This window comes from Sciurus vulgaris, assembly GCF_902686455.1.
Source record: "Sciurus vulgaris genome assembly, chromosome: 6".
NCBI classification, from domain to species: domain Eukaryota; kingdom Metazoa; phylum Chordata; class Mammalia; order Rodentia; family Sciuridae; genus Sciurus; species Sciurus vulgaris.
This window is the reverse complement of record NC_136466.1, coordinates 106,262,360-106,550,717: the sequence shown is the minus strand read 5'-3', so window position 1 is coordinate 106,550,717 and position 288,358 is coordinate 106,262,360. Positions and strand designations below refer to the sequence as shown.

The 288,358-nt window shown below is 36.0% G+C and overlaps 3 protein-coding genes and 1 pseudogene across 7 annotated transcripts; 2 read left to right on the top strand and 2 right to left on the bottom strand.

The window, feature by feature from the left end:
* The first annotated feature begins 8,192 nt into the window (after positions 1 to 8,192).
* Positions 8,193 to 107,872, top strand: JMY (junction mediating and regulatory protein, p53 cofactor). 2 transcript variants are annotated; one of them, XM_079143564.1, is made up of 11 exons: positions 8,198 to 10,391; positions 47,955 to 48,128; positions 62,532 to 62,682; positions 65,111 to 65,280; positions 77,190 to 77,355; positions 77,575 to 77,762; positions 80,976 to 81,062; positions 97,328 to 97,423; positions 98,636 to 99,239; positions 99,960 to 100,270; positions 104,405 to 107,872. In XM_079143564.1, exons 1-10 carry the CDS (start codon positions 9,363 to 9,365, stop codon positions 100,265 to 100,267), a joined length of 2,973 nt encoding a protein of 990 aa, XP_078999690.1. In that variant the 5' UTR covers positions 8,198 to 9,362; the 3' UTR covers positions 100,268 to 100,270; positions 104,405 to 107,872. The 2 variants fall into 2 exon arrangements, with proteins under 2 accessions (XP_078999691.1, XP_078999690.1); XM_079143565.1 differs by lacking the exon at positions 80,976 to 81,062 and having other exon boundaries at positions 8,193 to 10,391.
* A 21,312-nt stretch (positions 107,873 to 129,184) lies between these two features.
* HOMER1 (homer scaffold protein 1) lies at positions 129,185 to 283,946 on the bottom strand. 3 transcript variants are annotated; one of them, XM_079143584.1, is made up of 10 exons: positions 265,956 to 266,034; positions 263,868 to 263,943; positions 224,284 to 224,440; positions 219,182 to 219,313; positions 215,414 to 215,506; positions 207,040 to 207,179; positions 152,445 to 152,601; positions 145,693 to 145,803; positions 144,997 to 145,077; positions 129,185 to 132,673 (listed from the first exon to the last, which is right to left on the bottom strand). In XM_079143584.1, the coding sequence occupies exons 1-10, from the start codon at positions 266,017 to 266,019 to the stop codon at positions 132,485 to 132,487; spliced, it is 1,200 nt and encodes a 399-aa protein (XP_078999710.1). In that variant the 5' UTR covers positions 266,020 to 266,034; the 3' UTR covers positions 129,185 to 132,484. The 3 variants fall into 3 exon arrangements, with proteins under 3 accessions (XP_078999710.1, XP_078999711.1, XP_078999712.1); XM_079143585.1 differs by lacking the exon at positions 265,956 to 266,034 and adding an exon at positions 282,214 to 283,946 and having other exon boundaries at positions 129,684 to 132,673; positions 263,868 to 263,903; XM_079143586.1 differs by lacking the exons at positions 263,868 to 263,943; positions 265,956 to 266,034 and adding an exon at positions 282,214 to 283,557 and having other exon boundaries at positions 129,684 to 132,673.
* LOC306664798 (protein DEK-like) lies at positions 150,210 to 151,497 on the bottom strand. Its single transcript, XM_079145894.1, is given in 2 exon segments — positions 150,210 to 151,287; positions 151,290 to 151,497. Coding segments are annotated over 2 exon segments (1,116 nt in total). The 5' UTR covers positions 151,381 to 151,497; the 3' UTR covers positions 150,210 to 150,262.
* LOC306663192 (RNA-binding protein 39-like) lies at positions 161,404 to 163,332 on the top strand (annotated as a pseudogene). The gene has a single exon. The product of its transcript is annotated as an RNA-binding protein 39-like (transcript).
* Positions 283,947 to 288,358: the final 4,412 nt, after the last annotated feature.

The following is a 288,358-nucleotide window of genomic DNA, read 5'->3' as shown; positions in this document are numbered from 1 at the left end:
GTGTCAATTTAAGCACTTAAAATGCAAGGTTAGTGAGAGAAGCTGGGAATATGTGGTTGACCATCACAGTTGCCTTTCCCAAGAGAGCTTATTCTGCTGCCAGGGCCTTGGTTCCAAGTTTCACATCCACCTGTTGCAGAACTTGCTAATCAGACTGGGATCACATGAATGCACAGAGGCATCATGGCACACCTGGATGAAATGAGAGGGAAACGCCTAGAAGTCCACTGACTATGGGAAGTTGGGAGACACCGAAGAATGAGCCATGCATGACTGACATCCGACTCGCAGAGAAGGAGTTGATTCCAAAGTTGTTTCAAGTACTGGTCCCTCAGTACCAAGGTCAAAATGGGGGCGACACAAGAATGCTGCAGACCCCAAATTGGAGTGAGCAGTACTGGGCCAAGATGCAGTATTAGAATCGGCAGTGGTTGAATATAATGGGCACTGTCTCTCATCCCTGCTCTGCTTCTCAGAGACAGCAACCTTACACTCCCAAACCAGGCAGTGCTGGGCCTGGAGTAGGACCTCCACCAGAACAGGGAAGCAAGCACCCACAGCTCCCACACAGTTGAAACGTCAAGGATTTACTGTTGCTGAGGGGTCTATGCCTCTTTTTAATGTCCATGATCACAGGCCTTTGGAGCTTTTTTAATGTCTGAAAAGAACTAGAGTTAGAATTGGAAAATGGATAGTGTTAATGGAGCCCTGGAAAATTTGAGGGAGCTGGATGGCCCTGTCTTTGCACAATAGATAAAATTCCTTATATGAAGATTTTTTAAAATGTCAGGGTAATACAAGTAATGGAATCAGAGGGTTGTTATGAACTTGTATAGTCACCCTATGAACTAAAAATGAAAAACTGTGGGTAATTAACATTGTTTATTCTCAAATATTAAATGTTAACTGATAAAAACATCAGATTTGTTATTAAATTTAATTTAAACTTAATTTTTTATTAATAAAAATATCACTGAAGATATTCTGCAACAGTTTCATAAAGAACAGGACAGGACAAATACCTATACTTTTTAATATTATGTTATCAATGTTATCAATATTTTAGTAAAATCAGTGTACTATTTTGTGTTTGAAATAAATATAACATGCAGAATCACAAAACAAAACAAAACAAAAAGAATTGCTTATTGCCTTGGGATCACTCTCTAAGGATAATAAATGTAATATCCAAGCTAGGATCCCAGAAGATGATGAAAACTTGCTACTAGGTCTACTCCTAGAAACCTGGAAAAAGCAATGGTCTTCACAGATACAGAACTGAAATGCTTGACTTGACATAGTGTATGGAACAGAAAAAAAGGGAGAAAAAGACTCAGGAAATAAGAATGCTAGAATGGATATATTGAGACCAGAATAAAGAATGTGTTCCTCAGGAAAGTTCAAAGGACACACCATTCACCAGTGCAAATGTGCTGGTGAGGAGGCATCTCTGCAGCCCAGGGTTAAGGGCAGCAGAACTGGTCATAGAATTCTGGCTTACCAATATCAAGCAGGAAGAAAAGGCCCAAGCAATGGAGGTCATCGACATCAGAAACCAGAATGTCCCAGTGTCCACAGTTATAATATAGCTAATAGACCCACCCCTAATCCCTTTGGGCAAAATAGCTAGACAGCCAATAGTCACAGATTAATATAAAAAAATCGAACTAGAGTAAGAGTGATGAGCAGAAAGATGAAGGCAGTTAACCCCAGAAAAAGTCTCTTACCCAGATTCTGGACCTGAACTAGTTTTCAGTTCTTGAATCTGGTGATCATTGACAAAAGAGCTGGTTGAACTCCAGTGTGAAGTATCCTGCAATGCATAATGATTTCCTCAGGGCTTCCCCAGAGGGTTCTCTGACTTTGGTGGGGGTTTATCTCCCTCTCTCTAGTGCACATGTGCCTTATCAAGGACTCTAGCATGTTAGTGTGTTCTACTTATCCTGTCATATCAGCATGATGTTATCAATGTGATGAATCAAAGTGTACTTGATTGATTATTTACTGGGGTAAAGAGAATATTCAGAAATTTCAAGGATGATTAGAGACAAATTATGCAAATTGACACTGAAGCCTGATGACCTGAAACTTCCTCATAGGTTCTGTGTTAGAGTAGAGGCATACACGGGTAAGGGTCAGGTAATGAATGAACTCTTGACTGAAATATGAGTCCCAGGGTTCTGTGAAATCACCCGATGATCACTTCCCTGGTCCACAGATATGACTGGGATTGACATATTTGGCAGTTTGAGTAGCCCACACATTAGAGTTATTGGTGAGAGCTACTGTAGCAGGGAGGGTCAAAAAGAAGCCTCCAAAACTGTTCTTTCCATCCATCAAAAGAACAAATCAAAAGCAGTATAACACTTCCAGAGATGGTAGAAATTCATGTCACTCTTAAGATTCAGGCATGGTGGTCCTTATCATATCCCTGTTTAATTTGCTGGTCTGGTCCTTTGCAGAAACCAGATGGATCCTGGAGACTTGCTAGCTCAACCACAAAATAGCTCTGATCACAGCTGCTTAGCCAGATGTTTCTAGAACATATAATACAATCTCTGGTATGTAGGATGAAGCTATTGATTTGGCAAATGCATTCTTTTCTATCTCAGCCAGGAAAGAAGATCAGAAACAGTTTGCTCCAGGGCCATGTTAACTCTCCAGCCATCTGTCATAATATAGCCTGAAGACATCTGGACCATCTGGACATATCGCAGAACATCACATTGATTCATTGCATTGATGACATCATGCTGATCTGATAGGATAAGTAGAGGATGCTAACATGCTGGAGTCCCTTGATAAGGCACATGTATGCTAGTGACAGGGAAATAAACCCAACAAAAGTCAGGTACTTGCCAATGTGGTAAAGTGTCTCCACATTCTGTGGTCAGGTGCATTCCAGGACGTTCCCTTAAAAGTAAAAGACAATGTTCCATCATGCATGAAGGAAACACAAGGCTTATTAAGGACTGTTCAGGTTCTGAAGGCAACGCATTTCACACCTAGAAAAAGTGCTTCAGCCTATAGTTCAGGTGATATGGAAAGCTGCTAGCTTTGAGTGGAGCCCAGAATAGAATGACTCTGCAGCAGGTCCAGGCTACGGGGCAGGCAGCCCTGCAGCTTGGGACAAATTATTCCAGTTCACTCTTCGTTATTCAAGATGTCAACAGTAGAAAAAGCTATGCTGTGAAGTTTATGGCAAGCCCCAGTAGAAGAATCACCGCTGGCTCCTGGGTTTATGGAGCTTGGTGACACCATCTGCAGGAGAGAATTAAACCTCCTTTTTTTGGCAGTACTGATGATTGAACTCCGAACCTTGCACAAGCTAGGTAAGAGCTCTACCACTGCGCTATGCCCCAGAACCGAGTAACAACTCTTTGATAAAACAAAATGCTAATGGGCCCTGGTAGAACTGGAACACTTGACCTTGGGCTACAAAGTGACAATGAGTCTGGAATTGCCTACATGAATTGGGGACAAGTCATAAAGTCAGGTGGGTCCAGTAGCAATCCATCCCAAAATGGAAATGCTTTTTAAAATTTTAAGACATGATCTTGATAAATTGCTGAGGTTGACTTTGAACTTGCAATCCTCCTTGCCTCAGCCTCTGGAGTTTCTGGGATTACAGGGGTGTGCCACTGAACCCAGCTACAAGATGGAAATGATATATCTGGGACTCAACATGAATATGAAGAGATGACACAAGCATGTAATGTGAGCAATTATTCTAGAACCCCATGACATATACTAAGCCCCATCATAGCCTTCACTATGTAGCACCATCCCTCTTCAGATCAAATTCATGGCCACATGGGACTCTGATTCAATCAGCTAAAAAGAAAGGAAAACCCCTAACTTGGTTAAAGGACAGACTGATTCTTTAGGCAAAACCCCAAAATGATGCTGTCTGCATTGTACATTATTCAGGGATGATTGTGAAAGACAGTGATAAGATACTGAAAGAAATCTCAATGAACAGAGCTTCAGGAGGTGTACTTGTGTGATAGGAGAAGTGTCCCAGAGTCAAACTACGGTAAATGGTCCTGAGCCTGCAAGAAGAAAATTAGATATCCAGACAAGAAGGTCTAGATAAGAGGTATATACATGGACATATGACAGAGGGCAGAAGGTGTGAAGATTTTTCAAAAATCACGTTAATGTCAACCAGAAAGTACCTGTATAGCCTGGACACCAAACAGCCAAGGGGACAAAATAACTCAATTAACTGATATTCACTGGCATAACAGGCAAATGAATGACATGGCCATAATGGATGGAAGTTGTGCATGGGTTTAAAAACATGGATTCCCACTTACCAAGGCTACTCTAATGACACCTTTTTGAAAGTTCAACCTACCAGCATCAGACAATAATGCTGAGTCTCTAATATGGCATTGTTCCTTGAAAAGACAATCATGTCATTTGGTGTCAAAGAGATTACTACATTGGACCCTTTTCTTTCCTCCTGGAAGGGCTGGTTTTTTTTGTTTTGTTTTGTTTTTTTCTCTCATAGGAATAGGTACTTCATGTGGTTCTGGCTTTGTCTTTCCTGCCCACAGGCCTCAGTCAGCACCATTATTAAGCTACTTACAGAAGGGTTGATTTGTAGACTTGAAAAAATATAGTCTGCAACCAAAGAACCCCTTTTACAGATCCACTGGTTATATCATATAACACCATATAATATAGTCTCTAGAGGCTACTGCCTAGAGTGTTGGCATGGTTTGCTGGAAGCAGTACACTGGAAGGACAGGGTAACATGACATGGTATAGATATTAAATAACTGATCTTTATAAGGCACTGTCCCCAGGAGGAAGAAAACATTCGTAAGTCTGGGAACTAAGAGAAGAAGCAGGAGTGATCTCATTTTCCACACTCTTAGAGATACTCACCTCCCAAGGGATTCCCAGTTTTGGATTCTGTAAGGTTAGAGATCCTAATCCCCAATGTGGGTGCATTCTTGCCAGGAGACATAGGAAAGCTCCCCTTGAGCTACAGGCTACCACTTCCACCTGGACACTCTGGGCTCTCTAACCAGGGCAAGAGGAAGAGTCACCATCTCATCAGGGTTAATGAACCCTAGTCAGTAGTAAAAAGAAGGGTGGCTATTATGTGACGGGAGCAGAGAGGAATGTGTATGGAACACAAGAGGTACATTCTTAACTAATTGTAACAAATAATAGTGATGTAGTGATGGAGGCTATACATTAGTAAAATTACCAGGGTTCAGACCTCACAGGAATGAGGGCTTGGGACACAGCATCAGGTGAGTTACTAATGTTAGCAGAGGACCAAAGGACTTTGGAATAGAGAGTTAAGGAGGGAGAGAATGAGTACCAACTATGCACTCATGAGATCAACCATGTAGGGCTGCACTTCATCCTGCTCACCTTCCTCTTTTAAGTTTCCCTTTAGAGACCTGACAACCCTGGAGGAGCCACTCCCCAAATGTTTTTTTTCTTTTTTTTTTTTTAAGTTGTAGGTGAACACAATACCTTTATTTTACTTATTTTTATGTGGTGCTGAGGATCGAACCCCATGCCTCACACATGCTAGGCAAGCGCTCTGCCACTGAGCCACAACCTTAGCCCTCCCCAAATGTTTTTATGAAGTGAATACAGGTGGCCTACAAGGTTAACTGTGGCAGATGTGGAGATGTGTTAATCAAGTCTTCCTTCAAGAAAAGGGCTCACTTCTCAGCTGTAAGGGGTGTAGTAAATTAACAGTCCTCGGGGCTGGGGCTATACCTCAGTAGCAGAGCGCTTGCCTAGCACATGTGACACACTGGGGTCAATCCTTGGCACTATATTAAAAAAACAAAATAAAAGTGTGCTATCCATATACAACTACAAAAAATAAATAAATAAATAAATAAATAAATAAATAAATAAAGGGCAGTCCTCAGCTGTTGATGCCTTCTGAGTTAGCCTCAGGTTTTCATCCTATGCTTTTCTCTGGGTGGTTCCCAGAAAATGACTGAGCAAGGCCTATTGCCACTCAATGGGAAAATCCTTCAAGGAACAATTTTTATCCGGACAATCTGTGTGATCCGCCTACTCAATCTGACTTCTGCCCCTTTTCTTTCACACGTCCCTTTCACTTGTGAAATAAACTTGTGTATCCCTAACTTCTCTTCAATGTCTACTTTTGGGGCAATCTAACCGGGATAGTGCTGGACTGGAATCAGGCCCCTGAACTCCACATTCTCTGCTCCCAATCTTGGGATGGGCAACCAAACTCATCAGAACTACTGTTTTCTCATACAATTAAAGATACTTATTTTTTTCATATCCACATGACACAGTTATTATGAGGATAAAATGAACATATGCAGGAAAATGCTATGCAATTTGAAAATTACTATGTAAATTATTATAGTTTTTATTAAAAGAACTAAAGTACAAAACATGATGGTACATGCCTGTAATCGCAGCTACTAAGAAGGCTGAAGTAGGAAGATCACAAGTTAGATGCAGGCCTGGACAACTTAGTGAGAGCCTGTCTCAAAATAACAAAATAAGCAAAAAGGGCTGGGGGTGTAGTTCAGTGGTAGAGTGATTGCCTTGCACAAATAAGGCCCTGGTTTCAGTTTCCAGTACTGCAAAAGAAAAACAAACAAAAAAAAAAGAGGTTTAAAGAGTTAAAGCATTTCTCAGGTTACCAAACAATCCTTGACAGTGTTAAAAAACTCAAACAGATAATGGTTTTCAAGCCCTTTCAAAGCTGGTATGATGTATGCAGGTTTTCTGTAGCTTTACTTATTCTCAGGGAGTAATTTATACACCTAGATATCCTGTTTGACAATCAGATACAGACTTAAACAAAGAATTGTAGAGCACTGTTGTAAGCTGTTGTGGGAATTTTGGTTTGTTTCTTTTCATTTCTAGGCTAACAATTACTAAGAGGAAACAAGAAAAACTGAAATATCTCTTTTGACAAAACACAGGCTAGAGTTATTTGGGAAAATACTTAATATTCATGTAACCATGAAACATTTTTTTTAAACTTCTAATAAGACATAATTTTATATCTGGGGATAAGTATTATAAATATTATGATCTAAATATGCATGTACACAAAATATTCCCTATAGTTTCTCACTTATTCTCTGGATTCTTATTTATTTTTTCTGGTACTGGGGATTGATCCCAGGGGTGCTTAACCACTGGACCACATCCCCAGGCCTTTTTTATATTTTATTTAGAGACAGGGTCTCACTGATATGCTTAGGGCCTCACTAAGTTCCTGAGACTGGCTTTGAACTTTCCATCCTCCTGCCTCAGCCTCTCTAGCCACTGGGGTTACAGGTATGTGCCACTGCATCCTGCTGGATTCATATTTATATATAATGTATTAAACAAAAAGAACTAGTGATCAGGTTAATTACTTTATCAGAAAAAAATTGTTAGCAGTTACTGTTTCATAAAAAAGAAGAGAAATTTTTCTATAATGGGCTATTGTTTACTTAACTGGCAATTCTAATTTGCAATGGGTTTTCTCTCTTCCAGTCTTTTAAAAGGTATTTCTTTGATTTGCATTTAAGTGTTGACACAAGTTGTTTCAAGCTTTGAAACCTTGTGGTTTAATATAAAGAAATGGTCTTATACACAACCACAAAAATGGGAAGTTATACTCCATGTATGTATGATATGCCAAAATACATTCTACTGTCATGTATAAGTAAAAAGAACAAATTAAAAGTGAAATGGTCTTACACACATTTTAGACCTATGGACAAGCTGAGTGAGGTGGCACACGCTTGTAATTCGAGCAGCTTGGGGGGCTGAGACAGGAGCCTAGCAAATTCAAAGCCGGCCTCAGCAACTGTGAGGCGCTAAGCAACTCAGTGAGACCCTGTACCTAAATAAAATACAAAATAGGGCTGGGGATATGGCTCAGTGGTTGAGTATCCTCGATAGTTCCCCGCCCCACCTGCCAAAAAAAAAAAAAAAAAAAAAGAAAGAAATATGGATAAAAGAATAATTCCCTTATAATCTATCATGGTACAGAATACCTGCACTGTGACTTGGACACTAATAGGAAAGTGAATGTTAATAATATAAACTGAATCATAAAATCTACTAGGCAAAATTTTATGTTTCATCATGGTTTAATATGAATAGCAGAGTTCTTCAGATTGACATGACATTTTGCATGTGCCTTCTGGGAACTTTGATAATTGAATATAACTTCAAAAGGGCTAAAGCCCAGTAACCTCCAAATGAGGTTCATAGAACAGTACACAATGATGAAACCTGAAGCAATAAAACACTGGTGAACTGAAATAAAAACATTCCGTACTCTTAGGACATGACTGAAAATTTTGTTTTAGAGTTCGACTAGGTTGTCTTCAGACATCTTTCATACCTAAGTCTTGTCTCAGGGATCTTAGGTGAGAATCTCACAGTTTGGAGGACCCCAATCGAGTTTAGCACATAGTTCCTATACTGTTACAGGGTGTTTCTTTATGAATATAGTTGTCTATCCGATTCCCTCAGAGCGCATGAAGGCAAATTTCCACATGAGGGTCCCTTGAATGCTTGGAGTTCTAAATATCTCAGTTCCTCCACCTTTGCTCCTTTCTCCTGAATTCGGAGCCACCTGTGCTGCAGTGCACACCTGCCAATTTCCCCGAGCCGGGAACCGGCAGGCTGCCCGCCGCAGGTTCCAGGCCCGGGAGGAGGAGCTGGGCGGAAAGGAGGAGAGTCGGGAGCGCGGCCGCTCACAGGCCGCGTTGGGGGACGCGGAGGGGCGGGGCGGCGCGCGCGCTCCGCGGCTGCCGCGTCACCAGCGTGCGGCACGTGCCCGTGTTTACGTCCCTCGTGGAGCCGCCGACGTCAGCAGCTTAATGGCAACATTGTGGCGATGCTGAGGCGCAGAGTTTAGGAGACGCGTCTACCGTCAGGCCGGCTCCGCACTGTGGGCAGGAAGAAGAGCAGGGGCCGGGAGATCGGCCCGGCGAGCGGCGGGGACACACACCCCGCCGGCCCGGCCCTGCAGCACCGGCTCCTCGCCTCCGGAGTGCAGCAGACGCATCTCCGCGGCCTCGTGCGGGGGGTGGCCGGGCGGCCGCGAGGCGCTGCCGCAGCGCGGGGCTTGTAAACAGATCCGGCCGCACGTGACCATGTGAACTACCTGCTCCGGGACGCGTATTGTCTTTCCTGCGAGCCGCGCCACAAAGGAGCTCGGCGGTTCGAGAGCGGAGGGACGGGCGAGCGAGCGAGGAGAGCCGGCCGGCGCGCTAAGATGGCTGAAGGCGCCCGGCGAGGGTGAGCGGGGGGCGCGGTGCAGCCAGCCGCTGAGACCTCAGGCGGGCAGGGCCGACGGTCCTCCCCCGCGGCCGGGCGCCGCAGCCACCATGTCGTTCGCTCTGGAGGAGACGCTCGAGTCGGACTGGGTGGCTGTACGGCCTCATGTGTTCGACGAGCGCGAGAAGCATAAGTTCGTCTTCATTGTGGCCTGGAACGAGATCGAAGGCAAGTTTGCCATAACCTGCCACAACCGGACGGCCCAGAGGCAGAGGAGCGGCTCCCGGGAACAGGCGGGGACTCGAGGGGGTGCCGAAGGTGGCGCACCCGTGTCCGACGGGACCCGCGGGCCAGGTAGCCCGGTGGGCAAGGGCCGGCCTGAAGTCACTGGCTCTGCGACTCCGGTCCGGAGTCCTGGGCCCCGGAGGAGCCCGACTTGGGCAGAGGGCGGCTCTCCGCGCAGCGCGCGGAGCCTTCGGGGGGACCCGCAGCTGCGGAGCCCGGCCGGCAGAGGGGCGGAGAGTCTTCTCAGGAGCCCTGCACGGGCCAAGCCCAGCCCTGTCCGGAAAGGAGCTGAAGCCAGAGATGCTGCAGGGTGCGCCGCGGCAGCCCAACCGGCGCCCAGGGAGGCCCCGGTGTCCTCCGTGCGGGTAGTGAGCGCCTCGGGGGCGGTCTCCGAGGAGATCGAAGTCTTGGAAATGGTCAGGGAAGACGAGACCCCCCTGGCGCTCTCCGATGCGGAGCAGCCTCCTCCTGCTGCGGAGCCGGAGTCTCCGGCCGAAGAGTGCAGCTGGGCTGGGCTCTTCTCCTTCCAGGATCTGCGCGCGGTGCACCAACAGCTGTGCTCTGTGAATTCGCAGCTGGAACCATGCCTGCCGGTGTTCCCAGAGGAGCCCTCCGGCATGTGGACCGTGCTGTTCGGTGGCGCGCCGGAGATGACCGAGCAGGAGATCGACACTCTGTGTTACCAGCTTCAGGTCTACCTGGGCCACGGCCTGGATACCTGTGGCTGGAAGATCCTCTCCCAGGTGCTCTTCACTGAGACCGACGATCCCGAGGAGTATTACGAAAGCCTCAGTGAGCTTCGACAGAAGGGCTACGAAGAAGTCCTGCAGCGGGCCAGGAAGCGTATCCAGGAGGTAAGAACCTAGTCTGGGTAGTTGTCACTGCTTTTGGTTCCTTACTACCGAAGGCTGGAGCCAGGGTCTGTGATGTGCGCCTTTGGGATAGTTGTTTTTCTGCAAACTGGAAAGGGAAGTGTTCCTGATCGCTGTCCCCATTCATTTCTTTTAGTGGCTTATTTTAAGTTTCTTTGACTCTGAAAGCCTTTTGATAAGAATCATTTTCCTTGCCCGTTTATTAAATAAATCCTATGTAATAAGTGCACTCTGTTTACAACTGAGCATTGGTAGTGACATTAAAGCCACTAAGAAAAAAGGTGTCCTAAGAAAAAAGGTGTCCTGTAATCATAGGTTAAGTATTACTTATGTTCCTAAAACTTTTTCCAGTAATTGCCCAGATGTCAGCTCTTTCCTGGTGTCATATTTATTTACTCAAAATAGTTCGTCTCATGGAGCAAAGTTGATCTTGTTTTCTTTTTATGCAGACTGTTGGCGCAGGCAGATTTTAACTTGATTTTATTAATTTTATTTTCTTTGGTTGTTCAAATACCGAGTTACACCCCTAGCCCTAAATTAATGTTTTAATGAGTGACCTGTCCAAATTTAAGAAGAACCAACTGACAATTGGATGCAAATTTATTTTTAGGGTATCTCAAGTCTTTACAGATGACTCAGGTTTCAGTCGTTTTAGGGAAGAAAGGTACTGGGCAGGAATGTTTATTATATACTTTTGCACTTAATTAAGAGTTAAAGGAGTGCAAAATTTTTTTCAATCCTTAAAATAACAGGAAATAAGGGGGCGGGCAAAAATTCCAGGATGGCGATATATATATATATGGAATTTTACAGTGTGTGAAGTGTAATTTAAAATTATGCCTGCTTACTAGCATCTACCGAAGAAACTTTATTAAAAAGGGATTTAAAAAGTTCCCTCTAATGAACATTACAGGTAGCCTCTCAAAAACAATTTGCTGTTTTTAGTATTGGTACAAATTAAGGTTGGATTTAAGATGGGGAGATGCCCCTTTTTTATCGTGTTTTTATTCCTTAGATTGTGGTGTTATTTGCCTACATCTATCTAATATTTGGATCTTGTTATTAGGCCAGGGTACTGGAGCCTCCTGGTTTCTGCAGTGGACATTAGATATTTTTCCTTGCTGGACTTGAATATTTAGGAAACAGTTCTTATACCACAGGACTTCTATAATGTCCTGTATACAGGTTTCACTCCTTTATGTTGATTTAGTTATGCTAAATGTCACTTAACCCATAACTTGATCCTTTGATTCCAGAGATCTTTTTTTTGTGTGTGTCTTCTGTCTTTTGTGTCTTTTCTACCTTAAATTCTTGATGGAAAGAAAGAACAGAGATCACTAATATTTTTTTCTAGTGTTTTAATCTGTAGATCTTTTAAACTGCAAGAACAAAGCTAGTACTTCTTTCTCTTGCTCAGAGATATAGTTTTTTTCCAAACTAGCAATTTTTCCATCCCTTATTGAGTAGACCTTTCTGATTTTTAACTCTAAGGATACTCAGAAAAAAGGAACTATTTCTGGCTTCTAAATTGAAATGGGTTGAAAACGAACTGCCAAAAATGTAGTTTTCTAGAACTCATTAGTAGGGTTATGTTTTTAAAATAGTATGTTTTTATTATAATAATGTATTTTCCTAATTAAAACTATTGCTCTTATATTTTATTTTCTTTGATGGAAAAAAGTTAGAACTTTCTTTTTTTGCAAGACTAGGAATTGGACCCAGGGATACTCTGTCACTGAGTACCATATCTCTAACCCTTTTCATTTTTATATTTAGATAGGGTATCTCTAAATTGCCTCAGCTGACCTCAAACTTGTGATCCTCCTGCCTCTACCTCCTGAATCACTGGAATTTTGTGCTTGTGCTTCCAGGCCCTGCTAAAAAAAAATTAAAACTTTTAGTAGTAGTTTGTGTTTTGGGAACCAACTCAAATGTTATAAATTCATAAACAGTAAATATGTAATTTTTGGTTCTTCATGTAGTTGGCATCAAAGACAACAAGGTCGTTTATAATGCCTACCTTCATTTATACTGGAAGATTATGTTGAAATTTAGACCTATGTGGGGAAAGCATTATGTGGTTGATTAGTGATGCTTGCCATGGGCATGGTATGACAGTGTATTAGGACACTGCCATGTATTTGTGTTCTGGCTGCTTAAAATTTTTGCTATCTTAATAGTTTGCAGTATTTTGTTGTTGTTTGTTTTGTTTTATTTTTGATTTGTTTATGATGCTGGGGGAAGAACCCAGGGACCTGCACGTGCCTTGTAAGTGCTCTACTACTGAGCTATACCTCCAACCTCAGTAGTAACATTTTCAAATATAAAATCTGTACAGAAGTTGTGTCTTGTTTGTATTAATTCTGTGGAGTTTAGTAGTTCCACCTAATTCAGTAGTGTTTGTTCCCAGTTCTCAAGTTGATTGAGCTGTGGAATTCACCATAACTTAACAGATATACTACTTAGATATCTGTTAGTCCTTTGATCATGTTTTTCCTTCTTTAGTTTCTTTCTGTCTTTTTTTGTGGTCCACTGAACTACAGGATATCTTGGTCCTTGTCTCCTTAAGTTGCTGAGGCTGAATTCAAATTTGTGATCCTCCTGTCTCGGCCTCCTGAGTAACTGGGCAGACTTGTGCCACCTTGCCAGTTCTACACCTGTTTTTGTTTAAGACGACCATTAAATTGTTGAAAGGAGGTTTGGTGGTGGTGGTGGTGGTGGTGGTTTTTTGCTGTGTTGGAAATTGAATACGGGGTCTCAGGCATGCCAGGTAGGCACTCTGCCAATGGGCTGTAGTCCCTCACACCTTATCCCATTCCTCCCCCCCCCCCTTTAAAAATAAAACAGACTGTACAACCAGATTGTAAATTTTGCAAGATATAAGTAGATTTTAAACTTCGCAAGGCCACTGGCCTTGACAATACTTGGTGTTCTCCTCTTTACTACCCCTACTTCGGAACTACATTCTTTATATTAGTGGATAAAAGAATACCAGATTTTTCTTTTATTATTACAAGAGTAAGGATATGGAAGATGTTTATAAATATAATTTCTGTGGATTGACAAATGTAATTATTGAGGGGCTATGGTTTAAAAGATAGGAGAAAAAGCTCTGAAACTTTTAAAATAAGAGGTCTTTATTTGGGGTTGGTGAAGTCCCCAATAAATGGGCCATGGGTGGATTTTAATGAGGCACCCTAAGTAGCCTTCAAAGTTTTATATATGTCAGCTCGTATGCATTATTGGAGATAAAGGCTTTTATCAAACTTTAAAAAAGTTTTTTTTTTTTTTTTTTTTAGCTTATTTATTTTTATGTGGTGCTGAGATCAAACCCAGTGCCTCACATGTGCTAGGTAAGCGCTTTACCACTGAGCTACAACCCCAACCCCTTTTATCAAGCTTTTAAAGGTGTTCCTCAAAAAGAGATTTAAAACCCTGTTGTAAATTATCTTCGAGTTTACACACCTGTATGGGAGTTTAGTTTTTAGAATATTCTTCAAGAGTTAATATGGGATCTTAAGAAGTACTCCCATATTTTGTTTTCTGCTGAAAGTTTTTGTAAATGATTCACTGCTTTGGTCAGTTGACTGGAAATTATAGTTTGTGGGAACTTACAACTTATATAGGGATAATAAATTATTTTTAGATGACAGAAGAGTCAGAAGATTGTGTTCTGCTTAAAGCCTCAATTCTAATAAAATGTGAAATTTGGTTTGTTTTGGATTTTTACAAGGGTTTATTGCTATTTATACAGCAGGCACGTAATCCCTATATGAATGCAGGTGCCACCAAGGCCTCTTTGAATAGTTTCATCAGTAGGCCTTGGTTGTTGGTCAGAGCTGAGGTGTGCATTACAGTGTTGTGTGCTAGGTGGCCCATACTGAGGCTTATCTTTGATGACCTGGATTTTGTAAATAATAGTTTCTGTGTAAGGACAGCTTTCCTGAAATGATTAATTAGGGTGCTTTAGATAGTAAACCTTAATTATGGTCTAAAAATCAGTATTTACTTATAATTTATGATGTTTACAAAAATCTTTTCAATTCTAACTTCTTTCCAGTTGAAACCACTGTTTGAGAGCAGTATGTGCTAAACAAAACAAAACAAACAAAAAACCATACAGCTTACCTAAGTGTTTGGAGTCAAAAAGACCTAATTTTGAATTAAGATTCATCACTTCTGGTTTAGTTATTTGAACAGGGAAGTGAACTGGGAGTAGGGGTGTATGCCTGTAATCCCAGCTACTTGGAAGACTGAGGCAGGAGGATTACAAATTCAAGGCCAGCCTTAGCAATTTAGTGAGAACCTTGCTCAACATGATGTTTAAAAGAGACTGGGGATGTATCTCAGTGGTAGAGTTTGGGTTCAATCCCTGTATTGCAAAACAAACAAGAACAGAAGCTGAGAAATGAAAACCAAAACAAAACAAAAACAAAAAAAACACCTAAATACCTAATCTTTAAATATTGTTTTTTAAAATTTTTTTGGATGTTGATAGACCTTTATTTTATTCATTTATTTATATGCTGTGCTGAGAATCGAACCCAGTACCTCACACATGCTAGGCAAGTGGTGTACCACTGAGCCACAACCCCAGCCTAAGAATGTTTTCTTACGTAATAAAGTGCCTAGTAAAGTCCCTAGTATTTCCAGAAGAACTTCTATTAAAGTACTGTTTTTTTCTTTCATGTAGTAAGGATTCTCTAGTTTTTCACTGAATCCTTCTTTCAGAGATTGTGATTCATTTTATTTTTCTTTTATTTTATTGGATCCACATAGGTTTTGGGCTCTTTACATTACCTATTTTTTTTAAATCTTCTGCACTGTATTTTTAGACAAGTGGATGTTTTTGTGTGTTTTTTTGTTTTGTTTTGTTTTGTTTTTTTGCCACGCTTGACTAGAACCCAGGGACTCATGCCAGGCGACACTGAGTTATGTCACCAACCCAAGTGGGTATTTTATACCTATTTTACTGAAGCAGAAGCTGAACGTAAAGAGGTTCTGTGGGTTTGGCCAGGGTTAAACAGCTAAAGAGTGACCAAACTCAGATTCAAACCTAGATTTGTCTTAACCCACACCTTTCTTGCCATGCCTTGCCACCTGTTGGATTTTTGATCCTAACATCAGTATTCTTTCCCCTTCATGATATTAGAAAGGATATCAACCTCTACTCTTGAGGTGGGAAAGTATATTATTTTATAATTCTAACTGGGGCAGGGGATATAAAGTTCAGTAGTAGAATGCGTGCCCAGCATGTGTAAGGCCCTGTGCTTGATCCCCAACACTATCCCTTTCTCCTCCCGAGTCTAGTCAGTTCAGTAATGACTTAATTTAACTCATTTTATTTCAAACTGATTATGAGAGGAACAGTCTGCATGTTGTATTTTAGAGGAAAAAGGTTGCTTGTGGATGAAAGGACAGGTTTATGTTACTGTATGGGTTTTATTTACAGTGCTGAGATAGAACCAGTGGCCTCAAAACTTCTTAGGCAAGTGCTGTACCACTGAGCCATACCCCCAGCCCTACAAATGGGTTTATATTAGAAAAGAGTGTCCAAAAAAGAAAAGAGTGTCCAATCACAGATTTCCTTTCTGGTTTTTTTTTTTTTTTTTTTCCAGGCCTGGGATTCAGCTTGGGTTTTGGCATGAGTTAATTGCAGTTTTACAATTTTGTGTATCTTAAAATGGCCCATTTAGAAACAGCTCCTGACTCTAGAGGTTATTTAAGAGAATGAACAAGGAGCTAAAGGACTGTTTACTTATATCCCTTTCCCCAATTATGACTTTCCTCATTATTCTGGAAAACTAAGATTAGTTTTATAACTTGTCTTTCTGAAAATCAACTATATTCATTAGAAAAATTATAATATTTTAGAAAGTCTAGAATGACATCTTGGCCAGCAACCATGACCCCTGATTAGGGGTACATTAGGTAGAAGCAGGCTTAAGGAAGGAAATAATGTGGTTGCAACAGAAAGAGCTGTCTGGCAAGTTTTGACAGGAGACATTTAAAACATGAGATATTATATATTGAGGATATTGGGAGCCTTTAGGAACTAGGCAGTACATCAACACTATAGCTTGATGCCTTGTTTGATTATATTAAACTCCCTTGAAAACACTGCAGACTGTTGTTACTGTAAAACAAAAAATGAGATTCTTACTTTAATGATGAAAGATTGAAAGAGAGAAGTTGTTAAAATAATGATTTTGAGGGCTGGGGTTGTATCTCAGTGGTAGAGCGCTTGCCTACCCAGAGGCACTGGGTTCGATCCTCAGCACTGCATAAGTATATAAATAAAAGTACTCTGTCCATCTACAGCTAACTTTTTTTTAAAAATGATTTTGATAGTAATTATTTTATTCAATCCTGTGCTTAAATTTTTAGCCAGCTTTTGTAAGTACAAGGAAGAAGAGTATATTCTTCTAGGTTAGCACTTCAGTAAAGTGAAAATTCAGAGGCTAGTGGTGGGAATCACAGTTTTCCTCATAATTAATGTAGTGGTTTCTCTGCCTGCCATTTAACATCACATGATGCCCAGTTCACCAGTTACTTCAAACTTAAAATGAGGCTTGCTGCTTTATTGCTAAAACAAGGCCAACTTGGACAAACTCCTTAGCAATATGATTAAAATGGCACATGTGTGTTGGATTTTTGTGTATTGGAAGGGAGAAGGTAGATGGGAGGATTTATTTGTCAAATGTAGCAACTGTTGTATTTGAAATTAGCTGCCATCACTTCCCAGATCCTCACATGTAACTTTAATTGATTGGTCTGTTACTGTTCCTCAATACTGCTTTTTTTGTCCTTTTGTTGACTATAAAATTTTGTTGGCAGTGATGCTTGAAAACTGCAAGGTGGATGGGTAGTCATTTGGTGACTTAATGTGTGTATGCTTGTTTTTTGTGTTTTGTAACGAGAACTTTAACTGTGTGTCTTTTCACTTTTCTAATAGACTAGGCTCTGTTCCCTCTGATTCTGCTAGTTCCCTAAGTTGTTGATAGGAGAGAAATGAATTTGCATGGGTAAGAGACGTGGACACTGAAAGCTAAATAGTGGTTCTTGGTACTTTCTGGTTTTTGGTACAGATGGTAAAGTTCATTTGGCTTTTTAAACTTTTTGGGGAGGGGTCCTTGGAATTGAAGCCAGGGGCCCTCTACCACTGAGCTATAACTCCAGCCCCCACCTCCACCCCTTTATTTCTTATTTTGAGACAGGGTTTCACTAAATTGCCCAGATTGACCTGGGACTTGGAATCCTCCTACCTCACTTGGGATTAGAGGCGTGTGCTGGGCTTGGAGTTGACTCTTGAGCAAGTGTTACTCTTCTTCATTGATCTTTGTGAGAGCTAAAGCTTGAAGTATAAGGTGATTAAAAAAAAAATCTGTTGGAAATTGTTTTATTTACTAACATTTTGCAGTATCAGACATTGAACCCTAGGGGTGCTTTGCCACTGAGCTACACCCTAGCCCTTTTAAGAATTGTTTTGAGAGGAGCTTGCTGAGTTGCCTAGGTTGGCCTTGAACTTGTGTGAACTTTTGTGTCCTCAGGAGAAATGCTTACTCTGTGGTTCCCAAGCCCCTTGTTACTATTTTATATGCACATTATTATTTTGGTTTACTTAATAGGACACGGTGATCCTTTTGGTATATTTGGCTGTAACAGTGATTCTTGATTTTTTTTTTTTTTTTTTTTTTTCCTTTTAGTACAAGGAATCAAACCCTAGGCAAATGCTCTACTACTGAGCTACACTGTCAGTGGTCTTTTTTTGTTTGGGGTTATTGTTTCTTTGTTTTGTTTTGTTTTTGAGACAGGGTCTCACTATGTTGCCAGACTGGCCTTGAACTCTTGGGCTCAAGTGATCCTCCTGTATCAGGCTTCCAAATAACTCTCACATAAATTTTTTGGTACTGGGGATTGAACCCAGGGGCATTTTTTCAGAGAGTCACCTCCCTATCCTTTTTTATTTTATTTTTGTGGCACTGGGGATTGAACCCAGGGGATATTTTTTAAAGTCAAATTTCTCAATAACCTTTCTCCATTTTTTTTTTTTTTTTTTGCATCCGCTTTCTCTTTCAATGTAAACAATCCTGATGACAGTTGATTTACAGATATCCTAGTTGAAATAACTGTTAAAGAAATAGTAAGCATTAACCTTTAAGTCTTCTTCATCAAGTCTGGGGTTGTAGCTCAGTGGTAGAGCTTAGTGTGAGTGACTTTTCTGGGTTTTATCCAGAGTACCACTGTAAATAATCAGTCCTTTGCTGGGTGTTGGGCACACACTAGAAAATGTACATAGTCCCTTAAACTTCACTACAAATTTATCTCATTTGTTCAGTCTTTTTAAAAGTTCTTTCTAAAAAGTAGGTAATACTTTTTGATAAAAATTCTGACAATTCTGACCATGATTTTTTTTTGGGTGGGGGCAGGGCTACTGAGGACATCCCCATCCTTTTTTATATTTTATTTGGAGACAGAGTCTCACTGAGTCCCTTAGAGCTTGCTGAGTTACTGAGGCTGGCTTTGGACTTGCCGTCCTCCTGCCTTGGTTTCCCAGGCTGCTGATTACAGGATGCACCACCATGCCTGATGATTACTCTTGCACAGTGTTGGATCTTAATATTTTTCATTGCTTTTGTATATGTTTATGCTGTTTTGGGTAGTCTAATATAGCCACCACTTAAAATATTATCTTTATAGGGAAAAAAAATTAGTGCCTTTAGGGCACAATGTTTGCTAGTTAAGAACTGCTTGTATTTATTTGGCTTTGCTTTCCGCCTTCATTTCATTAGTATGTTTTTCAAAAGGTCTAGTTTTTTTATTTTTATTTTTTTTATTTTTTTTTCTAAATAGAAACTTAACTTTTTTTAGACTGTCTTGCTAAGTTAACCAGGCTGTCCTTAAACTTGTGATCCTCCTGCATTAGCCTCTTCAGTAGCTGGGATTACAGATGTGTGAAACGGTACCCAACCAGAATTTTATTTTTCTAATGGATTTTTGTTGTTTTCAGAGACAAAGATTTATTTAGGAAAGCAGATGCACATTCAAGGGAGAGCTATCTGGGGTAAAGTAAGAAATAAATATTCAAGGGAGAATGTGGGTCATCCAGAGGGAAAGAATGAGATTGTTTTTAACAAGTCAGTTTATTTGAAAGTGTCCATTCCTGTTTGGGAAGGACTAGAAAATTAATGTGGTTTGAGAATTCAGTTATTTCCTTACTGAAGCATGTCATGAGGCAATTTATCTGGTATCTGTTTATTGCTCAGATATCAGAGTATACTTAACACAAACCTAGACATTATAAGCTATGACACACCTAGGCTATGTGGTGATATGGCTTATTGCTCCTAGGCTACAGACCTGTATAGCATGTTACTATACTGAATACTGTGGGTAGTTGTAACACAATGGTATTTGTGTATCTAAACATGCCTAAAAATAAAAAAAAAAGGTACTGTAAAAATACAACATAAAGACACTGAATGGAGCTTGCGGAACTGGAAGTTGCCCTGGGTGACTTGGTGAATGCATCATGGTTAATGTGAAGGCCTAGGCCATTACTGTACATTATAGTAGACTTTGTAAACACAGTACACTTTGACTACACTAAATTTATATAATATTTTTTTCAGTTAATCTTAGCTTCTTATGACTTTTTGTTTTTACTTCATCAACTTTTGGACCCAGTTGTAATAACATTTAGCTTAAAACATAAGCACAATATATTAAAAGTACTCTTTCCTTATAGCCTTATTGTATATATTCTTTTTTTCATGTTTGACAACTCTTTTTTTTGTTTGTTTTTGTACTGGGGATTGAACCCAGGGTCACTTTCCCTCTGAGTTACATTTCCAGTGCATTATATTTTTATCTTGGGAGTGTCTTGCTAAGTTGCTAAATCTTCAAACTTGTGATCCTCCTGCCTTGGCCTCCTGAGTTGCTGGGATTAACAGGTGTATGCCACCATGCTCAGCTCCTTTAATTTTTTTTTTTTTTTTTTCAGTTGTTTTTAATTATTTATTTTTATTTATTTTTTTTACAAGCACAGATTTATTTAGAACAGCAAGGAATAGATGTTCATGAGAAAATGTGGACCACCTTGTGAGTGAGAGGTGTGTTCTGAGTTCTCAGCTCTTCTATTTTTTTTTTTTCATCTCCACCCCCTCCCACCCCTTTTTCCTCTACACTATCCAAAGTTCCTTCATTCTTCTCTTTCCCCCATCACCCCCCATTGTTATGTATTGTCATGCACTTATCAGAGAAAACATTTGGCCTTTGTTTTTTTGGGCTTGGCCTATTTCACTTAGCATGATATTTTCCAGCTTCATCCATTTACCAGCAAATGCAATAATTTTATTTTATTTATTTTTATGTGGTGCTAAGGATTGAGCCCAGTGCCTCACACATGCTAGGCAAGTGCTCTGCCACTGAGCTACAGCCCTAGCTCACCTTTAATGTTTTAAAAAAAGATTTTAACAAATATATAAAATTTGTATATAAGCTCTATTTTATTTTTAAGATTTTTTCCCCCAGTACTGGGGATCAGACCCAGGGTCTTACATATGCTAGGCAAATTCTCTACCACTGAGCTACAGTTAAAATTTTTAAACAAGATTATTATTGTTGTTAAAAACTAAGCCCAGTGTGGTGATGATGCACACCAGTGATCACAGTGGCTCAGGAGATTGAGGCAGGAGGATAGCTAATTCAAAGCCAACCTCAGCAATTTAGCAATGCCCTAAGCAACTCAGTGAGACTCTTATCTCTAAATAAAATATTAAAAAAGACTAGGGATGTGTCCTGGTGTTGAAGCACCCCTGAGTTCAATTACTGGTACCAAAACAAACAAACAAAAAAAAAGACACAAAGTCACACATTAATCAAGGCTTGTACCAGATCGGGATCATCAATACCATTGTAGACCTCTCCATCTTATCTCACTAGAAAGCCTTCAGAGGCTTTCATGGAGCTGTCCATGTCCTGTGGTAACAGTGATTTCCAGAATACTTAAAGATCTACCTGAGGCTATCTCAAAAATTTTCTTTTTTCTTTCTTTCTTTCTTTTTTTAATCTCACAAATATCACTTGCTTTTTTATTTTAGCAGTAATCAACTAGAAACTAAAATTGAGAACGTAGAAACTGATCGATGTAAACATAGGAACTTAGACATTTGTTGTCTTTTTCCTACTGTGTGAGTTTTTTTTTAAATTTATTTTTATTGAAAACAAATGGGATACATGTTGTTTCTGTTTATACATGGAGTAACAGCATACCATTTGTGTAATCATACATTCACATAGGGTAATGATGTTTGATTCATTCAGTTATTTTTTCCTCCTCCCCACCCCTTCCACCCCTCTTTTCCCTCTATATAGTCCCTCCTTCCTCCATTCTTGCCCCCCTCCCACCCCCCATTATGTGTCATCATCCGTTTATCAGTGAGATCATTCGTCCTTTGGTTTTTTGAGATTGGCTTATCTCAATTAGCATGATATTCTCCAATTTCATTCATTTGCCTGCAAATGCCATAATTTTATTATTCTTTACAGCTGAGTAATATTCCATTGTATATATATACCACAGTTTCTTTATCCATTCATCAATTGAAGGGCATCTAGGTTGGTTCCACAATCTGGCTACTGTGAATTGAGCAGCTATGAATATTGTTGTGGCTGTATCTCTGTAGTATGCTGATTTTAAGTCCTTTGGGTATAGGCAGTGGGCAGTACTAGAGATTGAACTCAGAGGTACTTGACCACTGAGCTACACCCTCAACCCTTTTTTAAAATCTTATTTCAGGATAGGGTCTCATTAATTTGTCAAAGCTGCTCTCAAACTGTGGTCCTCCTGCTTCAGCCCCCCAGGCTGCTGAGATAACCATCATACCTAGCTAACTTTTTTTTTTTTTAATTTATTTTTTTAAATAAGTGGAAGGAATACACTCTAAAGATAAAGAGCATAGTTTAGCAAATACATAAATCAGTAACGTAGTTGTTTTTTATTATTATCAAGTATGTGCTGTGCATAATTGTGTGTATTCTGCTTTATACAACTGGGAGCGCAATAGATTTCTTTATGTTAGTGCCATAAACAAGTGTGTTATATGCATTGCACAATGACTGCACAATGGCTATGATGTCATGAGGCAATAAGAATTTTTCACCAACATAATCCTATGGGATCCTTTGAATTGTGGTCTGTAGTTGACTGAAAAGTGGCATATAACTAATATAATTTATTATGTTTTTGTATTACGTAGGTATAGTACTGGAATTTGTGTTTTTGTTGCAGGGAAGGCCAAGCACTTTGGGGAGTATAATGTTACCAGATGGTTAACGTAAATTTTGCTTCATCTCATCCCTGAACTGCTAAATGAACCATTTCCTAATGTTCATTTTTTGAAATGTGAAGCCATTATAAAACAGGTGTGCCAAGTTTTAAGAATCTCATTACCCTAGCCTTTATCAAAGAACAGCATGGTTATTGAGAGAGGTTGGGGTGTATGTGTGTGTATTTAGGTGATAATTCTGAACTACTTTCTGGCTTAATGACTGGGAAGGTACAGCAGGGCTAAATGTACTACAGTAGCTGTAGGACCAATTTAATTCCCATCTTAGAAGACGACGACTATATATATGGTTTGACTTTTCATCAGTAGTTGATTTTTATAATTTTCCTGTGCAGTATAAAAATGGGTTTTACAGGGCTGGGGAGGTAGCTCAGTTGGTAGAGCGCTTGCCTTGCAAGCACAAGGCCCTGGGTTCGATCCCCAGCACCGCAAAAAAAAAAAAAAAAAAAAAAAAAAGGGTTTTACAAACTAGTGGCTTTTAAAATTTTTTAAATTTGTTCTAATTATACATGACAATAGAATTCATTTATACATTTTGATAAATCATACATAAATGGAGTATAATTTCTCATTTTTCTCACTGTACATTTTGTAGGATCACATCGGTCATGCAATCATATATGTATATGAGTTAATCTGTTTCACTTTACTATCCTTCCTACCCTTATACCTCTTCTCCCTTTACCCCCCTCTACCTAATCTAAAGTAACTCTGTTCTCCCTTAGTGCTCCTCTGCCTATTGTGAATTAGCATCTGCATAGGAAGAAAACATTTGGCCTTTGGTTTTTTGGGTTTGGCTTATTTCATCTAGCTTGATATTCTCCAACACCATACATTTACTGGCAAATGTCATAATTTCATTCTTCTTTAAAGCTGACCATTGAATGTATGTATTATTATACACACACACACACACACACACACATACATACATATCACATTTTCTTTATCCTTTCATCTGTTGAAGGACACTTAGGTTAGTTCCATAGTTTAGCTATTGAGAGTTGAGCTGCTATAAACATTGATGTGACTGTGTCACTGTAGTATGCTGAGTTTTATATATATATATATATATATATATATATATATATATATATATATATATATATATTTAGTTGTAGAGAGACAGCAATGCCTTTATTTTATTTATTTATTTTTATGTGGTGCTGAGGATCAAACCCAGTGCCTCACAAGTGCTAGGCAAGCGCTCTAGCCCCAGCCCCAGCCCATAGAATGCTGATTTTTAAGTCCTTTGGGTATAAACCAAGGAGTGGGATAGCTGGGTCAAATGGTGGTTCCATTCCTAGTTTTCTGAGGAATTTCCACATTGCTTCCAGAGTGGTTCTGCCAATTTACATTCCCACCAGCAATGTATGAGTGTAGCTTTTCCCCCACATCTTCGCTACCATTTATTATTGTTTTCTTGTTAATTGCCATTCTGTTTGGAGTGAGATAAAATCTTAGTTTTGATTTACATTTCTCTAATTGCTAAAGATGTTGAACATTTTTTCATATATTTGTTGATCAGTTGTATTTCTTCTGTGAAGTTTCTTCAGTGAAGTGTCTGTTTAGTTCCTTAGCCCATTTATTTATTGGGTTATTTGTGTTTTTGATGCTAAGTTTTTGAGTTCTTTGTATGTCCTAGAGATTAATGGTTTATCTGAGGTGCATGTGGTAAAGATTTTCTCCCAATCTGTAGGCCCTTTCTTATTATAATTTCTTTTGCTGAGAAGCAGCCTTTTAGTTTGACTCCATCCCATTTATTGATTCTTGATTTTACTTCTTGCACTTTGTTAAGGAAGTCAGATCCCAGGCTATCTTGGTGAAGATTTGGGCCTATTTTTTCTTCTGTTAGGTACATAGTCTCTGTTCTAGTGCCTAAGTCTTTGATCCACCTTGAGTTGAGTTTTGTGCAGGGCGAGAGATAAAGGTTTAATTGCATTTTGTTACACGTGGCTTTCCAATTTTCCCAGCACCATTTGTTGAATAGGCTCTCTTTTTCTCAAGTGAATGTTGTGATGTTTTTGGCACCTTTGTCAAATATAAGATAACTGTATTTATGTGGGAATGTCTCTGTGTCTTCTGCTCTGTATCATTGGTCTATGTGTCTGTTTTGGTTTCAATATCATGTTGTTTTTGTTATTATATCTCTAGTATAGTTTGAGGTCTGGTATTATGATGTTTCCCACTTCACTTTCCTTGCTAAGGATTGCTTTGGCTATTCTGGGTCTCTTATTTTTCCAAATGAATTTTTGATTGTTTGTTTTTTCTAGTTTTATGAAGAATGGCATTGGAATTTTAGTAGGAATTGTATTAAATTTATATAGCACTTTTGGTAGTATGGCCACTTTGACAGTATTAATTCTGCCTATCCAGGAGCACAGGCGGTCTTTTCATCTTCTAAGATCTTCTTCAGTTTCTTTCTTCAGTGTTCTGTAGTGTTCATTGTAGAGGTCTTTTACCTCTTCCGTTTGATTGATTCCCAGGGGTTTTTTTTGAGGCTACTGTGAATGGGATAGTTTTCTTAATTTCTCTTTCAGTGGATTCTTTACGTGTTTGATTTATGGGTATTGATTTTATATCCTGCTACTACAAACTAATGTTTGTTACCAGTGTATGTGTGTGGTGCTCTGGGTCATCCTGAAAATCATTTTGGGTCATTACTTTATACTTTCTAAATTAGATTTCATTATTAACAATATTAATAATGATTAATACAGAAGTAACATAAAAGTGATTATAAACAGTTTTACCAAATAAGAACAGATGTGAGCAGTATGTGCATTAAATATGAAAAATTGCTCTTTATATGTCTTTTGAGGAAACATCCAACCCAACAGACGAAGAGGAAGTTCCCAGAGCCATAGGTCCAGTTTCATTTCTGGGATAGGCCTCTCCGTTTTGAGTATTCTGAGTCAGTCCTTTTTACAAGCAGGTAATTGTTTTCATCATGTTTAATGATAATTTAATTGTGAAGATGTAATTTATAGGTGACTTTTTTTTTTTTTTTTTTTTTTTGGCATTACTGGGAATTTACCCATGCACACTATCACTGAACTATCTTCAGCCTTTTTATCTTCTGTTTCAAGGCAGGGTCTCACTCAGTTGCCCATGCTTGCCTTGAATTTCCTATCCTGCCTCAGCCTCCTGAGTCACTAAGATTACAGGCATGCACCACCATGCCTGGCAGCATGTTGCTGCTTAAATAACTCCTTAATTAAGAAAAAAATGAAGCTGGGCACAGTGGCACACTCCTGTAATCTCAGCTACTTGGGAGGCTGAGGCAGGTGGGTCACAAGTTTGAGGACAGCCAGCAAGACCATGTTTCGATATAAAAACTAAAAATGGTATGGGAAAAGTAGCTCAGTGGTTAAATGCTTACCTACCATGTGTAAGGCTCAGTTCCATAGTACTTCCCTCCTCCCCCACCCCCACCAAAAAGGGAGGCAGGCAGTCTAGGGTTTGATACATCACATTAGGTAAAAAAAAGTCATGAAACTACATAGGAGAGTGTAGCTTAAATTTTATGTCAGGACTTCAAAATTACTCAAAGATCTTTAGTGTTAGGGTTTGGGTCTTAAATTTCCTCCAGAGGGCCTATATAAATGCTTCTGTCCCCTTATGGGAGGTAGTAGAACCTTTAAGAGGTGGGAACTAGTGAAAGTAAGGTAGGTTATTTGAGGTATGCCCTTAAAAGGGATATTGGGATTCCCCAGCAACTTTCTCTTGCTCTTCACTTTCTGGCTGCTATTAGGTAAGCAACTTTGCCTCTACCATGTGCTCCAGCCATGATTTTCTGCCGCACCACAGGCCCAAGGTGATAAATGGGTCCAAGCAACCATGAGCTGAAACCTCTGAAAACATGACCCCTAAATAAATCTTCCGTTTAAGTGATTTGCTCAGGAATTTTGTCACAACCATGAAAACCTAAAGATGTTAACAGTTTCATAATCCCAAAGTTATTTTTTTAAATTTATTTTTATTGTAAACAAATGGGATACATGTTGTTTCTGTTTGTACATGGAGTAACAGCATACCATTTGCGTAATCATGCATTTACATAGGGTAATGATGTTTGATTCATTCTGTTATTTTTTTCCTTCCCCCCACCCCTCCCACTCCTCTTTCCCCTCTATACAGTCCCTCCTTCCTCCATTCTTGCCCCCCTCCCACCCCCCATTATGTGTCATGATCTGCTTATCAGATCATTCATCCTTTGGTTTTTTGAGATTGGCTTATCTCAATTAGCATGATATTCTCCAATTTCATCCATTTGCCTGCAAATGCCATAATTTTATTATTCTTCACAGCTGAGTAATATTCCATTGTGTGTATATATATATACACCACAGTTTCTTTATCCATTCATCAATTGAAGGACATCTAGGTTGGTTGCACAGTCTGGCTACTGTGAATTGAGCAGCTATGAACACTGATGTGGCTGTATCTCCTGTAGTATGCTGATTTTATGTCCTTTGGGTATAGGCTGAGGAGTGGGATAGCTGGGTCAAATGGTGGGTCCATTCCAAGTTTTCTAAGGAATCTCCACACTACTTTCCAGAGTGGCTGCACTAATTTGCAGCCCCATCAGCAATGTATGAGTGTACCTTTTCCCCCACATCCTCTCCAACACCTATTGTTGCTTGTATTCTTAATAATTGCCATTCTAATTGGGGTGAGGTGGAATCTTAGTGTAGTTTTGCTTTGCATTTCTCTTATTACTAAAGATGGTGAACATTTTTCATGTTTGTTGATTGCTTGCAGATCTTCTTCTGTGAAGCATCTGTTCATATCCTTAGCCCATTTGTTGATTGGGTTATTTGTATTCTTCGTGTAGAGTTTTTTGAGTTCTTTGTATATTCTGGAAATTAGTGCTCTATCTGAAGTATGATTGGCAAAGATATTCTCCCACTCTGTAGGCTCTCTCTTTGCATTGCTGATAGTTTCCTTTGCTGAGAGAGAGCTATTTAGTTTGAATCTATCCCAGTTATTGATTCTTGCTTTTATTTCTTGTGCTATGGGAGTCCTGTTAAGGAAGTCTGAACCTAAGCGAACAAGGTGAAGATTTGGACCTACTTTTTCTTCTATAAGATTCAGGGTCTCTGGTCTGATTTCGAGGTCCTTGATCCATTGTGAGTTGAGTTTTGTGCAGAGTGAGAGATAGGGGTTTAGTTTCATTCTGTTGCATATGGATTTCCAGTTTTCCCAGCACCATTTGTTGAAGAGGCTATCTTCTCTCCATTGCATAATTTTGGCCCCTTTGTCTAGTATGAGAAAATTTTATTTATTTGGGTTTGTGGTCGTGTCCTCTATTCTGTACCATTGATCTACCTGTCTATTTTGGTACCAATACCATGCCATTTTTGTTGTTATTGCTTTGTAGTACAGTTGAACTTCTGGTATTGCAATACCCCGTTTCATTCTTCCTGCTAAGGATTGCTTTAGCTATTCTGGGTTTCTTATTCTTCCAGATGAATTTCATGATTGCTTGCTCTATTTCTGTGAGGTACATCATTGGGATTTTAATTGGAATTGCATTGAATCTGTATAGCACTTTTGGTAGTATGGCCATTTTGACAATATTAATTCTTCCTATCCAAGAACATGAGAGATCTTTCCATCTTCTAAGGTCTTCCTTAATTTCTTTCTTCAGTGTTTTGTAGTTTTCATTGTAGAGATCTTTTAGATTGATTCCCAAGTATTTTATTTTATTTTATTTTTTTTTTTGAGGCTATTGCAAATGGGATTGTTTTCCTCATTTCCCTTTCAACTGTTTCGTCGTTTGCGTATAAAAATGCTTTAGATTTATGCGTGTTGATTTAATAGCCTGCTATTTTGCTGAATTCATTGATGAGGTCTAGAAGTTTTCTGGAGGAGTTTTTTGGATCCTCTAAATATAGAATCATGTCATCAGCAAATAGTGACAGCTTAAGTTCCTCTTTTCCTATTCGTATCCCTTTAATTTCTTTAGTCTGCCTAATTGCTCTGGCTAGAGTTTCGAGGACACTGTTGAAGAGAAGTGGTGAAAGAGGACATCCTTGTCTTATTCCCGTTTTTAAAGGGAATGGGTTCAGTTTTTCTCCATTAAGAATGATGTTGGCCATGGGCTTAGCATAAATAGCCTTTACAATGTTCAGTTATGTTCCTGCTATCCTATTTTTTCTAGTGTTTTGAGCATGAAGGGATGCTGTATTTTGTGGAACACTTTTCTGCATCAATTGATATAACCATGTGATTCTTATCCTTAAGTCTATTGACATGATGGATTACATTTATTGATTTACAGATGTTAAACCTTCCTTGCATTCCAGGGATGAACCCCACTTGATCGTGGTGCACGATTTTCTTAATGTTTTTGGATATGGTTTGCCAGTATTTTGTTAAGGATCTTTGTATCTATATTCATCAAGGATATTGGTCTAAAATTTTCTTTCCTTGATGTGTCTTTTCCTGGTTTGGGTATGAGGGTGATATTAGCTTCATAGAATGAGTTTGGTAGGGTACCCTCTTTTCTATTTCCTAGAATACTTTGAGAAGTATTAAAATGAGTTCTTTGAAGGTCTTGTAGAACTCGGCTGAGAATCCGTCTGATCCTGGGCTTTTCTTGGATGGTAGGTTTTTAATGGCTTCTTCAATTTCACTGCTTGTTATTGATCTGTTTAAATTGTGTATGTCCTCCTGGTTCAGTTTGGGAGGAGCATATTTCTCTAGAAATTTGTCAATGTGTTCAGCATTTTCTATTTTGTTGGAATACAGATTTTCGAAGTAGCTTCGCATTATGTTCTGTATCTCGGTGTCTGTTGTAATATTTCCTTTTTCATCACGAATTTTAGTAAAATTTGAGTTTTCTCTCTCCTCTTTATTAGCGTGGCTAAGGGTTTGTCTATTTTGTTTACTTTCTCGAAGAACCAACATTTTGTTTTGTCAATTTTTTGAATAGTTTCTTTTGTTTCAATTTCATTGATTTCAGCTCTGATTTTAATTATTTCCTGTCTCCTACTACTTTTGCTGTTATTCTGTTCTTCTTTTTCTAGGGCTTTGAGCTGTAATGTTAGGTCATTTAGTTGTTGACTTTTCATCCTTTTCTGGAATGCGCTCCATGCAATGAATTTTCTTCTTAGTACCGCTTTCATAGTGTCCCAGAGATTTTGATATGTTGTATCATCATTCTCATTGACCTCTAAGAATTTTTTTATCTCCTCCCTGATGTTTTTTGTTATCCATGTTTCATTCAGTAGCATATTATTTAGTCTCCGGGTGTTGGAGTAATTTCTGTTTTTTATTTTGTCATTGATTTCTACTCTCAGACCATTATGATCTGATAGAACACAAGGCAGTATCTCTATTTTTCTGCATTTCCTAAGGGCTGCTTTGTGGCATAACATATAGTCTATTTTCCAGAAGGTTCCATGTGCTGCTGAGAATAAAGTGAATCCACTCGTTGATAGATGGAATATTTTATATATGTCTGGTAAGTCTAGGTTATTGATTGTGTTATTGAGTTCTGTGGTTTCTTTGGTTGGTTTTTGTTTGGAATATCTATCTAATGTTGATAGTGGTGCGTTAAAGTCACCCGGAATTATTGTGTTGTGGTCTATGTGATTCCTGAAATTGAGAAGGATTTGTTTGATGTACAGGGATGCACCATTGTTTGGGGCATAAATATCTACTATGGTTATGTCTTCCTGATTTATGGTTCCCTTAAGCAGTATGAAATGTCCTTCTTTATCCCTTCTGACTAACTTTGGCTTGAAGTCCACTTTATCTGATATAAGGATGGAAACCCCCGCTTTTTTACTGGGTCCATGTGCGTGGTAGGTTTTTTCCCATCCTTTCACCTTTAGTCTGTGGATGTCTTTTTCTATGAGATGAGTCTCTTGCAGGCAGCATATTGTTGGGTCTTTCATTTTAATCCATTCTGCCAGTCTATGTCTTTTGATTGATGAGTTTAGGCCATTAACGTTCAGGGTTATTATTGAGATATGATTTGTATTCCCAGTCATTTGGCTTATTTTTAGTTTGTCAGTTAGCTTGGTTTCTCCTTTGAGTGGTTTTTCTCTAAGGTAGTTCCTCCCTTTGCTGACCTCCATTGTAGTTTTTCATTTCCTCCTCATGGAATATTTTGTTGAGAACATTCTGTAGTGCAGGCTTTCTATTTGTAAATTCTTTTAGCTTTTGTTTATCATGGAAGGATTTTATTTCATCTTCAAATGTGAAGGTTAGATTTGCTGGGTATAGGATTCTTGGTTGGCAACCGTGTTCTCTCAGAGCTTGAAATATGTTGTTCAAGCCATTCTAGTTTTTAGAGTCTGGGTTGAGAAGTCGGCTGCTATCCGTATTGGTCTTCCCCTATATGTAATCTGATGCTTTTCTCTCACGGCCTTCAAAATCCTATCTTTATTTTGATTATAGTGTGCCTTGGTGTGCATCTGTTGTGATTTGTGCATTTGGTGTTCTCTAAGCCTCTTGTATTTGATTTTCCATTTCATTCTTCAGGTTTGGGAAATTTTCTGATATTTCATTGAATAGGTTGTTCATTCCTTTGGTTTGTATCTCTGTGCCTTCCTCAATCCCAATAATTGTTAAATTTGGTCTTTTCGTGGCATCCCACAGTTCTTGGAGATTCTGTTCATGATTTCTTACCATCTTCTCTGTTTGGGCAACTTTATTTTCAAGATTCAATATTTTGCCTTCATTGTCTGAGGTGCTGTCTTCTAAGTGATCTAGTCTTCTGGTGATGCTTTCCATTGAGTTTTTTATTTGGTTTATTGTTTCTTTCATTTCGAGGATTTCCATTTGGTTTTTTTTGAGAAACTCTCTTTGTTGAAATGATCTTTTGCTTCCTGCAGGTGCTCTTTCAGCTTATTGGTATTATCAATCATTGCCTGCATTTGGTCTCTTATCTCATCCTTTGCTTTGTGCATCATCTTAATCATGAATAATCTGAAGTCCTTTTCTGACATTTCTTCTAACCTACTGTCATTGGATTCTATTAATATAGAATCTAGATTTGTTTGGATCATTTTCTTCCCTGTTTTTTCATGTTGTTCACGTATCTTCCCCTCTAGCAGTGCAGATCTGAAGTATTGCAGATTTCCCCCTATAGGCTTATAGTGGTCCTATAGGTTTCCAAATCCTTTCTTTAAGGGGAGATCAATATTAGCAGTGCCCAATTCTGACACTATGCAATCCTAGACCAAATAGCCCCTATGAGGACATTAACAATTTTCATAATAAACAGAATGAGTTCACATATTATCTTCAATGAAACAAACAGATTTGCAATAAGGTCTGCAGTTTCAAATGGAGGACAAAGAGTATGCAGAGGGATGTAGAATGTGGCTGTTAATGGGATAAGAACAGAATATACAGAAGTTCTAGATAATAGAAAGGGTGAGAGTGTAATCAAAAGAAATTGGATGTTAGCATGCAAAAAAGGGAGAAAGAGACTCTGAGGGAGCAGGTAAACAAAAGGAAAAGAGAGCAAGAAAAGCAAAGAAATAAAACCTTAAATTTTTCAATAAGGAGAAAAAAGAAAATCTACAGTGTAACAGTCATATAGTAATAAAACCTCCCAGTGTTCAGTAGCCTGAAGCATGAGAGAGGTGAGGTACCTGACAATGACCTTCAAGCCTCCAGCAGGCGTCTCAGGATGGGATTTGCCCCACCTAAAGGTCGGAGCTATGGCTTCCAGGATTATCCATGATGGCTGCTCTGGCTTGAAATGTGTTGGTAAATGGGGAGCTGCAGCTCAGCGTGTGGAGGTGGTCAGCTGGAGGTCCTGGAGGCGAGATGCGATTGGTCAAGCAGGGGTCCTGGAGGTCAGGTGTGTTTGGTGTGGTTGTGGGATCCTGGAGGCCGGGTGCAATCAGTCGATTTGGGGTTCCGGTGATAGGGCACAGTTAGTTGGTCTGGGTGTCCTGGCGACAGGGAGCAGTCAGTCGATGTGAGGGCCCCAGAGATAGGGAGTGATCAGTCGGGCTGGGGATCTTGGAGACGGGGCTCAGTCCAGCCAGGAGTCCTACGGGGCCTGTTGTCTCAAAATGGCGGCAGCCACATGTAACCAAACGTGCAGGTACTGTGACAGTGAACTTCCAGGGAACAGCAGGCAGCTGGTGCTCCACTGGCCGTCGGCTTCCCACAGTTATTTTTATTCCCTTTATTTTGAGATGGGTCTTACTTAATTGTCTAAGCTGATATGGGATTTGCATTTCTTTTGCCTTAGCTTCCTGAGTAGCTGGAACTACAGTGGTGTCCAGCTATAAGCCCAAAGTCATAGATGATCCTGACCCCAATTCTGACTGAAAGGAATAAGTGGCATAGTCACTTGGCAGTTTTAACTTTTGCCATGATTTATTGGTAGTATAGGGAAAATTTTTTAATTAACATGATTATACATGTTTATGGGGTAAAATGTGATGTTTTTGCCCATTTATATGTTATTCATCTACTCAGGATACTTAGGTTATCTGTCATCTGAATATTTATCATTTTTTAGTGATAAGAACATTCAAAATTTCCTCTTCTGTTTTGGATTATATGATACAATATTGTCTGTAATCACCCTCTATACTAGAATACCACTATGTATTCTTCCTTTCCATATTTGACTTTGTATCCATTAAGGAATCTCTTCTATCCACCCTCTCTTCTCCACTTTCTGGTCTCTGATAACCACCCACTATTCTGCTCAGTTCCATCAGCTCAACTTGAAAAAATTATTTAAAAATTTAAGTTGTTGTCATTGACTCCTTTAGTAACCTGATGAAAGTCATGAGTCCTTTTGCTAGAGATATTTTTGCATCATGCAGAGTTTTTAGATATCAGATATTTGAGACATCCTAGACTTTTAGGATGTCTTACCAGGGTTAGGATGGTATGGGGTGAAAATAAAAGAGGTATCTGGGAGCTAGAAAGAAGTGAAAGAAAGATGTATTTTTATATTTAATTAATGCTTTATGAAATACTGCTTCATGTCTTTTATGTGGTTCAATAGGGCAAAATAACTTTGAAAAAGTGCACAGATGTGTCAGATTATGAAGCAGAAATAATCCAGAATTTATGCATGTCTGTAATCTCAGTTTCTCCAGAGGCTGAGGCAGGAGAATCACAAGTTCAAGGCCAGCCTGGGCAATTTAGGGAGATATTGTTTTAATAAAGAATATAAAGGACTGAGGATGTAGCTCTGGGTAGATTATTGACTGCCACATGAGAGACTCTGGGTTCTATCCCTACTATGGAATCAAAAATAAATAATCCAGAACTTTCCAGGTCCCTGTTCTCTTTTTTTTTTTTTTTTGTCCTGAGTCCTACTATATTTTTATGTTGTGTTGGTTGCTTTTTAGCCCTTCTTCAGAAATTCTTAGAAGTTGTATTCACATTCATGTCCATCTACATTCTTATTCAGTCTCAGTGAGTGCTCTTAAGTTTGGCAAATTTACATCTTCTTCATTTTATTTATTATTATTTTTTGTGGTACTAGTGATCAAACCCTGGAAAGTACTAGGCAAGTGCTCTACCTCTGAGCTACATCCCCAGCCTTTTAAAAAAAATTCTGATACAGGTTTTCACTAAATTGTCCAGACTTCTCTCAAACTTGGGATCCTCGTGCCTCAGCCTCCCTAGTAACTGAGATTATAGACCTGCTCCACCTCCCTGGCTCATCCTCCTCTTTTAGATATATCTTTTACATTTTAAATATAGACCATTCTTTATCTCAAATAGTCTTAATCCTAAATAATCCAATTTTCATAATAATTTATTTTCACTCTGTGTGTGTGTGCATTATTTAAAGCATCTTCTGCATGTCACAGTTTATAATGCACAAATGTCTAAAGCTCAGTTTTTATTCCTGGACTTTGTCAGTTTTTACTTGTAAGATGTGATTATTCTTCCTTCTGTTAAGTTCTTTTTTTGAGGTGCTGGTGACCTCCTCCATCCTGGGCAAGTGCTGTACCTCTGAGCCATAGTACTAGCCCCCTGTTGAATCCTTTTATTATGATTTATAGGAAATGATTTAGCTAACATTTGTTTAGTAAATTTTGGTACCAGGGATTGAACCCAGGGGTATTGAATCACTGAGCCATATTCCCACCTCTTCATATTTTTAATTTTGAAAGAGGATCTCACTAAGTTGCTGAGGTTGGCTTTGAACTTGTAGTCCCTCCTGCTTCAGCTTCCCAAGTTGCTGGGATTATAGGCGTGCACCACTGTGCGCTGCTTGAAATGTAGTCTTAAAGTATATTTCTTAAGATAATTATATTAAAATAGATTGATCTGACCCTTTTAAATTATAATTGTTTGTAAGGTAATCTCATGTTGGAAAAACATGAAACTTTATAGCAAAGACAGATTAATAAATTAGCAGTGTTAGGTGAGATGCCTTGGGCATCTAGAAGAGTATTAAGTTTGGTTGCTGCGTAATAGCTTTGTAAAGTCCTATTTTATTTGAAGTAAAAGGAATGTGGGAAATAAATAATATTTTAAAACACCTGCTATTCTTAGGTGTAATACATATTGGTATAGAGCTTATTATAGTTGAATTAATAGGCATATAGTGACCTGCTGTTTTTATTTTGGTAGAAAATAATGTCAATGTTTACATTGCATTTGCTTTAGTGTCCCTTAAAGAAGAGCTAAAAGAAATGGGAAAGAGGGGTGGGAGGGAATTTATTATTGAAAGATGCTGCTGCCTTTAGGTTTTTGTCATCTCTTAAACTTGGGCAGAAAATTTATCATAAAGTGTTCCATTTTCAAGTTTAAAAGAATAAAAGACAAAGGGTTTCTGTGAATGTACTTTTTCCTTGGCAAAGAGAGAATTATTACTTTAAACTGTTAAAGAATGGATGTGATTCATGTAAAGACTCATTTCTATGTTATATCAGTGTTGAATCCCAATCCCTTCCCTCCCATTTTCTTGTCCCAGCCTTCCTCAGTATCATTGTTCTTTCTGATGTGCTTGCTCCATGCAGTCTTCCCTTTGGTTGAACTGATTTTTGGTACCCGAGAAGAACTCTAGGAATTGATGTATTCCTTAGCAGGTGCTAGTAGTCTCATAATCCTGCTTTTCACATGTAACTTAAAATAGATGATTCCACACCTAAATTAACCCTTCAAATTGTGGTGAGTGGTTGGGGGCACAAGAAAAGAAGTATGTATTGTTTTCAGATTTCTCATACCTTATCTTTTAGAAAAGTTATGTGTGTAGTTTGGGATATTATAGTGAAAGGGATAATCTAATGTCCCATTTTTGATGTATGAGACAGAATGCCTTTAGGTTGGGGGAAGTGAGGAAGGAATGGAGTATACATAAATATGTTAATATTTGAAATATTAAATTTAAAAGTCTTTAAAAAAGTCTACACATTTGCTTGATGGGTGATTATTAGAAGGAATATAAATGATGACTCGGGATCTAGCTCAGTAGTAAAGCACTTTGCCTGGCGTATGCAAGGCCCTAGGATCAATCCCTAGTACGAAAGAACAAACCAAATCTTAATCTTTCTCCCATTTCTGTATGTATGATTTCCCATTCTTTGAGACAACTGTTCATGAGTTTCTTGTGCATCTTTCAGATAAAATTCCAATACAAAGATCTGCAAATATAACCTTTAAATTTTTTATTTTTATTTTTTTTGGTGCTGGGGGCTTTGAACCCAGAGCTTCATGCATACCACACAAGTAGTTACCACTGAACCATATCCTCAGCCCCAGATGCAGCCTTTTAATAATTCAAATGGTAGCATACTATCTACCCTGTATATATCTCGTTTGATCCCCCTCCCCCCTTTTAACAGCTGTGTTTCTTACTGGCTACATGATAACTCAATTGAATGGATTTTTTTTTTGTTTGTTTGTTTGTTTTTTTGTTTTGTTTTGTTTTGTTTTGTTTTGTTTTGGTACCAGGGATTGAATCCAGGGGTGCTTAACCACTAAGCCACATTGCCAGTCCTTTATTGTATTTTATTTTGAGACAGGGTCTCATTGAGTTGCTTAGTACCTTGCTAAGTTGCTGAGGCTGGCTTTGAACTTGGAATCCTCCTGCCCCAACCTCCCGAGGGAGGATTATAGGTGGGTGCCACTGCCCCCAGCATTAGTTTCTGGATTTTGAGGCAGGCTTAAAAGTCCCCCATGATAAGATTATTTAAAACATGATTTATTTACATTTTAATTATTGATCTAGCTTGGGTTTTTTTAAGTTTTGTTTTTGTTTTGTTTATTTTTGTACTGGGGATCAAACCCAGGGTCTCGAGCATGAGCATGCTTGTCAAGTGCTCTGTAATTGAGATTCATCCATAGCCTCTAGAATTCATTTTGTTGTAAAGACAGGTTAAGGTCTAAGTTTCTTTCCTTCTTTTTTTCCCCTTGATGAAGTGTGAACTATCAGTTTCTTTCATTAATTCATGTTTATCATATAGTAAGTTTTCATAAGTCTGATTTTTTTTAATGGTATTGGGAATCAAACCCAGGGTTTCAGACATGCTGGAATAATAGAAAATATAGTTAGAGAAAGAATGAGAGGGAAAAATTAAAGTTTAAGAAAAAATAATTACATGTCATATTTCTGCACTTTTATGAAATCAGTATGGGAATATTCCTGAAGCAGTGCTTCTGAAACACTAATGTGTACTCATCACTTGACAATCTTAAATTTCAAATTCATCCTGTAGATGTGAAGTGGACCCTGAGACTCTGTTGTTCCCCACTACCACCCCTCCCCCCCTTTTTTTTGTCTTTTGTTTTTGTTTTTGTACTGGGGATTGGACCCAGTGGTACTCTACCACAGCTATATCACTAGCCCTTCTTTTTATTTTGAGACAGAGTCTCACCAAGTTGCCCAAGCTGACCTTAAACTTGCGATATTCTTGCCTTAGTTGGGATTACAGATGTATACATACCACCAGTCCAGCTTTAATGTGTCTTCAAAGGCAGATCTGCTGGCAACAAATTTCCTCTATCTGAGATAATTTTCCCTCTTTGAAGATAATTTCAGGGGCTGGGGAGATAGCTCAGCTGGTAGAGTGCTTGCCTCGCAAGCACAAGGCCCTGAGTTCAATCCCCAGTACCGCAAAAAAAAAAAAAAAAAAGATAATTTCATTGGATATAGAATTCTAGGTTGGGGAATTGTTTTCCTTTGAACACACTAAATATTTCATTCTAGTTTCCTTGCATGATTTCTGAGGTCCATTGTATTTCTCTTCTGTAGGCAGTGTCCCCCCACCCCACCTCTGGCTTCTTTCAAGATTTTGTCTGATATTTTTGCAACTCGATTCTGATATGTTCATTTGTAGACTTTTTAAAGTCTCCTGTGTGGGACTCTGAGCTTCCTGGATATGTGTTTTGGTATCTGTCTTTAATTTTGGGAAATTCTGAGTTATTCGAATGTTTCTTCTATTCTATTCTGAGTTATTCGAATGTTTCTTCTATTCATGTATGGTACAGGTGTTCCTATCACCTGTACCATATTTCACTGTATAATCAATGCAGGTTTTTTATTTTATTTTTATTGTAAACAAATGGGATACATGTTGTTTCTGTTTGTGCATGGAGTAACAGCATACCATTTGTGTAATCATACATTTACATAGGATAATGATGTTTGATTCATTCTGTTATTTTTTTCCTTCCCCCCACCCCTCCCAACCCTCCCACCCCTCTTTTCCCTCTATACAGTCCCTCTTTCCTCCATTCTTGCCCCCCTCCCATCCCCCATTATGTGTCATCATCCGCTTATCAATGAGATCATTCGCCTTTTGGACTTTGGAGATTGGCTTATCTCACTTAGCATGATATTCTCCAATTTCATCCATTTGCCTGCAAATGCCATAATTTTATTATTCTTTATAGCTGAGTAATATTCCATTGTATATATATATATATATATATATATATATATATATATATATATATATATACACACCACAGTTTCTTTATCCATTCATCAATTGAAGTACATCTAGGTTGGTTCCACAGTCTGGCTGTTGTGAATTGAGCAGCTATGAACATTGATGTGGCTGTATCTCTGTAGTATGCTGATTTTAAGTCCTTTGGGTATAGGCTGAGGAGTGGGATAGCTGGGTCAATGGTAGGTCCATTCCAAGTTTTCTAAGGAATCTCCACACTGCTTTCCAGAGTGGCTGCACTAATTTGCAGCCCCACCAGCAATATATGAGTGTACCTTTTCCCCCACATCCTCTCCAACACCTATTGTTGCTTATATTCTTGATAATCGCCATTCTAATTGGGGTGAGGTGGAATCTTAGTGTAGTTTTGCTTTGCATTTCTCTTATTACTAAAGATGGTGAACATTTTTCATATGTTTGTTGATTGCTTGCAGATCTTCTGTGAAGCATCTGTTCATATCCTTAGCCCATTTGTTGATTGGGTTATTTGTATTCTTCGTGTAGAGTTTTTTGAGTTCTTTGTATATTCTGGAAATTAGTGCTCTATCTGAAGTATGAGTGGCAAAAATATTCTCCCACTCCGTAGGCTCTCTCTTTGCATTGCTGATAGTTTCCTTTGCTGAGAGAGAGCTATTTAGTTTGAATCTATCCCAGTTATTGATTCTTGCTTTTGTTTCTTGTGCTATGGGAGTCCTGTTAAGGAAGTCTGAACCCAAGCCAACAAGGTGAAGATTTGGACCTACTTTTTCTTCTATAAGATGCAGGGTCTCTGGTCTGATTTCTAGGTCCTTGATCCATTGTGAGTTGAGTTTTGTGCAGAGTGAGAGATAGGGGTTTAGTTTCATTCTGTTGCATATGGATTTCCAGTTTTCCCAGCACCATTTGTTGAAGAGGCTATCTTCTCTCCATTGCATAATTTTGGCCCCTTTGTCTAGTATGAGAAAATTTTATTTATTTGGGTTTGTGGTCGTGTCCTCTATTCTGTACCATTGACCTACCTGTCTATTTTGGTGCCAGTACCATGCTGTTTTTGTTATTTTTGCTTTGTAGTATAGTTGAAGTTCTGGTATTGCAATATCCCCTGTTTCATTCTTCCTGCTAAGGATTGCTTTAGCTATTCTGGGTTTCTTATTCTTCCAGATGAATTTCATGATTGCTTGCTCTATTTCTGTAAGGTACATCATTGGGATTTTAATTGGAATTGCATTGAATCTGTATAGCACTTTTGGTAGTATGGCCATTTTGACAATATTAATTCTTCCTATCCAAGAACATGAGAGATCTTTCCATCTTCTAAGGTCTTCCTTAATTTCTTTCTTCAGTGTTTTGTAGTTTTCATTGTAGAGATCTTTTAGATTGATTCCCAAGTATTTTATTTTATTTTATTTTTTTTTTTGAGGCTATTGCAAATGGGATTGTTTTCCTCATTTCCCTTTCAACTGTTTCGTCGTTTGCGTATAAAAATGCTTTAGATTTATGCGTGTTGATTTAATAGCCTGCTATTTTGCTGAATTCATTGATGAGGTCTAGAAGTTTTCTGGAGGAGTTTTTTGGATCCTCTAAATATAGAATCATGTCATCAGCAAATAGTGACAGCTTAAGTTCCTCTTTTCCTATTCGTATCCCTTTAATTTCTTTAGTCTGCCTAATTGCTCTGGCTAGAGTTTCGAGGACCAATGCAGGTTTTATGCCAAGTATTTTGAAAAAAAAAGGGGGGGGGGGTGATGAAATCATTATGTGAAACCCTTTTTTTTTTATTTTTTATTTGCCGATATTATTTAAATATCGTTTATTACTAAATATGGTAGAAGATTAGGAGCACAGAATACTCATGAATATACATTAAAATTGAATAGTCCAAATTGATATATCATTTCTTCATAACAGTTTAATAGACATTTTTTCCAGACTGATCTTTTAAAAAAAGTTAACACATTAGTTGTTACTGATTTGTGTGTTATAGTGGAAATATTACACTTGAGAAAATTTACTACAGTGTTAGCAAAATGTGGACTTACAAATTTAATCTATTGGAAGAGAGTGCACTGCTATCGTTGGTTTTGTTATCTGATCTGCATTCTTCAGTTGCACTCATGTAAAATGAATTTACCATTTAGTACATAAGTGGGCTTTCAGAAATGTACTGACAATACACATGTACCAGGCATTCTGGACTCATGACTTGTCAGTGAGTGCACAAGACGATCCATATGCAACTGATGAATACATTGCTGCTTTGTTGACCTTTTAAGTTGCATGATGAAAAGAATTATACTGTGATAATTGTGTGATGAAAGGTTATAAACCAATTTTTGAACTGAGAAATGGCACACATTAGGTGGAGGTGATGATGATGCTGTAAAATACAGTAACTTTTGTAATTGCTCCCTAACTCTCTTCCTTTGGTGTGTACAATCTAATGATAAGGCATTGTTCATTTTTCTTAGTGCCTTGATTTCTAGCATTTCCTTCTGATTCTTTCTTAGAATATCTTTCTTTCTATTATGCAGTTTTTTCTTGCACATTGTCAGTTTTTCCATTTGAGCCCTTAGAATATCAATTACAGTTGTTTTAAGTTCCTGGTCTGATAATTCCAGCATTTCTGCTGTATCTGAATTTGGTTTTGATGTTGTTTTTTAGGTTTTTTTTTTTTGGTGTGACTTCAAATTATATAAATGCTTTTTTTTTTTTTTTAGTATGCCTTGCAATTTTATTGAGGGCCTGTACATGATAAATCATGGTTAAAAAGAATGTAAATGGGCCTTTGGTTTGAGGTTTTATGATTATTTGGCGAGGATATAGACTGTGTGTTATTCTATGTGTTGGGCTAAAATTTCATCTGGTGGTGATCTTTTTGTCCCCTCTGTTGTCTTTGGATTTCCCTAGAGACGTCACATATAAATTCAAGCCATGCTCTTTTTTTCCATTGTATTCTCTGTTAGAATACAGGAGCCCTGTTGATGTGGTTGTAAGGTATTGGGTAAGGAGGAAGTGTTCTATAGTCCTGTTAGGTTTGTCTTTTAATGAGCCTCTGCCCTTGGGTTGTCACCTTCACAAGTGTTTCTTATTTTTCACCACTATCCAGGCATTCTATGACAAGAAAGAAAGAAAAGTAATGAGTTGGGTATGTCCCTTTTTTTAGGCCAGCAAGATTCTGGTAAAATAATTTCTCGTAAGGGCACAGACCTTGTTAAGAACAGGGCTAGGGTTGTGGCTCAGTGGTGCAGTGCTTACCTAGCATAGGTGAGGCACTGGGTTCGATTCTCAGCACCACATATAAGTAAATGAATAAAATGAAAGTCTGTCAACATCTTAAAAAAAAAAAAAAAAAAAAGAACAGAATATTCTCTGTATTTATTTCAAAATAACTAATTGATCCCTTTCCCTGCCTGAACTATTAGGGATGTTTTCTGTAATTTTCATGTAGAGAGCCTGATCTAGAAGATAAAATTCAAAATTATGAGGACAAGGCCTGTTGTGTTTAACTCTCATCCTTTCCACACTGTGACTGTGGTAATTTACCAGTTAGAGTTTAGGTTTTCCTACCTTGATCTTGGGTCCCACTGTGGTTTTTTTTTTTCTTTCCTTTGCTTTGCTTTAGCACTAAGCCACATCCCAGCCTTTTTTCTTTTCTCTTTTCTTTTTTTTCTTTTAAGAGGCAAGGTCTTAGTATGTTGTCCAAGAAGGTGCTGAAATCCAGGGATCAAGCAGTCCTTTTGCCTTAGTCTCCAGAACTACAGGCACACAACTCCATGGTTCCCTCAGAGATTTCTGTTCTTGGGTTTCTCCTCCAGTAAGTTGTGATTCTGTCTTTGCCTGTCTACCTTACCAATTTTAGGGACAGAGTGCCCTGTGACCTCAGTTCTCTGATGGATCCAAGAAGGTCTTATTGTGTGAATGAGAGTGACTACATTTTAATAGGTTGCATTTTCATTATTATTCAGTTCAAAATATGTTTTTATATCTCAAGATTCCTTTTTCTGATATCTTTAAGCACATTGATTTCCAGATAGTTGAAGGCATTCTCTTTATCTCATTTCCATTGCAGTCAGTTCAGTTCTGTTCAGGTTTGAGACTTGTTTTATGGCCTAGCATATAGGTCTGTCTTTTGTGTGTGTGCGTGTGGTGCTGAAGTTTGAACTCAGGGCCTCATGTGTGCTAGGTAAGCACTCTACCACAGAGCCACCTCCCCAGCCCCTAGATCTTCCTTGATACTATTTTTAAAAAGTGCATTTTGCATTATTAACCGAAATTTTTCATAAATGCCAGATAAGTTAAGGTGTTTGATAGTATTATTCAGATCTTTGTTTTTACTGAAATTTTCTGGTTCTATCAATTGCTGAGAGTGTTAGACACCTCCAACTCTGAAAGTACTGGAGATTGAACCCAAGGGTGCTTTAGCACTAAGCCATATCCCTACCCTTTTTTATTTTGAGACAGGGTATCACTAAGTTGCTTAGGGCCTCGCTAAGTGCTCAGGTTGGCCTGGAATTTAAAATCGTCTTGCCTCAGCTTCCTGAGTGACTGGGATTATATATAGGCATGCACACATCGCAGCCAGCTAGTACATGATTTTTTATGACTGCACATCTTGATGAATTAAATATTTGGTCTGTGGAGCACTCAATGTTATCTCCATTAATACTGTGTATCTTGAAGTCATTTTATTTGCTGTTTACCTGGACATTCCATCCTTCTTACACTTTGCTGGTTGCTTTCAACTTATCTGTTGTCTTTGTATTTAAAGTTCATCTCTCATAGGCAACACATAGTTGCATCTTTCTCTTTTTTTTTTTTATGCATTCTGACAATCTCTACTGTTATACCTGTTATAGCTATCCCTCCTTCAGTTCTTCTGGTACTTCTAAAGGGATTGTACCATACTTGGAGTAAATACCATGCTACTTCGTGTTAAATGTAAATACCTATGGGTGTACGGTATTAAAATTTTTGCTTGAAGTGTTCATGTATTTTATAGAAATCAAGAGGAATATGGTCTAATTGCTTGTTTATTTACCATTTCCAATATTCTCTTTTCTGAACATACAGGTTTTCATCTGTATCATTTCCCTTTAGTCTGAACTTTAAAAATAAAAATATTTGTAGTGCTTGCTGTTAATGAATTCTCTTAGTTTTCATTGTTTTGGGAAAATGTTTGTTTTGGTTTTTATTGTTGTAGCTGGGGATTAAACTCAGAGCTTGTGCATACTAAGCATAAATTCTACCATTGAGTTATGCCCCCCTTTTTTTTCCTTTTCCTTTTTTGGTGGTAATGCTAGGATTGAACCCAGGCAGAGCATCAAGCATGCTGTGCTATACCGCTATCTACATATCTAGGACCCTGACCTCTTTTATTTTTTGAGTCTCACTATGTTGTCCAGGCTGGCCTCAAACTGTTGGATTCAGGTGATCCTCTTGCATCAGCCTCCCGAATAAATTGGAACTGCAGGCACACACCACTGCTATCTGTGCTTTAAAGATATTTCCTTGGGAATGTAATTCTGGATTGACAGAATTACATTTAATTTTCTTTCCCTTTAATTTCAGCATTTTAAAGATAGACGTCTCTTCACTGTCTTCTGTTTTCCCATTTGAAGTCAGCATTCATATGTACCCTTGTTCCTTTTTATTTTTTATTGTCACTTTTTTGCAGTATCCAGGATTGAGCCAGGTATACTCTACCACTGAATTACACACACACACCCCATTTTGTTTGTTTGTTTGTTTGTTTTTCCAATTTTGAGATAGGGTCTTGCTAAGTTGCCTAGGATGGCCTCACACTTGTGATCCTCCTGCTTCAGGCTCCTTGAAATCTCAAATCACTAGGATTACAGACACGCCCCATTGTGATTCACTTGTTCCTCTTGTTATTTCTCTCTGGCTCTTTTAAAAGATTTTCATTGTCTAGGTGTTAGAGAGGATGTGGGGAAAAAAGGTACACTCATACATTGCTGGTGGGGCTGCAAATTCGTGCAGCCACTCTGGAAAGCAGTGTGGAGATTCCTTAGAAAACTTGGAATGGATCCACCATTTGACCCAGCTATCCCACTCCTCAGCCTATACCCAAAGGACTTAAAATCAGCATACTACAGAGATACAGCCACATCAGTGTTCATAGCTGCTCAATTCACAATAGCCAGACTGTGGAACCAACCTAGATGTCCTTCAACTGATGAATGGATAAAGAAACTGTGGTGTATATATATATGCACAATGGAATATTACTCAGCTATAAAGAATAAAATTAAGGCATTTGCAGGCAAATGGATGAAACTGGAGAATATCATGCTAAGTGAGATAAGCCAATCTCAAAAAACCAAAGGATGAATGATCTCACTGATAAGCGGATGATGACACATAATGGGGGGTGGGAAGGGGGCAAGAATGGAGGAAGGAGGGACTGTATAGAGAGAAAAGAGGGGTGGGAGGGGTGGGGGGGGAGGAAAAAATAACAGAATGAATCAAACATCATTACCCTGTGTAAATGTATGATTACACAAATGGTAGGGTATGCTGTTACTCCATGTACAAACAGAAACAACATGTATCCCATTTGTTTACAATAAAAATAAATTTAAAAAAAAGATTTTCATTGTCATCTTTGATTTTCAGTAGTTTGTGATAGCCTGGTTGTGGGTTACTTTGCATTTACCTTCTGGGGAGTTCTCAGCCCCTCTTGAATATGTAAATTCATGCCTTTAACCAAATTTGGAATTTTCCTTGAAATATGATTTGTATCCCATTTGCTCCTCTTCTGCTGGAGCCCAAATTAAATGTATGATTTTTTAAAAGATTGTATGACAGTTTTCTGAGTTTTTGTCCATTTGCCCCATCTCCTTCAGATTGGGTAATTTATCTTAATTTATCTTCAAGTTCACATTGTCATTAATATCCATCTGGGAATTTTTTTATTTGAGGTTTTGTATTTTTAAATTCCAGAATGTCCTTTTGTTTTTAGTTTCTATTTCTTAAGATTGTCCAGTTGTTTGTTCTTTATGAGAATATATTTCCTTTATATCCATTAGTGTCATTGAATAATTGCTTTGAAATCTTTTTTTTTTTTTTTTTTTTTTTTTTTTTGCTTTGAAATTTTAATCTGCTAAACCCAAATCTGTTTCATTTAGTGGTGGCTCTCCATCAGTTGCCTTTTGAGTACTGAATTTTGTTTTATTTATTTCTTATATGACAGCTAATTTTGGATTTATCCCGAACATTGTAAATAATACTTGTAGTCTCTGAATTCTGTTATGTTCCTTCAGAGTATTGATTTTTACAGGTTTGTTTTAGCAGATAGTTCATTTGAATTCAACCCTAAGCTGTTTGCCTTGCAGAAGGCAGCAATTGAAGTATTAATTAACTTCTTATCCATAAGTACAAAATTGCTTAGAGCCTATCATGTGAATGTATAGTTTCAGTGATTTGCCAAAGATTTGATTAGAGTTTATATGCATATTTGGGATTTCTTCCTCTCATGTTTTCTTCTTTTTAGAATTAACCTCTTGCCTTCTAGCTGCTGTGGTTATCCCAAACTGTTACCCTTTGATTTTTCAAACCAGCCAAACTTTGGGCTTCTATGTGAGTTTCAGCTGTACCTTTCTTCTGTTGTGGCACCCACTCGGTGGAACATATTGTCAGGCCGAAATCCATGAATTAAAAAAAAAAATCATGTAGGACCTTCCTTGCTTTAAAGTGTCAATTCCCCCTGAAGTTTTACTTTGGTCATTCCATAGTACCTTCAAGTAGTTGTTTTATAGTATGTTGCCCTGGGAGAGTAGATTTGTTGGGACAACTTAGTCGATACAAGAAGTGGAAATTCTTCATATGAGTATCAAAAGTAGGGATTACATGTAGTTGCCTTAAAACAACAGAATGATTGTACTATTTGCATGGCATTTTTTTTAATTATAAAAGCCATTTAATGTAGCTTATCTGACAATGATTATTAACAAAAATGTGTAGGTGTTGTACTTCTGGCCAAAAACCTGGGCAGGAAATTTGAAGCCTAAATTAAGCATAATTATATGAACAAAATAATTTGATAGCTAAAAGCAAGAAATGAGGAGGAAAATAATGGAAACTTAAAGGTATGGTTAGGAATAGACAAATTTTGTGTCTTTGGGGGAGAAATGATACCACTACCAGGTAGACGAGAGATGAAGAATAATTATGTGAAGTAGTCTTTTCTTGCTACCTGGTTCTTTTGGTTCTTTAAATTTTAACTTAAGCTTCTTTGTATAGCCCATTTTCTCTGTCTACTTTAAACTAGATCATAGTTTACTTCCTTTTCCCCAAACTCTCATTCTTTCATATGGGACCCTTGGTTTCATTGTATTGGTTTTATTGTAAAAACTCTTATTTATAATCTTTATAATATTTGTTATACTTTGACATTTTAAAAATAATTTTGGTTTCTCTTTGTTCACTACACGATAAGCTCCTTGGGAATCAGGACCATACGTTTGTACGCCCAGCTCTTAGGCTACTGCCTAATATGTATTAGATGCTCAGTGAGTATTTGATAATGAATGAATGAGTGAATGATACCTACACAAACATGTACACATATGAGTACCAAGGATTGCAGAGAGCTACAAACATTGTCAGTTTTAAACTTTTCAGTACAGATGAGATTTTGTTTGTTTGTTTTTTTTCAGTGTTTTCTTTTATCACCTTAATCTAGAAGGAGATGATGGGTATGAATTGACGAAAGTTATTAAGGGAATGTTTCAAATTGGGAGAAAGAAAAAAGTGACAAGAAGATTTGGGGAAATCAGTAAAATAACAAAGGCAAGAGTCAAGTTAGTTTGTAGGTTAGATAGGGTTTGGGTGTTTTTTTGTTTGGGTTTTTTTGTTTTGTTTTGTTTTATTTTGTTGTTGTGTTTTTTTGCAGTGCTGGGGATCAAACCCAGGACCTTGCATTTGGTAGGCAAGTGCTCTACCATTTAGCTATGTTCCCATCTGTTCTTTTTTTTTTTTTTTTCTTTCTTTCATTTTTTAACTATAAATTTATGGAACACTGAGATAGTAGGAAAAATTCTAAAGGGTTCAGGCTAGGCAAGAATATGGAACTCCCCTCCTCCCGAGTGAATTAGGCTGTGGTCTTGAGTAGTGAGACACTTGAAACATGGAGATGAGTGGTGAAAAGCAATCAAGGGCTTTTAGTTTCCTATTGCTTCTGTGTTTTAGGGTTCCTGGGTCCTAAAATGATAGGGAATGGTGTTAAAAGCAACAACAATTATTTATAGGTTATTATATTCAGTTTTCTTAGTATTGAAACTTTGTTGTCTTTGCAGCTCTTGGATAAGCATAAGAACACAGAGAGCATGGTGGAGCTTCTGGACTTATATCAGATGGAAGATGAAGCCTATAGCAGCCTGGCAGAAGCAACAACTGAACTCTATCAGTATTTACTGCAGCCATTCCGAGACATGAGAGAACTTGCCATGCTACGAAGACAGCAGATCAAGGTAGTTTTTTTTTTAAACACTAAACAGTAGTTTATTTACTACTTCATTGTTCTCAGCTTAGCTAGCCATGCATTTCTTCTTCCCCCCCTCATCCCCCTTTTTTCTTTTGGTACTGGGAATTGAACCCAGGGCTTCTGCATGCTAGGCAAGCACTCTACCACTGAGCTATATTCTCAGCCCCATTTTGAAAAAACATTTTATTTTGAAATAGGGTCTCACTGAGTTGCCTAGATTGGTGATAAATTTGTGATCCTCCTGCCTCAGCGCCCCAAGTAGCCGGGATACAGGTGTGTGCCATTGTGCCTGGCCTGACCATGCATCTTAATTACTAAAGGAGGAGCTGGGGCTGTGCCTTAGTGTTGGAGCACTTGCTTGGCATGCATGAGGCACTGGTTTTGAGCCTCAGCACCACATAAAAATAAATGAATAAAATGAAGGTATTGTGTCCATCTATCTACAACTAGAAAATATTAAAAAATTACTAAAGGAGTTTTAAAAATAATATAGACAACTACTTGGTCCTTTCTCTTTGTTGGGGTCGAGCCACAGCATTCCATTTTAAAGCGTCTCCAAAGGTAATTCACACACACACACAATAAAAAAAACTTGAAGTATGGAAAGTAGTGAATGCATATCAATTGTGGGATCATTAATGTTGAAATTTTTCTTGTGGTATATTATTTTCTTATGTGCAGGTAAGAAAGATTTGTGTGGAATTGATGGCGTTACAACAGCTTTTCTTCCCCACCTCCCCAATCATTAGTCTGCAGTGATTTTGATTAGTTCATATTGCTGCTGCTCCCAGGGCCCAGAAATGATTTTCTGTGAAGCCTAAAGTCTGGGAAGACTGATTTCTGGGAGGATGTATTTGTTTTGAATTTTCCTTTTCATGTTTTTTTTTTTTCCCCCCTCCTTTGCAAGGTGCTAAGGATTGAACTCAGAGCCTTACACATGCTAGGCAAGTGCTTTACTATGGAGCCACATCCCGAGTCTGCACCCCATTTTGGGGTACCAGGGATTGAACTCAGGGACACTTCACCATGAGCCACATCCCCATCTCTATTTTGTATTTTATTTAGAGACAGAGTCTCACTGAGTTTCTTAGCACTTTATTTTTGCGGAGGGTGGCTTTGAACTCCGTGATCATCCTGCCTCAGCTTCCTGAGCTGCTGGGATTACAAGTGTGTGCTAGCACACCCAGCTCCCAGCCCCTTTTTCTTTTTCTCTTCTCTTTTCTTTTCATTTCTTTTCTTTTTCCTTTTCTTTTCTTTTCTTTTCTTTCTCCTCTCCTCTCTTTTCTTCTCTCTCCATCTTTTGGAAAGGAATAATCTTAGGCCCATAAAAGCTTAAACTGAATTCTTGACAAGATGTCAGAGTGAAATTAATCTGTGTTTGTAGAGAAATTTATGGCTTTAAGTATTTAAAATTAGATGAAGAAAGATCTAAAATCAGTGACTGAAGCTTCTACCATATGAAACTGGAAAATCAGCCAGGCATGGTGACAAATGAAACTGAGACACGGGGATGGTAAGTTTGAGGCCATCCTGAGCAACGTAGCAAGAACCTGTCTCAAAATAAAAAATAGGTAGTTAAGTGGTAGATCGCCCTTGGGTTCAATCCCTAGTATTGGGGCAGGTGGGGAGCGGGGGAGAAGCAGAAAAAAAAAAAAAAAAAACAGTTAAATAAAAGTGGAAAAATCGAGAGTAGAAATCAGTGCAAAGGGAAACAACAGTAGATAAAAATCAGTGAAACCAAAATCTGGTTATGTAAAAAATATATATTTCAATATATTTTAGGAATATATTGAATTGATTAAACAAAAATCAGTACATTTCTACAGATAAACAGAATACAAATAAATTTGTGCCAACAAATTCTTTAACTTAGATGAAATGAACACACTTCTTAGAAAAATATGAATTATCAAAATGGACTTCAAGAATACAGAAATTGGGCTGGGATGGTAGCTTAGTGGTAGAGCACTTGTTTCACTTGTGTGAGGAACTGGGTTCAGTTCTCAGCACTGCATATAAATAAAGTAATAAAAAAATCCATTGACAACTAAAAAATATTAAAAGAAAAAGAAGACAAATTTTGGTAGTCCTGTATCAGTAAAATTGAGGTCATAAATAAAACCATTTCACAAAGAAAACCCCGGGGTTCAGATGACATCATTAGAAGATTCTGTCAAACATTGGAGGGAGAAATGATACCAGTCCTAAACAAACTTCTAATTAATTAATTAATTAGAGTTTTATGGTTATAACTGATAGTTTCATTCATTCCTACAAACATGCATAGAAATGATTCATAGTTCATGATTCTCCGTTCCCTTTTTGTTCCCTCCCATCCTCTTGGTTCTCCTTCCTCTAGTCTACTGGACTCACTTTCACTGTATATTAATTTGTATTTGATTGGTTATTTACTTAATTTCATCCTTTCCTCCTCCTTTATTTTATTCTAGCTTCCATATACAAGAAAACATTCAACCTTTGAGTATCTGAGTTTGACTAATTTCACTTAGCAAGTTATAATTCATTTCCATCCATTTCCTGGCAAATGCCATAATTTTATTCTTTTTAATGGCTGAGTAGAACTCCATCGTGTGTGTGTGTGTGTGTGTGTGTGTGTGTGTGTGTGTGTGTGTGTATGTACATGTGACAAGTTCTTAATCCATTCATCTATTGACGGGTATCTGGGTGCATTCCATAATTCAGCTATTGTGAACTGTGTACACAAACTTAGAAAATAAAAGCTGAGAGAATACCTCCCATCTCATTTTATGAGGCGAGTATTTATCTTCATGTTATATTCAAATGAAGACATTGTAGAAAAAAGAAAACTACAGATAAGTATCTCTTCACGAATACATTATCATCAATCCTGAACATAAAATAAGGCAGTAGGGGCCTATACAAGTGACGATGTGCTGTGATCAAGAGGGATTTTTCTCAGAAATGCAAGGATAGTTTAATATTCAAAAATAAACCAATGTAAATTATCATATTATCATAATTACAGAATGAAGGGAGAAACACTATATATTCTTTCTACAGATGCAGAAAAATATTTGACAAAGTTCAGTACTCGTTTGTGATTAAAAAAAAAAAAAACAAATGAGGAAGAAGAGTACACTTTCTCAGCCTCATAAAGGGTGTATATAAAACATCCACAGTCACACCTACTAGTGAATGACTGAATGCTTTGCCTTTAATATTGAAAACAAAGCAAGACTGATACTCTCTCCACTGTGTCTTTTGGATGGTGGTAGCACTAAGGATCAAACCTAGGACCTTGAACATGCTAGACAAGCACTCTCACTGATCTATACTCCTAACTCCATTTTTCCTCACTTTTATTCGGTATTATACTGGAGGTCCTAACCAGTTCAGTAAGGCAGTTTTTAAAAACACAAATTGGAAAGCAGGAAGTAAAACTCTTTATGTTGAAAATCCTAAGGAACCTAATAACTAGAAATGCTAGAAGTAATTAAGTTTAGTTTAGAGAGATAAAGTTGCATTTTCTGTCTTCTAGATATCAGCAACTTAAAATTGAATTTTTAAAAGTGCCACTTATATTAGCATCCCTGTACATAAAACTTTTAGGGATGAATTTTAAAAAAATATATTCAAGACCTATATGTTGAAAATTATAAAACTTTGCAGAGAGAAATTAGGATGCCTAAATAAATGGAGAAATGGAGCATATTAATAAATTGGAAGAAATAATGTTTATGTGTCAGTGTATTAGTCTATTTTTGTTACCATAATTAAATTCCTGAGGCAGACTGATTATTTATAAAGAAAAGAGGATTACTTAGCTCACATTTTTAGAAGTTCATTGTCCAGATAGCATGGTGCAAGTTCTGGTGAGAGTCCTCTTTGGTTGTATTACCTCATGGTGCATGTAGTGTATGCCTGTGTGAGGAAGAGATCAGGAAGCCAGAGAGAGACTAGACTTCCACAGTCCCTTCCAAGAGTACAATCAAAACTGATCTAAAGAACTACAGGAGACCTCACTTCTTGAAGGATCCACAGCCTTCCAGTACTACCACCCTAGGAAGCAAGCCTCCAACAACACATAAACCTTTGGAGGTCATGTGGAAACCATATCCAAACCAAAGTAGATATGATTTATAGTCAGCTTTATAGCTTAAAATTCCAACAGGATTTATAAAATTTATTTTTATTTAAAAATTTTTTAATTAACAAATAAAAATGATATGTATTACATACAACATGATATTTTTGTTCATTGTGGGATCACTGAATTGAGCCACTGATATCCATTAGCTCACATACTTATTTTTTGTAATAAGAACATTTAAAATCTGTTAGTGACTTTCAAGAATATAATATACTGTTGAATATAGTTACCATGTTGTACAGATCTTTTTAGCTTACTGCTCCTAACTGAAAATTGTATCATTTAACCAATATCTTCCCAAGACCCCATGCGCCTTACCTCTTCCCCACCAATCCTGATAACTACCATTCTGTTCACTGCTTTATGAGTTCAACTTTGTATAATTTACACAAAGCGAGATTTTGCAGTATTTGTCTTTTTTGTGCCTGGAATGTGTCTCTCAATGTAATGTTCTCCAGGGTTATCCATGTTGTCACAAGTAACAGGATTTCTCTCTTTTTGTAGAGGCGAAATGGCATTCTAGGTGTATACATTTTATTTATCTGTTCATATGTTGGTGGACACTTAGATTGATTTCATCTCTTCAGTTCTGGATAATGCCACAGTAAACATGGAATTGCACATGTCTCAACATACTGATTTCATATCCATTGGATATATACACAGAAGTGGGATTATTAAATCATGTAGTTGTATTTTTATTTTTGGAGCAACTTGCCTACTGTTTTCCATAATGCATGTACTAATTTGCATTACCATCAACATAGTGCAAAGGTTCCCTTTTCTTTACCTCCTCTCTAACACTTTTTTCTTTTTAGTTATAGCCACTCTAACAGGGGTGAGGTAATATTTTATTGTGGTTTTTAACTTGTATTTCCCTCATGATTTGTGGTGTTGAACATTTTCCGAATACCTGCAGGCCATTTATATGTAGTTTTGTCTGTATTTGTCCTTTGCCCGTTTTTCTATTGGGTCTTGCTATTGAGTTTGTTATAGATTTTGGATATTAACCCCTTATCAGATGTATGGCTTGATAACACATTTTCATAAACTTCACTCTGTTGATAGTTTCCTTTGCTGTGTAGAAGTGTTTTTGTGTGATGTGTCCTTTTAGTCTGTTTGTGCTTTCGTTATCATATCCAAAAAATTATTTCTTAGACCATTGTCATATAACTTTTCCTGTATGTTTTCCTATGTAGTTTTATAGTTTTCAAAATTTGACATTTGAGTTTTCAGTCCATTTTGAGTTGATAATTTATATATGGTGTGAGAAGAGCCTAATTTATTTTTTTATTTTTTATTGTAAACAAATGGGGTACAACTTGTTTCTCTATACATGAAATAGAGGCATATCATTTGTGTAATCATACATTTATATAGGGTAATGGTGTTTGATCCATTCTGTTATTTTTTCCTTCTCTCCCACCCCTCCCACTTGTCTTTTCCCTCTGTACAGTCCCTCCTTCCTCCATTCTTACCTCCTTCCCACCCCCCATTATGTATCATCATCTGCTTATCAGCGAGATCATTCATCCTTTGGTTTTTTGAGGTTGGCTTATCTCACTTAGCATGATATTCTCCAGTTTCATCCATTTGCCTGCAAATGCCATGATTTTATTCTTCTTTATATTCCATTGTGTATATATATTTTATATATATATATATAAAATACACACACACACACACACACACAGTTTCTCCATCACAGTTTCTTTATTCATTCATCAATTGAGGGGCATCTAGGTTGGTTCCACAATCTGGCTAATTATCTGCATGTGGATATCAAGTTTTGCTAATGCAGTTTATTGAAGGGAGATGGTCCTTTGCCCATTGTGTGTTCTTGGCACTCTTGTTGATTGATTTGACTTAGAAGAAAGTTTTCTTAATCTTTGGGAAAGAAAGGCAAAGTTTTTTAGAGCTTGGAAAGAAAACTTGAACCATAAACTAAAATTTGATTAGTTGGACACTTCTGCTCTTTGGAATGTTAAGGACATGAGAAGGCAAGCCATAGACTGAAATACTTGTACCTGTAATACATCTGAAAAAGAAATTTTACAGCTTAGAGAAATAACATTTAAAAAGTGGGCTAAATTTTTAAAAAGACACTTAAAATATAGCTAATAATTAATGTAAAGATGTTCACAGTACCAGTAGTCATCAGAGAAATGAAAATTAAAACCATAATGAGATACTATTATGCATCTATTTAAAATGACTAAAATTGAATTTTGTCAGTTTGGAGGGTGGTAGGGATATGGAACGACTGGAATTTTCACACATAGCTAACCAGATTTTAAGGTGGTATAACCACTTTATAAATACCTTGACTCACTCTTCAAAAGTTAAAACGTGTTACCTTACAACCAGCTATTAGACTCCTAGTTATTTAAACTGGAGAAATGAAAAAATTTGTTCACAGAAATGTCTTGTACGGAATGTTTATGCTAATTTTATGCATAATAGCCTGAAACTAGAAGTAACCCAAGTACTGTCAACAGGTGAATAGGTAAAGTGTGGCATTTCCATATAATAGAGTACTTCTCAGCAATGTAAAGGAATGAAAAGTCACCCTAAATCAAAGAATCCAGATTAAATATTCAAGAGTATATAGGCAAGTATATAGTAATGGACTGCAAAATGACACAAGGAATCTTTTGGAGTGATAGAAATGTTCAGTATCTCATTGTGGTTGTATTCCATGGTTGAATCTGTTAAAAATTAAACAGATTGACTGTTCTACAGAATCACTTCATTTTATGTAAATTAAGCTAAAATAATATTGCTTTCAAAAATTATGCTAAAAAAACAGACATAAAGAGTACAAACTATGTGATTGTTGATATGAAATTCTAGAAATGATCATTCTGATATGTGTTGACAGAAATCTAAAGGGAGGGTCGTTGTATGGAGTGATGCCGGGGAAATTCCTGAGGGAGAAGGGGTAGGCATAAGAGAATCCTTTGGAGTGATCAATATGCTCTAAATCTTAATTATTCTGGTTGTTAAATGGGCATAGAAATTTGTCAAATCATCAAAACTACATTTTAAAGGGTGCTTTTTGTTGTATAAGTTATATCTCAAGGTGATTTTTAAGAGACAAAAATATTAAATGAGAGTAAAGTACATGTTTATGTAGAAGCACATAAAATAGGGTGATCAACACTGCCTAAAGATATGTGGAAAAAGACAGATCATCTGGGGCTTCACTACTGCACAGTGAATAAGAACCCAGTAGGAAGTGGGTATGTGTGTCAGTACACACATTGGATTGAAATAGTGAATATTCTTGTTAGAGATACGTTGAAACAGGGATGGTATAGTGAATAAAAAGTTTATGCTTTTATTCAGACAGTGCTTCATATTTGTCAGTATTTAGTAAACCAGTACTTCCTCAATCATCATACCAACCCAGCATTGTTGGTAGTTGCTAGTAAGTGGCATGGTTGAGATTTTACATGTTTGACTGCAGAGCCTGCTGTTTTAGTTATACCACCGTGTGTGAATTGTTTGCTATGCTTTGGATCTAAGGATACAGGAAAAGAGGAAATTCTCTTGGAGCATGTTACCTCATTTTGCCATTTGTCTCTTACATTTTATAAATTTTGAATGTGCTGATCCTCTGCTCTCCTTTTCTACAAAGCAAGGTTATATAAGTGCCTTTGTGTGAAATTCAAAAACTAAACAACAACAACAACAAAAAGCACCTTTATGTGAAATAGACTGCACCCACCCTCTGCCCCATCAGGAAGATTTAGATAAAAGCCTCTACTGGGCAGATGTAGAAATATAAATGTCTTGGCAAAGCAAAGACTGGATTTAGTTTCATCTTCATTCTACTTCATGGTCACGTGCTTTTGTGCATGATGCCATTTTTTCAGTATTGTGCCACTGGGCTGTGGATTGCATATGGTGAACTATGTAGTGCCACTACTGTATGTTTTAGACAATTCTCTTATCTTACCTCAGCTATATTTTCTTTGGTTTCCTTGCTTTTAGATTTCTCCCCCAACACCCCCCCCCACACCACTTTTTTAAACAGTGCTAGGGATGTAATATCTAGGTCTTTGTACTTGCTAGCCAAGTGTTCTACCACCAGCCCTTCCTAATTTTTCTCTCCTCTCTTATTCCTTGTGAGAAAAAGTCTTGCTCTGTTGCTTAGGCTAGCTTCTAACTCAAAGTGCTGCCTCAGCCTCTAAAGTAGCCGGGATTACAGGCATATGCTACTGGGTCTGGCTCACTTTAAAAGAAAAAAAAATGCACCATTTCACATTCTTGCCTGGGATATTAAGAATCTCTTAGTATTTGTTTATTATTGAAGAATAATCTTCAGGCAACGCCAGACCTGGAAAATTTGCCTTGTAAGTATTACTACATCAATATATTCAAAGTGAATCTTGGTATTTGCTTCACCAAAGAATCTGAGTTAGGTTTATTTCACCCCAGTATCCCAGCAATAAACAGAAATAATTTTTTTTCATATAAAACCCAGTATCCCAGCAAGTGATGTGCTTTGTGATAAGGAATTCCATGCCAAAAAAAATTTGTATTTATAAACTAGTTTCTCCTAGCTACCTAAATGGACACACATTTTTTTTCCATATTAAAAACAGGCACTGTTTTCTTTCTAGCTGTGAAATTCAAAACAGAGTTGTCATTGTTTTTAGCACACGATCCAGCAGACCAACACTGTACATCTTCAAGTTTGCCAAGTTAGGAAAAGAACTTAAGAGTATCCTTGCTTAATGTTTTAGGTATATTAAACAAGGATCTTAACAGTTGGCAGAAACATTGTAGCTACTAAGTTCAAAAAGTCCCTTAAAAAAACAGCATGGGGGTAAAATGCATGTGTGTCTCCTATATCTGTGAACGTATGTGCTTAGTGAAGATGAAGATATTAATTCAACAGCAATGTACAATTTATCTTCAAATAATTGTCACAAGATTTTTTTTAAATATATACTTTAGTCGTAGATGGATACAATACATTTATTTATTTCTTTATTTTTATGTGGTGCTGAGGATGGAACCCAGTGCCTTACACAGCGAGGCAAGTGCTCACCACTGAGCTACAACCCCAGCCCTGTCACAGGATTTTTAAAAAAGGGAAAAACTTTTCCTCCCCAAAAGCCATGATGCAAATTTTATCCCCTCCCAGTCCTACATATTTAATCATGCAAATAAATGATTTCTATCTTAATGTTAAAATTTAAAATTTTGAACACCTTGTTTTGTTTATTAATTTTCTCTTCTGTAGTTACATTTATTGGGTATTTTCAGAAAATAAAAATCATTATTTCAATAGGACATTTAATGTAAAGATTTGTTAGCTAGGTGCAGAGTGGAACAGATAATTAGGAAGGCAAAAAAGGAACTCTAAGGTACCTCAGAGGAAGCAATTATAAAAGGAGCTACCACTCCTAGGATTGGGAAAACAAAGGGAACAAGTTAGAATTATTAAAATTTAAGCATAGAGGGCAAGTCTCTTCCTCCTCCAAACTCTCCTGTTGGCAAAGCCTAAAGGAGATTTGCTGATCCCAAATCCTAGCATTACAAGGCAGAAGGATGAACTTGGAAATGGTAGACAAGAATTTATATACTACAGGCCTGATGGATGTTGTATCTACAAGTTTGATAGGTGATTTAAGAAGCAGTTTAGAAGAAGCATACTGAGCATTTCCTATTTTGTGTATATGAATATGTGAAAGTAATAAAGCACAGTGAACTTCAGGTAGATGTCAAAGACTTTGTTGTCTAAAAGCTAAAATACATTTCTGTTCTGTTTGTATTGTGAGTAAAAGTTTAACCATGTTACTGAAAAAGACTTCTATCATAAGTCCTGAATATAAGGTTAAGATTTCAACTTGCACCATCATTGAAGTCCCATCACATACTTCTAAATAATAGGTTTTTCAACCAAGTTTTAAAATTAGAGGTAATTACAACAAAAGAACACACCTTTATGATTTTGTTATAAGCAGCCAAGTCCTCTAGAATACTTAAATCAAGTCTAAATATACCACTTATTGCTTAAAATCCCACAATGGTTTTGCTGTTTTTCAAATTAAGAATATACTCCTCAGCTACCTGATATTTAAAGACCTTCCTCATAGTGACCACCACCTAATTTTCTAGTCTCACCTCTATTGCTTTTATTTGTTTCATCTAAACTCCTAGTAGGCTAGACTACTTATTGTCCTTTAGCATGCCCTGCACATATCTGCCTCTATACTTTGGCTCAGGTTGGTCGTTGCCTCCAGCTGGCCCTTTTTTGGGGTTCCCTCTCCCCTTGTACTTCATTTATCCCTGTCAATATCCTCCTTTAAAGCCATATGCAGTTATGAAACCCAGTGATGTATGTTCTGATCTAAATGACTAAATACATTTTTTTTCCCTCTGATACTTTTTATTTTTCTCAGTGGTCTCAGACTTTTCAACATAAATCTCAGTGCTCTTAAAGTACCTTTGTTCTTTTTACCCAGAGACTCACTGTCTGTAATACCTGCCCCGCTGCAAAAAAATTTCTATTTGTTCTCTGTGAATCCACTTACTCTCATACTTTTTTTTTTTTTTTTTTTTTTTTTTTTTTGTGCGATGCTGGGGATTGAACCCAGGGCCTAGTGCTTGCGAGGCAGGCACTCTACCAACTGAGCTCTACCCCAGCCTAAATACATACTTTTTTTTTTTTTTTTTTGAATCCACTTACTCTCTATTCCCTTTAGTTCTGACCAGACTTTGCATCTGAACCCTCTATCCTTGGCATTCTCTTGGTATCTTAGGCATTTTTGTCATGATTTTTTTCATATTCTGTTGTAATTCTTTAAGTGCTGATGTCCTTCATTAAGCCAAATGTCTTTCTATCTACAGTGCAATATTGGACTGAGCAGATGTGTAATTACCATCATTTAGAGTGGATAATTGATTTGATAAGTAATTTTTTCAAAGCTCTCACAGTTAATAAGTAACAACCATATCTCCTAATTTCAAAAGTGACTTCTGTGTCACAGATATCTTTGTACCACCTCACCCAATGAGAATGTATGTTCTTAGGAGGAGAATGTGCATTTTACTCATTTGTACTCCTTGAAGCACCTAGTACACTGGTCTCTTTTCAAATTTTACAGTTGAAATAATTTACAGGAGGAGCCATGAGAAAGTCTAAAAAGGAGAAGAAAATCAACCTTATCCAGTGCATATTATGTTAGACTCTTGAAATTAGAGGTATAGTAATCATCTACTGAGAATTAAAGTGAGGGGGAGCAGTCCAGATGAGTAGGGAATTGGCTATCAGGAACCAAAAACTGCTGTTCCTGGCTTAAATTTCTTGGATTGGCATTGTTTTTATAGTTTCAGATATAGAAATCACATAGTTCCTTAATTCTTTTCCAACTGTTAATGGAGACATTTAGATTCTGGTCATATCTCCATTTCCCCTCTCTTCCCTGTACATTGGAAAAAAGAGGTAACTCATAATTTTGCTTCTTGCTGGGGCCCCATACCTGAAAACATGAACTTATTGTTTGCTTGAACAGAATCAGGAAACCTCTGGGTAATTTACCTTCAGCTTGTGTAGTTGTTATGGCTTGTGAACCCAATAAGAGATCAAATCTTTTTTTTTTTCTTATGACTATGAGAAATGTATATATTCAATGAAGAAAAAAATTTGGAAAGTGAGTTTTCACTTTTTAAGGAGGAGGAAAAAATCCACCACCAAAAGATGACAGCAGTAATACATTATATTTATTTTGTCTTTTTTTTTTTTCTGCAACTCCTTTTGAATATGTCTGTGATTCTGATCTATCTTCACCTACTATAAACACCATTTCCTATGTTATTAAAAACTCTTTGAATGAAAAAAAAAAAAAAAAAAAAAAGCAACTCTTCGTAGAAGCTGGTAATGTAGCCCAGTGGTTGAATACTTGCTTAGCATGCTCAAGGTCCTGAGTTCCATCCCTAGTACTGCCAGAAAAAAATACCAGAAAGTTTCTTTATAAACACTTGCATAGGGTTGTATTTTATGACTATATTATGCATAACTTTCCTATTAGATGTCTAGAATCCAATTTTTCCCTTTATGTCAAACAACTTTGCAGTACAAACATCCCTGGTTTTTATCTTTTGAAGATGATTTCTGCTTAAGAATTTCCCAATTCTGATAGCCCCATTTCTTATAGCCTTAGATTCACCCTTTGCTGAATCATTGTTTCTTATTACCTCACCTTGCCCTGGGATCTCCCATTAAGATGTGACCCTGCAAAATAGAAAACAAAAGACCCACTTATAAGCCCATAACTTCCCCCTAGGTCTACCTCTTTTTCTCTAATCCATCACATAATTAGATTTCTCAGAAGAATATATGTGTCTGCGTTTCTCTTAGTACAAAAATGTATGGAAGGGAATTTTTTGTTTCCACTCATTTCAGTCATTCAAGAAATATAATACATTGTGTTAGCATTTGCAAGTTCATTTAATAATGTGAAGTATGATTGTAATAATTGCTGTGAAGGAAACATAGGTATTTTACCAAATACCTTATTTTGGAAAATCAGAGTATTTCCACAAACTAGTAATTGAGCTGAGTTCTGAAGATGTGATGGGAGTTAATAAGCAGAGGGATTGCCTTTTATGTCAAAACCATGGTTGCTCAGTTCAGTGATTTTTATGCTGTTATATCTGTGGATACTAGTCCTCATTCTACCCCACTACTAAGTGGTGTGTGCCAATGACAGTTTCTCTTCCTCTGAATCTTGCTGCTTCTGGAATTCCCTTTATCTCTGACTTGGAGTCTATAAGTCCTTCTTCACTCAACTTCAGAATATCAGATTTCCTCAAGGCTTAGTCATGAGCCTTTTTCTCCCGGCTTCCATAGGGTACCTCATTTACTGTCATGACTTTAGGTATCCTGTGTGTGTCAAAGATGCCCAAATTTACATCTCTGGCATGACCTTCCAAAGTCAGTCTTAACACATGCAAAATTAAATCTTGAGCCATTTCCCCTTTGGAATCTGCTTTTCTTCTTGGTTACTTTTTGAGGAAACCAAAAAGTTTTTTTGGTTTAAGAAGCAATACATTGTTTCAAGACTAAAAGTAAATGTTAGTTTCCTCTGGCATAAGAATGTTAAATTTCAAGCAGTTAAATTTTATTGTAGTTTTAGAATCTCTTAATTTCTATCTAGTGCATTGTTTACAATGTGGATTATATTATTTGTACTTTTGAAATTCACACCTTTTTTCTTAGTGGCTTAATGATACTTTATCAGTGTTTTTAGTGTAACATGGGTGGGTTAACATTTATCTTTTTTATTATAATTAACATTTTGTAAGTCTGTTCTGTATGTATGGTGAAGCATACATTGCTTGTGCAAATAATGTTCCATTTCCTTCTTGCTGGATTGTAACTTTCTTCCATATTAAAACGTTATATAGTGCTTTGAAATAGGCTTTTATATTATCACATCTGTGACTTTGTTTCAACATTTATGTGGTATATCCCTTTCCATCATTTGGTTTTCAGCCCCCCCCCCCCTTTGTAAATTGTGGTTTTTGTAATACAGAGCTACAATTTTCTGTTATTTTTACTCAGAGGAACATAGGGTGTCACACAAATTTTTTATCTGAACTTTTATCAGTACTCTTATCAGTATGCACATGGGCTAATTTTCCTGTATTATCAATCTTAAAATTTGAGTTTTCAATATTTATATAATGGCAGAAAATTAAACATTTTATTGCACAATAATTATTTTCCTTTCTCTTCCTTCTTTATCTTGTCCTTTTTCTTTCCTTCCCTTCCTTCCATTTTCTTTCTTTCCTTCTGTTTTATTTTTCTCTTTCTTTCCAGGTGTGCTCTACCACTAAACTACCTTTATTATTTTGAGACAGGATATTAAGTTGCAGTTTTGCACAGATAATTCTTAACCTGAATATGTAGTTATTATAAAGAATGGAATAAATTATTCATTATTGCAGCACCCCAGAATAATCAGATTTAGCATATTGGTATATATTCTTTACTTACTTATATAGTGAGGGGAGGAGATGGAAGAGTGTAGAGGAATGGAAAATAGATTTCTATGTCAAATAGTTTCATTGTTAATCACTTGTTTTATGCTGCTTCTCTGGAGCAGCATAAAAGAAGTATTGTTTATTTTAGCACCTAGCTGGCACATAAGCATTTAGTAAATGTTTGAAGAATGAGTTCAAAAAGAAAAAAATGAAATGAGCCTCTTATTCTTTTTCCCCCACTCTTTCTCTCTAAAGATTTCTATGGAGAATGATTACCTGGGACCCCGAAGAATTGAGAGTCTACAAAAAGAAGATGCTGACTGGCAGCGGAAAGCTCATATGGCTGTCCTATCTATTCAAGATCTTACAGTCAAATATTTTGAAATAACAGCAAAAGCTCAAAAAGGTAGGTCCCAGTAAAATTATTCTTGTTAGGTATTTCTGAAGATGAGTGATTACATATTTTACATTGGGAATAATTATACAGAAAAACATATAAGGATCATTCATCCTAGCAGTTAAAGACCATAGCAAATTAAGGTGTTTCCTTTGTAGGCACATACCTTTCTTTTAAAATCAGTGGTAGAGAATAGTGGTACAGAAATAGACATACTAATACAGCCATTTAATCTTTAATAAAGCAAATCAATAGAGAAACAACAAATGATACTAATACAATTGATCATCTGTGTGCAGAAAACCGAACTTTGATCTAAACCTTACACCTTTAAATTCAGATGGATCATAGAGCCAAATGTAGAATGTAAAACTATAAAATTTCCAAAAGAAAAATCTGTTTCTTTGAATTACATAAATCTATATAAATTGGGATTAGGTAGAGAGTTCTTAGTAATACCAAAAATATAAACTGTAAAAAGTTGAAAGTGGTAAAGAGCACAGACTGTAAATGAACAACTTGGTAAAATGTATCTCATCAAAGTTTAAAACTTTACACTGCCAGACACTTTCAAGAGAATGAAGCAATTAGAGTGTAATTGGTAGCCAATATTTCCAAATCTATATATATCTGATAAAATAACTTCTATCTCTGATATATAAAGATCCCTCAACAATGAGAAAATAATCCGGTGAAAAGATGGGAAGAGGACTTGAACAGACAACTCAAGGGAGTTGAGTAAGGATAACAGACAAGCACAGGAAAAGAAGTTCAGTATCATTAGTCATCATAAAAATACAAATTAAAACCACAGTGAGATGGATACCACTACACGTGTTAGAATGACTAAAATTAAAAACACTAATAATACCAAGCGATGGTGAGGATGTAATTAGAACTCTTCATTTCTGATGGGAATGCAAAATTATACAGTCACTCGAGAAAATGACTTTATGGTTTCTTCCAATACATGTGGCCATGAAATATTGCTTATTTACCATAAAGCTATATTATAATTTTTTTAAATTAAAAGTTTTTAAAAAGGGAAAACATGCTGTTAAAAATAGTACCTTTTAAACAGCTTTAGGATGCCTTGATTTAGTATAAACTTTTTATAATTGTGTACTTTGTTTAGAGTCTGTACTTTGTTTATTCTAATTTTATAAAACTTTATAATATGATTATAAAATACTATAACTATTATAGAAAAATTGGAAAAAACCTCACCTTTGTAATCCTCTTCAATTCTGTGTGACTTTTTGTGTCTGTCATTTCAATATACCATTTATAAATGTAATGATTCTTCCATTATGCATTCATATATAATTCATAGTTTATTAGTTTTGATTTTGAATAAATAATTTAGATTGTTCCTCTTACTTATAACTTCTCTAGTTTCAGATTTTTTTTTCTTGGGCATTATCCTAGGATTCCATGTGCTTCATCAAAATCACTTTAGACTTCTGGACACTTTATCCTACCAAGAAGCCTTTGAGCCCAAACAAGAAGAGATAATTTAGTTTGCTTTATGCTAATTAAAGTGTCTGTCATGTATGTTTGAATCAATCCCATAAGAACAGAATGAGCCACTACCATGCTACTTCTCAGTGGTATACTTTTTTTTAACTGGAAGATACTAGCCATTTCACTACCAAGATTTTGTGTGTGTGTTTTGTACTGGGGATTAAACCCAGGAGAATTTTACCACTGAGTTATATCCCCACATGTTAAGTCCTTTTTGTTTTTTATTTTGAGTTGAGGTCTTGCTAAGTTTCTGAGGCTGACCTGAAATTTGTATTCTCCTTCGTCAGCCTCCCAAGTTACTGGGAATATAGGCATGTGCGGCCATGTCTAGCTGCCAGGATTGCATTTTGAACTAGGCCTGCACTGGGACAAACTAATTCTTCCTTTTTGGTAGATTCAACAGGGTTGTGTCTTCTCTGAAAATTGCATCATTTTCATCTCCTCTGCATGAGCACCATGGTAGTATCTAGAACTTATTTTTTGCCTGCCCCAGAGTATTATAATATTTTTGGAGGGCAAAGAATGATAGAAACTTGGAATGTGGATTTGAATGTTTTTAATCTTAAATAGTTAAATGGCTCTGATTTCAACTAGTGCAGTTAGGAGAAAGTATCCGAAACCGTAACAGAATAAAGTTTTGATAAAGTTTTGGAAGTTACTAACACTAGACATATGAACATATTTGAAAAAAATTTTTTTAATCTACTTGGATACTGTTTCATCTGCAGAACATTACTTTGAAGATGAAGATATTAGTGAGACTATACAATATTGTCAGATTATATTTTAGAGATGTTACAGGTAACTTATGGGGATAGGATTTATGTGGTCAGTAAAAACTAAGCTTTTCTAATTCTGTAGTGTCATGTTCTATTTCTTAAAGTCTCTTTAAAAAATGATTATATTTTAATAGCCGTGTATGATCGAATGCGAGCAGATCAGAAGAAATTTGGAAAAGCATCATGGGCAGCAGCTGCTGAACGTATGGAAAAACTTCAGTATGCAGTTTCTAAAGAGACTTTGCAGATGATGAGAGCTAAAGAAATCTGTTTGGAACAGAGGAAACATGCACTAAAAGAAGAGGTAACAAGATCCATCAGAAAATTAATTAACTAAAAAATAGTTAGGATTTGTTATTTTTGTTTTTATACAAGACTGATGTTTTTCTGACTGCATAGCCACTTGTTAATTTCACATTTTCTCCTTGAGAGAAACACTGATGGTTGGGCCAATGACTTGAATCGCCAGTAATAGAAAAGTTAGACACAGTGGTACTTAACAGCATCTGTGTGTAGATAGCATTATACCTTGAAACACAAAAAGGATGACATCAAAACTTTTGTTTTAAAGCTGTTTTGCTGTAAAAGTTTAAAGCTTTCTAGCACTTAAGGAAAATTCACTGCCCAGTGGACGTTAGTAAAGATCCAAAGGCAGCAGCATTGTATAAGAATTAATCATCACTGTCATGCCATCACCTTTTGGAACTCCCAAATTTTATTTTAGGTGGAACAAACAGGCTAAATAGAGGTTCTGTTTTCTTGACTGTGCTACATTAAGAAGACCTCTCTTCATGGAGTGAGAAAGATGAAATTAAGATATTTTGTTCCTATGAAAGACTGTTAAGCTTAGGAATAGTCTTTAAAAATCCTAGGAAAGGGCTGGGGACATAGCTCAGTTGGTAGACTGGCTTGCCTTGCGATCACAAGGCCCTGAGTTCAATCCCCAGCACTGCAAAAAAGAAAAAAAAAAAATCCTAGCAAAGAGTGACTGATCCTTTTATTCTCAAAACATATCTAAGATGGTATTTTAAAAATTACTAATACTTTTTCCATTGTTTTCATGGTCTTCCTTTTTGTATTTCTCTTGGTGCCCAATAGAGTGCCAAGTAATTCTTTACAAATATTGAAAGTTAGATGTACACTATTTCAATTTACCTTGTATGCACTTCTTTCAAAATGCTGTTTTATGATCAAACTGGGCCAGAACAGATTGCTTTTAGTGAAAGGGCACTTCAAAAAATGTGTGTGTGTGTTTATTGTGCACCATCTGCTGATAGTTTTTATAAGTATTAGAAGAAGAAAATGTTAGGGACAACATTTTTGGACATAATTAAAAGTGTGGTTTTAGTAGTGACTGAAGACTAGATCACCTCTAGATGGCATGTAGTAAGACTTGATTGGTTAGCTACAGCTGTTTAATATGTGCCTTTTATACCCAGAGATAAACTCAATATTTCAAAGACAACAAGTATTTGAATTATTAAATTTAGGGTTGTTTCCCCTGGCTTCCTTTTATCCGTTATCTGCCTTGAGGTAGTTAAGTCGATTATTGTAACATACATTGATCTTTTAAGTCATCTTTAGAAAATCATATTTCTTTGTCAACATAGTACACACAGAGTATTTCTAAAACCAAACTTCTTTATTTCCCCATAGTGGGTCTTCCTTAGATCTATCCTTTCTGTAAAGGGCCCATAGTTCTTCAGGGTGTCTCAGGCCCCAAACTTCAGGATTATCTTTAGTTCTCCTCTTTCCTTTGCCACTTTTTTTTTCTGCCTCTTGGCCCTGCTCATTTCATTCAACAAACATTTATTAAGTGTTTTTCCCAGGAATTTCAGTAGGGGATGGGGATAAAGATATGAATGAGTACTAGTCATATACCCATACACACAATTTGTAAAAACTATGAAGTTTCTTTAAAAGCATGAATAAGTTGCAGTCATTGTGTTGAGGGCTTAGAATATGGTGAACCTAAATTAGTATAATGTGAATATGAGCTATGAGATTTGAGATCCAGAGTAGACCATTGGAGAAGTGCCTGTACTTGACCAGAGAGAGTCATAGGTGGGGAAAACTACTTGTTCTAGATGCCCCTGGGAATGTTAGAAGAATCAGGCTGGTGATGTGTTGAGGGAAGAGAGAAGAGATGAGGTTGGAAAAGTAAGCAAAGTTTGGGACTGACCTAGATCTGGTCAAGGAGCTCATTTACTCTCAAAACAAATTGGAGCCATTGTAGGGTATTATTGTAGGGTATTACTAGTCAAGGAATAACATGATCAAATTAGATTTTTTTGTTTGTTTGTTTTTGTTTTGTTTTAATGAACTATTACTCTGGCTACTTTATAGAAAGTCCTTTTTGGTGTTATCCTTACCCTATTTCCTTATACGAGAAACTTCTTCAAACTGTTTTATTGTTGATAGTAGAAACCCAAACATTTGCCAGGCATGGTGGTACATACTTTTTATCCAGCTACTCAGGCTGGTTCAAGACCAGCCCCAGCAACTTAGACTCTACCTCAGATTAAAATTTTGAAAAAGGGTTGGGGATGTGACTCAGTGGTAGAATGAGTAGCATATGTGGGTGTATGGGTTCTGCCCCTAGTACCATAACAAAAGGAAAGAGAAACCCAGTTACATTTCAGAAATAAGCAAAAATACTAGGAATTTTGACCTTTTGTACAGTAATGAAAAGGACAGAGTTGAAGGCAACGTGGAATTGGGAAGAGTTAGACTTGCACTTAGTGTTTGGTAATTTGAAATTGTTTTTAAAACAACTCAGGGTTGCAGAACATTTGGGGCAGTTGACATAGTTTTAGGTTGGTGAAGGTCAGATCTAGATTGCACTGCAGTCATCTTGAGTAGGCTGGTAAACATGGCAAGAAATGTATGTTTTTATTGGTTAGACAGGAATGAGCTAGGTAGGTGACAGTTTGGATTTATGTTATTTTAAAAGAGCAGTTATACCTCAAGGTATGGAAATATTTAAGGTATCATTAGATTTATTAAACTTTGTAGCCAAAATGGTTTTTAGAACTACTTCATTGGGGCTGGGTGTATAGCACAGTGGTGAAACACATGTTTATTTTTGTAAACAGTGTGGTGAATGCATTCTGTCAACATGCTAAAAACCATTGAATGTACTCCCTAGTTGAATAAACTGTTCAGTATTTTTCTCAAAATAGTGGTTTTATTCCATCTAACTTTATTTTTTATTTTTGAGTTTATTTGCTGGGTTCGATCTCCAGCACCAAATTAAAACAACAACAACAAAAACCCTACTTCATTGCCCAGCATGTGGTATGCACCTGTAATTCCAAGTGCAACTGCTCTGGAGGCTGAGGCAAGAAGATTGCAAAATTGAGGTCAGCCTGAGCAACTCGGTGAGATTCTATTTTTTTTTTTTTTTTTTTTTTTTTAAGTGCTATAGCTCTATGGTAAAGTTCTTGCCCAGCATGAATGAGGCCCTGGGTTCCATTCCCAGTCTCACATACACACACAACACTTCCTTGGGCTGGGAGCATAGCTTGGTGGTGGAATGCTTTGCCTAGCATGCACAAGGCCTGGGGTTCAATTCCCAACACTGCAAATGATAATAAAAAAATTAAGTTAAATGAAATAAAAACCACTATTTTGAGAAAAATACTGTAGTTTATTCATCTAGGGAGTACCTTCAATGGTTTTTAGCTATTGACAGCATCCAGTTGCTACATTGTTTACAAAAATAAACCTGAGGGACTGGGGATATCCTTCATGGTTTAAAGCTTTGTCTAGTATGTGCAAGACCCTGGGTTTGATCCCATTCCACAAAATCAGTTATAAATGAACATAATAATAAATTAATTAAAAAATAAACTGAGTCCATCAGCAGTCGTTCCCCCAACTTCAGCTCTTAAACAGGATCCCCTCTTTTCTCCTGCCGATTCCTTAGGGAACTGCCGATCTATTTTCTATATCTGAGATTTGCTAATCTGGATATTTCACATAAATGTAATCATGTATAGTCATTTTGACTAGTTTCTTTTTTCCTCACCACTGAGTTTTCATGTTTCATCCATGTTTTAACATACATTACTACTTAATTTTGTTTTGCAAAAAGATATTCCATTGTGTGGTTACACATTTTTATTAGTTCATCAGATGAGGAAATTGGATTTTTTCTACTTTTGACGCAGTTAAGAATAATACTATAAATATTCATGTATTAGTTTTTACATGGATATGTTTTCATTCCTCTGGTATGCAATGGAATTGCCGTTTCAGCTTTCCAAAGTGGTTATCCTGTTTTGCATTCCCATTTGCAGTGTACAAGGTTTAGACTTTTTGCTGTATGTGTTCCTACATCTTCACAAATATTTTATTATCTTTTTGATGATAGCTCTCCCTGGTAGATGTGAAATATTATAAAATTCTGGTTTTGATTCACGTTTTCCTAAAAGTTTTCATGTGTTTATTGGCCATTTGTATACCTTCTTTGGAGAACTGTGTCTTCAGATCCTTAGCCTGTTTTTTAAAAACTGGTCTGTTGATCTTTTTAGTATTGATTTATAAGAATTCTTTATTCTAGCTACAAGTTGGTTATCCAATATATGATTTGCAAATATTTGCTCCCCTTGTGTGGATTTTTCATATTAGTTTTCAAACCTTAAGTATGTATTCATGGATGTAATACATTTTAAGAAGTCCCTAGAGAAGAGCAAACTGTTATGTTCATGCAAAATGTTATTTGAAACTTTTTTTTTTTATCTTAGGACTTATACCAAGATAATCCTTAATGACATGTTAAAGGACTTAAGATTATCTGCTCTTATTTGAAAAAAATAGTGTATGAGGTAACCTATTAGGTCTCATGCCTGTTAATCTAGAAAGTTTTTTGTTAATAGATTTTAAATCATGATTTTACTATTCCCTTTACATTTTCTTATTTTGCTTCTATGAAAAGGTAAAATTGGGTCTTGTCCTAAATTCCAACCCCCCCCCCCCCACACACACACACACACACACTTTGTACTGAGAATCTCCTTTGAAGGATTTTAGCCCCATCTCACTGTTCCCCTGAGGCATTTCTGTTGCAGACTCCTTTTCTAATGAGCTTGTTCCTTCATGTTACTGGCTTTTCTGGAATTTTTTTAAATTCTAAAACTTCTAAACTAAATTCCAGCCTTGTATTGCCTATGAAGTACAGTACTCCCTTTGTCCCCATCACATCTACTAGCTTTATTATTGTGACTAGGCTGGCATTGAGTTGTTCTGGCAATATAGGGTGCCTAAAAGAGCTACCCAGAGTAAGATTTCTCGCTTCTTCAAATGCCAAAGTATTGTTCGAACTCTAAATTGGCCTAGGGTGGTAGAGGAAGGAAGAGATTGCAATTGACCCTGAGAGTCTGAGATGATTATCTGTGAGGTCATTTTCTCTGGGTCCCATCCAATTATTGTAATAGTTTCTTTTTAAAGTTCTGGGATGTATTTGAATTCTTCAGAGGATTTATTAAGAACTTTCAGTTAGTCATTTTTGCCAGGTTTATGCATGCTGTATATGTAACATAGCTACCATGTTTTGTATATACATCTGTTTGTGATGATGTACTGTGCTGGTTTTATTAGCATTAATTTAAGGTGCGCACATTACTCATGAGAAACAGTGCAAATGTGAATTATTAAGCCCAACCCAAACAAATGCTTTGTCAGTAAAGGCCTTTTTTATAATACAGTACTGTCCTATGATTTAAATTATGGGGAGACTTTTGTTCTTTAAAAATGTCAACTTGAGGGTTGGGGATTTCACTCAGTGGCAAAGCTTTACCCTGGCACATGCAGGGCAGAGCACCACCGGCGCTCTCCCCACCTGCACCCCACCCCAAAAGAGAGTCAATGTTTTGTCCCATTAGGTTGTTTTAAAAACAAACAAACAAAAAAACTCCTTCCTGACATGACAAAATGGAAGCAATAAAATTATAAAATTACATTTAAGATATTTAAGAATACTTACTACGAGTATAATGCTGAACTTGAACTAAATTTTCTAAATACTGAGATATTAAAAATGACATAGGCAAAGCTGCAATCTATTTGGCTTTTAAATTTTCTGTACATTTAAGAGTAAGTTCAGGAGCTGGGATATAGCTCAGTTGGTAGAGTGCCTGCCTTGCATGCACAAGGCCCTGGGTTCAATCCCCAGCACCAAAAAAAAAAAAGTAAGTACAGCGAGGCCCAGTGGCATAATGCTGTAATATCAGGAACTCCAGAGGCTGAGGCAGGAGGATCACAAGTTCAAGGTCAATTTTCACAATTTAGTAAGACTCTCAAAATAGAAAGGGCTAGGGATGTATCTCAGTGGTAGAACACTTGCTTGGAATGCTGGGGTCCCTGGGTTCAGTATTCAGAACTGAAAAACAAAAAAAGTAAATACTATTCCTTTTAATTTATATCTCCCTTTAACTGTTTTAGAATCTTGATTTTAGGCCATAGATTCCTGTCCTTTTAAGAATTTGAAAGGTGGGAACCTTGTACTCAGTAATGTATATAAATATTAACAGAATTTTGGACACAATTTTAGTATTATCCCAGATCATCTGTAATCTGAGCCTTTGATCCCAGATTGACACCTCCCCTCAACATTCCCATCCCCATACCAACCACCACTCAAGTGTGCTAGGCAAGCATCAACCACTGATCCATACACCAGCCCCGGATTGATTTTTTTTTTTTTTTTTTTTTTTTTCTTTAATGCAATCTAACATTAAAAAAATTTTTGTTGTTGTTGTGAATGGACACAATATCTTTATTCTGTTTATTTATATGGTGCTGAGGATTGAACCCAGTGCACCATACATGTGAGGCAAGTGCTCCACCACTGAGCCACAGCCCCAGTCCCCCAGATTGATCTTGATATTCAGATGTGCCCTATCAAACCTACTGAAAATATTAGTACCTTTTGAGCCCAAACCTTTGACAGAATCCAAGTTGAATCCAGAATCTCATTAGCTGTAAGTACTTTGTTCTAGTCTTTGAGCTATATAATCCCCCTCTCCAATCCAGATTCAAAAATAATAGCATAATTTAACTATGCAAGGTCTTTACTTTCAGATTTGTATTATTAATCCAAGTTACATCACATGTAGTATGCTTTTATTTTTTTCCATTTTAAACCAGTGGACAAAATTAAATACATATAATCACATTATAGGAGTAGCATACACATTTAGAGTTGTTATTAAGATGAATACTAATGTTGAAATAAGGGTATTTATTCTCAATTGGAATAGAAGGTGCTAAAATTCAGATGCTGTCAGGAAACAATCATAGAAAGCAGTTTATTTCAGTTAGCTGGTAGACTTCTACCTTCTGGTTAACAAAAGATTAATAAGAAAACAGAAAAAGAATTCCATCCTTCTAGTTGAAAAGCTTTAAAAGTGTACCAGTATACTCTGTTTTTTTGGCAGATGATTTTTAACCACTACTTATCCTTCTGTGAGCCCTTGAGATCATTTCTGTGAACATCAATAAATAACTAACTCCTATATTTCATAATCTTGTCTTTCTTCTAAAAGCATATAACTAAATTATGAGTAATTGTTATAGTCCCCATTTCAATTTTATTTTAATTTGTAACGTATTGAACATTTATTATAGACATGAACTTAGGTTTAGGCAGTGCTACAGAATGCCCTGAAATGAAGGAAATGTTCTGTATTACACTCTCGAGTAGGGCAGTTTTCATTCACATATAGTGAAATGAACTCTTTATATGAGGCTTATGTAACAGAGAAGGAGAATTTTAAATTTAAATAACCTCACATAGGGCCAGTGGCTACCATATTGAACAAAACAGCTCTGTAGGTACCAATTCTGCAAGCTTAATCTTTATGTAACTTTGAGTGAATTCCTTAACCACTCTATAAAATGTAAATAAATATATACCTTCTCAAAGTGTATGATTACATGCTTTAATGTATATAAAGCATTTAGCATAGTGCCTGACATAAGAGTAAGGACTCAATAAATATGATCCAATATTATTTTAATTCTAGTATAGTGTTAAATATCATAGAGGAAAATATAAAGAAGAGAAAGATGTAATTTCCCTGCTTCAAATGTTTATTTGTCCTAACAGATACTTGAGGGTTCAGTGACAAAGGATGCCATTGAAAAATGATGTGGCATTTTCATATGAGCCTTACTAGAAAGTTCTAATAAGGTGGATGCAGCCTGAGCAGAGATGGGGAAACTGAGGTCCTCCCCCAGGCAGGAGATTTTTTTCTTTTTAACTTATTTATCAGTAAGTAATTTATTCCAGATCTGCACACTAGAAATTTCAGATTTGAATCACACAAATCTAGGTTCCACTCTAAAGGTTTTAATTTATATTCTCAAATTCTATTCCTCCAATTAAATTGTATTTTGGCATTAAGTACAAAAAGAAACTAGAAAAAGTTTTAATGTTTTTAGGCCCCATCCTTAGTGTTTTGTCTTAGTTCTCAAACATAACCCTTTGTGCTCTAAGAACATAAACCATTATCTGAAATCCCAGAGGCCACATGTTTTAGAATTCTGAGAAGTTTTTCAGAATATTAGAAAGGTAATATTAGAATAAACAACTTTAAGATGGTTGTTCCAGTGATAGTTATATTAAATGCAACAAAGACTTTAAGTACATCAATTCAGATCATGTTTTCCTACAAACATTAGATTTGACATCAATGAAATTGCACACTTTAATTTTCCCAGGATTTCTCAAATGTAAAATTTGATAAAATTCTGTCAATTTACGTTATTCCTATTTGTGCAGCTATTATTGGCAGAACCTGTTTATAGTCAAGTTTATTTGATACTAAGTCTCATGTTCTTTCTACCTTTTCTTTATGTATAGCTTGCCTTAATGTTATCTCCTTTATGCTGTGCATTGTTTTTATGACTTTTTTTTTTTTTTTTTTTTCAGTACTGGGGATCGAACTCAGGGCCTTGTGCTTGCGAGGCAAGCACTCTGCCAGCTGAGCTATCTCCCCAGCCCGCTATGACTTCTTTTTGAACCCTCACTTCATTTCTTGTTTATTGCCACATTCTCTGTAACTCCAATAGTGGTTGGTGTTCTAAGAATATTTTTTGGTAAATCTAACTCTGGACCTATGCTCTGAATAGCACTTAGTGAACCAGAAAATTGGAATGAGGTCACTATTTGTAAGAAGATACCCAATTCTTTTCTCAGTTTGGTATTTGATATTGGCCATATCTTGGTAGCATTATACATCTTAAGTGACTTTAAAGTCAGAGTCCAGTGGTTGAGGAAGTTGACAGTGTAAAGGATTGTCAGCAGAGGGCTCTTTAACTTTCTTCTTAAACCAGAGGATGGAACAAGAAAGGACTACCTTAGAGCCAGGAGAAAACTCAGCATTGCAAATGTGGTGAATGTCACTGCCGTCCAGAGAGAACTGGAGTAGAAATGGAACTGACATTCTGGACTTGATCACTAGAAACTCACTGTAAATGAAGGTTTTTAGACTGATTTTCATTAAAGTTTTACCGTCACAGATTCCCCACTTAAAGAATAGAGCCTTGGCTGGGTGAGGTGGTGAATGCCTATAATCCCAGTGGCTTGGGAGAGTGAGGCAGGAGGATCTCGAGTTCAGAGCTAGCCTCAGCACAGCCAGGTGCTAAGCAACTCGGTGAGATCCTGTCTCTAAACAAAATACAAAATAGGGCTAGGGATGTGATCAGTGGTTCAGTGCCCCTGAGTTCAATCCCCAGTATACCCCATCCCCAAATAAAGAAAAAGAATAAAGCCTTTGGTCTGGGGCTGCAACTCAGTGGTAGAGTGCTTGCCTACCATGTAAAGGTACTGGGTTTAATGCTCAGTACCACATGAAAGTAAATGAAATAAAGGTATTGTGTCCATCTACAACTAAAAGTTATATATATATATATATATATAAAAGAATAAAGTCTTCTAAACTTAGGTATTTTACCTGTTCGCATGCTGTGTTAACAGTGTTGGCTAGAGTAATAGAGGAAGATACATCCTGACAAGGAGTCCCAAGACAGTATGAAGGATGTATTATTTAAAGTGAGATTAGGAGTCTCAAGGCCTAAACTGTTCCTAGGTTCCTGTTTTTATAACTTAGAACAGAAATGGCAGAATTTCATGTTGTCAACATTCCTTGCCTAGCCACTATAATTAAACTCACTTTGGATTTGTTATTTATTGTTTGTCACTTATAAAATATTTCCTAATGAAGTAGGATCGCTCATTGACTTACAGCTTAGAATAATATTTATTTATATAATTCATTAAGTAACAGATTTAACCTACCTGGTTATTTGTAAATTTATACTACTGAACATTTATGCCAGAACCTAGCTATTACTTTTCACTTAAATTCTTGTGAAGCTAGGCATAGTGGTGCATACCTATAATCTCATTGACTTGGGAGGCTGAGGCAGGAGGATCACAAGTTTGCAGTCCATCCTAGTCAACTTAGCCAAGATCCCATCTCCAAAATTCTTTTTAAAGGGTCGGGGATGTTGAAGCTCAGTGGTAGAGCACCACTGGGTTCAATACCCAGTACGTCAAAAAGAAAAACATTCTAGTCATTGGGTAAGTCTGTGTGGATACCTAGATGATAAAGCAAAAGCTAGAATCTTGTTTAAAACATGATCTCCTAATGTGCTAACATGTTTGCAACAACTTTTCCAGACAGAAGAGATCATTTACCAGCACTATTAGCAGCAAAATTCACTGTCCTTGCTAGCCTATGCTATGCCAGGGCTACCAGTTAGGTGTCTTCCTGGTATTCTGGGGTTCCAGGTTATCCTCACACAAGTTCATAGACATTTCTCTAATTTTCCTTTTCTTTTCTTCCCACTCTGCTTTTGATAATTATTCCCTGTCATTGGAAACCAGGGCCTCCTTACCAATGCTGCCAAAACCTCCAGGGCATTCTGATGCCTGTGCCAGAGGCCTCTTGGGACTTCTAAGAATGAACCTTAAGCTGCCAGAGCTTGGTGGTGTGTTCTAAAAGAAATGTTCTTGGAAAATTGCTTACTGTCCCACATCAGAAATCCTGTATATTTTACATCTCACAGACTCCTAAAAAGCCATCCCTTCAGCTTTGTTTAGTAACTGCCTTCTCCATATAGCCAGATAGGAATTTGTGGAGATGATAGGGTTAGGAACCAATATGTGAAGAATACATTCATTCCCCTTAGTGGTTTCATTTAGATGCCTGATTTAAAAAATTAAAAAAAAAAAAAAACCCTCTTTCTCTTTTGGGCCAAAAAACCCGCCAAACAAACAAACCTCATGTAAGATCATCTACCATTCCATGAGCCATGCTCAGAATTTTCTCAGTCCCATTTTAGCTTGAATCTATGATCCTGACTGCATTTACTTAAAGATAATACTGATCATCATCCATAGATTATAAGAATTTTTTAACCTAAAGTATCTAAAGCAGTTATTTTATGTTGTTCCACTCATGTGCTCCCACCTCACTCTGCAGCCTATAGATCTCAGAAGTCAGGCTATGACTTTGGGACAAAGCAAAGTCTCAGAAGTGTGGATCAATCAGCTTTTACCACTCTGTTGGAAATATCTGTGCATGGTCCAGTCTTTCATATATTTTACATGAATAGACTAACTGCACAAATTAGCATCCACTTTCAAGATTAAAAAGAAGTACATTATTTCAGAATAGTAAGAATATATCACCCTAAAAAAAGTGAATATGCTATGACAGAAACATTAATAGGACTTACTTGTACCATGTTTGCTTACTTCCAAAACCATATAATCTAACTTGATTACCACTGGTTTCATATATTCATATTTTTTTTAAGTCTGGATTGATCAGTTGAACCTCCCCCCTTTATAATGTTGGTGACCGAACCCAGGACCTTACATATGCTAGACATACACTCTACCATTGAGTTACACCCCAGCCCTTGGCCCCTTTTGAGGTGGGAGTCTCACTGTGTTGCCCAAGCTGGCCTCAAATTCCTGTCTCAAGTTATTCTCCTGCCTCAGCCTCCCAAGGAGCTGAGACTAAAGACTTGCGCCACTGCACCTCACTCAAAACTCTGAATTTCTTGCATATGAGTTTCTTTCTTAGAATGACTATGTACTAAGTTGTAGATTTATCCTGTTTTAGTATTAATTTGTAGTCATACCTTTATTTTTTACCTTGTCTCCACTAACTAGAAGTGTTTTTATTTTCAACACAGATGCAGAGTTTGCAGGGTGGTACAGAAGCCATAGCTCGATTGGATCAGTTAGAAGCTGATTATTATGATCTGCAGCTTCAGTTGTATGAAGTACAGTTTGAAATCTTAAAGTGCGAAGAGTTGTTATTGACAGCACAACTGGAAAGCATCAAAAGACTTATATCAGGTATGATGCACACCACAATAAGTACACAAAAGACTGAATACATATTGCACACATTCAGTCTATGAGGTACATTTCCAATTAGTTATCAGTTTACAGAGAAGCTCAAGAAATTTTAGCTTTGCCTGAGGTCACAGAGCTAATCAGTGGCACCAAATTTGTTCTGTCGAACTTTACAGCCCACGTGCTTTACCTTGACCCCTTGTTGCTGTTCTGTCACAGAAAAGAGAGATGAGGTGGTGTACTATGACACTTACGAAAGCATGGAGGCCATGCTAGAGAAGGAAGAAATGGCAGCATCTGTGCACGCACAGAGGGAGGAGCTGCAGAAACTGCAGCAGAAAGCACGCCAGCTGGAAGCAAGACGTGGACGCGTCTCAGCCAAGAAAGCCTACCTCAGAAATAAAAAGGTATTGAAATCTTGCTTTTATTCATTACTTAATCCTTGATTCATATCTAGTAATTCTAACATGATTTGTCACTAATATTTGTATATTTTAAAGCTAAGAATTACCACTCTCATGACTCAGTCCATTATTTTAAACACTTAACATTTCTTTGAAAATTACCCTCTTAGAATCGATTGAAACGGCCAGTGATGATGGGCTCTTTACCTGTTGCAGGTAACTCTGCCAAGTGGTGTGACTACAGGAGCCCATGGCTCTTCTTTTGTTTAAAGTGGCTAGTGATGGACTATAAGTCCTGGTTCTGACTTCAGTCTGAAGAAATTTTATAAATTTTTATTATTTTTAACTTGAATCTCATTTCAAAATCTTTGATCATTCTTGATATTTGAAGTAATTCCATTTGTGAAAATGTGTTTTCTTTTTATGTCTTAGAAAATGTTTTGCTCTCCAGTCTAGATTACTATCATGGGGTTGTTTCTAGGCACTTTGAATTTGGGTTTGGAATCTAGAACAAGCTTTAAGGCCTGGACCAATGGTACTAACTCTGTAGTACTGACTGCTCTGAGCTCAGATACACAGGCAAAAGTATGGCATGTTCTCTGAGAGCTACCTTCCTGCTCTGAACCAGATTTCAGGGTTTCCACTTCCTCATTTCACAGACTTGCAAAGACTTCTGCTTTTTGGAATAGATAGCTTGTACACATTCAAGAAACCCAGCCATACATCTTTCCACAGTAAGCCAGTAACCTTCTGTCACTTTGTCCACCCACAGAACAATTACCTCATGCCCTAAGGGGCTATATTTTTCTCTTAACTGACAGAAATCTGTGCCTTTCATATTTCCATAACAGTAACGGTCATTGAAATTCACTACTGTCTCAGCCCTGAGCCTGATGGTTATAGGCTTTATGATCTAGTCCATGCCAGTTAGGTCAACATTGCAGTGATTCTAGCACATTCTATGATGTTTCTGGAGGTTTTAGAGGAGAATGAAATGTAAATAAGGTCTTAGAAGAAAATCTTTTTAGGAATATCAAAAACACTGTTTTATAATATTAGTTTTAGCTATCTGATGCAGTAACTTGAAGACTTGGGAACTTATGAACCTGAAAAATTTTGAAAGCATTTTTAAAAAATGGTATATAATTTAGACTTAATTGTCTGATTCATTTTAAATCAACATTGTGCTATGCACATTGCTGCACTTGGAATACAAAGATGAGCAAGGCATAGCACATGCTCCTCCTAGTCTAGTAGAGAAGGCAAACCAGGTGACCAAGATGAGCACTGCAAGAAAGAAAGTAAAGGGAGTAAAGAAAGGCTTCTTGGAAGAAGTGAAATTTGCGGTAGGTTGGTGTAGGGGTATAATTCCAAGCAGAACAAAAGAGTGTTCAAAACAGTGACACTGAAGCATTAAGAGCATGGCTAGTCTGGGCACTGTACATGCTAAGTATGCTACAGGGACCCGGTTATGGGAAGTTTTGTGAACCACATTAATAGGCCTGGGCAGATTCTGAAGGTGTAATGCAAATGATTGAAAAGTGGTAAAGGGATAACATATACAGATTTGTTTCAGAAAGCTAAGACAACATGAAAATAAGTGAAGGGAGAACTAAAAGGTTCTGGTTGGAAATTGTCATTATCCTCACTTCAGTGAGGTTGGGATGAATATGAATTGAGGTAAGGAATGGAAAATCTGAGATATGTCCAGTTCTAACTCCAGAAGTTGAAAAATTTAGTGGTTTATAATGAAGGAGAGTGGAGGAACTGAAGGAGAGTGGAGGAACTATTCTGTTATCTCTCAGTCTTCTGATTGGGCATTCGGGTGGATAGAGGTGCCACCTACCATGATAGAGTACCAAGGGAAGAGCACACATGCTTTTCAGGTAATGAGCCAGGTTTCAGGTGGAGATGACCATGAAACCATTGGGCCTCTGGGTTCCACAAGAAGGTATTGAGTAGGTGATTTTTAGTAGTGATAGAGGTGGGGAGCTGTTGGGAAGGTGCAGAGGGAAGATGGTAGAACAGGGGAGATTGGTAGTTAAAAAAAAAAAAACAAAAAAAAAAACTTGAATGTACTTAATATTTTTATAATTCCAAAAGCAAAACTCAGCAAAATATTTTTGCCTGGGGGTGAGAAGACATTGTAAAGGGCATGGGTTGTGAAAAATTGAACAAGGAAGGCTGAATGTAGTATGAGAAGAGGCTCTTAGGAAAGAAGCCTGAGGAATATTTGAGAATATGTGCACAAGAAAGGGTCACAGAGGAAGAGAAGTCTGAATGGGAAGCAGCAGGAGAGTGTGAGGTTGCAGAAGTGAAGGTAATTCCTCAAAGCAGGGTGGTCAGCAGGATCAGGTGCCCTAGAGAGGCCAGAGGGAACAAAAAATGAAGAAGCTGTCATATTTAGTATTAGAGGCTGTTGGGGTCTTATGTTGAGAGTGTTTTGGGGGAGAGTTGGGTACAAGAGTTAGATCACAATGATCTGTAAGGGATAGCAGCAGAGGTTTAGAGTAGAGAGCAGGGGGCAGTTGTGGGAACTGACTGGCATACAGGGAAATAATGAAGAGGAGTCACCTTGGTGACCAGGACACACAAAACTGTATTCTTCTGGTGGCCTTCAACGTCTGAATCAGGGCTGGGAGTTAAACTCAATGGAAGTGTGCTTCCCTGCTATGTGCAAGACATTGGGTTCAGTCACCAGCACTGCACATGTGAAAAGAAACCAGAATCTGAATCAAATATATGATATTTAAAAAAAAAAAAAAAAAAAAAGATTTTTAAACTAGTCTGGACAAAATCATGGTCCTTAATTTGTCAGAGAAAGCTCAAGAATACAAACTAATGCCAACAGTTGTATATTCTTTTTTGCCCAGACCTGTTTTAAAGAATATAATAAGACTTAGAATCTTCTGGTCATAGATTTCATAACTGAAAGAAACCTTTGAGATCAAAGGATATCTCCTTCCCAACTTGCTCCATCCCTTCTCTTAAAAATGACAACATGGTGTCTAGAAAAGTTAATAGTTTAATAGAAGAGTCTTTTGTAAGGTCCTTGTTATTTAGCTCATTTTTCAACAGTCCAGATGAGAAATAATAGGTGGTTTAGTTGGTGCTTTGCTATGTAGGTATGTATTAAGATTAAAGTTTATCAAATAAACTTTGGTGTGATCTTTCCAAGTTTTCACTTGTATTAAAAGACATTTTATGTATTTATAGGAAATTTGTATTGCAAAACACAATGAAAAATTCCAACAGCGCTTTCAGAGTGAAGAGGAATATAGAACCCATCACATGGTACAATTAGTAAGTTTGGACTCTTGGAACTTGGAACAAAGGTTTATTTTTATGTGTAACAAGGTGGATAAAATCTATAGAGAATCATGTAACTAGATGTTAGCATTAATTCATATATTTATGAATATAAATATGCATGCAGTTTTTTTGGTTGTTCTGGGATTTTTGTTTGTTTGTTTTTGCAATAACAGGCATTGAATCCAGGGCCTCACACATGCTAGGCAAGCATTCAGTCACTGAATTATATCCACAACCCTTTTTAACTTATTTTGAGACAGGGTCTCACTAAGTTACTTTGGCATGCCTGGCACTTGTGGTCTTCAAACCTCCAGAGTAGCTGGGTCAACAAGCATGCTTTGCTAAATTAGCATTTTAGGGGCATACTTGAACCTCCCTTGCCACCACAGCTGTACATTTGTCAACAATTCTCAAAAACAACATTGATACTTCATTATTGCCCAAAGACCATTGTTTACCTTACTGTTTTTTTCTTGGTGTTGTGTGGTTTACTGACTATAAATTGATAGTTACATGAATCTGTTCTTACAATATCATACAAAATAGTTTCACTGCCCTGAAAATCCCTTTGTTCTACCTATTTCTCGCCTTCCCTCTTCACCGACCCCTGTAATCACTGATCTTTTTACTATCTCCATAGTTTTTCTTTTTCCATCTTGTGTAGCTAGAATAATACATGTAGCCTATTCAGATTGGCTTCTTTTACTTAGTAATATGGATTTAAGCTTTCTCTGTGTCTTTGTGGCTGGATGGCTCATTTATTTTTAGTGTTGAATACTACTCCATTTTATGAATATACCAGAGTTTGCTTATGTACTCATTTACTGAGAGACATATTGGTTGGTTCCAAGCCTTGGCAGTTATAAATAAATGTCCATGCAGAGGTTTTGATTTGATTTGATTTGATTTTTTAATTTATTTATTGGGGTGGGACTGGGGATTGAACCCAGAGGCTGCTTGGTATTTTGAGAAATAGGGTCTCTCTCTAAGTTGCTGAGGCTCTTGTTAAATTGGTAAGGCTGACTTCAACTTGGGATCCTTCTGCATGAGCCTCCCAAGTCACTGGGATTATAGGCATGCACTACTCTGCCTAACCACGTAAGCATTTCGTGTACATAAGATTCAGCTCGTTTGGGTAAATAATAAGGAGTTTGATTTCTGGGTAGTATGTAAGAGTGTATATAGTTATGTGAGAAAGTACCAAACCATCCTCTAAAGTGACTGGAGCAGTTAGCATTCCCCTCATCAGTAAATGAGAGTTCAGGTTGTTCATTCTCTTTCAAAATTCTGCTGTTGTCAGGGTTTTGAATTCTAATAGGTGTGTAGTGGTTTACAGTTCTCTAAATACCCTTGAGGTTGAACATCTTTTCATATGTCCATTTGCTATCTGCAGATACTCCTTTTTCTTTTTTTCCATATTGCATATCTTCTTTAGTGTAAGGTGTTTGGATGTTTTGCTCAGTTGTTAATTGGGTTTCTGCTTTTTTATTGTTGAGTTTTAAAGAATTCTTTGTACCTTTGAATAATAGTCCTTTATTCAGTGTGTCCAATACAAATATGTTTCTCCTTGTCAGTGGCTTGTATTCTCACTCTTTTAGACAGTGTCCTTCCCAGAGCAGGGATTAATTATTATTATTTTTTATTTTAGCAGAGTCCAGATTAGTACTTCTAGCTTTCATACTTGGTAAGTCATCTAAAAAGTCATCACCAAAGTGTAGGTCATTTTCTCTTATATAATCTTGTACGTTTTTTGGTTTTGCATTGTATTTTTAGGTCTGTGACTCACTTTTTTATTTAAAAATTTCTTTTCATACTTGTATATAGGGTAATAATGTCTGTATCAATCCACTGTCCTTCCCATCTCCACTCCCCCCACTCTGCTTACTCCCCTCTGTACATTCCAAAGTTCCTTCATTCTTTGTTACCCAACCCCCACTATGGATCAGAATCAGCTTATCGGAGAAAACATTCAGCCTTTGATTTTTGGGGGGATTGGTTTATTTCATGTAGCATGATATTCTCCAGTTCCATCCATTTACCTGCAAATGCTGTAATTTCTTTCCTTAAGGCTGATATTTCATTGTACATATATACCACATTTTCTTTATCCATTCATCTGTTGAAGGGCATCTAGGTTGGTTCCATAGTTTAGGTATTGTGAGTTGAGCTGCTGTAAACATCAGTGTGGCTGCATCACTGTAGTATGCTGATTTAAAATCCTTTGGGTATAAACCGATGAGTGGGATGGCTGGGTCAAATGGTGGTTTCATTCCAGGTTTTTCTGAGGAATCTCCGTACTGTTTTCCAAAGTGATTGCACCAATCTGCACTCCCACCAACAATGTGTGAGTGTACCTTTTCTCTCACATCCTTGCCAATACGTATTGCTTGTATTCTTTTTTTTTTTTAATTAAAATATTTTTTATTTCTACAGACACATTTTGATTCATTGTACACAAATGGGGTACAACTTTTCATTTCTATGGTTGTACACAATGTATATTGACACCATTCATGTAATCATACATATATATAGGGTAATACTGTCTGTTTCATTCTTCTGTTTTTCCATCCGCACCCCCTCCCACCCCTTTTTCCTCTACACCATCCAAAGTTCCTTCATTCTTCTCCCCCACCACCCCACATCATTATATATTGTCATGCATTTATCAGAGAAAACATTCGTCCTTTGGTTTTCGTCCTTTGGTTTTTTGGGCTTGGCCTATTTCACTTAGCATATTTTCCAACTTCATCCATTTACCAGCAAATGCCATAATTTTATTCTTCTTTATGGTTGAGTAATATTCCATTGTGTATATATACCACAGTTTCTTTATCCATATGTCAATTGAAGGACATCTAGGTTGGTTCCACAACTTAGCTATTGTGAATTGAGCTGCTGTGAGCATTGATGTGGCTGCATCACTGTAGTATACTGATTTTAAGTCCTTTGGGTATAGGCCGAGGAGTGGGGTAGCTGGGTCAAATGGTGGGTCCATTCCAAGCTTTCTGAAGAATCTCCATACTGCTTTCCAGAGTGGCTGTACCAATTTGCAACTCCACTAGCAATGTATGAGTGTGTGCCTTTTTCCCCACATCCATACCAACACTTATTATTGCTTGTGTTCTTGATATTAGCTATTCTCATTGGAGTTAGATGAAATCTTAGAGTGGTTTTAATTTGCATTTCTCTAATTACCAGGAATGATGAGCACTTTTTCATATATTTGTTGATCACCTGTTTATCTTATTCTGTGAAGTGTCTACCCATTTCCTTAGCCCATTTATTGATTGGGTTCTTTGTATTTTGGATGTAAAGTTTTTTAAGTTCTTTATAAACTTTGGAGATGAGTGCTCTGTCTGAAGTGTGTGTGGAAAACATTTTCTCCCACTCTGTAGGCTCTTTTCACATTGTTGATTGTTTTCTGTGCTGAGAAGAAACTTTTTAGTTTGAATCTATCCCATTTATTAATTCTTGCTTTTCTTGTGCTATGGGGGTCTCGTTAAGGTCAAGCCAACGTGATGGAGATTTGGGCCTACTTTTTTTCTATTTGGTGAAGGATCTCAGGTCTAATTCCTAGATCCTTGATCCATTTTGAGTTGAGTTTTGTACAGGGTGAGAGATAGGGGTTTAGTTTCATTTTACTGCATATGGATTTCCAGTTTTCCCAACACCATTTGTTGAAGAGGCTGTCTTTTCTCCATTATAAGTTTTTGGCACCCTTGTCTAGTATGAGGTTACTGTACTTATGTGGGTATGTCTCCGTGTCTTCTATCCTATCCTGTACCATTGATCTACCGGTTTTGATGCCAGTATCATGCCGTTTTTGTTACTACTGCCCTATAGTAGTGTTTAAGTCTGGTATAGTGATATCTCCTGCATCACTCTTCCTGCCCAGGATTGCTTTGGCTATTCTGGGTCTTTTGTTCTTCCAGATGAATTTCATGATTGCTTTTTTCTATTTCTATGAGAAATGTCATAGAGTTTTTAATTGAAATTGCGGTAAATCTGTATAGCGCCTTTGGAAGTATGGCTGTTTTAATACTATTCAAGAACATGGGAAATCTTTTTATCTTCTAAGGTCTTCGTCAGTTTCTTTCTTCAGTGTTTTGTAGTTTTCATTGTGGAGATCTTCTACCTCTTTGGTTAGATTGATTCCCAAGAAGTTTTTTTTTTTTTTTTTTTTTTTGAGGCTATTGTGAACGGAGTTGTTTCATCACTTATGTATAAAAATGCTTTAGATTTATGCATGTTGATTTTATATCCTGCTATTTTGCTGAATTAATTGATGAGGTCTGGAAGTTTTCTGGAGGAGTTTTTTGGGTCCTGTAAATAGAGAATTATGTCATCAGTGAATAGTGACAACTTAAGTTCCTCTTTTCTCATTTGTATCCCTTTAATTTCCTTAGCCTGTCTAATTCCTCTGGCTAGTATTTCAAGTATGATGTTCAATAGAAGTGGTGAACGAGGCCATCCCTGCCTTGTTCCCATTTTTAAAGGGAATGCTTTCAATTTTTCTCCATTAAGAATGATGTTGGCTGTGGACTTAGCATAAATAGCCTTTACAATGTTCAGGTATGTTCCTACTAACCCTATTTTTTCTGCTGTTTTCAGCATGAAGGGGTGTTGTATATTGTCAAATGCTTTTTCTGCATCAATTGAAATAACCATATGATTCTTATCCTTAAGTCTATTTACATGATGGATTACGTTTATTGATTTATGGATATTAAACCATCCTTGCATTCCAGGGATGAACCCCATTTGATTGAGATACACAATTTTCTTAATATGTTTTTGGATACGGTTTGCCACTATTTTGTTAAGGATCTTTGCATCTATATTCATCAAGGATATTGGTCTAAAATTTTCTTTCCTTGATGTGTCTTTGTCTGGTTTGGGTATGAGGGTGATATTAGCCTCATAGAATGAGTTTAGTAGGGTTCCCTCCTTTTCTGTTTCCTGGAATTCTTTGAGAAGTATTGGAATGAGTTCTTCTTTGAAGGTCCTGTAGAGCTCGGCTGAGAATCCATCTGGTCCTGGCTTTTCTTGGATGGTAGGTTTTTGATGGCTTCTTCTATTTCATTGCTTGATATTGATCTGTTTAAATCGTGTATGTCCTCCTGGTTCAGTTTGGGAGGAGCATATGTCTCTAGAAATTTGTCAATGTGTTCGGTATTTTCTATTTTGTTGGAGTACAGATTTTCGAAGTAGCTTCTCATTATGTTATGTATCTCAGTAGTGTCTGTCATGATATTTCCTTTTTCATCACAAATTTTAGTAATTTGAGTTTTCTCTCTCCTCTTTGATAGTGTGGCTAAGAGTTTGTCTATTGTTTACTTTTTCAAAGAACCAAGTTTTTGTTTTGTCAATTTTTTGAATTGTTCCTTTTGTTTCAATTTCATTGATTTCAGCTCTGACTTTAATTATTTCCTGTCTTCTACTACTTTTGCTGTTATTCTGTTCTTCTTTTTCTAGGGCTTTGAGCTGTAATGTTAGGTCATTTAATTGTTGACTTTTTATTCCTTTCTTCAATGCGCTCCATGCAATGAATTTTCCTCTTAGTACTGATTTCATAGTGTCCCAGAGATTTTGATATGTTGTATTATCGTTCTCAATTACCTCTAAGAATTTTTATCTCCTCCCTGATGTTTTCTGTTACCCATGTTTCATTTAATAGCATATTATTTAGTCTCCAGGTGTTGGAGTAATTTCTGTTTTTTATTTTGTCATTGATTTCTAATTTCATTCCATTACGATCTGATAGAACACAAGGCAGTATCTCTATTTTTTTGCATTTCCTAAGGGCTGCTTTGTGGCATAACATATGGTCTATTTTCGAGAAGGTTCAATGTGCTGCTGAGAAGAAAGTGAATCTGCTCGTTGATGGATGGAATATTCTATATATGTCTATTAAGTCTAGGCTATTGATTGTGTTATTGAGTTCTATGGTTTCTTTGTTTAGTTTTTGTTTGGAAGATCTATCCAGTGGTGACAGCGGTGTGTTAAAGTCACCCAGAATTATTGTGTTGTGGTCTATTTGATTCCGGGAATTGAGGAGGATTTGTTTGATGTACAGGGATGCACCATTCTTTGGGGCATAAATATTTACTATTGTTATGTCTTCCTGATTTATGGTTCCTTTAAGCAGTATGAAATGTCCTCCTTTATTCCTTCTGCCTAACTTTGGCTGAAACTCCACTTTATCTGAAATAAGGAGGAAACCCTCACTTTTTTACTGAGTCAATGTGTGTGGAAAGTATTTTCCCATCCTTTCACCTTTAGTCTGTGGATGTCGTTTCTATGAGGTAAGTCTCTTGGAAGGCAGCATATTGTTGGGTCTTTCTTTTTAATCCATTCTGCCAGTCTCTCTTTTGATTGATGATTTTAGGCCACCTACGTTCAGGGTTATTATTGAGATAGGATTTGTATTCCCAGTCATTTGGGCTTTTCTTTCTTTTTAACTTGGCTTGGTTTCACCTTTGAATGGATTTTTCTTTAAGGTAGTTCCTCCCTTTGCTGACCTCCATTGTTGTTTTTCATTTCCTCCTCATGGAATATTTTGTTAAGTCTAGGTTAATGTATTCTGTAGCGCAGGCTATTTGTAAATTCTTTTAAATTTAGTTTGTCATGGAAGGATTTTATTTCATCTTCAAATCTGAAGGTTAGTTTTGCTGGGTATAGGATTCTTGGTTGGCATCCATGTTCTTTCAGAGCTTGAAATATGTTGTTCCAGGCCCTTCTAGCTTTTAGAGTCTGGGTTGAGAAGTCGGCTGCTATCCGTATTGGTCTTCCCCTATATGTAATCTGATGCTTTTCTCTCGCGGCCTTTAAAATCCTATCTTTATTTTGAATGTTAGGCATTTTCATTATAGTGTGCTTTGGTATGGATCTGTTGTGATTTGTGCATTTGGTATTCTGTAAGCCTCTTGTATTTGATTTTCCATTTCATTTTTCATGCTTGGGAAATTTTCTGATATCATTTCATTGAATAGGTTGTACATTCCTTTGGTTTGTATCTCTGTGCCTTCCTCAATCCCAATAATTCTTAAATTTGGTCTTTTCGTGATGTCTCATAGTACTTGGAGAGACTGCTCATGATTTCTTACCATCTTCTCTGTTTGGGCAACTTTATTTTCAAGATTAAATAATTTGTCCTCATTGTCTGAGGTTCTGTCTTCCAAGTGGTCTAATCTGTTGGTGATGCTTTCCATTGAGTTTTTTATTTGGTTTATTGTTTCCTTCATTTCAAGGATTTCCATTTGTTTTTTTTGTTTGTTTTTGTTTTTGTTTTTTTGTTTTAGAATCTCTATCTCTTTGTTGAAATGATCTTTTGCTTCCTGTGGTTGCTCTTTCAATTGCTTATTGGTATTATCATTCATTACCTGAATTTGCTCTCTTATCTCATCCTTTGCTTCACGAATCATCTTAATCATGTATAATCTGAAGTCGTTTTCTGACATTTCTTCTATCAAACTGTCGGTGGATTTCATTCATATAGAATCCAGATTTGTTTGGATCATTTTCTTCCCTTGTTCTTTCATGTTGTTCATGTATCTTCCCCTCTAGCACTGCAGATCTGGGGTATTGCAGTTTCCCCCATAGGCTATAGTGTCCCTGTAAGTTTCCAAAATCTTTTCTTTAAGGGGGAGGTCAATATTAGCAGTGCCTGGTTCAGACACTATGCAATCCGAGACCAATTAGCCCCTATGAGGACATTAACAATATTGTCATAATAAACAGAATGAGTTCAGTTATTATCTTCAGAATAACAAACAGATTTGCAAGGTCTCAGTTTCTATTGGAGGACAAAGAGGATGTGGAGGGGTGTAGGATGTAGCTGTTAATGGGATAAGAAAATATATAGAAGTTCTAGTTAATACAAAGAGTGAGAGTGTAATCAAAAGAAGTTGGTTGTTAGCATGCAAAAAGGGAGAAAGAGACTCTGAGGGAACAGGTAAACAAAAGGAAAAGAGAGGAAGAAAAATAAAGAAATAAAAAATTAAAATTGTTCAATACGGAGAAAAAAGAAAATCTACACCATAACAGTCATATAGTATTCAAACCTCCCAGTCTTCAGTAGCCTGATGCATGAGAGGTACCTGACAATGATCTTCAAGCCTCCAGCAGGCGTCTCAGGATGTGATTTGCCCCACCTGAAGATCAGAGCTATGGCTTCCAGGATTATCCAAGATGGCTGCTCTGGCTTCCAGATGTGTTGGCAAATGGGGAGCTGCAGCTTGGAATGTGGGCGTGGTTGTCTGGAGGTCCTGGAGCTGGCGGGGGGGGGGGGGGGGGGCGGGGTGCAGTCGGTCTTTAGTCCTCGTGATAGGTCGCAGTTGATCTGGGGGTCCTGGTTGCAGGGAGCAGTCAGTAGATGTGAGGGCCCCAGAGGCAGGGAGTGATCCGTCGGGCTGAGGGATCCTGGAGACGGGGATCAGTCAGTCTGGCCAGGGTTCCTACGGGGCCTGACAGTTGTCTCAAAATGGCGGCAGCCACATGTAACCAAACCTGCAGGTACTGTGACAGTGAACTTCCAGGGAACAGCAGGCAGCTGGCACTCCACTGGCGATCTGCGGTCAGTTTACTGACTGCGGTTGGATGATCAGGAGGTGAACCTCGGGTGGTGGGTGATGGGTAGGTGAAAGGCAAGCCATGGACAGGCAAGAGGCAGGCAAATGGCGGATGATAGGCGCCTGACAGTGAGCAATCTGCACTCAAAAAGGCGTCAAGTGATCACAGTAGACAAATGGCGTAAAGAGCAGGGGGTCGATGAACAGCTAAAACTGCCTCCCCAAGAAACAGATACCCTCTGCTTGAAACTGGAGTTACGGAGCGACAAGGAATGCAGCCTCCCTCTAGTCCACCATCTTGGATCTCTCTTATTGCTTGTATTCTTGATAATTGCCATTGTGACTGCAGTGAGATGAAATCTTAGTTTTGATTTGCATTTTTCTAATTGCAAGAGATGATGAACAGTTCTTCATGTTTCTTGATCAATGTGTTTCTTCTGTGATATGTCTGTCCAGTTCCTTACCCATTTATTGATTGGTTTATTTAGGTTTGTTTTGTTTTTTTAGTGTTTAAGTTTTTTGAGTTCTTTATATATCTTGGAGATTAGTTCTTTATCTGAGGCGTGTGTGGTAAATATTTTTTCCCATTCTGTGGACTCTCTCTTTAAATTATTGAAGAAGCATTTTATTTTATTTATTTATTTTTGAAAATTTCATTTATTTATTTTTAGTTTTTTAAAATTTATTTTTATTGTAAACAAATGGGATACATGTTGTTTCTGTTTGTACATGGAGTAACAGCATACCATTTGCATATTCATAAATTTACATAGAGTAATGATGTTTGATTCATTCCATTATTTTTTTCCTCCCCCCCCCACTCCTCCCACCTCTCTTTTCCCTCTATACAGTCCCTCCTTCCTCCATTCTTGTCCCACTCCTACCCCCCATTAAGTGTCATCATCCGCTTATCACTGAGATCATTCCTCTTTTGGATTTTTGAGATTGGCTTATCTCACTTAACATGATATTCTCCAATTTCATCCATTTGCCTGCAAATGCCATAATTTTATTATTCTTTATAGCTGAGTAATATTCCATTGTATATATATACCACAGTTTCTTTATCCATTCATCAATTGAAGGGCATCTAGGTTGGTTCCATAGTCTGGCTATCGTGTATGTCCTCCTGGTTCAGTTTGGGAGGAGCATATGTCTTTAGAAATTTGTCAATGTGTTCGGTATTTTCTATTTTGTTGGAGTACAGATTTTCGAAGTAGCTTCTCATTATGTTCTGTATCTCAGTGGTGTCTGTTGTGATATTTCCTTTTGCATCATGTATTTTAGTAATTTGAGTCTTCTTTCTCCTTCTCTTTGTTAGTGTGGCTCAGGGTTTATCTATTGTGTTTACTTTCTCAAAGAACCAACTTTTTGTTATGTCAATTTTTTGAATAGTTTCTTTTGTTTCAATTTCATTGATTTCAGCTCTGATTTTAATTATTTCCTGTCTTCTACTACTTTTGCTGTTATTCTGTTCTTCTTTTTCTAGGGCTTTGAGCTGTAATGTTAGGTCATTTAATTGTTTACTTTTCATTGTTTTCTGGAATGCGCTCCATGCAATGAATTTTCCTCTTAGTACCGCCTTCATAGTGTCCCAGAGATTTTGATATGTAATATCCTCATTCTCATTGACCGCTAAGAATTTTTTAATCTCCTCCCTGATGTTTTTTGTTATCCATGTTTCATTCAATAGCATATTATTTAGCCTCCAAGTGTTGGAGTAATTTCCTTTTTTTACTTTGTCATTGATTTCTACTCTCAGTCCATTATGATCTGATAGAACACAAGGCAGTATCTCTATTTTTTTGCATTTCCTAAGGGCTGCTTTGTGGCATAACATATGGTCCATTTTCGAGAAGGTTCCATGTGCTGCTGAGAAGAAAGTGTATCTGCTCGTTGATGGATGGAATATTCTATATATGTCTATTAAGTCTAGGCTATTGATTGTGTTATTGAGTTCTATGGTTTCTTTGGTTGGATTTTGTTTGGAAGCTCTATCTAGTGGTGACTGAAGAAGCATTTTAGTTTGAATCCATTTTATTTATTTAAAGGTTTAATTTAATATTTGTTACATTATGGATTTCCAGTTTTCCCAGCACCATTTGTTGAATAGACTATCTTTTGTCCAATGTATGTTTTTGGTGCCTTTGTCTAATATGAGATAACCATATTCATGTGGGTTTGTCTCTGTGTCTTCTATTTTGTAACATTGGTCTATATGTCTATTTTGGTGCCAGTACCATGCTGTTTATGTTACTGTTGCTCTGTAGTATAGTCAATGGTCTGGCAGTGCGATGCCTTCTGCTTCACTGTTCTTACTAAGGATTGCCTTGGCTACTCTTGTTCTCTTATTTTTCTAAATGAATTTCATGATTGATTTTTCTGTTTGTATGAAGAATGTCATTGGGATTTTAATAGGAATTGCATTAAGTCTGTGTAACACTTTTGGTAGTATAGCCATTTTGACTATTAATTCTGCCTATCCAAGAGCATAGGAGGTTTTTCCATCTTCTAAGGTCTTCTTCAATTTCTTTCTTTAGTGTTAAAGTAGTTTCATTGTACAGGTCTTTCACCTTTTGTTAGAATTTTGTCCAAATATTTTTTTTTTTTTTGAGGCTATTGTGAATGGAGTGATTTTCTTAATTTCTCTTGCAGTGGATTCATCATGTATGTACAGTACCCATACATATGTATGGGTATCAATTTTATATCCTCCTGAATTCATTTATGAGTTCTAGAAGTTTTCTGGTGGAATATTTTGGATCTTCTAAATATAGAATCATGTCATCAGTAAATAGCTTGCGTTCTTCTTTTCCTATCTCCTTTTCCCTTTAATTTCTTTCATCTGTCTGATTGCTCTGGCTAGGGTTTCAAGGACAGTGTTGAATAAAACTGGTGAAAGAAGGCATCACTATCTTATTCCAGTTTTTAGGGGGAATGCTTTCAGTTTTTCTGCATTTAGAATGATGTTGGCCATGGACTTAGCATAGATAGCCTTTACAATGTTGAGGTATGTTCCTACTATCCCTAGTTTTTCTAGTGTTTTGAACATGAAGAGGTGCTGAATTTTGTCAAATGCTTTCTCTCTGTCTATTGAGATAATATATGATTCTTGTCTTTAAGTCTGTTGATGTGGTGTATTACATTTATTGATTTCCATATGTTGAACCCACCTTGCATTCCAGGGATGAACCCCACTTGATCATGGCGCACTATTTTTTTAATATGTGTATGTGATTTGCCAGAATTTTATTGAGAATTTTTGTATCTATGTTCCTCAAGGATATTGGTCTGAAGTTTTCTTTCCTTGATGTGTCTTTGCCTGGTTTTGGTATACAGATGGTACTAACCTCATAGAATGAGTTTGGAAGGATTCCCTCCTTTTCTGTTTCATGGAATAATTTGAGGAGTATTGGTATGTATTCTTTTTTGAAGGTCTTGGAGAACTTGGCTAAGAATCCATCTGGTCCTGGGCTTTTCTTGGTTGGTAGACTTTTGATGGTGTCTTCTATTTCATTGCTTGAAATTATGGATCATTGCTTTCACGTCTAGATTTTTGTTCTGTGCGTGAACTTAGGGCCTGGTGCTTACCAGGCAAGCATTCTACAACTAAGCTATATCCCCAACTCTTTTTATTTTGAGACAGGGTCTCACTAAGTTTCCCAGGCTGACCTCAGACTTGGAATCCTAAGACTACAGATGTGTGCCCACCATGTTGGGCTTCAAAATTAGTTTAAACCACCTTTATTAGACTCTCTTGGGTGGTAGAGTTTTAAAACTGTAGATGTTAACCTTAGTGTTTCAACACTATCTCCTAGAATTCTTTGCAAATTAAATATGTAAGACTAAAGAAGTTTATTTTAATATTTGATGTAGATTGTTTAAAAAAATGAATAGGAACATAAAGGTTAGTTGCTTATTACTGCTAATTTGTTTATTTGTTGATTGATTGAATGACTCTGAGGGTCAAACCCAGGGGCTCATGCTTAACTAGGCACATACTCTTCCACTGAGCTACATCCCCAACCCTATTTGTTGTTGTTGCTGCTGTAATAACTGTTAACTCAAATTAGGTACAAGAAGAAAATTGTGTTCAAGAAATAATTTTTTCCTTTAAAAAAAAATTACATTTTTTTGGGGGGGGGGGTACTGGGGATTGAACCCAGGGCCTTGTGTTTGCAAGGCAAGCACTCTACCAACTGAGCTATATCCCCAGCCCCCCAAAATTACTTTCTTGTTTTATGTAACTCTCTCATAACTTGTGGCTTTTACTTTATGAAAGCACATAAGCTGTAGGTCATGGAAACTGATCAGTAGCTTTATTTTTGCTTACATGACTTCTTTTTGTGTTGCTTTCTTCAGCTTCCTCTGCTCCAGTATGCGCCATGACCAGTCATTGTTGTCAGTTTCCTAAAAACGAAATATCAATATGAATGAAAACCTTTAATTATAAGCAGTTGTAATTAGTAGTTTGCAAAGCAGTTTCTCAAAATTCTCATTGTATATAAAGAAGAGATACATGATCTTTATAAAGATTGAAATATACAGAAAAATGTCAAAAATAAAACAATCGACTTCAGAAGTGATACTACTTTTAACAAGAGAACGAATTATTAGGATTTACATAGATTTCTTGACAAGATTCAAAGAAAGATTGTTACAGTAGAATTTTAAAAATTGTTTCAGCATTAGACACATACTGCGGAAGACTAAGAAATCATTTGCCTCATACTTTCTCCCAATTCCTTTTCTCCACCCCTCAATATGCCCTTCACAATGTAAAAATATTAGATAACTTTTAAATTCTTTGTTATATACTCATGATTCTCAGTTGTTTTAGATTCAGTTTTGTATCTAAGTTCAGTGCTTAGTTGGTTCTTACCAACTTTTTATGTCTAAGTTTATCTTTGTTCATCTTGGAGTTGTTAGATTTCATCTAAGGTGCTGTTTTGGAAACGGTCTGCCAAGTTCTTGCATGTTTTGGGATTGCCTGTTCATTTCCTTTAAGAATGCTTTTACTGGATCATGTGGTGATTTCCTCCCCCAACAATATTTGGAAACACTGCCACACTATGTCGTACTTTGAATGTTGTAATGAAGTGGTCTGAGGCCCTTTCCACCCCATAAGACATTTGATTTTTCTCTATCTAAATAATACCAATGATGTTCACATCATATTCTCAGGCTATCTTCTGTCTAATTAGGTTTCATCTTTTTGTTCTTCTTCCATTTTATTTTGTGTGATGCCTTCAAGCAGAGTGTGTTTTCAGACACATTGTTTTCATTGCAGTTTTCATGTTAATAGAATAACTGCTACCTTCCCACACCTAGTGTGAACTTATAAATCCATCCTTGCATCCCCATGTCATTTCCTTTCTTACTGTCTCTCATCTCTGAACGGGCAGAGAATCAGAGTCCAGGCTGTCCCCTGCTCAGAAGGCTACCTCTACTCCCCCTTTGTCAATTACGAGGCCCCTATCTCCCTGTGGGATTTATGGAAAGCCCGTACATCACAGGGTATCTTAGTTGATATTTGGAAATTGTTCCTTCCTTTACCCTATCTCACAGCCTGCTGTTTCCTTCATCAGGGAGGACTTATTGAACATGAAGATAATATTTTATCTTTTTCCTCCTCCTTCAGCTACATCCATCATACAATTTGTTCTTTAATAAGGATTCAGATATTTGGAGGAACATTCTCATCTTCTATGAACTGCCCATGTTCCCCAGTTTTATTACTGATGAAAGTTGATGGCTTTTCTGGGCTGATTTATTTTTTAGAGAATTCTGTTCTATATCAGAGGTCTGAAGATGACTGTCAATATTGATATTGTCAGAATTTTTTGTATGTGGCAGGTATATATCATAATATGTAGCTCAAGGTTAATATAATAACACCTTGTTTTATTTAAAGCCAGCATTTTCTTCTCAAATTACCACCATCCCCTCTCTTGGTTTCAAGGAAGCCCCAAGACTGCCTTTACTACCCTTAACCAGAAGGTTCCCTGTCCATACTCTCTGAGCATTCGATTTATAATGGTAGCCACTGAAATGACCTGAAGAATGATAATGTCATTCCCCTGAAAACATTTCCTATTTTTATTGATGTGGGTTTTTGTTTTGTTTTGATTTTGTTTTTTGTCTATTTATCTTATACCTCTCTTTCTTTGGGTACATGCTGATTTATTTCAGACCTTATTTTAGGTTTTATGTATCCTTATATTTAAATAAATAATATCAAATTACATTTTATTATGTAAGAATTATGTTACATAACACTTTATTAAAAATAATTAGCCTATTACATCTCCTTCAGTTTCCTCCATTCATTGTTACCCTTATTCTTTCCTTTCACATTTAAGGAATCAAAAGAAAGTAGGAAGACTGGGGTTGTGGCTCATTGGTTGAGCACTTGCCTGGCATGTGTGAGGCACTGGGTTCGATCCTCAGCACCACATAAAAATAAATAAATAAAAGAAAGATCTTATTATTATCTGGTGGGAATAAAGGAGTGAGATGATTGAATAAAACAATAGTGAAGGTTTGAATTTGAAAAGAACAGTTTTAGAAGAATAAAGTTGATTTTCTGTGTGAAAATATCTAATCAGGAAAACAAAGTCATAACCTATTTACCTATCATTTGCTTAACCAAAATATATTCCTTCAAATGAGATTATATTGTACAGGTTTTATATGATTAAGCAATATGAAAAAAATTTAAACTTTTTGTGTGAATAAGTACCATCTATAATGTATGATATTAAGGTAAGCAATTGATGGTTAACATGAAGCATATTTTTTTTTTAATAACTGCTGGTTATATGCATTGAAATACCATAAAATATCTAAAGGACCAAACAACTGGTTGCTGGTTTTATCTTTAAAGTGATAGGCTGTGGCTCCTTTTTCTAGTATGAAGTAACTGTATTTTTGTCAGTTTGTCTTTGTCTTCTATTCTGTTCCATTGGTTTTGTCTGTTACAGTGCCAGTACCATGCACTACAACAGATATTTTTTTGTTAATCTAGCTCTGTAATAATTTAAAGTCTGGGATAGTGATGCTTCCTGCTTAGCTTTTTTTGCTAAGGATTGCTTTGGCTATTCTGGGCCTCTTATTTTTTTCCAGATGAATTTCATGACTGCTTTTTCTATTTCTATGAAGAATTTTGGAATTGGAATTTTGATGGGAATTGCATGGAATCTGTATAGGGCTTTTGGTAGTATGGCCATTTGACAATATTAAGTCTGCCCATCCAGGAACATGGGAGGTAAAAATAAATATAGAAAGTCTTAGACTGTTTCTCCTCTGGAGACAGCTCACATACTCCCTTGAATTTGTGTTTATTGCTGTAATGCCTGAAGGGTGTACACTCTGGAGCTAGCCTTCGTTCTCCCTTGAATGTATATCTGCTTTCCTAAGTAAATCTGTGTCTCTGAAAATAAAGTCAATTATATTTGAATTAGCAGAATGTAGTAGAATATTTTATACGAAATTCAGTCCAAACTAGAAACAGGGCTCCATGTCATAGAACATTTTATTAAATGAGTCCTTTTAAGTCATATATTTTACATATTGGGAAAACTCTGTGTGTGTGTGTATTTTCTCTATTAATGGTAAAAATGAATAGGACACAACATAATGGAATTATGTAATTTTATTCATTCTTTTTTTTTTTTTTACCAGAAGAGAGAAAGAGTGCATGATGAAGAAGAAAAAAAAAGTGCCTGGGTTAGTCAGGAGAGACAGAGAACGCTGGATAGACTTCGAACATTTAAACAGGTAATGAAAGTATGACCCATTTATTGTTTTTCATTGCTTTTCAAACAAAGCTATACACACATCTATTGTAGGATTTCTTTCTTTTTTTAAAAAATATTTTTTAGATGTTGATGGACCTTTATTTTATTCATTCATTTATATGTGGTGCTGGGAATCGAACTCAATTGCCTCACACATGATAGGCAAGCGCTCTACCACTGAACCACAACCCCAGCCCCCACATCTGTTGTACGATTTCTGTTTACAGTATAACTATGGCAGTTCTCTTCCCCGCTCCCTTCCCACCAGCTGCTTTGATGTCATGGCCCCCTTTCTTCTGGTTATTTCCAGAATAAATATTCTTGTGACCTTTGGTACATAAAGAATGGTATAAGAGGAATGATCAGGGCCTCTGGAAAACCTGGATTCCTCTTGGTTGTATAAAAATAGCCAATTTACAACTGACTAACTGGCTCAAGTATCAGCTTGCTATTAGTTCCACATATATCAACCTCTGATGGTAATGTATGGAGATGACTTTTGCAAAATATGAATGTTGACCATTATATATGAGAATTTCTTGAGCAGGTTCCTTGCCAGGCTAAGTCATGACTCTGAACAGATATTATAAAATCTAAACCTTAAAGTGCTCTGAAGCCTTACTTCAGTTGCTCTCTACTGAAGGATCTACCTTATAGGTGAAGTGAACTTTTGATTAAGTTCTTTCTAAGTTTTACAGTGAAAAAATGAGGTGTAGTAAGGTCATCCTTTATAAGAGGATCAGACTTGCATTAAATATTGTCTTAACATGTGATATTAATGCTAGGTTTTCATGCATAAAAGATTTAAAATGAGACTCCTATATATCAGTAATGAAAAAGATTTTATTTCCTCCTTCATTCTAACATAAAATGTATATTGTTATCAGAGTTTTTATTATGCTACATAATATTCATTTTAAACACTCAAGTTTTTTCCATTAAATTAGTAATTCATTAAATATTTTTAAAAAATCATACAATAATTTTGGACAGTTGGCTCCTTAAGTAGGTAAGACAAGCTGGTGATAATGGTTGGAGAGGTATTAGGCATTGTTATTTTAGTATTCTGGGTTTTTTGCCCGAAAAGTCACAGAAGGGCCAAAAATATCTTCAGTTTAAGGACGTAAATAGGCATTTGTTTATGAATTATTTTAATGTAATACAACCAGTTATAATAACTTTGTTATTTTAGAGGTACCCTGGGCAAGTCATACTTAAATCAACCAGATTACGACTGGCTCACACAAGAAGAAAAAGTGCAACAAGTCCTGTGCCTCATGAGGATCCATGTGACTCTCTACCAGGAGTGTTGCAGGTAGAGAAAACTGAAGAGGTGGGAGAAGGAAGAGGCCAACTTGGGTCATCACAGACAACAGAACCCCAGCGCCTTGCACAACTTGAAGATAATTCATTAGCACAACTTGAAGCCACTTCATTACCTCTCAGTGGTGTTACCTCGAAACTGCCTCCCACTGCATCTCTCCCACTTTTCAGTACCAATGACCTCGAACCATGTTCTGTTACCACAGATCCACTCCCACCACCTCTCCCTCCCACACCCCCTCCTCTCCCACCTCCCCCTCCGCCACCTCCACCTCCCCCACCTCTGCCTGTTGCAAAGGACAACACTGCCAACTCAGAGACACTGGAGAAAGGTCTGCCTAGAAAGGAGGGGAATGAGAAGAGGATCCCGAAGTCTGCCAGTGCCCCCTCAGCACACCTTTTCGATAGCAGCCAGCTGGTTAGTGCCCGGAAGAAGCTCAGAAAGACTGCTGAAGGTTTGCAGAGGAGGAGAGGTAACTTAAAAGCCATTTTCATGACCATCTATTGTACAAAGTGAGGAATAATGAAAGAACTTTACATTTTATTTTACTTTGCATAGTTTAAAAGTTTCAAATAATCTTTGAACATTATTTCATAGTAAACAGATATTCAAGGTCACAGAGGAGAATCCTTACCCACAGCAACAAATATGTACTGATACACATAAATGTGTACCTTCTTGGGCTATTGAGTAATGTTTTAAAGGTATGTCTTCCGAAATGACATGACCTGTTTGGTTGGTGGCTCTTTCTGTGCTAGAGAAAATCTGATTTTCAACCTAGGAGATGAAATAAACTACTCATGGGCTAGGAATATAGCTCAGTGGTGGAGCATTTACCTAGCATGTACAAGGCCTTGTGTTTGGTCCCCAGCACCACAATAACAAACAGAACAAAACAGTATTCACATGAAGAAAGGGCGGGAGGACATTGGCAAAATCATGTACTATTTCATCACATTTTGGTATTGAGGTCCTCAGTATATTCTTTGTATAAGAAGCAAAGAAGTAGGGAATAGTATGTATGATTTTATCACATGTCCAATATGCCTCAATAAAATTATTTCTTTAAAAATAATAAGGAAAGTTTCCATGGGGCAAACATTATGTAAAGCCATTTGCATATTACATTTTAATCTGAGAGGCCTTTCTGTGAAATATTTCTTACTATAGTTGTTCTGTTTCATTTCCAAAGTGAGCTCACCCATGGATGAGGTGCTAGCATCCTTGAAGCGTGGTAGTTTTCACCTGAAAAAGGTTGAACAGCGAACTCTGCCTCCTTTTCCTGATGAAGATGATAGTAATAATATCTTGGCACAAATAAGGAAAGGGGTAAAATTGAAGAAGGTACAGAAGGAAGTTTTGAGAGAATCCTTCACACTTCTGCCCGATACAGACCCTCTAACACGGAGCATCCATGAAGCTCTACGAAGAATTAAAGAGGCATCCCCTGAGTCAGAGGATGAAGAGGAGGCTTTGCCTTGCACAGACTGGGAGAACTGACAAGTAAATGGCCTATTGTCTTTAATAGCATTCGGTAATACAGGTGCGGTCTGGTATTCCTTATAGAGATTGATGCTTATAGCATGTATCATAAATATGTAAATTTCTAGAAATCAAGGTAACAGAAAAGCACTTTTAAGGATTATTGCTGTGTATATGCTATGTTTTTTATATCTTGCTCACTAAAATTTTCTGTGAACAGCTATACCCCAAGTAAAGGGACAGTATTACTTCTGCCTTGAACAAAGGAGGCTTTTTCCAGCTGAAGTATTTCCATTATATCTTGAGTTTTGATGTCTTATTGCTGCCTACATAGTTTCCTAATATCAGTCTAGAAAAATTATTGCATTGCCTGATTATTTAACTTTCTAAACCTTTAAAACTACTCAGGCTTATCACATTTACTGAATTGTCTAGACTAATTTGCAGCTACTATACATACATACACACAAACAAAAAAAAAAAAAAAAAAACATGTCTTGAGTCCCCTCCACATAGTTTTGGGTTAAAATGTGGCATTATCTTAAGAGATATTTTGTAGTCTAGTACCTTTTAATAACTTGTACATCACTAATTTGTAATGAGACAGGAATTATTAAATGTATCAAATTAATAAAGATAACATTTGCTATAAATTAAATAATATATAGAACTGGTAATTACTACAACTGAAATTTCTAATTTGTGCAAAATACACACAGTATGGAAACATGTTACAGTCATTATTATATTCTCTTGATGGAATTAGGTCTCTGGGGTTCACAGCATTACCCAAACAGGGAATACTTTAGTTCTGGAGGAGTAGGTAAAGGATAATTATTTGTTAGCACAATGAATTTTTTATTTTTAACTTTCAGTACTGGAGATTGAATCATGGGCTTGAGCATGATAGACGAGCACTCTACTATTGATCAACAACCCCAGCTCTTTTTATTTTTCTGTTCGTGAGACAGGGTCTCCCAAAGTTACCCAGACTGGCCTTGGACTTGTGATCCTGCTATCTCAGCCTCCTGGGTAGCTGGGATTATAGCACTGTGAAGACTTAGAACAAAAATAAAAAAAATCAATTTTTAAATATTGATTACATAATGAAAAATGCTAAAAACAATTTCATTTGTTCTTCTTGGGCTTGGGTCTGTCTGGAAAATATTCATCTAGTATCTCTCCATGCTGTTCCTATCCACTTACGCACCAAACTTAAAAGGGTGACAAAAATCACATCCTCTTGATGTGATTCAACTAATGTTCAATATTACCATTGCCCTGCTTTTTTTCCTGTTATGTAAAGAACCTAATTACAACCACTTTGTAGGATTGTACAACTTACCACTTTTCAATCCCAAGATAATTTCAAACCATTTTTGCTTGTATATGTGTACATTTTGCCTTTTAGATGAATGCACATGTATCTATGTCTACATGTGTGTTAATGTCCAGAGACTCAGGTGTACTGGAATCTTTTGCAGTTATTTGCAGATTATCTCCCACCTCACATTTCTTGCTACCTATTGAATCATCTTCTGCTTGTAGCTTCTCAGGTTGCTATGTAAACCTGAACCTAAAACTACCATCTGGATGCTGATTGGTTAATGCCACAACTTGGTCTTCACAGATGTGTATATTTAGTTTTTTTTTTTTTTTTACAGCTGGTCTGTGGTAGCCAGTCCTGGCACACTTCCTCAGGCTGGCACATCCTCATTTGTCTTCTCCCACCTCCCCAGATCCTACCTGATACATAGATATTATAAGAGCATTATGTATAGCAGTGGGCTGAAGTGTTATTTATAGCTTCTGCCTGTTCATTTAGCTTGAAGGTATGGTACCTGGTATGTGCCACTTTGGAAAAAGCTGCTAAAAAGTTTGCTGGAGGGAATGTGGGATGGGCTGGGCTTTTTGTTGTTTGTTTTTGGCGTTTGTATATTCTACAGTGTTGAAAGAGGGCTGAGGTTATGGCTAAGTGGTGGAATGCTTGCCTGGCATGTGTGAGACCCTGGGTTCAATACTCAGCACCATATATCCATTGACAACTAAGAAATATTTTTTAAAAATGTTAAGAGAAACTAAGAAACAAGATAATGTGCAAGCTCAGATACATACAAAGTTACGTGTGCGTGCGCACGCACACTGGTACTGGGGATTGAACCCAGAAGCGCACTCCACACTGAGCTACAACCCCAATCTTTTTTCCCCCCGCCGAGACAGGGTCTCACTAAGTTGCATAGGCTGTCCTCGAACAGCAGCCCTCCTGCCTCAACCTCCTGAGTCACAATTCCTTAGTTTTAATAAGTTTCTTAAAAATTTTAAATCTTTAGTTACATGCTCCTCCCCTTTTTTTGTTGTACTAGAATCAAACTCAGTACATTACGTATCCTAGGCAAGTGCTTTACCACTGAGCTATGTACCCAGCACCCTCCAACCCCTTCCTTCCTTCCTTATCTTCCTTTGGGATCTTCCAAAGTTACACTGACCTTGAACTTGTGATCCTGCTGCCTCAACCTCAGAAGTAGCTGGGAATATAGGTGGGCCGCACTGAGTCTGGCTTAATTATATGCTTTTAATTTCTAGAAACTCCATTGAGTAAAAAGTGAAGGTTCAGACTAATGATGTAGCTCAGTGGTAGAGCACTTGCCTAGCATGCACATGGCTTTGCCCTGATCCTCAGCATTGGGGGAAGGAAAATACAATAAAAAGAGTGAAGGGTCCCCTGTTCCACCTTGTTCTGCTCTGAAACTCTTCTCAGAGATAGCCATAGTTAATATTGCCTTCAAAGTGATTTCTAAACATAGGAAATATATGTAGTTATATAGACTTTAAAATAAATAAATTATTTCCTGTGGGATCTTTCTTAATCTTATTAAGCAACTATAATAGCAGTACACAATAGCACATGTCATTGTAAAAAGTAAAAGGGAATGTAAAAGTGTCAAGTGAAAAAGGAACATGAAATTGATTTTAATACTTATTTGACACCGTGTAATTGCAATAGTATCTTTCAAACTGCAATCAACATTAAAAATTCATGACGTAGTTTTCTGTGGGGTGCTCAGCACTTTTTCTCACTTTTGTGGTTCTGGGGATTAAACCCAGGGCCTCAAGCTTACTAAATAAACACTCTACCACGAAGCTGCACCCCCAGTTCTCACTTTTTTGAGGGCACCTCATCTTCAGAACCCAGGTTTTAATTCTAAATGTGATCCTTATTTTACACTTACTAGAATGTCTCACCTTGGATGTTAAGTATTCAGTGGTTAAAGTGAAGTGTCCTACCAACACAAAAATGTGTTTAATGGAAAAAATTTATATTGAGTTATTTAAATCAAACTTAAAAAATTAATTTCTCCATCACACTAGCCACACTTCAGGTGCTCAACAGTCACATGAAGCTACAATATTAGAAAAGGTAACAACTGTAATAAGTTAGAGCTTTATTCATGTGCATGCCAGCTTTTATCCGATGAGTAGAATGGAGAAACATGTTCATCTGTATTTATGTGCATACACACACGCACACACACACAGAGGTGTGTCATGATTAAGCTCATGTAAACAAAAAGTAATTTTTATCTATCACCTAAATGTCAGTACAACAAAAAATTGTCTCTTCAATTTTAAAGATATATTTAATTGTTTTTAATCTATTGGCAGTTTATGGGACAGATATTTTAGATTGAATCTACTCTTTATTTTGTGCTTTTGACATAAGTATGAAAATGAATCTAAGAGTCTTTTAACAGTGATCAAAATCTGCATTAAAACATTTTCATTGTTTTAAGAATATAAACATGGGCTGGGGTTGTGGCTCAGTGGTAGAGTGCTTGCCTAGCATATGTGAGGCACTGGGTTCGGTTTTCAGCACCATATATAAATAAATAAATAGACCCATCAGCACCAAAGAAAAAAACAAAAAACAAAACAAAAAAAACCCCACAGACATATTCCTTTTTTAAAAGGAATTCTTCTACACTACACTGTATACATGCCTATCTAAAGAAAAACCTATCCATTCATCCTGGATATTGTAAAGGGTATGAGGGGGTGTGGTATGTATATATGCATATGTATAGATAAATGAGAGAGAAAGAGTATCTTTAAGAGATATCTTTTTTTAATACACTGTGTTATTTTGTTTGCAAACAGGTGACTTAAAGAAGAAAGATACCTATAGATGAAGATTGGTTCTGACTCTCTTGGAAAACAAAAGTTGAAACTCTTGGTTCCACAGTTGGATTCCATTAGACCCAAAGTATATTGACTCAGTTGTATGAAAAAAAAGGAAGCACAATTGGCAGATTACTTTTACAGTCATTCCAATAGATAATAGTTAAGATGATTTTTGTGCAATGTTCCTGTCTGCAATGAAGAAAGGCCTTCTGGAGATGGCTGTTTTCTATGCACCTTCCCTTTCCTCCTCCACCCGTATATATATTCTTGAAGTGGCCAGTTAAACTGGGAGTTGCTATGAGTTGGAAGAAGACGGGGTTGACAGAGATACTGTGAGCTGTTTTGGGACTGCTTTGAGATCCTTCTTTCAGTGTTCTGAAAGGAAGGACATCTGCTGAAAATACAGAGCTTCTTCCATATCAGCTTACAGAAATAGTGCTACACTCTGAAAAAGAAGTTTATCATGGTAGCTATAGGTCAGGAATTTATATCAGATTGGAAATGCACTTAAAATTTTAACAGTTCTCATCTCCAAAGGAATTTTCATAATGATGTTCAACATCTGAAAAGTCAATGGACAGACACCTATTATTGTGTTCCAAACACGATACATTTAACAAGGCATAATTTTAGGAGGCTACAGTCTTACACTTTGTAAGGATTTGAAGTTAAAATTTCCATGCTTTTAAATAGCTTTTCATAATTCCGAATTTATAATGGTTTGAATTTTATGTGCATCCTTGTTTATGAGAAGCAATACTTTGTAATTTGATAATGTTTCAAATTATTTTTAGTCTTTTTGTTTGAACTGTTGCTTAATCACTGTAACTCATGACTTTCCTATTGAGAATCAAAGAGGAGGATTCAATAATAGGGATGCAGATCTTAACTCTTTATCATGCACCACTTAAAGTTTTTATTGTGCTCCACAGTGAAAAGCATTTACGCTGCAAGATGCAGAAAGTAGATTTGGCTGGCATTTTACTATCTTGAAATGCTTTGAATGGAACATTGGGAGAGAGCCTTTGTTATTAAATGTTTAGCCTACATACATAAGCGATAGATGCTGATTTTTTATAATGAAGTCTGGAGGGATTATTTATGTTAATGCAGCTGTCATGGATTGTCAGCAGGATTGTTGTGGGCTTGCACAAAGGTAATAGATATGCTGGACCCAGTTTATAGTACTTCAGAGTGTAATTCTGCATAAGACAGATCTGGACCTTTATTTGGAGGGAGTTCAGGATTGAAGTTCGAAAAAGAATTTTCCGTCTTATGAGGTATTTCTCTGACCTACTCCCAGAAAGTAGTACTGGAGTAAGTTACTCAGTGTATATGAATTGATTTCGCTGGAGGAAAAGTGCTCACGACACACTTAGCATTCTTGAATATTATTTTCTTTAACAAAAATTTCTGACAGCAACAGGTTATATAAAACAATCTTTCTGCTCAAACATTAGTAATATGTTTAGTAATAGTAACTGTTGCAGGCACCTTGTTAAAATACAACTATTGGATAAAATGAAAGCAGGAACTTCTGCACATTTTCATGATACAGTGGTTGTAGTCCCAGCATAAGTCCCGTATGTCTGGGATGATAGAAGTACACATCTGATATATATAAACTTCAGTGGGGGTGAGTGCTTATCCTTTATAACTTAAGTAAAGCATTAAAGTATGCTTTTTAACCCAAAGAGCCATTGGTAAAAGTAATATATTTGGAAATTTTAAAATTTAGAAACCTTTAAAAAATCATGTACCCATCTTAGGCATCCATTTTTTTGTGTGTGGATCCACATATTGTGACGTATTTCATATGTCAAGTCTTTTGGATGCTCGTTCATAACCTAAGTTTTATTCATTTTTTTCAATTTTGAAAGAATACAAAAGGATGTAATGTTAAGTAACAACAAACACTGGACCCCTTAGATGTTGAGAGAGAATTGTTACCCATTAGTGCTCCTGCTGGGATTCTATCATAAAGCAGTTTCCCTTTAAAAAGGCTCCTGTGATCTGTCTTCAGCCACATTGTAATAAGTTTCTAGCAAATATTAGAGTGTGTATAAACTCCACATTCTCCTAGGGATACATCCACACCTCTCAGCACATTCCCTGGTAGCATCCACACTCAGCAATATGGAGGTTAAAGTAGAGAGCCTGGTTGGCAGCCAGCTGTGCCTATTCTCTGGTAAATAACTTTCACCAACACATTTCCCTGCCTCAAGATTCAGGGTCTTGGGTTGGTGATGTGGCTCAGTGGTAGAGTGCTTACCTAGCATGCATGAGGCCCCATATTCCATCATTAGCACTTGCGGGGGAGAAAGATTCACATGACTACTTCCCCAAAGTTACTAATTACTGTAGATCATGTAACCATTGGAATTACAGAGTTTGAAAGAACTAGGATCTGCTTGTCTAAAATAAGTTTATGAACTGGACCCTCATATTTTAGAGCATTTTCAGTACTCTACAAAAATTAAGTATGGTCAAATGTTCTTTTTTCCTTGCCCCTAATAAAATGTACATCTTTTCCTTTAATGTTAAATTAGTATATATGTGGTCATGGTACTTACAGATGATCATGTTTCCAGTTCCAAATTTGCCTGTACTTTTTGTATGACTCAAAATATTTGACAGTTGTATTTCTGTTAATGTATCATTTCTGTATTCACAAACAGCTGCTTGCTTATGCTGAGTCAATTTGGAAGTTGATTTACCAATTTTAGTCTCAATTGCAGTATATTTAAAATGGGGAAAACAAGTAGATGATGACTTGGAGATGTTTTGAGGTTAATATTAATTGCTCACTTGAATGGCAATTTCCGATATTTCCCCTACTAATGCAACCAAAATTATACATATAGAACCAATGTAGCAGGTGTAGAAAAGGTATTCCTAATGTTTTAAAATCTTAGTTGTTTGTGGCTTAGCAGCATGAGGAAATGCCTGACTAGTGGCGATTTTTAAAGGGTAAACACTTATTTGAAGTATATTTTATGGGCATATTGAGTTTGTGAGCAGGATAAAAACCATCGTTCCTTAGTTATTGTGGAGCTGAAGTTTCTGTAAAATGCATCTTTAAGGATACTGGTAGACAGAGCCGTAAGTCAGTAAGGTGGTATATTTCCACAGAAAGAATGTGGAACTCTTCTGAGCATTTTCATTTACTCTGTATGGGGGAGGGGGTTCATGACTTATGTCATAAAATGTTAAACTGTAAAGCATAATCAGCCATTGTAGACACTAAGAAACTCAAATCAGTGGAACACAGCATCCTCACTATGTGGAATGGGTTCAGTAAACAGTACATTATATACATTCCCTAAGACTCCTTTTGTTTTTGTTAACGGGGATTGAACCCAGAGGCACTCAACCACTGAGCCACATCCTCAGTCCCTTTTATTTTTTATTTTGAGACAGGGTCTTGCTAAGGTACCTAGGGCCTCACTAAGTTGCTGAGGCTGACTTTGAACTTGTACTACTCCTGCCTCAGCCTTCTGAGTGGAGAGGATTATAGTCATGCACCACCATGCCCAGCTAAGACTCCATTTTTAAATTACATTCACTGAGTATGTTTGTTAATTTAATTCAATATTTTTAGCATAAAGCTTTTTTTCTTTTGCAAACACAAGGTTTTTTTTTTGTTTTGTTTTGTTTTGTTTTGTTTTAGCTTTATCATTTAACTATTATGCACTTAACACCAGATACCAACCTGTAAATATTATTGGGTCCGTATAGGCCTTATCAGGGAGTTTAAATTTCTTATACTTTGCCAGGTTATTTGTAAAAACAAAACAATGTAAGCATTTTAAAACTGTTGCAGGCACCTTGTTAAAATACAACTATTGGATAAAATGAAACCAGAAACATTTAGTTTTACCTAATTCTTGCACTGAATATAAATGGTGGTATAAAGTTAAATGTGCATTTTAAACAGATTTTTATTTCCCATTTATTGCTTAGCATAGAAAAAAGAACTATGCTTAATGTTAGAGAATTGACCAGCAAGACTTATTTCAAATGAAAGAGGAGTAAAAAAAGTAGAAGCACCTTACTGCTGGAGTGTATTGCATTTAGTGCTACTGAGTAAGTCAGTAGTAATTTCTGATCTTGCTGAAAAGTCCTCTTTAGTTAAAGCACATTAAGAAGAGTCTCTGCCTAATTGCTTTGTAAGATGAAGCAATGGTATTTTTTATCCTGTAGTGTAATTTAAAGGTTTTTCCTACAAAATGAGTTTATATTGTTGCCTAAACTATCATATATGTAAACAGAGGTTTTTAAAGGTGGCAGGGAGTCTGGATTGTGTGTGTGTGTGTGTGTGTGCATGTGTGCTGTTTGTCCATTGAATTATTTCAAAGTTGTTTATTCTAAAAATTTGTTTTGCCCACAGTAAATGTACAACTTGGCATTTGTACAGTTTAATTGATTAAATTCCAAATTTTAGATGTTTTGCCCGTTAGAAGCACATTTATTATGCTACTGTAAGGTGCCCATACAGAAGATACCTCTGAGGTTGGCATGTTAAAGAGTTTGCGGATGTATTTCCCATCCATCACAAAGCAGTCATTTTGAGGGTTAAAGGAAGGTTTTTGTTTTTGTTTTTAATACAGGTACAAATATGATCAGCTCAGTTTGGGAAGTTGAGGGCAGGTAGGAAAGACTTTGAAAAGTGATGTTTAGATGAAAACAAAAGGTATGGGTGGGTATTGGTCAGAGTTCAGTTTTAACACGGGAATTTTAACTTGCATGTTCTTTGATGAACTATCAAAGGGTATAACAAGTTATTCCAGCTTTCCCCAGTACTAATCACACTGGTTTTAAGAAGTCTTTGTAATCACAAGGTGGCATTCCCCCTTCATTTGTGAACAAAGAAGGGTAGACAGTGCAGCCCTTATTGTGACTTCAGACTTATTCAGCTTTTACAGAATCTCCTGGCGCACTGAATTTTCTCATTGTACTGTATATCTTGCCAAGTGTGAAATCATATGTAGTTTATGAAAAATGGAAGGCCACAGATAACTTTGCATGAATAAAGTCCACTAGGATGAATGAAACTGACATTTTTTTTTTTTAGCCATTCTGGGTAAATGAAAATTATAATGGCAAATTGATTCACCATTTACTAGCTTTGTGCAATATTATAAAGGTAGAAGCAAAACACTAGGACATTGTGCTTGGCTTTTAAGGATGGCTTTATCATTACATTAAATGGACAGTGTGCACAGTGTATTGTAAATGCCATCTCTTGCAAATTTACAATACTTAAATATGCTCAGTTAACATTCTGAAGTATTAAAAAATAAAAAGAAAATACTAAGCAAGCATTTATAGCAATACTATGAAATCTCCAGTAATTGTTTTGAACATTGCCTTTTCCTCTTTAGTGCAACTTTTCTGCATTGTAATTATTGTATTGCTTTATATTTCATGTTTTTTACACTCATGACTTCAGAGTTAAGTACTTGTACACCAAGTATTGCAATCACCTTTCTCTTATTGTACATGCAATGTAATAACATACAGTTTTGGTGCTTAACAATATTCCTTTTTTTCTTTAATAAAGGATATTTATTTGAATTAACCTGATTTTGTTTGTTTAAAATAGTGTTGGTGGAAAATATTTTCAAATAGGAGGAGCACAGCACCTTGCATAGTTTTTGTAACAAGTTATGATGTATAGAGGGAGATCCAGGGACTGTCCTTCCCTGTACTTTTGCCTCTTCCCAAGTGCTGTTTATGAAGCATTGTAATGACAGTTTTATTTGTATTAGTAACGTTCTTATTTATTCATGCTGTTTGTGTAAATATCCACAAAGTTTGGAAGTGTTGATTTCCAACATCAGAAGGTCTTTAAATGTTTTCATTTCAGTAGTCAATTTATGTTCATCTAAATTGGGGGCAATTATTGGCTAGCTAACCAGACCTAGCAAACACTGGCTAGTTTCTTCCAGGACAGTTTAATACCAAGATCATTGAAAAGGTTAGTTATCCCCAAAAGCAAAGGGCTTGGTCTGTCATCAAATGTTTTGTGTAGTCAGGCTGATGAGAGACGGGAATGCTCTCAGCCTTGTAACTTTTTATAGAAGATTCACAGTAAGATACTTTTATCTTAAGTTTTATATTTTGTGTCCTGCAGTATGTAGATGCTTACTTAAGCTAGAAAAAAGAATTAACACCATCAAGCATGTCACCTGTACAGTGACTTCCAAGAGGAGCAAGAGCTATCCACCCTGGGCATGTCCTGTTGTAATCTTACTCAATTCCAATGTGCAGAAGCCATCCTATGGTTAGGTTAGAGACCTAACCATACCCTAACTCAGACCCTCCCTGAGTTTTATAGACCAAAATGATCTTTTTCATGCTTAAGAACCCAAACCTCTGGGATCTAATTTCACTGAATGATCGCAGTTCAAATATCCTTTGAAGCCATGTTGTCACTCAGCATCTTCAGAAAAGGATGGCCTGCCCATGCAAGTATATGGGTTAGATCCACATTTTTGAAACAGAACATTAACTCTGGAACTTCCAGCACCTGTCAGAAAATGCAACCATAAATTTACTGTGCCCCATTCCTTGCTGAAAGGGATTCCGAGGCCAGGGATGACTTTTCCTAAACATTGGTCTCACACTAGGTCATTACTGCACGTCGTCGCCTGGACGTACCTTCACCCACCCCAGTCGTGTCACCACTCAGTGATCAGCATGAATGCTTTGGCATTCGTGGATGGTTGAGACAGAGGAGCATGTGCCTTACCATTTCTGGGCTTTTTTCTCTGTCCCCATAACTCCTCTCTCTTTACTCTTGCCCATAGCTCTTAATAACATCTGCATCATAATTGCTTCCAGTTTAACTTCTCTGGCATGTGCCTCTTCTTACCGCACCAGGTCTCTTTGTGTTCAGCTGTCTAATGATCTCTTCATTTGGACTCAACATGTCTCAGAACATGGCCAAAAGTGGTTCCCTTTACCTGATTACCATCAAAACCTAAACCCAGACCTTCCCTTTACAGCTGTAATAGTTTGAGTTTCAGAACCGAGAAACTAACCTTCATCCCTTTCTCAGCCTAACTACATCCAGTTCTCCAGTCCTATTAAACCTAACTAATTTACATCTGACACTTTTCACACTTTTCTTTGCCCCCTAAAACTCTGGTTCAGACCACCCTACCTTTTACTGCTCAACTAGGTTTCTGCAGTGGCCTCCACCAGATCTTTCCACCATCACTTTTCTCTCTGTCCAACTCCACCCAAAGAGAGATGAGGTGGTGTCTTTCCCCTGCATAAAACCTCCAGTCTTCTTTTGTGGACTAGAAGTCACATTTCTTCTAAATGTGACTTAACCCTTGCTATCAGCCCCCCTTGCTGTTACTTCCTGAGCTCTGATCATGTGTGATTTGTCATCTCAAGACCTGTGCACAAACTCTTCTTCCTGGCATTGTTTTTTAGTATGGCCAACTTGGTTCTACCAAAAATTCATGAGTTCAAGTACTAGCCCCTAGTACCTGAGAATGTGTCCTTATTTGGAATCTTTAATATAGAGGTAATCAAGTTAAAGTTGACTTCATTAGGAAATGCCCTCATCCAATATGACTAGTGTCTGTAAAAAAAACAAAGTTTGGACACAGGTGGCCAGAAGACAATGTGAGAGACAAAGAGAAGGCTTTCTACAAGCCCTGTGAGAGTTCCTAGCGCATATAAGTGTTAGCTGTCGTTATCCTCCTGAAGATGTAATGCCAAAATTATTCACAAAGGTTAGATTAATTTAGAGGCAAAAACACCTGAGATCAGAATAATGCTCCTGGACAAGTCTCAAAAAGCACTTTGTATTTCTTTTAGTATATATTTCATCTAATAGAATTCATATGAGTCATTCACATTTCACAGAATAAATACTATTCAGTAGGAGACATTGTATTAATAACAAAACTCCCTTAACTTCAGGTTTACTCTCAAGAGAATTGGATGAAACTGAAAAATGCAGAATTTCTACCTTCTGATTTGAAATGCAATCCTAAAGAAAACTATTATCGAGAGTCATGCTGTGGGTGTAGTTCAGTGGTAGAATGTGCATAGTACACATGTGGTCCTGGGTTCAGTGCCCACCACTGGAAAAAGAAAATTCCAAAATATGAATGTCTGTTAAATATGGTGGACTGAAACATGCTTTCATTCTTCTAATCCCTAACTTCTTCCTAATGCCTAACAAGTGTTTAAAAAATGCACAAGGGTAAAAGACGGCTGCTTGGAGGCAGCAGACCTGAGAGTGCAGTGGACTGAGCAGTAATGGAAGCTAAGTACCATGTTATTTAAAGGTGGGGATGAGGAGCAAGGTTGAGAGGAGGGAAGGAGGTGGAAAGTTTGAAACTGGAGCAGTTACACTATACTCCATACCCATGCCCTGCTTTCCCTCTGGGTGACAGAGGCTCATTCTCTGGATAATCAAGCCAGAGAAGAGTTGGACTCAAATGCTAGGGGAAAAAGGAAGGTAAGGTAATGCTGGAGGATTAATCTAAAATCTACCTTCAGAACTACAAGACCTCTGGCTGCCTTCTGCCTGGTTGTGAGAAGGTTCTCAGCCAGGTGTACTTAAATTCCAGAGGGATCCGAGTACCTGTCCATGGAGACAGTAAGTGCCCCCGGAGAAAAGACCTCCACGTGTTGATATTTGGGGGGGGGGGGGGGGTGGGGAGGAGGGAGACTGACAAGACACCAGCTACTAATCAGCTCCAGAATGTCACTGCAGAACTTGACCAGGCTGCTTAGTCAGCGTCAGAAAGTCTCTGCACAATGGACAGAGACCAAAACAAGCACCCTGAAGAAAGCAACTCTTAGGAAACATACAGTTCAGGGAGTGGGGGGAAATGAATTTTTATCAGAAATTATTGTATCCTTGAAATAAGAATATGTTGTAATAAAAAGGAATAGTCCAAGAACAAGGAATGACACCAACTAAAACTGGGATAGCCAAAATTACAAAATCAATGGAAGGTTTAAAAGATGAAGGGACACTGCAGCTGAACAAAGGGCCAAAGAGGAAGGGTAGGAGGGATGATTAGAGGGTCAATTCAACCAATCCACATCAATGCCAGAAAGAAATGGGAGGAAATTAGTTAAGATGTGCATGTTTGTAGGCAGCAGTTCTAGTTGGGCTAATTTTCGTGTGCCCTAGATGGTCATTTGAGGAGCATTCCAGCAAGATGAGGACTCGGAAGGCTCCCAAAGTGGCAATCAGACAGCACCAGGTCATATAGGCAAGAGCAGTTTTGTCCCAGTGGGGCAGAAATCCAGAGTAAGGTCTGGGGAATGAATGGAAAGTTAGGAAGTTGAAATAATTTGTGAATAACGCTCTTTCAGAATCTTTTACAGTGAAGAAGAAAAACCAACCGTTAGCTGTAAGGATTATGAAGGATGTGTTTTAAGGCAAGGGACACAGAGTAAGCTTGTGTGATAAAGAAGATAGGGTTGGGATGAGGCTCAGTGGGTAAGCACTTGCCAGACATGTGAGACCCTGGATTCCATCCCCAGCATGGGAAGGGGGGTGCAAATAAAAGGTAAAAGTAATTAAATACTTCTACTCAAAAGTAATTGAAATAGCAATTAAAAATAAAACAACTACATTTATAATTTTTTAGAAAATAGAAAAGAATTATCTAATTGAGATGTGAAAATGCCTTAGACTTCAACAATTCAAGGGATTAGAGGAGGTGCAAAGACTATCCCTCCTACCCCCACCAGGTACCTGCCTACCTCAATTCTCCATAGTTATATAATATACATGAAACTAGCCACAGATCTATTTTGGTCATTAAAAGAGTTCCTAGAAAAAGTTTCAGTTCTCTCATCGTGTATTCAGCAGTTTCTTGCATCACTAGGGCACTGACCTGAATACTTTACATTTAAGGTCAGTCATTTTATTATTTAGTGATTGAACAGGAGTCATTTCATAAGTACAGTACACCACTGTGGACACACATCTATCTGCAGTGAGGTGACAGAGATGGTTGGGTTGCAACTAAGAAGGCCAGTTCTCTGCCTTCACGGTGCTCAGTAAAGTGCGAAGCGCTAGACACCCACATCAGACTCCCACACAGTCCCACCACATCCCCCGTCTAACACTAAAGGGCCTCACAAGCACAGCGAGGAGGCGGACGGCCGAGGAGAGGACAGCCCTGGGAAGGGTGCAGCCTCGCCCCTGCATGCACCTCCCAGAAGAGCTGACCCTCACTCCCTGGGGAACCTAGGCGTCCACTCCGTATCAGGAAACACTGGTGCTGCTTATCCAGAGTGGTTTATTCCAGCGACCTGGAGCCTTCCTCTTGAGGGTCCTGTCCTGGTCATTCTGCCAAGGCTGAACTGATTTTCTAGGAAACCTGCAGGAAGTCACCACCACGTTACCAGCACAGTGGGTGGAAAGGGCCGAGAACATTGCTAACTCACCCAACTGACATTCTGTCTCCCAAACCATCCCAGCACTGGCACCATGCTTGCTCGCTGCACAGATGTCACTGGGACAGAATGACATGACCTGCAAGGGGGATGTGCTGCCAGGCTCTACAGCGCCAGGTGCGAGGGGAGGAGGTTAGGGGTGCTGCGAAGAACTTGGCCTGCCAAACTGTGGTTTGAAAATTAGAGCCACGACGGACTGAATGTTAGTTCAGTTTTCAGAAAGGCCTAATTTACTCCCTGGCAGTGGCTGGTTCACTGGAAGAATGTGATTCAACTTCAATCAAGAAAGTTTTCTGATAAATGTTCTCTCTGGTTAAAATATCTGCTATTTCAATAGCCATCAAGAAAAAAAAAATATACAAAGAAAAAAAGGAGCAGTAATAACCAAGAAGCATTTCACAGTCACAGAGAATGTTCCTAACAAGAAAAAATTTTAATCTATTTTTACAAATGCAAATAAGAATGGAAATTTAACATGGTCATTTCCACCATCCAACAGGCTTTTATAACTGCTGCCAAGTTCTACTATAATCATAAATGCCTCTCATTCATTCACTTGCATGCCAAGGTTTGACCCTTAGGCTTCTCAAAGTAGTTCAGAACTGGGCATTTTCTATCTCTCATCTGGAACTCAACTTTAAAAAATTTTTTTTTTTTTTTTTTTTTTTTTAATATAGCTTTCATTTAAAGAGTCCAGCCCACTGAACAGAAATCGAGAGTCTGGGTTTAGACAGCTAAAAATTGTGAGGAACCTGGGACCAGAGGAGATGGAGACACCTGCCAAAATCAGCTACAGAGTATGCTGAAGATTTTAGTAGGTCCCACGTGTGATGAACCCCAGCAAACACGTGTGTGGAGTTCTTTATGGGATTAGATGCCAAGGAATGCTGCATGGCTCACTGTTATAGTTATGGGCTGTTGCATTGGAAATACCCTTAGTCAGCACTTAAAATGGGACGTGACATCACATCTTCTCTACCTACAACCTAGTTAAAACAGTTTTTAGCATGAGCTTTTGATAAAAGCTCTGAAGCCCCTGAGAGACCTCACCTCTTCCTAGGACCAGGACTGCTACCAGGCTTGGCCCTTAGAATTGGAGCAGCCCCTTCACGCTTTATGGAATGCAAAACTGCTAGTAATGGACTTGGCTTGAATTCAGAAGTGGAATCCAGTGGAAATATTTGTTCCCTTTTCATTCTCATTTGCAATAAAAATGGAATAAGATCACTGATCACATCTTTTTCTTAATTCAAAACAAAAACTCAAAATCCAAAGCCTAAATATTCTAATTAAAAATCACATTTAATTAGGATAGAAATTCCAATTAAAATATCTACTCATATTTGCTCTCTATTGTGGATACTATGCATGATTCTTAGAGCAATATTTGTGAGATTATTCTTAGCAATAGCAGCAAATCATATTTATTGATTAAATTTGTACTGGATATTGAACCACTTAGATATATCCCCATCCATTTGTAATTTTTACTTGAGACAGGGTCTCCCTAAGTTACTGAGGCTGACCTCAAACTTGGATCCTCCTGCCTCAGACTGAGTAACTGAGAGTACAGGCATGCACCCCCATGATTAGTAGCAAATCTTTTTTAAGATGAGATGCTACTTGATGTATGACATTTTAAGTATTGCAATCAGGTAAATCAGAAAATAAACATTTTGAGGAAACATGTCAACTAAAAGAACATGACTATAACCTTAACATCAAATAAAATGACGTTCATTCCTCTAAGAAAAAACATTGAGAAGAAAATTTGTGATATGAATAGAATATATTGGTCAAGTCTTTCCCTATATAACTCTTTATTTTAACAAAGTGAGAAGAATTAAGAATGAAATCCAAAAATTCTTTGAACCAAAGAATGAAGGGGAAGAAATAACTTACTGAGAAGCCAGAAGCTCCATGGTCCTCACACCTGCTCATGTGGCCTCAAGGTCAGGCTGAATTTCAAAGGCACTATTGTGGTTTCCAAGCTGCTCCACGTGGCATGTTTTTAGGGAATCTATACATATTCTGGCTCCCCAAACACTGTCAGCTCCCAGTCTGCAACGAAAAACTCTCAGTTCCCAGGCAAAGTGCACCAGAATCTTCACGTTGAAATCTGCATTGAAGAGGGTTATTTGCTGGAGACAGTCTGTGAAGAAAGGCTAAGAAGTTTCTCCACATGGAAAAATGTGGTGTGTTGCCTGTCTTTTTATCATACTGACTGACCTTTCTGTATTTGATCTCCACTCCAACAACCCTGAGTGGGGCTCTTTTCCAGAGGATGGAGAAATAGAAACCAGGGCATCAATGTTGTTAGTACTGCTGCCAGACTCTTAGCACCCAGACCCCCAGGGCCTGGTTTTCTGAAAACCTGTTGCCAAGTCTCTGTTGAGGCTAGGTGCATTAGTCTATTCTGGTACAAGTAGAAAATTGTATTTGGAGTGTAAATGAATCCTTGCAGGCAACTCTCTTGCACGAATTGCCCCACTATGTACTTAGTGTCATAGGAAGCAGGTATTGGATGGACAGTGTGAGCACTTCATGGACTCTTAACTCTGTTTATTCATTGTAAAGCTTACAGCACAGTCTTTGGATCAAATAACAAGTCAGGCAACACTAAGAAGAGATTGACTCACGGTAAGCAATTCAGGAGACAGACTAGAATCTTTATGTGACTGCCCTGGAGACTCCAGCCATAGCCTTGTAAGTGAACAGTCAGCTCTATTTCTTTCACTATTTTTCTTTCTCTTATTGTTGAGGTTGGCAAAGAAATATATGCCTCTTAGAGAAAGACAGGAGTGAAGCCCACCTGAGTTCAAATTGGATCCCATCCTTACTTGCTGGTATTCGATGACTGCTGCTCCCTGGGGTCTCTGCTGCTTCTCTGTGAAGCGGAGCCTCTACTCACTTCCTCAGGGTTTCAGGATGGACAAACAGCATAACACGGAGTACCCAGCACGTGCTGCGTGTTCAACACAGATTCTAATTCTCCTTCCCTACAGCTATTTCCCTTTCAAATGGAATGGACCCTGTTGAAAACACAATTAAAACTAGAATTACAGGTTTGAGATGTCCTGGTTTCATGAACAAGTCACTAGCCAAGGGGAGAGTTCAGACCTTTCTTCTTTGTTGAGACCCACACTAATATTAGTAGGCACTGGCTCAGAGCCATATAAAATGGGAGAATTAAAGCAATGGTGGGTTGGCAACTGCACTCTACCCTGGCTCACTTGGTTACTGATTAACAGCCCACGGATGCAAAGAAGGAACGAGTGGTATGTTCTTCACACAGAAGGGGGCAGCATTCAGCTCAGGGGACAGTCTTAGGTGAACATCCCTGGGGAAAATTGTGACAAAATGCCTTTCAATTATTCACTCTTTACCTTGAAGGGAAGCCTTGTGTCTTCTTGGCTGGTAAAAGTAAAAGCAGAGCTGGGTGCAGTGTCACATGCCTGTAATCCTAGGTCTCAGCAGGCTGAGGTGGAGGATTGCTACTTCAAAGTCTGCCTCAGCGACTTAATGAGACCCTATCTCAAAATAAAAAACAAAAAGGGCTGGGGATGTGACTCAGTATTTAAGTGTCCCTGGGTATACTCTCTGGCACCAACAAACAAAAAAGAAAAAAAAGTATAAATATAAAGTAGATCCTGGCTGGTTACTAAAATGTGACTTGTTACTTATTTTTGTTGAATTATTATTATTATTATTATTATTACTATTATTATTATTATTATTTTGTGGTGTTAGGGATTGAACCCAGGGCCTTGGGCATGCAGGGCAAGTACTCTACTAACTAAGCTATATCCCCAGCCCTGAATTCTTGCTTATGATAGTTCAATAGTCAAAGCAAGAAGTTTATTGACGCTAGATTTGGAAAAGGAAAATTTTATACTAATGACTTAAAGATTAGTGATTATACTTCAAAATGGTCATGATGGAGAAACAAAGCAGCCTATTAAGTCTCAGGAGGAAATTCTCTGCTATCAGGGGTTACCTGGTTTCTTTAAATGCCCTCCACCATTATGCAACCAAGTGTTTAATTTTTGCTATTAATATACAGGTTGACAATTGGAAAAAATCTCTGATTTTTTTTTTTTATCAGAATAAGCTTTGTAACTAATAAAAGAACAGTAATTATAAGCCAGTGGTCAGCCTGAGAGAGACAGTTTTTAAAAACATATAAAATTATAATGACCTATTCTTCATTTCTTCTTTAGCTATTCTGTATCTTGCCAAATTCATAAAAGATTTGAAGTAGCTTATGATAAAAAAAATAGGCATCATCAGAAAGTATAACAAGAACAAACTGATTAAAAAAAATAGGAACAGGAAAAAAATAAGTGAGGGCCAAGAGGAAAAAAGAAAACCAGAATTATAAGAATTGAGGAACATTATAGTGATTAAGCCTAAAACCTGCTTTTGAGCTTCCCAGAAGCCAGGGTGATGAGGGAATGATGGATTTATGTGGTTCTCATTGCCTAGAGGAAGGAACACAGGGCAAAAAGAACAAATTTATCTAGTTATACTCTCAGAAAGAAATTTAAAATAGAGATTTTTTTTCTCAAAAGGGAAATTGAGTAACGTATGAAAAGTAATCCAATATAATAACAAAACTTGAAGTAGTATTCCCTGCATCTGTGAACTGTGATCTATCTGCCTTAGGGTATGGCTATACCACATCACCTCAAATGAGTCCCTGGTTATCAGAATCCCGGCATCCTCACTACAACCGGAATGTGGCCTCAAGTTTGGGTGTGAGGCCAATAACTTCCTGATCAATATTAAGAAGAGATGTTACTTTGTAACCTTGAACTACCCTTGGACTGGATGCTGTTGGGTTGAAATAAAATCAAACAATAGTTAACAAGTTGATTATCTGGTTTCACCTGTCTGTCCTTCTTTAGGTCATTTTGGATGTCACATTACAGGTTCCTTTCTAACTCCCTTTTCTCTGCACAACCTTGGAATGTCAGGGGTTGCTAGGGCTCCCACTCTGTTCTCCTCACCCTCTATTTGATAACATTTAATCATGGCTTCATCTGCCACCTTTTCTGATAACTCCCAGTTTATCCTCTTTCCCAGGCTTCAGATTTGGAAGATCTCTGGAGCAGCATCTGTCTCCAAAGAGTCAAACAGACTCCAACCAAATTCCAACCAAATCCAGAAGACTAGAATCTTCTCCTCCACAGAGTTACCACGTCCTGCAAAGTCCACTGGTAATTGGGTCCATTTTCTCAGGCCATAGAGTATGCAAAGAACATAATTTTGTTCTACATTTTGTTTAAAAATATATTTTCTTGCCAGGCATAGTTGTGCAAACTTGTAATCCTGGTGATTGGGGAGGCTGAGGAAGGAGGATCTTAAGTTCAAAGCCAGCTGCAGTAACTTAGCAAAGCCTTTGGCAACTCAGCGAGAACCTCTCTCAAAATAAAAAGGATTGGGGATTTGGCTCAGTGGGTAAGGGGCCCTGGGGTCAAGGCCTGCTACTAAAACAAAAATACAACTTCTTTTTTTTTCTTCAGGCAGATAAAAAGTAGCTTTTGTCAACTCAAGATAAACTCAGTCAATTTAAGGTTTCCCTCCTACTACCTCCCAGGGGTTACATCCCAGTTCCAAATCAAAGTTCTTGGGAGGCTGTGGAAGTGGCCACTTCTGGTTCTCGATGCTGCCTCCAATCCACTCCGGTGTTGGCTTGGACAGTTGCTTCCCTCCCTGATCCCTGGGCCTTTCCACCCCAGCACCCACTGAGATGTCAATCTGGTCTGATCCCAGATTCACCCAGGTGGCCAGATATAGCAGCTTTTTTTCAGCTATTTCTTTCTACCCTAGCTGGAGAGGGTTGGGCAGGACTTTTCAGATGCTTTCCATATTGCTCCAAGGCTTAGAGGAACACTCATCTCAGCCTAGAAAGCATATCGCCATTTCTATGCAGTGGTGGCCACCTCAGCCTGATCCCGGGGAACGCTTCTGTAGGGCAGCCTTGGGCTCGGAGGCAAGTATGGCCTGTGCCCTTCCTGAGGTCTCTCTTGTTTATCCTCCAGCTCCAACCTGACGCTGCCTCCTGGGAGGCAGGAGGCAGTGCTCAGGCCCCTCCGTGGTGATCCTTGCCACCCCCTCGTGCTGTTTCCCTTAAACTCCTCCTCATCACATGGGAGCATCCTTTCTTAAAATCTCCAGAAATCTTCAGTGGGAAACTCAGAAGTAGAGAGCTGGCCCTGTCATTACTGCAGCCACACCCCCAATCCTGAGGCCAAGGTTCTAGAACATTTTTGTTGGTGCCCGGATTGGATTGGGGGTGATAGTGAGGTAGAGAAAGGGACAACAAAAGCCAGGAAACAGACATTAAGAATTCAAAAATATCTTCCTATCACAGTCTTCTGAGCATCTTTCCTATTTAGTTCAGCTATTTTTCATCATTTTTGGATTTCTTTCTTTACCTGGCTGCCACAATTTTAAAAAGTCTTCCTGACTGTGGTCTTACATATCTGTTCTTTAAGTCATTCTTGATTCTGTGGTTGGTGACTTGCTTTCTCTGAAGTGAAACCCAGTCATTCGCGTCATGTTACTTCTCACGGGTGCCAGTAGCTTTCGACTGCTGCAGGGAGTTGGAACTGCTGAGGATGTGCGACAGAGTCCACAGTCTGAAGCTGAGCCACTCAGGAGCCCAGACAGGGTCCTGTGACTGTGAATTTGAATGTGTAGCTTGCTTCCCCATCACTTGAAGTTTCAAAGTGAATCTGTTCATCTTACATCTCAGCTCAAATTCTACCTCCTTCATGACACTAGTTAATTCCTTCCTGTTTAGATACTTTTTCATGAACAGAGCCAATGTCTGATGGTGCCTCTGTTAATAGGTACACGTCCTTAACTAGACTATAGTTTTGGTTTGTTATTGTTTTGTTTTGTTTTATAGCACCGGCAGATGAACCCAAGGGCACCCTGCCACTGAGCTATCACCCCAGCCCTTTTTAAAAATTTTATTTTAAGGCAGGGTCTCTCTAAGTTGCCCAGGCTGGCCTTGAACTTGCTATCCTCCTGCCTCACCCTCTTGAGTAGCTGGGATTACAGGCATGCGCCACCGTGCCCAGCACAGACGGTGGGTCTCCTGAGGGTAGCACTGTGTCTTCTCATCCTGCAGCCCAGGGTTTGGCACAACACCTTGAGCCATCATAGGTGCTCACAAAACACTTGACTGAATGAACAGCCGGCCAAGTGGCAGGAGATGCTACGAGAAGCAGAGTCAACAGCCACGTGACAAAGCCTCCTGATCTAAGAGGGTGATAAGATCTTGACATTCAAGCAACTCCCTATTTCTTCTTTCCTCATTGTGCTGCCCTCTTCTTCCCCACTGAAAGTCTGTGAAGTGCAGCGGTTTGATTTTAAACTCTTCTACATTCCCTTAGGGTCCCCCAGGCATCCTCAGATGGTCAGATCTGCACAACAGCTGATGGGCCAAGTCACTGAGCGAAGATTAAAAGTGACATCATGCTGTCCTCATTTTTTCTAAGGCAGGAAGCATGTTCCATCATTCAGAAGTACATTCACTGAGTGGTTATGATGTCTAAAGCATGTTGCTAGATGTTGTTTACAATAATTCAGAAATAGTTTCATCAGAGCTAGTTAAAACTTCTGAATTTTAGTTTTCAGGAATATTTATTCACCCAGAGTTCATGTTCCCTAATGGTGAGGGGGCCAGAGAGGTGATGTGGGACAACAGGTAACTGGGTATTAACTAATCCTGAGTAGCATTTAACAAGTAATCTCCAGGTGGGGGAGAAGAGCACAGGATAGAAAAGGAAAGACAAAAACATGAAGATGCTTAAACTGTAAAATATTCACAAAATGGAACATTTTAGCGTTGAAAGGAATGAGGTATGCCTAAATGTACCAACATGGACAGATCTTTCAAAGGGACTTAAAAAAGAACCGTGTAACAAAACATAACGTATGATAAAATTTATGTATTCCCTTCCCTCAAAACTATTTAAATACACATGTTGTATATAAATGTATGTAAAATGCTAAAAAAGCAACACTAAGCAGATTATAATTTCAAGAGGTGGAACTAAGAGGTCAGGGGTGATTTATGCTTCATCTGTATTATTAAAAACATTTACAAAAACAAAAAGAAAACTAGTTGCATGTTTAAAATTTTTTTCTTAAAAAGGAGAAAGGTAGGGAAAGAGAAAGTCAAAGACATAATACCATTATGAGATGGGAAACAAACCATTTGATTCTTTTCATTAAGTGACAGGTTGTTAAATATTGGAAATCAATAAACTTTGATACCTGCCTTCTTAAAAAATATCTGCAGGGCACAGTTCAGGCACGCTGGCGCGGGAAAGGCACAGAGGAGGCAGAGGGCCTGCGTGTAACTCCTGGTCTGCTTCTCACTTGGCCAATCACTTAATCTTGCTGAACCTCAGACTCCCCGTCTATAAAATGGGGATAACAATAATACTTAGGTCACAAAATCGTGCAAACTGTTGTGAGGTGGTGTAGTTGGCCATCCACCATAGACCCTGTAGTTCTTGTTCATACCCATATACAATGCTGGGATCTCAATGCACAGAACATACTGCAAAATAAAGACTGTGCTAAAGAGAACAATATTAATCACTACATAGAAAAATATGAACAACAGTGGTTTAAAAGTTATCATTTATTTAACAATTCACAAGTAATTTCCAAATTTAACGGGTTATTTGGAGCCAATCATGAATATTGGTAGCTCCTTTTTTCTTCCTGGACTGTCAAACATGCTCAATTGGTTACTCAAGTAGCACAAATCATATCTACTCAAGGAATTCAGACTAATTTTAAATGTAACTTAAACCAGAAATAAAAATCAAATACCATGCAGCAGTCTAAAACCAAATACAAAGAGCACTTTTTGCCATCAATTTGAGATAATTTCTACCCAAGATATGTACGTAGTTATCTATTTATGTATCAGTAAGAAAAAAGAGTAAAGATCATTTAAGATAACAGAAATGCAGACTCTCTAAACTTTCTATAGCAATGCAAATGCAAAATCACCTGGTCCTATATGAATTCAGTATCAAAATAGCACATTTAAACATACACATAATACACTGAAGCCTCTAGAACTTGACTGAGGAGAGGCAGATGAGCCACAGAAAGTGGTTCTAGTTAACTTCTTTTTGGCTGTCGTCTTCACATCCCTTTTGAAAATGACTACATTAAGTGCAACATGTTAACAGAAATATTGGTCCAACATTTAATCCAGTCAATAAGTCAATAAGAAAAATAAAGCTATTTCCAAAAACATTTGAGACCGGGTCTACAGAAGACAGAAGTTAATCTTCTGTAGATACCATTTTACATTTTCATTCAGTTTGCATGCATTGAGAAGGTCCTGATTCACACTGAGAAATAGCAGCAATTCTTTTCCAGCTCACCTTGAAATACCAGGGAAGCTCTTCAGTTCACCAAAGATGGCTTTATTCTGGCATCTGCACAAAAGCAGTTAACCTGGCACTGATCTTTGCTGGATTTCAAAGTTTTAAACTGTTATGAAAAGCATATTTGTTTGTTGGGCTTTACCTCCTTTAAAGCTAAAATATATTTTAAAAATCAAGTATTAATGAAGAATCTCAAAAGAATACAGTTTGAATATGATTAGCCTGAGACATGAGTCTATGTGTTGATTTATTTCTGTGTGAAATCTGGCTGATTCTAGGCTTCCATGAGTCCTCACTCTTCTGGCTGTCTACTCACCCCACTTGGCCATTCGTCTTGCAAAGCTCTTGTCCCGCATCTGTGTAAAATTCGTATTTTCAGCCTGTATGCTCTCCATTTTTCATGCTCTCAATCACATTACATGTAGTGACAGTTCCCGAATCTCTATCTTCAGTTCTCATTTCTCTCCTAAGCTCCATCTACACCCACCACGGCACTTGGGCGTTCTATATGCATTCTAAATGCAGAATGAAGCTAATTTCCCATCATCTTCTTTTCTCTCTGCCTCCTCATTACCACCAAAACCAGTCTTCTTCCTGCTCTTGAATTCACTACCATCTGGTTGGCCAATTCAACAGCTCTAGGATTTGTCCTGCATCCTCTTCTTGCCATCCAAATTAATCAAAAAGTCTCATTCTACCTCCTAAACACTCTGAATCCTTCATTGCAGCTTTTTGGTCCCCATTGCCACTGCCTGAACAATCTCAACAGAGATTGTTGGTGATTTGCCAACTGCCAGGTCTTACAAAGCACTTTTAAAAATCATGTCACTTGTCAAAAACCCAAATCTTTCATATGACTTATGATGTCTTTCCTGATTTGCCCTTTGCCTCTTTCTCCATACCCTTCCCTACATCCTGTGCTTCAGCTGTGCTGGCCTATTCCAATCTTCTAAATATCCTGGTGTTTCCTTCTGAGCCTCTGCACATGACATACTCTGCAGTTCTCCTTCACTTTGTCTTCAATTAGCTAGCTCCTGCTCCTCCAGCAAGACTCAGGCAGGGATCATCTCTTCCCTCAAGGCTGTCTCATGTTAGCATCTCTTTTACCATAGCACTTAAGCACTGGAAAATAACTGTGCCCTGCACTAAAGTGTGAACTTCTCTCTATAGCCTTTATTCCAAAACCAGTCCTGGGCCATAATAAGTGCTCAATAAATCTTTTAGGAAAGAATGAATAAAAGGGCTGAATCAGAGGCCAATGAATCACATGTAGGTCTATTAGGAAAACACTACCCCTGAGACAGTGACTTCTCAGGGAGCTGGCACCTTTTTCTATGAATCCTTTAAATTTACCCAATTCAACCCTTTTGGTGGATTCTCAAAAAGTGAAAAAATAGCATTACCATATAAAATCAGCCATTCCACTCTTGAGAATATAAATATAAAGCAGGTACTCTGATTCTTATACATGAGTATTCATAGCAGCATTATTCACAATAGCCAAATGATGGACACTACCCAGGGATCTATCAGATGGATAAACAAAATATGGTTTCTATGCACATAATAGAATTTTAGCCTTAAAAAGGATTAAAATTCTGTGACATGGTATGACAAGAACGAACTTTGAAAACATTAAGCTAAATGAAACAAGCTAATTATGTCATGTGCATGCATGAATGTTAAAATGAAGCCCACTATTATGTATAATTATAATGTACCAATAAAAAAAAAAGACACAAAAAGACAAATATTGTATAATCCCATTTATGTGCGGTACCTAGAACAGGCAAATTCATAGAGGCACAAAGTAGAATGGAGTTTATCAGGGATGATAAAAATTGCAGAAATAGATAATGGTGACACTGTGAATGTACTCAATGCCACTGAACTGTACACCTAAAATGGTAATTTTGTTATATATATTTATCACAATAAAAAGGTAGACAATTTGACATATGAAAAAAGAAAAATCCTTGAGAGTTGTTCTATCCCTGTGCTTAGCATGATGCAGGTGCTTTGAACTTGTGACTCATCTAATTGTTTAATCAAGCTGGAGAAGCCTTAACTTCTTAGAACCAGCACTGACCACAAGGTCACCTAGAACTGACTGCAAAGTCCATATGCAAGCTACTGTTTAGCACTGGGGTAAAGTTTCTCAGGTTTACAACAGTTTCACTAGGAAATTTAAGTGATGAATTGCCTTCCTAAGGCCTTTATAGTTTGCTACTTAAATTTTATAGACTAAAATTCTACATATGAAGAATTACTTACATTTGTTAGATTATCAGAAGTCTGGAAGTTTTTTGCTTTTTTAATTTTTAAACTGGGACTAAAACACATGCTATAAGTAAGACACCTGTAAAGGTGTGATTTATAACAATGACAATAAGCATTGTAAACATCAAAGAAAGCTGGAAGTTCAAAAAGAGTGAACAAGAAATAGTTGAGCAATGCCCTGACAGATATTCTAGAAGAGGAAGGCAGACAAGCTATGGGAAAAAATGTACCAGAAATATGAGCAAGACCTCCACCTCTTAACTGGTGTACTAAATGACCAGATCAACAACTGTGGGGACACAGCAGATGCAATCATTGGAGCCTTTCCCCATTTTTGTCCCCTTCCCCTCTCAAAGGAAGACCCCTGGAAGGGCCACTATGTGTAGGAATAAAATGTCACTAGCAATTAGTATAGGGCCTGCCACATAGCAGATGTTCAAAGAGATATTCTTTGCAGCTCTATTTCATACTGAAGTTGTAGGGAAAGCATCCACTTCAAACTCATCTGCTTTCTAACTGTGCTGAGATGGTCATTCCATGTGAAGGTAGAACAGTCAAATAAGTCACGTCCACAAGTCATATAGATATAACTTAGTGTAAGAATACATAAGGCCAGGTGCGGTGATGCACGCCTATAATCCCAGCAGCTTGGGAGGCTGAGGCAGGAGGATCTCAAGTTCAAAGCCAGCCTCAGCAACTTAGTGAGGCCCTAAGCAACTCAGCAAGATCTCAGCGAGATCCTGTTTCTAAATAAAATATAAAAAAGGTCTGGGGATGTGGCTCAGTGGTTAAGCACCCCTACCTCCAACAAATACATGTATATTCATTTTTTGTGCTACAGAAATGGGTCTTAATTTTGCATTTATTAGGCACTTATTACCTTCATTTGGTGTTATTAGGGCAAAGTAGAGCAATATTTCCATCCCTCAGTATATATGATATGAATATACCTAACAAAAGTAGGCCAGAATTCCACAGAATGGTGATTTCTCAACATTGGGTGTCTGACATTAGTTATAAATACTGATAAGTGAAAAGGTCTTCTGAAAGTCTTTAAAATTCATTAGGGCAATTTCAATCCATTTAATTAAAAGCAGCAGTAGCTGGGGGAGTACTTTGTGTCTCTGGCTATTCTGACATACCTTAGATAGAAACTAAAGTCATTATGCCCCTATCCTTTTGGTTGGATCTGCTTGCACATAAAATATTTTCTTCCCATCTTCCCCCCACCCCCTAAGAAACAAAGTCTTAATCTGTTGCCTAGGCTGGCCTCCAACTCCTGAGCTCAAGTGACCCTCCTGCCTCAGCTTTCTGAGCAGCTAGATTACAGGCAGCCTCACCATGCTAGTCTGAAACACATTCTTAAATCTAATGGGCAGAAAAGATATCACAGAGATCAGGAAATTGACTAAAAGTCATTTGGATGTTTGTGGTCACCTGTTCTAGTGAAATTTTCTTCCTGGTACATGTTTTTGGTAAAAATGACTTGAAAAGTGTTTTTACTTTTCTTTTTGATGCTGGGGATTTAACTCAGGACATTGTACATGCTAGGCACATGCTCTACCATTGAACTATATACCCCTCCAGCCAGCTTAAATGTGTTTTTTAAAAAACCTAGTGCTCTAAGCAGAAATCATAGGTCAGTGTCCTTCTGACTAGAATTTTCTTTGAGGAGCTGAAGAAATAGCTCCTTTTGGAGAGCGCTCGCCTAGCATGTGCAAGGACCACAGTTCAAATCCCCGGCCGCTCAAAACGGGGAAAAAACAAAACAAAAGTAGAATTTTCTTTGATAAAATTATTAGTTATTTTACTAGGTTATACATAAAGATGCAAAATATTACTATCAAATACTATTAATATTTAATTTAATATAATTCAATAACTATGTTTATACTTGTGTGATATCTATATATCAGTTTCCCATAAAGAAAAACTGTCATAAAAAATTTAAGGTCCAAAGAGTTCTTTGAAATTTTACTCATTTCTCTAATGAGGTCAAATCATTGTATTTTATTGCTTCCATTTTTGTATAGAGTAGTCTCAATTCTAAGTAGCCTAGACTGCCTCTAACTATCAGGCTTTTTAAATTTGTTTTTTAAGACAGTGGAATGAGTATGTTTAAAAAAAATTATGGTGCAATTTAACAGGCATATTAGGAAAAAAATACTTTTACAATTTAGAGTGACGAAGAAAGCATCTGTTTCTACTTCAAAATGATTCTTTCTAAAAATTTCTAAAATAATTCTCAACAAATACTTGTAATTACAGCCCAGTGTCCTACTTGAGAATATAAAAATATGCCAATCTCAACTACTTCTTACCTGAAAGTTTTAAAGTTTTATATAAATTGATTTACCTCATGAATGTGATACATATTCACGAGACAAAAATTCAATGAAGACTACTTCATGTCGTTAAGCACAGAATTTTAGGATATTAAAATCATTTGATATCAAATAAATAAAAGGATTAAAATGACAACAACGAACCCACAAACCTCCCTGGCTTGCCTCCCAATCTAGTACTGACAGAAAAAAGGACCACAAAGAGAGCAGTTAAAGTGCTATGCCAGAGTTAAATAAAAACATGGAAGACAGAGACACACATGGTAAAGAATAAATTTAATTTTAACAGGGCAAAGAAATGGGTCGTAAAAGTGGTAGTGGTGGCTTAAATTTGAGTGTTCCTTTTAGTTCCACCTGAAAGAAAAAAATACACATTTTTCCTCTAACTGCTTCCCAGCAGTTTGAATGACAGCAAAACATCAAATCTGTCATGGTGCTGAAATTCTTCTACAGGGACAAGGAGGGATGCAACTTGATGAATGCTTTTTAGTCTGAAGAGAGATGGAGAGAGAGGGAGAGAGAGAAAGAGAGGGAAGGAGAAAGAGGAGAGAAGAATAAAAACTAATTTTCCAGGCAGGGAAATACTTATAAAACCTTTTATGTCAAAGTTAGGATATCACAACATAACACACTAATGCAAAATCCAGTAGCACCTGTAAGATTTAAGTAAATGCTGTCATCACTTAAATGCCTTTAAATTTCTGTAAAAGTCTGAAGGAAATAAAAGATGAAGTACATTCTCCAGAGAACAACAAATGTATTTCAAAATAAAAACTGTATTTTTGTTTTTCTTTTTTTCCAGTTTTTTGTTTTTGTACAAGAATTCATAGTTATTATATAATAACTTATACACAATGGAATCAATCTCTGCTCTCTTCCTCTGTGTCATTGCAAGTCCACATGTTCAGGCTATAGTCCCCAACACCATGTTCCAATAAATATATCACCACAGTTCAATCTAAATATAGATACATTATATAATACTTGTCTCTGGGAAAAATCAAATCTTAATATGCAAATATTTATATAATACAGAAATGGAAAAAAACTACAGTAGGCACACAACCTAATTATGAGTTGTAGAGGATGATTTCTAAATACTCTCCTACTGTAAATGAATGCTTAAAATAGTCTTAGTAAGAAGGTTTTATTTATATGTGCACTTGTGTCCACCTTATCCCATATTTTGTACATGTTTACTGATAATCTGGGAATTTAAAGGTGCAGCCCTCAAGAAATTGTTAAATCACTTAAAAAAAAAAAAAGAAAGAAAGAAACAACTAGGTTCTATTGGACAAGGAAAACGCTCACAAAATTTCCAATTTTAAATTTCATATCAGTAGGAAAATATTAAAAATAATTTTCTGTATATACATATGGGTATATGTATATGGTGAATTACACATATGCCTCACATTATCAATACAGTTCAAGTGGAGACATTTTAGTGAGTTATTTTCCCATTAAATGACCACTATGTCAAAATTTAAAAATATTTTATTACATCATTAAAATAATTCACTTACCATTTCAAGGCTTACACTGTTTTTTTTTTTTTTTTTAAAGATTTTTTAACTCTTCATAACTAAATTCCCTGATCCCTAGTATTAGTCCCTTATTTAAGTTAAAACCTGGTGCTCTTTGTACTTGAAACTCATGGATAAAATCACATTGACTTCAAAATTCTATCCATCAAATAAATTTTATTACCTGATTTATCAGAGATATCTCAGCTCTGAGCATGTGTACCTAAATTATTCTCCCTATAATAAATAGGTGAGGAAAATACCCTAAAATAGATGGAGGTAACTTACATGATGTTACAGCACATATAATACATGATGATTAAGTGTCTGATATAAACTTTTCAGAGACACCTGAAAACTCACTTTAGAAACTAACTTTAGAAACAAATCATTTTTCACTCTAATATAAATTAATATGTATGTATTTACATACATACACAAATATAAATAAAAATTATCTAGTGTTAAGTAGCTATTTATGAGTGAAAAAATGGTTACAAATTGATTAATCAGCTTAATTTTGTACTTAACAATTTAATCATTTGGGGTACAAACAAAAAGTCAGTGCATTTATTGACTCCTAAGAGTCAAATACTCAAGCATACACTTTAAAAAAGAACCCTCCTCAACATGACAGGCATTGTACAGCAAGAATATATGTACTCTGATGCAATTCCTACTCCATAAGCAGACCAGACAGCACTTGGCTTACTTTTAAAATAGCCTCATAAAAGAAATATATAAAGAAATGCATGTTTGCTAGAAGTCTTTTAAAATTACATCAAAACAACATTAAAACCTGCTCACTGAGAAGAGCCTGTTGGATGTAATTCCTATTTTGAAATGCCTAGTTAACAGTTCAGAATATTGCCTTGTGAGGTTTGAATAAAGATGTGGTTGATGTGAAGACCCAGCCAGGGTACATGACTCCATCTCCATCTGCCATGATCACAATTTAGATACAGTCCTCTGATTGGCGTTTGATGTAAATGGATCCCCTTGAAAATAGCTATACACCTTAAAATTATCTATAATAAACAGTTTCCCAATAACCATTATTATTCATAAATTGAAATGCATTGATCTTTCAGAAAAGATTTCTTGCAAAATATATAAATAAATGTAACTGCATATTTTCTGTAAATATACTTAACATTGCTAGACCAGACCGTCAATGACGGACTGCTGTATTTCAGTTCTGTGTGTCAAATTTATTAGAAATTTAAAAAGAAAAATTTCTGAGGGACTCAGCTGCCTTTGTTAGTTGGCTTTAAAATGTATAATAAAATGGGAGACAATATCTTCTCATAAATACATGGAATCAATATGGAAAAGTAAACTATACAACGGACAAGATTAGAGAACACCAGAGTGTACCAGAGTAGTCACCAGAGTGAAAAATCTTCCAGTACAAAAAAGGGAAGAACTCTATACACCCAGTTATAGTGTCTTTCAATTAAAGATGCAGCTCTCTCTCACTCCTGGCAAGAATTAATTGGTAATGGCACTGCTTTTCAACAATGCAAAAATATCCTGAGAAATTATTCAGATTACAACAAAAGACAGGGCTTTCATCACTAAGTTTTTGCACAAAACACAGCTCTAGATATCATAAATAAATTAATTTAAAAAGCAGATAACCTTCACTGTGTTGAACACAAAAAGGGGATGTGACCCAGACATTGTTAATTTTCCCATTGGCTAATATCAGAAAAAGGAAAAAAAAAAAAGAAAAAGAAAAAAGAAAAGATTGCATTAAGTGTCTATTTATAACTTTCTAGTTAACTATGGCCAATAATATACATGGAGGTAATTTGTAGTTCAAGTTTTTCATCTCTTTTTTTTTTCCCCCAACTAGCTATAAGCTGGATTCTAAAATTTACACTGAGATACACAATTCCAATTTCCAAAAGATCCTCATCCTGGAGTTAAATTCAAATTTTTTTGTGCAATCTTGATGCAGGGCCCAAACACTTCTACGAAGAGAGACAGTGTATCTTTTAATCAATTGGCACTGAAATTTCACTTTCCTTAGCTGCATTCTAGTAGCTTGGCCAAGTTATCTCGTAATTCTGTTAGTTCAAATATTTTTCCATCCAGAATTTCTAAGAGTGTCTTCAGGTTATTGCGAAAAGCTTCTTGTTCGTTCTGACTCTTCTCCAGACGTTGCTCTAAGTCAGACAGTTGTCCCTCCAGATCTTTGTTCCGAATTTCTACTTCCTTCAGAAACAAAATTATAATACATATATATATGTCAATTCATGTCTTATAAAACAATACAACTCTCTGTTATTACTAATATTGTGTGATAATTCTGACAATGAGGATGAACTAGTGAAGCTCAATTCAACACAATTGAAGGAAATTTCAAGACTAGGAGGCCACCTCAAGAGAGCCATGTAGTTTTACCGACCACTTGTTTATGAATCCATCCCAACAAAAGTTATTGACTTGACTGTGAACCAGGCAACACTCTAGGTACTTTACATCTAGACAGGACTAAAGACACATTTGTGGATTATTTACCTTCCATTTTTACTGCTGTCTACCTACTTTTTCCTAATGCATAACTGTTAACAATCTCAGGTAAAAATAGGCAGAGAAAAAGAAAGAAACTGAGTTTTTCTCCTGCAGCAACTCGAGAAAAAGATTTAGTGAAGAAAGCAACAATCTAAAATGAAACTTCAGGGTATATGTTAATTATTCTGTTTTGCTTCATTATTGAACAAATGCATGCATAAGAATACAGTTTAACTGCTAAAAATTATAGTGAAGATAAACAGTAACTGCACATATTACAGAAATATAAAGCTAACCATTCCACTATGTTGCAAACCAAGGAAAGAAAAAAAGGGGAAGCAAAAGGTCTTGACAACAAAATAACATTTTAAAAAGTTTGATAAGGAATAAACTCTGGCATATCTAAAAATTATTCAGGAATTACTACTGCTTTTAAAAATGTTTCTAAATACGACAAATAAAACAAAGTGAGCCTAAAAATAAAAAAAAGACAATTTGAGATAGTGATTTTAATTTTAGTTAATAAATTGAAAATAGCCGAAAACCAACTATCACTATTTTTTTTTTTTCGTTGGTACTGAGGACTGAACCCAGGGTTTTGGGCATGCTAGGCAAGCACTCTACCAACTGAGCTATATTTTTAGCCTCCCAACTATCACTCTTTAATAAACGATTCAAATAAGCAATGAATTGAAAGCTATACATCCTTTCTGGAAAATCCACTCTTATATCAAAGAGGGATTAAGTGACTGACATGAATTATAATGAAATATATAAATTATATGGGACAATGAAAACATTTTGGTGTTAGTTACACAATGGGAATCAGAGAAAATAAGATGTTTCAAGTGTTAATACATCATTTCAATGCAAACCTCCAAAGAAATTCTATCAAGTATAAGGATAGTAGAAAAATTTCAAATTACATTATTGAAAGACAATCTGGTAAACATTAGTGAAAGGAACAGAATATGAAGCAGCATACTGCCACTGGGCCTGAAGACAAACACTGGGAATCAAGGTAGGAAGAGGACAGAGTTCTGGTGCTGGGATTACAGGTATTTTTTTTTTTTTTTTCCTAAGATTTATTTTTCTCACAATTTCTTCAAAATCAAAGTTTTAAGAAAAACAATTGGGAAATTGACTTGAATATATCTAAGAAAGTAACAGTTTATTTAGAATTCTGAAGATAATCACATGCTTTGACAGAGATAATTATGAGCAAGGTTTAGCAAGGATGCCACAGATGAACTGCAAGAAAATTTAAGGACTAAAATAGCTATGATGATTCATAAATGAAGGGTTTAAAGATTCAATCTAATCTCAAAGTATTTACTGTCAGATGTTAACCATGTATGTTTCTAATCTCCTTTCTCTGAATAATCTGCAAGGTAAAGATAAGTAAACTGAGAATAGAATCTGAAATTAGTAAAATATTTATAAATTCAGAACCCAAATCTGTGGAGGCTATAAACTATCAAGGAGGAAACAGATCCTATGATCAAATGTAAAAATTCCACTCATGATTGCACAGCATGCTCTCTTGCTGGCTTAAAAAATAATCTTAAGGACAGAATGTTTCCAACTATAAAAATAGACCAAATGTCATTCACTAGCAAACACCCACTTCACCAGCCACCACCCACTGTGCCCTCTAAAGCCCTCCTTAAAAATGAAAAGGTCCCTTGTTCTCTCTAGCCATCAATGGGATGTCCAAATATTTTCAATGGAAGCAAGGAAAACACACAATTCCCTCAGCTATTAAAATTGCTTTGTTCTCTCTAGAATGAGTCTCCTACTCTTACTCTAAGTCATCTCTCTGTTTGTAGGAATTTTACTAGCTGAATAACAAAAGAGATCTAATATAATGCTGATGAAGCTAGTCTATTTTTAGGCTCACAGAACGGTTCCTAGAACAAGAACAGACAACCTAGTGAACAGGGGCCAGTTGGATGTTACTAAAGCCATGGTCAATGGCACTTCTTAATTATACACGCTTTGTCCATGTTTTCCAATTCTTCCTTTCTTGCCTCATTCTCTCTCCAAACTCATTATCCTACTCATTATCATTTTTGCCTGTTACTTTCTTTCTTTTTTTTTTTTTTTAACTGATGGAAAAGTAAAGGCACATGCCAGGGGCACCCAGAGGCATAGCTCAGACTTGCAAGAGCCCCATTGGCCAGAATCACTAACTCCCTTTTGAGTGCAAAAAGAAAGGTCACAACTGAAAATATAAGCTTCTACTGGGCAGAAAGTCATGTTGCTTACTTGTTAGACATGGAAACTAAAATGCAAGACTGATTAAAAGAAAATCACACACTCTGACCACCACAAATGAGGACAGATCATTTAAATTTTCTCTAAATTTAAATCCTGCATCATTTAATCCAAATAAAAGCAACAGAAAAATTACTTTTATTGATACTTGATACGTAACTTAAGCTCTTATGGAGTAAGAGATATCACTGTCTTATTAGTTAACCTTCATATATAAATCAAGACATATAAATTCAAATATAAAGACATAAAGACAAATATTAATAACTCATTTTTACCCAGAAAACTGAGTAAAAACCACACATTCTTCACAATGTGAAGAAAACATACTCAACTATTAGCTATTGAACATCTATTACTAGGCAGTAAGAATAAAGCTGTAAATAAAGATGGTTCCTGTTTCAATGGAACATGCATTCTAGAAGGAAGATACGGACAAAAAGGTAGCAAACAGGAGATTTCTGGTTAGCCAAGGTAATGTGAAATCTACCATCATCTCAAAACACCAACAAATGATAGAAATAAAACCACACAGATTCCATGACTTCAATGTAACTAGAAGAAAACAATATGTGTCAAACTACCTGTAATTAGAAAGTATAAGCACCAATTTCCACAGAGCTACTTCTCAAATTCTCACTCTAACCCTTTGCAGAGGGAAAGCAGGGCTTTCAGGGACAGGAAAGAGTAAAGAGAAACAATGATAATCCTAAGGTCACTGTGAATATCAAAATACTGAAAAAAAAAGAAAGAAAAAAAAAGGATTTTGATAGAAGAGAGCAGATTATAAGAAAGGGACTTAAACAGTGTATAATGCAACTTGAAGAGGCAGTCTTGGAAAGGCAACAAACACTTCAGAAGAGAAGAGGATAAAAGAGAAAAAAACCTGGAAATGGATGGTAAAGGGACAAATAAGAAGGTTAAGAAAATTAAAATCTTATAAGATAAAGAAAAGTAGAATATTTAAAGACACACAACTTCTCCCTCTATTGTTTCCCTAAAAGAGGGTGTTTTTGAACTACAAATTTATAAACTACCCAAAACTACCATTGTATACATAAAATGTAAAGATTTAAGCAAACTTGATCTAAAAAAAAAAGATTATAAAAATACTCAAAACACTTCAGTAGATGGAAATTAAAAATCCTCCCCAAATCAACTTGAAACAGAAAAAAACAGAATATCCCAACCTGAATTAAAATTCTGAAAAAAACATTCAAAAACAGGCATAATTGGATATTCAAAAATTAAGAAAAGAAGGCACATTGGTGCACAACTGTAATTCCAGGTGCCTAGAGGGCTGAGGGAGGAAGATTGTAAGTTCAAGGCTAACCTCAGCAACTCAGCAAGACTTTGTCTCAAAATAAATAAAAAAGGGCTGGAGATATAGCTCAGTGCTTGCCAGTTAAGTGTGAGGCCTTGGGTTCAATTCCTCAGTTCAATCCTCAGTATTGCAACAAAACAAAAACAACTAAGACAAACAATGGAGGAAAAAAAGCTCTGAAAATAGGAGAGTTGATGTAGCCCATGAAAAAAAATAGAAGAGCAAAATCATATCAGAAATAAAGACTGAATTTAGGTCTCCAAAGAAAAATCATTTTAATAAAAAACTGTTAAAGTCCATTATTATTACTTATTTAACTGTTATTTTTAAAAATTCTAAAGAATAAAAGTGGGGGAAAGAGGTTGAACTAGACAATCCAGTTACATAAAACTGGAGCTCCTAAAGAAGAAGAGCAACAAAGTAGATACTTAAAACTTTTACACAAGAAAATTTCTTGGAAATAAAGAAAGGACTGGATGCAAAAATGAAAAGGGCCTACAATGTACCTAAAAACCTGACCCTCAACAATCAATTCTGAGAAATCTAAGTCAATCTAACATTACTTAAAAGAGGAGAAATCCTTAGAGTACGCAAGTAAAATGAGCCCCAAACTTAAAAGGCAATAGAATTACAATGGAATCAGACTTCTTAAAAATAATATATAAAACAAGGCAAAAATTCTCATTTCTAGGTTCCAAAGAACCTGGGAATAGTGGTGCACGCTTTTAATTGCAGCTCGGGAGGCTAAGGCAGGAGGTAGCAAGTTCAAAGCCTGTTCGAAGCCTGCCTCAGCAACTTAGTGAGACCCAGTCTCAAAATAAAAAATAAAAAGGACTGGGGATGTGGCTTAGTGTTGATGCCTCCTGGTTTCAATCTCTGGTATAAAAAAAAAAAAAAAAAAAAAAAAAAAAAGTAACTCACAAAGAAAATTATGTACCAAGGACTTTGTATCTCCCCAAGCTGTTATCCATGTACTAATTCTGCGTCTTAAGTATACAACTCAGGATGTTTATAATATGTAATAATAATTAAATTATTATTATTATTCCTGAGTTCTTTTGGAACTATCCACCGAAGGATGAGCTTCCTCCAACCAAGATTAGTGTGAAAACTTCAGAAAAAGGACCAATGATAAGTGCTATGATTTGAAAGTGCTATGATTAAAATTCAGGTGTTGCAATTTAATGATCAGTGTAATGGTATTAAGATGTGAGGTCTTTAAGAGATAATTAGGTCCCTCCCTCCATGAATGGGATTAAGATCCTTTAAGAGACTTCCTGCTGCATTTGGCTCCATTGCCTTTCAGCCATGTGAGGACACAGCACCAAGGTAGAATCTCAGAAGCAGAGAGTAGACTTTTACCAGACAATGGAACCAGCTGGTGTCTTTTTTTTTTTTTTTTTGGCGGGGGGAGGTGGTACTGGGATTGAACCCAGGGATGCTTAACCTCTGATCTACATCCTCAGTCCTTTTCTATATTTTATTTTGAGGCAAGCCTTATACTTGAACTTCTGCCTCAGACTCTCAAGTCACTGGGATTACAGGTGGGCACCACCACCATCCCCACCTTCAGCTGGTGTCTTGATCTTGGACTTTGCAGCCTTCAGGACTATGAGAAATAAATGTCTATTCTTTATAAATTACCCAGTCTATAGTAGTTTGTTACAGCAACACCAAAGAACTACAACTGTGAACTTTTAATATATTTAATGTATATCAAAGACTAAAACATATTAAAAAATGTTAAGTATTAAAACAAGCAGAAATAATCAACTAAAATACAGGAGGGGATAAAAAGAGAGGGGGAGCAGAATAAATTCATTATGGTTTAAACAGACCAGTATCCATAGAAGAAAGAGAATAATTAAGGAATGATCTCACAAAAATTCATGGTTTCAAGGTAAAGTGCTACTAAATCTTCAAAGACCAAATTATTCTATAATATGACAAATTCTTCCAGGGTATAGAATGAAAATCCTCCAAATCATATTATGAATATGATACCTAAATCTTATAAACATTGCTGTACCCACTCAGAAAATAAACTTTGTAGACAAATATCACATATGAACATCATGCAAAATCATAAGCAATAAGGAACAAGATTTAATGTCACAGTAAGAAAACAATATACCATAGTTTAGTGAGATTTATTCCAGAAATGCAAAAATAATTCAATATTAGGAACTCCAATAATACAATTTAGGAAGAAAAAAAGAATCTTGGAAGATTATGATTACCTTCATAGATACAAAGAGACATCAGCAAAATTCAACACTCATTCTTGGTAAAAACACTCAAGAAAATAAGAATGATGGACATTCTCATAACATGATAAAATACATATACTTTAGTGTTAAAACCAGCATTTCATTTAGTGGAAAAATACTAGAGCTGTTTCCACTAAGATCAGTATGTCTGTTAACCCCACTACTGTTTAACATTGTACTGGTATTTTTAAATAATACAAACTTGACAAGAAAATATCAAAACAGGCATGAGAATTAGAGGAAAAAAATTACCTCTATTTTCAGATAATAAGTTAGTATTCATAGAAAATCTTAAATAATTACTGGAAAAAATGACAAAACTAATCTCTAACAATGAAACAATTCAGCAAGGTAGCAGGATATAAAATTAGTACAAAGAATCCAACAGTTTTCATGTATACAAACAATATCCAATTAAAGTTTAGAGAAAATTCCATTTGCAAAAGCAAAAAAAGAGAAACACAAATAACTAGAAATATGTAAAACCTACATGAGGAAAACCCCCAAACACATCTGTAAAACATAAAAGTAGGTATGAACAAATGGAAAGATGATACCCTTTGTTCTTGGATAGGATGAAAACTTTATGAAGGTATCAGTTCTCTTAAAAGTTATATTCTTTTTCAGTTGACACTAAAAAGGTACTGCCACAAATAATAGTGTTCATATGGTAAAATATGCAAAAATAATTTAAAAACCAATAAAAAAGAAAAGCTTTGAGGAAAGATTAGTCTGATTAGATATTAGAACAGACTGTGAAACCTCAATAGCTAAAGCACTATGGTATTGGTGCTTGAACAGATAAAGTGACCAAAGGAATTGAATAGGAAGTCCAGAAATAGAGTAAAATACATAGGAAGCTGAATATTTCAAATCACTGGGGAAAAAAAACCATGAAATTTTAAACAAATAGCAATGAGATTACTGCACAGACATTTGGAAAAAAAATAGATATCTTATACTAAAGAGAATATTCAGAGACCTAAATGTAAAAAATGAAATCATATAAGTACTATAGGGAAATACGGATGGATTCCTAAATAACATGAATGTAAAAAAGAGCTTTTTAACTTTTTCACAAGCCAGAAACAATACAAGAAAAGAATAAAAATTTGCATAAAACAACATCTTATGCAGAATCAAAAGATAATGGCACACTGAGAGAAAAAAAATGTTATTGCATCAGTTGTATATATATTTAAAAAACTTGAAATTTTTGGAGAAAATGGCTAATAACCCTACAGAGAAAGGTACAAAAGACATGACTAGACAATTTACACACATACAAACAGACCCAGAAATTTCATTTAAGTTTATGAAAGATGTTCAACCTCACTCATAATAAGGGGAACAAATTAAAGCTATCATTTCTCACCTATCACACACTGCCAAAATTTAAAAGGATGACAATACATTTTTGCTGCTGAGGCTGTGGAAAAACAGGCACTCACAATGCTGAACAGGAGTAGGAATTGATACAACCCATTCTGGTGGAGAATCTGGTTTATTTAATAAAGCCACATATGTGTTTACATTCTCACTTAGAAATCTTGCTTCTAAGGATTTACTCAAAAGATATACAATAACAAAGTATTTATGCACGAAGTTATTCATTTTAATATTATTGCAGAATGCTAAATTTCTGGTAAATTTTCACATAATTGTGTTCAATAAATAATCATGTATACATAAATGAAGCACAATTCAGCTATAAAAGAATGAACAAGATCCCTATGAATTTGTGATTTTCAGGATATAGTTTTGGCAAAAAAAGGGTGAAGTACAGAAGAGTAATCTGGTTATCTGTATAACCAAAAAGAGGGAAATATAAACCTCACACATATATCTGTTTGCTTGTGTAAGAAAAAAACAGAGAAGAGACAAACCAGGAACTAAGGACATTGGTTACCTACAGTGGGTAGATGGCAATGGGGAGAGAAGAACAGGAGTGAAACCAGGGAACAGGATTGGAGGGGATGAAGATATCTGAAGACATCATTTTGAATGCTTCTAAAACTCTGGAATCATATTAATGTTTCATATATTCAGTAAATACAAATATACTTCAAGAAAGATGGAACATAATAATACAAATGAATTTAACTATTACAAATGAATAACTCAACCAACTGAAGAGAGGGAATGGAAAACTAACTCAACTAACTTTTCAGTTCAGGCTAAAGACAATTAACACTGATCTCTAATTAGTAGATTTTGTTTTGTTTTTACACTGGTGTTAAATAGCAATTCAGAAACTATTCTGTTTTCTAGGATTGAACAAGTTTCATAGATAGTATTGTATATAGTGGAAGTCAGAGAAAGGAGTTATAAATATGGAAATGGTGAAAGCTAAAACGAACTGCATAGTATTCAATTACAATGGGAGGTTATAAAAACAATTTCATTTTTTTTTTTAAAGTACATACATAGCTATTGAAATAGACATAATGTAGTATGTATGTAATTCTAGTTGTTTACTAACAGGGCCTAGAATAATGAAACCTAAGCAAGCACACTTAGTGCCCAGATCTTGGTTTCTAAATATTAATCTTTGCTAAAGGAATTAGGAGAGCTCCCTGGAGAAATGGATTCCAGGGCTTTGGACAGGAAAATTGGAGTCATCTTATATTGCAGTCTGTGCTGCAACATGAAGTTTTTTAAAGAATAATACAGGCATATCAAAAGGATACAGATTCTAGATTGAAGGGGACCCCATTGGTCAAATCTGGGCTCATTTGAACACCAAAATAATGAACATGACAAACAAATGCAACATGTGATCCCAGAATGAATTCTGACCAGAATTTTTAAAAATTTAAAACATTTTTAATATTTGTTATGGAGATTATTAGGACAACTATGGGAATTTGATTAATGTCTGTAGATAAATTTTATTTTATTTTGATGGTTATCTATAAGAATGTCTTTATTCTTAGAAAATACTGAACTATTTAGAGTTAAGAGTGTGCTCAGTCTGGGCACAGTGGCACATGCCTGTAATCCCAGTGACTCAGAAGGTTGAGGCAGGAGGATTCCAACTTCAGGGCTAGCCCCAGCAACTTTGCAAGGCCTTAAGCAACTTAGTGAGACTCTGTCTCAAAATAAAAAATAAAAAGAACTGGGGATGTGGCTCAATGGTAAAGCGCCCCTGGGTTAACTCTCTAGTACCACCCCACCCCCCCAAAAAAAAGTGTGTTCATCTTATTCTCAGAAAGAAATCATACATACATATATGGCGGAGAGTAAGGGAAGGAGATAAAGAGAGATCCAGAATGATAAAACAAGTATGACAAAAAATAATTAACATTTGGGGAATTAAAAGAAAAAGGTATACAAGTAAACTGCATTGTTCTTGCAATTTTTCTGTAAGTCTAAAATTATTTCAAAATAAAAATTTAAAAATAAAGAAGTAAACAAAGTCATTTCAGATAATGATAAGAACTAGTATACTAAGTGTACAACATGGTGATATTATCAAGAAACTAAAACTGCAGAATAGTGCTTAAATTGGCAACTCAGAGAAATTACCATCTGAACCAAGATCTAAATTACAAGTAGAAGTTTTGCATTTGAAGATCTGGGGCTTAGAATTCCAGACAAGAACACTCCACATGCTCTAAGACGAAAATGTACTTGGGTGCCCAAAAGATACAGAAAGATGATAAGTGATCATAAACATACAGAAAATTGTTTACTCTTCCTCATAATGAAAAATTAATAATAATAAAAAAGTTAGCTTTGGCTGGAAGCATAATAGCTCAATGGCAGAGTTCTTGACTAGCATGCACTATGTACAAGATCACTGGTTCAGTTCCCAGCATTACAACCCACCCCCCACCACACACACAAAGGTTGTCCTTTTCTATGAGATAGTAAAGATGAGGGGAGACCATAACCAGTGGGTGTCTTGTTTTCCAGATGTACATTTACTTACTATCCATATTCATACTTCCCAATCCAATTCCATAATTCCTCTAACATCTAAGGAGTTTCTCTAACACCTAAGAAATTTCATGGTCCCAATTTTCTAGACTGATCTTATGAATAGACTAGAACTTTGGAGAGACAGATGTTTACATGGGAGGTGACCAGGCTACAGAGGAAGCATTTTCTTCTAACTTGAAAAAATAAAGGTTATTCCTATGACTTGGTATTTTAGACTTTTATCTTCTAAATTTCTGAAAATTTCCCTGTCTTATTCTAGGTAGTTTGTGTTTGGTAATAATTATTGATATTTAGTGTTTAAGAATAGGTAAGAACTGATACTCGTTTCAAGTGCCAGCTGTAAAATTCAATTACTGCTCAATCAATGATGAAACACATTTAGAACAATTAACATAAAAGGTTGATATGAAGGGCTGGAGTTGTGGCTCAGTGGTAGAGCGCTTGTCTAGCATGTGTGAGGTACTGGGTTTGATTCTCAGCACCACATAAAAATCAATGAATAAAATAAAGGTCTATCAACATCTAAAAAAATTTTTAAAAGAAAAGAAAATACAAACAAATCATCTCTTGGGTTTTCTTCATAAGTGGAACAATGTAAGTGTGACTAAAGTTAACACTGACAAATGTTAAAAAGAATCATTAGGGATGGCTTGGGCACTTGTTGCTTAATGTGTGGTTAAGTATAGAAAGAACAGAGATTTTGGAATAAAAACAATCTATGCTTTGTTACTCTGTAGTAATGAGTATAGTAAGAGTAACTTCATCAAACTTACTGACACCTTTGAACTGCTGTCTTCTCTTTGGAAATGGGGAAACACTCCTGCTAATGTGAGAATTAAAGGAAATGTGTGTAACTGCTCAGTATACGATTCAGTCATAACAAGTCCTTAAAACCCCAAACAAACAAAAGAAAAGGGCAGACCTAATTACAAACCCCTTTCTTCCAGCCCTGATTACATGCTTTATATTGGAATTCTCTATCAGGTTTTCTTGACCTTAGCACTGCTATTCTGGACCAGATAATCTTATATTTAGCAGTAACCCTAGCTTTGCCTAACAGAGGTCAATAGTCGCCCCTTAGTTGTGAAAATAAAAAAATGTCTCCACACATGGCTAAATGTCCCCTCGGATGCAAAAGTGCCCCAATTAAGAACCACTACTCTATACAGACAATTAAAATATAGAAAAAGATTAATAGGGCGAGCCAAAACAAGTAATCTCATTTTCTCACGCTGCTGAAAGCCAGCGTTAGGAACGGCAGAGGGAAATATTTTATTTCATATAACAAATCTGTTGGGTGAGTTTGGTGGTAAAGGACACAGGAATTAGAATTTGACTACTACTGCCATTTATATATAGGTTGGATGAGTTAACCTCTCTAAGTCCCAGTTTCTTCATCTGGTTTTAATGGTTACATGGATTAAACTTATAAGTAAAGTGCTTGACATAGTGTCTGTTACCTAGCAAGATTCACTAAGTGCTGTCCATTCTTATTAAAATGTGGTCCTCCCCTTCCAGCCCTGGGTTTTCAAGTCCCACTTATCACACCTTATTTGAAATTCCTAATTCTGTAAGTACACTTATTTCTACTCTAAAGTGATTCTAACCTTTCTTTGAGGCAGCTTACCAATGAGGTATAAGAAAAGTACCTGAGCTGGCAAAAGGAGACTTTAAAATTTAGAAGACTATAAAATTTTCCCTTACTGTGTCTGACTACCAGAGATACACAATGTATACATGTAAATATGAAACCGGAAACATATTATGTATGCAGAAAATTTTAAATGAAATTGTGGACTGAAGAGGAAAAAGAACACTAACGTATTCCATTAGGGCACAATTATTGTTGTTATTCACATATTATTAGTTCAGTGTAAACAGAATAAGCAGAGTTTTCAAAATGAATGAAATCCATCTGAGAATTTTTTTTTTAAATTCATGGTAATCTTCAATATTAAAAGTAGAAATTTCCAACAACAATTTACTAAGAACATATAAATGGTCACTGTTGGTTATAAACTACCTAGATAATGTAATCAAGAAATTTTTGAAAAATCAAAGATTAGGCATGAATCAGAAGTCCTGGAAAAGAAAAATGACTGAAATCTACAAAATGAAGTCTTGAGATAAAATTCATTACTATGTCAAAGAACGGCTGCTGATGCCCTCTTTGTGGAAAAAAAATTAAAAATTTTATTATAGCTCACCTGTAGTTTCTGAGTCAAAGAGTCCCTCTGTTCTTGTAGTTCTCTGGCATTATCAATTTCTTGTTTTAATCTTTCTATTTCCTAGAAAAGGCAGAATAATGTCTTTAACAACATTTAAACTATCAAGGAAAGGAAGATCCTTATTTTTCCCTGAAATTATCATCCTGGTTCTTAGAAAACAATAAATTAAAAAGCATTCCTTTATACTTTTTTAGAGGGAGAATTCATCTTTATATATATGTTGTCTAGAATAGTATGATCTTAAGCAACAAGTCTGACTTGATAGCTTTGGTACACTAATGCTTAGAAATAACAATCTGGCATTTTAAGGTTGCTTTAAACTTTGAATTCTTTCCTAGAAAATTAAAGCTTTTGACTGAAAATCAGAGAACACAATGGCTTGTAAAAATTTATTTAATCTCTACTAGTTTTCAGTTCATTGTATGAATGCAATGCTCATACAGAAGGCAACAGTCTCTCAGTCTGAACTATCACAGTTCAACACACTTTATATCAACACAAACAAGAATGGGGGGAAATGATCAAGATTCATTCATAATGTCAAGAAAAATTTCATCCTGAGGAAAAAGTCCACAATCTTACTTTAGTCCATAAAACATTTTAAAATTTGATACAGATTCTAATATTTAGAACACATGTTAGCTGGATTACTGTTGAGTGAAAGGTGGCAAATACCTCTTCCTTTACTTTCAATGTCTCTTCGAGTTCTTGTATTGTCTGGTTTAATTCTGTCTTATGGGTATGCACTGCATTTGCTTGGCTACTAACACATTCAAGCTCAGTCACCTAAAAGTAAATGAGAACACAGATTAAACTGACAATTTCAAATGATTTCTTGCTATAACACAGTAAACGTGAGAAAAGTAAATATAATGAATTTTGGATCAACACATGAAAATTAATTTTGAGAACTATTAAGATACTCAGCATTAATACATATTCTTTAAAGACAAATTTAGGATAAGGAAAAAAACAAAGGGAACAATTATTTATGTGATTGGTTATATACAGGTTAGATAAACTTAAATTAGGTGATTTCTGACAGTAGAAAATCCCTATAATGAAAGTCTTCTTTAAAAATTTCTTCTCAAAGAACAAAATTAAGGAATTTGTTGGTAAATGGGTGGAACCAGACTCTCGTGCTAATGAAATAAGCCAATCCCAAAAACTAAAGGCTGAATGTTCTCTTTGATATGCAGATGATGACTCACAATGGGAGCGGGAGGTTCACTGGATTGGACAAATTTATTATGAAAACATTCAAGATCAGTTATGGCCATCTGCCCTCCATCTGCAGCCTTCAAATAAAATATAGGTTCTGAAAACTGGCCTTGCAGAAGTGAGAATTTTTTTTCAAATACATTTCTAAAAAGAGAATCTAAAAGAAAAGATATGCTTAAGATACAACTTAAGTCACTCAATACTGAAATGACTTCATGTCAATAATGTCTATTATGGGAAAGATCAGTTCTTTAGTCAATAAGAATTTACTGACAGCCCAAAAAGCAATATGATTTTTTTTTTTTTTTTTTTTTTTGGTGCTTACAAGGCAAACACCCTACTGACTGAGCTATCTCCCCAGCCCCAGCAATATGATTTTTAATGAGTCTTGATATTTTTTAAGAAAAGGGCAGTGTTCTTAAGAGTTATGCCATCTAAAACAGTCATATAAACAAAAATTAATGGTAAATGTAACTACATGCACATGCACACACACATACAAGTGCATGTGTGTACACATTTCCTATTACAGTTCCTTATACACATCAGATTCTCATACACTTTTGTTGACTACGATACAATAAATTATTAAGGAAACAGAGTAAATATCTCTCTCCCTTGAATTTCCAAACAGCTAATTACCCTCTACATTTTGTTACTCTACCTCTCAGATCACTTTCTTCCTTTCTATTCATGTATGATACAATTACAGAAACATCACCTAAGGCCTCAACCAAAGCATTGGCTCAATGGACTGAATTATAATCTTTGCCTATCTTTACCTATTCTGCAAACGTTAACAGATTCATCTTTCATTACATGACTACCCCATTCGAAGCCTTTCATCTCTTTTTTATAGTATCAAATCTAAACTTCTAAACTGGTCCCAACCTATGTAACCATCTACTTTGGTCAAGTATATACTCCCAACTAAAAACAGGCAAGTTGGCTTGTCCTGACAATAAACCATGTTCATACCCATCTTGATGACTTAACTAGAATGTCCTCTTACCTCTGAAAAACACTGACTTTTTTTTTTTTTCTTTTGGTACTAGGTGTTGAACTTAGGGGCACTTAACCACTGAGCCACATCCCCAGCCCTTTTTTCTATTTTATTTAGAGATGGGTCTCACTGAGTTGTGAGGCTGGCTTTGTACTCTTGATCCTCCTGCCTCAACCTCCCCAGCCGCTGGGATTACAGGCGGGAGCCACCACACCTGGCAACATCCTTCAGTCAATTCTCACCTCAACACATATTTCTCTAGAAGGTCAATTCTACCTGCCCAACCCCTCAAAGCTCTCCTGTTCTCTGGTTCACAAAAAGGATCATTTGTTCACAAATCACAGAAATTATTTCCTTACTGTTTAATATATATTAGGTTTCTTTGTCTGATTAGATAATAAATTTCTTAAGTGAAATTCTAGTTCTGATAACAGAATAGGTTTTTTTGGAACAACTTTCCCATAGATAACAATGGCAAACTGTGGGCAAACTGTAAAAATCAACTGTTTTGAAGGCTCCAATAAATATCCAAATTGGGCAAATGCCTGAAAGAAACCAGTAATTTTGGGCAAAATACACATCTTTTTGCCTGAAGGCACTTGACCATCTGGCTGTGTTCCTTGAATGAACTCAAGCAGAATACTGTAGTCTTATTTCCTTGAGAAAAATAAGCATTTGGGGATTCCTTAGAATGATCGAAACAGCTAGAAAGAGAGGAAATTTAATGATAGGAAGAACCCAAATAAGCACAAAGCCTTCCCACAAGTCTTTAGCTGACCCTACAATTGAACTTGCACAGGTGAGAATCCAAGGAGTTCAGGACAGTGGGAGAAGAGCTGGGAGGCTGAAAGAAATACACTGTGTTTATCATCTTAATCATTTTAAAGTGTATAGTTCAGCAGTATTTTAAATATATTCACACTGCTGCGAAACAGTAACTTTTACATCTTGCAAATCTAAAAGTATATACCCATTAAACATCTTCCCTGCCTTTCTCCAACCTCACTGTAAGTTAATGTTTATACACAGGAAAGGATGAGATCTACTCAGGTTTCTAACTCTCTCTCCTTGTCTCTATTCCATTTCTACTTATTTCCTTGTTATTTTAGTCCTGTTATACTCCTTTTTTGTGCTATTACTAAGCCTGTTCCCTGTGGTCAAGGGAGTTTGCATGCATCCTTTTAAAAAAGAGAAAATAGTGGCATTTGCTTCTTATTGGATATATGCATTTCTATGCTTTAAATACAAAAATTCTTCATGAGTAATTGTTTGAATCTCACATATTAATGGTATTGAGATTTCTTTTTTTCTTTTTTTTTTTTTTAAACACGACTGTTCAATTTTTATTGACAAGGTTTGTAAGAACAGATATTTAAAATCAAAGGCCAATTTTTAGGTCTCATTTACTTGCTTATTCCATTCACTTTTATTAAGTATACCTTTCCCTAATGTCTTGACTTATCAAGAGACAAACCTGTGAAAATACCTGTTAAATCATTTATACATTTCTATGATGCAAAGATTTTTAAACACTCAATTGGTACATCAAATATCTCATAGGCAGCATGTTTAAACTGATTAAGACCATTGATTTAAAAAAATGTAAGTCTTGTAATTCAGGAGTGGGCTGGATACGGTGATGAAAGCCTGTAATCCCAGCCATGCAGGAGGCTGAGGCAGGAGGATCACAAGTTTGAGGCCAGTCTGGGTAACTTAGTGACATCCTGTCTCCAAAAGGGCTGAGGATGTGACTCAGTGTTAGAGCACCCCTGGGTTTCATCCCAATTACAGGATCTTTTTTTTTTTTTTTTTTTTTTTTTTGGGGGGGAGAGTTGTCATGGATGGGACCAGGAATGGTCCCTATGTTGATCACCTGGAATCTTGATTGGCCAAAATTTAAAACCCACACGCCCTGATTCCACATTAATTTTTTTTAATGTTAAAAATATTGCTTTTGAGAAATTCTTTGTCAGAGATAACTTCTATTACCCACACATTATCTTCTGGCATTATACCTAGTAGTTTTATCATAATTATGAAGGTGGCCAGGTTTCCTGTAAATATCAGCATCTTATATGGTCAAAAGCAGTTAATAAAATCAGCTCATTTACTCTAAGCCAAATGTGCTTGTACTTACTCCCACCCTTTCCCAAAGTTCTTGAAGCTTTGATGTGTTGATTTTGGTCTGTCCTTAATATAAAATGCATCCACAGATACTTTTGCAGAATTAACACAAACTACAAACAGATGACACTTTGGAGGCAAAGCAGAACTAGACAGTTCCTTCAGTGTTCCCATCACTGAATTCTGACTTCCACTGCTGTCACACCGTCTCGCCAAACACTGACATTTCATAGTTTACGAGCGTAAAGATATCTACCTACGTTGAATTTAAAAACTGATCTGCACAAAAGAAATAAAAAAAACTTTATATACAACAAATTGGTTTTTTAAAAATACAAAAATAACATCTGTCATTTCTGTCATGCTGACAATTTGACATATATACACATGCAGGAGAAAAGTTCCAATTTAGTCACCTGGCCAGCTGTTGCTTGTTAAAGATAAGCACACTGCCTCTGAGTGTTCACACTGACAGAAGAGATGTGTATTCAAAATATAGTAAATACTGCAAGTCTCTGCATGTATAAATGCTGGCTATAATAGTTTTGTTCTACTTGATTAAAATATCTTAAGCAATCTAATATTAAGTGCACTAAAACCCACAATAGTTCAGGAATCTATAACCTTATATAAAGAAATCCAAAATGTACAAAATACAGCTATAAAAGCAAGGAACAATTACTGCCATGCAAGATTTTAACTAAAAACTGCATGGAAATGCAATTTAAAACGGCCAACTGATTTATGTAACACTCAAGATAAAAAGGTCAGCAGTAAGTCCTACCAACACAATGCTTAATAAGGATTTAGAAAAGGAAATACATTCTCTTTGCTGGTATAATGGTATAAATCAGATCTTCAAATCTATGGAAACGAGTCATCTGTCTCTCCTCTATCTCAAGAAATTAGCTCTTTTACAGTTGTTTTTATGAAGTCTTTTCTCTCAGTTAAATCATAAGCAGGGTAATTTTCATATACCTCTTTGCAAATCTGCTTCATTGTGACTTCCACCAGGTTAGCATTGGCCAATAATTTCTTTACTGTTTCTTTTAATTCTTCATCTGTAGGTGGTTTCTTCAATTTTTTAATTAAAGGCTCATCATCTGAACTATCCTCAGATTCACTTTCTTTTTTGGAACTGTTTTGATTCTTCTTGGTGGTACTACTGTCTGCCTTCTTAACATTTGCACTTTTTACAGACTTTTTATTTTTAGAAGTAGCTTTCTGTTTCACTTTTTCTTTTTTAGAGGTCTTTTTTGGTGGCTCCTCTTCACTTTCTTTATCTTCATCGTCTGAAGACTCCTCCTTGTTTTTCTTTTCATCTTCGTCACTACTAGATTCATCCGATAGAATTTCAGGACATTTGGTTCGCTTTGCCTTCCTTGCCATTCCAGAACTATTTCGTTCTTTTTTACTGCCTTTGCTAGAGGTTTTTTTAGATTTTGGCAATGGTTTGCCAGAAGGCTTTGGATGCATTAGGAAATTCAGGATCCTCTTCACTAGTTCACCATTTACACCTGATCTCTCCAAATCAAGAACCTCACAGATGCTCTTTAACATGGCATTTCTAAATTTTTTCAGCATTTCTTCCTTCTTTTTATATTGGATACTCCCTTTTTCAAATGGAAAGCCACTGAACTGCCCCACATTCTTCTTTAATGAGGACACAGTGCCTGGTCTGTTGTAAAGCAGTTTGTGTAGATTTCTAAGTTCATCAGTTTTTTTCTTGCTCAGAAAGAAATGTATCCTTTCAATTTCACAAAGTTTCTGCCCCTTTCCTTGTGCGATTATAAATGGTTCTCTCTGTAAGGAAGACACTTGCATTGTCAACCTCTCTACTTTTCTCTCTTCCCTCTTGCCTTCCACAATGAGACTCTTTTCTTTCTCCTCCTCGTCCTCCTCGTCGTCCTCCTCCTCGTCCTCTCCGTTCTGGAGCCGGGGATCTCGGGCTCCTTCTTGGACGCGGGCTGGGCGGGGGCTCCGTCTCCGTCCGCGGCGGAGGCCGAGGTGGACATGCTGGACCGCGGGAGGCGGCCACCGCGGGCCTGGCGCGCGGGAGCACGCGGCGGCTGCGGGCGGCGGCAGGGCCGACGCCGACGGGAGGCGCGCGGGCCGCTGTCTGGCGTGACGCTCGTGCCCGGTATTGAGATTTCTGATTTTCTTTTTCTGCCTCAAATCTCTAATATGACCAGTTTTTATGAAGAATTTCCTACCTGTATTTTTGAAATTGTTCTTTCTTAGAAAACAATAGTAAGAAAGCAATAAAAGCAGTTCATTGACTTATTGCAACTCAATGAGGAAAACTACATGTCACTTAAGTACCTCAATTTTCACAGGAACTGTACAAAATATGTTTTTTACTGTTGTTTTGGGGATAGGATCTTTTATGTTATCCCAGCTGGCCTTGAACTCCTGGGTAAGCTCCCTGCCTTAGCCTCTTGAGTAGCTTTAACTACAGTTACATACCACCATGCCCAACTAAAATATATATTTGACTTGGTGCAACTATATGCTGATTAAATGTCTTAATTAACCTTCACATTAATTACAGAGTATTATTCCTATTTTACTAAAAAGTACTGAGCTAATAGAGAAAAATAACTTACCAAAGTCACATAGCAAAACTGCAACTTGCAATCAGCTCATCTGACTTCAAAACTTGTATAACCTTCATTAAACTATGGAAAGTATTTTTGTTTTGTTTTTTTGGGGGTACCAGGGATTGAATCCAGGGATGCTTAACTACCAAGGCACGTCCCCAGCTCTTTTTCAGTATGTTTTATTAGAGACAGGGTCTCACTGAATTGCTTAGGACCTCGCTTCGTTCCTGAGACTGCATTTGAACTTGCCATCCTCCTGCCTTGCCAGCCACTTCGAGTCTCTGGGATTATAGGTGTGCACCACCATGCCCAGCGTAAAGTACTTTTTTAAACCAAACCTATAAAATACAACTCATAATGTTCTGACAACCAATGAATATCTACAGAATATGTCCCTATGCTGAATCTACATGCACATTTCCTCTGATCAAAGAAATCTGTTATTTCTAAATCCCTATGGATGGCAGCTCTGAACTTACTCGCTTGTGCAGACGTTCTGCTTCCTCTTGATATGCAGCAAGTTGCTGTTTCCACTGTTTCACATTGGCTGTGGACTCCAACAGGGCTGCAGTGAGTTTGGCGTTATTTCCTTTGAGGGTAGCCAGTTCAGCCTCCCAGTGTTTGCTGATCGCCGAACTAAAATAAAAGCAAAATTCTGTTACACTGAATTGTTTCTGAAGGGACAGTAGTACTAGTTCTATCATTTGACTTAGAGTTTAATAATGTTTTTCAAAGACAACCCTAAAGCAATAAAAAAACAAGTACTTCACTGACACATTTCTAGTGAAGAAAACCTGGCAAGTGAAGAAATATAAAAAATACCAATGTACTGGGCATAACATGGACTAGCTCTCCTTCATTATAGCAGACACAGGTATCTACCCCATTCTCCTTTGAGGTATAAACAGTATATCAAAACAAAAAAACAACTAAAAACAAAATCTAATCATGTTTCTTAAAAGCATCAAAGCCTTAAGTATAATTTCATTTCTTAATTAAACATGAGGATGCTTAAATGTCAGCAAAGTTTGGAGTATGTAATGTACTATTTCTTGTGAAATTGTTAAAGATTTGATTGATATCATCCTATTTGGAATTTTAAAATGTCAAAAATATTAAAAAATGTATTGCAATAAAATGAATTCATATGATAAACTAGACCTAGTATTGAGTCTAATGATAGAATTTCTGATATAATTCCATGGACACATATAGAAGACAAAAGCAATTCACAGCTGTGTGCAGAGGTATATGCCTGTAATTCCAGCCATTCAGCAGGCTGAGGCAGGAGGATCACAAATTTGAGTCTAGACTGAGCAACTTAGCAAGACCCTGTTGTAAAATTTTTTAAAAAAAGAAAAGGTCTGGGGATGTGACTCAGTGGTAGAGTGCCCTTGGATTCAAACCCCAGTATCACCAAGAGAAAAAAACCAAAACCAAAACCAAAAACAAATGATTTCCTTTTCTTTATTCAATAGTCTACTTAATAAGTTACGTAGAGTTAATTATCTCAACAAAGACCATTTTCTATTACAAAGACAATTCTATTAGTTGGGAAGACCCCTCTCTTGATAATTCCTTTCTTAACTTTCCAATGAAGAAAGAACTGCTTCATTGGACAGAAAAAGTTTGCTTCTTTTTCTCATTATTGAACAGTTCATTTCTGTTGGTGAAATTCGATTAACCTCATCCCATTAAAAAACTGTTGATGCTCAAAGCTTTCTTTAATTACTGTTTTTGTGTTTGATAAATCATTTTCATCATGGGTATAAGTTTTCATGGACTGATACAGTAATTTTAATATGTATTATACAAAATAAAGCAACTTCCATCATCAAGATTTCTAAAGCTTATCACCAGTTTTAAGAAATATCAGCATCACACTTTCACCCAGCAGAAAATTCAACTCAAAGTAGATCAAAGACTTAGAAATTAGACAAGAAATTCTGCATATATTAGAAGAAAATATAGGCACAATGATCTAACATATTGGCTCAGGAACTGACTTTCTTAACATAAGACTCCTAAAGCACAAGAAGTAAAATTAAAAATCAATAAATAGGGTCACATCAAATTAAAAACTTCCTCACAGTAAAGGAAACAAGAGTGTGAAGAAAGAACCTACAGAATGGGAAAATAACTTTGCCACCAGTTTCTCAGATAAGGCATTAAATCCAGGATATACAGAGTGTAAAAAATTTAACTCCAAAAAAACTAATTACCCAATCAATAAATGGGCAAAGGAACTAGACAGACACTTCTTAAAAAGAAAAAATACAAATGGTCAACAAATATTAGAGAAATACAAAATTAGAGAAATGCAAATTAAACTACACTGAGATTTCATCTCACTCCAGGCAGAATGGCAATTATCAAGAATAAAACTAATAGTATTCTTGTTATTTACTGAAGTTACAAAAAATGTTGGTGGATAAAAGGGTACACTCAGTTTGTTGGTGGGACTGCAAATTGATACTCCTACTCTGGAAAACAGTATGGAGATTCCTCAAAAAACTAGGAATGGAACCACCATATGACTTAGTTATCCTACTCTTTGGTATATACACAAAGGATTTAAAATCAGCATACTACAGTGATGCGGCCATATCAATGGTTACAGCAGCTCAATGTACAATAGCTAAGCTATGGAGTCAACCTAGCTGCCCCTCAACAGATGAATGGATAAAGAAAATGGCATATATACACAATAGAATATTATTACTCATTTACAAAGAAGAATCTATGGCTTTTGCTGTAAGTGGATGGACCTGAAGATCATCACGCTAAGTGAAATAAGTCAGTCCCTAAAAGACAAAGGTCAAATGTTTTCTCTGATATGCAGAAGCTAATCCAAAATAAGTGTGTGTGGGGTGGGAACAGAAGTAAGATCAGAGGAGCAGACGAAAGGGAATGAAAGTAAGGGAGGAAGGATGGGATAGGGAAAGTTGTAATGAATCCGACCCAACTTTCCTATGTACATGTATTTATATACCACAGTGAATCTCACCATCATGTACATCCACAGACACTAATTAAAAAAAAAACAAAGTAAATAGCAGAAAAATGAATAGAGCAGAAGAAAGCACTGGGGTTGGGAGGAAGGGAGGGGCAGGGGAAATACTGGGGACTGAAATAGAATAAAGTATATTTCATGCTTTTATGACCATTTTATAGTATATTCTATTGTCACATATAACCAAAAAGAGCCAATAAAAAAGATTAAAAATAAAATGGGGGACATTCACCCAATCCATCTACCTTCACAATTGTGATGAGAAATAAAAGTACATAAACAGCTCTTACGGTGTAATTCTCAAGACTCTAGTAACAAAGGCTCTAATTAAAAAAAAATAAATTTCCTGTATCTAAAAAAAAAAAAGAAAAAAGAAATATCAACATCATAATCCTGATACTGATGCACAGTGAAGGATACAAAAGCATTTTCTGTGGTGTCCTGGAAAAGAATGCATAATTTCAGTCAAATAATATGAAAACATCAAATAAACCCATACTTAAGGATATTCTACAAAATAACTCATGTGGATCCTGGATAGGTTCCTAGACCAGAAAAAGGACATCAGTGAAGACTGAGGTTTACTTAGTAGTATTTCATCAATGGTAATTTCCTGAGTTTGGCTATTACATTATGATCATGTAAAATGTTAACATTAAGGAAAGCTAAATGAAGGGTATATGAGGACTCTGCAGTTTTTGTTACTTTTTAAAGTCTAAAGTTAGTTCAAAATATTTTTAAAGTTTACAATGTGAGACAATCTCCTCAAAACATGAACAGAATAAAACAATAAACTTAGCTGTTAATGTAACAACCTATTTCTGTTCTTAAAAAGAAACACTTCCAATTATTCCTCTGTGGAATGATTTAGCATGTATCTATTCATTTGCTCTACATGAATTACAGATTTTTTTTCTAAAAAACCCCCTGCCAGTTTTTTCCTTAAGATATGTGAAAAAAAAGAAGAAAAAAAAAAAAGAAAACACTTAAATGGACTCTTCAATCTGATAATTGAAACCTTATTGAACTAATTTAAACACCTGCTACATGCAAATATCAAACTTCTTTTAAAATTAAAATGAAAAAATTATGACTTATTTATGAAATCCATTTGTCAAAATAACATAATTATAAGAAGTAAGATGGATCACCACATCTATAGCAGGAGAAAGAACAAAATTGAGGGTTTTTTAATATTTTACTTCTCTAGGTTTTATTTTATGGTCTACAGTAGCAAAATTCACTAAGTATTTAAGAAAGCCTAGTAAAAATTATTTCAATAATTATCTGTGTGACCTTGGATTCATCTCTCAATCACTTTGATTCTCAGTTTTTCACGTCAAAGAAATTAGTCAAAATCTGCATTTTCCCAAATTTTAGCTACTAGCCACATACGGCCATTTAAATTTAAATTGCTCAAAATTAAATGAAGTTAAAATTCAGCTTCTCAGTTTCATTAGGCACATTTCATGTACTCAGTAGCCACACATAATTACTGGCAAGATAATGGACAACAAAGATATAGAACACTGACAGAAAGTTCTACTGGTCAGTGTTATCATAGAAAGTCTCTACTTTAAAAAAATATATATGTATTTAGATGTTGACAGACCTTTATTTTATTCATTTATTTACAAACGGTGCTAAGAATTGAACCCAGTGCCTCACACATGCTAGGCAAGCACTCTATCACTGAGCAAACCCCAGCCCCAGGAAATCTCTACATTTTTGCCTAATTTTATTATTCTGTGTTATGGACTGATTTGTGTCCTCTCCAAAATTTATATGTCCTAACCTCCAGGACCTCTACATATGACTTTTTTGGAGACAGGGTCTTTAAAATGGTTAATCAGTGTTAAAGGAGGTCATTAGAGTAGGCTTAATCCAGTATGATTTATAAGAGAAGATTAGCCAGGCACAGTGATGCATGCCTGTAATCCCAGCGGCCCGGGAAGCTGAGGCAGGATAATTTGGAGTTCAAGGTCAGTCTCAGTTATTTAGTGAGGCTCCCAGCAAATCTGCGGGACCCTATCTCTAAATAAAATACAAAAAAAGGACAGGGATGTGGCTCAGCAGTTGAGTGCCCCTGTGTTCAATTCCTGGTATCCAAAAAAAAAAGAGAGAGAGAGAAGAGATTAGGACACAGATACATATAATGAAAGATTAGTCTTTGAATCAAGGAAAGAGGTTGCAGAATAAATAATCTCATTAACCTAGATCTCTGAACTTCCAGTCTTCAGAACAGTGAAAAATAAATTTCTTTTGTTTAGGCCGTCTGTGGTATCTATTTAGGATGACCCAAGCAAACTAATACATATGATATTTTTAAAATCACACCATATATCCCATCAATTTAGTCCCTCTTCTTGGAGTAAAGTAAATGGATTACATTTCCTGTTCTAGGAAAGTTGGCTCTTCTGTAAGTTTCTTCTTCCCAGATTCTCCTTCTCCTTACTATGACTTTTTACCTAAACTTTTCTACATTCAGAACACATAGTGGTCCTGCATTTAGAGGTATCCAACCTCTGGGAAAAGGGCAAGAAATTCCTAAGCACATCCCTCAAATATACAAGACTGAATTTATCTGCTACTGGGAGGGGTGCAATCCTTCGACACAGACAAGGCTTCCTCAGGATGAATGGTGGATAAAGGTATTGAGAACCTCACCTTTTCCTCTACCTCAAGCTGAGAGCATCTCTCTCCCTGCCACCCCCCTCTCTCTCTCTTACTGAGGACTGAACCCAGGGGTGCTTTACCACTGCACTACATCCCCAACCCTTCTTACTTTTAGATTTCTTGCTAAGTTGCTGAGGGTATTGTTAAAACTGCTGAGGCCAGCCAGTCTTGAAACTTGCAATTCTCTTGCCTCAGCCTCCAGAGTTGCTGGGATTAGGGCCTGTGCCACTATGACCAGCTCTGACAACAGCTTTCCTTTGTGGAAAGGTTAAGAGAAAGTGTAAAACACAGACCTCCTCTGAGGTACAAGCATATAAGAAAGACCAAAGCTGAACAGGGAGCATCAACAATGAGGAAAAAGCCTTCCACAATTCAATTCTAACCACAGGCAAAAAGTAATGCTAGAGGTGTTTAAATGCTATGGATACTCATAACCATAGCAAAACCAAAATCCAAAACAAGTTCAGCCCTGAGTAGAATGACTTAACCCCCATACTAACACCCTAGGAGAAGAAAAGTCATCCTCCTTTGTAGGAGGAAATATAGTTGGCCTTCTAAATGCAGAGATCCACTCAACCAACAATGGATTGAATATATTGGGGATAAAAAGATATCTGTACTAAACAGACTTTTTTGTCATTAATTCCCAAATAACAATTACTTACATAGCACATATATTGCATGAGATGTTATAAAGTCATCTAGAAATGATTTAAAGTACACTGGAGGATGTATATAGATTATATGCAAATACTATGCAATTTTATATAAGGGACTTGAGCATCCATAGATTTTTGTATCCACAGGGGGTCCTAGCACCAATCCTCTGTGGATACTGTGGGTCTACTATACTACACACCATTACTAACCTACAAACACTATTTGGCATTCAATAAAAACATTACAATATATACCAAAAAGCAAGAAAAACAAACTCTCACTGCCAAGAGACATAGGAATCAAGAGAATCACACTCAGATGTTGGACAGATCAAATAAAGAAGCAAAATAGCCAGGTTAGAGGCTTTTTTGAAAAAGGAGGACATCACACTTGATCAGATTATGAATTTCAGCAGAACAATGGAAACTATAAGAGTCAAATGAAAATGTTAGGAATAAAGAATATGGTAACAGAGATGAACAATCCTTTGATAGTGTCAGTGAATTTGTTATAGCTGCATGAAATGTCAATAAATTTGAAAATAGAACAACAAAAGTTAACCAAACTAAAACAAAGAGAAAATAAGAGGATAAAAGAACAAAGGAATAAAAAAGAATCCAAAACCTGGGGGCCAATATCAAACTACCTAACAAATGTGTAATTGGAATACTAGAAGGAGAATAAAAGAGGGAGCAGAAATATTATAAGACATAAAGGCAGAAAATAATCAAAGACATCAAAACATAGATTCAAAAGCACACACAAAAAACATAAACAGGTGAACAAAAATAAAAGTTATTGTAGGCTTCTCATCACAAATTAGGCAATCCAGAAGACCATGGAGTGACCGTGCTGAAAGAAAACACTTCTCAAACCAGAAGTCTACACACAGGGAAAATATCATTCGATGAAGGCAAAATACAATTTTTGAGACAAACAAGAGGTCAGAGAATTAATTACCAGTATAAACACAATATCTGATAAAGTTCTTTAAGTGAAAGAATATACCAGAGAAAAACATGGATCTATACACAGAAATTAAAGTATCTGAAAAATCAAATCTCAATCCATATCGTATCCTATACAAAAATTAAATAAAATTACAAAAATTCTATAAAATTTCTAGTAGAAATGTTTGTGAACTTGAGTTAAGCAAAGATTTTTCAGGTACAATGATAAACGCATGGCCCATTAAAAATTTTGATAAAAGGGAGTTCATAAATTAAAAACTTATCTTTGAAAGACACTATTAAAAATGAAAGAACATGGGAATGGTGGCACATACTGTAATTCCAGCAACCTGCAAGGCTGAGGCAGGAGGATTCCAAGTTTGAGGCCAGCATCAGCAATATAGTGAGACCCTGTCTCAAAGTTAAAAAAAAAAAAAAAAGATTGGGGATATAGATCAGTGGTAAAACACCTCTGGGTGGAAACCCCACTAAGGTGGGGTGGTGGGGAGATATGCTGGAATGTAAAGATAATTCAACATATAAATCAATGCAATCACATTAAAAGAATGGAAGGAGAAAGAAACCACATTATCAGTTCAAAAAGTACTTGACAAAAATCCAACATACTCTCATGGTAAAAACATTCAATGTACTAGGCATAGAAGGAAACTATTGAAACAAACAAACAAACAAAATATATGAAAAGTCCACGGCTAACATCAGATTCGACAACAAAGGCTTTTCCTCTAATGTCAAGAAGGAAGTCACTGGACGTTCTAGCCAAATCAATTTGTCAAAGGAAAAAAAAAAGGAAAAGAAATTAAAGACATCCAAATTGGAAAGGAAGAAGGAAAATAAACTGTATTTGTAGACATGATCTTATACACAGAAAACCCTGAAGGATGTACAAAACAACAAACAACAAAAAGTTAGAATAAATGAGTTCAGCAAAAATATAGGAAAAAAAATTAACACAAAAATCAGTTGAATTTCTATATACTAACAATGAACAAAATCAGTTGAATTTCTATATCCTAACAATGAATAATCCAAAATGGAAGTTAAAAAAACAATTTCCTTTATAGTAGCATCAAACATAATAAAATGCTTAGAAATAAACTTAACCAGGGAAGTTAAAGACTTCTGCAATGAAAAATACAAAATGTTATTGATAGAAATTAAAGAAGATACAACATATGGAAAGACATATCAAGTATATGGACTGGAAAACTAAATAGTGCTAAGATGTCAATACTGCTCCAAACAATCTGCAGATTCAATGCCATCTCTATCAAATCACAATTTTTTTTTCAGTAATAAAAATACCTATCCTGAAATTCATGCATCTGAAGAAACCCCAAATAGCCAAAATAATCTTAAAAAGGAATAAACTTTAGAGATCTCACAACTTCTGGTTTCAAAACTTATTACACAAGCACAAGGCCCTGGGTTCAATCCCCAGTACTGCAAAAAGAAAAAAAAAAAAAAAAAAACCTTATTACAAAGCTACAATTATTAAAATAGTGTATTACTGGCATAAAGACAGACATATAGATCAATGGAAATAAATGCTCACACAAGATCAACTGATTTTGAACAAGGGTGTCAAGACTACACAGTGGGGAAAGGATAGTCCTTTCATTAAATACTGTTGGGAAAACTGGATACCCAAATGCAAAAAAATGAAGTTGGGTATTTACACCATAAATAAAATTATGTCAAAACAGATCATAGACCTAAATATAAATTCTGAAACTATAAGCCTCTAAAGAAATCAAGGGAACACATCATAACATTAATTTATGATTTCTTGGAAATGACACAGAAAGCACAGGAAACAATAGAAAAAATAGACATACTGAATATGCAAGAAATTAAAAACTAATTAAACTATATTGAAGGACACAATTAGCAGAGTAAAAGGTAATTCAGAGAAAGGGAAGAAAACATTTGCAAATCATATATCTAAAAAGGAGTCAAAGGTGTGTATGTGTGTTAGTGAATGTGAGTACGGGGAAGCATCGGCCGCCATTTCAGGGAGCTTGCAGACGCTGTCGCAGGGGTGAATCCTGCGCTGCCGAAGCCGGGCTCTTCTAATCCCATTGTTTCTTTCAGATTCGCTCGGGCCTAGTCGCCCTCGGAGCCCGATATACGGGGCTGGGCGGTACCGCGGCCTGGGCCTAGGGGCTTAACAGTAGCAACAGTGGCAGCGGCGGCGGCGGCAGCAGCAGCAGCAGTAGCAGCGCAGCGGACTCGGGACAAGTACTACAGGCGCCCCAAAGCCCGCGTAGACGTTTAGAGAAAATGGCAGACGATATTGATATTGAAGCAATGCTTGAGGCTCCTTACAAGAAGACTTGCCTAACGATATCTCACCTCTACTCCCATGAATTCACCTTTGATTCCAGTGTGAACTGTCAATCATAAGGATGAGAACAAGTTGAGCAGTGCTAACGGCCATGAAGAACGTAGCAAAAAGAGGAAAAAAAGCAAGAGCAGAAGTCGCAATCATGAACGAAAACGAAGCAAAAGTAAGGAACGAAAGCGAAGTAGAGATAGAGAAAGGAAAAAGAGCAAAAGTCGGGAACGGAAGCGAAGTAGAAGCAAAGAAAGGAGATGAAGCCGCTCAAGAAGTCGAGATCGAAGATTCCGAGGACGCTACAGAAGTCCCTACTCCGGACCAAAATTTAACAGTGCCATCCGAGGAAAGATTGGGTTGCCTCATAGCATCAAATTAAGCAGACGACGTTCCCGAAGCAAAATCCATTCAGAAAAGACAAGAGCCCTGTGAGGGAACCTATTGATAATCTAACTCCTGAAGAAAGAGATGCAAGAACAGTTTTCTGCATGCAGTTGGCAGCAAGAATTCGACAAAGAGATTTGGAAGAGTTTTTCTCCACAGTAGGAAAGGTTCGAGATGTGAGGATGATCTCTGAGTAGAAATTCAAGACGTTCCAAAGGAATTGCTTATGTGGAGTTTGTTGACGTTAGCTCAGTGCCTCTAGCAATAGGATTAACTGGCCAGCGAGTTTTAGGAGTGCCGATCATAGTACAGGCATCACAGGCAGAAAAAAATAGAGCTGCAGCAATGGCAAACAATTTACAAAAGGGAAGTGCAGGACCTATGAGACTTTATGTGGGCTCATTACACTTTAACATAACTGAAGATATGCTTCGGGGGATTTTTGAGCCTTTTGGAAGAATTGAAAGTATCCAGCTTATGATGGATAGTGAAACAGGTCGTTCTAAGGGTTATGGATTTATTACATTTTCTGACTCAGAATATGCCAAAAAGGCTTTGGAACAACTTAATGGATTTGAACTAGCAGGAAGGCCAATGAAAGTTGGTCATGTTACTGAACGTACTGATGCGTCCAGTGCTAGTTCATTTTTGGACAGTGACGAACTGGAAAGGACTGGAATTGACCTGGGAACTACTGGTCGTCTCCAATTAATGGCAAGACTTGCTGAGGGTACAGGTTTGCAGATTCCACCAGCAGCCCAGCAGGCTTTACAAATGAGTGGCTCTTTGGCATTTGGTGCTGTGGCAGATTTGCAAACACGACTTTCCCAACAGACTGAAGCTTCAGCTTTAGCTGCAGCTGCCTCTGTTCAACCACTTGCAACACAGTGTTTCCAACTTTCTAACATGTTTAACCCTCAAACAGAAGAAGAAGTTGGATGGGATACAGAGATTAAGGATGATGTGATTGAAGAATGTAATAAACATGGTGCAGTCATCCATATTTATGTTGACAAGAATTCCGCTCAGGGCAATGTGTATGTGAAGTGCCTGTCAATTGCTGCAGCTATTGCTGCCGTCAGTGCATTGCAAGGCAGGTGGTTTGCTGGTAAAATGATAACAGCAGCCTATGTACCTCTTCCAACTTACCACAACCTCTTCCCTGATTCTATGACAGCAACACAACTACTGGTTCCAAGTAGACGATGAAGAAAGATATAGTCCCTTATGTACATAGCTTTTCTTTTTTTTTTTTTTTTTCTTGAGAATTCATCTTGAGTTATCTTTTATTTAGATAAAAATAAAGAGGCAAGGGTCTACTGTCATTTGTATACAATTCCTGTTACCTTGAAAAAATAAAAATGTTAACAGGAAAAAATAAAAAAGAAAAAGGAGTCAATGTCCAGAATATATAAAGAACTCCTACAACTCAAAAATGACAAAAGAAACAATTTTAGAATGGGCAAAGGACTTAAATAGATATTATTTCAATGGTCAATAAATACTTGAAAAAAAATTAAAAATATTTTAATAAAAAATAAAGAAAAAAAAAGATGTTTGCTATCCCTAATCATTAGGAAAATTCAAATCAAAACCATAATAAGGTACCACGTCATACCCATCCAGAGGGCTACCACCAAAAAAAGAAAAAAAGAAAAAAAAGAAACAGAAATGAACTCTGCAAGGATGTGGAGAAACTGGAACTCTTGTGCACTACTGGTAGGAATGTAAAATGATGCAGGTGCTGTGGAAAAAATTACAGTAGTTTCTCAAATAATCAGAAATAGAACTATCCTAAGATCCAGCATTTCTACTCCTGGGTATATGACTAAAAGAAGTGAAAGCATTTTGGGTCTCAAAGAGATTTTTATATACCCATGATCATAGCAGCATTATTCCCAAGAGTCAAAAGGTAGAAGCAACACAAGTGTCAATTAGCAGATGGTTGATAAACACAATGTGGTATAGACACACATGTAATGGCATATTATTCAGTCTGGATAAGGAAGGAAATCATGACACATGCTACAACATGGATGAACCTCAAGGACATTAAGGTAAGTACACAGTCACAAGAAAACAAATGCTGCAGAAAAAGTCAACTTAAGTGAGGTACTTGGAGTAGTCAAATCCATAGAGTTATAAAATAGAAGTGAGGATGGGGAGTTCTTCTTAATGGATATTCTATTTCAGTTTTGCAAAATGAAAAAACTTCTAGAGATTTGTCCCATGACAATGTACTTAATACCACTGAATGATACACTTAAAAATGGTTAGGTGGCAAATTCTATGTGTATTTTGCCACAACTAAAAAAAAAAAAAAAAAAAATGGAGCTACACACTATATGATTCCATTTATTGACACTGTGTAAAAGCTAAAACTGCCAGGTGTGGTGGCACACATCTGTAATCCCAGTGACTTGGGAGGCTGAGGCAAGACAATCATAAGTTTGAGGTCAGCCTCAGCAACTCAGCAAGATTCTCAGCAAGAATTAGGAAAAACATTCCATTCATAATAGCCTCAACAAAACAAAACAAAACAAAACAAACTTGGGAATTAATCTAACAAAGGAAGTAAAGGACCTCTCTACAATGAAAACTACAGAACACTAAATAAAAAAAACAGAGAAAGACCTTAGAAGATGGAAAGACCTCTTGTATTCTTGGATAGGCAGAATTAATATCAAAATGGCCATACTATCAAAATTGATATATATGTTCAATGCTATTCTCATCAAAAGTCCAATAACATTCTTCACAGAAATTGAAAAATCAGTCATGAAATTCATCTGTTAAAATAAGGAGACCCAGAACAGTCAAAGCAATTCTCAGTGAGAAAAGCAAAGCAGGAGACAACACAAACCCAGACATTAAATTATACTACAGAGCTATAGTAACAAAAACAGCATGACATTGGTCCCAAAACAGGCAAGAAGACCAATGGTACAGAATAGAAGACACAGAGACAAACCCACACAAATACAGTTACCTCATACTAGATAAAGGTGCCAAAAACATGCACTGGACAAAAGATAGCCTCTTCAACAAATGGTGCTGGGAAAACTAGAAATCCACATATAGTAGAATAAAATTTAACCCCTATCTTTTACCCTGCACAAAACTCAAAGTGAATGAAAGACCTAGAAATTAGATCAGAAATGCTGCACACACTAGAAGAAAATGCTGGCCCAATACTCCAACTGGCTAAGGAAATGACTTCCTTAACAAGATTCCTAAAGTGCAATAAGTAAAATCAATAATCAATAAATGGAATGGCATCAAATTGAAAAGTTTCTTCACAGGAAACAATAAGGAAGGCAAAGAGAGAGCTTACAGAATAGGAGACAATATTTGCCACCTGCACCCTCAGATAGAGCATTAATTTCCAGGATCTATAAAGAATTCAAAAAACTTAACACCAAAAAAATTAATAACCCAATCAATAAATGGGAAAAGGAACTAAATAGAAAAAAATACAAATGGGCAACAAATATATGAAAAAATGTTCAACATCTCTAGCAATTAGAGAAATGCAAATTAAAACTATACTGAGATTTCATCTGACTCCAGGCAGAATGACAATTATCAAGAATACAAGAAAGAATAAATGTTGGCAAGGATGTAGGAGAAAAGGTCTACTCATACACTGTTGGTAGGACAGCAAATTGGTACAACTACTATGGAAAGCAGTATGAAGATTCCTTAAAAAACTAGGAATGGAACCACCATTTGACCCAGCTATCGCACTCCTTGGTTTATATTCAAAGGATTTTAAATCAGTATACTATAGTCACTCAGTCACATTAATGCTGGTAGGAGCTCAATTCACAATAGTTAAGCAATGGAACCAGCCTTAGGTGCCCTTCAACATATGAATGAATAAAGAAATTGTGGCATACGTATACAATGGAGTACTGCTTAGACATAAAGAAGAATGACCTCATGACATTTGCAAGTAAATGGATGAACTGAGAGATTATTATGCTTAGTGAAATAAGCCAGTCTCAAAAAACCAAAGATCAAATGTTTTCACTGATACGTGGAAGCTAACTACAATAAGAGGGGAGAGGTGAAGAATAGATATTCAGTAGATTAGACAAAGGGGAATGAAGGGAAGGGAGGAGGGATAGAAAAAGGAAAAAATGAATCCAAAATAATTTTCCTGTATATTAGACAAATATACCACAGTAAATCCCACCATTATGTGCATCCATAAGAATGGGGTCCTAACTAGAAAAAGATATATTCCATGCTTGTACAATTATACCAGAATAAATTCTACTGCCATGTATAACTAAAAAGAACCAATACAAAAAAATCACAACTCCCAAGAAAAATAATAATTAAATCTAATTAGTAATTAAATCTAAAGAGGTAGAGAGAGAGAGAGAGAAAGACAGAGAGACCCTTAGCAACTTTGTTAGACCCTGTCTCACAATTAAAAAAAAAAAAAAAGGCTGGGGAATATAACTCAGAGGTAATGTTCCCCTGGGTTCAAAACTTAGTACCATAGATAAAGAGTAAAAACTATAGGGACGGAAAATAGATCAGTGGTTGTAAGAAGATGGGAGTAAGGAGAGGAGGTGACCACAAAAGAGCACAAGAGAATTTTTAGGGTGAGAAACTCTTCTTTACCTTGATATTTTGGTGTCTATACCTCTGTAAAATGTGTCAAAACTCCTAAAACCATTCACCAGAAAGGGGTAAACATTACTGTATATAAATCATACTTGAATTTTAAAAGTTACCATATGCCAAAAGAACAAAAAAGCTTTCTAAGCACTGTCAGATGCTCTTTCTGTGGCTATAGGGTCACAAAAAATTAGAACTGGAAAGACTGGAAAGACTGTTCTCTAGGCTGGGCAGAATGGTCTCTAAGCTGCTCCATTCATGTTTGTATTTTTTGGCATGGGAAGAGACTGGGTGGGCAGGAAGTAGAATGGCTGTGCTACATGATAAGAGTCAAAAATAAAAAGGAAGGAGGTGAGCTGCAGACAATTAAAGATGTGATAAGAAATAGATGGAGGAAGCAGGACTAAAGGGGCAGGGACATGCATAAAGGAAGAGGACACAGACAAGACAAAATGAAAAAGTGGTTTGGGTCAGTACCAGATTGAAGTAAAGACGTAGGAACAGAATAGAAAAAGATGAGGGCATCCAGTCATTTTTACTTAATTTTTTTAAAAATGTTGATAGACCTTTATTTTATTCATTGATTTATAGGTGGTACTGAGAATTGAATCCAGTGCCTCACACATGCTAGGCCAAGTGCTCTACTGCAACCCCGGCCCCTGAGGGCATCCATTCTTGATATACCACAACTTATTTACTTCATTTCCATGAACATGCCTTGAGTCCACAATACATTAAGTAATAAGATCTGACCACAGATAAGCTATCTAATGGACTTTCATTAATCTTTTACTTCTTTACAGGCACCCAAAGCATGGCTGACTGCACTTAAATGAGAAAATAAATGTTGAAGAAAATTTTCATGTCAGATACTTTTATGCATAGTACACAAGACTACAATAAACCATAACAATAGAAGACTTAATAATCTTGAAATCAAGTACTACAGGAGTGTTGTTCAATACTGTTTTTATGTTCCTACATTTCCTTTTACTTGATTTCAACATAAATTTATGCTCTTAAGGCTATTTTGCAATATTAATCAAAATTTTATCACTTGGTAAATCTGAGTCTTTCTGAGTACATTTCTTGCTTCCTTTACTTTATGAGCTCCTCTTTGAGTAATCCATCTTTCTGAAGCACAGAGTGAAATACAGTATTTTTGTCAATCTTCCCCATTTATTCTTTTGCTTTTTTTTTTTTTTTTTTTGGTGCTGTGGATTAGACCCGGGGCGCTTAACCACCAAGCCACATTCCCAGCCCTTTTTAATATTTTATTTAGAGACAGGGTTTGGCTGAGTTGCTTAGAGCCTCACTAAAGTTTCTGAGTTTCTGAGGTTGGCTTTGAACTCACTATCCTGCCTCAGCCTCCCGAGATGACACTACTGCACCCAGTTTTTGCAGTTTTTTCTTTGTAGCTTTTCCTATTTCCTTTTACTATCAAGTATATGCTCCTATCAGGAAACTTATACAATATTAACCTAAAATAAGTTCCAAAAGTTATCATGAAAGAAGTTCTACATATGAGCTATCTCAGGTGTGTGGGTTTTTTTCCCCTTCTGTTGCTGGGGATCAAACTCAGGGCTTTGTACATGCGATGCAAGTACTCTACCACTAAACTACATCTCTAGGCCCTTAGACATGTGTTTCATCCTTAAAAACACATATACATGCACATGTGTTAGTATTCTGCACAATAATTTTGAAGAACAATTCCTTTCTTTGATCTTTAACTTCAAGATATTGTATTCCTCCCCATTAGATTGAGATTTAATAGTAATTACTACGTAAGGATTAATTCTGTATCAAAAATTTAAGGTGGCATCTTACATTTGGAGTATTAGTTAAAAAAAAATTGAGATTCCCTGGGGAATAATTTAGTCCCTTCTTCATGATCTCATGTCTGAGTGCTGGTATAAGAGAAAATAATTCTTTATTATTGTGATTGTTCAATTCAGTTTCCCTTCAGAAAAGACCGCTGGTTCCTTCTGATTTCAAATCTACAGGGAGTTCAAAACACTCCAAAAACATCACTGGAAAGGTTCCTTAAACTGGAGTTTTACAATTTTCCTTCATGTAAAGTCAAAGCTCTATGAGAAAGTATTAAATTTCATTAAATTAATTATATGAAAACAAGAATAAAAAGTACTTCAAGAGACTATGTATAAACAAAGTTATGAGTCGAATACATTAGCAATGTACTTATTTACCCTCTGCAGTGAACCCTATATGTGAATGGTCACTTACTGAGACTTAGAAAGCTGCCTCTGTCCCATGCCTCCAGGGCCTAAGACCCATCAGGAGTTTCCAGAATGGTAACCCCTTGCATGTATTTTCTGAGAATGCTAACTATGCAGAACTGAGAGGAATATTCAGACACTTTAAAAAAGGGATTTAAAAAGGGATTGCAATAGACCTTTTTCTCAGTATGATTCTGTTTCAGTAGTGAGGTTAATCCCTAACTGTGAATGCACTTAAAAAACACTGCCTTGTTTCAGGATCTGCCTGTTGGTTGTCTCTTCACTTCCCACCCACCACTGTGAACATGGAAGCAACCAATATAGACATAAACCTACTTGTGTGCAACTTTAGGGACTAGGTGTTTCCACATTAGACTTCAGGATAATTCCACTTAAAACTTATTGATATCTTCAACGATTTAGGGTCTGGATTTTAGTTTCTTAATAAAATTTAAGTTGTTCTTTTAAAGAAATCTTTCTTAAATGAAAGAATAAACTTGTTTATAAACAACAGATATTAAAAGGACTTGAATGAGTAGGGATTCCAGGGCCTGCCTAGCTAGTCCAGGGGAATTTTCTACTAGATGTACTGAGTCCTAACTTGCCTAAATTCTTAACAAGATAGATGTCTTAGTAATTTTAGCAACTCATTAATATACTCATCAGATACCCCTTCCAATCAGATGTTCACATTGTTCTGTTCTCTATACTCCTGTTGGCACCTGCTTCTAAATGCTGCCTCCTCCGACTCTTGCTCTTTTAATTGAAACCTTGATGATTCTCCAAATCTTTTTTTTCATCTCAGATTCCTTTCCTGGAGAGGATCCAAGATGGCAGTCTAGAGGGAGGCTGCGTTCCTTGTCGCTCCGCAATGCCGGATTTAAGCAGAGGATATCTGTTTCTCGGTGAGGCAGTTTTTGCTGCTTATCTATCCCCTGGTGTTTACCCATTTGTCTGCTGTGATGACCTGCAGTCTGCCAGCATATCGATGCCTTTTTTGAGAGCAGATTGCTCACTGTCAGGCGTCTATCATCCGCCATTTGACTGCCTCTCACCTGTCCATCGCCTGCCTTACCCCTATTCATCACCCAACGCTCGAGGTTCACCTCCCGATCATCCGACAGCTGCCAGCAGATTGACCGCAGACCACCAGTGGAGAACCAGCTCCTGCAGCTGCCTGGAAATTCACTGTCACAGTACCTGCAGGTTTGATTACACGTGGCTGCCGCCATTTTGAGACAACAGCCAGGCCCTGTAGAACCCCTGGCTGGACTGATGGAGTCCCGTCTCCAGGATCCCTCAGCCCGACCAATCACTCCCTGCCTCGGGGGCCCTCACATCAACTGACCGCCGCCAGGACCCCCAGACCAACTGACTGCGCCCTATCACTGGGACCCCACACCAACTGATTACACCCGGCCTATAGGATCCCACAACCACACCAAACACACTGGACCTCCAGGACCCCTGCCGGACCAACTGCATCCTGTCTCCAGGACCTCCAGCTGACAACGTCCACCCCTGAGCTGCAGCTCCCCATTTGCCAACACATTTGGAAGCCAGAACAGCCATCTTGGATAATCCTGGAAGCCGTAGCTCCGACCTTCGGGTGGGGCAAATCCCATCCTGCAACACCTGCTGGAGGCTTGAAGCTCATTCTCAGGTACCTCTCATACATCGGGCTACTGAACCCTGGGAGGTTTCATTACAATATGACTATTATACAATAAATTTTCTTTTTTCTCCTTTTTTAAAAAAAATTTTAAGTTTTTATTTCTTTACGTTTCTTGCTTTCTTTCCCTTCTGTTTACCTGTTCCCTCAGAGTCACTTTCTCCCTTATTTACATGATGTTATTGTCCCTATAGGGGCGATTTGGTCTAGGATTGCATAGTGTATGGTTTGGGCACTGCTAATATTGATCTCCCCTTAAAGAAAGGGTTTTGGAAACCTATAGGGCCACTATAAGCCTATAGGGGGAAATCTGCAATACCCCAGATCTGCAGTGCTAGAGGGGAAGATACATGAACAACATGAAAAAACAAGAGAAGAAAATGATCCAAACAAATTTAGATTCTATAGTAATAGAATCCAATGACAGTATGGTAGAAGAAATGTCAGAAAAGGACTTCAGATTATACATGATTAAGATGATTCGTGAAGCAAAGGATGAGATAAGAGAGCAATGCAGGCAATGAATGATAATATCAATAAGCTGAAAGAGCACCTGCAGCAAGCAAAAAAAAAAAACGGAAATCCTTGAAATGAAGGAGACAAGAAACCAAATAAAAAACTCAATGGAAAGCATCACCAACAGTCTAGACCACTTGGAAGACAGAACCTCAGACAATGAAGACAAAATATTTAATCTTGAAAATAAAGTTGCCCAAACAGAAGATGGTAAGAAATCATGAACAGAATCTCCAAGAACTGTGGGATGCCACGAAAAGACCAAATTGAAGAATTATTGGGATTGAGGAAGGCACAGAGATACAAACCAAAGAAATGAACAACCTATTCAATGAAATCATTATCAGAAAATTTCCCAAACCTGAAGAATGAAATGGAAAATCAAATACAAGAGGCTTACAGAACACCAAATGCACAGAATCACAACAGATCCACACCAAGGCACATCATAATGAAAATGCCTAACATTCAAAATGAAGATAGGATTTTGAAGGCCGAGAGAGAAAAGCATCAGGTTACATATATGGGGAGACCAATACAGATAGCAGCCAACTTCTCAACCCAGACTCTAAAAGCTAGAAGGGCCTGGAACAATATATTTCAAGCTCTGAGAGAACATGGTTGCCAACCAAGAATCCTATACCCAGCAAAACTAACCTTCACATTTGAAGATGAAATAAAATCCTTCCATGATAAACAAAAGTTAAAAGAATTTACAAATAGAAAGCCTGCACTACAGAATGTTTTCAACAAAATATTCCATGAGGAGGAAATGAAAAACAACAATGTAGGTCAGCAAAGGGAGGAACTACCTTAGAGAAAAACCACTCAAAGGAGAAACCAAGCCAACGTACAAACCAAAAATAAGCCAAATGACTGGGAATACATATCATTTCTCAATAATAACCCTGGAACACCTTAGAAGATGGAAAGATCTTCCATGTTCTTGGATAGGAAGAATTAATATTGTCAAAATGGCCATACTACCAAAAGTGCTATACAAATTCAATGCAATTCCAATTAAAATCCCAATGACGTACCTTACAGAAATAGAGCAAGCAATTATGAAATTCATCTGAAAGAGTAAGAAACCCAGAATAGCTAAAGCAATCCTTAGCAGGAAAAGTGAAACAGGGGGTATTGCAATACCAGATCATCAACTCTACTACAAAGCAATAGTAACAAAAACGGCATGGTATTGGTACCAAAATAGACAGGTAGATCAATGGTACAGAATAGAGGACACGGACACAAACCCAAATAAATACAATTTTCTCATACTAGACAAAGGGGCCAAAAATATGCAATGGAGAAAAGATAGCCTCTTCAACAAATGATGCTGGGAGAAATGGAAATCCATATGCAACAGAATGAAACTAAACCCATATCTCTCACCATGCACGAAACTAAACTCAAAATGGATTAAGGATCTTGGAATCAGACCAGAGACCCTGCAGATTACAGAAGAAAAAGGAGGTCCAGATCTTCAACATGTTGGCTTAGGACCAGACTTCCTTAACAGGACTCCCATAGCACAAGAAATAAAAGCAAGAATCAATAACTGGGATAGATTCAAACTAAAAAGCTTTCTCTCAGCAAAGGAAACTATCAGCAATGCGAAGAAAGAGCCTACAGAGTGGGAGAATATCTTTGCCAATCATACTTCAGATAGAGCACTAATCTCCAGAATCTATAAAGAACTCAAAAAACTCTACTCCTAGAATACAAATAATCCAGTTGACAAATGGGCTAAAGAAATGAATAGACACTTCACAGAAGAAGATCTACAAGCAATCAACAGACATATGAAAAAATATTCGTCATCTCCAGTAATAAGAGAAATGCAAATCAAAACCACCCTAAGATTCCATCTCACCCAAATTAGAATGGAGATTATCAAGAATACAAGCAACAACAGGTGTTGGCGAGGATGTGGGGAGAAAGATACACTCACACATTGCTGATGGGGCTGCAAATTAGTAAAGCCACTCTGGAAAGCAGTGTGGAGATTCCTTAGAAAACTTGGAATGGAACCACCATTTGACCCAGCTATCTCACTCCTCGGCCTATACCCAAAGGACTTAAAATCAGTATACTACAGAGATACAGCCACATCAATGTTCACAGCTGCTCAATTCACAATAGCCAGACTGTGGAACCAACCTAGATGTCCTTCAATTGATGAATGGATAAAGAAACTGTGGTATATATATACAATGGAATATTATCAGCCATAAAGAATGATAAAATTTTGGCATTTGCAGGCAAATGGATGAAATTGGAGAATATCATGCTAAGTGAGATAAGCCAATCTCAAAAAGCCAAAGGACGAATGATATCGCTAATCAGTGGATGATGACACATAATGGGGGGTGGGAGGGGTTAGTGTTAGGGTCAGAGTTAGGGTTAGGGAGGGGGGCAAGTATGAAGGAAGGAAGGACTGTATAGAGGGAAAAGAGGAGTGGGAGGGGTGGGAGGAAGGGAAAAAATAACAGAATGAATGAAACAACATTACTCTATGTAAATTTATGATTACACAAATGGTATGCCTTTACGCCATGTAGAAACAGAGAAACAACATGTATCGAATTTGTTTACAATAAAAAAAATAAAAAAAATAAAAAAATAATAATAACCCTGAACGTTAATGGCCTAAACTCATCAATCAAAAGACATAAACTGGCAGAATGGATTAAAAAGAAAGACCCAACAATATGCTGCCTGCAAGAGACTCATCTCATAGAAAGAGACATCCACAGACTAACGGTGAAAGGATGGGAAAAAACCTACCACGCACATGGACCCAGTAAAAAAGCGGGGGTTTCCATCCTTATATCAGATAAATGGACTTCAAGCCAAAGTTAGTCAGAAGGGATAAAGAAGGGCATTTCATACTGCTTAAGGGAACCATAAATCAGGAAGACATAATGATAGTAAATATTTATGCCCCAAACAATGGTGCATCCCTGTACATCAACCAAATCCTTCTCAATTTCAAGAATCACATAGACCACAACACAATAATCCTGGGCGACTTTAAAGCACCGCTGTCACCACTAGATAGATCTTCCAAACAAAATCCAACCAAAGAAACCATAGAACTCAATAACACAATCAATAACCTAGACTTAATAGACATATATAGAATATTCCATCCATCAACGAGCGGATACACTTTCTTCTCAGCAGCACATGGAACCTTCTCAAAAATAGACCATATGTTATGCCACAAAGCAGCCCTTAGGAAATGCAAAAAAATAGAGATACTGCCTTGTGTTCTATCAGATCATAATAGACTGAGAGTAGAAATCAATGACAAAGTAAAAAAAGGAAATTACTCCAACACTTGGAGACTAAACAATATGCTATTGAATGAAACATGGATAACAAACAACATCAGGGAGGAGATTAAAAAATTCTTAGCGGTCAATGAGAATGATGATACAACATATCAAAATCTCTGGGACACTATGAAAGCGGTACTAAGAGGAAAATTCATTGCATGGAGCGCATTCCAGAAAAGATGAAAAGTCAACAATTAAATGACCTAACATTACAGCTCAAAGCCCTAGAAAAAGAAGAACAGAATAACAGCAAAAGTAGTAGAAGACAGGAAATAATTAAAATCAGAGCTGAAATCAATGAAATTGAAACAAAAGAAACTATTCAAAAAAATTGACATAACAAAAAGTTGGTTCTTGAGAAAGTAAACAAAATAGAATAAACCCTTAGCCACACTAACAAAGAGAAGGAGAGAGAAGACTCAAATTACTAAAATACATGATGCAAAAGGAAATATCACAACAGACACCACTGAGATACAGAACATAATGAGAAGCTACTTTGAAAATCTGTATTCTAACAAAATAGAAAGTACCGAAGACATTGACAAATTTCTAGAGACATATGCTCCCCCCAAACTGAACCAGGAGGACATACACGATTTAAACAGATCAATATCAAGCAATGAAATAGAAGAAGCCATTAAAAATCTACCATCCAAGAAAAGCCCAGGACCAGACAGATTCTCAGCCGAGTTCTACAAGACCTTCAAAGAAGAACTCATTCCAATACTTCTCAAAGAATTCCAGGAAATAGAAAAGGAGGGTACCCTACCGAACTCATTCTATGAAGCTAATATTACCCTCATACCCAAACCAGGAAAAGACACATCAAGGAAAGAAAATTTTAGACCAATATCCTTGATGAATATAGATGCTAAGATCCTTAACAAAATATTGGCAAACCGTATCCAAAAACATATTAAGAAAATTGTGCACCACGATCAAGTGGGGTTCATTCCTGGAATGCAAGGATGGTTTAACATCCATAAATCAATAAACGTAATCCATCATGTCAATAGACTTAAGGATAAGAATCATATGGTTATTTCAATTGACGCAGAAAAAGCATTTGACAATATACAACACCCCTTCATGCTCAAAACACTAGAAAAAATAGGGATAGTAGGAACATACCTGAATATTGTAAAGGCTATTTATGCTAAGCCCATGGCCAACATCATTCTTAATGGAGAAAAACTGAAACCATCCCCTTTAAAAACGGGAACAAGACAGGGATGTCCTCTTTCACCACTTCTATTCAACATTGTCCTGGAAACTCTAGCCAGAGCAATTAGGCAGACTAAAGAAATTAAAGGGATACGAATAGGAAAAGAGGAACTAAAGCTGTCACTATTTGCGGATGACATGATTCTGTATTTAGAGGATCCAAAAACCTCCTCCAGAAAACTTCTAGACCTCATCAATGAATTCAACAAAATAGCAGGCTATAAAATCAACACGCATAAATCTACAGCATTTTTATACGCAAACGATGAAACAGCTGAAAGGGAAATGAGGAAAACAACTCCATTTGCAATAGCCTCAAAAAAATAAAATACTTGGGTATCAATCTAACCAAAGAGGTAAAAGATCTCTACAATGAAAACTACAAAACACTGAAGAAAGAAATTAAGGAAGACCTTAGAAGATGGAAAGATCTCCCATGTTCTTGGATAGGAAGAATTAATATTGTCAAAATGGCCATACTACCAAAAGTGCTATACAGATTCAATGCAATTCCAATTAAAATCCCAATGATGTACCTCATAGAAATAGAGCAAGCAATCATGAAATTCAACTAGAAGAATAAGAAACCGAGAATAGCTAAAGCAATCCTTAGCAGGAAGAATGAAACAGGGGGTATCGCAATACCAGAACTTCAACTATACTACAAAGCAATAGTAACAAAAACGGCATGGTATTGGCACCAAAATAGACAGGTAGATCAATGGTACAGAATAGAGGACACGGACACAAACCCAAATAAATACAATTTTCTAATATTAGACAAAGGTGCCAAAAATATGCAATGGAGAGAAGATAGCCTCTTCAACAAATGGTGCTGGGAAAACTGGAAATCCATATGCAACAGAAGGAAACTAAACCCCTATCTCTCACCCTGCACAAAACTCAACTCACAATGGATCAAGGACCTTGAAATCAGAACAGAGACCCTGCATCTTATAGAAGAAAAAGTAGGTCCAAATCTTCACCTTGTTGGCTTAGGATCAGACTTCCTTAACAGGACTCCCATAGCACAAGAAATAAAAGCAAGAATCAATAACTGGGATTCAAACTAAATAGCTTTCTCTCAGCAAAGGAAACTATCAGCAATGCGAAGAGAGAGCCTACAGAGTGGGAGAATATCTTTGCCACTCATACTTCAGATAGAGCACTAATTTTCAGAATATATAAAGAACTCAAAAAACTCTACATGAAGAATACAAATAACCCAATCAACAAATGGGCTAAGGAAATGAACGGACACTTCACAGAAGAAGATGTACAACCAATCAACAGATATATGAAAAAATGTTCAACATCTTTAGTAATAAGAGAAATGCAAATCAAAACTACACTGAGATTCCATCTCACCCAAATTAGAATGGCAATTATCAAGAACATAAGCAACAATAGGTGTTTGCAAGGATGTGGGGAAAAAGGTACACTCATACATTGCTGGTGGGACTGCAAATTAGTGCAACCACTCTGGAAAGCAGTGTGGAGATTCCTTAGAAAACTTGGAATGGACCTACCATTTGACCAGCTATCCCACTCCTCGGCCTATACCCAAAGGACTTAAAATCAGCATACTACAGAGATACAGCCATATCAATGTTCATAGCGGCTCAATTCACAATAGCCAGAGTATGGAACCAACCTCGATGCCCTTCAATTGATGAATGGATAAAGAAACTGTGGTATATATATATACAATGGAATATTACTCAGCTATAAAGAATAATAAAATTATGGCATTTGCAGGCAAATGGATGAAATTGGAGAATATCATGTTAAGTGAGATAAGCCAATCTCAAAAATCCAAAAGAGGAATGTTCTCAGTGATAAGCTGATGATGACACTTAATGGGGGGTGGGAGTGGGACAAGAATGGAGGAAGGAGGGACTGTATAGAGGGAAAAGAGAGATGGGAGGGTGGGGGGAAGGAAAAAAATAATGGAATGAATCAAATATCATTACGCTATGTAAATTTATGAATATGCAAATGGTATGCTCTTACTCCATGTACAAATAGAAACAACATGTATCCCATTTGTTTACAATAAAAATAAATTAAAAAAAAAATTCCTTTCCTGCCTGACAATCCATCATCTTTGCACATAGCCTGTCATGTCTGGATTAACATACAATAAAAAGGCTGATGGCCATGGTTAAAGAATAAGATATATGTTTGCTGACAAAGCTTTGAAAGCAGTTCCTGTAGTGAACTGGGAATCTCTTGGTCCTATTCTGGGATGCATGCTGTTTAGAATTGAAATAAAATTTAAGCAGTAAAGCTTTTAATAAACACTGGTTTGGAAAAAAAATCACAGAGATAAAGAAAGGAGTAGTATGTAAAGTAACACTATCAGCAATGTTACTGATAGCATAAAAAGATGATATAGGGTTGAAAAATATGGACATATAGTCAAAAATGAATCAGAAGAGTGGAACTCTGAATATGATAAAATTACAGGAACTCCTTAAAACATTTATCTTACATATATGTGTACTCAAGTAACATATATATCCATATATACATCTGCATATATATATATGTGTGTGTGTGTGTCAAGTTTTTTAGAGCTAGCATAGTTATAGTTTGACAATATTTTTTCTTAGTGGGATGCAAAATAATGACATCTTACAATCAAAGTCATCTTAGATAAAGTACACAATTTGCTTAGCTATTATAAAGAAAGTAAAATATTCACTTTAGAGAAAGTTATAAAATCAAACTCAATTACTTCAAAACAAATTCAAAATGTCTAATGTATGCCTTTGTTAGCCTACAAATATTTAAGTTGTGGAAGAATTTTGATAAATATAAACTTTAAACAAGAACTAGCTGTTCAAACAGTGGTTAAAAGTTGAGGCTTAGGAGTTTGACAACTTGGTTCAAATCAGGACTTCAGCTATTGGCTAGTTATAGTCCTTGGGGAAGTTATTTAACCTTACTAGGTCTCAGTTTCCTCAACTGTAAATTAGAATCAGGAACTACAATCTTCATAGGATAATTTTAAGGAATAAATATAAAACATATTAGATGCTTGAACATTACTACTTTTCCTAAATATAGAAACAATAATTTTCAAAAACAAAAAAAAAAAAAAAAAAAAAAAGAGAGAATTTTCAGTAAGCTAAGAAAAAGCTAAAAAGATTTAACATTTAATATTTTAAAGGCACTCTTTTGATTAGGGGTAAAAATAACTGAATTAGATATAATTTAAATCAAGCCCTCATCAGGTGATTTATGCCATCTTCCTCAGATATATAGATATATTATTTATAACAAGTCTAAACTTTTCCTGTAAACCTCAATAAATTTAGCAAGTTAATGAAAGAGTAAGAAAAAAAAGTAAACAAATGATTCTCAAAAGATGTGTAGTTCTTTCTGATAGTGAAAGGGGAGAAGTTATGAACCTTGAATCTGAAATAGTTTTGTGTACTCATAAAACATTCTGCACTTCAGTGCAATTGCCTGTTTGATTTTAGAGGGCACAACAAAGTCTACCTCCATTCCATTTTGCTAGATGGAAAGATCCATAAGTAGCCCTCAGAAATATCCTGTCTCCCTGCTGAGAAGTGGTTCTCACTGGAGGTAGTTCCATGCTGCACATGTGCTGCTCACATCTGCACACTGCTTGCCTGGCACAGTGACTCCTGTGGTCTTGCCATGTGCCCTACTGTAGTTATGGCTAAGGAAAGGAACAAGGGTGAAGAGCCATTGATGGTCCCAATTTCAATTACTCTTTATATTCTCACTGCTGGCACTTATCAAACTCTAAAACTCCAGAGATTCTCCTTGAAAATTTACAACAGTCTATTCTCTGTAAAGTTGGAGGTGTGAATACTAACTTCATGCTCAAAGATATTTATGAACAGCTCAAATTAGTTTTATAAGTATTTCAAATACTAAAATATGAATCATAGTTAATCTATATCAATGAGTGTAGATAGTTGGAGCCAGATTTAATAAAAGGCAATAAAAAGCTGTTGAGTGGACCTACCGCCTAGTTTGTGAGAAGAAATCTCCACGTCCCCATTCTTTCAACTCTTTCTGCAAGAGTGAGATCAATTAATTTTAAGCCTGTCCTATTTATAAGGTAATAGCATTATAATTATTATAATCTGTTCAAGACAGAAATAAATATTTTCACTTATCTATAATCTGGCTTATTTTTTAAAAGAGGCTAAAATATTTCTGTTTCCTTGCAAAGTAGGTCACATAAAGAAAATTCCCCCTAAAAGTTGTTTGGCACATTTGGTATATAAATAATATATGTCACTCTGGGTACAGGCAGAATTGAAAAGATACTATTAACAGACTTTGCCAAAGCTACAATTGAGAGGACATAAATGGACATTTTATAGTAAAATATGTTTCCCAACATCTTGACATGGAAACTTTCCATCTTTTAGAAACTAGCAGCAATAGTTAACTATTACTAACAGGAATTTGACCACTATTTAGTACTCAGAATCAGAGAAAACTGCATTTCAGTTTAAATTTGAAGAGGAGACCAGAATCAAAGGACATAATATTAAATTACTTAAATGAGTAAATGAATAAAATTTTGTTTCTACTACTGTCTTTTACTTCAAGCATAATCATCACCAACTTTGTTTATGCATATGTTATGTAAATAATATGCACAGGTAAAGGCCATGATCAAAAGCAGTTTGTGAATGACTCTGAGGAACGGCAGATGATGGAGCCCAGAATTAGAAACAGCACAGTCCACTAATGATGGCGTGGTTATTATCAAGAGAGGTTTTTTTGGTTTTATTTCTAAAGCCTTTCCTGATCTGCTTGCATGAAAGCCAAAGACTCTTACATCCCTGAGAACCAACTTTACTGGCTGAGGCGATGCAGTCTGGCTGAACTCCAACTTCAGGTTATTTCACCAGGAGTCACCACTTTAGTTACAGGAAGATGACAGAACTGAAATCTGTCCACAGGAAATCTGCTTTGTTGTTCTTCCAGTGACAGACTTGAGCATATTCATAAGCAAAAATTCAGTTTTCCTTGATATAATTCTTTTTAAAAATATTTTGTTTTAGTTGAGGTGGACATAATACCTTTATTTTTATTTTTATGTGGTACTTAAGCATGTTAGGTGAGCACTCTACAACTGAGCCACAACCCCAGCCCTGATCTAATATTCTTTATTGTAATCTGTGACTTTGAAGAAAATCTGTGGCTTTACATGAGAATGTCACAGATGATATTAGGACCAGTGATTTGTGTCTCAATTATACTGTTTCATTAAAAGCAATTAACTAACACAGACTACTAAACCCAAATGCTATAAAGGATGGGGACTGTCATTCATATAAGAGCAAAAGAGCTTAGGAATTGAATTAGTAATCCTTCTGCCAATGGTTAGGGAAAACATCTGCTTCCCTGTCTTAAGGGCATTCTAAACTGGCTATATGCAGTCATAGATGATGTTGAGAGTGCCACACAAAGATCACTGGAAAGTAGATGACTACTTTTCAACTTGTTTGGAATATGGATTAATAAAAATTAGTATAATTATACTACTCAGAAAGAAAAATGATGAAGTTGGGATCAAATTTCTGTATAAAGTTTTTTTTTTTTTTAATGGAGATGGAGGACTATATGCTTCCCTTAAATTTACATGGAAAGCAAATAATTTGATAACATTTAAATAAATGGAACTACTTCAGGCCCTTCTATTAATATTTGCTAGCCTGTTTTGTACTGATGAATACAGATTTCACCAAAACTAGGATTTTCCTACTAAAATGTGCTTATAGTTTTGATTTATGAACAGCTTTCTGAAAACCATTCAAAAGACTACAAATTCTGAGCTTGCAAAGAGCTTTTATCATCTACACTAATATTGTGTCCACCCAGATTAGCGAACTGTTTATGTAAATGCTTTATTTTATATGCTTATGAAGGTTGATGACTTTTTTCTCATATTTCAGCCACTTAAATTATATTCCTCATTACTTCCGGCTTAATGGAAAAGAAACTAAAACTATAGAAGAAACTGTGTAAATAAAGATCTAGAAGAAGTCTAGTGGCCATTCTGAGTTTCATCAAGAATTATATTAAAATGGCATGACCTGTGTCAATGAACTTTATAAACAACCTAAAAGAATGTAATCTTTTTTTCCTGGGGACTAAACCCAGAGCCTCACACATGCTAGGCAAAAGCTCTGAATTACATTCCTATTTCCTCCCAAAAGTAAATTTTGGTGCTGGTGGGTATACCAGGAATTGAACCCAGGGGCACTTCGCTAGCTCTTTTTTATGAGACAGTCTTCCTATGTTGCTTAGGGCCTTGCTACATTACTAAGGCTGGCTTTGAATTTGTGATCCTCCTGCCTCAGACTCCCAAGCTGGTGGAATTACAAGTGTGCCACCACACTCCACCCAAAATGTCAATCTTTTGAGAGTTGAGTTAGAGTCCGTTTTCAGATACATTTTTGTAAAAGTGAATGAAGAAATTCAAGAAAAACTTATTTTAGATTCTAAAATCTTTGATGACATTACTGAATAACATATTTACAGTGAATATAAAGTGTAGATGATAAAAGCTCTTTGCATACAACATTTAAAAATGTTAAATGATATTCTGAATTTATAAGTCAGAAGTGCCTCTTCAAAAATTTTCAGCAACTGAGAATAATAAGACAAATTCTATAAAATGTGGGCAATTATGTTTTGGCTCATGTTTTACAAGGAAAATAAAGATGTAAAAGAAGCCTAATTCATTTTCTATCTGCATTAAGACTGCATTTTTAATATTTAATATGTAATGCTAGTATTTTGATGGTCACCAAATAGGCTATCAGTTTGTATAATTTCTGAATTCAAGCAATAAATGTCTAAAATACAATGTATAAAATATAATAAATCAACAGTATTTATTATCTTTTATGTGTCCAATATTTTGGAGGAAATGGATGTACAAGGCATTTCTCTTCTATTTAAGGACTTTCTACCCTAAATGCAGAAAAATAAATCTAATATAAAAGGAACAATTATCCAGTTACCTGATTCAACAAATGTTTATTGCACATCTAGTGTGTATCGGGCACTTTATAGGACAACATGATTCAAGAATGAAAAAGCATGGCTTTTCTCAAAAAGTTAACAGTCTAGTGAACTAGAAATATCTTTTTCTTCCTGTTCCCTTAGTCTCAAAGCTAACTAGTGAATAATTTGCTTAATTCTCTTACCCCAGTGTTTTTCTAATCATTCTTCAGAATCTTCCAGGTCACTTGAGGTTACTACTATGACCTCAAAATGAGATACAGAACACCTGAATGCTTCAAGGCCAAAGCAGAAGTCCCTCCCTCTGCTTAGAGTGCTCCACTCTCATTTTATTAGGCTACTTTCTACTCACTGGAAGGATAAGTGACACATGACTCCACAGAGAGCTATTCCTACAGCCTCCACCACCTGCCCTCTTCCCCTCATAGTGACCCCTTCTTTCATGGCATTTAAAAAATAATTTTATAATTGTAATTATAGTTATTTATATAATTATTTTTCTTATTCCTCTACTTAAGTTTAAACACTATAAAAACATACTTTTTTCTTGTTCATTGGTGTATCCACAGTGCCTACTACTCAAATATTTGTCAAGAGAGTGCAAAGGGCAGTATGCGTGCTGAATTACCAAAGGAGAGAGCTTGGCAGGCTCTTTGGAACTGCCAAAGCACCCAATGCATCTCTGCATCATCCATACTGTTTACATGTTCTGCTGCTTCATGAATCTTGTTCATCTTTGTGCTGGCATAACGACATGCTCAATAAATGATTCTGAATAATAAACAAGTATTAAAAGGGACCTATGCATGGATAACTTTAAACAGAGTTTGTCATGCTTGGTTTGACTACTGATAGCTTATGTGTGTGAGCTCATGGTGATTTTTACATTGAAATAACTTGTTAAATGATTTCAATTTCATGTTACTACAGATTTGTATACACACATACATATAACACCTCCCCTACAAAGATAATTGTGCCTTTCAGGTACTCTCAGTTTCTGGATATGTTTCAGAATAACTGGTTTTCAGGAGAACTACTTTTGAACCATCTGAGACTTATAACTATATTTTGCAGAATACCTTGAAACTATGTTGGAAGATTCAACTTAATGCTTCCAAGAAATGACTTGTTATAAGGGCTTTCCCTCCATAGATGCTGTAGGGTTGCTGTACCCTTACATGCAAATCTGAAAACTCTTAGGACAAGTGTTCCAAATGTTTGCTATAAAGGTTTCAGAAAACATATATCTTAGCTCAAAGAATGGTTAGAGATTTCATTCTTAACAATATTACCTTATCACCAGACTAGAGAAAAGTAAGCATATAATGTACAAGGAAATTTTTTACTATGACCTATACTCATGTAAATTATTATATCTAAGATTTCCTAATAATTTTGCTTGCAAATAAACTACTAGTTACATAATAAAGATTACTATGACTACATATTTACACACATAATCGCATACACAAGAAAACTCTTATTAGGGTATTTGTCAGTAGAAGTACAATAATTATAAAATCAACATGACCACGTGCGTTGACTTAACCTAAATGTATGTTCTCAAATGAATCAATACTTATAGAATCAGCACGTATCAGTGAATTTCAACTACATATTGTAAATATTCATAACCTATTTGTGTGCCAAATAATAAATTATCATCTTTTTGATGTTTGGTTTCTATTTGGATACTTAATTTTTTTTTTTTTTTTTTTAGTTGTAGATGGACGCAATACCTTTATTTATTTTTGTGGTGCTGGGGATGGAACCCAGTGCCTCACACATGCAAGGCAAGTGTTTTGACTGAGCTATAATCCCAGCCCTGGACACTTAAAGTTTCTTCAAGATAGATTAGGGAAAGACTGAAGCAGAAAAGCAAAAGATTACAGTTTAATCCCAATTTTTATATCTAAAGATTTCAGAAAACTCCATATGCTTCAAACTCCCTCTGCCTTCAAAAATGACAACTGTATCTGTTCTACTCACAATTCTGAAACAGTAAGATTATTAGAAGTTAAAATTTATAAAAGCACAAGATATATACACATATAAACAAGACATACATAAACCTGACTAGATCTTTATTTAATGAATAGACTTCCATGTAAACTACATAACCTAATCTCTAGTAGTGCTAAAGACAGTGCACATAGCTTAACACTCAGAATTTTAAACTGATACTAGCATATAAATTGACTAACAGGATGACCTGTTCAGGAAGAAAAATAAAGGAACAACAACAAAGATGGTCTTTCCTTTGGCATCACTGAACCTTAGTGAATTAAATTGGAAGGGTATTCTATTCTGTAGTCTTGGGTATATTGCTTCCTTTCTATAAATTAGTCTAGACATTGTACTAAACTATAAGGTGTGACTACAGGTGAGATATCACCTGTGTTAAATGTCTATAATATTTTTTCCAGATAAAGCAGTAGATCATTGAGTGAATGCTTACATCTTTCTTCCCCAAGAACAGCATATCTGATTTCATTTTCCACTGGTTGCTATCATGTCTCAAAGGGAGTAGTAGACAAGAGCAATTTTTTTTTCAATATGCTGGTTATGGTTTTATTTTTGTGCTGGGGACAGAAACCACCCAGGGTCTCATGTACATGTGCTCCAACACTGAACTATCCCCCCACCAGCTCTGTTGGCTATGACTTAATAGTGCTAAAATTCATTCTCAACTGTAGAATATTCATACCTGTAAGTTCAGTTATTAAGCTAGTCTGCTTGAATCTGTAAGTCTAGTTATTGGACAGCATTATAGTTTGATAATTTATCAAACTATACTATCTCTTGTGCTAGTGATCCAATTTTAAATGAATATTGTTAAAAAGTAGTAAAAGATGGATCACACATTTTGAATCCACAATGCCATCTGGAAAAAATTTAAATAATTTTAATTATGTATGCACATAATACACAAGGATACTTTTTCCTAATATTCTATTTAAAGACAGAGATGGCTAATTTGCCTTATGTAATGGGTTATTTTATGTGCTACAGTAACATTACCAGTGTTTAAATGATTATAAAGTCAGTACTAAATCTCATGCTCATTCACAGAAGACCATAAGAAGATATCTTATTTCTTTTTCCAGACTAAAGACAGTATCACATTAGGGTAATCAAGACAAAGGTGCTTTAAATCACATCCCAACCTTCCTCCTTTACTTAACAGATGAAAAGCTGTTGCTCAGAGACATGAAGCCATTTGCCAAGTGACTACTACTACTGGCATAAACAGAAGAATGCAGGTACAATTTTTTTTTGCTTTTGAGATGGAGACATGCTAAGAATGTTTTGTATTTTAGAGACTAATAAAACACATTATAGATTAAGTATTCCTTATCTGAAATGTCTAGGACCAGAAGTATTTCAGATTTTGGAAGATCTGCATATACATTAGATATCTTAGGGAAGTGAACTAAGTCTAAACATGAAATTTACACCTTATATATACAGTCTGAAGGCAATTTTCTATAGCATTTTTAGTTGGTTTGTGTTTTGACTGAAGACAAGTATGGAATTTTTCATTGGTGGCAACATGTTGGAACTTGACAAGTTTTGCATAGTTTTCAAATTTTTGGATCAAGGATGCTCAAACTGAATTCACATTCTTCCTAGGAAATTATTCCCTCTTGAAATAAATCAAGATAAAGTCTATAAATTGTTTCCATAATAAAATGGAAACTGATACAAGAAAGCTTTTCTAAGTTTTAAATACCATAAAAGTAATACTGTTAAAGTCATGACTAATACTGTTATATTTCTTCATTGTTGCTTGAGCTCATGTTCACTAACTTTAACATTTGCTTTCTATATTAGACTGGCTAAAAGAGCACATGTTGTATTAGATGCTATTGTATTATGGGGGCTAAGAACCCCTTATGTATGTTTCATTTTTGGTGTTTAAAGACAAGGTTCAGAATTATGTCTAATAAGCTTTAATTCTATTACTTCTTATACATAAAATTTTATCAATACTTTCATGATTACCTTTAAACTCACTGATTCTTTTAGGATTTTGAAAATATTGTAGTATTCAAACATAAGTGCATTAGAATGGATAAATAATAAATGACCAATTTATATCACTCATAGATGTAGCTCAGTGGTAGAGTGCTTGCCTAGCATGTGCCTGTGTTCAATCCTAGCCCTACCAAAAAAAAGTTGAAGATGTTATAATTTTTTTAGAATGTGAGGCATACAAAAATATAACATTTTGTTTTCAAATGTCTTCTTCATCTCAACATTTACCCTAGAATGATGTCCATTTTATTTTTTTATAGCATACTGAATGAGTTATAAAACAAATACTTAATGATATGGTAAGTTAGAAATTTTAAATTATTTATTTACAAATATCACCTTATACGCTTGAATTCCTAAATTCACTTTGAATTGATTCATCTTTTGATACAGAGTAGGAACAAAATCTGGTAAGTACTTTAAAGCCTGACTCTGAGAGCCCTTATTTGATAATTCATGTGCCCTATACAAGCTTTGACTTGAAAAAATTGGTGGGTTGAATGAACTGAAATAAAGAATAATTACTTTCCAAAATATTTTATGAAACTAAAATCTGTATAAATAAAACCAAATTTTAGACTTAAGAATTTTCTATGCATTAATTTTAATTCACATTAAAATTTCCCCCTTATTTGACAAAATTTTCTATTTGATATTTTTGCTATTTTTATCATATCTCTATTCTTAGAGTAATTATTTTTGTTTGTTTGTTTGTTTGTTTGTGGTGGTGCTAGGAATTGAACCCAGGGCCTTGCGTGTAACTTATTTTTAATAAAAATACAACTGAGATTTCACCTCTATTTAATAAGACACACTTTTACTCAGCTTTTTTTTTTTTAATGCTCTTTTTTTCTTTTCTTTTCATATTTAGTAGTCGATGGACCTTTATTTTATTTATTTGTACATGGTGCTGAGAATCAAAGCCAGTGCCCCACACATGCCAGGCAAATGTTCCACCACTGAGCCACAACCCCAATCCCCACTCAAGATCCCCCTCTACCCTCGCCCCAGTACTGAGGATCGAACCCAGGGCCTCGTGTATGCCATGCAAGCAATCTACCACTGTGCCACATCCCAGGCCTCAAAGTCTAAACTCTGGACATCTCTAATATTGTTTAAACCTTGTTACAAGATTTTCATTTTTCTAAAACATGTATTATTTTGTTGTGTTTTTCATTTTCTATCATTAGAATTTTACCTAAGAGGTATGAACAATTAGATCCCAACTAAATAAAAGGGGAAACCAGACAATTTTAGTTAAGTTTTCTTTAATTATAATTGTATAAAAGTTCTTATTTGAAAAGAATCAATTTAACATTTCATGCAAATTATTCTTCATACAAGGATGTTCACTGATGATTCAAATACAACTTCATTATCTTCAATTTAAAAGTGTTACCCTAATATCCATTCAAAACTACAGAACAGCACTTATAAATTTTAAAATAAACAAAACTGTATGATTATAGAAACTATCAACAAAGAGACAGTCAAGAGCTATTACTTCTAAACTTCTTAAAGGAACATTTAAATTTTGCCTCACAACATCCCTGTGAGGTAGGGAGTTAACTGTTTGTATATGACAACAGATCAAACTGACCAAGATGAGAGTATCAGATTTGATATAGAAAAGTGGCTATATTTATGTCTTAAAAAAAATGACATCTATGAAACAGTTCTAATTAGAAATCCAGGAGAATTAGGTTGTTTATTTTTCACTATCTTCATCAGGGGTAAAAGCTATTTTGATTTTTAACAAATTTTTCTCCATCAAGGATTTTTAAAACTTCTGAAAATTAGTGGAACGAGTATTTTGGCATTTTGCCAAAGGGACAAAACATAAGATGCCATGCCTAGTCTATTGTTTTCTTCCTCTATGTGGAGATGGCTTAAATATTATCTAGACATACTGAGGGATCCAGGCAGGTAAGTCTTCTTTAAAAGTGCTACTTCTTTTGACTCTTCAAAGTTAAAACTGTGATGCCTGGATCTTACTAAACTGTCATGTTTCTTCCATTTTAGCTCCTCTCAGTCAGGGGCTATTCGCATCTTTTCATTTAGAATAAACTTCAGATCCTCTTCTTCCAAGGGAAATGGTGACTCCACTCAGTCTCAAAACTAAAAGTGGTTACAGAAGGCGTTCCCCAAGGAAAATTGGCTGTCTCCACAGTAGGGAAAAAAACTCCAACCTGAAGAATCATTTTGTCCTGACTTTCAGTTAAAAAAAAAAAAAAAAAAAATCAGTAGGTATCAGGATGTAAGGGAATAAAAGGAGTCCAGTTTTCCAAAAAAAAAAAGAAAAAAAAAAATGTTCAAAGTAGAAATTTTATAAAAAAGTGGTAATAGGGGAAAGGGAAAGGAGTCTATTTAGGTATATAATGTTTCTTCTTTATTTCTGTCCAAGATAATTCATTCTCTCTCCAAAGAAAAACAAAACAACAAGACCCAATTGTGATGTCCACTACTAATTTAGAGCATGACATCTAGTAGTTCCTAATAAATAGGTTGTGAGACTTCTAAGATAAAGAACCAGTAAAGATCATTCCTTTCCTTGCCAGGGAGCCAAGAACTTTCTGACCATATGTGATAATGACAGAACAGTTTATCTATACTTTTTAAAAGAATCTGAAAAGGTCAGACTACCATAAAGTAGCAGTGTTTAGAATCAGATAACACCCCATGATATGATTCTTCACATACTTCAATAATTGGTTAATATTCACTTTCCATATCTGTATAGATATTTTGTAGAGTCCAAGAGGCCCTAGGTATTCTCTTAAGAGTATCTTTGTAAGTGAAGTATACCCTAAGGTGATCCAATTACAATAAAATCATTAAGTCATGGGATCAAATATACTTTCTAAAGACATATTTGCTAACAAGCAGTTCCATTAACCTCATGTTATACATGTCAAAGCAGCTAAAAAAGAAATCATTCTCCCAAACTGTGTCTAAAGAAGTTGGGCATGATGGTATATGTCTGAGTAGGCTTTAGCCTACTCAGGAGGCTAATGCAGAAGGATCACTTGAGCCCATGAGTTCAAGATAAGCCTGGACAACATGGTGAGATATCCTCTCAAAAAAAGAGAAAAATCCTTAGTGGCAAAGAACTCAGCTAACATTTGTGAGGCCCTGGGTTCAATCCCCAGGGTCACAACTAAAAACAGAGAAACCCCCAAAACTATGTCCAAGGTTTCATTCTAAGTGTCAATAAGAATATTTATTGTTGAAAAATTAAACAAACAAAAAAATCCTTTTCTGTAACTCCAGCAAATGAGACTTAAATTTCTGGATTAATTTACTAGGTGACTTAATTTTCTACTTAAAAAATTACTTTCCTCTGCCTTTCTCAAAGGCACAGGCAGCCTTTGATTATAACATTCCCATATTATTTAAAGGTTAATACACAAGTATGTCAAGCACTATTAAACTACATGCATCCAGACATATGACCCCTCTGAGGGGTCTGATATGAACCCTCAGTGTTCTAGAGATAGAACACTGTTGACATAAAATAGATATTGATCACATAATTGATCATTTTAAAATCATCACCTCATATTTCTATAGTGCAATAAGAAAAAAGGTGAGTCTTTTCTGGACCAATAATTATACTAGAAACCCATTATTCGAAGTGAATAACTTTTAGAATATGTTTTTATTCATGTTTAATAAGAATATGCTTTATATTCATTGTAATCATGATATATTTTATTTAGAGTATTTTTAAAAGAAATATTTATGTTCTTTTTTTTTTTGGTGGTGCTGGGGATTGAACCCAGGGCCTTGTGCTTGCAAGGCAAGCTCTCTACCAGTGGAGCTACATCCCCAGCCCTATATTCTTTTTTTTCTTTAAAATGGCACATTTTCATTATGAACTTTCTTACAATAAAAAAAAAAAATCATGAAAAAAAAATCCACTACCTCTTTAATAAAACAGCAAGTAATCCAACTACTATGTGTGACTATTAAGTTCTACTAAAAAACAACAGAGTAAAAAAATCAGAAAGCAAACATACTCTATTCCTGAAAGATATGGAAAATAATATCCCCCAAGAAAAGAAAAATGACAGCCCCTGGGAGAAAAGGACAACAGTGGGATCTGGGAGGGGAGGAGGGGAAGGCAAACAATGAGTCCTGGGCTCTGGGCTTTCATCCCAGTATCAATGGGTTTCGAACTTACAGCTGTTTTCCTGAGTTAGATTTTTAACCTGCACAACTAGTTTCCTGCCTTCCTTGCTAGAATGTCCAAAGTTTCTAATGATTAAATCACACCAGACATTCTGCTATGACTTATTTTCATTAAGACTTATAAAACACAGACTCCTCCTGTAACCACTTGCCGTTTTCTCCTCTGAAAATCTGCCATTCCACCACTGCTTATTAAAGACAACTTGTTGATCTGAGGTCTGCTCCCATTTTCACTTATTTTTGCTTACGATTCCTACCCTCTGTGAGAGCTATATTACATATTTTGGAGAGACAAAAAGCTAGAAAGCTTAAAATTTTTAGACAGGAAAACTGAGACCCATTCTGACTGGAGTGAGATGAAATCTTAGAGTAGCTTTGATTTGCATTTCTCTAATTACTAGAGATGATGAACATTTTTTCATACGTTTGTTGATAGACTGTATTTCTTCTTCTGTGAAGTGTCTGTTCAGTTCCTTAGCCCATTTATTTATGACTATTTGAGGTTTTTTTTTCAGTGTTAAGTTTTTTGAGTTCTTTATAAATCCTGAGATTAGGAATCTATCTAAGGAGCGTGTGGTAAAGATTTATCCCATTCTGTAGGCTCGCTCTTCACATTGTTGATTGTTTCCTTTGCTGAGAAGAAGTTTTTAAATTTGAATCCTAAGATTTCATTTCACTCCAATCAGAATGGCAATTATAAAGAATACACAAGCAATAACAACTATTGGCAAGGATATAGGGGAAAAGGTACACTCATATATTGCTGGTGGGACTCTAAATTGGTGCAACCACTTTGGAAAGCAGTATGGAGATTCCTAAGAAAACTGAACAGAACCACCATTTGACCCAGCTATCCCACTCCTCAGTTTATACCTGAAGGACTTAAAATCAGCATACTACAATGACGCAGTAACATCAGTGTTTGTAACAGTTCAATTCACAATAGCTACACTATGGAACCAACCTAGGTGTCCTTCGACAGATGAATGGTTAAAAAAAAAAGTAGTACATATACACAATGGAATATTACTCATCCTTAAAGAAGAATGAAATTACGGCATTTGCCAGAAAATGGATGGAGCTGGAGAATATCATGCTAAGAGAAATAAGCCAAACCCCCAAAACCAAAGGACGTATGTTTTCTCTGATAAGTGGACGCTGATACATAATGGCGGTGGGGGGGTGTAGGGAAGAATGAAGGAACTTTGGATAGTGCAGAGGGGAGTGATGGGAGGGAAGAGGAGGGAGTGTGAGGATGGGAAGGACGGTGGAATGAGAGGGACATTATGACCCTGTATACATATATGATTACACTACAGGTGTGACTCTGTACCATGTACAGTCAGAGGAAGAAGCTGTGCTCCATTTGTGTACAATGTGTCAAAATGCATTCTACTGTCATGTATAACTAATTAGAACAAATTAAAACTGAGACTCAGCAATAAGCTCTTAAAAAACTGGCATTTCTATAAGAATTCTTTCTCTCAGGCTGGGGAATGACTCAGTGGCAGAGGGCTTGCCTAGCACCTGTGAGACACTTGGTTAGGTCCTCAGCACAACATAACAGATCAAATAAAGGCGTTCTGTCCACCTACAACTACATAAAAATATTTACAAAAAAAGGAATTCTTCCTCTCAATGTATTTTTGTATTTTAAAATAACCAATCAATTGCCTTTTCAGAAGTAAGCATTAAGCAAGCACATTGCTATCTTTTGTCAATGCATAAAATTCTAAACCATACTATAGGGGTATGAAAGAGGAAATACTAACCTACAGGTATAAATATTAATGGTACAATGCTAAAAAACTAGGCATACAGGGGAACTTGCTCACTCGCATAGAGAGTATCTATGAAAAATGCATAGCTAACATCACACTTAACTGTGAAAGTCTGTTTTCCACGTGAGATCAAAAACAAAATAAGAATGTCTACTCTTGACACTTCTACTCAACATTGTACTAGAGGTTCCAACCAGGGCAATTCAGCAAGAAAATGCAAAAAAAAACCCAGATTGGAAAGGAAAAAAGTAAAAACATATCTATTTACCAATGCCTTAATTTTTTGTATACAGAAGATCCTAATAAACCAATTTCAGAAATATTAAAACTAGTAAATGAGTTCACCAAGTTTACAGGATGTAAAATCATTACACAAAAATCAACTGGGCTGGGGCTGTAGCTCAGTGGTAGAATGCCTGCCTTGCATGTGAGGCACTGGGTTCAATTCTCCACAACACACAAAAATAAACAAATCAATAAAGATATTGTGTCCATCTACAACTAATAAAATTAACTGTACTTCTAAACACTAAACATGTATTATTAAAATTGGAATTATACTTTTAATCAAAAAAACAAAATGCAAATACATTTAACAAAAGAAGAGTAAATGCATACTCTAAAAACTAAATAGCATGGTTGAAAATAATTCAAAAAGCTCTAAGTAAATCCCATGTTCATGGATTGTAAGAGTCTATATTATGATGGCCATATGTTCCTAACTAATCTGCACTCTTGTGAGAGGTATTCAACGTTATAGTGGAAGTTCCAATCAGGGTGATTGGACAATAAAATGCAGTAAGAAGCATCCAGATTGGAAATTAAGTCATTTTCGTATGACTTAATTTTGTGTATAGAAAATCCTAAAGAATCTACTTTAAAAGCTATTAAATTAATAAACAAGTTCAGCAAGTTTAATAGTTTAAATAAACAATCCTTATTAAAATCTCAAATGGTGTCTTTGTGGAAATTCATCTGAAATTTCTATAGACTAAAATTTGCATGGAAATTTTAAGAACCCAGGGGGTCAAAATAATCTTGAAATGGAAGAACAAAGTTGGATGAATCACACTTCCCAATTTCAAAACTTACTACAAAGCTATAATTAAAACAGTGCAGTACTGGCATAAGTATATATATCAGATCAATTGGATAGAAAGGAGAGTCCTGAAATAAACCCTCATATTTGTAGTCAACTTTGTTTTGTCTGTTTGTTTCCTTATGCATGCTAGGCAAGCACTTTACTACTGACCTATAACCCCAGTTCTTTTTATTTTTGAGCAAGGGATCAACCCGGGCTTGCCCTGAACTTGGGATATTCCTGCCTTGGTTTCCAGAGTAGCTAGATTACAAGTGTGAGTCACAGAGCCCAACCAATGGTCAACTGATTTTTGGTGAGGATGCCAAGATACTTTAATGGATAAAGAACGTTTTTCCCCCCAACAAATAGTGCTGGAACAATAGATGATCACATGTAAAAGAATAAAGTGGGCCTCTGTCTCATATGACATACAAAAACGTATTATAATGGATCAAAGATCTAAGTGTAAGAGCTAAAATTCAGAAGAAAACACGCAAAAAGCTTGTGACTTTGGATTAGGCAAGGATTTTTTAATGTGATACAAAGAAAAAGCAACAAAAGAAAAAAATAAATTGGAATAAAATTCTTAAAATTTGGTATTATGAAACATAGCATCAGAAAAGTAAAGAGACACCTAGTAAAGAGAATTAGAATATTTACAAACCATTTACCAGGTAAGAAGTTAATATCTAGGAAACATAAAGGACTACAACTGAGCAACAGAGAAAAAAAAAAAAAAAAAAATCAACCCAATTGTAAATGGGCAAGGATCTGAACAGCCATTTCTCCAAAGAAGATATATAAGTGGCCAATAAACACGTGAAAAAATGCTCAATATCAATTAGCTATCAGGAAAATAAAAAACAAAACCACACTGAGATACCACTTCACTCACTAGGATAAAACACAGAGGGTTGGAGTTATATCTCAGTTGTAGAGCGCTTGCTTAGCATGTGCAAGGCTCTGGGGATTGAACTCCTAGCACCACAAAAAATAAAATGACAGTAAGAATTGTTGGTGCTGAGATTGATTCCCAAGTATTTTATTTTTTTCGAGGCTATTGTGAATGGGGTAGTTTTCCTGATTATTCTTTCCAAAGATTCATCACTTATGTATAAAAATGCATTAGATTTATGTGCATTGATCTTATATCCCGCTACTTTACTGAATTCACTTATGAGTTCTAAAAGTTTTCTGGTGGAATTTCCTGGTTCCTCTAAGTATATAATCATATCATCAGCAAATAGGGATAGTTTGAGTTCTTCTTTTCCTATTTGTATCCCTTTAATTTCTTTGGTCTGTCTAATTGCTCTGGCTAGAGTTTCAAGGACGATATTGAATAGAAGTGGTGAAAGAGGGCATCCCTGCCTTGTTCCAGTTTTTAGGGGGAATGCTTTCAGTTTTTCACCATTTAGAATGATATTAGCCATTGGCTTAGCATAAATGGCCTTTACAATGTTAAGGAATGTTCCCACTATCCCTATTTTTTCTAGTGTTTTGAGCATGAAGGGGTGCTGTATTTTATCAAATGCTTTTTCTGCATCTATTGAAATAATCATGTGATTCTAGACTTTAAGTCTATTGATATGGTGAATGACATTTATTGATTTCCTGATGTTGAACCAACCTTGCATCCCTGGGATGAAACTCACTTGATCATGGTGCACTATCTTTTTAATATTATTTTTGCATGCGATTTGCTAAAATTTTGTTGAGAATTTTTGCGTCGATGTTCATTAAGGATATTGGTCTGAAATTTTCTTTCCTCGATGTGTCTCTGTCTGGTTTAGGTATCAGTGTGATATTGGCTTCATAGAATGAGTTTGGGAAGGTTCCCTCCTCTTCTATTTTATGGAATACTTTGAGAAGTATTGGAATGAGCTCTTCTTTAAAGGTTTTGTAGAACTTGGCTGAGAACCCATCTGGTCCCGGACTTTTCTTTGTTGGTAGGCTTTTGATGACCTCTTCTATTTCATTACTTGACATTGGTCTATTTAAATTGTGTATGTCCTCCTCGTTCAGTTTAGGCAATTCATATGTCTCTAGAAACCTGTTGATGTCTTCAAAATTTTCTATTTTGTTGGAGTATAGATTTTCAAAATAGCTTCTAATTATGTTTTGTATTTCAATCGTGTCTGTTGTGATATTTCCTTGTTCATTCCGAATTTTAGTGATTTGGGTTTTCTCTCGTCTTCTCTTTGTTAGTGTGGCTAAAGGTTTATCAATTTTGTTTATTTTTTCAAAGAACCAACTATTTATTTTGTCAATTTTTTTGTATTGTTTCTTTTGTTTCAATTTTGTTGATTTCAGCTCTGAGTTTAACTATTTCCTGTCTTCTACTACTTTTGGTGCTGGTCTGTTCTTCTTTTTCTAGGGCTTTGAGCTGTAGTGTCAGGTCGTTTATTTGTTGAGTTTTACTTCTTTTATTAAATGCGCTCCATGAAATACATTTCCCTTTAAGTACTGCTTTCATAGTGTCCCAGAGATTTTGATATGATGTTTCTTTGTTCTCATTTACCTCTAAGAATTTTTTAATTTCCTTCCTAATATCTTCTGTTATCCATTCATCATATAGTAGCATATTGTTTAATCTCCAGGTGTTGGAATAGTTTCTGTTTTTTACTCTTTCATTTATTTCTAACTTCAATCCATTATGATCTGATAGAATACAAGGTGGTGTCTCTATCTTCTTGTATTTGCTAACATTAGCTTTGTGGCATAACATATGGTCTATTTTAGAGAAGGATCCATGTGCTGCTGAGAAAAAGGGTATTCGCTCTTGGTTGGATGGTATATTCTATAAATGTCTGTTAAGTCTAAATTATTGATTGTGTTATTGAGATCTATGGTTTCTTCGTTCAATTTTTGTTTGGAAGATCTGTCCAGTGGTGAGAGAGGTGTGTTAAAATCACCTAGTATTATTGTGTTATGGTCTATTTGGTTTCCAAAATTGAGAAGGATTTGTTTGACAAAAGAGATGAAAGACCTCTACAATGAGAACTACAGTACACTAAAGAAAGAAATTAAAGAAAACCTTAGAAGATGGAAAGATCTCCCATGTTCTTGGATAGGAAGAATTAATATTGTCAAAATGGCCATACTACCTAAAGTACTATATGGATTCAATGCAATTCCAATTAAAATCCCAATGACGTACCTTACAGAAATAGAGCAAGCAATTATGAAATTCATCTGGAAGAATAAGAAACCCAGAATAGCTAAAGCAATCCTGAGCAGGAAGAGTGAAACAGGGGGTATTGCAATACCAGATCTTCAACTCTACTACAAAGCAATAGTAACAAAAATGGCATGGTATTGGTACCAAAATAGAAAGGTAGATCAATGGTACAGAATAGAGGACACGGACACAAACCCAAATAAATACAATTTTCTCATACTAGACAAAGGGGCCAAAATTATGCAATGGAGAAAAGATAGCCTCTTCAACAAATGGTGCTGGGAAAACTGGAAATCCATATGCAACAGAATGAAACTAAACCCATATCTCTCACCATGCACGAAACTAAACTCAAAATGGATTAAGGACCTCAGAATCGGACCAGAGACCCTGCATCTTACAGAAGAAAAAGTAGGTCCAGAACTTCAACATGTCGGCTTAGGATCAGACTTCCTCAACAGGACTCCCATAGCGCAAGAAATAAAAGCAAGAATCAATAACTGGGATAGATTCAAACTAAAAAGCTTCCTCTCAGCAAAGGAAACTATCAGCAATGCGAAGAAAGAGCCTACAGAGTGGGAGAAAATCTTTGCCAATCATACTTCAGATAGAGCACTAATCTCCAGAATCTATAAAGAACTCAAAAAACTCTACACCAAGAAAGCAAATAATCCAGTCGACAAATGGGCTAAGGAAATGAATAGACACTTCACAGAAGAAGATCTACAAGCAATCAACAATCATATGGAAAAATGTTCAACATCTCTAGTAATAAGAGAAATGCAAATCAAAACCACCCTAAGATTCCATCTCACCCCAATTAGAATGGCGATTATCAAGAATACAAGCAACAACAGGTGTTGGTGAGGATGTGGGAGAAAGGTACACTCATACATTGCTGGTGGGGCTGCAAATTAGTGCAGCCACTCTGGAAAGCAGTGTGGAGATTCCTTAGAAAACTTGGAATGGACCTACCATTGACCCAGTTATCCCAACCTCAGCCTATACCCAAAGGACTTAAAATCAGCGTAATACAGAGATACAGCCACATCAATGTTCATAGCTGCTCAATTCACAATAGCCAGACTGTGGAACCAACCTAGACAACCTAGATGCCCTTCAAGTGATGAATGGATAAAGAAACTGTGATATATATATATATATATATATATATATATATATATATATATATACACACACACAATGGAATATTACTCAGCCATAAAGAATAATAAAATTATGGCATTTGCAGGCAAATGGATGAAATTGGAGACCATCATGCTAAGTGAGATAAGCCAATCTCAAAAAACTAAAGGACGAATGATCTCGCTGATAAGTAGATGATGACACATAAGGGGGAGGGGTGGGAGGAGTTAGTGTTAGGGTTAGGGTTAGGGTTAGGGAGGGGGGCACGAATGGAGGAAGAAAGGACTGTTTAGAGGGAAAAGAAGGGTGGGAGGGGTGGGGGGAAGGGAAAAAATAATAGAATGAATCAAACAACATTACCATATGTAAATTTACGATTATACAAATGGTATGCCTTTAACCTATGTACAAACAGACAAACAACATGTATCCCATTTGTTTACAATAAAAAAAAAATCCACTCCTCCATAAAAGCAGAAAGAATACTTAAAAAAAAAAAAAAAACCCTGTGGTATATATATACAATGGAATATTACTCAGCCATAAAGAATGATAAAATTATGGCATTTGCAGGCAAATGGATGAAATTGGAGAATATCATGCTAAGTGAGATAAGCCAATCTCAAAAAACGAAAGGACGAATGATATCGCTAATAAGTGGTTGAGGACATATAAAGTGGGGAGGGAGGGGTTAGTGTTAGGGTTAGAGTTAGGGTTAGGGAGGGGGGGCAAGAATGGAGGAAGGAAGGACTGTAATAGAGGGAAAAGAGGGGTGGGAGGGGTGAGGGGAAGGGAAAAAATAACAGAATGAATCAAACAACAATACCCTATGTAAATTTATGATTACACAAATGGTATGCCTTTATGCCATATACAAACAGAGAAACAACATGTATCCCATTTGTTTACAATAAAAAAATTTAAAAAAAAAAAGAATTGTTGGTGCTGTGTGGAGAAACTGGAACCCCTATTGCTGACAGAAATGTAAAATGGTACAGTTGCTTTGAAAAACACTGATAGTTCCTCTAAAGGGTAAAGACAGAATTACCCTATGACCCAGGGATTTCACTCCTTAGTAGCTATATCCAAGAGAAGTGAAAACACATCCAAATAAAAACTCAAATACTAATGTTCCTGGCAGTATTATTCATAATAACATAACTTTCAAAAAGTAGAAACAATCAAAATGTGTATCACTTGATAAATGGATTTTAGAAAACCAAGGTATAGCCATATATTCAGAATATTGTTCATCAATAAAAGAATATGAAGTATTGGTAATATTATACTTTATGGATGAATTTTTAAAATACACATTTTGGGGGGGTGGTGGTGGGGATCAAATTCAGAACTTCATGCGTGATACGCAAGCACTTTATCATTGAGCTACATCCTCAGTGCAGCTACATGATTTCAATTATATGAATAGTTCAGAACAGACAAATCTGTTATGGAGACAAAGTTATTAGCAGTTGTTTATGGTTGGAGGAGAGGAGAGTTTGTGCAACTCTGTGAATATATTAAAATTCCTGAATTGTACATTTTAGATATGCAGATTGTTCAGTACATAAATTTTATCTCCATAAAGCTGCTATTTAAAATAATAAAGGGAATATTAATAGCTAAGTGGATCCTGCTAGAATTAGGATATTCAGCTAATTATTCTTCAAATTGATATTGTTAGCTCTGTCCAATATGATACATATTTTTGATGCTAACAAACAAGTTCCACCAATTTATTTGCCACTTTCTCTCAGTTAACTGAATAAAGCATATGCATTTATTTGTGCAATAAATTTTTTCATGATCTGTAAAGCATCTAAAATGGCTAGAAACTATAAGAAATGGAAGCCAATGAGGCTTAACTGAGAATCCAGTTGGGGAGTTTAACAAGTAATGTTAAACACACTGAATGATGATAAAAATCAGCAAACTAAGTATCTGAAAAATGTAAGTATATGAAAATGATACAGAAAACAAACTTATTTGGAGTTTAGTAGAGGGAAAACTGCCTCAACCAGGATAGATTCTAATGATTAATATTTCTGGAGGTATCTCTGGTATAACCTAACCATTAGCAAATAATCTAAAATTTTCTTCTCTGAATTTGCTTCTGCTTCTGTAAAATGAAGTGGCTTAAATATGTAATAGTCAAAGTTTCTTCTGTCTCCAAAGTTCTAATATCAACTTTCAGGTTTCAATTTAGAACAGTTGTAAAAATTAACAATTTGGTTACACTAACCTGTAAACAAAGAATGGCAAATAAGAAATACAAATAAAAACCAAAACACACAATAATTTCAACTGTAGCCATGTCTGCATTTTACACGTTCTGTAAGGAAAGCAGTCACTGCAGGATGACTACTTCGATATACTTCAGTGAATTGTCCCATAGGAAAAGTGAGTCTAATGTATTATCCCCATGAGGCAAGATTTGGCCCCAATCTTTACAAAGATTTCTTTTGAAGATCTAACCTAGAAGCCAGAGGTGTCATCTAGTCTTCATTTCCCTGGCTTCATTCTTTAGATGAAGCCTACTCCATTATCACATAGAACTCACCATTCTTTGCTGCCATATATACCACAAATTTCACGTTTGTGGCATGCCTGACCTCTGTCTAGGTTCACACCTTGATCTTGGCCCTTACTACTCTGCTAAGAGGAAAGACAGAAAGGCAAATTCAAAGGAAAAGCATTTTTCCTCATGCCCTAGATCAGAACTATCCTCATCACACCTCTCCCTTCCAGTGGAATCCAGCACTGTGGTCTACTAAGAAGGAAATCCTAAAAAACTCTTCACAGGGGGATAAATCATAACCATTCTAGAATCAATCTGATCCATAGCAAATGACTACACCTCCTAACTCCAGCTTAAAATGAGCAGTTGACAATTGCTAGGGATGGATTAATGGAACATTCTTTTCCATTAATAATAATTGTAAAGCAGAGGGAGAGAAGGGGAAGAAATTAATTCCCATTGGAGGTAGCTTAGCAATGTCTTTATTGTACATGAATAATAATCATTTTCTTCCTGTGAATAACCTATTTCAAATGATAATGCCTAACAAAATGTCTCAGCAAATTTTAAAGTTTCCCTTAAAATATATAGTGCTTAACTGTCAAGCCACATCTCTATCCCTTTTTTATATTTTATTAGAGACAGGGTCTCACTGAGTTGCTCAGGGCCTCACTAAGTTGCTGAGGCTGGCTTTGAACTTGAGATCCTCCTGCCTCAGCCTCCCAAGGTGTGCGCCATTGCGCCCAGCCTCCTTACAGTCTTTAAAAAAGGTTAGTTTTTTTTTTTTTTTTTAAAGGTTAGTTTTTTAAAACTTCAAAACAGAAAACAGAAATGTGTGTGTGTGTGTGTATACACACACACATATATATTCAAAAAACTAATAAACTGTTAACTATTTTTATTGCATCTTATTTTAAAATATACAAATTGCTTCATTTCAAGGGAATGTATAACAGCATATGTATTACCAAATTACTATAGCACATCCTACAAAATTCCATCCATTCAAAATTATAGTGAAGAAAATACTGAGCCTTCATATTAATTTTATTTTGAAAAACCTAATATAATTTTTTAGGTTTGATGGTGGAGCAATAATGATATTTAAGTCAATTATGACTACGGAACATCCTACAACTTTAGTTTTTTACCTGTAATTATATCAATGATAAAGTCACTTTTTGTGAAATCAAGTCCCAGCTTTATATACAAAGTTTTACCAAAACAAAAGTTATCCACAGAAAATATATTTTACTTTAGTTCATAATTGTAATCTAAGTTTTGTTTTCTTTCCATAAAGAGGGAGACGGATACCACAGTGTGATGATTATAGTAATTCAGAGTTCTTCACCTTCATTTACTTTTCTTGTTTGCATCATCTTCAAGTAAGTACAAACTGTATTTAATTTAAGATAATGCACATTATTGTACATTTGATTTTGTTTTTGTTTCTGTTTGGTTTTGGTACCAGGGATTGAACCCAGGGGGGCTCAACCATTAACCAAATCCCCAGCCCATTTTTTATTTTATTTTGAGACAAGGTCTCACTAAGATGCTGAGGCTGACTTTGAACTTGTGATCCTCCTGACTTAGCCTCCCCAGCTGCTGGGATTACAGGCATGTACCACCCACCATGCCTGACTTCATTTTGTTAAATACAATATTTTCAATTTATTTTAGTGAGTATGTTTTGTATTTTAGTTTAAATGGCATGTAACATTTTCAGTGAAGTTTAGTTTCTGAAATGATAAAACATCCCTAAGTTACAGTTTTAAAGTAGTAACTTTCTGAAACTTTAATAACAAATATAAATGGAATGAACCCACCCAGATGTCAAAACCTTTGGTAAAATTATAGTTACACTGATTTAAAGTCAATATACTACAAAGTAACATTTCTGCATATATCCTTTAATGAGTATCTGCTGGAAACAAACACATAAAATAGCAGAAAAATTTCTAACAGAAGATACACGTAGTACCTCCAAAATGCATAGTCTAACAGCACCATGAGAAAACATCTAAACATCAGAAGAACCTAAATTAGTGCATAAAAGAGCCTATTTTCCATTATGATTATAAACTGTTATCAAAATTTACAAAAATAACTTCACAAACTGCTTATATTTGTCTGTTGTGAACTCTCAAAAATAGGAGAGCAGTTGTTTATCAATATAGTACTGACTATCTAAGGACCATAAAATTACAATGAACAAAATAAAAACTTGAGTTTTCATTATTACATTTCAGTGTTAGATTCCAAAAGCATTGGAATACTATAAACTTAACTCCATCAAAGAGAATTTTAGACAGCTTTAAATCTTTTTAAAATACCTATTATTTATTATTTGTAAGAAAAAACAAATAAGTTCTAGAGTTCCACACAGTTGACACTATGAAGCAAACAATAATCCCTGGAACAAGAAAGTTAAACCTTCCTCAGCACCTTAGTCTACTGGAATATAGCTACTTTATAGCTAGCTAATCTAAGACTATGGTCTCAAGAATGAGCTGAAGACTTCAGTGGGTCACTATATATTTATCAATCTCAAAAGGACATTATCATTTAGGTTAAAAGTTAATTCTTAAAAAAAGAAATAGCAATTTAGATGAAATTTAATAACATTTCCCTAAAGAAATTAGTAAGTGCTTTATCCTTGTGATTTACCTATTTTACATATTCCTAAACTTTGAAAAACATTTAGAGAAGTACATTCAAAAAAATTCATTGAAACTTATTTGATGAAGGTATTTTTTCATAGTTTATGACACAAACATAAAATAATACCATAGCACTTGATTAAGGAGTATTGAGTAGCTCATCACATTTAAAATTTAGTTCAGTAGCAGTTAAAAATCAAAGAAAGTGGGGCTAGAAATATATCTCAGTGGTAGAATGCCTGCCTAGCATGCCTGAGGCCCTGGGTTCAATCCCCAGGAGAAAACCACACACACACACACACACACACACACACACACACAGAGAATCGAAGAAAGTAGTGAACGATTCGAGGTAACCTATAATGCCACTGAATAAGATAAACACAAAAAGTTGTAATACTTTAGTACATAAGTGTTTAAAAGTTCAAAACTAATTTTAAAAACTATGTACATGAAATTATATGTGTGGAAATTGCTTTAAGAAAGATACAGTTATAGAGGAATAGATGGAGGCAGAGATGAAATGAGACTGGAACATGACTGTTAAGGCTGGGTGATGTGTTCATGAGAGTTCACTATTCTGTCTCATATGGTTAAAATTTTTATAATAAAGTTATAATGAAAATTAACAGTAAAAAATCCTATTTATCTTTCTGAAGCTATGTAGTAAATAAATAGAGCTTACAAAGAGTAAAGAACAAAAATAACCAAATTACCAAAAATTTTAGGGCTAAATGAAAATCAAGGTCTTCTTTTGGCATGTTAATTAATTCATTACTGAGATTTAGGAATAAAATTTGAATTTTAAGAAGAGCACAAGTACCTACTATTTCAGACATTAGTCCACTTGACAGACTACATCACTGTTCCATATGTTCCTATGTCCATTTTTTTAAAAAACATAGGCATTCTAGTTATTTAGCTCCTTTTATTATTTATTTTTTTAATTAAAAATCATAAATTTACATAGGGCAATATTGTTTGATTCATTCTGTTATTTTTTTCCCTTCCCCCCCACCCCACCCACCCCTCTTTTCCCTCTACACAGTCCTTCCTTCCTCCATTCTTACCACCCTTATTTAGCTCCTTATTCTGCAGCAAAATGGTATCAACCTGAAGAGAAATATTGGCAAAACCCTTTTTGATATTATTTTTTAAAACAAGTACTGAGGGGCTGTGGAGATAGCTCAGTTGGTAGAGTGCTTGCCAAGCAAGCAGAAGGCCCTGGGTTCAATCCCAGCACCAAAAAAAAAAAAAAAAAAAAGTACTGAGGAAGGAATGAAAAATAGTGTAAGCCTTAAAAACATAAGATTTTAATTTTCTTATTTTGCCATGGGGAGGAAAAAAAGAATATCCAATTTGGGAGTTTCAGATTAGAATAAAAACTTTTTCTTATATTCTTTGTCTCTAAGTTCATGAAACACTTATTTCTTTGCTGGGTATTTGACTTTAATATACTATTTACTAACTGACAGCACATATTAGGATCAAAAGAGGTAAGCTGTCAACTCTAAGGTTTTCTTAAATGACCTATGTTATCTAGGACATTCACCTAAACACTGGGATTTAATCTTCTTGTAAGCCAAAGTCACATACTTTCAAACTTGGGACATTTTACACTGTAATCCAGCATACACATGTATATATGCATATTATTGAAATAATTTCTATTCTTTTTTTTTTGTGGTGCTGGGGATTGAACCCAGGGCCTTATACATGATAGGCAAGTGCTCTACCACTGAGCTACAACTCCAAGCCTTTTTTTTTTTTTTTTTTTTTTTGAAATAAGATCTAAGTTGCTGAGGTTGGTTTCAAACTTGCCATCTTGCTATCACAGCCTCCCCAGTAGCTGGGATTACAGGCATGAGTCATAGATCCCTGACCCAATTTTTACTCATAATGTTAGTTTTATCTCATATTTTCTCCTTGGTTTCATTTTCAGAATCCCATAAGTAATGCATTAAATTGATTTCAAACTACCAGTTTGGAAAATCCTGGATTGCATCATCTTTGAGGTCTCTTCTTTCTATCTCTGACAGTCTAGGATTCAATATATTAGCTGTAAAATGATCTACCTCAGGTGGAAATCTTGTTTTCAGTCAAGTAACTAGCTGAACATTGATTAATATAAAATCAAAACAAGTTCAGAAAATCAGTCTTCTAAAATTCTATAGTCAAGCATACTTAATAAGGAAAACATTTAAGATTATAATGCCTTTTCCATAATTAAAAGTTTAAATTGACCTGGTAAGCTTTATACTCAAAGGTCTGTCAAATATCTCCATGGCTAATCTATAAATCCCACTACCTAAAGAAGCTGTATCTTCAAGTCAAAGTGATTCCTATCAGACTCCCAAGAACAGTCAATTAGATAAAGACCAATTCCACATAAGTAATGCAAATACTAAGGACTAACAAAAAAAAATTTAGAAAATTTTAGGTATATAAGTTTTTTTAATTTCTAATGGTCACAGTATTTAATGCAGATGGCTCAATTTAAGTGTTAAAGAAATCAAGTATAGGGTTGGAGTTGTAGCTCAGTGATAGAGTGCTTGCCTAGCATGTGTGAGGCACTGGGTTTAATTCTCAGCACAACATATAAATAAATAAAATAAAGTTCTATTGATAACTAAAATAATATTTTTTAAAAAAGAAATCAAGTATAATTATGTTTAGTGCAGTTAAGTCTACTAAATGAATATGGTAAATATTTTTATTAAAGGAAGGAAACGTAAAAAACTAGTTTTTGTTAAGACTATATATGTATATATATGTTTTATATAAAATTATTAGCATTTTAAGCAACAAATGAGAATAGCCTCACAAATAGTTCTCCTCTACTCATTACTTAAAAAACTATCTCATTTTTCTTCTTCTTTATCCTGATCATGAGTTCTCTTAGTCTCTATTATGCTTAATCCTATGTCCCTAATATTTAACAAATTTCCATCAAAATTAAAATTCTTCTAAGAGTTTGAAACACCTCACTTCACAATTCTTAAATATGCCAAAGAATGAGATTTTTAAAGTAATGGAACCCCCCCCCAAAAAAAAATGTGCAATAAAAGAAAACTATTTCCTTACTTTTAACCAAAATTGAGTGAAAAACATTCAAGGAAGGATATAAATTAACTTTAAGACAGATTACTGAGAGATATTTGTCTTATATCTTCCATACTACAACATCATAGATTTCCTTATATTCTAAAAATACCACAGTATGAGCAATAATCAATGTAACTAGTTTGGAACACATTTAGGACAAACTGTCTTTTTTAGAGTACCAAATGCTTTTAAAATTCAGAAAGGCAAGAGAAGTCTTATCTCCTAATGGTGTCCAAAAATAAATCTACCATGCTATAAGTTTCTCTTCTTTCCTTCTTTGACATCATGTGATGATATCACCTCTAAGACTAAGGTAAAGCTTAATTTCAGAGTGGAAGACCTATTAAAAAAATACAATTTAATAGAAACCAGGCTAACAAAGAGGGCCCTTAAGAGGCTATGTTTTAAAAATAGAAGGAATTAACAGTATTTTGTTTCACTGAAAGACAACTTCTCTGTAATTAGCTCAATACTCCTTTTTCTACACAGATAAAGGAAATGTTTACTCTGGCCCATCTAGGCAACTATAAACAATAAATTAATAAAAGAAGTCTGACCTGGAATTTTTCACTGAAAGGTTGTTAAGTTTGAAGTAACTTTAGAGTTTCTAAAATCAAATAAGCTTCCATATTTACACATTTTACTTAATCATGATTGGTGAATTGAATCTGTACCTATGTGAAAATGGCAATGCATTCTGAGTTGGTTCGGCCCTTGGCTCTGAGTTCTGTGTCACATCAGGTGTTCTTTCATCATCTGTCCCATTGATACTTTCAGGAGTTAAAGGAGACTGAAGATCTCCGCCTGCTGATTCCTTAAGGAAAGGGATGGAGGAGGGAGGAAAAAAAAGGAGTTATACTTTTGTTCAAGTACACACATCATATTAAAGTTAAAACTGACTGTGCTGTATCCTTTTTATAAACCAAATTTCAACAGAAATTTCAAGTCTTAAAAGAAAGAATTTTTGAAGCAAAGCAACTCATAAGAAAACTCATTCAAACACAATACAATTTAGAAATGTAAACACAATTAGAAATGTAGTTTCAAAGAACTGAAAAACTTTTGATTTACTATAAGTAACTAGTCAGAAAAAATGTAAAAATTACTTCAGGAAAATAATGATACAAAAATGCAAGATGTGATTTTATTTTGGATAAAGAAGCAGGTAATAGGAGAGATTCAGAAAAAGAAGAGAACAGGAGTGGAGGAGGGCAAAGGGGAGAAAGAAATTTGCAACAAGTTTATAATTCTTTTATTTTCCCTATTTTTCAATTCCTACAGAGCTATTTAGAAAAGCTACCAGAAATACCTTTATAATGTATCATTACATAATGATGCTAACATATTTCAGCTTTTTAAATTGTACTCATAAAAGAATTATTGTTCTTCACGCAATTTGTCTCTTTTTTACTTTTAATCAAGATTTGTCTGTCAAAATAAATTCATCACTTTAGAAAATAAATTAAATTTATTATGAAGCTCAAACTGATACTCATGTCTGCTATCATCTAATTAACCCAAATTTGTTACCAGAAACCAAAAAGAGGAATCATTTGATAAACCTTTAAACAGGAGTGGGGTCTTGCACCAGACTGTTAAAGAATGGCTTGGGAGACATCTAATGATCCCTGGGCAATAAAACTTCACATATGAAATATTCATCTATGGTGAGGTAAAAGATGACAACCTAAATGTCCAATAGAATGGCTAGATATGGTCATAATCTGCCAACTAGAAAGAAATCAATAAAAATAAGATGGATATTAGCAATATAGGAAAATGCTTATAATCAGAAAAATGAGAATATAAAGCAGTACCTAGGTTATGATAACCCATATACTTAAAAATACATATGAACTGCTAAAAACATGCAAAAATTATTAATGTGATAAAATTTTCTTTTATGGGACTTCTGGTTTAATATTACTATGTGATTTTGTTTCACATAAAAATAAACTATAAATTAAAGAAGCTATCAAAGATCAAAAAGGACTTTTTCTTTTTTTGAGACAGGGTCTCACTATGTGGTCAGGCTGGTGTTGAACTCCTAGGTTCAGGTGATACTCCCTGTCCTGAGCCTCCTGAGTGCTGGGACTTCTGGTGAGCACCAACAGGCAATGCAAAAGGAAAGTTTCTGAATTTCATATTATCACTTAACCATTTTTCAATTATTAGTGGAATTTCTATTTAACCTTTAATGTTATTCTTTAGTAGATCTTTCTCCTAAATTCTTTTTGTTTCCATTAACTAATAACAAGAGAATAAAGTCTATAGTACAATATGACAACATTAAATTGTTTTAAAACAAAGTCAAATCATTTTAAGTAAATAATGAGAACGATATTCACAAAGTGACTTTACTTCTAGGTCAGTCATGGGCCATTTTAATTAGTCAGAGAAAGCTTAAGTAGCCAGTAAAAACCATGAAATTACCATCTTTGGTGTTAATAAATCAGGCCTACTTTTTTTTTCCCCCCAGACAGGCCAAAGCAAACTAAATCAAGGTTGGCTGTCTAATCTACTCAATAGTTAAGTTGGATGAGATTTTATTCAACAGAAATGATAATAGAAACAACCTTGTTAAACTGAAAAGGCATCACTAGGATGAGCAATTAAAGGATTTAGGAATTTTCTAGAAGCAATGGAGAAGAGTAGAGAGGACAAAGAGAGATTAGGATCAAAACAGAAAGAGGAGCAACCTTTTTACTTCCTTCTAGGGTAAATACTCCTGTTACTACAGGGATAAAATAAGCCAAATGGAATTGAAGCAGGGGTACTGGAAAGGCTATGAATGTTGATGCTGCTGATGTAGGAAGACCACTGTCAGAGGCAAATTAAAGTGAGAAGGAAGGGGAAGAAGAAAGGGATAGAGATCACAACAATTTCAACATGTCAATGCAGCAGACTTTTCTTCAGAGGACTTGAATATTAACTATTGTTAACTAAGGCATATTTAGTTATCCTAGATAATTATGAAAAACAAAAAGCCTACTAAAAGCATAGTTTTTTTTTAAGTTAATATGTGCCTATGAGAACAAGAAAAGGCTCAATAAAAGCATAAATGGAAAACAAAATCCCCTTTCTTTCCAATTATACAAAAGTAGTTTATGAATAATCAAAAGTGTTCTATAAAAACTTACAGACATTGTATATATGCTGAAAATAGCCCTGTGAAATGTTTTTTAATTTAATATATTCTAAATATCTAGTTCTTTTTCAATCTAAACTTTGTATTATTTTCTAAATATTTGACTTTGGTTATTCTTTTAAAAATACTCCTACAAATCAACATTTTATATCTTTAAATCAAAAGTTAAAATAAAAAACTTTGGGGGTATATGTATTAGAGTACAAAATTTTGAAGAAAAAAGGATGATTCTCTTTAGGAAGAAATTCTTAATATAGCTGACATTTCTACAGTAAATTATCAACTAACATCGTTGAGAGAGAGAGACACACACACACACATACCTGTGTCTGTGTGCATGTCTATACATAAATGTAAACCAATACTGATAACTGAAAAAAGCAAAAAAAAAAAAAAAAAAAAGTAAATGTAAACAAAAAGAGATCTAATGAGCCCCTCTATTGCCTTTATATCCTATTTTGAGAAATAAAACCACTCATTTCTCACTTTGCTTCTCATCCTTTCTGGGAAAATCTCCCCATACTTCCCACCAAAACAAATACTCTATAATCAGAAAAAGAAAAATGACAGCCAAAGTAAAGAAAAATTATTTTTAGAAATTAAAATCTGAGTGAATATTGAAAGCGAAGACTAATATGAAAATATCATTTAAAAAAAAAGTCCAAACACAGATGTAAGATTCAAGAAGTACTTGTTAAGAATTCTCTTTTCTTATCCATTTATGAAATGGCAAGAAAGAAAAAAATAAAAAACTAAAAATATTCATGTGAAAAAGAAATTAATGTGGCCAGCACTCTGGGACCAGCCTTCAAGGTGTTATGACCACCTACTCTGGGAGAATGTGGGTAAGGACAAGGGGTATCATTGTCCTTCCCCACTAGACAGACCCAGTACCACTACCACCTTCTATTTAATTCGAATAAAGCCCAAAATTAAAATTCCTGTTAAAGTTTTCTCCTTTTTGGCTTAAGTAAAATAGGTCTGGTTGGGCATGATACCACATACCTGTAATACCAGGAGGATCACAAGTTCGAGACCAGTCTGGGCAATTAGCAATTTAGTGTCTCAAAAAAACAAAAAAGAGGACTACAGATGTCACTAGTGGTAGAGCACTTACCTAGCATGTATAAGGCCTTAGAATTCCATCCCCAGTACCACTAAAAAAGTAAAACAGGGTCCTTTATCATTTAACAAACATTAACAGAAGAACCATTCCACTCTGGTCTTTTATATTTGAATGAAGATGAGAACCCCAGTCTTTCCTGATCAGAGGCTCTGACAGGAAAAATTGGAAGAGGAGCTAATAGTTTTGAGATCCCATGCCAGTAGAGATGGAGGCAAGAGACCAGAAGAGCAAACAGACACATAAAGGAAAATGGGGCCAAGATCTCAAGACAAGTATTCCCTAATCCTCTGTTGTAAATTACTCCCTATACTTAGTCACTATCCAGAGTCACAATCTTTTAAATCCCATTTTCTGATATTGACAGAAGTATTGCAGTATTGCGGAGGTGAGGATGTATCTCAGTGGTTGAGCACTTGGCTAGTATGTATAAGGAACTGTGTTTGATCCTCAGCACTACAAAAAAAAAAAAAAAATCTGACTTTCTAGATTAACCCATGCTCTTCCCTACGTATTACATACTAACTGAATGATGACAGTCAGGGCTAGAGGGTTAATTTCCACTGTTTATGAATTTTGTACCCACCTGTGTATTAAATGCTTAACAAAGAGCAAACTGTATTTGTTCCAAACCAGTTTATAGCAACTGCATTTATAAGCCATATTTAATAGCATGTGCTATATAATATCATATATAATAAACTATGTCAGAAAAATGACAGAAACCCCTAATATTTCTTTACATCAAAATACTGGTGAATAAAATATTATATTATTGAATTTCAATTTACAAATTTTAAAGTAAAAATCTTTAAAACTTTTTCACATTAACTGACTTTTTAAATTAACAGATTAATAACTGGTTTTGGTTCCAGCAGATATGAGAGCTTGTGCCCTACAGCCTTCTGTCCTCCCAGTCTATGCCATTCTTTCTACATGCTCTTCAAGCTCATCAAAACATGTTACAGTCTCTTTACCCTCTGCTATTATGGTCCTTTTCCAGGCTCATCTCAGCTTTAATTCTCTAATAAGTTAAGTGTACAACCTTACTTAGCTCAAGAGTCTAAGAATGGGGAATTGGCTAACTGCTCTAAATACCAGACTCCTTTCATCTCAAGGCTGTAGGGAGGTGAAATGATTACCTACAGCACCGTTTTTCTCAAAGATGGTCCCCAGACCAGGAGCATTAGCATCTTCTGTGAAAAGGTATCAGAAAGGCAAATACTTGGACCCCATCTCAGACCTACTAAAGAACAACTCTATGATTGGGACTCAGCAATTTGTATTTTAATAAGTATTCCAAGGAATTTTGATTCAGGATTTATACAATAAGGTAAATGTCATTTCTAGAAAATGGTTATGTGTCAGATACTGTTTTTCTCCTTTATATCATTATCCTCACCATTTCAACCACATCATCAAGAACAGTTGTTCGTATTAATTGAGCATTCATTTAATATTTGATAAGCATTTTCAGATCCCCATTTAATTCTCACAATAATTCTAGGAAGGACATGTTGTTCATATTTACATTTCATAGATAAAAAAAAAAAATAGTAACTTGCCTAAGTTCATAAAGCTAGTAAGGGTTAGAGTCAAGATTCACACCTAGAATGAATGGCCTACAGCCCATTATTAATCATGAACTGTCATTATCACATTCATTCCTCACAACAATTCTGTAAAATAATACTCATTTTACAGATGTATAAACACACTTAAGTTAAGCAACTTTTCCAAGATCACAGAGTGACAGAAAAAGGATACATGTCTTTTTCTGACTCAAAAACTCATAGTCTTAACCAGTGTTTTAACTTCAAATAAAACAAAAGCTATGACCAAGTGTATATTATTATCCATTTTTTCACTTAAACAATTACTGATTACCCTATATAATCTCCTCTTTGCTGAATTCCTAAGTCTATTTTTCAGGCAAAGCATTAATGAAAAAGATTGGATAAAAACAGTAAATCAAGTTCTTTTTAGGTGAGTAGAACAAGAGTCACTGAGGGCCATATCATTCAAAGGAAACAAATATTACAAATTGTCACAAAAAGGGTAAAGGGAGTGTATGGTTTGAACCAGGCTAAATGCTTGGTTACCAGCATGTTGAGAGGGTGGTAGAACCTTTGGCAGGTGAGGCAGAGTGGAAAGAAGTTAGATCACTGGAGGCAGGCCTTGAAGAGGATATTGGAACTCCAATAACTACTTCTCTTTCTTTGCTTTCTGGCTACCATGAGGTGAACAGCTTGCTCCACTATGATGCACTGTGCTGACATAGGCCCGAAGCAACAGGGTCAAATGGGCATGCACCGCTAACACCTCTGAAAACCTGAACCAAAATAAACCTATCCTACTTTTAAGTTGTTTATGTCAGATATTTTGCCGTGGTGAAGGAAAACTGACTAACACAGAAAAATTAAATACTTTTTCTTACCATACTCTGGCTTCTATATATTAAATCAATGATAAAACTTCAAATGTTTTATAAAGATAAATTAAGGTCTGTATATTTTGGTTCTCAAATGCTGATGAACTTAAGATATTTCTTTATTCTTTATATTTCACAGAATTTCCCAAATGTAAGCATCTTTGATACATTCCTTTGATAAAAGTAAAGACTTTTTAAAGACATTCTTTCCACCAAAGAGGAGTGGGTATCTTAACAACTTGTACTAGTTCATAACCAATTAAACAAAAAATGTATGTTGTGATTAAAGAAATAGGAACTAAGTATAAGGGCAAAGTTTAATCCATACAATTTTATTGAAATTCTTTGAGTATTCTCTTATTGAATGTACTGTTTATTGCATCTTCTTGTAAAAGTAGAATCATTCACCTGAAGAATCACAGCTTCCAACATGTACTACTACTTAATTTCAAACAGGCTTTTATGTTTATGTTTAAACATACCACACTACACTGTCAGAGCATTTGAGAAGACAGATCCAAAGGAAGTTTCAAAATAACGATTCAAGTTATTCCAGGTCACTATAGCTACAGAAGTATACTAGAGCTTTGGCTTCAATCCAGAGAAAACCTTCAGTCGCTGAGGAAATATGTATTTTACACATACTTAACAGAATCCTAGTTTTTTTTGTGTGTGTAAATAAATCAATTTAATATTAGTGGGGTTTATAGAGTTGGTGCCAGGGAGGGAGATGAAGAGCAAATAATTTTCTATACTGTTCAAACATTTGGCTACTTGCTAAATTGCAAGGTAATTCTATTTACTTCTTCAGACAGTAGAGAAACATTTGTATCATCTGATTCTACCTTTTCATAAAAGCTAGAGTATACTTCAGAAGCAATTACTACAAAGGAAACAGCATGAAGCTGAATCTTACTCTTAAGAACAAAATTAAAATGAAAATTAACTTTAGAAGTCTATTATTAAGGAGCTGAATATAACTGGCATTTTATATATGAATCATAAAACCATTGTATAAGTACTGAAATGTAACTATTTAGTGAACTTTATTTGGAAATATAAATCATTTTTTAATTTTAAAAAAATTTTTAGGGGGCTGGGGATATAGCTCAGTTGGTAGAGTGTTTGCCTGCTGCTGGGTTTTGAAATTGCTAGGTCAGCATTCTACTACTGAGCTATATCCCCAGCACTCAACTGAAGATATCATTTCCAATTAAAAAAAATTCTGGGTTGAGGTTGTGGCTCAGTGGTAGAGATCCTGCCTCACATGCACTAGATTTGATTCTCAGCACAGCATATAAATAAATGAATAAAATAAAGGTCCATCAACAAGTAAAAAACTACATTTATAAAAAAAATTGACAGACAATAATAGGCTATTTACAAAAGTGATACTTTTGTGCCTCAGTGCTAAGTACAAATAAGATGTTTCAATTATTGGACTTAAGTAGACTTTAAAACTAGGTAGGGCACAAAAAATATATATAAAACAACCCAACAAATTATATTGCTTATATATTTTAAAAGTATCTGCATTTTTTTTTTTTTTTTTTTTTTTTGACATTTTAAAAATACCTTCTAGCTGGGGAGAAATCACTTTTTCCTCTCAGGGTAGTTGATTCTTAAAGAGATACTGAGGGCCCAGCAGGGACCATCCTGACACCAATCTAGTCAGTTTAGAGCCACACTCCTTCTATCCAGCCTATACACCTTAAGAGATAATATTCTACTGCCTTAATCAACACATGGTCAGGTACAAGGCAACTAGAGACTACCATGATCGCTTAGACTCCACTGGAATTATCCAAATTAGCCAATCCTAAACTGTTTTCTCTTATTCACCCTTCCATGGAAATCTCAATAAAGACTACCTTAGTTTTCCCTTTACTCCTGCTTCCTGACCACCCCGGTGAATCTTCCCCATGCAGCCATGCAAGGTATGCTGTGGCCACTTTTTAGAACCTGTGAATATAATAATATTTTTATTCTCCTGAGCCTCTCCTATGTCTCCTCTTGTGGCCAAATTTAACTAATAATCATCACCTAAAAGAACACAGAAGACAAACATAAGCAAATTCATGATCTTTATATACTTTTGCTTTTAAGTTGTTATGCACATTTAAATAATCTGAGTTTTAATTGTAAAATTAATTTTTAAAATATTCTTGCAGACATTGACATACAAAGGAAAAAAAATTTTCTACCAGTAGATATAACTAAAAAGTGCATTTTTACATCCACTTTGGAAATTAATTTTGCTATTATTTCCACAAATTTAACTCTGGCATAAAGAGCACCATCTGAAATGAACAAGGCTCATGAACAAAAATAGAAATGAAATACTACCTGTGAAGGTGTACTGGTAAGTTCCATCTTCTCTTGTGATTTCTCCTTTGCCAGTCGAGCAGCTTCTTTAAACTCCTGAAACTTTTCTGCAAACTGAATGTATAAAGACTGTATACATTAGCCAAAAACCAGTAACTCACAGTGCCCATTTTTACCATATTTGTCTTTCATTTTCTGAAAAACAACAAACAACGTAGCCTTCAAAGCAATTATAATTTATAACACGAAAATGATGAAAAAGAAGCCTACTGTGCATAAAGTACTTTGACAAATTTTCATTCAAAAGCATCACTATATATGAAGTTAGAATGTGGTGTCAGCCAGCTTATCCTTGGTTGCTCAGAAATAATTAAGACCAGTAAAAATAGCATACTATATTGTTTATCAATGAGAAAATTGAATTTCTTAAGTACCTACTTATAAATATCACAGTACTGAAAAATGCTTTTAATTATTAATAAAATATTAACTCTCATATTATTCTAAGTCATTTTATTTTCAATATTATAAATAATAATTATTATCATTAACTGACAAAACTAAAAATTCATTTTCAAAATTTCTAAGCAACTAAGGTACACCACCAGAAAAGGATAATAAACTCCACCTGAGTCTTTTAAGATTCGTAATTTCAAAACAAAAATTATTATTGTTCATGATATGCTAATTCTTAGAAACCTGTAAGAAACTATAAAACACCAAGCCCACGAATAGTATCAATTTAAAATGTTTGGGAAGTGAGGCTACTGTATTACTAATATCAGAGAATAACAAAACAACTAAATTTAAAAACCTAAATTGTCTGTGTAACTTAAAATACCTGTTATAGTTGGCAATAAAAATACGAAATTATAGCTTCCTTATCAAACCCACACAAGTCAGTCCTGATTTCAGTTCCATCTTGGGAAGGAAAGTTTTGGGAGAAAAGGCCTGTGATATTCTGATTTGCCTTGAGAGATGGAGGAGGGTCAAAATTTAATTTATTAAATGAAAAAGTGATACTTTTATAAAATCTACCCTTTGTGACTCAGTGCTGAACATAAACAAGATGTTTCTATTGTTAGATTTAAGTAGACTTTAAAATCAGGGAGAGTAAATTGTACGTTTTATTTTTTTTTTAAGTTTCTGTATTTTATGATTTATCATCACAACTTTCCCTTCTTACCTTAAACCTTGTTACCTCCACATACATGGAGATAGATCAGGGAACTGAATCTGTGCTACTACACTACTCTAATGGAACAGAATACCCTCTTACATGAAAAATAAATTTTTTTAATAGAAAGCTAAGGTCTCACATTGGTGGAAATGAAAGAAAAACAAAACCATAATTTAATTAAATTCTCTTTATGTAATTATGGTTTCTCTTCTGCTAATTCAGCATTCCAAAATATTTTATGTTTAAAAGCCTTTTCAACTTCATAAATACTACAGCTTATTTTTATATCCTTAGTTTTCAGCAGAAGAAAACCATGATGGCTTTAGTCTCCTTAACAACAAATACAACTTAAGTAAACATGCTAATGATCCAAGTGCAGATGGAATTTTGCTCACATCAGTCAACTTTAGGCAACTGTACATTTCTTCCAATCATGGTGCTTTCCTTTGTTTTGAGAAGCCTTATCTACCATTTCCTTCAGAGCTTTCTCCAAACCCTTGTAATGTCACTCATGGTTTTTTTAATAAAACAAAACAGAATATTTATATGCTTGCTTCATTTATGTAAGTGATTATGAATTCCTTTGGGTTCCCTGCAGTTTGAAAAGCACCAAAATTAATCTTCAAGGTAGCTTGGAAAATAAATCATGATTTTTGTCACCTCTGCATCAACACATTCACAAGAGGCTGATCTTAACACTCTTGGAGCTACAAATCCAATGAACAGATGAATCAGACTTGACTCCAAGAGCTTTAGGGTTGTTTCTCAATATGTAATCTACCTTAAAATAATAGGGTTCACACTAGTAATATTGGGTTAAAAGTGTAAGCTAACTTTAATGAGAAAAAAATCTTGAAAAATAAAAAAGTCATTTCCAGATAAAAATTCCAAATAAGAGGAGACAGTGACTGACAGAATTTAATAAACTATTCCTTTACAACATTAGCTAGCTGCTCAGTAATTTGAAATATGTAACAAAGAATTTAATTTACAAATCAAAATTACTTAGACCTAAAAATCATCTTGTGCAAGTTTGAGAAATTAATCTACAATTTAGTTCTTGCACTATAAAATCAAGAAATTCAATAAGTAGAATATTCTTTTTGGGGGGAGGCAGGGAGTAGAGTCGATGTATTTGTTTTCAGATACAGGTTTTAATAAACTGTTCCAAAACAAAAGTTCTAAAAAGTTATGAGTAACAACAAATGTATTAGAATAAACATGATTTTCCAAGGGGATTATTTATGGAAGGGTAATGCTCCTTGTTATGTTGAGATATATCTGTACCACAGTTTCAGAAACATAAGACATGTGTAAGAGAAACCAAATCAGATAACCCTTATTTGTTTTAATCATCATACAGGGAATGACTTATAATCACAAAGGCAAAAGTTAAAATAGTCTTAAAATTGAGCTTTAAACTACATATTGAAAAGATAACAAAAAAATCCTCCTGAAAACATTAGTGTTAAGGAATGTTTATAATAAAGGAGAAGAAAACAAAGTAGATTATTTTAATTACTGAACTATTTTAAAAGATCATTTTTAAGAATCTGAATGATATCTGCAATAAATTCTTAATGTTTTATATAATTATTAACAGTGTCTACCTACAAGAGCCTGATCACTCTGCACTTGCATAATTTTAATTCTCAAGCCACCAGAATCTGTCTATACCAAATCACACACAAAATGTTTCAAATGTAGGGTTATCCTTTTAACAGAATACTTCAAACGGTACAGTTTTAACATAAATCTTTAGGTCTGGTGGATGCACTGTGAAAAGCAGAGTAATATTCATCTTCCTGATCATTTTAATATCCTGAAATTGTTGCCTTTTCCTTATATATTCTTCCTGTGTAACATCCATATGAACTCTAGGTGCTACTGACATGATCACTGCATAGCTTCAGCATATAGCCAGGTCTGGTGATGTTCCATGTTTTATTGGCTCCTCTGGCCAAAGTAATTTACTTGGTTAGTATTATCCAAGTCCTCATGTGCCTGCTGGATCCCACTCAGTATTACATCAGAGTTCAAAGTAATCTACACTAAGATAAAGCACAATTTTCCCTAAACACAAAAATTTATATGTGCCTGCTGTCATCTAAAAACCTGAAAACTATATCACTATCAGCTTCAGTTTTCACAATTCAGAAGAGGCTGGTATCTACCCTATGTTTTGGATGATCTCCATCTGAGGATTCTAATTTCTCAGCAAAATACCTCTGAACTATTATTAATCCCCATATTTTATTTCCTATTGTACAGATAATTAAAATCCTTCAACAAATGTTAACTATTTCTAATATGTACAATAAATTTTCCAAGTGACAGAAGAATTCAATAATCTCTTTTTTTATTAGTTCTTTTTTAGATATACATGACGGTAGAGTGTATTTTGACATATTATACGTACATGGAGTATAACTTATTCTAATTAGGATCCCATTCTTGTGGCCAATGATCTCTTCTTACTCTAAAGTCACTAGAGTTGTTCTAAGAATATTAAACAAATTTCTCGTATATTTTATATGTTCCATTTTCTACTATATAGTGAAGACATAAATTGAAGATGATTTTCACTCAGATCTTATGATTTAACTTACTTTTGAAAGATGATGCTCAGAAGAGAATCCCAATCCATAAACAGTGTTTGCTCGGCTATCGGCCCACTGGCCAAACTTCTGAGATGTTTTAGTAAATGTCATGTTTGGAGTGATGGTGCTATTTATTATTGCCTGAAAAATAAAACAAGTATGAGTAACCTGCCAAAAATTGGCAAACAGGCATTTAAACACAGGATCATTTAATTACATAAAAATTTAGGATCACTTGTAAGTCTCAATGTTAAATATATAAACACAGTTGTAAAATTAATTTCCAGTATTGTAAATGACAATGTGGAAATATGGTACCTAATAGATCTATAAATATAATGGCATCTGTCCATCAAAAATTTCAACATCTGCCAGGTGTGCTGGTGCACGCCTGCAATCCCAGCAGCACAGGAGGCTGAGACAGGTGGATTGCAAATTCAAAGCCAGCCTCAGCAACAGCAAGACACTAAGCAACTCAGTAAGACCCCGTTTCTAAATAAAATCCAAAGTAGGGCTGGGAATGTGGTTCAGTGGTGGAGTACCCCTGAATTCAATGCCCAGAAACCACCCTACAAAAAATTCAACTACTTATATTCACAATAAATTTTCCTGTCATCTAAAAAAAATCAGTTTCTTCCCTTTGAATATTTAGGATCAACATTTATTAATTTGATGGTGATATTCATTGGAAACAGGACTTTAGACTTAGTAATAGTTAAATATTTAAAAGTAGGGTCCCACTTTCTAAAGAATTTTCAAAAAAATGAATATATAAATTAAAAAAAAATAGCCCAGTGCAATGGTGCATGCCTGTAATCTCAGCAATTTGGGAGAGTGAAGCAGAAAGATGGCAAGTTCAAGATGATCTTCAGCAACTCTGCAAAGCCCTAAGCAACATAGCAAGACCCTGTCTCCAAATAAAAAATAAAAAGAACTAGGGATATGGCTCAATGATTAAGCACTCTTGGATTCAAACACATGTACCAAAATAGAAAAAGAAAATAGGAAAGAAAAAATAATGCTAATTTTCTAAAATTCATAATCAAGAGTTTCTCAAAGTTGATTTACCTAAAACTTTGTGATACAAAAGAGACTTTCAATCATTGGGTAGTTTTTCCTTTACTCCAGACAATAAACATATCCCTAAATAAAAACTTTTCCTCTTTTCTCACAGAGGAGCATAGATTCATGACAATATCATTCTGTTTAACACTTAATTTCTTGGAAAACTACCATTTTGTCATGTTATTAAACAGTAACTTTGGTGATCATAATAATTTAACTATTATATTAATTCATGCTTTCTGTCAGTACCAGAAGGACAATCATTTTTAGTTGGATAGTCTAATGACATCCAAATTAAAATTGAAATGTGACCCCAATAATAAAGACATTATCAAATTCATAAGCAATCATCTCATGAACCATTAAAAAGTAGGATGAAAATCGAACATTTTCAGAACAAACTTAAATTTGTTTACCACATGAACAATGGCATAAACCTAAAACATTTATGAGCTATGCTATGCAGGCATCTGGATAGTCGTAACAACGTATAATACATGGATAACTGCCTTACTACAACAGAACAGAAACTGGCCCCTTCCATTTTCTCAGTCAGTAGATGTATTATCATTATTATATTAGAGCCCTTGTCCCCAGACAAAATTTATATATTCACACTTATATAGCTTCCTTACTCTCTGGTTCAAAATGTCTTCTGTCTGCATATTTTAGATCTGTAAAACTGTGGCAAACAACTACTCTAACTTGTGGAGCTCTCATAACATGAAAAATTAAAAGGGGAAAAATTTATTAAAAAATGGTAGGGAATCATTTAGTCAACATTTTTTCTTGAGTTACACTCTAGAAATCTGAGATACAACAATATGAGACGCAATTACAAATGTCATTCTATAATAAGAGGAGTCAGTCAATGCACAAGTAAATAAATAGCTGATAATATAAACTTCAGAGAGTGCTTAGTGCCATGAAACCAGGATGTAATGAAGAGTGCAAGGCAAACAGACACAGAATGGCAAGCACTGTTTTGGATTTGCTGGGCCTTCAGTATTCTCTACAGAACATTTGAGCTGGGAGTGTTTTCAAAGAAATACATTTTTACATTTCACATGTGACCCTAATGTCTCTCAAAAGTAGGAGTAGCTAAAGATTTTACAGGTGTCTAAGAAAACTGACCAATATGTTATTGGTCACTGAACCCCATTTTAACGATTTCATATTAATTTCTTTCTGCTTTGTTAAAGTCTCACTTTAATCTCCACTAGACCTTCCTGCCTCAGTATTATATATTCTTTAATCACTAAAAAGAAACTTTAAAACAACAGATAATCCCATACTTAAAAAATTGTATTTCTTGCCAGGCACAGTGGAGCATGCCTGTAATCCCAGCAGCTCAGGAGGCTGAGGCAGGAGGATGGAAAGTTCAAAGCCAGCCTCAGCGATGGTGAGGTGCTAAGTAACTCAATGAGACCCTGTTTCTAAATGAAATACAAAACAGGGCTGGGGAATGTGGCTTAGTGGTCGAGTGCCCCTGAGTTTAATTCCCGTATCAAAAAATATATATATATTTCTTGGATTCTTTGATTAGAACACTACCATTAATCCTTTAAAAGAAAAAAATTTAGTACTTAAAAATAAATATGTCCCTCAACCCTGGAGTTCTTGTTCTTTTAAGGGAAAGTAGAAATGCTGTGTCATTATAGATCATGTAGTGCCCCAATCTTGGCCATCAGCCATGCTAATGTCTCTGCAGCATTGATCAGAAGACCTTAAAGCAAACTTCTCATGCACAGTGGAGGAATAAGAATAAATGACATTTTCTACTCAGGAGCACCTACAGGCTCTTCACCTTAATCAGGGAGAACAGAAATGCAGGTGAGAGAGAGAAGGGAAAAAACACTCATTAGTCAAATCAACTACTAATGCTCATCAAGAAACAACTCCTCCTGTAAGAACTGCTATAGTTAACAGCATCAGTTTAGAAAAGTTAACTACAGAATGGAAAAATGTGATATAAAATATAACTCTGCTACAGAAGATTGATTTTGTTGAATGAAACAACACAAAAACCTTTTCAAAAAAGTTAAATTTAAGAGTAATAATTATAAGCAGCAAAGCATATTCAGAAATGGACTAAAAAGAATAATTCATATTGCTTCAGAGGGAAGAACACATGAGAATTTTTTTTTTTAATCACCAATTTTCTTCCTTGAGAATAACTCACAGCGGTGAAGGTGAGCAAATGAAATCTACTTAATTACTTGCATGTAGTTTCTTTTCTTAGACATGGACTACATCAGTTGACCTTCATTTCTGTGTACCATTTAACCCTCCTTATCTAATAAAATTACTGTGGTTTGGGTCAAGAGACAAGAGATTACAGAAATTCAGGTTCAAGTCACAGAAAAGAAATAAAAATTCTAAACTGAGACAACAGCATTTAATATCTGTTGCATTTCATTAACTCAGTTTCAAAATAGGCAAAAGAACTCATTAAATAACACCTCATAGAAATTAACTATTACTATTTCCTCAAGTCCTTTAAATACTCCAAGTAAAAATGAAAAGAGAACCAATTAGTCAAATAAATATGTTACCTATGCACAAGACACAAAATACAAATAGCCCCTGAGGTCCTATAATCTAGTTTAAAAATATTTATAGAGTGAATTTTAAACACACTTTGTGATTTGGTTTAAATTTATTTCCTCCTCACAACAATGCTAATTTAGGTATTTTTATTAGTTCCTTTTTATTGAATGAGAAAACTGAGACACACAGAAGTTAAAGACCATGTGAAAAGTCACATGGCTAGCAAACAGTGAAGCAAAAATTCAAAGAAACAGTATGGCTCTAGAGTCTCCGCTCTTAACTCCTACAGTGACTTGCTAAAAATTCTGGGGGCTTGAAAGTCCTCCATGGTTTCAAGAAAGCTTGAAGGAGAGAATGAATTTCATCTTCCTACACACCTTATATTCACAATTTGATGCCTGGAATTTCTTTATCCAAGTCAGTTAGATAAAATTCACCGATGATAAAATGGCTTTTTCTCCCTTTGAAGGGTATACCATCTACCAAGCATTAGGTGTTTTGAAATAATTTGTTTAAAGTCAAAATACTTGGTAATTGGTAGAGCTGAAAGTTGAACCCAAGCTATCCTTGCTCTTAAATTTTATTGTCGGCCTCTCTTAAAAATAAAACCTTAAGGTTTTCTGTCCATATACTTCTATTCAGATAAGGACTGTCAGCTTCAGTATTATTGTTGACAGACTTCATATGATTCAGGGATTTTTGAACGGCCTACTAGTCTACAGAAGTTACCATGATTTGGGTACGGTGTGTGTTTTCCCAAAAGTTCCTATGACTGGAGGAAGGTGCTGAGGAACCTTCAAGGGATGGGACCTAGTGGAAGGTCCTCAGGTCACTGGGGGTGTGTCTTGGAAGGTAGTTCTCATGAGACTACTTGAGTTCTCGTGTTATAAAAGGAGTTAGCCTGGCCCCACTCATCTCTCTCCACTCCTGGTTCAAGATGTAATCACTTGTTCCCCAGCAAGTTCCCATGATAGCTACCCAGAAGCAGTCCCTGCAAATAAGGGGAGCGCTTATCAAGCCGCACTGCACTGTTTGGACTTTCAACCTCCAAGACTGTGAGCTAAGTAAGCCTCTTTCTTCATAAGAAGCATGTGTCAGGTCTCTTGTAGTAATAAAAAAAAAAAAAAAAAAAAAAAAGCTGACTAATATGGGAATGCATATGAAAAAAATTCTAGATCCTAGAATTCTCTATCATGTTTTCTGTTCACAGGACCTGGCATAGTGCCCGACACATAGGAGATAAGCAATGAATATGAAATAAAATGAATGATTGTAAAATATTATTGGCATATAATTCAATATAGTATGATGGTTAATCCAAGCAATAGAGTGGACAAAAAAAAATTGTTGCTACCCTAAGAATGATAACTTTTGTTTCCTTAAAGTTCTGAAAATTCAAAAAAGAAGGATTTTATTTTAATAAAGATAAAATCTGAATAAAACAGAAATGCTATACTATATAACACAAAACAGTAAGATTATTTAAAGTAACTTACCTTTGAACCATCTAAACTGATTATCCTATACACATTTCTTGTGCTGTCATAAAAATAAGACACAGTAACTGCATGCTTGCTGGTGGGTACCCAGTTCTTCTTTGTATTTGGGTCAATCTGGAAGACATGAGCTCGAGTGCTGAAGATAGGTTGTTCCCTGCATGGCAAAAAAGAAAACGACAAACTGAAAGCAGTCAGTTTTACTTCACAGGACAAGAGAATATGAAACTGTAAGGTGACTTTGTTTAGCCAACACAACATCCATATACACCCCCTCCAAAAAGTAACTTTCTTTCAAATGTGAATATTCTAAGTATTCCAGGTTTTTAAAAAAAACATCAGAAAAACCTGAGTGTCCTGATATGCTTTTCCTCTGATGTGGAACAAGTTGATATTTCTACCTTCTTGTTTCAGCACTCACACTACATAACAAGTGTCCCTTTTGCAGTCTGTTAGCACATTTTTTGCATTTTTATGCTCATTGTTGGTGCTTTCAGTTTAAAACAGCCCCTCAGGATAGCGCTCAAGAGTTCGTAAGTACGTTCTGTTTCTGGGTGCAATAAGGCTATAATGTACCTCGTGGAGAAAAATGTGTGTTAGATAAACTTCATTCAGGCATGAATTATAGTGTTGTTGACCATGAGTTCAATGGTAATGCAGCAGCAATACACATTAAATGAGGTCTCTTATAAGAAATACAGGGCTGGGGAGATAGCTCAGTTGGTAGTGCTTGCCTTGCAAGCACAAGACCCTGAGTTCAATCCCCAGCACCGCAAAAAAAAAAAAAAAAAAAATACACATAAAACAAAGTTCTGTGCTGACTGACAAAAATGCTATGACAAGAGGTTTGCAGGAACATGACACTGTATTTCCAAAGAAGCAATGGCCCATTATTTGTTAATTCAGTTTCCTGGCACTTTAAAGATCATAACTACTATGAATAATAAGAATGGACTGTACTGTTAAAATATCTTATATTTGACACTTATGAGGTTACCAGTTTTTACTCACTTAATGAGTACCTGTTTTAAGTATTAATAACTTAGAAAGTTTACATAAGAAGTTTACATACTATACATTTACATACTATATTGAGGAGTATGTGGAAAAGTTGTTCAAAACCACAAATACTGTTTTCTTAGATCAAATAGAGACTTAAGGATTTCAAAAATCCTAATTTAAAAAACTAATAAAAAATATAAATTCAGGATATTACAAAATTTGATACATTTTGGAAAACAAGCATGATATGACCTATGTATAACAATCGATATAATACAAAATTTTCTGAGTAAAAACTCTTTGGAAACAATATTTTTCAGGTAGTTATTGTTGCCTTTTTCCCCCAGTTCGAATAAATCTCATCTCTTTCATTTTACTACACACCTTTTCTTTTCTGAAGCAGTTCAAAATCCTAAAGAGAATTTTAACTAGTAATGTTTAATATTAAACTAATTCATAAATTTTAATTTAAAATATTAAAGAAAAAGGAGCACATATAAACAGAAGTCAGAAGAACAGTCAAGGCAAATCTGATCCTTGGCAAATTAGCTCCTCAGGTTAATAATGATGGGCTAGCATTGTATGACTCCCATCTCAACCGCAGCCCTGAGAGTGCAGTGTAAAAGGGAGGTGTCTTCGCCATAGGTAACCTAGCTCTTTCCCTAGGTTTTTCTGAAAATCTCCAATATACCTTTTCTTATTAAAGAATTTCTTTTGAAATGAAATTTTGTGGCACTCCCTAAAAAATGAAGCTGAGTCACCCCTTGTTTACATACCATTATATATGAATTCATTTTATAAATAATTATTAACTAGCTAGGCAGATTCATTCATTCCCTTTTCCCCATCAATCTGACTTGCAGTGAGGCTGGTGCTAAAACTTGGGTTATTTTTCAAAAGTTTTACAATCCCTATTTTTCTTTTTTTCACCTTTTATAGTTTCAGGTAAAAGTATAGTTGATCAGACTGTTGCTAGTTCCAACACAGAGAAATATAATCACATACAACTCTATCAAAGCATGTAAGGAAGGAGAAAGGGTAACACCCTATTCTTTACTGACTTGATAATTTTTTGTTGTTTTCATTTGATGTGGGGGTTAGATTTCTAAATAGTTCAGGATGGTAATTTCACAAATGTGTTCTGATCAACATTTTCTAAAAAATTAATTAGCTGTTAAAAAAATTGCTTTTGCAAGCTTTCTATGAACAATCAACAAATTCAGTGGAAAAGTAATGTTTTGAGTCCAGTAAAGACTCTTCACATCATTAACTCACCCAATTTAATCACAGAATTTAATTCCTTTCAGAATAAAAATCTTTTAACTAGTTATAAGTAAATGACATTTGAATATTAACTAAGTACATGGCTTTCTTCAATTAATTTATGAATAGCTGGGTTTTAAAAAAATTATAATTCAAGTTTTCTGGAATCAAAAGCTGACCTACTGACTGAAGTCTGAATGTAAAAGCTTGAGGAATAATTGTCACTACTAATACAGGGAACAGAATTCCTAGAAGTAATGAGGATATATTGCATCTTACAGGGTATAATAGTAAATGATCCATACTTACTGAATATCTATTGTGCCAAGAACTGGGATGGAGGCTGGGGATATAGCTTAGTGGTAGAGCATTTGCCTAGCAAGTTCCTAGGCTTGATCCCTAGCATTACAAAAACAAAAAACAAAACAAACACCTGGGATGGAGATGGCCCCTGTTCTCAAAAAGTTTAATTTGGTGAAGGAAAATAAGTGTTAAAAGTAAAATGCTTTTCACTCTAATAGATTCTCTGAAAATAAGTGACTGATGGCTATGATGAAGAAACTGATACATAAGAAGATAAATTTCACACAGTGGCAAGAGAGCATAGCACACTGATAACTGTTGCTGAACACTAGTAAGTATCAATGCCTTTGAAAAATGAGGCTAGAATGAAGAAATAAAGAAGAGAGTTTCTGAGGATTTCTACTGGAAGCAATGGAAATTATAAACAGGATAGTTTTACATTTTAGAACGATAAATCTGGCAGCACTGAAGAAGTCACAGTCAGAACCTCACTAAACAATCTGAAGTATTAAAGAGAGGATGGTTGTAAGCACAAGGCCCTGGGTTCAATCCCCAGCACCACAAAAAAAAAAAAAAAAAAAAAAAAAGAGAGGATGGGAGGTTAGAGAGTAGGGTGAAGACAAGAGAAAGGATTAAAGGTAGATTTAGGAAGCAATAACAATAAATTGACAGATTGGATATAAAGCGGTGGTTCTTAAACTGGGGTGATTTGTCCCTGAGGGGACATTTCACAGTGTCTAGAGACACTGCAGTTGTCACAACTGAAGGACCGCTGGTGTCTAGTGGGTAGCAGCTGGGGATGTTGCTAAACATCTACAAAGCAAAGGACAGCTCCCCACAAAAAAAGAATTATCCCACCCAAAATGTATGCCAAGGCTGGGAAATCCTGATGTATGAGATGCAAGAGGAACCTTAGTCTCTGGGATTTGGGGTTCCTAAAAAGAAGGACAACAGCGCCATAAGACAGGATTGGAAACAAATTAAAGTTCGAGTAGGGGAATAGTAAGAAAGGAAGCACAAAAGCACAGTTCTGATTGGATTCAGATGCCTTGTAGAATTGTTGGGTCAGAAATTTAAAAACACTTAGAGCTCAAAGTTGTAGTGGAAAAACTGGGGGACTTACGAGATCTTATGACCAGTCTGTTTAAAATGTATTTCAACAGTACATGTCAATACATTTCATTAAGAGAAAGCTATAGAAGTATACTTTCTCTAAAGTATACCCACGTTAAAAAGATCTCAAATGCATTTGAAGTTGATTGTCCCAAGTGTCCAAGTGTTAAGGTTAATACCTTTACAAATAAATTGGATGGCACTCATAAGTCTTTACAATAATTAGCACAACTACTAACTGAATCAATTACCAGTGTTTCTCAAAGTGTGTTTTATAAAACAGTTTGAGAAATAAGTGTTTCATATTTAAATCAGTTTTGCAAACACTGTTGTATCCTATTCTGAAATAGTTATATTGTACATTAGAATATTAAAGGTTCTAGGGCTGGGGAGATAGCTCAGTTGGTAGAGTGCCTGCCTTGCAAGCACAAGGCCCTGAGTTCAATCCCCAGCACCACCAAAAAAAAAAAAAAAAAAAAAAAAAAAAAAAGAATATTAAAGGTTCTAAAGTTTTCTAGTAAAGAAACCCATTTAACCCCAAATAATTCAGCACACGGAAAATTATTTGATCTCAGAACTTTTTCATGTAACACAAAAACACTTGTAGAGCTTATATTTATAACCACAATATAATAATGAAGACAAATTTTGAGGTAAATATTACCTGACTGAAAGTTGGTCTTGGTTATTCTAACATTTTTACTGATATTACTAATTATATTTATGTAGTAATGGTCACTAGAAAATATGCAAAGAAATACAAAATTGAGGCCTTATTTAGTAGTGACTACAATATTATTTCTTAGATATTTGTTAAGCACAAAGTAACTTTTGTAACAAACTAAACAATCTAGAACTCAAATTTAAAAGTAAATCTATTTTGCATGAAATGCTTTAAACTAGCTTAAAAAAGGAAAACTATACATACACGTGAATTTTAATCCTAGATAATCTTCCACTTGGTAATTTCTTATATATCTACAACCAGAACAGTAAGTAGCTCTACTACATGATACAAGAAAAGCTTGAAGGTATTTTTGGTTGTTTGTTGTGATTCATTAAATAATTCCAAAAAATAAGTATAATAATAATTTTGAAGTTCTCCATGTTGGGTTAAAATTTTATGCATGTACTATATACAGTGATAGATCTAAAACTTCATATGGATATTGAAAATTGGAAGAATGTTACATGTAACTTTGAGGAAAAAAAGGAGTAAAATCAGAATTTTGTTTTTAAAAATAAGGCTTATGCAGCCAGGCATGGTGACGCATGCCTGCGAGCCCTGTGGCTCAGGAGGCTAAGGCAGGAAGATCCCAAGTTCAAAGCCAGTATCAGCAACTTAGCGAGGCCCTAAGTAACTCAGTGAGATGCTGTCTCTAAATAAAAAACATAAAAGGCTGGGGATGGGATTCAATGGTTAAGTGGCCCTGGGTTCAATCCCCAGTACAAAAATCTTAAAAATAATACTTACACAAACCCATTAGAATTGACAGAGAATTACAACATTTAGCCATCAGGCATCTGTACAATAAGAAAGAAATGAGGATCATAAAAAACTGAAGCAAAACAAAAAGATTATTTGGTGGAAGATATATAAGTTCAAGCTCTAAGAAGAAAAATGCAAAAAGTTAACATTTGTCATTTGGATAGCTTTGATTAAAATCAATGATAATACTGTTTAAAATTACTACTGAAGTCTATAATAGTAAATATTGTATGATTACTCAATAAATCTTTGTTCCAAGAAAGTACAAAGATATGGGTTCAATAAATAACAATGAAATTCAAGGAAGAAAGAGAAATGATACATTTCCTAGTCTAACTTTAATGCCTAACTTACAAATGTCCCTTTTCAAATATATAAGTACAAATAGATATTGTAGCAAAAAAGATAAAGGTTATGGTTTCAAATAATTCCCAGACTTTCCACTTAATTTTTCAAAAGAAATTAGATTGACAGAAGTGTTACAAACAAGGTTGGTAATATTTCCACTGTTTTTTTTTTTTTTTTTTTTTTTTTTGGGTGCTAGGCATTGAACCCAGGGCCTTGTGCTTACAAGGCAAACACTCTGCCAACTGAGTTATCTCCCCAGCCCCCCAAATGAAGGTTTGATGCTGTTGCAGACATTCTTAGCTGACTATCTGCTATTATTCTTCTTCTCACATCCCTAACAAACCTCAGATACTCCACCCTCTTCTTCACCAGGGAATAATTGTGACAATATCCTATTCTTTCCAGAAGTTTGTTTAGGAGTGGACCTCTGAAGCAATTCTTGTCAATAAAATAACGAGGAAAGATTTTCTGGAAGCTTCTAGGAACATTCACAAAGAGATAATTATAGGTGTAAGAAGGGATGTTCTCCTAAATAATATTCGCACATGACACCTGGACTGAAGAAGCAACCCTAGCACTGTAAGGAGAGCACACCTGAGAACAAGGTCAACATTCTTAGTAATAGTAGATGGGAAAAACAAAGACTTTTTTAAGTATAAAAAATGTTCATTAAATTGCTTATTTTTTTGACTATTGAATACACCTTCAGAAAATCAAAACAAGGCCAAACAAAAGTGTATAAATCTGATAGTGATTTCTGTCCTTCATCTAGTTTTTTTTTTTTTTTTTTTTTGGGGGGGGGCATTATTTCCCATATTGTATTACGCTTTATCTGAATTTTCAAAAAATTCCTACCTCTGTATTTACTGTGTCTCTCATTGATTTCTCTTACTCTTTCTGCTCTCTAAAGACAGACATTCTCTAGAATTCTCTTGTCTTTGTTTCCTGGGCAATCCTACCCACCCTTGTTTGGTGTTGGCCTCTAAACTGCACTTGACCTCTGGTGCAGGCCTTCCAGCTGAGCTTGAACACAAGGTTTTAGAGAATACTCACATGCATTAGGATCTTATCAGAGACAACACCCTTACTTTAGGGCCATCATTTATCAAAATTCAACAACCCTCATAACAATTTTCAAGTGACATTTCATTATCACATTTTTATTTCCTATTTTATGTAGGAGAGAGAAGTCCCCCCTACCCACTAGTTCTTATGTGGACTCTTTAGCTTGGTCTAGGAAACCCAATTAATTCAAGTTCTGATTAATAAGAGAAAGGCTTAAAAGTTGTTTTTAATTTTACAAGCACATGGGGTTCTTTACAAGAGAATTAGGTCCAAGGAAATAATGAAGGAATGATCCTTTTATACGTGCTGGCAATTAAATTCAGGGACTCTTGCAGAAAATAGTTTGCATGCTAGTCAAGTGCTCTACTACTGAGCTACATACATACACCCTCAGCCCTAATAGTTTTTAGATAACTATAAATTTGTAAAGGGATGACAGGCAAAACAGGTATCTGGACCACAGTAGTAAGTTCTAGGACTGTTACTAAGTACGAGGTGAATATCAGGATGTAGAAATCAGGTTTTTTCAGGTTTATTACAGTCCCAATTACTAGTGTTGGGTGATCAGTTATTTTACAACCTTGGGATGTAAAAGATCTCTCTCTCAAAAGGGTTTTATGATTTTCTGCCTATAGGGAAAGACAAGGCCAAATGGGCTTTTCTTCCTGCTTTTTTGTTGTTGTTTTTGGTTTTGGTTTTTTTTTTTGCAGTGCTGGGGATTTGAACCCAGGGCCTTGTGCTTGTGAGGCAAGCACTCTACTGAGCTATATCCCCAACCCTTGTTTTTTTTTTAACACTTCTGATGTGGGTTTTTTTTTTTTTTTTTTGTAAATTTTTCTAATTAGTTATACATGACAATAGAATGCATTTTGATACACTGTACACAAATGGAGCACAACTTCTTATTCCTCTGGCTACACATGGTGCAGAGTCACACCAGTCATGTAATCATACATGTACACAGAGTAATAATGTCCATCACATTCCACCATCCTTCCCACCCCCACACTCCCTTCCCCTCCCCTCACTCCCCTCTACTCAATCCAAAGTTCCTTCATTCTTCCTACCCCCACCTCCATTATGGATTAGCATCTGCTTGGTTTCTTGACTATGTCATTCTGAAGTAATGAATCAGCCTACCTTTAGGTTTCTGAGGTTTCCTAATTGAAACAGTTCTTATTTTTAAACATTTACAAAAAATTGAAGAGGTTTATATATAATAAACTCTATAAAATGCCTCCCAGTAAAATATGATAGGTGGTCCACCGGAACTCCTACCTGGCTAGCTATAGATTGGTTATTCATTAACTTCGTAACACAGTGCCACAGTACACACTAGAGTTTGTGGTACCCATTTAAAATTGTGGAGAGAGTCAGTTTGGAAAGGGAAAGATGGAAATGGCAAGAGTTCACTATCTGTTGACTTTCTGCAACAAGGATTTAATCTCCAGTTTTAACATAGCAGTGTTAGAGCTTATTAATGATATGGAGGCAACCACCAAAAGAAATAAGATGGGGCTGGAGTTATAGCTCTGTGGGTAGAATGCTTGCCTTGCGTGCACAAGGTCCTGAGTTCAAACCCAGCACCAACCCCCCCCCCCCCCGAAAAAGAAAGAAAAGAATGTATTTTTTTAAAGTAGTTTCCTCTGGGGATTAGGCTAAATGAGGGAGAATATGGGATAGGGGGCTACTACTTCTCTTTATAAACCCTAAACATTTTTCTTAAACCTTGCACAGGTACTAAAACATCATTTAAAATATTGTCTAAAAATTATATTTATGTTAAAATTACCACTGAGCAAAAATGTCTTGGGGCCATTTTCAAAGACAGCCAAAGAACAAGAGAATGACAACTTTTAATAGCTTGGAAATGAACTGACTTAACAGTACATGGTATGAAAGTACTTCTATTTTTCATTAAGAAAAAAAGGGAACCAGGTATGGTGGTGCACACCTATAACTCCCTGTGAGGAGGCTGAGGTAGGAGGTTTGCAGGTTCAAGGCCAGCCTCAGCAACTTAGGGAGGTCCTAAGCAACTTAGATCCCATCTCAAAATTAAAAATTAAAAAAGACTACAGATGTGGCTCAGTGTAAAGCATGCCTGGGTTCAATCCCAAATACTTAAAAAAAAAAAAAAGGCGGGGGGTGGGGTAGAAAAGGAACAGATATATAAACATGCCCATCTATCTATAGGATTAAAGGACTGAAGATACATCCAATCCTGATAAAAAATATCCTTCTTGGTTAGAGTAAATAAACAGATGTAATACAGAAAAAGGACTGAGGCAACACAGCAGTCTCCTGCCCGCAGAGCAAAGCTACATACAGACAGGCTTCTCCAGACTCCTCAGACCTATAAAAGGGTCAGGGCCAGCATGTGTTCTCGTGCTTCCTGGAGTGCCTCTCTAGTGGCCTGACTGACACGCCCCTGGAGTCGACTGACGTTGCCTTCCAGGACTCCTCAAGGAATAAAAATTGGTATGCCTAGAAACAGATTTTAAAGACGGTTGCTCTTCAGAACATCTTTCATCATATTATCTGATCATCTTACAACATCATGGCAGCAACAGCATTAAAATGTGTGATATCAAAGAGAACTTTCTTGAAGCATTTATTCCCAGTTTGTCATAAATCTGCATTTTCTTCTCTTCCAGATGACTATCATTGCAAAGTAGAGCTCATTTTGACATCTGATGGCAGGACAATAGTATGCTACCACCCTTCTGTAGATATCCCATATGAACACACACAACCTATCCCTCAACCAGATCCTGTGCACAACAATGAAGAAACATGACCAAGGGCTAAAACCCAGATTAGAAGATAAAGGTGAACAGCTTGAGCAAGGTAACAGAAAAACTTGGCAAAATGTTCTTTACTACTAAGCATCATTGGACAGTATCACAGACATCATAAGAATCCGAATCTTCGAAAAGACACATGATATTGAGATTCTTGGAAGAATCAAAGAAAAATGTTATCTGGTGTCTCATTTGTCATTTGAGAAAATGCAATCTGGTGTATTCACTAATATGTCATATAGTAAAATAATAATAAAATGTCTTTTCATATGTTAAAAAAAGAAAAAAAATTGTGGCTGGTTTGGGGGTATGAAATAACAAGAGAAACTGAAAAACATTTGGTAAGGTTAAAAGGATAACAGTAAGGATAACTCAAGGAATGGACAAACCATTTCCCTAATGTCAATTTAACTTCACTGGTAATGCTGAGGAATTCAGTTTCAGTGCCATTGTGAGGTGGCACAGCATGGCTTCAGACAAGTAAGAGCTCCAGTATCAGAATTTCCTAAAAAGAACTATCTTGTTCAAATTAATAATATACATTGCAATTCTAAACAATTACAAAGGAAATAGTCATATTCTCCTCCTTTCTCTTACATATACCTTAGGAAAAATCTTATTGACTAAAATAGCTGTTGTGATGCACAAATAACTGTATAATCCAACAGCATCCTACAAACTGTATACTCTTATTATCATGTGATGTATTTAACAGTTGATCATTTATATATAAAATGCTCCTTTTAAAAATCACACATGCATATTTTGAGGAAAGTAAAGATTATTCTATTAATGCCTACCCAACACATAGTTACACTGCAAGAACTCCATCTAGTGATGAATCAAAAACATAGCAGGTACATACTTTTTAAACCTTAGAAATTACTATATATGGCAAATGCAAAACTGTAGAGTAACACTGTTATAACAGAAGTACAGACTTAAAATGGGACACCAACAACTACAAAATGTTTTCTGGAAGGAGTTTCAAAATTTTTATTATCTGAATTACTTGGTTTTTTTATTTTGTTTTGTTTTAGTTGTAGATGGACACAATACCTTTATTTTATTAATTTACGTGGTGCTGAGGATCAAACCCAGTGCCTCAGGCATGTGAGGCAAGCACACTACCACTGAGCTATCACCCCAGCCCTCCTTGTTTTTTTTAACTGGTTAACTGCACGTTCAAATGAAAAATTCTTGTTTAAAATCATTGATTGCATTACAATTATCAAAAGTACTATATCAATTATTTCTTTTAATTGACATATTTGAAGTAGACATCAAGAAATTAAAAATATCCTTTTGGAAATTAAAATTATAAAAAATAATAAAATAGTAACAAGTGTTTATATTCCTTACATACCATCTCTTTTACTTGAAGAGTAATTTTAATTAATCTCAATCTTTTCAGTAGGCCACAGCACTACCTTTGACAACAGATTTTAGTACATATGTACTCTTGAGTACTTTATTTAGTAGCTGCATTTAAAGATTAAGGAATATGGTCAAAATCAGGGTAAACATCAAGCAAATGATTTAATTGTATATATTTAGGAAACATCTTCAATGTTCAAAGAACTTGGTTTGCTATTTATTATAAATAACTACCAAATGACATCATCTGTCTTACCTATCAATTTAAAACCCTATCCATTTCACCCATTTAAAATACTGGGTGTTTTAAAACGTATCAGGAAGTACGCTTGATAATATATTACATATAAAGTTATATTTTTATAATTACATTTAAAACTAGTATTGTATTTCCAGTTTTATTAGACTTTAAATAGTTTTCTCTTTCCAGGTGATTTCCACTTTAAATAAAGTTGAATCCGGAGAATTGACAGACTGCACTAGGAAAATCTAAGTAAAGTAGCCTCCTGATAACTGGACTTTAATTTTTGTCAATATAGGCAGCACATTAGTAAAAGTCTAACATAAGTGATTTCTCAATAGACATTCCACTAGACTTTAAACATGAATTAAATATTAAAAGTTCATTTAAGTTCTATTATCACCTTCAGAGAACAATAATATCCTTGGATATACTTTTACATATTCTACAAACTAAATGAGTGGATACTCAATCTATATAATATCTGAACAAAATAAATAATCTAAAACAAACCCAAGATCAAGGAGAAAGATATGAAGGTACCCTGGTAAAATGTTACATTAACATTTGCAAATTTTAATCAGTGGGTACATGGGTGTTATATTATTCCCTAAATCATTCTTATTTCTTAAAATTGATCAAAACAAACTAACCTTATACCATTTCTCCAGTTCTTACTGACACTGCAATTCTGAATTTTAAAAGCACTTTATTTTACACATATACAGGTAATTTAATTACCATGTAGCAGTACATGCTAATAGAGGATGCTAGTAGCACATGATAGTAGAAATGTACTATAGCCATACTCAGTGCACACACCTGTAAACCTAGGCTCAGGAGGCTGAGGCAGGAGGACTGAGAGGTCAAAGTCAGCCTAAGGAACTTAGTGAGACCCTAAGCATCTTATCAAGAGCCTGTTTCAAAATAAAAAGGACTGGGGATATGGCTCAATGGTTGAGTGCTTCTGGATTCAATTCCTGTTACCAAAAATATAAAATAAAATTGCCATGGCAAGATTGCAATAAATCACTAAGTTGATCTTAAAGCAGGAGATGGAACCATCTTAATTCACCAGCTGGTGGGATGGAGGGGCAGGCTGCAAGTCTACGCGCCCTCCAGGGGTTAGAGAGCTCCTTTTATACCATAAGTAAAGCATGTCAGTACATTAATCATAAGTGGCTGTTGCTATGACAATCAGAGAATGGTTACTAACATTTAAACAAATGTTAACATTTTATGGTTAGGGTACACTACCCAAGAAAAATGCAACCTAGAAGGAGAACAATCTTATATTGTATAAGAATCGCCATTTTGTGTTGCTAAACAAGCCATGCTGAACAACTGTTGATGGGTAGAGGTGGGGTGTTCCCATGGGAGAAGCATTTCCTACATGACATGGAGTCTCAGGGTAAAGTGAAATCTGTTTGGTCATTGCCCATATAGCTTGGCCCATAACAAAATAAAATAGAACTGTACTAAGATAGCTACTAGACACCATACTACTGAGCAACTGAAATATGGTTTGTGAAATTAAGAAAGTGAATTAAGTTAAACTTTATCTGGTATTTAATTGAGCTAATGAAGAACTTTTAAGAATGGACAACTTGGTTATATGAATTTTCTAACAGTAAATTTTATGAAGTTTAAATTCAGATCAAGTAGTTCTCATGAAAATTTAACATCCGAATTGAGATGTGCTCTAAATGCAAAAAGTAAAAAATGAATTCCAAAGACTTGGTATGAAAAAAGAATGTAAAATATCTCACTGATTTTTACATTAATAACGTTTTGAAAATGTCAAATGTATTAAAACTGATTTCACCTTTTTTGAGTTTAAAATATTTTATATTTGTTCACATTTCTAGTGGAGTATGTTGGGCAATATTTTAATGTAGCTGTTTCTTTACTGATAGACATATAAGTTGTTCCATTTTTGCATTCTTACAATGATGTTCCTGTATGTCTTGTGTACACATTTGATACACAAGAATTCCTTTTCATAGTGTATTCACCATAGCATACATCCAAATTGCTATTCACAGCACTTGTACCAATTTGCACTTTCTTTTGTTTTGCTGTTTTTACCAATTTGCATTCTTATTAGTTCTTATATTACATTCTACCAACACTTGGTAATGTCCAAGTAACATCTTTAATTTTTGCCAACTTGATGGGCATGAAAAGGTATTCCATTGTTGTTTTAATTTGATATCCCTATTTACTAGTGAGGCTTAAAAGCTTATCATGAGGGGCTGGGGAGATAGCTCAGTTGGTAGAGTGCTTGCCTTGCGTGCACAAGGCCCTGAGTTCGATCCCCAGCACCACAAAAAAAAAAAAAAAAAAAAAGCTTATCATGATTTTTTTGGGCCATTTGAGCCCAGTGGATTTCTACATTCATATCTGAGGTTGTTGAAAATCTTAAATTCTAGCCCCAGATAGTAAAAAGGCTAGAATCTAGAATTTAGCACTCAAACCACATGCATAGAAACATCTCATATTTAATTCTAAACTCATGTCTAAACATAATTAAGGTGAACATTCACTATAGTGGGGTGGAATTGCTTTTTCTAAATTTGATCACATTTAAAATCAATATAGTAGAGATATATGTTAATCGCTCCTTTTTTCAAACATAAATTATATTTCTTCAGTATAAGATTTAGTTTTTATTTTTATATATCAAAAGTCTTTCTGACATTCCTCTAAATTTTTCCAGATGGAGGGGTGGGTTTGTAGAGGGAGTGAAGGAGTGGTAAATGCCTCAAACTTTTGTCTTCGCATCATTTCATTTAAAATGGTCTCCTTGTTCAGTTTCTAAACCCAATTTAAATACAGTTCTACTGCCAATTAGGTTAAACCCAGATTTTTTCAAGTGGTAAACACTACCATTCCATTTCCACTCTCTATGCTTTTTCATTCCAACATAACCCTCAAACTTTAAAATGACTCCCACTTTCATCTGATCAAGTTTTCTCTAGTTGCAGTTACAAATTATAACTAGCCAACTCTTTCCTGAGTGGTCCTCATGTCATCTAGCTATAAGTCTACTAATTAACAGCATCTGGTATTTTATGTGTGGGAAACACACATCCTCAATTTCCCATGACTATCCAGCTCTCATGCTATTTTATTTTTGAGGGGCTTTATTTAAAATAACTAAGTGTGATTTAAATTTTCCATTTTTTGTCAGATTTTTAGGTAAGAAAAATCATAGACAAAACTCTTGTCAGAAGATGTGTCCCAATTGGGGGGTTTGTAAATATAGTACATGTAATAATGTGTTTTTTCTGCTAAAATACCTTAGAACTATTTCACAACAGTGGGGTTAAAAATTCAGTCATCATGGCATCATAGATTCCAAATAAGTACATTTTCTGACTGTGGAGGTATTTAACATTTAATTCAGAAATACAATAAGTATGATGCAGATGACCCCCCATCCAGAGAATTATGATCATTTTAATGGTTAACAACATTTTAAAAAATGAATGCGAGAGGCAGCAGCAAGATGGCAGAATAGAGGGATTGCTTTCCTTGTGGTCCCTTTACATGAACCAAGAAAAGCAGGCTGGCAGCGTTTCAACAAGGTGGGTGAATGATCAAGAATTAGGGGGGACTTTACAGGAGCTTAATACTGGACATTCAAAACAGACTGGGGGCTCAGGAGATTTTGTATAATAAGGGGAAAAGATCCCAGCTGCACAGTGGCTGGAGGTGCAAACCAGTACAGTCCTTATGTAAACACCATAAAGCAATAAAGAAATTAAAGGAACCCCGATTATGGAGAGCTTAGAGATCAGACACATACTCAAAAAAAAACAAACTGTGCTGCACAGAATCTGTGTACAGGAGGAAGCTGCCATCTCTCTGGGTATGCACAGAGGACATCAGAAGGAACCATTCTGCAGTCATAGTGCAGAGGCCAGCAGCTGGGGGAGCCGATTACTGGCAGACCCAAGTCTGGCCCAATAAACAAGTGGGGCAAACCCACCCAGCATGACAGTGTGCCTAAGTGACCAGAAGAACATCAAGCATGGAGAGAGGTTTACACAGGGGAATATGGATGGAAGACACCCACCTGGTTTTCCCCTCCCACTCCATTCCAGCAGCTTGCAGGACCAGCTGGGAGAGAAGCACCTGACCAGGAATTCAAAAGGGCAGACTGGAGTGAGCTAGCTCAGAAACTAAATCAGAGACCAAGAATCATGGGGTCCACAGTTGAAGTAGTGAGCTAAAAACAGGCTCCTATACCACACAAGTATAACCCAAAGGAGATTCCTGGGGTGCAGTCTTCTAATGTGGACAGGCAATTGCTGGGCCTTAGAGACACACTAACTTAAAATCTCCAGACCAGTTGGCACCCAGCAAAGAGAGTGGAGCAACCCTAAGCCTACACCCTGCCTCCAGGAGCTCCGCCTCCAGTACTAACCCTCTCACCCTAGCAAACCCCACCCATCCTGAGGGGGGAGCTAGAATCAAACTCCAGACAACACAATTCCATCTAACTGCTGAGAAAGGAAGCTGAGAAACTTTTGAACTACAATGGAAACAATAGTTCAATTTTTGATTGACATCTTCTCCCCCCATCCCACCCCACCCAGCCTTTTCTTTTCTTTCTCACATTTTTACCATTTTTGAAACCAAGTATTTATCATGCATCAGGTTATTGGGGCCTGAGATTTCTGAATAGTATATTACAGTTTTGCTGTGTGTTGCTTTTATTTTTATTTTTCTATTTTTTAAAAATTTTTATTTAATATGTTTTTCCTCTCACTTATCTGTTTCCCCAGATTCTCTTTCCTACTTTTCTACTGCTAACAGCCAATTTGTATTAATTCCTCTTTCACTCTAATTTTTTACTTCTCTCTTCTCTCCTTCTTCCTCATAAATGTCACATCCTCCACCACTTCAGTTCTTTGTTCACCATTTGAAATTGTAAACCATTTTGCAAACCTATTGTTTATATTGTAGAAAATAACTGAACATATCATTTCTGTTTATTGTGACAAAACTATAGATGTCTGAAAGAGCTATTTGGTTTAAGGCTGCATGTTGTTTGCATTGGGTATTATTATTATTTGTCTCCCCCTTAAGGCAAAGTGTTGGAAACCTTCAGAGACACTGTAAATCTACAGGGCAGAAACTATACTGCCACAGATCCACACTGCTACATGGACAGACACACAAACATGAAAAAACAAGGGAACAAATTGCCCCAAACAAACCAAGATGCTCTGATAATAAAATTAATTACACCATAGAAGAAATGTCAGAGAAGGAATTTAGAATGTACAAAGGTAAGCTGCTCTGCAACATAAAGGACAAAGTAAGGAGTGAAATCAGAGATAAATTTCAGGAGATGAAAGATCACTTTAATAAAGAGATAGAGATTCTGAAAAGAAATGAAGTAGAAATCCTCCCAATAAAGGAAGCAATAAACCAAATTAAAAATTCAATGGACAGTCTTACCAACAGCCTAGACCAAATGGAAGACAGAACCTCAGGCAATGAAGACAAAACATATAATCTTGAAAATAAAGTTGACCACACAGTGACGATGGTAAGAAACCACGGATGGAACTTCCAAGAATTATTGGATAACATGAAAAGACCAAATTTAAGTTTATCAGGACAGAGGAAGGCACAGAGATACAAACCAAAGGAATGCACAATCTTCTCAATGAAATAATATCAGAAAATTTCCCACACCCGAAGAATGAAATATTAAATCAAATACAAGTGGCTTATTGGACACCAAATGTACAAAATTACAACAGACCCACACCAAGACACATTATCATGAAAATGCCTCGCAGACAAATTAAGGATAAAATTTTAAAGGCCACAAGAGAGAAGTATCAGATTACATATAGGGGAAAACCAATCTGAGTCTCAGCAGATTTCTCAACCCAAACACTCAAAGATAAAATGTCCTGGAACAACATATACCAAGCTCTGAAAGAAAATGGATGCCAACCAAGAATCCTATGTCCAGCAAAAATAAGCCTCAGGTTTGAAGATGAAATAAAAACCTTCCATGATAAACAAAAGTTAAAAGAATTCACAACTAGAAAGCCTGCACTACAGAACATTCTCAGCAAAATATTTCATAAAGAGGAAACAGCTCAGTGGTAGAATGACGGCTCTACACACACAAGGCACTGGGTTCAATCCTCAGCACCACAGAAAAATAATAAATAAAGATATTCTGTTCATCTATTACTAAAAAAAAAAAAAAAAAAAAAAAAAAAAAAAAAGTTAAAAAAAAAAAAAAAAAAGACCCAACAATATGAAACTCAGGAAAAGATATCCACAGACTGAAGGAAAAGGATGGGAAAAAACATATCACTCACATGGACTGCATGAACAAGCAGGGGTTTCTATTTTCATATCAGATAAAGTGGACTGCAGGGCAAAGTTAGAGGGATAAAGAAGAACGTTCTACACTGCTTAAGGGAATCATACATCACTAAGACACAACAACTGTAAATATATATGCCCCAAACAATGGAGCATCTACATACATAAAACAAACCATTCTCAATTTCAAAAATCAAACAGACCACAACACAATAATACTGGATGACTTTAACACACTTCTCTCACCACTGGATACATCTTCCAAGCAAAAACTAAACAAAGAAACTACAGAACTAAATAATACAATCAACAATTTAACTTAACAGACATATACAGACTATTTCATCCATCAATGAGCAAATACATTTTTCTTCTCAGGAGCACATGGATTCTTCTCTAAAATAGATCATATGTTATACCAAAAAGAAACTCTTAGCAAATATAAAAAACAGAGATACTACCCTGTATTCTATCAGATCATAATGGAATGAAATCAGAAATCAACAATTTAAAAAAAAAAAAAAAAAAAAAAAACAGAAGCTACTCCAACACCAGGAGACTAAATAATATGCTACTGGATAGTAGAAGAAATCAGGGTTGAAATTAAAAAATACTTAGAGGCAAAAGAGAACAGTGATACAACATATCAAACTCTCTGGGACACTAAGAAGGCAGCACTAAGAGGAAAGTTCATTGCATTGCATTGAGCTCATTTGTTGCCACCTGCCGCAACAATCTCAAGGTAATTTATCGGAGGTGGACTGGAACTGAACTACTTCTATTACTGAGCTGCTTCCTTGCTTGTTTGCTTGTTTGCTAGTTTATAGAGGAAGAAAGGCTTTGCTTTTAGTTTTAGAGGAAGAGAGGCTTTAAGAGGAAGAAAGACTTGGCTTAGAGGAAAAGAGACTTTGCTTATCAGGAAAAGAGACTTTGCTTAGAGGAAGAAAGACTTCGCTTAATCTTAGAGAATGCTACTCTTTTAAACAGGCTATGCTTATCAAAGGTCTACTGCTTCTTAAAGGTGGGTCGCTTCTTGGACGTGCGGCATGTGGCCTACGTCCTACAACCTGCGACCTCGGCCCAGGTGAAGAGAATGTCCTATATACCTAAGGCAGCCAATCAGCTGAGGATCAGCACAATTGACGCACGCCCCTCGGTACCAATCAAGAAAGAATGAGGAATGTCTGTTGACCACTAGCACAGAAGAGACATTAATCAGACAAAGGTAGGTCACGCCATGTTAACACTAACTATGCGCCACCTCTTGGCTCAATGCCAGTCGCCATCTTAGGGTTACCCAAACATGTCTTCTGCACTCATTCATTAAAAGAATAAAAAGTTCAACAAATAAATGACCTAACATTACAACCCGAAGTCCCAGAAAAAAAGAATAAATCAACACCAAAAGCAGTAGCAGACAGGAAATAATTAAAATCAGAGCTGAAATTGAAAGAAAAGAAACAATTCAAACCATTGACAAAACAAAATTTGATTCTTTGAAAAAATAAATAAAATTGATAAACACTTAGCCACACTAACAAAGAGAATGAAAAAGAAAACTCAAATTACTAAAATTCATGATGGAAAAGGAAATGTCACAACAAACACTAAATATAGAAGATAATCAGAAACTATTTTGAAAATTTACACTCCAATAAAATAGAAAAACCTGAAGACATCAACACATTTCTAGAGACATCTGACCGACCCAAACTGAATCAGGAGAATATTCACAATTTAAACAGATCAGTTTCAAGCAATGAAATAGAAAATGCCATCAAAAGCCTACCAACTGGGACTGGGGATATAGCTCAGTTGGTAGAGTGCTTGCCTTGCAAGCACAAGGCCCTGGGTTCAAATCCCCAGCATCGCCAAAAAAAAAGAAAAAAAAAGCCTACCAACCAAGAAAAGCCCAGGACCAGATTGATTCTCAGCTGAGTTCTACAAGACCCATAAAGAAGAATCAACGCCAATACTTCTCAAATTATTCCATGAAATAGAAAAGGAGGGAACCCTTCCAAACTCATTCTATGAAGCTAGTATCGCCCTGATACCAAAACCTGACAAAGACACATCAAGCAAAGTTCAGACCAATATCCTTGATGAATACAGATACAAAAATTCTCAATAAAATTCTGGCAAATCACATACAAAAACATATTAAAAAGATAGTGCACCATGATCAAGTGGGGTTCATCTCAGGGTTCAACATTAGAAATTCATTAAGCATAATACATCACATTGATAGACTTAAAAACAAGAATCATATGATTATCTCAATAGATGCAGAAAAGTTATTTGACAAAATAGAGCACCTCTTCATGTTAAAAACACTAGAAAAACTAGGGATAGTATGAACATCTCAACATTGTAAAAGCTATCTATGCTATGCCCAAGGCCAACGTATTCTAAATGGAGAAAAATTGAAAGTATTTCCCCTAAAAACTGGAACAAGACAAGGATGCCCATATCACCACTCTGATACAACATCATTCTTGAAACTCTACCCAGAGCAATGAGACAGAAGAAAGAAATTAAAGGGATACAAATAGGAAAATAAAAACTCAAACTATCACTATCTGCTGACATGATCCTATATTTAGAAGACTCAAAGAACTAAAAAAAAAAAACAAAAAAAAACAACAAAAAAAAAACTTAACACCAAAAATACAAATAACCCAGTCAATAAATGGGCTAAGGAACTGAGCACACCTCACAGAAAAAGATACATAGTTGATCAACAAATATATGAAAAATGTTCAAAATCTCTAATTACTAGAGAAATGCAAATCAAAACTACCCTAAGATTTCATCTCGCTCCAATTAGAATGGCAATTATCAAGAATACAAGCATCTTAGAAAATGGAAAGATCTCCCATGCTCTTGGATCAACAGAATAAACACTGTCAAAATGGCCATACTACCAAAAGCATTATACAGATTTAATGCAATTCCTATTAAAATCCCAAAGACATTCTTCATAGAAAAAAAAAAAAAAAATCATGAAATTCAATTAGAAAAATAAGACCCAGAATAGCCAGAGCAATCCTTAGCAAGAAAAGTGAAGCAAAGAGGCATCACAATACCAGACCTTAAACTATACTACAGAGCTATAGTAACAAAAATGGCATGGTATTGGCACCAAAAAAGACACATAGACCAATGATACAGAATAGAAGACCCAGAGACAAACCCACATAAATAGTTATTTCATACTAGACAAAGGTGCCAAAAACATACATTAGAGAAAAGATAGTCTCTTTAACAAATGGTGCTGGGAAAACTGGAAATCCATATGTCTCAAAACAAAATTAAACCCCTATCTCTCACTCTGCACAAAACTCAACTCAAAAGTAGATCAAGAACTTAGGCACTAGAACAGAGACCCTGCACCTAAAAGAAAATGTAGGCCCAAATCTCCACCATGCCAGCTTAGAAACTGACTTCCTTAACAAGACTCCTAAAGTGCAAGAAGTAAAATCAAGAATCAATAAATGGGCTGGGCACAGTGGCACATGCCTGTAATCCCAGAGCCTCAGGAGGCTGAGCAGGAGGATCACAAGTTCAAAGCCAGCCTCAGCAAAAGTGAGGAGCTAAGCAACTCAGTGAGACCCTGTCTCTAAATAAAAAATACAAAACACGGCTGGGGATATGGCTCAGAGGTTGAATGACCCTAAGTTCAATCTCTAGTACCAAAAGAATAAAAAATTAAAAAATTAAAAATCAATAAATAAAATAGAATCAAACTAAAAAGTTTCTTCTCAGCAAAGGAAATCATCAAGATCAAAAAGAGAAAGCCTGCAGCATGGGAGAAAATCTTTACCACCTACACCTTAGATAGAGCATTAATCTCAAAAAACTTAACACCAAAAAAACAAATAACCCAATCAATAAATAGGCAAAGGAACTGAGCAGACATTTCATAGAAGAAATACAATTGATCAAAAAATATATGAAAAAAATGTTCAACTCTAGTCACTAAGAGAATTACAAATCAAAACTACACTGAGATTTCATTTCACTCCAGTCAGAATGACAAGTATACAAACGACAATAAATGTTGGCAAGGATGTGGGAGAAGGGTACACTTGTATGTTGCTGGTGTGATTGCAAATTGGTGCAACCACTTTGGAAAGCAGTATGGAGATTCCTCAGAAAACTTGGAATGAAACCACCAATTGACCCACCTACCCCATTTCTCCGTTTATATCCAAAGGACTTAAAATCAGCATACTACAGTGACATAGTCACATCAGTGTTTACAGTCACATCAATCCACAATAGCTAAACTATGGAACCAATTTAGGTGCTCTTCAACAGATGAATGGATAAAGAAAATGTGTTATGTATACACAATGGAATATTACTGTGTCTGAAAGAAGAAATTAAGGCATTTGCTGGTAAATAGATGGAGCTGGAGAATATCATGCTAAGTGAAATAAGCCAATACCAAAGAATCAAAGGTCGAATGTTTTCTCTGATATGTTGATGCTACTTCACAGTAAGGGGGTGGGGCTAGGGAAGAATGGATTAGAGGGGAGTAAAGAGTAGGGAGTGGGTATGGGGGTAAGAAGGACAGCAGAATGTAGTGGACATTATTACCTGATATACATATGATTACATGACCAGTGTGATTCTATATCATGTACAATGAGAAGAATGAAAAGGTATACTCCATTTATGTATGATGTGTCAAAGTGCATTCTACTGTTATGTGTAACTAATTTGAACAAATTAAAAAATACATATCTCAAAGCTACATACTGGTTACTTCACAGTGAATTAGTAAGGAAAATTAAATATGAATAAATTATATTTACTGCTTTATTAGAATTCTTGTAACACTTGTTTGGCAAGAAATCTGCTTGTTATATCTCAAACGTTAGCTAATGAGAATCTTTGCAACTCCTACAATTTTAGTTTCAGTGCTGTTTCAATGCATCATCGAGCTGGTTATAGTCTTTAATTGCTATCTTCCTTTTACAAAAATATGAATATAACCTATAATTATAGGTTATATTTAATATTTTACCTTGTTATAGATTATTGCTTATTCTTACAATGTATAGGGATGTATATATATTTTCAGAAACAGGACTTTTAAACTGTAAAATTTTATTAACTAGAATTGAATGCTATTGTTAAACTGGATGTACACAAAAGTGTTTTTAAAATTCTTAACTAGTAAAACTTTATTGGTTAAACGTGAAAAAAAAAAGAATGAGAATATAAAATATTAAAGTGCATCACAGATAGTTAAGGGTATAAATGCTGTTCCATGAAACTTTCAGCTATGCGTTTACATATGTTTGTAATTATTGGCATAATGTAAGTTTCATTTTTATTTTTTTCTTTTTTTAAATTGTAGATCAAGGTCACAAAGTTTTAAAACATGGGCATTCAAAATGCTTACGTTAATGTTTATGAAAACCCACTGAAGCAGGTAAACATTATCATTTTATAAGTACAAAAAGGTAGGTCTAAGTGACTTAAAGTCACACAGCTAATCATATTTATTTTTTTAAATGTAAAGGACAATGGACAATGGAATTCTATCTCACTGGAAATCGTAACTGCAAATTGAAATCATGTTATTTTATCACCTGTCAGAATTTTTTGTGTTATTTATGAGAAAATTCAACATTAGTGGGAGATTAAGGAAACCTGACACTTTCAGAAGCAGTCAGTGAGAACATATATTAGTAAAGTCTTTCTGGAAAATATTTTAATGGTATACATCAAAACTCTTTAAATTTCTGTGCACGTCTTTTGACAATTCTGTTCTGGTAATTTACCTTAAGAGAAGAATCATAAGTATATATGGGTGAATGATCACATTGTTCATAACAAAAGGGTGTGAGTTTTAATGCCCAATAATGTAAGATCAAATAAATTATGGTATATACTATATGCCCATGAAAAAACAAAGTTGTAGACTATCTGGTGACACAAGATATAAAATTATGAAAACAGTTCATAAATAAGTGGAAACAGTATAACCATGCATAGGAAAAAATACATAGAAGACTACATAGAAGACATACTTCAACCCTTGTCCTGACTTCCCTTTCTCAACACAGAAGCTAAAAAGATCCTTCTAAAACCCCAAGCTAGCTTTAAAATATTCTAGGGGAAAAAAATGGAAAGGGGAGAGCAGAATAAAGCAAGAATGGCAAAATGTAGACAGCTATAGAAGTGGGGGATGGTGGTTACTTTTCTACAAGTTTGGAAACTTTCCTAATGTATACGGGTTTTAAAATAACAAAACCTAAGCAAAGTGGATAATTCCTCAATACCCTCCACTGGCTTCACATGGCACTCATAGTATAGGTCAGAGTCCTCAATATAGCCTACTGGTCTTTTAACAATGTTTCTCAACTCTAGCTATACATTAGAAACCAGCCTCAGGCACCAGAATTAGTTGTCTAGGTGGGGTGGCTTACATCAGTGGTTTCCTAAGTTTCCAAGGTAATTATCACATGTAGCAAGGAGGAAGCACTGCATAGGTTACGACCACCACCTCTCTCCAACTTCATTTGCCCCTTGCCTTCTTTTGCTCCAGCCATACTTGCTCTCCTGATGTATCTCAAGCATGGAAGGTGCCCCCCGTAGGTTCCTCAAGGCCTTTGCTTGAAGTAACCTTTTTCCCTTTAATGTGTCTTTGCTCAAATGTTACCTGAATTTTCAGAAAGGCCATACCTACCTGGTCACTCTAAAAATTGCACCCCCTTCTGCTCTTCCAGGATTCCCTATTCTTTCTTATTTCTTCACTTTCCTTCACAGCACCTATCACCATCTGACACACATTTTATAATTTATTATCCCTCCTCCCATTTAACATATAATCTCATCAAGGGAAAGAATTGTGTTTTCTCCAATTGCTATGTCCCCAGCAACTCAAATAACTGGAACATATTGGGCATTCAGAAAATAATAAATGAATGAAAGATGTTACAACAACATGCTTCTTCGTGGTAGGATTACAAGTGACTTCTTAATTTTCTATGTGAACATTACGTATAAGAAAAATTGTTAAGCAAACAATTTTAACCCAATTTACTTACTTGCTTCTAAAAGTACAGTTAGTGGAATATGGTCTTGGTGATCACACAAATACATATGTAAACCTTCATTAAGCTGTTGAAATTTATACACTTTACTGAATGTGGTATCTTAAAAAATTTTTTTAAAGAGGCCTTTATTTCCTTGATTTGCATTATAAAACTGACTGAGCTGGCTGCACTGGCATTAGTCTAAGAGACGAAATTCCACATGCCTTAAAAAAAAATTTTAAAGCAAATTCCAGTTAAAAACATTACAGCATTAGGGATAATGAATTCATCCAGAAAATGCAGACTTGGGGATACTCTTTCCTTTTTCTAAAAAAGAAATCAGCAACAAATTTCCACTGAGTCATGTTTTCTCATCAACTATGTCTGCTCAGAATTATCTCTGTGGTGTATGACAATACTTACAGTTATACAACAAGTAATCTGTAATTACTTGTGTGGCTTCAACTGTGTTCCACCAAGATTGTCCTGCTGGAACCATAAAATATCAACTTGAATAAAGCACACTGTATGTGAGCATAGTGGCATGCCCTCGTAACACCAGCTACCTCAGGAAACTGAGGCAGGAAGATGGCAAGGCTGAGACCAGCCCAATAACGAATACTGGAGAGGATGTGGAGGAAAAGAAACACTTTTACACTGTTGGTAAGACCATAAATTTGTACAATCACTATGGAAATCAGTAGGGAGGCCCCCCCCCCCCCAAAGACTAGGCATGAACTCACTATATGATCCAGCTATACTACTCCTTGAGATTTATCCTAAAGAATTAAAGTCATCATACTATAATGATACATGCATACCCATATTTATAGCAGCACAATTCACAACAGCCAAATTATGGAACCAGTCTAGGTGTTCATGCACAGGTGAATGGATAAAGAAAATGTAGCATATATATACAATTGAGTTTTATTTAGACATAAATAAAAATGAAATTATGTCATCTGCCAGAAAATGGATGGAGCTTGATAACATAATGTTGAGCAAAATAAGTCAAACTCTGAAGATAAAGGGTCATATGTTTTCTCTCATATGTGGAAACTAGAGAGAAAAAAGGAAAAGAAAGGTGTGGGGGGATAGGATCTCATGAAAATTGAAGGGAGATCAGTAGAATAGAAGAAAGGGACCAGAGGAAGAAAAAGGGGGAGGGAAAGGGTAAATACTGGGAATGATATTGGTCAAATTGTTATATTGTTTGTGTATACCAATATGTAACAATAAAACCCACCAGTATGTACAACTATAATGAATTAAAAAATGTGGGGGAAAATGTGAAGGATAAAATATGTACATAAAGGATTAACTGCATAAAAACAAAACAACCCACCAAACAAATAAAATGGTTGAGGATATAGCTTGATGGTAGAGCACATGCCTAGAATGCACAAGTTCCTGTGTTCTATCTGCAGTGCTGGGAGGTGAGAAGAGAAGCAATCATCTACAGCTGAAGAGTTCCCTGATTCTCTAGCTTACAAAGTACAGACGAACATTAGCTTAATCAACTGATAAACAGAAAAAGTTTATATTATATTAAAGCCTTTGTATTTGACAGACATTCCGTAATATATTTAAGTGGCTATTATCTCCATTAGTAACTATGATTAATTCCAATTAAAGTTGCCTCATTCAAACATTTAAGAACCAGTACTCTTCAGTTCTATAAAAACCATATTCTAGAAGAACCAGTTCTCTTCAGTTCTATAAAAGCCATACTCTGGAGCCTTAGAAAAGTGGCAATACTCTTTCCTAGTCAAAAACATATGAAAAAAAGCTCTAGAATCTTAATCAAATGCTCTTTTGAGACAGTTGAGAAAAACACATTGACCCTATTTCTTAAGAAAAGTGAGAAGTGATTCAACAATGAGCAGGGTGGGCTGGGGAGATAGCTCAGTCGGTAGAGTGCTTGCCTTGTAAGCACAAGGCCCTGGATTGGATCCCCAGCACCAAAAAAAAAAAAAAAACAAAAACAATGAGCAGGGCATGTCATGCTACAATTTTACATCATGGTAATAAAACAATACTTTATATCACAAATAAGTATGGACAGTATGAAGAACACAAAGTTTATATGAATTTATAAGCTAAACCACAACACTTTAAAAGAATTAACACCATGCTGTTCAGTATTCTAAATGCATTCCCTTTACTCACTAGTAGTATTACATACAGTACAGTCATCCCTTGGTATCCTCAGGTGATTGGTTCCATGATGCTTATGGATATCAAAATCTGTGGATGATCAAGTCCCTTACCTAAAATGGCATAGAATTTGCATATAATATACACACACCCTCCCAAATACTTTAAATCATCTCTGGATTATTTATATGTCTAAAACATCATCAATGCTATGGAAGTAGTTGTTATATTAGATTGTTTAGAAAATAATGACAAGAAAAAAAGTCTGTACATGTTCAATACACACTATTTTTCTAAAGTTTTCAATCTGCAGTTGATTGACTCCTTAGGTACATAAGCTGTGGATACAGAGGGCCAACAGTATTTTGGCAGATTTATGAAAAATATATGGTTAAGGGCCTGTAATCTATTCTAAATTTTCTAAGACTAAATTTTTCCCTATAATAGTAATATATATTTGGAAGGTAAATATCGGATTATCTCAATTCACTAAATTAAGATATAGTTGTCCTTGAGTCTTTTAACAGGTTGGTAAGAGAAATTCCCATTAGATCACTATCTTATTCAGTGTTTTACATGACAGTTTTAGGGGGAAAACTTGTCTGTCTGCTGTTATACCCAAACAAGACTACAACTCAATATGCTTAATATGCTTCTCTTTCTTTTGCCAAGAAACTTAACCATGATCTCATGTCAGGTATCTAGTACATCTATTCATCTTCTTTTTTCAACACTATTTTTAACTATCCTGTTTTATTTACATTGTTGTTGATTTTACAAAATACTGAAAACTCTGTAGAAACTAATTCTGTGGAAAAAAGGTTATACTCCTAATATTTAAAAAGCAGAATGAATTAAGTATCAGATATTCAATCTAGTAAGTGACAGAAAAAAGTTGATAGCATTTAAACTTTTGCAGTTGGAATTATGTGATATCTCGAAAGTATTCTTTTTACAAATTAACACAATACAATAAATCATTAAACAACAATTATAAACATTTGTGCCGAAGGAAGTCACAGATTATTTAAACTAAAAAAAAAATATGCTGCTCTTAAACGTGAAGACAAAGCCTAAATTTATCAAATGGGTATGTGGCAAAATTCTTTGGTTATAATTAACATTTTTTGAGAGTTTCCCCCATGGTAAGACATTTCAAAGCACTATGCCTGTTACTTAATCTTTTCAACCTTTGTGAGGTAGTTGTTATTATACTCCTTTTGAAGATGAGGAACCTAAGGCATAAAGAGGGCATATAATTAGCTCAACACAGTATACTGTCAGTGTACACACACGGTGTAGCTCTGGAGTCATATCTTCATCTTTCACTGACTTCAGTGAATGAAAGAATTCTTTTATCATATAAACCTGAAGTTCACTGCTGTCACCACCAAATCTATACCTGGCCCATGAAAGATGTTTAATGCCAGCAGAATTAAGTTCTAGATATTTGTGTCCGAAAGAAATCAAACTAAGATAGGAAAAACAGAAGAAGAAAAAGCAGAAAGTATTTTCACATGTAAAGTTCATGTGTTATCAAAGTATGCATAATCTTCCTATCATGTCCTCCCATTTAGAAATACTATGTGATGAAATCTAGCCAATGTCTGAAGCACATATGAAATACTTTGGAATTAATAACCAACTTCTGGTCTCAAGAACAAATGTATCCATTGGTGGTATTATTACTAGTATTATTTTAATTATTTACTTTTATTCTGTTACATGAGTGGAACCATTCTATCAAACACAGGTCAGAAAAGGGGATGAAGTATGATTATTGACATGACTAAAAGTAAGCTTCTGGATTCTTCCAAACCATACAATCAATCCAACTAAGTATTCTAGTACAAACTCTCTTTAAAATACAGATAAAAGATAAATGGTACCAATGCATATGTACTCACTCATCTCATAAAAACACTTAACAACCCTTAAAAATCCTTATTGGGCACAGTCATTGAAGTTGTGCTGCTGTGCTATCTCACTTCTGTCAATAAAATTCTAGCAGAGAGGCAATTATGGAGATAAATCAATAGCTTATCATTACTTTGGATGCTAATATGCTCTTCACAGTCCTCTCAGCCTTGTTGCTGAAATACTATACCTGACTATGGTAATAGCAAAAAGCTTCCAAATACCAAGTTCTCAAATATTACATGAATAAGAGTTTAATCATCAACATTGCTGAGGAATTCACTCCCTCCTATTGATGGCATTGCCTTATTTCTATATCTTCTCCAAATGAAATAATGAAAATGAAAAGATTCTAAGAAAGCATTCTAGTCCCACCTATAAAAGATTTTATATTTCCAGGAATTGTTCCAAGCTGGCTTTAGTAATTAGGGACAATCCACAAACTGTTTATTAAGCAAGTTATTTTTACTGTGTAAAACACTAATATTATACCTTTTAAATTTTAAGTGTCTTTGTGCTTGCTGTGGCAGAACATATACAAGACTTCAAGTATCTTTGAACTTACTTTTCTAATGTACCATTTACTTGCCAGCAAAAATTTTTCCCTTTCCATGGTGATCTGATCAGTATGGGCTGAGTTTCACTGTCTCAGAGGGTCTATTCTCCTCTATAACTTCTTCTATTAGTTGGATATCAGGTCACTGGATATAGATTTTTTTTTAGACCTCAGACTTCAAGGGCAACAACATTCTGCTATAAAGCAATCTGTTCAAATCAAGCTGAATAGGGAGGTTCTCAGACCATCCAGTGTTTAAAGAGTAATCAATATAACTAATCAATTGTCATTTAGATTTTTTAGGTGTTTGGATAAGGTTTTGGGGAAATTTCTGAAATGTTCTTGACAGGTAATGCACACAATTTGGTAGAGGACAATGACAGATTCTTGAGTATGGCTACCTTTTAACCATAATGAAAGATAACAGAAGACAAACCCATAGTAAATCCTAAATCCAACTTTAAGCAGGAGTTGTAAGTATGCTTCACAAGATTGTTTCGTCAATCTCTATCTTTACATTGTTATTTTCTGTCCTTGATGGGATGTCAAGACAGTAGCTAGCAAAGTGATGAAGGCATACCTCTTTAGGTATATACCACAGATTGGATAACAAATGCTAAGAATGACTGCATTGGTATAAGAAGCTGTATTCTCAGAGGACTGATGTGTTGTTTTTACTTTTTTGGTTTTGGCATGGACTATCTTGATTGATATTTATAATTAATCTTGTAGAATAGATACGGCAATCTTAACAAGGTCATTTTTACATTTAATCACATCTTCTGGTTCCTAATTTATACTACTGTCATGCACTGAATTTAATATGCTTTTGCATATTTTGAGCTCTAACAAATCTCACATGCATTGAGACAACTCACTGTACTACCATTTCTGGACTTATGGACAATAACTATAACTTTATGTTTGATGTTCAGGTTATAAATGGATAAAGATACCTTTTACATGTTAAAATTTAAAAAGCAGCAGGCCAATGAAAATTTTACTGGATGGTTCAAACTACAATTTAGTTAGAAAGGAGTCAAATACTACAAGGAACTTTAGACTACAAAGCAATCCTCATAATGGAAACAAATTATCACTAAGTTGTGCCTGATGACAAAGCCAGTTACTGACATCCAGAATAGCTTCACTTTAAACTGCATTTATCAATTCACCTCAATTATTTTAAAGTATGCTCTGTACAATGACCTCTAGGTGTAACTCAAAATTATAATTCCAATCTGTCAAAAACCAACTATAACATCACTATTTCAACATCTCAAAGTGAACTGTCAAGATAAAATGGCATAGCTAGTCCAGACTCTTTGGCCTCTGAAAGAAAGTCTTCCTGGAAAATGTCTTGCTTCAGTTTTTAAAATGCAATTCTCTATTAGTTTATACTTGAAGAAGCTGTATGCATTTTCAGTAAAAAAAAAAAAATAAAAAATTCTAAATCATTACAGGATTTCAGTCAGAAAGGCTGTATTACATAAAAATAATCTATTTATAAAATGGGTTTTATGGTTTAGTTTAGAAAGTATTTATTAGCTCTTTGAAAATTATGTGACTTTTAAGATAACCTTTTTCTTATGAATCATCAAAACCAAGTATTTGTGACGCTGGAGGAAAACATTTCACTCGTTAAAATAGTAAATAGATGGAAAACGGATGATTGAAAGAAGTAGTTACATACACCTTCTTCAAGAACTGGGTAAACTGATCAACTTTTTAAGGCAGAACTGCATTTAAAAAAAATTAACAGTTGAAAAATAGGATGTGTTCATATTCCCTTTAAATACTTATAGAAGAATAAATAATGATCCCCAAAGACATGTAGGGGTTTTTTTTTTTTTTGGCAAAAAGTATTTCACAGATGCGATTGAGTTAAAGATTTTGAGACGGAGGGAGTATCCATGACCATTTAGGTGGACCCTAAATGTAAATCACAACTGACCTTATAAAAGGGAGACAGAGGGAGACAACTACAGAGGAAGATGATATGATAAAGAAGAGGGGCAGAGAGTTTTGAAGATGCTATGCTGCTGACTTTGAAGATGGAAGAGACCATGAACTTTAGAAAGTGGAAACATTAGAAAGTGGAAAAATAAGGAAACCATTCCCCCTCTAGAGCCCCATGAGGGAGTACAGTTCTGCTGAATCCTTAACTTCAGCCCACTGAAACAGTTTTAAGCTTCTGACCTCTAGAACAATAAGAGAATAAATGTGTGTTGTTTTAAGCCACCAAATTTGAAGTAATTTGTTATAAAAGACATAAGAAATTAATACAGAAGAGGCAAACCTTCATCCAGTTAAAATCTATTAATTCATCACCATTTACAGAATGAGTTCTACTAAAAATTCTACTAAAAATGTTCTAATATCTCAAATATTGTTTCTTTAGTAGTAACAGAATTACTGAAAAACAGTATAAAATTTTAACAAAAGCAATTTTCTATTTATTAAAGCAATTTTAGGCACCAAGACAACTGGGTATTTTAAACTGCAGTGTAATTTGATGAAAATTAAAGCTGAAGAATAACAAATTATTGTCATGGAACAAGTTACAATAGTTCAAAAGTAACAAGAGTAGTTGAATGGGCCTATTTTTCTTCTCATATCAAACCAACATGTTATCCACAAGTAGTATTGTTACAAAAATGAAACAGGTTTTAAGCTAAAAAGTGAAGGAACTTTTTTTTGAATTTTTATTACATGTAAATGTGTGTATATGTGTATATTTGTGGGGGGGGGGTCCTCCTTTATATCTCAAAACAACTCTAAGATATAAAAGAAGTTATATTAAAAAAAAAAAAAAAAAAAAACCAAGATTTGTTGGAAGGCGGGGGAGAGTTTATATAATGGCTAGTAGTGGTATTTCTGGGATTCAAATCCAAGACTCCAAAGACTTTTCACTATTCCCAAAGAAAAGAATGATGTCTAGTCATTAAAAAACTAACATTGGTTCACTTTTTTCTTTACTTCTGAGTAACTCGGTGATCAACTCAAAAGTCTCAATATAAATCTTTGCTACTGTCATGCTAGCAAAAGATATCCTATTTCTTCACTCTCTCTGTGACAGGCATTATTATAATTCTATATAAGTATTAGAAAATATTCTACTTATTAAGCCTTTACACAAACTGAGAATTTTAACTTTCCTAATGTAAAAGAACTTTTAATAAGTCGTGACCCTCCAATATGAAGCACAGTGTCATTATCTCATTCATTCCTTCAACACATATTTCTTGACTATCCATTCTTTGCCAGTACTGTTAGGCAAAATGACAAGTAAAACAATCTTGTAAAATCAACAGTCTAGTGGGGAAGTGGAGCAGACAACTAAGTTATCAAAAGTTATAATTTGTAGTGTCATGAAAGAACAATGCAAAGAAACAGGAATACAAAAAGACTTAACCATCACACCATGTTCTACTTGCACCACACAAAGAAGGCAGTCTGTATAAATGATTACTAATCATTTATGGTGCATATCTACCTAAAATAAGCTTCACATTCTCCATCTTTTTAATGGCTTTTTCTGTCATCACTTAGGTATGGGATGACCTTTGGACAGCACTTTTAGACTCTCCAAGTAAACACTCAGCACCAGTTTTGTCTCCTTTGTGGCAATTGTCACATTACAACTTTATTTTTAACTGCACCATTACTTCAGGTCTATTCCCAGACCTTGATAGATTGGCAGGAACTGGAACTATCTTCCCACCTTTAATAAAATATGGGACAAATACACAAAATAGACAGCACAGCACAGCAATCCCTGAGAGAAGGAAAGCAACTTTGTTTTATAAATACTTCCACTTACCAGAGAGGGTTTCCATACCCAGAGCACAGGGAGAGAAACCCTAACAGAGCCTTGAGTTTAGGACAGGTTAGAAATGGGAGAGGCATAGCAGCTAGAAATCATAGGACAAGAGTATCAGAGAGGAGAGAGATGAAAAGTTACACAGAAAGAGCATTCTAGAAATCTAGAGGGTCCTTCTCATGTCCTCAGCTGAATAGTGATCAGTACAACCCGTAAGAAAAAAACCCAAGGCCAAATAAGAAAAAGAAAGGCCAAAGAAAGAGCAGGGGCTGGGGAGATAGCTCAGTTGGTAGAGTGCTTGCCTTGCAAGCACAAGACCCTGGGTTTGATCCCCAGCACCACAAAAAAAAAAAAAAAAAAAAGAGCAGACAAAAAAAAAAAACCTCAAGTCTTACAAAAGTAAAGAATGGTTCATGTTCCACCCATCCAGAAGAGAACATGGCATGATGGGTAAGGTATTCACAAAAGTATTTCCTCTGTAGTGAGCTAAAATTAGCCATAGAGTAAAAGGTTAAGAGTCCTGCACAACACTGCTTAAGATCAAGCCTTGAAAAGATCATACAGTTTCCAAGTAACTTAAGTCCCAGAACAAAACTCAAGAATATCTGAAAGCATGCAAAAACAATCAGCACCCAATAAAGGAAAATTCTAAATATCTAACATTCAATGGATTAGTAAAATACAATCCATAATAAAAAATAAAAATATACTCAGAAATGATATATGATAAATGATATGACAGACTTGTAGACAAAGACATTAAGGTAGTTATTATAACTACAATCCACTATTAAACAAGGTTGAAGAAAGCACAAGCAGTTAAAAGACCTGAACCTATAAGACAGTCCCAGATCAATTTTCTAGAGATCTAAAAGTGAAAAATACAATGGACAATGTGTTTAACTGCAGAAGGAAAAGAAAAATTACTTAAAAGATAGAAATGAAGAATTTCAAAAGCAAAAAAAAAAAAAAAAAGAGTATCAATGGGATTACTATGGAATAACTTTAAGCAACTTAAACTCCAAAGGAGCGAATAGAAGAAAACAAGTGAAAAAACTGCAGTTAATTTTTACAAATTTGATGATATTGAAAAGCCAGACTCAAATCCTCAACAAGCAGTTGGACGTGGTGGTACATGCCTATAATCTCAGAACTTGGGAGAATGAGGCAGGAGGATTGCAAATTCGAGACCAATCTCAGTAATTAAGTGAGACCCTGTCTCAAAAAACTAAAATAAAAAGAGTTAGGGATACAGCCCAGTGGAAAAGCACCCCTGGGTTCAATTCCTAGTATGTAACAACAACACACATACATACACACACACACACACACACACACAAGTAAAAAGATCAACAAACCTCAAGCACAAAAAACAAGAAGAAAATTATACCAAGGACATCATAATCAAATATAATGATAAAGTAAAAGTCTTGAACACAGTCTTGGGGTGGTAGAGCATATTACATAGAAAAATACAAATGATAGCAGACGTCTCATTGGAAACAAACGCAAGCCAGAAGACAGTGGAACAACATCTTCAAAGTACAGAAGGAACAAAACCCCACCAACCTAGTATTCTCTACTTAGCAAACTATCTTTCAGAAATTAAGATAGAATTAGGATTATGGAAATGTCTTGGAACTGAACAGTGGAAATGATTATATAACACTGTGACTATACTACCAAACACTGAATTAGACACTTTTTAAATGGTTAATGGTTAATTTTATGTTGCATGAATTTTAGGTTGCTATCTGGATCTATTCAAAGATATGAAGAGCAACAAAAATGGCAAATATGAGGATGAATGTAACTTATTTTAAAATTTCTTTAGAAAGATAATTAAGTAAAAAATAATAAAGTATTGAGATTTATAACATTATAAGTAAAAATAAAAACAATAATAACAAAGGTAGGGGAATGACACTCTACAGTAAACTTTTCATATCCATGAGTTGCCTATTCCTGGACTTAACCAACCACAGACTGAAAATACTTGAGGGAAAAAAAATGCATCCATACCAATTATTTTATATGTTCTTATTCCCCCAACGATATAGTACAAGAACTATCTTCACAGTATGTATATTGTAGTACTATAAGTAATCTAGAGATAATTCAGAGAGAGAGGGCTAGGGATGTAGCTCAGTGGTAGAGAGCTTACCTGGCATGCTCTGGGTTAAATTGTCAACACCAGAAAATAAAGTATGTGGGAAGATGGATGTGGGTTATTTGCAAATACTATGCTATTTTATATAAGAGACCTGAGCATCCATAGATTTTGGTATCCATGGGTGATCCTAGATCCAACAACCCGCCCACCCCATGGATTATGGACAAATGTACTACTCTAAAATTCTTATTGTATTTAAAGTGGTATCATTTCGCTTGCAAGAACACTGAAATGAGTTCACAATGTTTATTATAAACCCTGAAAAATATTAGAAGACAAAAGAGAGAAAGAAAGGAGATAAAAGCAATCATAACAATATTATATAAAATAAGGCAAATGAGCTGGGCACAAATGTGCATGCCTGTAATTCCAGTGACTTAGGAGACTAAAGGAAGAAGATTTTAGTTCAAGGCCAGCCTGAACAACTTAGCACAACTCTGTCTCAAAAAAAAAAAAAAAAAAAAAAGAGGAGGGAGGTAAACAAAGAACAGATGGGACAAAGAGAAAACCTAAGATGATAGGTTTAAACACCAACATATCAACCATCATATTAAATATATTCAGTTTAAACACTCCCAATTAAAAGGCAGAGATGGTCAGGTTGGATATGAAGCAATAAACTACTATATGATACTACAATAAAACCATTTTAAATATAAAGATACATGTAGGTCAAAAGAAAGAGGATGCAAAAAGATACATCCTGCAAACATTAATCATAAAGTTTGCCCCATTCCCAAATTGCAAGCTCTATGAGGGCAGAGGTGAAGTGCATTTTGTTCACCCTTATATCCCCAATAACCAGCAAGGATGCACACAGTATTAAGTGAACAAAATCCATTAAAAATTATGAAAATTTCTGCAAATTATTATGGTTCCCAAGCTACAATATCATCATTGCTCCAAGTTTTAAAAAACTATATTCATCGGAGGCTATCAACAGCTGTTCTTGCTGTTGCCTGCTACCTGGCCTCCCAAGAAACCTGATAACCTATCTTTCTCAGGACTGTGCCAAAGATAAAACAATGGTTTTGAGTAAGGATCTATTAACTTTCCTTGAGCAAAGTTATATCTATTTGGTTATTGCCTGAGAGTACCGAGTATTTCTTAGCCATCAGGCCTTCTTCTCAACATAAATATTTTAAGGACCAGTTGGGAGTTCTCTTGCCGCTCTTGAAGAGGGTGCTAGAGGAACAGAAAATCAATTTCTGGTTTTGAGTTTTTAAAGTATGAGAAGGGTAAGCAGAAATTTAACTGTATGAACTGCCTTTTCCCACCTCATCCCCAACAAAATTTATACATACACATTTCTCCTCTCCACCCTTTCCTCACCTTAAACTAAGCAGGACATGAAATATGAGGAATTGAAGGACTGACTCCTGATATTTTGAGTCTGTTCCCTTTTTCTCAAAAAGTCTGGAACATGCTTTTATTAGTGCAAATGTGGTATGAAGTGTTTATAATTGTAAATTACAAACATAAATTTTGCCCAGCCTGGTGGTGCACGCCTATAATCCCAAGGACTCTGAGGCAGGAGAATTGCAAGTTCAAAGCCAGTCGCAACAACTAAGTGAGGCACTAAACAACTCAACGAGACTGTCTCTAAATAAAACACAAAAAGGGGCTGGGGATGTGGCTCAGTGGAATAAGAGCACCTGGGTTCAATCCCCAGTACCAAATAAAAAAGAAATAATAACAACACACTTTAATATTTAACCGGTACAATGCTAGGTACCAGGTATATACCAGAGCCTAACCCTCAGATTTAAAGAGATAATTACAAACTGTGTAAGTGTTGCCAAGGAAAATAGAGCTGTGAGAAAGCACAGAATTAAAATGGAAGGGATAACTAACTTAGGTTGAAGAGTTAGCCAAACTAGAATCTGAAAGTGTGTTTCAAATTCAAGCAACAGCATGCATGTGGTAAAAGTACCTTCTCCAAAGATGGCTGCAACTATATCTCTAGTCCCTCTTCTAGAACCTTGCCATCTCCTTATAAAGAGGTGGAGTCTATATGCTTTCCCTTTAAACCTGGGTGAGCCTTTAATAACTTCCTGGACCAAAATAAGGAGGTAAAATTGACTACATATTTGAATCTAGGCTGTAATAGGCCAATCAGCTTCAGCCTAGTTCTCTTAGGATACTCACTCTTAGCACCCAGCCACCATGCTGTAAAGAAAGCCAACCCCAGCCTATGGAGCAGAATCAAAACCCCCAATCCCAGCTGAGTGCCCTGACAAACATCAATACTAGCTTGACAACCACATAAGTAAGCCAATTAAAAGAACTCAGAGCTCAACAAATGACATGTAGAACAGAGATGAATCATTGTTTCACAAGCTATGCCCAAACTGCATATTTGTGAACTAAATAAATGGATGGGTATTGTTTTAAGATCTAAATTTTTGGAGAGCGTGTTATATAGCAGGAGATAATGAAAACAATGTGCCAAGATCTTGAGACTGGCAAGAGCTTGGCAGGTTCTAGAAAATGAAAAGTACAGTATGCTTAGAACAGAGATCAAAAACAACCCATCAACACAATATCAGCAGTAATCACAATAGCTAATATTTAGTATTTACTGATATGCAGGCATTCTTGTAGGTGATTTATAAGTTATTCAAAATTACAAGCCTAATGGTAAATACTATTAGAACACTATTTATACATGGGAAAAATGAGGCATGGAGCAGTTAAGTGACCTGCCCAGGATCACAAATTCAGTCTAGTTCAAAAGCCCAAGTTATTAAGAATGCCACATTGCCTCTCAAAGAATAGAATGACAAAAAGGGTTTAGAAAGGTAAATCAAGCCCAGATTCTTACAGACTATGGCAGAAAGTTTAGGTATTAGTTTATGAGCAACAGGACACTACTGAAGAGTTTTAAGCAGGGTAGTTTTTAATCCAATTCATTTTAAAATAAAATATATACAAACATATGTGTACATATATATGTATATGTATGTATACAAATATATAAAAATTAAAAAAATATATAAATAAAAATCTGGTTGCAGGGGGAAAACAGATTAGATCAACTTTAAAAGAGAGAAAGAGAAACATCAAGACACTGTTATGACTCCTAGTGTAATACAACAGCAGGCAGGAAACAGACCACACCACATATGATGTATTATTGGGTGAAAAAAAAAATCAAATTTGAATTTGATCAAGCCTATCTAGCTACAGGTTTACCAGGAATAGAATAGAGGACCATGTTAAATGACACTATGTGGTTACAGTCTGCCAAATCCAGAATGTTCAAAATTCTACAGGACAAATTTGATAAGAAAAAGGCAGGGGAAAGGAGAAGGCATTTATAGTTTAAAAAATACTGAGGAACATACCCACCAATACAATATATGGACCATATCTGTAAACTAATTTGAACAATCTAATGATAAAAACAATTGATGAGGCAATTAAGGACTTCCAATCATGATGAGATATTAAGGAATTCTTGCAGGTTCTTTTTATGGCACAATGGTGTTGTAAATTTTTTTAAAAGGCTTTATGTCTTAGTGATACATATTCAAGTATTTATAAGTAAAATTTATGATATATAGAATTTGCTTTAAAAATCTATAGAGGGACAAGCAATATATAGATGAAACAATGTGAGTCATATGTTAATAACTGTTGAAGCTAGATGATGGATGCATTGGTGCTAAATCATACAATCTACTTTTGTATGCTTAAAATGTGTCATAATACAAAGCTTAAATTTTTAAAAATTCAGGAGTCTGTAGAAACTCCCAAAATTCAACTAAAGTAAAGCTGTAAACTCAGGCAGAAATGACAGGCTAATGACTAAGTATAAAACCTCCTCCAGTATTTTGCGTTTTCCTTCATGCAACCCAAAAGCATATAACTATGTAAATTATAATAGGTAAATTATGAGAGGTGTTTAGGCAGTACCTCTAGCACTCTCAGTGGGCAATGAGGTCCTGACATACCCAAGTGTCAGGTAGAGATAAATGCATAATATTAATGCAGCACTAGATATCCAATCAACTATCCTTATTCATCAGGCAAACTCCTGATTTGGATTCCAAAGAATTTGTCCCTGTAGGAAAGAATGTGTTGGCTTACTAATAATTTATCATTCCAATTTATACATCAGTCTCTAACATTTCATATGGTAAATCAGTCCATAAAGCCCCAAACCAAACACTTAAATAAACAACTGGTAAGCTAAAAAGCCCACCCTGTGCAATGTGATGACCATACCATAATGCTGTTAACTTTTCACTATGGAGCTTTCTCTTACTGTAAATTGTTCACATAGCAGTAGGGCTGTCTGGTATTACTAAAACATACACAGATAATAAACAGAAAATGTTAAATGTAGTAGGAATAGGAACCATTCACCAAGTGCTTATTAGTATATCAAGCACTAGACCCTCTGAATACATTTCACCTAAACTGTAATGCTAGAAGGAGCATATGCTCCCACTTTATAGAGAGGAAAATTATGTTAAAATCAAGATCACACAGCCAGGGCTCAGGGATGTGTGGGTCAGTGGTAGGGCACTCACCTAGCATCCATGAGGTCCTGGGTTTGATCCTCAGCACTACATAAAAATAAAAAGAAGGTATTGTGTTCACCTACAACTAAAACAAAATATTTTTAAAAAGATCACACAGTCAATTTCAGGATTAAGCTAGTCTTCAAACCTATACCTGATGCTAAGCCAAACAAACAGTCTCTTAAAATGTTGTAGACTAAATAAATTCTCATAGGGTTGCAGTTACCAAATCCAAAATACAATCTCTATTGAGTATATGTGTAATAATTTGAATACCTAGTGTGTGCCAGACATTCTGCTAAGAATTGAGGGAAATGTACAAACAGGAAACACATCAGACCCTATTCTCAAAGGGGTTTCTTGAAAAAATATTTTTAAATAGAAGATAATTACAATACAAATAAGAAGTGATAGGCTGGAGTTATAGCTCAGTGGTACAGCACTTGCCTAGCACGTGATGAAGCACTGGGTTGGATCCTCAGTGCCACATAAAAATAAATAAAATAAAGATACTGTACTCATCTCCAAATATAGGCAAGGCAATATAAAGTGCTATAAGGATTCAGAAAAGTGATTTCAAAATACATTTGAAAAACATAAAAACTCATAGAGCAATCCTTAGTTTAGGCTGGCATTGTATTAATGGATTACTGTATTAACTATTTTACATTTCTCTTTGTAGAGGAAAGAACACAAGCCAGCAATAGAAGGACAGGCCCTACCATCAACTAGCAATGGGACTTTAGGCAAAAAACTGCTTTAAAAAAAAAAAAAAAGAAAAAAAAAATCACACAGGTACCACTTTACAAGAGACAATTCTATACCCGAAAAACAAAAGGACATAAAATTTTTTAAAAAGGCAAAATAAGTGATCTCTAAGGTTCTTTCCTCTATCTACATGAAACATCTACTTTAAAATGTATTACTATGACTTTATACTTCTGCTCAAGTTGACCACAACATTTAAACTACCAAAAGAAAGTGTCAAACCAGTACATACATCTGATCTAGTACTGGTCTAGTACCAAACCAGTACATACATCTATTAATAGATGATATATTTTTAAGTGAATTAAAATTTCACTCTAATGCTTAAAATCCTCCAGAAACTCCTAAGATCCCCACCAACTGACCCAAAGGGAACCTAAGAAGCCTACTAGCATAATTTGACTTATAGGACCTAGAAGTACCTGACTAGGCAAGAGGACTAGGTTGCATTCCTATTCAAGTCTCTGATATATCTAAAGACTGTGGAGAGAAATATTTTTTAAAATGTGTCATGTGCCAAGCACTGAAGATACAATTCATATTAAAACACAATCCCTTGCCAGATGCAGTGGCACACACCTATAATCCCAGAGGTTGAGGATGAAGCAGGAGAATCACAAATTTGAGGCCATCCTCAGCAACCCTGTCTCAAAATAACAAATAAAAAAGGGTTGGGATGTGACTCAGTGGTTAAGTGCCCCTGGCTTCAATTTCCTGTAACACCCCCACTAAAGGTAGAATTTTTCTTTTTGGTATATTATGTTCCCTACTGTCATATTCCCAAAATTTATGAGTGCCCAGGTATATAAGTACCCAACAAACACTTGTTGAATGAATCTATAAATAAGGAAGTCCCTGCCCTCACAACACTTAAAAGAGTCCAAAGTAACGCTACCATAAGAATTTAGAAACAAATTTCTGGGTGATAAATATGAACAAATTTTTTTTTATTTTTTTATCTTCTTGTATATGAAATTCCAGTTTCAGTAATTTAACAATACTTGGCCTTAAAGCTTCCCAAAATTGGATGACAGGTTTAATAAACAAGACCAAATTCAAGTATTAAATGTTTTTTTCCTAGATGGACCAATTAGATGGGTTAACTATACAGGAAAGTTTTCATAAAAACAGTATTAAGTGTATCTTATAAAATTTCTTAAAGTAGTATTAGTGATCATTCAGATAATATACAATATTTCAACCTCAACTTCCTTACTAGAAAGTAATACTTTCATGGCCCCCAGATCAGAATGAGAATCGGTAAAATCAGAACATTAAATAAATGAGTTCTTAGAAAATAAAAGAGAGAGAGAGAAAAGGAAAACACACCTTTTTTGCATGCATATTTGATTGGAAGAGAACAGATAAACAGAAGTTTGCCTTCTTTCCTCATTTCTTGCTTAATTAATGAACCTTATCAGTTCTGGAACTACTCTGTCAGTTGGCTATTTTCCTTATGTGCAAAATAAAGGAAAAGGTAGTCCAAAAAAAAAAAAAACAAACAAAAAAAACCAATAGTAGTAACAGCTGAATTTATGAAGTTCTGACAACATGCCACATTCTTTTAACAACTTTTTAGATATTTTATTCCTTTATTTTCACAATTCGTTCCCATTTTACAGATAAGGAAACTGAGACACCCAAATAACTTGCCCAAGGTCACAGGGCTAATAAGAGGATCACTAATTTAAAACTTGCCACTATCTGGCTGTAGAAACCTCACCAGGTTGCTAAATGGGTCTGCCTGAACTGATGTTATGTTATGTTGTTATGTCAGTTATGCTATGCTATGCTATGCTATACCAAGATTATAGCTTCTGTGGCCTAAATCTCTATGCCAGGATTAAAGAAAAGAAAAGAAAAGAAAGAAAAAAGAAAAGAAAAGAAAAGAAAAGTTACTTTATAAAAAGGAACATATGTGATTAATTTAGAGCTTGGAGATGAATTACATTTTACAGAACAAAGGATAAAATGTATGTCATTTTGAAACCTGTCTCAATTGATTCTTCTAATAAAAACTGCTCAATGAAATAGTTAAAATGAATTCCTTCAGCATCAAAGTCCATATTAAAAAAAATACTATGTAAGCTATCATAAGATCAGAATCAGTACAGGGGTACAGGTGCTAGAGTGACTAGAAGAACACAAAAGCTTACCTTATCCAGAAAGTTTTAAAATGTTTATCAAGAATAAGACAGGATAAGCTGCAAAACTGTTTCCAAAATAATAATATACAGAGTTCTCAGTAGGAATCAGAGTAAGTACTTTTATCAACCAACTTTTCTGACTCTAGGCATGAAAGAAAAAAAGCCTATTAGAAGAATCCTTATACCTTTGTTTGCGTCACTGTAAGTGAATGTGTTCTGTGCATGGTGTTTGTATTAGGCAAAAATGGGAGATAGGAAGTTGAATATTAAATGTAGTCCCAGCCCTCCAAAAAGCTCCCAGACTTTTCACAGTACTTAGTTTCAGGATATTTTCCTCAGAAAAAGATATCAACTGTTAAAAAATTGGTAGTATTCTGGCAGACTTATTAGATTGATCTTCCAAGATAACAATGTTCTCTATAGAAATAAAAGGGCAACTAAAAGAGGGGGGGAAAGTATATGTTCAAATAATTTGAATAGAACATTAAAAATTTGGACATTCCTATTTCATGCTTCATTTTCAGAACAATGAAAATTCTTCGACCTACTCAAGTACAGCAGTAACAGACTACTTTCAAGAGCATAGACTTGGCTCCTCATCTGTATGGCTCTCTAAACTACTCAATGTTCAGGGTTGATAATCTCTCCCATTCTTCCCTCTCTTCCCAAGGATCTGACCGGTCTTATAGTCTCTACATTCAGCAGATGGCTCTGTCTTTTACATTTACTAGAATACAAGCTTCACAAAGGCACGGTTCCTTGTTCACAGATGTATGTGATACTTAGTGTCTGACTACAGGAAATGATGAACGAACAGAGGAAATGGAGTCCATCCAGCTCAGGAACTCCCTGTCTCCTGCCCTTAACCTCCAAACTCCATCTAGTCATATCCTTCCTTACAATAAGATATTTCCTCCAACTTAAAGTTAACTATTCCACCTGTGCTCCAGATCCCATTCTCTCCCATTGGTTTCCTCAATAATCATCCCTCTCTGTCGTAATCTTAAAATACACTAGCTATGGACTCCTCTCCCAGGGCCTAAAGAATGTTTAATCCCATTTTGGGAAAAAAAAAAAAAAAAAAGTTTCCTGAATATTAGTTTACTGAAGCTATACTCTATTTTCAAAGATACTTGGTCTTAAGGAAGTATACATCTCTAATCTGCTTCCTCAACCTTCATCTGTAGCAATCTGGTTTCCATCACAATTTACCCAATTTCATTGCTACTGATTGCCTCATTTGATGATTCTATTACATTTGATCCTGGATACTCACTTTTTGAAACTCACTCCCTTTCCTGGTTTTTGAAATGATATTCTCAGCTACTTTGCCTATGTCCTAAATGACTATTCCCCTGAGATAACCTGATCTGTTCTTTTCTATAAATACCCTGAATGAGCTCATACACATTCATAATGTCAACCAATATACATTCTAATGATCCCCAAAATGCTATCCCCAGTAGAGTACTTTTTTTCCTAAATATCAGACCTGGGTATATAACTATAAAATATTCCCATGTGGATGACCATAAACATCAACTTTCAATCTGTCATCTCATCCTTGCTTCTCTTTTCCTGGTTCCCTATCTCAACTAATGGCTAACAAGCCAATCTCCTCATTTCCTACTCCACTATCCCAATTATCTAGTTCACTGTCAACCCTATAAACATTACTACTTAAATCTGTTGAATCCAGACCCTAATCTGTTTTAACTCAAGCCATTATTCTTAAGTTGCTATAATTAACCTATTTTGCAATTCTATTTTGAGTGTCTCTAAGGTTCTCAAATATTTTGCGCACATCTACCTAGCCCTCCCTCAAGAACAACACTTTCTCCATTTTGCAGTCTGTGTGGTTAATCTAGAACACAAGGATGGTAATAACTAACAGTCTAAAACTGTTCTATTATTCAACATTAAAACAACAGCTTCTAAAGAGGGTACAGGAAGTTTTCTTTCATTTCTATTTTTGTTTTATCTTATATATAAATTTATATATATACACCTATGATAAAGATAAACACAAATATATGCACACACATAGGGTATGTAATTAATATACACATATGAAGGAAAATGTTCAAAATCTTTTATGAATGAGTACCATATCAAGACTACAGGAACACAACTAATCCAGAGGAAAAGCACAATCCTCTTAACATGACACAATCATGACCTGGCCATTAACTATCTTTCTAGTTACATCTTCCTTAACTACCTTAACTTTCCAATTAGCATACTTCATCTATGCCACCCCTCTGAAATGCCCTAACTTTCCCCACACATCTCCCTCCTCCACAACTTTTGTTTGTTTTTTAAGGCTCAAAACAAACATAAATGGTTGTATGAAATGCCCCTGACCTTACAAAATAGAAGTGGGCTCTGCCTTCTCTGGGCTCCCAAACACAAAGTACATATCTTATTTCAGCACTTAAATCACAGTAATATAATTTCTTGTTTACATGTGTAACTACTCATCTTTATATTGCCAGTGTCTAGCATGACTCATGACACAAATTGTTTGTCTTTTGTTTTTATTTTTTGGTACCAGGGATTGAACTCAGGGGCACTTAACCACTGAGTCACATCTCCAGCCCTTTTTTGTATTTTAGTTAGAGACAGGGTCTCACTGAGTTGCTTAGTGCCTCACTAAATTGCTAAGGCTGGCTTTGAGCTTGAGATCCTCCTACCTCAGCCTCTTGAGCTGCTGGGATTAGAGGCATGCACCAACTGACCCAGTTTAATTTATATATATATAAATGCTGAAGACGCAAGATGTTAGAGGACAAACTGTAGCAACACCTTAGTTACCCAACACCACTGAGAGAAGTATATGATTTATTTTGCTGAAGAGTTTGGGTTGATGGTCAATTTTAAGTTTTTAATTTTAAAATATGCTTACATCATGCATTGAGTTTCCATGTGTTGGTTACAGGGAGAGATTTTTTAGAAAGCAGACACTTTATCATCTACCAAATTCCAATCAATTAACCGTCAACATTGTCAAAACATTCTGAAAGATGTCATATAAATTCAAGAGCTAAGGGCTCAGTGATTCTGGTCAAACATGGCAAATTAATTGCACACATTTATCTTCCTGTTCTAAAATTCCATTAAAATGAAAGTAAAGGGAAGAAGAAGGTATAAACCCATAACAGTAAAGAACAGAAATTTTAACACAAGTTTTCAAAGATGAAAAACAGGAGAAATAGTACCTGACTGGGCAAAACCAAGGAAACCACAAAGTATATACAAAGGGGAGCTAAGTGCACAACTTGCTGCCCAGAATTTAGAGGAAAGAAACTACAGAGAAGGTGTGAGGTATGCTTCTGAAATTGTGGAGTAAATTCAAAGTTCAAAATAACACAGAAATGAGAACCCATAGCAGCTCCAACAATCATTCAACTAACCCTTCTCAACAGCAAAAAACAAGAGTGAGGCCTAAAATAAGAGCACTAAGAAAGACAGTGGAATGAATCTGATATAACTTTCCTATCAGAAAATCTCACCATCTACAAGACTGAGATACTAATTTTAAAAAGATACATTCCATGTTTGTATAAATATTTCAAAATAGATTTTACTGTCATGTATAACTAAAAAGAACAAATTAAAAAAATACATACTTCCAGAACTTTTCTGATTCTAGCATTAAAAGAGACACAGAGTCTGTGAACAGAATCATGTTCTAAAACTCATCATGTTTTTCATATTACAGCAGATAATATGCCACCTAGATATACACATGGAAAAATACACTTATCTTTCTCTTAGAATTCAAACAGGTGTCTATTTGTGTAGATGAAGATTCTTTTCTGAAGAAATTGAACAGTCTCAGAGAGAAAACCTACAATCTCAGAGAATAGGCCTTGCCATACTGACACTTGGAGACTGCCCATGGAAAAGCCCAGTTCACTGCCTAAATCCCTAATATGAAGGCCACCAATGGCAGACCCCAATAATTTACAAAGAACTTTTAACCAGTCAGTGTCTCACTCATACACAGCTGAGGATCACCAGATATTCTAGCAAAGTTTCCAAATGAAATAAGAAACTAAATCAACAAAAAAGGAACATGAAAAAATTTAATAGAAAACAAATCTTCAAAATACTGTATGTCCTCAAATAAATAAGATATTGAGAAGAGGACTTAGAAATTAAAAATTATGTAGAGATTAAAAATTCAATCTTGGAGTTGGAAGATGAAGTCAAGGAAATTCTCTTAAAAAGCAAAAAAAAAGAAAATAAAAAGGCAGACAAAACAGAGGTCTACCATCCAACTAATAGGCAGTTCAAAAAAAGCACAGAGGGAACATGGGTTAAGAAAATATGTCTTGCCAAGCATGGTGACACACACCTGTAATCCCAGTGACTCAGGAGGCTGAGGCAGAAGGATTATAAATTCAAAGTCAACCTTAGTAATTTAGTGAGGCCCTAAATAACTTAGAGGGACCCTGTCTCAAAATAAAATAAAAAGAGCTGGGGGTGTGGCTCACTGGTACAGCACTTACCCAGCATGTGTGAGGCTCTGGATTCAATCTCCTGTACTGCAAAAACAATAATGAAATGAGTAGATAAATTGATATTTGAACATTTGGAAAACACCCACAAGTACATGTGGTATGCCAGGGAGAATTCTAAAATGAGCCAGGATTACCATCCCCTAGTAGGCATTTTCTGTATAATCCTCTCCTCTTGAGTATGGGTAGAATCAGGTTTTTCTTCCCCTCAGATCAAAGTTACATTTTTGGAAACTGTAAAGGAGGAGGGTCCCCACAATAGAATGATACACAAATGATCAGATCATGAATCAACTGATTGTGAGTTAACCAAAAGAGAGCTTATCCTGAGTAGCCTGGATCTATTCAGGTGAATTCTGTAAAAGATGAATCAGAGGTTTCTATTGCTGGCCTTGAAAATACAGTCTCTGAAAGCTGCAAGCAAGAAAATGAATTCTACTGACAACCACAGCTGAGTGAAAGAGGATGCCCATCCATGGATAAGAAATACCTATTCCCAGCTGACACCTTGATTGTTGCCTTATGAGACCCCAAGAGGAAGATCCAGCTAATCAGTGCCAGGACTCCTAATCCACAGATATGAGAAAACAAATGGATGTTGTTTTAAGTCACCAAAGTGTTAGCAATTTGCACACAGCAAAAGCTAATATTTATGTCATGTGGACAAACTTAAAGAAATTAAAGTAAAACAAACAACTTAGAAGGAAATCATATTTCCTTCCAAAGCAGAAAATTTCAGTCAATGCAGTATCAGTTTAAAAACAATAATAAAGATACATTTATAAGTACCAGAAAGTAGAAGAAATGTGAAGAAAGTAGAAGAAAAGTAGAAGAAACTCTGAAGAAATGTGCATAAACAGGGCACAGTGTTGCAGGCTTGCAATCCAAGCTACTTAGGAGACAGAGACAGGAGGATCACAAATTCCAGGCAGGCCTCGGCAACTTAGAAAGATCCCATCTCAGGAAAAAGTAGGGTGGAAAGAGGGACTGAGGATACAGTTCTGTGGTGTAATGCCTGCCTATCATGTGCCAAGCCCTCAGTTCAACTCCAAGTACTATTTAAAAAAAAAAAAAAAAAAAAGGAAAGGAAAGGAAAGAATGGGCATAACTGGTAATTACTGCTACAAACAATCGGATTTAAGGAGAAAGATCAGTTTCAAGTTATCCTTGATCTTTCAGCTTATAAAAACAGATATGCAGCAGCTAAATCAGGTTGTATGTCTCCTAGTTTCAAAATTATACCTTCTATAACTTGAAAGGAGACAAAGAACCTTTAGAAATCATTAAAGCTTCTCACATTTCTAAGTTTTATTTATCAAATGCCATCTCTCTTCAACAGAGGGTCTCCAGAGCAGCAGTATCAGCATCACTTGGGAATTTGTTAGATCAGCACATTTGTGGGCTCCAATCCTAGAAACATGGAATCAAAAACTCTAGGGGTGGGGGCTGGGGAGATAGCTCAGTAGGTAGAGTGCTTGCCTTGTAAACACAAGGCCCTGGGTTTGATCCCCAGCACCCCCCAAAAAAAAAAAAAAAAAAACCTCTAGGGGTAAAGAAAGCCTAGCAATCTGTTTTATTTTTAACAATTCCTCTAGGTGATTGTAATGGACATCCAAAATTGAGACCCACTCATCAGCTGTTAATTTCTGCCACAATCATACTATGTTCTGGTCTTCCTATTTCCACAAAGTTAAAACACTTCCAAACTTACTGTATCTGACCCAGAGTGGCGCATAGTTCACAGAAGCTTTCAAAATGTTTGCTGGAATAAGGATGGGGCTTCAGATGTGTTTCTTTGACCAGAGAGTTTTTAAAAATAATGCTTTCAGGCCAGACATGTTCTCTTCACTTTGCTACAGTCCCTACTAATCTCTACTGTTTTCTGCCTTACAATTTCAGACATGTTTTTCTCCCCAGCTAATGACAACATTAGGTTGGGATCTCAGGGGAAAATAATTTCAAAAGAATAACAACTTTAAATCTGGGTACAATATGGTCTAATCTTCTTTTACAAATGAGAAAATGAAGTTAACTTCTAGTGACCTCATTATGATTCAGAAATTGTACAATATGCTACATCTGTCCCTTCCACTTATGGATCTCTACTTTTAAGCCTTAGGAAAAATGTTTCAGGATAACATGAACCTTTCTTTTTCTGATCTGAGACTTTCAGAGAACTAGATCTTAACTACTCAAATATTTCAGAGATTCATGTGCCCCATAACTACAAGGGCAGTTAATAAGAATCTGGCTGATAAAATTTACAATTTCAGATCAACTGTGCAAACTCTGTAATACAATAATGTAAAACCATTTTTAAGTACTTCAATGTATTCAAAATACATTGAGCAGAGGTTTAATTTTGCTAAAATTAAAATGGAGATTTTTTTCACCATCTAGAATGAAAAGAGACACACATTTAAAGAAGTCATCAAGATGTTAAGCTTGTACTAAATGTGAATGTTTCTTTAAAGAACTGTGAAGAATTAGAAACCCCTCTACAAACGAATCTCTTTGTGTAAGTATCCATTTAAGATCCCCTAAACTAATATTAACAGCCCTAAGGAGCCATAAGATTTAGTATATGCTCTGCCATTTCACAACTGCATAACCTCCCACAAGACATTTTCCCTTCGAGTCTGGTCTCTTTCTCCATTAACATGTGCAGATTATCATTAATATTCTGATAAGTGAAAATAGATACACTCCTCATACTCAAGAAACAATTTTTGCTGAGTAGTAACTATTTAGCCAATCTTGAAGACAAATGAAATAAAATTTGAGATAAAGAAGCTAAAGCTGATACAAACACCTATGTATCCATATGTAGGAATAGATGATCCTGATAAATTTTTACTGTAAATATTAACATTTTAAAACACTTTAATCTTAAATCCCAAGGTAAGTTCTAAAACTTAAATGTACTCATTTTACAGAGACTCAAGCTGAAGAACTTAATATAGTTTCACAATCTTTCCTCCCAGATATAAACATGGCAGCACTTAAGTGAATATCATTTAAATCTTTTTATAAATACACAGCATATTTTATAGAGTTGAGGTCATAAAGAATATATAATTTGGGCTGGAATTGTAGCTTAGTGGTACAGCGCATGCCTAGCACGTGAGGCACTGGGTTCGATCCTCAGCACCACATAAAAATAAAGGTATTGTGTCCATCTACAACTAAAAAAATAAAAAATATATAATTTTACCTCCTAGTTTCTAAATGACCATTGTACCATCTTTGAAAACATTCTTTAGACTAGCTTCCTACCATTTGCATAGCTATAATAAACTTGTACGTGATACTGATCTTAGAATACACTAATATGCTGCAAAATAAAATTAAACAGAATATTATCATTAATGTATTATTTCCCCCACCCTGATGTCAGAATAGTAACATACATTTAACATTAATAAAATACTAAAAGAAAGCAACAATGAAAATAGAGAACTAAAATTCTAAAGATTATCAGTTGAGTAGAAAAAAGAGCAGCTAGCAAGATCAAGAATTTTTTTTTTTTTAAATGAACAGAATCTCAAGAAAGATGAATTTAAGAGTGACTTGGGACTTTTTCATTCAACTTAAGTTATACAGATCCCTGGCCATACTGAGTAAACAAGAGTAGGTGGAATCCTCATTCTGTAAACATCTTAAGAACTGGCAGGGTGATTAGGCAAAGCATGTGAATTTTAATGCTAAAAGCTAAGAGACAGATTCACTAACAACAGAGTAAGACAGAAACAACACAAAAAGGAAGCAAGAAAAAGGTAGAGACAGGCTAAGCACATTTAAATATTATAAAAGGTTCAAAACAACTATCCCATGTAAGTTTGAGGATGTACAGATTTACCTTCCATGAAGGAACACGGATAGAAATTTCTGAGTATTTTGAGATCTTTGACAGTCAATTCCATTTAAGATAATTATGATAATTTCCTAGAGATCCTTATTAAGAGCTTAATGGGAGAAAATTCTGAATCACAAAAAAGTGCCTTATAACCTGACTTCTTAAAAACACTTAAATGAAACAAAAGGCTGCTAATACCTACTTAAGTAAGACTGAGGCATACTGAAAGGTACACGAGAAATGATGCAACAATTTACCTAGAAAAATAATTGGTACATTCAACTTTATGACCAATTACCAGAAATCAGCATTTTCTGTATACTAAAAATGGGCCCTAAATCCTCCAAATCTTTTCAGTTAATTGTTGTTTCCTAACAGACTACAGTCTGTTAGTAAATAATGTCTAATGCCAGTAGAAATGCTTACCAGAGCTATGACTCCCAACCACCCCGACTCCTGGGTCTGGAACCCAGGCCCTCCTAGCACCTTTCTATTAAGACTCTGTAACTAAAGACAAATGATGATCAGAGGAAAACCCTTCTACTAGGAATCCAGAAGGTGAAAGATACTCTTCTAAAGCTCTCTGGACTCTACGGCACGTGAACACAAGGATCCATATATGCCAACAGACATAACATGATAAACATGACTTTAAATTACTTTATAAACTAAAACTGTTTTGATATCTGTGGTCCTCAGCAGTTTTTTGTATTGAATGTCCTTGTAACTCTTGTTAGGTAATTTCACAAAAGCACTCAATTCTAAACTGTTCTTCCTTGAGGACGTGGTGCCAACTCTTTTCAAAGATAACGTGGAAGCTCTTCATGTTTTACAGAATATTAAAATAAGGTATTCATAAAACAGATTTTTTTAAAGCTGATATTAGGTATTAAGAGATTAAGGTGATCTTTCAAAAACTGGAAAACTAAAGGTAAACTGTACTATAAAGATAAAATATTGATTGCTAATTTTCTGGATTTTATTAACAATTTTTAAATTTTCTTACACAAGAAAACAATGACTTTTTGCCTTCCTTTAGTGGTCTACCTTAAAAGAAAAGACAGGTAAGTGTAAATGAAATTTGTTTCTAAACTAGGTAAAAATTTAGTTCTATATATTTTAAATTATTTTAGCTACATAAGAGTCATATTGGCTTCATCAACCATTATTGAGGAAAAAACAAAAACTCATGAGGAATTACTTTTATTTTTCCCCATTACAAGGAAACTAAAAAGACTCACTAAAAAGATCCCCTATAAAATTAATTCTAAATTATACTTACCAAAGAAGTGAAGAGATCTTTGGAAACTTTAAAAACAAGATGGAAAACAAAAATTCAAGTAGAGGAAAAAGGCAAATCATAAAAATGATATATGTATGTCCTTTAGTTTAGCCTCCCCCCATACACAAAATTGCTTTAAAAACAAGCAGCTTTGATTCTTATCAGTTTCAACTTTTTTTTCTTTCTCATACATTTTATTTAGGAACAAAGCAATGACTAACATGTTAGACCTACATCAGATAAGAAAGAGACTATTAAGGAGGTATAAAATGCTAAAATTAAGAACACAGTTGGGAACGGTGGTACATGATATAAATCTTAGCTGCACTGGGAGGTTGAGGCAGGAGGATCACAAGTTCAAGGCTCCAGCTCCAGCAATTTAATAAGACCCTGTCTCAAAATAAAAAAATAAAAGGGGCTAGGGAAGTAGCTCAGTGGTAAGGGCCCACATGTTCAATCCCTGGTAAAAAATAAAGAACAAGTTCATGGATAAATCTGTCTTTTAACAAGAGAGATCATGGATGTCCTAACTTTATAGTATTTGGAAAGGTATGCGATAAATTTAAGAGTTTTTTGCCTCAAATTAAGATTCTAAATATACAATTTAATTCACACATTGAAGACCACTGAATGATTAGCTTTTGAAAAGTTTTATCTACTCCTGTAATACCATTCAATAAGATTTGAAAATTTTAGCTCAATTCTTGGTGAGATATCTATATAAATGGCCAAGTGTGGTGGTAAACGCCATTAATCCCAGTGACCCATGAGGCCAAGGCAGGACTGTAAGTTCAAGGACAGTCTCAGCAACATCATGAGACCCTCTCTCAAAATTAAAAAATAAATAAAAAGGACTAAGCATTCAGCTCAGTGTTTAAAACTCCTCTGAGTTCAATCCTCGATATGAAAAATAAAATAAAATCTATTTAAATGTTCCTTATTGTACATTCATTCTTTTGAAATGAAGATATTTAATGAACTTGAAACCTTACGATGCCTCAAAATTATGTCTTCATGATCTCTAGGAAAATCTTGCTCATTTCACAAAGAACCTCATAAACTTACAAAGGTCTCTACTGCATTAGCCATAGGTCTCAAAGTGTTACAAAAAAGCAACACAAACAAAATACTGCATATTTCATTCAACTAGATAGTTCCTAACTAGTAAAGACATACTAAAGCTATTTAATATGGTCATTTGAAAATTATACTGGAAAAAATTATCAGAAAATATTAAATATGTGGACTCATTTCCTTACTCTTCTGACCTGTTAGCTGGATTAATCTTAAGTAATAAATCAATTCAATAACTAAAAATAAATACTTTAAGTCCTTTGACTAAACATCAAAAGACTGGGGAAGGGAAAAAAAAAATGAATCACGTGCCAGTAGGGAGAATGAACATTTTGAGATGTTACCATCTTTCTTATTTGAGTCATTCAATCACTTCAAACCACAAACTATGTATAAAGGCAATTTCTTTCATCAATCCCTTAATTCTCAAATTCACTATTTCATGACCACCTGAAAGTGCCTCTGAAAGGACGATACCATGCTGTTTCCAACATTTTTACCGCTATACTTGAAATGCCTGAATTCTAAAGAAGACCCATTCAGCCAACTACACATCTCTCAATCACCATCTCTTCCCTCTCCATTTTGGAACTTTCCAGAGTTAGCCTAAACATTTCTTCTACCTAGTCAAGAGTTCACTGTTCTGGCTTCGTGTTTTACAGGACAACATACAATATCAAATTTTAAATGATCTTTAAAACTTTACTCACACTACTTCACTGATCCTTCATGTTATCACTTTGCTTAAAACCCAGTATTGGTTCCCACCACTAAGTGCAATGTTTTTCAGTATGCCAGTTGTTAAATCAATTTCGTGGGTTCCTGCCATTTCTTCTTAAAAATGAAATTGAATGAAATAGAACAGAAACTACCAGAGTGAATCACACAAAGTAAGAATGTTATTTTTTTGCCATTTTATCAATTTTGTATGAGTATACTAGGTCACAATGTAAAAAAATGCATGTTAACCAATGGGTCATACCTTAAAGAAGCTTGAAATACACCAGCCTACAGTACAATCCAGTTTTTCATTTGGTCTACAAGACTAATTTGGCCCTGCATAAGGCTCTAAATCTCTTACTACCAGCAAGGGAAGTCAAGCAAGTGAAGCTAGGTCCATGCCAAGCTTTATTATAATTCCTCTTCTTAGTGGTATCACACTGTTCTGCCTTAAATGCCCTTTCGTTTGTCTACAAGGCCCACGTGTTACTCAGCTTTCAGTATTTAATATCACCTACTTCGGAAAAACCTTTTTATCCTTTGCAGCAATAACTCCCATACACATTTTGTGCCTCTATAAGGCCTAACATTACAGTTTCCTCAACATTCCACTGTACTTTAAACATAACTGTCTCCCCAGTTTCTGAAGTACAAACTCCTTAAGGGAAGGAGCACATATTACGAGTCTCTGCTGGGCAGTACTGAGCTCAGCACAGTACTTGTATGCTCACATAGTAGTTGTTTACAGTTGGTAAAATGAACAAATAAATACCTAAGGACTTGTATATAACTTTTCTGGTTTTAGGATTAATAGGATGGTTGCCTTTACAACGAAACCTATTCATCCTGCAAAGGTAGATCAAGATATCTGCATTTTTCCTACAACCCCCAGAGATCAGAATGTCTGATCTGGCAGGCAAGCCAAGCAAATGGTGTCAGTTTCCTGTCTTTCAACAAAGAGACTCAGTTCAGGTTGCAAAGTAGCAGCACCACTTCCATACTTCAGGAAGTTATGTGGGGATGGGGGGAAAGGAGAGGCTCACGGTTGGGATAGGCAGGTGAGATTAAAAAAATAAATAAATAAAATTAAACTCCATTATCAGGGAGAACCCCATTTAATACAACTAGCTCTTTATGGTGGGGGATGGGGGAATAAAACTAGGTTATTTGATTTCTATTGCCTACACCAATAGTTCTGAAATAGGTATTGACTCACCACTTTTATTATGAGATACTACTTGGGGTGGTGGAGAGGGAGTGTCAAATCTAACAAGGGCTCCTCACTTCCAAGCTTTTCACAAACCTCATCTTTCATATGTAAATGTCTATTTGGGGCGAGTCTGATGCATGTATTTTACAAGCCCATATTTTACTGCCTTCACTGCAATTAAAAAGTTTATACAACATCCAAGATACTTTGACAGACTCTGCCAACTGTCAGTTTGAGCTGTTCTTTAACTTTTCCACATAGTTCATAAACTATTACAGGAGTCAATGTTTTTCTGCCTAAGTTAATCACTCATTAAAAATAATTCCTTTGCTTAGACTTTGCCCCTAGACTTGCAATTATATACATAATTAAGGCAAAGAAATCCTATTTTAACCTAACATTAATCACAAATGTATTTGTAATATATCAAATTCTTCATTCACAATATTAATTTTAGGGGGCTGGGGTTGTGGCTCAGTGGTAGAGCATTTGCCTAGCATGTATGAGGCACTGGGTTCCGATTCTCAGCACCATATATAAACAAATAAAGGTTCATCAACAACTAAAAACAATTTTTTTAAAAAATTAGGTAACTGAGTAAGGTAATTTAGACTGCCTGGGTAAAACTTTAAAGGCTATTTAAAGTTGTTTCCTTTTGTTTTAAATAGGTCCAAATGACTGTTCATTACACAAACATTTGTTAGGTGTATAAATCTACAAAGTGTAGAAACTTCTGCAAATGCCTTTGCTGTATGCTGTCCTCTTCTATTTGCACCTACTTTTCATCTTTCAACAACTCAAATAAAAGAAGTTGCTCTTAAATGAGAAAAGGTCAAATTTCCAAATATAGAGAATGGAATAATAATCCTACAAATGCTCACTCCTTTTTCTCTTAAGGCCACCTTTAAAATTTTATTTTAAAAAGGGCAAACTTGTTTATTAAAAAAGTATTTATGCTAGTGTCTAAATGTGTGTTATGAATGTGGGTTTACTTTTATATTTTAAAAACCTAGTCCCCTTAGTATTAAGTTCATTCCTTGCTTTCCTTAGTAAAACAATAAGCAATCTTGTCATTTAAAGGTGGTGGAAAACTGCTTTTTCTTCCATGGTACTACCATTCTACAGTCTGGAGGCAGCCTTCTACATGGAAAACTGCTGCTTGATTGTGTGTGTGTGTGTGTGGGTGTGTGTGTGTGCACAAACGTGCTCACACTCCACCACGTTTTTAACAGAGGATCTGCAGAAGCTCAAGGGAAGCCATATTTCAAAGGCTTTGAATATTAGTATTTTTCAGCATTTTCTCTCATTTAAAATTGGTGTGACTCATCCAAAACACTTTTCAAATGCTATTATTCCCCAATTTAAGTGCTTAAGCAGATTAGAGAAAAAAAATTTCTGCATCTGAAAGGCACACTTCAAGAAACCAACTAGTGATCATTAAAATGGGAGGAGGAATAAAATAATTCATTTTTACAGGTTGGAAAAGAAATCTTTAAAAGTCACCTATCTCCTCCACTTTACAGATAAGAAAACAGTCCATACTGTTGAGGTAATTTGCCTCAGGTCAATAAGCCACTAACAGCAGCCCTAAAAATAGAATAAGGCATTTGAATTACTCTTAGTAGGACCCCGAATTATGCAAGACATTATATTCTTATAATTTATCATTTAAGTCTTAAAAATAATTATCACCTCATTAATTCCTGAGGAAGAACTTCTACAACATATATTCCAAATTTTTAAAGTTGTTTGGGTTTAATAAACTTCAGATTCTAACTCCCATAAAAAGGTACTACTGAAATACTCTAAATTAGTGTGTGTGCACACCCCTATATCCTCAAACGAATCTGAGTATTTCAAACCTTGTCCCTCAACTACACTTTAGATGTGTTTGTTCAACCACAAAAATGAAAATTCTGGAAGTTCCTCTTTAAAGAAAGCACTGGCAATCTTAAAGAAAAGAGTGGGTCATTACTTCAATGATATATTATGGGTTTCCAGCTTAAATTGGGTAGTCACCAGCATTTTATCAAGATAGAGTGAGGAGCTAAAAGTTGGAAAAGTGTACTCTTTACTGGCTTTAGTTATGAAAGGCAGTGCAGAGATGATACTGGTAACACAAACTAAAGATCTCAACTTAAAAGCGAAAAAGAGCTTTTAACCAAAAGCTTTTCCTGTTCCAGCTCTGATCTACCCAGTGCCCTGGCACTGTGGAGACCGCATCAGTGAGACTTTGAGATTTTCGTTTTAATGCCACAATAAATCAACTATACATTTTAGCTTTGGAGATTCAAGGGCAAAACAGAGGGCACTGTGAGGGCAACAATTTACAGTGGATCACTTTCAAGGACTGTAGTCTCACCACTGGTTACAATCGTTCCTTTGTGTAACTGATTATTTCCAAAGTACTGAAGGGAACGCAGTACATCTCCTTGAAATATACCGTCAACAAAACCGAAGATGACGTTGATTTTGGTAACAAATTGATCAATAAAGTGGTTATTTGACAGAATATTCTTCGTAAATATTACTGATAAAATTATAATTAAGTTACAAACAATATACATGTTCCTTAATTGTGACCTCTGTTGTCACGCTATAAAAATACAAAAAATAACTTGTTAAAAGGTTAGCACATCTCTATTTTAAAGTAGGACCAGCTTAGCCAAAGGGCAGATTTGCTTGAAAAACAACAAACAAAACAGTCACCACCACCGGTCAATAACACACATACATAAACAGATTGCAAGCTGTGATAAGCACAAAAATCCTTACCCCATTTTGCCCAATGAAAACTTGTTCTGAAGTTTCTGCTCTTATGCTACGGAATAACTTCCAAAGGAATTTCTCCGTCTGCTATTTCGCAGTTGCTTTCCACCCCCCGAGATCCTTTTCCGGAGGTATTTCAATGATGCCGATAATTCAATTAGTTCTCTTAGGTAAAATGATTTCTCTCGTCTATACCAAAACGTTCAAACAGAAGAGGCATTTGCTCATTAAGAGTTAAAATGCTGCGTGGAGGAGATAGCGGTCAACTCTATTCCACAAAATGAGTGTACATGTAGGAAAACGCAGAAACCAGCTTCACCGAGTCCTATAAAAAATGAGTTCGCTGGTCATTTCGCTCATGTCCTCCACGACACTCAGGGAGAGCCTGGTAACTCGGCCTTTTCGGTGCTAAGGCTGTGGGTTCAAATTTCTCCACCACACCAGGTCCCTGGGGGTGAACTGTGCAACCCAACGCGACGTGCACTTTAATAAAAATCCTAAAAGCAGTAATACCACTGCTTCCCTGGGCTTACATTAGAAAAAACTACATAGAAAAATCTCCTCGAAGTGCAAACCCGGCAGCTCGCGACGTGCACGGCACTCCACATTGGAATCTGTCTTTTTAATTTTCTCCTCCTAAGACTCGGAGCAGAAAGGAGGTGGGGAGGAGGAAGAGAAGGCTGGGCAGGATCGATTCATTCTCCCGAAGAGAATAAACGGAGCCATTTCCAGGCAGGCAGCAGGCTGGGGGCGCAGCACACGCCGGGGAGCAGCAGGAGGGGGCCCGATCCCACCTCCCTCAGCCCCTTCCCGCCCCCCGTCGCCGAGCACAATGGAGCCCGGTTCGCGCCCGGCTCTTCATTCGAGGCTGCCCCCTCTTCGCGCTTCTCTTCTGAGCACAGCGGGTCTGAAGCTCCCGTCGGTGGGGAATGAATGAATCAGAGCTAAGCTCCACGCTTTCCCCCTGCACCCTGCCCCCAGCTCCGGGGCGGCCGGGAGGCGGCGGTGGAGAGGGCTGAAGAGTCGACGGGCACCCGCCCGAGCTGAGGAGGGAGGCTAACGCCGCGTTGAGGGCAAGGGAGCGGGGCTCGAAGCTGTAGGAGAGCTGCCGCTCCAGCGCCCCCACCTCTGCTCGTCTCTCACGCTCCGCGCCGCCGCCACGCGCCGCCTCACATTCCCCGGGCCCCGCCGCTGCCTCCTCACACTTCCATCACCGCCCACCTCCACCGGGCTCCAGCTCCCGCTGGGCAGAGCGGTGCCAGCCTCGGCGGCCCGAAGCCACCGCTGCCTCCGCCTCCACCGGCCCGCGTGCAGAGCGTAGGGCGCCGCTTCCCCGATCAGCGCCGCCGGCGTGAGGCGAGCGCGGCAGCACAGCGGGATGCGGGGGGGCGGAGGACGGAGAGGGGGCGGGGAGAACGAGGGGGGAGCTCGGTCCCTCCTCCTGCTCGTGGGAGGGGGCGGGAGCGGCCGCCGCCGCGGAGCCGCGGCGGAGGACTGGGCGCGGACCCGTCCCGAGGGCCGCCGGGCCCTCAGGGAAGCGGGAGCTAGCAGAGCCGCGAGGCGGCGTGGAAGGCTGATGGTCAGGGACCCAGCTGGCCCTCGTGGGGAGCTTGGCCGGCTGGCAGGTCCGTCAGTCCGTCCTTCCTTCCTTTCCCCCCTCCCCTAGTGGCCGGCGGCGGGCGGGCCCTGCGCTCTGCTCCTCCGCTGTTTCCTGGCCCGGCTCCCTGCCGCCACAACCTCCTCCGCGCCCCACACCAGGTGCTCGCGCTGTGTCTCCATCCTCCCCGCAGGAGGACCTTTAAATAGCAACGTCAGCGCGCTCTTCTGCGCACACACGTCACCCGCCGCTCACGTCACCGGGGTGCGGGGGATGATGTCACGCGGCCGGAAGTACTGCTAAATTAGGGAAGGAGCAGGAGGAGGAGGACTCGGCGAGCTCCTCTGTGCCCACCTGCTCTCACTTCTCCTTAAAGGCCAAAGCACAGGAGACAGCCCGAGAAGAGCTCGAAGAAGGAAGCGGCAGGAGGAGATTTCCTTGCAACAAATGTGCCAAACGCGAGTGAATCATTCATAACAACAGTGCAGAAGTGTCAACCGGGTAATATCCTATCTCCCACTCCTACCTCTTGCTGCAGCATTCCCGGGCTTCTCTTGTCCCAACCAGCAGGGGAAGGTAGGAGGAAAAGCCTGATCGCTAGTGATACATACACTGTCAATGAGGAGGAAAATCACCTTAATTTTCCAAAGGGGTTTTAAGTATCTGGCCATAGTCAACTTTTAAGCCCCACTACCACCTAAGTTATGGACAGAGTGGAACCACGAACAGACATTATAATGTTATAAAGGATAATAATTAGTGAAGAGGAAGACCATCAGATTTGGTATGGAATAATCAAATTCATTCAAATGAAATTTAGTTCACTCAGATAATTATCGTTATATACACTGCAAATAAATGCCAGTGAAACCTCTTAAGTTGCCCTTTATTAAGAATATGAATTCCACAACAAATCCTTTTTTATTAACACACATTTAGATTTGTTTTTGTCTTTCTTAATTTTAACCGTAAAATAATTTACTGCCATATCTCAAGTATGTTCTTATTTTCCTGTATGGCAAGAATGAATAGCTATTTGTAGATTTACAGCTACATGTGTATCTGTGTTTATAAAAATCACGAGTGCCTTTCAAATTGTAAATTGCTATAAGTTTTTAAATAACCTCAATGTTTCAAGACAGCTTATTAGATTCAAATAATGACCATTGATTTTATTTGATTAAACTTGATAATCATGACTCAAATAGAATTACTACATACTACCAAACTCCATTACTGTTTCAGAGTTAGTCTATAAATTTAGTGGCCATATTTTGCAAACCCAAATCCGGACACACCAATTAACGTAAGCAAAATATTCAAAATCTAAAGAGACCTGGAAAATCCAGGACATAGGATTACCAAACTATGTGTTAGAAGAGTTATAAATTAATATCAAGGCAATATAAAAAAAAACCAAAACTCAATAGAATATATGCTGTGTGGTTTCTTAAAAAAAATTTTTTGTTGTTGTTGTTGTTTTAGTGTTAAGTAGCTCACGTGATTCCTAGTTAAGGAACTTTGATTTTCAGCTTTCTGCATTTACATTTCCTTGCTCAAGTTAGAAGCCCAAGATTAAAGGACACCAACAAAAAGTTAGGGCCAATTTGCCACTGATTCAGGCTTTCTGGTTATTGTCTTCACATAAAATCATGATCTTCCTTAAAGTTGAAAATAGTAAAGGTAGTGAGGCTTTTTTTTTTTTAAAGAGGGTTATAATGAAAAGTTAATGAAAAGCAAATCCCTGCTTGCCAATTTGTCTGTTATCATACTAATTGAAATTTATACTAACATATTTCAGACAAATGGAGCATCTTATGTATAAAATAACAGAACTGCCATTCTTCAAATGATGTCATTCCTTGGACCTCTGCAAATTAAAATGCAACTTGCATTATTACTCTACAAAAATTTCTCTATGAACTATTTCCTTTCTGAACTGAACAATTTTCAGCTCCTTCCCTCCATATTAATTAAAGCTTTCACTTTACCATTTTCAAACACTTCATTCTACCTTTCGTCACAACTTCCTCTCACACCTTTTCCCCCTGATCTTTACCCAGCTGTCAAAAGTTTGTCAGCTGTCTTCAAGCTTTTGGAATGTTGACCCTTCATTAGTTTCTGTTTTTCACAACCATATGATTACTTCTCAGCTGGTCTTTTGTCAACAGAGTTGAGAGCATCTTTTCCTACATAAATCTAAGGGTATACTAAAGTATAATTACCCAAAGTTTGTGTGATTACTTCAGCCTCTTGATATAGAAAATTCTACCTTTAATTGGTCAGTTTTTCTTTCTAGTTTGTGTGGGAGTAGTAAGTATGTCAGGAAGCACATAAATGTCCATATACCCTAAGTAATAAGTAAAACTTAGAAACATTTTATATAAGATAGGTATATCTTCTCAGAACATAAATACCTTTTCTTCCCCCTTGAAACAATTCCAATACAGTTTTGAGAGGATTCAGAGAACCTTTTTATGGTTTTCTGTCTATAACCAAGTACCTTTTCTTCCAGAATGAGCTGATGTAACCCAAATTCTAGTCATGAATTCTCAATACTAATTTCTTTGGTATTTTTTGTTTGTTTGTTTTGGATTTTTTTTTTTTAATAGTGCGCTTCCTAGAAAGTAATGTATTTTCTTTTACCGGAAGAGGAAGAAAATACTTTGGTAGCATTTCAGATTTTTTAACAGTTCCTGTTTCCCACTACACTCTGAAAATTTGTGGGGCGGTTTATGAATACCCTCTGATTTTAGAATCTGTGGGCGAAGGCATCTGTTTTAGTTACCGAGTTTACTTCCATGCCCTTAATAGGAGATGGCAATCTCCAATGGGGTGTTCATAGATTTGGTCATGAGATAGGTCTTTTTCAATGAAAAGGCATTCATGAAATAGAAAAAAAAATTGCAGGAAAGAGAGTTAAAGCCAGATTTTATTTTTAATTGCCTAATATTAGATAATAGCACTCTCATTCAAGCTCCCTCTTTTTAATTACCAAATAGACTGTTGCTTCAAATAAAATCATAGAAATAGTAGGTAAAAAGATATCTCTTCATACAATAGAAGTCTCAAGATTCCTAGTCTATGACACATAATTATGAAGAAAATAACCAGTAAAGATTGAAAGTATTGATAACAGAATGAAAGCGTTATAGGGGAACAATTTATCCATTGGACTCTCCAAAATCATTCTACATTTGGCAGACCTAGGGTACCATTAAATTGTATTTGTTCTATGTAAAACCATTTTTTATTATTATCAATCATGTTCTCAATAGAAACAGGGTAACAGTCTCAAGAGACTCAGTGCCATTTAAAAAAAGAAATATTCTTAAGGGTGGGAATACAAGTGGTTGGCATCTTCAAGTCAGTGTTTGAAGACAATTTTTCCTCTTCCAAGAGTTTCTGCACTTTTATCAGAGTGGCTTGGTGGTAGTAGAGGAAGGGAAATTGGAGAATTATAGAAAACTATGATATAGAATGTGGAAGATGAATTCACCTCTTTTACTCTTATGTTAACTATAAGTTCATCACTCATTTTTCAAATATGCTCAAAGAAATACAAATATAATCCTAGACTTGTGAAACAAAATGCCAAAAAGTTTTTAGTTAGGCACTGTCAGGTAGGGCCTAAGTAGAAGAAAATTAGAGGAAATTGTGCAACTCCATATGTATTTTTTTTAATATTCAGAGGATAGAATGTCTTTGAAAAATTATCTAGCTTAACCAGAGGTCGTTTGGTTGGTTGGTTGATTGTTTTAAGCTGCAGTTATAGAGAACAGGCTGGAAAAATATGCAGATCTGCAGAGAACCACCATAAAGAATGTGGAGTATAACTTGTGCTATACCTGTGCAGTTACTCAGAATGGAATGCTGTGGAAGCTGATTGCCATGGTAACCAATAATCTTTTTCCTGAATGGGAGAACAGAACAACCATGAGGAAAATATTTTAAATGAGCTACCTCATTTTGTGATTCTTTTGGTGCCAGCTAGGAGAAAAACAACACCCGAGGTATTCAGGACAGCCATGCTTTTGAAAGGAAATTGCCTTCTTTTCTAAAAGATGAAGCTGAGGCAGAAACTATTTCAGAGAGATGGAGCTTTACAGTGATAACTGCAAACTCTGAAGCAGAACATAATTAGTAAAGACTGACATCGTTAAATCCTTAGAACCTATGTTAAGAGAGTCTCCCAAGCATGAGAGGTCAGAGTCTCAAGATTTGAGGGTTTCAGTCAGAATACTTCGTGAGTTCTTTGTGAAACTTTTCTTTCTTTTAATGTGATTGTAAATAGTAAATTCTCAATATTAAAATGAAAATGGTAAATATATCTAAATTAGGATTCTCTAGAAAAGCAAAACCCATAGGATATATAGAGAGAAAGACAGGAATGTATATGTATATATGAGGTATCTGGATTGATATAAAAGAGATTTAATGTAGAATTTGGCTCACATGATTTTGGAGACCAAGAAGTCTCACATCTGCAATCTGGAGATCCAGGGACACTGGGGCTATAGTTCATTTTCAGAACAAAAGTTCTGAGAACTAGGG

Excerpts from the sequence above, each read along its gene's own strand:
- JMY (XM_079143564.1), top strand. The coding sequence starts at position 9,363 with ATGTCGTTCGCTCTGGAGGAGACGCTCGAGTCGGACTGGGTGGCTGTA. Across the intron at positions 62,683-65,110 it reads AACAGCAAAAGCTCAAAAAG|CCGTGTATGATCGAATGCGA; the intron begins GTAGGTCCCAGT and ends ATATTTTAATAG. Across the intron at positions 77,356-77,574 it reads CATCAAAAGACTTATATCAG|AAAAGAGAGATGAGGTGGTG; the intron begins GTATGATGCACA and ends GTTCTGTCACAG.
- HOMER1 (XM_079143584.1), bottom strand. The coding sequence starts at position 266,019 with ATGAGGAAAGAAGGCAAACTTCTGTTTATCTGTTCTCTTCCAATCAAA. Across the intron at positions 207,180-215,413 it reads TTACCAGTACACCTTCACAG|GAATCAGCAGGCGGAGATCT; the intron begins GTAGTATTTCAT and ends CCTTTCCTTAAG. Across the intron at positions 132,674-144,996 it reads CTTTGACTCAGAAACTACAG|GAAGTAGAAATTCGGAACAA; the intron begins GTGAGCTATAAT and ends TTGTTTCTGAAG.